This window comes from Sceloporus occidentalis, unplaced genomic scaffold (assembly GCF_023333645.1).
Source record: "Sceloporus occidentalis isolate IW3139 unplaced genomic scaffold, rSceOcc1.0.p SCAF_2, whole genome shotgun sequence".
Classification (NCBI taxonomy): domain Eukaryota; kingdom Metazoa; phylum Chordata; class Lepidosauria; order Squamata; family Phrynosomatidae; genus Sceloporus; species Sceloporus occidentalis.
The window spans coordinates 86593497-86837289 of NW_028316982.1; the positions used below are offsets into that span (position 1 = coordinate 86593497).

Sequence of the window (243793 nt, forward strand, 5' to 3'; positions counted from 1 at the left end):
GGGAATGAGAATGCCACCAGTATTTTCCAATCTACCCACCTTTACTAAATGGGAATGTTGTGTCTTCTCTGAAATATGAAGTAATTTTAAATTACTGTAAACAGGTATTAAATTAGTATAATTGACACTGCCCTACTTGCTTGCATATCCTGATTTATAGCAACTTTCATAATGAAATCAAAGGCTTCTAATGAGATGGCAAATAACAACAAATAAAAGGTTATGTTACTTCTTATTAAGAAATTGTGCTGACTGATATGTCATGGTGAGAGACCAGAGGTGGCCTAGTTCACTCCCAGCAGCTAGCTATGCGATGTTCTGCTTGAACAAGACAAAGACAAATGTAAAGCAAGTGAAACAACAACATGGAATTGAATTTATGTGAATGTAAAGATAATTGGAACTGTGCCTCACTGGCTTACTAGAACTAGGTCATCAGCAGGAAAACAAGACAAGGCAAGTACAGTATCTTCTCACACTGAGGGAAGGTGAGGTCTGCAAAACCAATTCACTCACTAGTTTTCTATCTTTGCCAAGAATTACCAAGTATCAAGTAATTTTGTAGATGACACATTTGCATAACCTCCAACTGTCCTGATTTTGCAAAGTCAGCCCCGATTAATCCTCTGCCCTCCCATTTTTTTTCAGCTGCTTTTATAATGTCACAGTTTCTTTCTTCTCCTCCCACTTCATCATCTTTAGGACCTTATCACATGTGGGTGAAATGTCAATCAAACATTCCAGAAATGTTGCGGAAGTGCCAGGATGTGATCATCCGTGGCACTTCTAAAGTGTAATTGAGGCTTCCTGCTATGTTCCCATCATGGAATCGTTTGTGGGGAAGCCATTTTCTGAAGAATGGGATAGCCCGTTATTCAGAAAATGGCTCCTCCAGGCTTCCCCACAAACAATTCCATGACGGGAACATACTGGGAAGCCTCAATTACACTTTAGAAGCGCCACGGACGATCACATCCCTGGCGCTTCCGCAACATCTCTGCAACCTTTTCATGACATTTGGGCGGCGTTTTGCCCTGTGTCTGATAAGGTCCTTACTTCAGTTGGTGCAAACTGAGTTTAAAAAGTAAAAGTAGTTTACACTTAGTTAACTCAGCACAGGGAAGAGGAGAGAAGTGGGTAGAATCTTGCCCTTCTGAATAGCTTAAACAAAAGCAAACTGCTGCAGCCTCCCCTAACTTGTGTGTTCTTCCTCATGAATAACGTTTGCCATCTTGACCATACTCAAATATTGCTTGGCCACATGTGTCCTGGGTTTGATATGTAGAAAATTGGAGAGTGTGCATCTACTAACTTATGAAATTATTTTGATCGTTAGCTGATTTTCCATTCCACCGCTGTGATTATACTAGTTAAGACTATAAAGAAACTTTTGAGAGTATTTCCAAAGATCTGTTCTTCCCCTAGATTGTTTCCATCATTTTTTTCTCTTGGTTCAAAGTGTCCATGAACATCTTTTCAAAAACAGGAAGAAAACAAGCCTGCTGTTTTAGCTGTTTATTGGAGATACCTAGATGAATTGTGCTGCTAGAGAAGTAAAAAAAACCACAGGGAGCGTAGTTGCACTGGATTTTACTATTGTGTAAGTGGCAGTACCAGAGACAGTACTGTACACCTGCTGTCCACGTTGTGCAACAAAAACTGTGCCAGATCCATCCCTTGAACTAACTGTACATTTCTGCTGACACAACAACACATCACAGAATCATAGCACTGGAAGAGACTACAAGGGTTAGATTCAAATCTGTATGTTTAAGTACAGCAAGATTCCTACACACTCTATTTAAGGAAGTCCCTCTTTCCCTAGAATTTGCATAATAATAATAATAATAATAATAATAATAATAATGAGACTTATTTATTTATACCCCACTCTTCAGCCAAGGCTATCAGAGCAGCTTATGCTGTATGCCCTTTCTCCTTTGTTTATTTTTAATATTATTATTTTTAACCATTCTTAGGTTCTTATTAAGCTTCTGGTTTGAATGCTGAAACAGTTTAGCATTTCTGAGGCCAGAAACAGATTCCACTCCATCCCAAGTACTGTAAATTTGAGGGGTTCCCCACAGTCTGAGCTAGAGATTATGGCCTTGCAGATATTGACCTACATGTTCTTGCATGCCTCACTAATGGCCACATTGTTTAAGGCTAATGAGAATTGGGTGGGTACAGGATCCCCAGTCAGTTATAGCAAGGTTATAGAAATTTCCTCTTCTCCCTTCCTGTTCATGATATAGCAAGGCAAACAAAGCAGATAATAAACTGGCAACATCAATCAGCATGGGATTTGGGGGTATAGGATTGGCCAGATGGCTTTTTTTTAGGACAAAGTTGATCTCTGTGCTGCTATTGCCAATGTCTGCTGTAGAAACAACATGTAGCATGCATCTGAGCAGAAGGCTTACATCCACTGACTTGATGCAATTCATATTGTGATTTAATGTAAATTAAAATATTATAATTAGTTAGGTCCTTATAATATATTACAGCTATCCAGCGTATTCAGTGATGCTGAATAACTAAGCCATTCCTATGTTTGTAATTCAAGCTTTTCATATCTTCATACTGTTGTGTGCCTTCAAGTTGTTTCCAGCTTAAGGTGATACTATCACAGGGTTTTCTGGGGCTGAGGGTGACTCATCCAAGGTGACCCAGTGGGTTTCAATGGCCAAGCAGGAAACTGAACCCTGGTCATAGACCAATGTGCAAACTACTACACCGTGTTCTCTTCATCTCTTTCTCTTTTTCACTATTTAATTATCCTACCACAGGAAGAGGAAATATAGGTACTGTTTTATCTGCAGCAACCAAGTGAATTATCTTATTGATCTGGAAATGTTAAAGCTTCACATGACAATATATACTCGAAATCTGACTAGTTAGATATTTTATTATCCTAAATTCCACCTGTAAATTGGATTTAAATTGTTAAACATTTGAAAAAAATATTCTGACAGTAGAACTCTCCTCTGGGAGGTCACATGCCTTTCCCATGAATAGCTGAACTAATAACTGTGGAAAGGGTATTCCTTTTTAATAGCTGAGCTCATGGAAGACTGACATTATACATTCTCTCTTTACTGCTCTCTACTTAGTTTGCTGAACGTTGGAAAAAGCAACCATAGTTTTAGAAGAACAGTAATCAGCAACTTAGGAGAAAATCACAGAAATCTGCTGATACCTGTAATTAAAAAAAAACAAAAAACGGGGGGGAACCGATTTATAAAAAGAAAAGGGCTGTTTTTCTTCCCTAATTTACAAGATTTTGCTATGGGCTGCAAGCAGCCACATTTACTGGCTGTTAAATAAGAACCAGGAATAGGTCCTGATGAAGCAGTCCTTCGAAGCACTCAGAGCTGGATCTGCAAAAGCTGACTCACCAAGTTTGTAATATCCTGTGGAAGTATGCAAGAGGTGTCGAATAACTGCCTAAAGAATGGTCTTTAGTCAAAGGACTAACTTGCTTGTTTTCACAACAGGCTACAAAACTGTCTCATCACTTCTGTTGTCAAGGCGCGGGAGCATTTTATTATAACCTAGGCATTCAGACTTTGAGGCAGATCCTCTGATGAGGTGTACAGGGTGTGGTTAAGAACAACATTCCAGAGAAGAGATGGATCCGAAAGCAGATGGAGCCTTACTCTCCTTCCACTCTCATCTGCAGCATCAAAACTAAAAAGACAGAATAACTCTGATGCTAAATCCATATGGGAATCGTGAAAAGCCGTGCTTGTTTTCACACTGTCCCAATATAACTAAGGGATTAAGTATCTCAGCAATACTGCTTCTTAAGAGAATCTTTTATTTTTATATATTTTCAGCTCCAAAATGGCATAGAACAGTGTGGATCTTAAGATGAATTACTTAAAAGAATCACATGGAAAGGAAGTTTCCTATCTCTACTTTTCCCCTTTTTTTCTTCTATTCCCACCCCATAACTGGTGCTCAGTGGGCACATGTGGATGATCACAGCATGGTATCGGTTGAGATTATAACACAACAGGACATCACATACCAATATGCAGTGTGAATAAACACTATACAATATTTTAATCTGATCGTTTATGTTTTCTGATGTTTATATTCTTTTAGTAACCCCTGAAGAAAACCATATAGTAACAGCATACACAAGAAGCTTAACAGGGCTATTTTTGCAATAACACTCTATATTGTTCCTAAAATAGTAGTGGCTAGGTTGGTTACAGTTGCTATGTAGGGAGATGTGAAACTGAGTTTGAAAAGGACTGCAGGTTTTAGAGGAGAATCCATCTTTGTTGCAATTGATGAACGGGAGGGTTAAAAAAGGTGCCTGGCAGCTAGACAGCAAAAACATGATTATCTAGTTCTAGTACCTCCTTATATGACATTTTATTTCCAATACACAACAGCAGTTGAATAGCACTCTTGACAGCTCTAGTTGCGGTTGTGCGCCTTCAAGTCATTTCTGACATATGATAACTCTATCAAGAGGTTTCAACATATGATGAACCTATCAAGAGGTTTTCTGGGTCTGAAGGGTGTGACTTGCTCAGGGTCGCCCAGTGGGATTCCATGGTTCATGGGCAATTAAACCCTGATCTCCAGAGTCAACCAATACTCAAATCACCAAACCAAAGTGGCCAAGTATAGGCACAACCCAATCACTGTTGTACATCCTTTGCCCTCCCAGGTCTGCATGGTAAGTGGAGTTCTAGTGGATTTTATGCTTTACCAGCTCCTGCTGTCGACATTCAAAGCCCTCCATGGACTGGCCCCTCCTTACTTATCAGACCTTTTTTCTCCTCACCTTCCCACTCGGGCCCTCCGTTCTGGTAGTCAAGGGTTCCTGTCTCAGCCCAGGATTTCCTCTGCCCCATCCCGGATTCGCCCCTTTTCACTTGCTGCCCCTCACTCCTGGAACCTTCTTCCCCCACAAGCAAGAGCCATCACTTCTTTAACCAGCTTCAAAACGGAGTTGAAAACCATCCTGTTCAGAGTAGCCTTCCCAGGCATTGCATAATTGTCGCTTACTATCTGATGTTCTTTTGTTGCCTGTTTATCGAACCATTTCCTGTATTGCTATGTATTGTATATGCATTATCCTACTTGAGAGTATGTATTTTCCCTGGATGAAGATTAACCTTCCATTTTGAAGCCAAGCCCTCCCTCCAGTCCATCTGCCTTGGTCCAGGCCTTGGAGGTAGAGAGGAACTGCTGGACCTCTTACCCTTTCCCTCCACCACTCCCTTCTCCTTCTGTGTCATGTCTTTTTAGATTGTAAGCCCGAGGGCAGGGAACCGTCTAACTAAAAAGATTGCATGTACAGCGCTGTGTAAATTTACAGCGCTTCATAAATAAAGGTTAATAACCAGCATCCAGTAGGGTATCTATTAATGTCTTCCCTCACAGTTTCCCTCACTCCCCTCCCACTAAACACATCTCCCCTCCCAAAACCTAGTTCTAGTGTCTCCAACTGTCTTCTCAAAATACTAGTTTCAGACTTGCCAGTATTTTACAGATGAAAACCTGGACATGTGTGACCAAACATTAAAATGTGGTTTAGATGGTGAATGTTATTTATGAGAAAGAACACACAAGCTAGGATTGGCTGCAGCAGTTTGCTTTTATCAATGTCTACTGGGAAGTGCATGATTTCATCCTCCTCACCTCCCCCCATGCTAAGTTAATTGAACCCATACTTCTTATCACAGAATCATAGAGTTGGAACAGACCAGAGGCCATCAAGTCCAACCCCCTGCCAAGCAGGAACACCAATCAAAGCACCTCCAACAGATGGCCATCCAGCCTCTGTTGAAAAACCTCCAAAGGAGATTCCACCACATTCTGAGCAAGTGAGTTCCACTGTTGAACAGCTCTGACCATCAGGAAGTTCCTCCTGATATTTAGGTGGAATCACTTTTCCTTGCAGTTTGAATCCATTGGTCCTTGTCCTAGTCTCTGGAGCTGTGGAAAACGAGCCCATCTTTCTTTGATATGACATCCCTTCAAATATTTAAACAGGGCTATCATATCACCTCTAAACCATCTCTTCTCCAGGCTAAACATACTCAGACCACTAAGTCTCCCCTCATAAGGCATGGTTTCCAGACCCTTCACTTTTTTGGTCACCCTCCCCTGGACATGCTCTAGCTTGTCAACATTCTTCTTGAATTGAGGTGCCCAGAACTGAACACAGTATTCCAGGTGAGGCCTGACCAAAGCAGAATACGGGGTACTGTCATTTCTCTTGATCTAGATCAGTGTTCCCCAAACTTTAGTCCTCTGGGTGTTTTGGACTTTAACTCACAGAAGCCCTAGCCATTCGGGCCAATAATCGGGAATTCTAGGACCTGAAGTCCAAAACATTTGGAGGGTTGAAGTCTGGGAAATGCTGATCTAAACACTATATACCTGTTCATGCAACCAAGAATCACATTGGCTTTCTTGGCTGCAGCATCACACTGCTGATTCATGTTCAGCATGTGGTCTACTAAGACTCCTAGATCCATTTCACATGGACTGTTGTCTAGCCAGGTGTCTCCCATCCCATATCTGCGCATTTCATATATTTTTACTGCCCAAGTATAGTACCTTACATTTCTCCCCTTTGAAATTAATCTTGTTAGCTTTAGCCATCCCTCTAATCTGCCACGGTAATTTTAAATTTTAATCCTGTCCTCTGGAGAATTAGCAACCTCTTCCAGTTTGGTAGCATCTGCAAATGTAAACAGCATGCTCTTTTCATCCAAATCATTGATAAAGATGTTGAATAGCACAGGGCCCATTACAGATCCCTGTGGCACTCCACTAGTTACCTCTCTCCAGGATGAAGAGAAGACATTGGTGAGCACCCTTTGGGTTCGGACGGTCAACCAATTACAAATCCACCTAACAGTAGCACTGTCTAGGCCACATTTTACTAGCTTCTTTGCAAGAATATCATGGTGAACTTTGTCAAAAGCCTTACTGAAATCAAGATATGCTACTCCACAGCATCCCCTTGATCTATCAAGCATGTTAACTCTATCAAAAAAGAGAGAGATTAGTCTGGCATGATTTGTTTTTGAGAAACCTGTGTTGATTCTTAGTGACAACAGCATTGTTTTCTAAGTAATTACAAACTTTCTATTTAATGATCTGGTCTAGAATCTTTCCAGGTATTGATGTCAGACTGACTGGGAGATAATTATTTGGGTCTCTCCCCCCCCCCCCCCTTGAAGATGGGGACATTTTGAACTTTGAACTCAGTTTGCAACAACTGAGGTAAGCTGTGGGGAAAGAGAGGAAGCTGGAGTAGGAGATAGAAACTGGGACATTTTAAAAGTAGATGAAAAAATGGAATGATAGAAGAAGAATAAGGACTGTCCCTGCCAAACTGGGACAGTTGGATGGTATGTAGTTCCTGTCTCTCCTTCTGCCTCCCTCTCTCAGCCAGTCTCCAACTGTAGGCAAATTCACTCTCTGCCAAACTTTCCACACCTGTCACTCTATCTTTATACACAGCACAGAATACTACAATATGAAGAAACAGATTATAATTTATGTAACATTACAGTTTACCTTTTGAGCAGCAGATTATTTAAAAGCTGGCAACTGCTTTAAATGAGAACACAAACATGTCAGATACCTTTTGTAGTCAAGGTGTTTCTCTTTCTCCTATAAGCAAAGAATACTTCTGCTGAAATGAAGCCTATGGGACATATGGTACTGTATTATGCATAATCTGAAAATAAAACTTCCCACCCACCCCCTCACATACTATTTCTTTTATGCAAATTTAATCCAGTTTTAATTAACCAATCAAAATGAATTTAATTAAAATTAATGTAACGAATTCACTAAAGCATATTAGAACATGAAACATGCTTCTAATGGGAGTCAGTAAACAATGAAAAACTGGAATGAAGAAAATGGTGCTCGTGTTTAAGTTACAGTATTGTTATACAGTACAGTGTTATACATTGTACCTTGCTTTGTCCAATGCAGTGAGATGGTATAGTTATAGGCATGTATGGGATCTGAGTAGATCATGCTGAGATAACAATTGCCATAGTCACCTGCAACATGTCCATGTTCTAATCAAAGACTAGCAGCAAATCACCTGCAACAGGTTACTTAAACCAAAGAGCTTACCAGATTTCAAAGCTATGTAAGAGGCCATGGTGCAAGTTTGGCAGTGGCGTCACTACAGTTGGCATCATCTGGTGTGGTAACTCAGGGTATCACCCCCAATTGACCTCCTCTCTTATCACATCATACAGAATCCTTAGTAATGTCTGTTGTACTAATGCTACTCATGAATCGTAATTCCCATATGTTTCAGTGAATGTAATGATAATAGTTGTGACATAAAAAACTAGCAAAATTAAAAGTATACCTTTAAATTACAATATCATATGGACAGCCTAAATATATTTACATATATATAGTTTCATCTAGTTAAAGTGAAATTTTGGTAAAATGTGATGCTTTAAAAGAAAATTTAGAATGTTTTTTAAATATTTTTTTAAAAAATAACGTTTTTTAAAAATGAAAATTTAATTTTTTAAAAAAAACACCTAAAGCTTCTCCTTTTTCCTCCCACTGAGCCTCACTCCACTCACACCATCTCTTCAGCATCTTAATGGGATGCAGACAAATACCACAGCCTGTATCCACCAAATGCCACAGCCCATATCTGCAGCTAAAAATGTCAATGCGGTTCGAGGCTGCATCAATAGAAGTATAATGTCTATATCAAGGGAAGAGCCATTCTATTCTGCTTGGTTAGGCTTCACCTGGAATACTGTGTCCAGTTCTGGGCACCTCAATTCAAAAAGAATGTTGAGAAGCTGGAACATGTCCAAAAGAGGGTGACTAAAATGGTGATGGGCCTGGAAACCATGCCCTCTTAGGGAGCGGGATATGTTTAGACTGGAGAAGAGAAGGTTAAGAGGCGATATGATGGCCTTGTTTAAATATTTAAAAGGATGTCATATTGAGGACGGAGCAAGCTTGTTTTCTGCTGCTCCAGAGTATAGGACCCAGAGCAATGGATGCAAGGTACAGGAAAAGAGATTCCACTTGAACATTTTAGAAGGAATTTCTTGACAGTAAGAGCTGTCACAGTAACAGTGAAACACACTCCCTCAGAAAGTGGTGGAGTCTCGTTTGCTGGTCTTTAGACATAGGCTGAATGGCCATCTGTTGGGGGTGCTTTGATTGTGAGTTCCTGCATGGCAGGAGGTTGGACTGTATGGCCCTTGTGGTCTCTTCCAACTATTCTATGAAAATGCAGGTGCCTGGGGAGCAGTGGTGTCACCCTCTTAGGGTGTTGCCTAATGCAGTCCGTACCCCTTGTAACCCCCTAATGATGCTACTGGTTGCTGGTACAATGTGGTGGGGAATGTGAATCCCGTACATCAAATAGGCTGAGAAGCACTCCTCTGCATCATTCACTCAATACACATAGATTAACAATGCAATCCATTAAGTCCCATGTCACTCAGCTGGCTGGGTCAGTGTCACATATTATACAATGTGTAGAAATTGCAATGTTCATATACTACTTGGTGGGTGGGAAAATATAAGAAAATATTAATAACCATGCTTCATCACACTAAAGATCCATCTAATCCAATAGCGAACAAGAAGCCAAAGAGCAGGACATGAATGCGACTGCTCCCTCTATCACATGCTCCCCAGAAACTGATATGCACAGTTATGGTGCCTCTGATATGATCATTGTGATCATAATAATGATTCTCTCGATACACACTCCATCCTTAATTTGTTGAGATGTGCCTTTAAGTAATTTCTGACTTATAGTACCCTAAAGTGACCCTTTCACAGGGTTTTCCTGGCAAGATTTGTTCAGAGTAGGTTTGTCATTACTTTCCTCCGAAGCTGAGAAAATGCGACCTGCCCAAGTCTACTCAGTAAGTTTCCATGTTTGAATGGGAATTCAAATCCCGATCTTAACCACTACACCATGCTGGCTCTCATAACAAGCAAGGTTTGCTGTTACTTTCTTCTGAAGCTGAAATAATGTGACTTGCCCAAATCCACCCAGCAAGTTTCTATGGCTAAGTAGGGTTTCAAACCCTGGTCTGTTGGAGTCTTAGTCCCACATTCAAACCACTACATCGTATTTCCTCTCTTCCATTGTCACTACAAAGCTATTATACAGGAGGCAATTTATAACAGTGTTCTGTGCGATCATGCTGGCCACATGATCACAGAGCAGTCTCTGACAACGCTGGCTCTTCGGCTTAGTGACGGAGATGAACACCACCCCTTATGATCGGACAACCTTGTCAATGGGGAATACCTTTACCTTTTAATATATAACTATCCTAACAAATAGCCACTGATGTCCCTAACGCCCATGGTTCTATCCAAACCATCTTTAAAGCTATCAGTTGGCAGCTAACAGTCATCACTGTAACTTGTGGGAATACATTTCACACAATACAGGTATTACCTATGGGCTATGTGACAAATATGGGATCTAAATACCCTAAAGACACCAGATCCTGACTGATATTGAAAGCTAAGCTCATCAGCCCTGATTTGTATTTGGATAGGAAATCACCAATGAATACCAGATGCTGTAGGCAATATTTCAGAGGAAGGAACTGGCAAAACCACCTCAGTATTCCTTGCCTAAGCAAACCCTATGCAATTACAGTCGGCCCTCCTTATCCACAGATTTTTTTATCCACGGATTCAAGCATCCACAGCTTGAAAGTATTCCAAAAATGTATAAATTCCAAAAAGCAAACCTTGATTTTGTCATTTGATATTTTGCTATGCCATTATATTTAATGGGACTTGAACATCCACGGATTTTGTTATCCACAAGGGATCCTGGAACCAAACCCCAGTGGATAACAAGGTTCCATTGTAATGGAGTTGTCATAATTCGACAGGTGACTTGAAGATACATACATACGTGACAAAATGGGTCCTTTTATCTGTTCTCAGTCTTCCACTGTCCAGAATCAGTAGGTGACTCTGATACTGACAGAAATTTTTTCCCTATCTACCTTCTCCATGCTATACATAACTTTATAAACCTCAATCATGTATCCCCTTATACAAAAGTAAAGATGCCCAAATGTTGCCATTTCTTACAGGGGAACTTTTCCTTTATCTGTCTGCTTCCCTTTTCTGCATTATTGGTAACCCACTAGAGGATTAGTACAATAACATCAAAAATCCACAAAACAGTGCAGAAACGATCTTGTTTGAGACTGCTTTAACTGCCCTGGCTCAGTCCTAGGGAATCCTGGGGATTGTAGTTTATCATGGCACCAGAGTTCTGACAGAGGTGGTTAAATGTCTCACAAAACTACATTTCCCAGAATTCCCTAGCATTGAGCCAGGGCAGTTAAAGCAGTCTCAAATTGGATTATTCCTGCAGTGATACCTTTATTGGACCAGCCAATATGTACCAAAATACATAATGCAAACAATCCACTGGAAGATTGTTCTTGAATCCACTTGATATGCACTTGTAAACCTCTCACAATGAAATATCCTGCCTGAATTCAATCCCATAATGTTGCTAATCAATACTCACTTCCTCGGAGTGTAGTGGAGTCTCCCTCCTTGGAGGTCTTCAAACGGAGGCTGGATGGCCATCTGTCGGCGATGCTTTGATCTGGATTTCCTGCATGGCAGGGGGTTGGACTGGATGGCCCTTGCGGTCTCTTCCAACTCTATGATTCTATGATTAAAGACTGCTACAATGCTAGTCTCCTGGATCTATCTTTGAGAGCAATATTTTTAAAGTAAATTAAAAAATATATTTTGAACAACATTAGACTGAAGAATCTATTTAGTTTTAATGTTTTCATGACCATGCCATGAAAGGGTTCCTGTACTTTTTAGTACTTTGATACAAGAACAAATTTCATACACTACAGCTTCACTGTGATCCGATGTGGGGTGGTGGTTTTAGTGTTGGACTACAACTCTGGAGACCAGGGTTTCAAACTCCACCCAGCCACGGAAACCCACTGGGTGTCCTTAGGCAAGCCACACTCTCTCAGCTTCAGAGCAAGGCAAAGGCAAATCCTCTCTGAACAAATCTCACCAAAAAACAAAAACAAAAAACCATGCTAGGATTGCTATATGGTTGCCATAAATTGGAATGACTTCAATGCACACAACACATATAGCTCCACTGACCACTACAGGAAGAGTCACACTCGTGAAATTCTATCTTAAGGAGAGATCACATTTTTTACAACCATTCTGGGATAGAATGATTTACTGGGATCTTTCAGCTAAATTGTCTTATCTTTTCTCTGGAGAGAACATACATATAGTGCGATGTGTAGCTAAATTTGTAGTTAATGCTGCTCCCTTGGGGGATCAATTTATTGCACAAAACGCGGTTTCGTGTCATGGTGAGGCGTTCATTTAAACACTTTCATTGTTATCTCCCACTCTGTTGTAGCTAGTCTTATTTTAGACTATTTTATTTTGTATCCCATTTTATTAAATTTGCTTCTAGTTAGTCTGTGTCCGTTTTCACCCCCTATTTGAGTTTTAAGTGTGACTTGGTTTTTATCTTTGTATATATGCGGACATTTTGATATTTTTTATCTTGTATTTTATATGTTGTAATTTTGTAACTGTATTTAGGATTCCATTGATATGGTCAGCTGACTAATCAATAAACTTGTTATCTTCTCAGCAATTAGAAAGGTTCAGGCTACTATTAAGAATCTGGCCATAGCAATGACACACTGAATTAAATGTAGCATTTCCTCTTTTCCTTGTTATACAAGGAGTTTTCTTTTGTTTTTAAAGTTGCTTTGTTACCTAAAATGCTAGAGGCCCAGAGGGCACCCACAACAAATATTTAATAAGGGAATTTTAATAGCTCACATAAAGCTTCTGAGAGACCTTTGGGCAACTAAAAGCAGGGAGCAAGCCTGTGTATACTGATCCTGAGAATCAGCATGCAAGGTCCAAATGTAGTTTTATTTGTAGATCAAAGGGACTCACCACTCACACAAAGACACTCTCACACACGCACATATAAGAACTAATGATATAAAAGATGGCAGCAGAAAGCAACTTTCAGGATTGCAGAGGGTGATATTGTACTGATTCCAGAAGCAGAGGTTCCAGCTGGGGGGTTCTGTCAGAACAAAGTGACTCAAAATGCTGCCAGTGGATCTTAGTTGGCCAACAGTTGCTGAGGAGTCAGGTGAGATACCGACAGAATGTCTTTCTAACCTCAACACAAGACCAAATTGGTAGTGCTTTGACAGCATATTTATAGGGCAAAACATATCCCAGAGCAGATTTTGGGATTAAAATGAAGTTTCCAGGACAGAAGAATGAGAAGAAAACTTGTAAATGGCTGGGCAATCAGTGCAAATATCTCAGGACAATGGAGTATTTCCTCCAGAGGGAAGTGTACTTGGGTTTCTGTTCATTTTTAAGCATAACGTCTATCACGAACCATCACTCCTATCAATTAAGGGATTATGGAGATTCTGATCTTAATTGATCCATCCTGTCCTTGTACTTTAGCTTTCCTTCATGGTGAGCCAGGCAGATCTTCTTATATAGTCACGGAAGTCCTTCAATAGCCAGCTAGCTTCCTGCACTGGGAATGCCCTCTTGGCTACCTGCCTAAAACATCCCTTTTGATATCAACTTGATATTGAAAAAGAGGAGGGGTGCAGAGGGCCAGACCTTGGGGTAATAGCAGATATTTTCAAAGTAAAAGAAGTACATACTGATATTTTGCATAGAGCCCAACTTAAAACTGAGATCTAACAAGCCATGTCAATGTTTCATGGAGAGAGCAGGGACATGTGTGTATTTATTTATTTAGAGTATTTCTAATATAATAAGTAATGAAGCAAAGAATAACTTGTTCTTGCTGAAAGAGTGGGTGATGATTCAAATATTTATGCTGTAGGACAGGGGGAGGTCAAGATTACAGTGCTGAAACTTATATAATCTTTGAAGTTTTCGATGAAACAAATACAGGCAGCTGTGGATTTGCTGACATTTTACCTCCCACACCAACTCTTGACATCTCTGTTCAGTCTGTTATATAAACTATGCTGTTTTGTTGGCATCACTAGTATTAGAATTGATACTGAAAAGGCACTTGCTACTCAGCAGCCATCCTATAGCCTAAAGATAAGGATGCAATTTAGTGTACCATGTCCCAGTCACCAGTGTTTCAGCAGGAAGAGTCTATTAACATATGGAGGTCTTGTTTTAAAACATTATATATTAAACACGAACTCTCCATCTCACATGCATTTCAGCCTTCCACCGGAATATACAATGATAACATATAATGCATTTTCAAGATTTTTTTCTGTTTAAAAAAATTAAGAAAATGTAATAGCCATGAGCTACAAAGCAAACACAGATGTAAAACCACACAGGAGAAAAGTACTAGTATGGAGACAGAAATTTAACGTGGAAATTAGCTGGTAGAACAGCTCACTTTGTTGCTTTTTGCCCCTTCTGGATTCTTCAGAGAAGAGACCACTGATCCAACAAGAAGCTGAATGTGGTACAGCCTTACAGAAAAGGTCAGGATTTACATGTGCTTAATAGCATAATGCATAATATTCTAAGGATGAATCTACACTGCAGAAATAAAGCAGCCTGACACAATTACTGTCATGACTCAATGCTATAGGAATTCTGGGAATTGCATTTTTCTGTGCCACCACAGCTCTCTGACAGAGAAGCCTAAATGTCTCACAAAACTACAGTTCCCAGAATTCCATAGTATTGTGCCATGGCAGTTAGAATGGTGTCAAACTGGATTATTTCTGCAGTGTGGCAACAGCCTTAATCCCAGCTAGTTCTGGATATGCGTAGTTACTTACTGGTGATGAAAATACACTCTGCACCTTCCAAGGGCTTTATTACAGCTACTTCTCTGAATGTGATATATATTTCTGTCATTGTGAGGCACTCCAAAAACATCACAATCAGGAGGAAAAGCTTAAATCATTCCCCTGCCATGAAATTAAAGATAACATGATCATTGCTTTTAATATATAAAAAATGTATTTCAGAAGTGGGCTGTAAGCTTATACTGAAACAAATTGGTTAGCTGATAAGATGCCACAAGAGACTTTGTTGTTGTGTAAGTCATTTCCGACTTATGGTAACCCTAAAACAAACCTATCATGGTATTTTCTTGGCAAGACTTCTTCAGAAGACAAGTTGTGTGCTGTGTGCCTTCAGTTAGTTTCCGACTTATGGTGACTCTAAGACAAGCTTCTTCAGAGGGGGTTTGCCATTGCCATCCTGAGGCTGAGAGAGTGTGATTTCTCCAAGGTCACCCAATGAATTTCATGGCTGAGCAAGAGAATCAAATTCTAGGTCCAAAACAAACTGCAGAAATAATCCAGTTTGAATCATAGAATCATATAATTGTAGAGTTGGAAGAGACCTGAAAGGCCATCCAGTCCAACCCCCTGCCATGCAGGAAATCTCAATCAAAGCATCCCCGACAGATGGCCATCCAGCCTCTGCTTAAAGACCTCCAAAGATGGAGACTCCACTACACTCCGAGGAAGTGTTCCACAGTCGAACAGCCCTTACTGCCAGGAAGTTCCTCCTAATGTTAAGGTGAAATCTTCTCCTGTAGCTTTCATCCATTGTTCCGGGTCCTAGTCTCTGGAGCAGCAGAAAACAAGCTTGCTCCCTCCTGAATATGACATCCCTTCAAATATTTAAATAGGGCTATTTAAAGAGACTGCTTTAACTGCCCTGGCTCAATGCTAGGGAATTCTGGGAACTATAGTTTTGTGAGACATTTAGCCTTCTCTGTCACAGAGCTCTGGTCAGGGACGTAGCCAAGGGGGGGGTTCTTGGGGTCCGACCCCCCCTTCCATTAGAAAAATGAATGGTGTGTGCTGCTGCGCCGCCGCACCCAAGCCCCATTATAATGGTGGCACTTAGTCTGGACCCCCCCCCCCCTTCCTAGAATCCTAGCTATGTCCCTGCTCTGGTGCCACAATAAACTACAATTCCCAGTGTATTTTGGACTCTGGTCTCAGGGGCACAGTCCAACACTCAAACCATTATACCACGCTAACTATGGTTCAAAACATACTGCAGAAATAATCCAGTTTGAGGCCACTTTAACTGCCCTGACTCAAGGCTAGGAAATTCTAGGAGCTGTAGTTTACTGTGGCACCAGACCTCTCTGACAGAGCTGTCTCAAAACTACAGTTCTCAGAATTCCCTAGCATTGATTTAGGACAGTTAAAGTGTTTTCAAACTGGATTATTTCTGCAGGTTTTCTTTTTTAATTTATAAATCCCTAAATCCATACGGTCAGCGTAGTCAATGAAGCCAGGCTGACTGGAGAATTTGAGGAGATGCAGAGACAGTGTGGCCTAGTGGTTTGAGTGCCAGGGTTCAATTCCCAGCTCAGTCATGAATACCACTGGGAGTCACCCTCTCTCAGTCTCAGGGGAAGGCAAAGGCAAACCCCGTCTGAAGAAATGCGCCAATAAAGAAAAAAAAAAACATTATAGGATCACTATAAATTGGAAAACGCCTTGGAAAACACACAACAGCCTTTGTATCAGGGGGAGACATTAACATGACAGAGGTGGATACAATTATATATTCGTAGGATGTACACTTAGACAGGTTTATTTTATCTATTTTAATTGATTGTATGTACAACGCTGTTTAAATTTACAGCGCTTTATAAACAAAGCTTACTACTACTAATAATAATAATGGTCCACATGTATTATATATCTAATATTCTAATATATATAATATTATATATACACATACATACATATGGCTGCAAACTGCGCCATTTCTGACTACCTGGCACTTGACTTTCCACTATCTGATCATCATTTAATCTCCTTTGCTCTCACTTATACTCCTCCTCCTCACCATACTATTCAACGCCATTTTCATGATCTTCAATCTGTTGACTCTAACCATCTTGGTCTGACCCTGGATTCATCTCTCTCTTCCCTAAATCTCGGGGATTCTGCTGATTCAGCGATGTCTTTATTTAACTCCACTCTTTCCTCAACTCTCGACTATTTTGCCCCTGTCTCTGTACGCACTTCTTCCTCTAAGACTAGACCTCAGCCCTGGCTTACCCCCAACATTAAGTTTCTCCGGTCCTGCTCTAGAGCGGCCGAACGTCTTTGGAGAAAGTCCAAAGAGTGGGCTGATTTTATCCATTTCAAATTTGTTCTTTCTTCCTTCTCACGCGCCCTTTCTATGGCAAAACAGAATTATTACAAATCATTGATCTCCACCAATGAGGCGCCCACAGCGTTTGTTCTCCACCTTCAACACTTTGCTTAAACCTCCCTCTCCTCCTGTCTCTTCATCATTCTCTCCTAATGACTTTGCTAATTATTTCATCTCTAAGATTACCACTATTCGCTCTGAGATAGTCCCCCCCGATTCTTCTTCTGCTCTTAATCTTCTATCGCCCTCACCTAACAAATTTTCTGTGTTTCCTCCTGCCTCTTTAGAGGAACTCTCTACACTTCTGAATTCCTCCAAACCTGCAACCTGTTCTCTTGATCCAATTCCTACTCCTCTTCTAATCTCTATAGCTCCCTCCTTTCTGCCCTCGCTTCTCCATATCTTCAATCTCTCTCTCTCTACAGGCTCCTTCCCATCAGACTTCAAACATGCTCTCATTTCCCCAATTCTGAAAAAACCTTCTCTTGACCCCTCCTCCTTGTCTATCATCTGATTTCTCTTCTCCCCTTTCTTTCTAAGGTTTTGGAACGGGTTGTCTATTCGCGCTGTCTTGAGTTTCTTGAAGCCAACTCCATCCTCGATCCCTTTCAGTCTGGTTTCCGCCCAAGGCATTCCACAGAGACAGCTCTCACTAAGATCTCGAATGACCTTTTACAGGCCAAGGCTAATGGCCTTTACTCTGTTCTCATCCTTCTCGATTTGTCTGCAGCCTTTGACACTGTTGATCACTGTCTCCTAGTTGACATACTCTCTGACCTTGGGTTCTCAGACTCTGTTCTTGACTGGTTTAGATCTTACTTGTCTGGCAGATCTTTCGCAGTGGTTGCAGGCGGTCAGACTTCTTCTCCTGTTCCCTTATCTGCTGGAGTTCCCCAGGGGTCTGTTCTGGGTCCCCTTCTGTTTTCTCTCTACACACTGTCCTTAGGTAAACTCATTAGCTCTATTGGTTTGTCCTACCATCTCTATGCCGATGACACCCAGCTGTATCTTTCCGCCCCTGACCTTTCTCCAAGGCTTGAACAGCAAGTTTCGTCTTGCCTCACAGCTGTCTCGCAGTGGATGCGCCATCGGCGGTTGAAGCTCAACATGTCAAAGACGGAGCTTCTTGTCTTTCCTCCTAAGCCCATCCTTCAACACTCCTTTTCTGTCTCTGTGGACAACATTTCTATTCAACCAGTCCAGCAAGCCCGCAGTCTTGGTTTTATCTTTGACTCTTCTCTGCATGTATCCCTCAGATCCAGACCACAGCCAAGGCTTGTAGATTCTTTTTATACAATATTGCCAAAATCCGACCATATCTCTCCGCCTCTACTGCCAAGATCCTGGTCCATGCCCTAGTGGTCTCATGACTTGATTACTGTAACATCCTCCTGGCAGGGCTTCCTCTTTCTCACCTCCGTCCTTTAATTTCTGTCCAGCATTAAGCTGCACGCATTATCACTTCCACCCACCGCTCTGACCACATCTCTCCTGTGTTGGCATCCCTTCACTGGCTCCCCCTCCCTTTCCGCATTCAGTACAAGCTCCTGCTGTCAACATTTAAAGTCCTCCATGGACTGGCCCCTCCTTACTTATCAGACCTTTTTTCTCCTCACCTTCCCACCAGGGCCCTCCGTTCTGGTAGTCAAGGGTTCCTGTCCCAGCCCAGGATTTCCTCTGCCCCATCCCGGATTTGCCCCTTTTCACTAGCTGCCCCTCACTCCTGGAACCTCCTTCCCCCACAAGCAAGAGCCATCACTTCTTTAACCAGCTTCAAAATGGAGTTGAAAACCATCCTGTTCAGAGTAGCCTTCCCAGGCATTGCATAATTGTCGCTTACTATTTGATGTTCTTGTGGTGCCTGTTTATTGAACCCTTTCCTGTATTGCTATGTACTGTATATGTATTATCCTACTTGAGAGTATGTATTTTCCCTGGATGAAGATTAACCTTCCATTTTGAAGCCAAGCCCTCCCTCCAGTCCATCTGCCTTGGTCCAGGCCTTGGAGGTAGAGAGGAACTGCTGGACCTCTTACCCTTTCCCTCCACCACTCCCTTCTCCTTCTGTGTCATGTCTTTTTAGATTGTAAGCCCGAGGGCAGGGAACCGTCTAACTAAAAAGATTGCATGTACAGCGCTGTGTAAATTTACAGCGCTTCATAAATAAAGGTTAATAATACATACAATTATTATATATATATATGTACATACAGTGGAAACTCGCCTTACGTGGGGATCCGTTCTGGACCCCCCGTGTAAGGTGAATTCTGCCTATGCTCGTGTGTGTGGTGGCGCACATATGCCATAGGCGTGCACCCCATTCATTTGAATGGGACACACCGCCCATTGCGCCCCCTGCTGCTTGATCGCATATGCTCAAGTCTGCGTATAGCACACCCGCATATAATGCAGGCGCACTGTACATATATTATAATACATATAATATAAAATATACAGTGTGCCCTTGCTTTATGCGAGGGATCCATTCTGGACTCGCCCGTGTGAAGCAAATTCTGTGTATGCTTTCGCAGGGGCATACAAATGTGCACCCTATTTTAACTCCCTCCATTTGCCCCTGTGGATAATCAAAAGGTGTGGATCCCAAGTCTGTGACAACGCAGGGAGGAAGGAGTGTGTGTGTGTGTGTGTACATATATATATATACTATAATATTATCTATTGCATATTTTATATATATATATATATAAAATATATAAAATGTATGTGATAGATAATATTATAGTATATAATACATATGGAACATTATTATTATTATTAAGCTTTATTTATACAGTTCTCTCTCTCAATATATATATATATATATATATATATATAATATGATATATAATATATTTGGAACATTATTATTATTAAGTTTTATTTATAAAACACTACATTTTACACAGCGCTATACACACACACACACACACATATATATATATATAATATAATATATAAAGAACGTTATTATTATTAAGCTTTATTTATAAAGTGTTGTACATACACACACATATATAATATTATAATAGATAATACTGTATATGTGGAACATTATTATTATTTATAAAGTGCTGAACACAGACACACACACATATAAAGTTAGGCTCCCCCATAAGCCTGAAACGACTCGAGGGGCACACAACAACAACAACGTCCCCACAAGAAGGGACTTTTGATGCCTAGTCTCCCCCGAATCGTGACCGGGGAAGTAGCGGTGTTCTTGGCCGTCGCCGTCGGCCTGCCCCTTGTCTTGTCTTCCCGTTTCCTCCTCAGGAGGAGCCAATGTCCTTTGGCGGCGCCTGAGGCGGGCGCCCGAGGAAAGCCTGCCTCATCACGGGGAACGCACGCGGCCTCCATTCCTCGCTGAGGAGAGAGAGAGAGAGAGATCCTTCCCTGCCCCAAGCCCTCCTGCTCCTCCCGTTCCCCTCCGTTCCCTCTTCCTCCTCCTGAGCCGCCATGGCGGCCTAGTCCTCCTCCTTCTGCTCCTGAGTCGGAGGCTGGCGGGCGGCAGAGAGGGAGGAGGGATGACGTCACCGGATCAGGCTGACCGGCAATGGGCGCCATTTTGAAACCCCCGAACCTCCTCCTCCTCCTCCTCCTCCTGCTCCAACTCCGGCGGCGGCGCTGGAGGCCGCCTCACCAGCAGCAGCAGCAGCTCCTCCGCTCTTAGGCCCTGGCCTCCCCTTTGGCTCCTCGCGGGACCTCTCTCTCTCCGGCCGGCACACACTGCGAGACATGGCAGGTAAGAGGTCCAGGAGCCCAGGAGGAGGAGCAGGAGGAGGCCGCCGCCGCCGCCGCGGCCCTGGGTCTGTGGGCCTGGGGCTCTGGAGGGGCCTTGGGAGCCGGGCTCTCGGGGAGAGAGAGAGGGAGGGAGGAAAGAAGGGGGTCTGGGCGCCCGGGCCTCACGGTCCTCTCCCCTTTCCCTTCCCTGCAGCAGGGGTGGCCGGCGGAGGAGGAGGCGGAGGAGGAGGAGGCGGCAACGACTTCCAGTGGTGCTTCTCCCAGGTCAAGGGGGCCATCGACGAGGACGTGGCCGAAGGTAAAGGAGGCCCGGGGGCGGAGTGGGGAGGGGGCTGGCTTCGCCCCGGAGCCCAGGCAAGGACCCACAACTAGGCCTTCCTTCCCCCCCCCCCCTTCGCTTCCTCCCTTTCCCTCCTTCCCTTCCTCCCTTCTTCCTTTCCCTTCCCTTCCCGCACTGGGAAGCTAAGGAGCTGCTCCTTGGCCTTGGTAGTTTTCCCTTTTTCAAAAGAAAGGTTGCTTCCTAATAATAATAATACTAATAACAAGTGATGATAAAATTTATCCCTTACCCGCCTCTGCCCCTGAATCTAGGCGGGGAAGGGATGATGATAATAATAATAATAATAATAATAATCTCCCCAAAATCCTTATGATGATGATTATTTCTTACCCACCTCTGCCTGTGAATCAAGACAGGGGACAGCAGCAACAACAGTGATAATAATAATTATCATTATCATCATCGTCATGATTATTATTTCTTATATGGCTTTCTCCATGGATTGAATTGGGGACAATAACAAGATTCCTGACGATAACATTTCTTTGTTACTTGCATCTCCCAGGGATCAAAGTGGGGGACAGCACCAGCAATAACTTATTATTATTATTCTTATTATTATCATTATTATTATCTTACCTGCCTCTCTCCATGGATCAAGCGAAGCAGGGACAACAGTGATAATAATTTCGGTAATATTTATTTCTTACCCACCTCTCCCCATGAATTGAGGCAGGGAAAACAGTAGTAATAACGATCATATTCTTACCTTTCCCTGTGGATTGAGGCAGGGGATAGCAACAGTTAACAAACAAGCAGCATTGGTCAAAAGACACATCAGTTTAAAAGGATAAATAAGAATGTACACATATTTAAATGATCCGCATCTAAAATTTGTAATTTGAAAGCCCTTCCCTGCCCAAGTTTCTGCAGAGTTGAGAAGGATATTTAAATCAATCACTAAAAACACAACTTTGAAGGCAGGCTTCCTCCCTTGGGGTGCTGCAAGTCCCCCAGGAGAGCCAGCCCTCCATAGGCATAGATTCATCTTGGGCTATTTTCCATGTATTTCTCTCAAATATATTTAGAGTTGGCCCTCTGTATCCACAGATATTTTATCCACAGATTCAACCATCCACAGCTTGAAAATATTCATTTGTGTGTGTGTTTGATTTTGCCAATTTTATACAAGGATCACCATTTTACTGTGGTACTGTATTTCATGGGACTTGAGCATCTGTGGACTTTGGTATCCACAGAATGGGGGTCCTGGAACGAAAGCCCAGTGGATACCAAGGGCCCACTGTTCATAATGGAGTGGTGGGAATGTCTCTGACCTCGACAGCAAGTAAAAAAGATGGTCAGAAAGGTGCTAAAAGTATCCCTCCAAGGAGTCCAGTTTCCACTTCCAAGGACTGCCTGCTCACCCTTTTATACTTCTCCTCTTCTCCACCCACATCCTCACTCACACCTTTCCTTGGAGAATGTGTAGGGGAGGCATTGCCGAGTCTGACTAAGCTCTCTCTGGCATCTCTGCATCGTGCAGAAAACAGCTTTCTTCTATTCTTTCTGTTTCTGGAGAAATGACAGACAGTGCAACAAGGCAGCCAGAAGAAAAGGGAGAAGCGGTGTGTGTGTGTGAGTAGTCTATCAAAACTGTCAGGCTCTTGATCGGTGATGTTGGGAAGGGTGCCCCCTCTATTGAAATCGGTTTAACAGACTTGTCAGGTGGTCTTTATAGCAAGGCAAGATTAGTCACTTACCTGATATGTTAATTACATCAAAAAGCTTTGGAGGAAAAATAAGCCAAGTCTGTAAAATTAGTTACTCCAAATTAAGTCTGGAGAAGTTCAGTGGGGTTTGCTACCTACTAAATGTGTTTAGTATTACAGTCTGATTGTTGCTGCTTCATTGAAATACCTGGGACTGTAGTGTTCTGAAGACAAACTGTTTAATCCCTTCTTGAAATTATGCGTATTCTGCTTGTGTAGTTGAATCTACTCTTGCAGAGACAACTATTTGGTTTGCATTTCATTTAGTATGTGTTTTGGGGGGTTTTTGTTTGCTTTAGTTGTTGCCCTTTAAAACATTTTTTTAATGAGAGAGTTGCTTATTTTCCTTTACTATACTTTAAACATACTCCTTAAAAAGTGTATTTCTTTTGCTTTATGGTGGGATAGAAAAGTCAGTTTAGGGTGTGGTCAGCATGAAGGTTCTGAAAGTGTTGTAGTTACTAACAGGTTGAAAATAGGTGTCCCTTTGGTTATCATGAAGTCTCAATTCAAATTGGCCTGACTTGCCTAGCATGCCAATGAAGGACTTCCATGTTTTCTTGGGCCACTGCTTGTTTTCATGAAAGTGGCATGTGTTCTGAGATGCATTGCCATTTGAGCAGTGTTTACTTGTGTCAAAATTACTGTCACATGTTTTTATCAAAATGTTAATGCAAAGCTTTTCTGAATCATCACTGTGTTCATTGGGATTTTTTTGTAACATGGGTAAATGTAGAAGAACCATTCTGATTAGATATCTCATAGCGAGAAGATAGATCTGTGTAGTAGAGTAGATAGTCGTAACAATAAATTCCCATACGTATGCTAATTCTGGTATTGTTTTTCATCCTTTTGTAGTGATATTTGATAGTCTTCTCCCTGGTCTGTATCAGAATGGCTGGTATAACATTGCTAACATGATGTCTATGTGCATTCTTACTGAGCAGAATTACTATCTATTTAGAGGTGGCCTTTGGAATTCATTTATTGTACAGCAGTTAGCCATGGTCTCATACTTAGATTTGCCCACCTTTAGTGTCATTGTATAAACTGCCTGTGTTAGTATGGTATTTATTTTGGACTAAATAAGGGAAATCCAGAACATTAACCAACTTAAGCGTGCTAACATCTCACATTTCTGGGAAAATGCCCTTCCCATTTGGAGGTCCACCATATGCAACCAGTTCTGTCTGCCCAAAGGACAGAAAATAGAGAAGCCATCCAAAAATAATTTTGTGATGCAGCTAGAAGGAAGGTATACTGTTTCAGGGAGAGGTGTTAGAAAATCCCTCTGTGTTCATGCAAAGCCTTGAGATACCTGAAATCAACTAGATTAACCAACAAGTACAGGTTGAGTCTTCCATATCCAAAATGCTTGGGACAAGAAGTATTTTGGATTTTGGAGGGTTTTTTTTTAGTTTTGGAATATTTGCATATACATAATGAGATTTCTTGTAGATGGATCTAAACGTGAAATTCGTTTATGTTTCATATACACCTTATACACATGGCCTGAAGGTAATTTTATACATAATAGTTTTAACAATTTTGTGCATGAAACAAAGTTTGTGTATTATGAACCATCAGAAAGCAAAGGTGTCACTATCACAGCCATCCATGGAGACAGTTTTGGATGTTGGAATATTTTGGATTTCGGAATTACGAATAAGAGAGACTCAACCTGTAGTGCTTAAAGTAGATGGTAAAGTAGGTGTTTAAAGTAGAAGCTACCACTAGTCATTTGATGTTGCTTGTGCCATTAGTAGGCAATTAATTTTAGGCAGTGTAATTATCCCCTTCCTTATTTGAACATTAACTTTTATTTACTAATATCTGCAGATAGGTAGCAAAACTTGATCACATTTTGCTCATTTTCATTTTAAGAGAGTTTCTTCATGATATTTTAGAAAGGAGTAGCAATTAGGTTTCTCAACTTCCAGATGTTTATTCATGTGAAGTTTTGCCTTTTTGTGTAGAGTTGGCCCACTGTATTCATGGTTTTTATATACAGTGTGCCCGCCTCATACATGGGCACGCTTTACGCGGCTTTCAGCATACGCTGAAAGCCGCACGGGGAGGAAGGGGCGGTGCATCCCATTGGGATGAATGGTGTGCGCGCACTGCCGCATATACGTTATTTGTTTTATGCGGGGGAGTCCAGAACGGATCCCCCACATAAACAAAGGGTGCACTGTACATGGATTCAGCCATCCACAGCTTGAAAATATATATTCCAAAAGGTAACCTTGATTTTGGCCATTTTTATAAGGGACACCATTTTATTGCACCATTGTTTTTAATTATACTTGTGCATTCATGGATTTTGGTATCCACGACTTTTGGTTAAAGTTGACCATAGAGTTGTGCTGGAGGACCTAAGTATTGCCATTGAGAAAATATTAATAAAATCTGTGAATAATTAAATCTGCAAAAGTCAAAGCCACAGATGTGGAGGGATGAGTGTACTTACACAGTCACCATCTTTATAAACAATTATGTAAAAGTAATCTGTGACAGAGTTTGTGGGTGCCATGTTGTGCTCTTGTCTTAATAGTGACTCTTTATCCAAGGGTGAGAATTGTGTGATTTTTCCAGATGTTGTTGAACTGCAGCTCCAAGCAGCCCTAACCAACATAGCCAGTGATGAGGAATGCTGAAAAGACCAGCAATATTAGGAGGGCCACACAGTTCCTTCTCTTGTGGTGGTCTGTGGTGAGACTTGTATTGCCAACTTTCTGCTAGTGCTTGCTGACATTGTGAAAGTTATGGAAATGCGTGACTTCTTTACCTTTCTGCAGATTAATTAGATTTATCACTTTTTCTAAATACAGACAGTTAATTTCTATATATGGGGTTTCCAAAGTATGCCTGATATTTTCCCACAGAAGCATGGCATTACTGGATGAAGACATAAGTTTGTGCCCCATCATTATATCTGATTTTGTGATTAAATTTTAACCTGGAAACCATTGCATTTTTGTGTGTTCGTTACTAGCACCAGTGCAGTCTTGATGTCCCATCTGAACTCTCTACTGTTAGTCAGTGCTGTGAGAGAGAGGTGTGGCAACAGTGTGTCATCTCTTCATTTTTTAATGGAATATTTATTTTCCTGACAGTCTGCCAAAGCTTAATACAAGCTTAATACAAATCCGCTTCGCTCTCTTTTGACTTTCTGCCACACTACTGATTGCTTCCTTGACTTCCAGCTTGCAGCTATGCTGCTTGAAGAAATGCAGGTACCTGTTGTCTTACTATTCTGTGCACTTATCATGTATAGCACAATGTGAATGAGCAGGAATGAGCTGCAACAAGTCATGGATTTCAGTCACCTCCCCTCTTGCATGGTCACAAGGAGTAACGCAAAAGCTTTTCTTTTTCTGTTCTGCTGACTGGTTGGTCAAGTTGTCTGGAAACGACAAATCATGGCTGAATCAGTAGTTCACTTCAAACCAGTCAGTTTTAGAAACCATTGTTTGGAGTTGCCTTGTTTGAAACTCTTGTTAGTGTTAAATGCAATTCCTGGCTTAGATGACACTCTGGTTGGGATGAGAATCTAGTTAACTAAACTTTAACTGAGCGGGAGCAGAAAAGGGGGAGCCTGTCCACCTGGTGCTCTCCACACCTTGTTCCTACTGCTTTCTGAAATGGTTTCATATGCTGAATGAAATACGACATTTGTGTGAAGCTGCCACTAGATAGGATTCCGGTTAGATTTTGGTAGATTGATAGAAGTGAAGTGTCATACTTTGCTTTGATTTAATTATAGCATCCCAACTGGAACTTTTTGTAAATTATGCAGACCTTAAGTTTGCTTTCCTTCATGATGCTGCCCTTGTACTAAAATGCCAGTGACAGTGATAGTGATTAAATATATTTGTATAGCTTTAAATAAAAGAAATTTCATGGCATTTGTCTGAATGCTCTCAAATACTTCTAATTTTGTTCTTATTTAATACAAATAGAATGAAGCTATTAAGATAATAGGTTTGAAAGCTTTTATAATAGAAGTGTAGTAGATTTTAAAACAAGCTTCATTAGCAATGTACAGTCAGCTCTTCTTATACACAGATTTTTTTGTACACGGATTCAAGCATCAACAGTTTGAAAATGTTAAAAAAAAGTATAAATATCAAACCTTGGTTTTCCATTTTTTATATGGGATACCATTTTGCTATGTCATTATATTTAATGGGGCTTGAGCATCCACGGATTTTGTTATCCACGGGGGATCTTGGAACCAAACCCCAGCGTATAACAAAGGTCCACTGTATTATCGATTAAGAGTCAAAACAGATTGCAGAAATAATCCATATTGAGACCATTTTAACTGCCCTGGCTCAATGTTAGGGAATTATGAGAACTGTAGTTGAGAGACATTGAGCCTTCTCTGTTAGAGAGCTCTGGTATCACAACAGACTACAGTTCCCAAAATTCCTTAGTACTGAACTAGGCCAGTTAAAGTACCGTAGTCTCAAACTGGATTATTTCTGCCTTCTGTTTTGGCCCTAGGAATAGCAAAGTCAGGCCCACAGACCTGTTTGGCCCCAAGATTATATTTGAAGCCTCCCAGACTCCCAATTCTTTTCCATTTCTTTTAGGTAAAATTCCTACAGTGGGGAGAATTTCATCATGTTCCTTCCACTATGTAGCCTAGAAAGGAACAAAACGGGGCAAATGAATATAAATTAGAAGGAGATGCAGCTTCCCAAAATTCGACACAGTGGGCAATGCAGCCTTTCCAAGCCCTGAAAATTCTCCTGCCCTGAACAAAGTAGATAACTGGTTTGTTCATAAATACGGAATCGCTTTGCAAGCTTTTCTGCTTACCTGCCTGACCACTTCCTTACTCCTGCTCTGCTTACATCCATTGTTTTCACTTTCTGCATTCTGCCCAGCCCTGCTTTTGTCTTTACTATTTCCCTTGCCAAAAAGTATGGCTAGCTAATGTGTTTGTATCTCTCCACTGTTGAAATCTGGGCAATATGAATAGAGAAACCCTGTTCTGATTTCTCCCAGCTGAAAAGCATCATTGTTAATATTCTACTTGTGAATATAACTAATCTCTTGCATGCATTGGTTCCATAGTATATGCATAGTATATCTACCTTCCATAGCATAGTATGGAGATGTCAACTATTGTTGGGTATCCCCCCATCAAACAAATGTTTTAAAGCTATATAAGCATATTCTTTATCACCTAAGGTATACCCACAGGCATAACACCAAATTTTAAGACATTTACAGTCAAAACCATCTTTCCTGTTTTGGCAACACTAGCTTCTCTAGCTTTATGGTAGATGTATGAGAAACATCTTTGACTTTTCATCAAAATCAGTTGTCTCCATATTTGTAATAATAGAGACACATGTATGCAGTCATTGTGAAGTTGTTTCCTGACTGCCTGGTCACTCACTATCCACTGTGCACACTGTGGTGGATTCAAGCTAGCTTAATAGCCACAACCACTATTTTCTTGTCCACCAAATCCTTTGGTGTCTGCAAGAGACTTGGAGATATGGAGTCCTCCTTTTCCAAAAGTATGGACAAACAAAGTCGTCAAAAGTCACTCTTGCAACTTTGAAAGGACTTTTGCTGTCTTATCTTCACCACACTGCAAAACAGTTGAAAAGTTTGGGATCAATGTGTTGATAGACATTCTTCTCATCAGAAACACTTGCCTTTGTCAAGCTGACTTGGGTAGGCATCTGAGCCAACATACAAGAACTTATCCTTTTTCAATGTTTCTATTGTTTTCATTGTACATAAGTCTTTTGATACTAGACTTAATGGTATAGCCATTAATTACTCATCTGTTTATATGTGTTCCTTTTCCTTCCTTCCTACATGATTAGTACCAGGTCTATCTCTTTTTACTTAATATAATAATAGCAGTAATGATTTGTACATTGCATCAAAAAGTGAAATTACTGACTGCTTTATGTAAATAAAAAACAGATCTTACTTGAGGTCTTACAATTTAATTGAGAAAAGTATTTTTAAAATATTATCCAGATTTTATAGAAAAAGCACCTTAGTAATAGTCATACCAGAATAGTCAGAGTACAGTATATACAGGTTGTGTCTATGTATCTTTGTGCATATTGTTTGTGCAGTACACCATCGATAAACTGTGGATAGTTGAAAATTTATTGAAAGGCACTATATAGGCATAAGCCTGTTAAACAGTGGAACCTCATTTAATACACCAGTGCCCAGCTATAGGATTATGAGCTTATTTTGAAGCAGAATATATAGTAATAATGAAAGTTCATTTCATTCAGGCAACTTATCTTCTACTACCAAAGCACCCCCCCCCCCCCCCGGTGTAAATACAGGCACAGGGGCATTTAAGGTCAAAGCTGTGGTGCTGACTGACTCCACTTACAGAGACAGAAGCACAACAGCATTGCTGATCTAACAGATCTTCACCTTTCTTTTGTCTCTGGTTTGGTAAGTTATTGATCAGTTACTTCAACTTTGTAATATGCACTAGAAACAAAATATAGTACTGTCATGCTGTCTTGTCACTACTCATTCTTATAACCTCTTGCTGCTTATACCTTTGAAAATGTTCCTAGTACAGAAGATGTTTACCATGTAAATCTTAATGCTCAGTTGGGTTAGATATAAATGCTGCAATAATTAACTGAAGAAATTACTGATGTAAGTCAGGGGTGGAAAGATGTTAAATGCTACCATAATGTGTGTTGTTTTCTATAAATATGTGCTTCAGTAAGTATAATTGCACTTTCAGTTTTGAGAAACATCAAGAAATTATCTCTATATTTTCCAGACTGTTTTAATGATAAAAACATTAATGCAATATATGTCCAAGAAAATTATTTTGTTTGACTGTGTAAACTCCTTATTTATTTATTTTTTTTAAAAAATGACCAGCACTCCATTGAATTTTGCAAAAGATATCCACAGCGTTTTCTGAATGTGGGGGAAGGAGTGAGGATGCACTTTAAGGCATAGACAAGGATGGGCAACTTGAGTTTGTCAGGCTGCTCTCCCAAAGCTGCTATATTGATGAAAATGACTTCTCCACCATCATTTTTAGCCAAAAAACCCAATAGTGTAGTTTAGAAATACTATATTCCCTGGAAGCAAAGAATGCATACCTGGTTTACAAGGCTATTTGCATTCATAGGGAGTTTTTAGAGGTGCTATTAGCCACATTTTGCTTCTTTATGAGAAGCTTATTTTAATTTGTAACAAAATAAGAAAAGGCAGAAATGACCAGAGATGAGATGGGGTTAAAAACCAAGGCAATCACCATAGCAGATAAACAAATCACCATAGTCTCCTTGTCAGTATTGTGGAGTGGATATTTTCCCAGTTTTTTTCATTAAATCGTCTCCATTTTTACAAATGTTATTCCATAAATAAAAGTAATGACGTAATGAAATGATGCAATACTTTGTTGTTGTGTGCCTTCAAGTCATTTCTGACTTATGGTGACCCTAAGGTGAACCTATTGTGGGGTTTTCTTGGCAAGATTTGTTCAGAGGAGGTTTACCATTGTCTTCCCCTGAGGCTGAGCACATTTGACCTGTCCAACAACACCTAGTGGCTGAGCAGGGGATCAAACCTGGTCTCCAGAGTCATAGTCTGGTGCTCAGACCACTGTGCCACACTCCCTTCCTCTGGTCAAGTCTAAAGTTATAGTTGCTATTAATTTGGTTTAGTTCAATTCTTGATTTGGGTTGCAGATTTTGCTCCTTTGGTTCCAGTCGTTTTTGTTCTTTCTGGATACAGAGAATGGTTGTTAGAGAAACTTTGTCCAGCTGCTGGAGACTGGATTGTAGAGTTTAATAGAGATTGATTTCAGTATTGTTTGGCATCTATATAGAGCAACTGTGGGCAACTGCATGGAAATCAAGGGCAGATCTCCCCCACTGCATATGTTGCATCACTTCCTGTTGCTTTTTGTGGGTTCTTTTTGCTCTGCGAGGAAGCCACGTGGTTTGCTTCCTCGTGGCACAAAACAGGGCACCGACAGACTGCCCTTTTTGGGCATTCTGTACCGGGCCTAAAAGACCTTTATGTCAACCTGTTGCCTGTGTAGTCCTTACCTCCTTTTGCAGAAGTAGGAGCTTGCAAAACTAATCCATACTTATATATCTTCCAGCCTTGATTACTACAGTATACTCGACATAGCGATGCATTCGAAGAATGCTTGGAAGATTCAGCTGGCATATCATATTGAAGCATCATTTTACTTGTGGATGTATAGATTTAACAGTTTTCCTCCCAGTTTTCCTCACAACTGTACCACAAGAACCACCCGCTTTTTGCAGGTTCTTTTTTCTGTCAGTACTTCTTCTGTATTCAGTTAGCATATTTTGCTTACTGTGAAGCACTTTACAGCATGGCACCCATATAATTCAGAGAGTGTTACTGTTAATTACATTGATGTCTATTATCCCTTCAGTTCCTGCTTCAGGTTGCAGTTCTTTGTGTTGTAGTGAGAAGGAGCGAATTTATATTAATTTGTCTAAGACTATGAAATGAATCCTGCACCAAGCCCTGCAATTATTCCTCATTATTGGCCTGCCAGGAGAGCAAGCATGGTGTAGTGGTTTGAGCATTGGACTCCAATTCTGGAGATCAGGGCTGGATTCCATGCTTGGCCATGGGAACCCAGTCTGTGGCCGTGGGTGAGTCACCCACACTCAGCCCTGGAAAACCCTGTGATAGATTCGCCTTAAGGTTGCCATAAATAAGAAATTACTTGAAGTCACACAACGATTGGCCTTCTAGAGGGATTCAAAATGTATCTGTTCTGTTTGTTCTTTAGGTAACGTAGGCTGCATCCACACTGCAGAAATAATGCAGTTTGACTTTGCTTTAACAGCCATGGCTCACTTTTATGGCATTCTGGGAATTGTAGTTGTTGAGTCACCAGAGCTTTCTGACTGAGAAGGCTAAATGTCTCACAAAACTACAGTTACCAGATTTCCCTAGCATTGGTGCTTTACAGAGCACCCAAAAAGGGCGCTCTGCCGGCGCCCGTGTTTGCTGCGCGAGGGAGCTGCAGCGGACAAACCGCGCGACTCCCCCGCACAGCAAAAAGAACCCGCAAAAAGCAGGTGGTTCTTGCAGTACAGTTGTGGTGCCACAAGGTGTCAATAGCGCACTTGTGTCATCACAACCACTCCACGACGTGCGGACGCTAAGCATCCGTCACGTCAAAATGGCGGTGCCCATGTCTATAGGGCGCTGCCATTTTTACGACCCCAGTATGTACTAGGGGTGAGGCCTGATTGGACACTGCATCCTCGGCCAACCCCTAGTACATACTGGGGGCGGAGCAAAGGCCTGTCTAGAACAGGCCATTGAGCCACAACAGTTAAAGTAGTGTCAAACTGGATTATTTCTGCAGTGCAGATGCAGCCCTACATTGATGGTGTTTCTTTTGTGATTTTGCTTGGCTTTTTTTAGTTTGATTTTGTTCATCACTGCAACCTCACCTTTCTAGTCAACTGAGTTAATAATTTGAAAATGTAATTTGATAAACAAGACTCTTGAAAACACTGGATAGTCTTGAGGTTCACAAGAAATGTTTGACCTGAAAATTTGCTTGACTTTTTAATTTGGCCTGCTGTATCTTCATACAATATATATGTATTACACCAGGTCTTACTACTTCCACGGACCTGCTAGAAGCAAATGGTTAGTAAGTGTGAGAAAACATCAAAACAGAAATTGGAACAAAATAATAAAATCAGTTCAGTAAGAGCTTTAAAAATTAGAGTGAGGGATGTCTTTACTTGCACTGAAAAGATAGTTGACAGGGCATTGTAGCCAAAAATCAATCTCTTTGGTTGTTAGCTGCCTCTTCTTAGAGATGGAAACATTGAGAAAAGAGTCTACCAAGATCCTTAAGTGTTGTCCATGTCCCAAGCCATATCATCCTTCAAACAGTTTTCACTAGCCTTGGGCTAGTACAATAAACGTTAACTTGAATTAAGAACTGACCTAAAATGGACATTAAACTTGAAGGAATTGGCAATGAGAAAATGGACGTAGATGAAATATTTGATAAAAGTAACCACACTATATCAAGGACATATAAATTACTCTTTAAAATGGAAATAGATCAAGAACTAGTGAATGTATTTTAAGATGGGCTCAAAATGTTGTACAGGTAATACACTTGAATAAGTGGGGAAAATCCTAGGATAAAAATCTGAAATTTACATTAAATATGAACATCTAAGGCGGGATACAAGCCACCCCTTTCCCCAATGGATCAGGGCCACAGCGGCAGCCCCAGAGGCCCTGATCCACTGCTTTTACAGGCCTCGGGGAAGTGGCAAAACGCTTCCCTGCGGCCTGGAAAGGGGTGTCCTTGGGGCTTCATGCCCCAAGGACACCCCGACAGAGGCGGGGAAAGAGATAAAGGGGCCGCTGGACACTGCGTCCTCAGCCAACCCCTAGCACATGACCGGGGCAGCGCAAAGGCCCGTTTAAATCGGGCCAAAGAGAACCACTGTAAGATGCTCCACAGATGGTATCTGATACCAGCCAAGTTAGCTAAAATATACAGTGCACCCGCGTTATACGCGGGTGCACCATACGCAGCTTCCAACATATGCTGAAAGCCCATCAGAAAAACAACTGTCAAGCCCCCTGAAGAAGTAATGGGGCCCACACCACGGGCATAAGCCCCATTACTTCTAATGGAGCTTGAGCATACGCATTTTCCCTTACGCGGGGGGGGGGGGGGGGAGTCCGGAAATAGAAAGGAAACATGCCAAATGTATTTTATATCTAGTAACTGGGACCAGAATGGTTTTCACCACAAAACAGATAGTTTTTAAGACTAACAATTGATGATTGGCTTTTAAAGTGTCTTGATATGATAGTTTTTAAGACTAACAATTGATGATTGGCTTTTAAAGTGTCTTGATATGATGGAGATGGACAAATTGACAACTTGACAACATTAACAAAGGAAAATTCACTGAGACATATGAAGGAGAATGGGATAATATGTTAAGATTTTGGGAAGAGGAGAAGAGTGACGCAGTAACTATTGTACATCAGAACTAATTAATTATGAGATTTAAAGAGAGCTGACCAAGAATTGAAGATTAAAGGTATTATACATAGATTTGGTTAGTGATAATGAATAACAACAGTCATTTTTAAATTGAACCAGTATGAGAAATTGACAGTTATGAGGTGTAAAATTTATAAACCAGGAAGTAATACGCAGTTGTAGTGTGTGTGTGTGTGTAATGAAATGGATAATGAAAAGGTGGAATGTAATATAACGGAACTTGAAAATCGAAGAAACAAGGAATGTAATGTAAATAATTATGGAATTTTTTTCATAAAAGATTATAGTGATAGGTGTTGAGGGTTTGCATTTTGAATTAAAAATATAAATTTTAAAAAAGAAAAAAAGAAATGTAAGAACTGACAATATATAGACCCAGTGCTTACTCTAGTTAGTAATCTAGCAGCTATATTTGAAGTACTGTATTTTCTGGCGTATAAGACTACTTTTTAACCCAGGAAAATCTTCTCAAAAGTCGGGGATCGTCTTATACGCCGGGTGTCATCTTATAGGGCAGGTGCTGAAACTTCTGAGCCAGACTGGAGAATCTGAGGTCGCCGCATATGGTGGGGGGAGCTCAAAAACGGCTGCGGCCACATCCCCACCGTATGTAACGATCGTATGAAAGCAGCTACTGCTCTGATAGTCTTGGAGACAGGGAGGACTGGGCAGGCAGGGAGAGCTGACCAATCCAAACAGGCTTTGTATACAACAAGGTTTCCTGCTAAGTACCTACATGTCATTTGAATTAAAATTACCATATTGAAATCAAATCTGATGGTTTTTTAATTTTTATTTGGTGTGCATTGGAAGAGGGGTAGTCTTATACGGTGAGTATATCCCAAACTCTATATCTTAACTGGAAAAGTTGGGGGTCGTCTTATACGCCCAGTCGTCTTATATGCCGGAAAATACGGTGACAGTAATTCTCAAAGAGGCTTTAGTGTTAGCTTTGTGTTCAGTACTTTACAGTAGTTCAATTTGAAGGATGGCAGAGCACTGTAGAACGATTAAGTGACACTTCTTCCTTGTTTTTTGTTTGTTTGTTGTTCAGGTTTATTTAGTAGCCTAACCACATGCAGCCTCTTGGCTATGTCCATTTTGACTTGAGGTTACCTTCTGCCCACATTGGGGTATGTGTAGTATCTCACATTTGATATAGCAGCTTCATCTGGTGACTCTTTTTGGAGATGTCTGACAGTTTACTTTAGCAGCATCTGCACTGCAGAAATAATCCAGGCTGACATCACTTTAACTGCCATGGCCCAATGCTATGGAATTCCAGGATTTGTAGTTTTGTGACACATTTAGCCTTCTCTGTCAGAAAGCACTAGCAACTACAGTTCCTAGAGTTCTGTAGCACTGAGTCATGGTCATTAAAGTGGTGTCAACCAGGGATGTTTCTGCAGTGTGGATGCAGCCTCAGTCATAGAAGAAATAACAGCAGCATGAAGTGGATGCCTAAAATATGCAAATCCCAATAAGACACATAATGCAATCAGGGAACACAAAAATCTTCCTCTATAGCATCAAAATGATTGCAGTACTCAGAGCCTCTGACAAAAAGCTCTGGGGACTGCAATCATTTAGATGCTAAAAACAAAGTTTTTGTGCTCCCTGATTGCATTTTTCACCGTAGATTAAGAAGAGGGTCATATTTGGGCTAAATAATACCTATGATGTGATTTTATGTGTCCTCAATGTTAAGTGTTTAATATGTTTCCATTACAATAATTCCACAAAAGTCCTTTGCATTTCAAAGGCTGCTTGTTTTTATATGCTGATTCAGTCTGTGTATAAAGTGCCATTATGCCATTGGTCCAGTGTGTGCTCTAGTGTACATGGCATGGAGCCAAAGAGGGAATCCCAAGCTGCATACCTTGTTTGAGTTGGAATCTTGTGGTGTTTGGATACTGCTGATGGTGTGCTGCTGCATAACATTACATCTGTGCTGTGTTGTATGATATGGGAGAGGCAGCCATCATCATGGGCTATTTTAAAAACAATTATCTTGCATTGAAATCAGCAGTAAGGGATTTTTCTTGCACTTGATTCTAGGACTCATGTAAAGATGCACTGTCAGCAGTGGTGCCGTTGGGATTTGGAGTAGTATGGGATATGATATCAGTTAGGTCTTTCTCATTTCCATCCAGCACAAGCCTGGTTTGCTTGTTTTTAGTACTATTTCTATCTTATCTGTCATGCTGGAAGTATATCCACATTCTACAGATGCAGATGTGTCTGCAGTGTCTTATGGGCACTTTGCTGGGCGAGCTCCACTGGAAATAACTTTGGTGGTTAGTTTGTAATAGGTGAGGAAAAACTAAGGACGTGTCGTTTAAAAACAAAACACATCATATTTATAAAACAAAAAAGAACCCTCTTCTCCGATATTACATGTGTATAATGTATTTTGTGTTTCTTCCAGTCATTTTAAGACTCAGGATTGGTGAATTGACAACTGTACAACTTAAATGATTTTTGCTTCTGTACTATTACTTTGATTTATTACTTCCATTTCAGATGGAATAAATTTTCAATATAAACTGTATCTTTTACATTTAAAAAAAACCAAGATAAATTCCATAGTTTGTCAGCTTCCTATATAGTAGATGCCTTTTTCCGTCTTTAATGGAAAACAGAATTTTAATAGAATTGTTGTCATACCAGAATATGACCCAAGTGACTCTTCTCATGTATCTTTTGGGGCTTGTGTATGCATGACTTTGAGGTAATGTTCTCCATTAGGACTATCTATGTTAGCTTAGGCTAATGGATATTTGTCCTGTGGATGTTATGTTACAGTAGAGAGAGGTTGCTTTTATGCACAGTGTGCCCTTTTTATTATTTTCAACATCCATGGTGAATTTTTAAAACCCATGTTGAATCCCTAAGATGCTTGTGAATTTCTGAAAAAGGTATCTTGGTTTCTCCAAATTCCTAGGTTCAGCGTTGCATACAAAGTTTTTAGAGTCTAATTTCTTCTGTTGTATTCCTCATGTAATTTGGAGTACTTTTGAAATATTTAAAGGGTGATCAAGGCTTGAAAGGAACAGACTTTTTAACATTAGTGTTGAAAATCAGCTAGCATGTTAATGTATAGGTTGCCTGTTCAGTTCATGAACGTGAGTCCTGAACCACTCAATTCAGTTTACACATTATAATTTTGCTGTTTCTGTTTTATGTTTACAGCTGACATTATCTCAACAGTTGAATTTAATTACTCTGGAGATCTTCTTGCAACAGGAGACAAAGGTGGCAGAGTGGTTATATTTCAAAGGGAACCAGAGGTCAGTGCCATTAAAAACAATGAAAAGTGGTGTTTAAACCTCCCTGCAGTTTTTGCTTAAAATATATGACATCACATCAGCAAGTTTAATTTGTTGGGTACCTTAAAAAATTGTTGTGCTATTATCTTTTAAAAATTGAACTTGATATGGGTCTTGAAACTGTTACGGTAGTTGGTTAAGTAATATTTTCCTTTTAAAGTGATCATACATATATAAAATATATGTTCATCCATAATCAGGTATAGAAAGGCTGGGAAATGCCATTTGCTTCTTCAAACACCGTGATTTTGAGGAATTAATATGTACCTTTCGCAATTAATCAGCAATTTTGAGTGCCATTCTGTGTTTCTTTTTATGATTAAATATAACTGCTTGTAATTTTTAAACTGCAGTTATAAAAGTAATTGATTCATTCAAGAGTAGAATTATCTAAGAATTTAAGTCTTCATGCCAATGCCATGTGCCAATTATGGCCACAGGACAAGGAAGCATGCTACTAATTCATGCACCTAGGTGATTTTTATTTTTTCTCCCAAAAGAGCATTTGTGTACTCTTTCACAACTATTGTTGAATATCCATCCAATTTCAAAAGGAGATCATTGTGTTGTACTGAGCCTAGAATGGGTAAAAGGCAACCATGATAGACCTATTGATACCTTTTATAGTTGTGTTACGAAGTATTGCTTGGGATTTTATTTACATTCGTTCCTGTTGAAAAGGAGCAAGCAAGAAACAGTCTTTCCAAAAGCCATCAGCCCTTTACTAGCTTCTCTACATGAGATTTGTTAAAATCTTAAGGTTCAGATTTACTTCCATAAATGATACTTCATATTAACAATTCTGTAAAGCCAAATCAAAATAAGAATGTATAAATGAATCTCCTGAGAATTAAGAGACCTTTAGAATAGTTTGTCAAACAAGTAAACAGCCAAGAGTGGCTCCATCCAAGCATGCATTGGCAAACTGCCTCCCACTATGCAAGACAAAAGAAGAATTCTGTTATAAGGTTTTGTTTTCACCTTAGTCGTCTTGTTTTCTGAAGTGAGTAGTGAAGCATTACAGTGCTGGGATTATGTGCATCCAGATGATATGGATATACGTATGTCTCCTTTGTAAAACTAACAAAAATGTTTTTGGGATGATATATTAGACTAGCATGTAAGCAGTATGACATGTACTGTTATAGTAGCCATATAACTTGGTTGGAGGATAATGGGAAGTGGTCTTTACTCTTGGTAATGGGGAGGTTGCACTGTTGCAGATAACTAGTTGGTTTACTGTTTTGAAACAAATCCCTAAGCTTCATAGCAGTATGCCCATTCCATTGAGGAAGGGAAATACTAAGTCTTCAGAAAAAAATTTTTGGAAAGATTTGCAGAGTAGTACATTTTGCTACAACATCTAATGGCCAAAGGCACATGACTTTTAAATTGAAAACATCTTGCTTTTCCTGTTGTTAGAGTTTGGAGCCGAAACTGTGGGTTTTTGGGTACTTTACAGCTTCACCGTTCAGTGATGTAGGTTTTCTGGAAAAAGTAAAACTGGAACATTTCTAGAAAATGCTTTAGTGTTCAGATGCTACTTGATTTAGTTTGGTTTAAATATTATTTTCAAGCACATTAAATGTTTATGTGGAAATTATTATTTTGAAATACAGTGCGCCTGCATCATACACAGGTGCATTATACGCTGCTTTCAGCATATGCTAAAATCAGCGCCGGGAGAAGTGGCAGCATGCGCCAGAAGAAACAACGGCGCACTGCCACGCGCCGCCACAAGCATGAGCCCTATTACTTGAAATGGGGCTCGAGCATACGCACTTTTTCTTTTACGCAGGGGAGTCTGGAATGGAACCCCGCGTAAAAGAAGGGCACACTGTATTTGTAATACAGGTTGAGTATTCCTTATTTTGGCCTGTTACAGACTGCCAAAATAAAGCTGCTTCGGGTCTCTTTGGAGGTATGCTATTTAAATGATGCATGGGTCCTAAGACACCGGAGGTCGCGCCAAAGCCACACTCCATTCCTAAGCACTGCAGTGCAGCTTTGGTGCAGCTTCCGGATTCTTAGGGTGCATGCATCATTTAAACAGCATACCTCCAAAGAGACCCGAAGCAGCTTTATTTTGGCAGTCTGTAACAGGCCTTTGATATCCAAAATATTCCAGAATTGTCCACATGAGATAGTGAGATAGTGACTCTTGTTTTCTTACGTTTCACTGTACGTGAACTGTTTCATGAACTTTTTCATGCACAAAATGATTTTAAAATATTGTGTACCAAAATATCTAATAGTAAAATTAATTAGTGATGATTAAATTTGGAACATTCAAATAATCCTTTAAAGAATTTCTGTTTGCTGTATCTCAAACCTATATGATTTTGTTGGTTGTAATCTTTTCAACCAATGACTTCAGTATAAAAATGTTATCAAAAATAACATTACACTATTCTTACACTTGTTTCCTTGCAGAATAAAAGCCGTCCTCATTCAAGGGGGGAATATAATGTTTACAGTACCTTTCAGAGTCATGAACCTGAGTTTGACTACTTGAAAAGTCTAGAAATTGAGGAAAAAATTAACAAAATTAGGTGGTTACCACAACAGAATGCTGCTCACTTCTTATTATCTACAAATGGTAAGGATATTTTATTGTTTACTGTTTATTAGTGCAGGTGGTTTATTTCATTAGTGATTACACATACTCAGTTTTTACTGGTAATTTAGTTTTAGCTAAGAGATCAGTCCTGTACATGTCTGCTCCAACGTAAGTCCTGTTGAGTACAATGCGGCCTACTCCTGTACATGTGAGCATAGGAATACAGTTTAGATAATTCTGATTAACATGTTGGGTTCCTACAACTCTTTATAGTATAAGATTTCTTATAATTAAAATGCTCATTATCTAACCTTGTTTAATATACAAGAGGACAACCACAGATATGTCTTTAGATTAAATAATGCAGAATCAGTTATATCTGTTTTAATAAAGACTAAACCCTTGCAGATCAGACTGTATACTTGAGTACAAAACAAGCTACAATTAATTATTTAAGATCTAATACAGTATTTTGCCAAACTGACACTTTTCACTTCAAGAGGGAAGGTATTATAGTGCCAGAAACACTGCAAGTGTACTCCATTCCTTACAGAGCATGCCCCCCCAGTGCTGTGGAGTTGTATCTTTCCTTACTGTTTTTTGCTTGATATATCTCCAGAATATTTTTTCTCATTATGAGCTATGACAGTCATAACTAAGTCAAGCTAGTTTTTAATTAATTTTGCTCTAGTTTTCTTACGCATATTGACCAGAGCACTTTTAAAATATATTTTTATTAAACTCAAAGTATGCTTTGTTTTTTATGACATCACAACACTTAAAATATTTTCATGATATAGTAATCTTATAAAAATATTATCTCATATAACTAGTATAAAAGAACCATTTTTATTTTAGATATACTTCAAATCAACTGCATTCATTTTGTCAGAGAGAAGGTAGTCTAAGATGATCTTAACTGAAATGCATCTTATGAAAAAAAAATAATGTTCTTGTTTGTGGAGGAGCATTCTTAGTTGCTTACTGACATTGTAAAATCTTTAGTTGTTCAGATTGTTGTGGCAGGCACTGCTGAAACACAAGCTTATTGTTCAAGCTCTTAGAGGCACTCCTGATGTAATATAAATGCTAGTGGCCTAATGCATTACTTCATTCAGTTATAGAGAAACTGATGCATGCTTTCCTTAGAGAGGTTACTGTTTAGCAGAAGAGAACAGGAAGGTCCTGCATAGCACCATTCTAAATTGTGTGTATAAAGAAGTTGCTACCAAAAAAAGGGCAGTATCAGGAGTGGAATTCAATTTTCTAAAAATAGGTTATTTCTTTTCAAAACTAATACAGTTCTATAGCCACTTATGATTACAAAAATATCTTTGAAATTGCATGGTCAATCCAGAAGCTGACAAGGGGTGAACATGATTTCCAGTACTTGGGGGCTTGATAGATAGGCAGCTTCACGCCGCACGTCTTTGCCCCGAGTTGATGCTGCAGCAGCCGCATGCTGCGGCACCGAATGCGCTGCCAAAAAGAAGCTGCCTAGATTGGCTTCTTTTTTGCAGCACCACAAACAGGAAAGGGCGCCGTCATAACACCACTTCCTTCCAGCGACGTCTAGATGCTGTGCAGTGCTTGCATCCTCATGGCGGCCCCAGTGTAGACAGGCTGCCATGATGGCATCACCATTCCGTATCAGGGTCGGGAACGTGCAGTTGCTGCACATTCCTGAACCCTAATTTTGGTCCAAGGACAGCCCTTTCCGCCCGTCTGTATCAGGCCACGGAAATAGAAACATAGTGTCTTCAATAGAGCTTTGCTTTCCCCATTATTACCAAGATTTGATTAAACTGTGCAGTTGGCTCTCAAAATCCCTTTACCAACTTTCCTTCCCACCCATTTGACAAAGTTCTGTATGGTTTCTAGAGAAGGGACCTAGTCCATTACCTGGTCAGAAGTAGTGAAGTACTGTAGAATCTCTGCTGGACGTAAAACAGCACTTAAGCCTCTCCCATGAAAATTGAGAGAGAGGCAAGAGATCTGCACTGCTTCTTTCCTTCCTTAAAAAGATGATGGTGTGCTAATAAGCCTTGCAAACATTTGTGGGCACCAATTGCACAAGATAATAAGATTTGAAAAGTAAATTACCATGAGCACTTGCATCCTCTGGGGTTTGGTTCTAGAACCCCATGGATATCAAAATCACTGGGTGCTCAAGCCCACACAATGGACTTTTCTTACTTGTAGGCTTTACCATCTGTGGATTTGAACCTCCATGAATGGCAAGCCGTGTTATTTTAAATGGATGCGCATGCACACAGCCACGCCAGCTTGCACACGCATATTGCATGGCCATAGGAAAGAACAGGACTTAAGGTCCCGCATCTTTTGTTATCTACAGGGGCCCTCAGAATGGATCCACCACAGATAAGGGACAACTGTACAATGGTGCAGTCAAATGGTGTCCCTTACATGAAATGGCAAAATTGAAGTTTCCTTTTTGGAACTATTTGGGGGGGGCGGGGGCGGGGGGGATATTTTCAAGCTGTTGATGGTGGAATTTATAGATGCAGAATCAATGGATATGGAGGGCTGACTGTAATCCAGTAAGCATATAATATAAATTACCATATATACTTGTTTATAAATTGTACTCATATATAAGTCAAGGGCAGGTTTTGAGCCCAAATTAGGAGTTTTGCTATGACCTGTGGATAAGTCAAAGGTAAAACTAAGAAGCATGTAGCAAAGGATGTAAAGGACAAAGCAAAGGAAAATCATATGAAAAAAGTTACAAAGTTCCAAGCATAACTGTTTGCACTCTCCTGAAAGGCCTGATGGTATGTGGAGGGAACTACAGTAAATGGTACAATGTGCAATATTGGAGGGGGGAAGGTGACCAGGCACAGGCAGGGCTAAGAAAATGTGCATGTCTCAAAAAGAATGTAAAGGCAAGAGTTAGGGTGCCTTATTAACTCTTATCAAAGAAGAAACATCTGTTTCTCTAAGTAGAGTGGCAAAAGATGAGAGCTTAGTCCATCTGGGAGAACATAAAAGAAGCACCGACCCCCTCTATTCTCTTGGATCTCCTTTGAAGGGAAGCACCAAAGAGCCACCACTATTTTCCCACCAGGGCACTCAAAAAGTCCAGAACTAGTACTGGAGTGGAGAGTGGATGTCGGTGCTTCCTTTTGGTTCCCCTAGGACAGACATAGCTGTCATGAAAGATGGGGATGGTTCTTTTTTTTATAAGAGTAAAGGTAGAATACTTGCATTGATCTGTGGATATATTGACCTTAAGTTTTTTGGGTTGGTATTTTTTACTAAATTTTCTAGACTTATAGATGAATCTGTTAAATATGCATTCACAAGGTTGTATGCAATCACAAGGTTGCATGGACACAGATTTAATGGATGAATTGTTTGGAGTATATGTGATCTTGTCCCCATCAAGAGCTTTTTCTAGGTTGAAAATCAGACTGGGTTATTTGCAAACAGAGATGAAATAATGAATGTCTGTTATACTACGGTAATTTTTAATATTGTTGAATTTCAGCAGTTTGGAAATGTCGTCCTCTTTCTTTCTCTTAGATAAAACTATTAAATTATGGAAAATCAGTGAAAGGGATAAAAGAGCTGAAGGGTATAACTTAAAAGATGAAGATGGAAGACTCCGAGATCCATTTAGAATCACAGCACTCCGGGTATTCTGCTTTCCTAACTTTAAATGAAATTTAATAATATTGCTGCCAGTTATGCTGCAGCTGTGGTATAGTAATTTTATGTGGAATAGTAGTTTTATTGAATACTCAAATTTAGAAAGTGTCTAAATTCTTAATTTTAAAAGGGGGGGTGCGGTGTAGCTTAGTGGTAAAAAAATAAAACTGCATGCCAAAGGTTTTATGCTCAGTCACTGTTATCTCTAGATAGGGTTATAACACATTGCTGACTGAAACCTTGGAAAACTATTGACAGTTGGTATAAACAATATTGAGCTACATGGATTGTAGTTTTGATTCAATACAACATGATTGTGTGGGTTCCCATAAAGCAGGTACAATGGTGTCTAGTGTGGCCCTCTGACCCTCACTGAACCACCACCATCCAGCACGCCACAAAAATGCTTTAATCTGTTTCAGAATGGTAAAACAAGCTGTTCTATCCCAACCCAAGAAAGCAAGGACCTTCCCAGTGCTCCCCAAATTGACAAAAGATGGTTGGAACATCATTTCTGGCTGTCAAAGAATGGTGAGCACAAAGTATGGTAGGCCCCTGGAGCGTATTGAAAATTGGCAGATGTGGCTCTGGAGAATACCCATACTGGCAAGATTACTGTGGCCCCTGGAGCATTGGTGTGATCTATGCCTGTAACTCCCAACCTGATACTTTTCCACTCACAAAAATTTGCTGAGAACCTCAAAATCACACTTCCATGTATGATGAGTGTATCCTGTTTGGGATCTAATCTTTGATACAGATACCCATCTCAGAACACCACAAACAGCAGAAAATGGACAAAAAGTGTACCAAAAGTAGTGACCTAAATAACCAGGGCTAGATTGTTGTATCAAATATTCTTTGTTAGGTGTCATGGGACATTATAATTCCAAATTCCATTTATTATATGTTTTTGTCAAGGCATCTTGCAATATAAAATATGCAAACATTACAAATAAGAACACTACAAGTAAGATATAGATTTGAAAAATGCAATTTGTAAATAAGAGTAGCTAGTATCACTTTGAGCCAATATATTTATGGAAAGTCTTGGTGCACATGCAGTTCTGTAGGTTACAATCATGCCATTTTATTTGGTCTATTCAGGTAAGTATAGTCTGTGTGTTGTCTCATAATTTCTATTCAAAGTACAAACGCAAAATATCTGAAATATTAAATATAATATCAAAATCCTGATTTTTCTCCAGAAAGGCACACTGGTACTGACAGTATAATTTGAAAACTATCTTAGTATAGTATATATTCAAAATGAAAAGTATTTTCTCCCCAATCACTGCATTTTAAAATTTTCTTTTCAAGCATTTCAGAGGTGAAGTACACACTGTTGTTGCCAGGGGGAAGTTACTGAAATTCGCTTCTGTGACAGGTCATCCTCATTGCAGGTGTAATGGGTTGGATCCAGACTTAGGGCTGGTACACACCAGCACAATATGCTGGCTTCCCGGAAATGAGGGGGCATAGTGTATGCCCCATTGCCTACATGAGGGGGGCAGCTTTTCAGCACTCTGGCAGTGTGGTGTTTAGATGCTTCATGCCACAGGAACACTGAAAAGCTGCAGCTGCAGTGGAAAGGGTGGCTTTTTTCTGGCACAAAGAGAAACATTTTGCCACTTCTTTTTGGGCCAGAAAAATGCCAGATCAAGGCCGTGACGTGTGGTTGCCACTGCCCCGATCTGGCAGTCAAATTTAGAGCCATCTTTCGGCCCTTAGTCATTTCTTACAGTAGTTCGGCCCTTAGTCATTTCTTACAGTAGACCCAACAAAAAAATGGCATGATAGTATGATTGAAGTCCCATTTATTTCAGTGGGCTTGTTCTAAGTATTACTAAATCTACATCAAGCCCAAAGTTAGCAACTCTTTAAGAAACTCCATGCTTTCTCTGACAGCTGGTGAAAACAATACAATATTAATCTACAAATCAAATATTAGTAAATGTTATAAAAATTGTAAATACTAGAGCAGTGATAATTTACATACGTTTGAGCTACCAACCTTTGATTACCATCATCTTCAGACTCTAATTTTCTGCCTGTATGTGTCCAAGGATGATGTACTGGACTTAAAAGGACTTACTTCTAAGGATACACATGTACACTGCTAGTCTTTTAGAACCTTAGTATAAGCAAGAGTCCAGTTGAAAGGCTATTATAGAACTTCTAAAAAAAATTAATTGCAAGTTAAATTCTTTAATGGACTTGACTTGTGGTTCAGAGCTTTTTGAGCCGTTGAAAATGTAGTCTAAATTATCTTAAAATACTGATTGACAAAATAATTGCAACTTTATGTAAAAGCCAACTTTTGTCCCTTTCTCCATTTTTAGGTGCCAATACTGAAACCTATGGACCTGATGGTAGAAGCAAGTCCCCGAAGGATATTTGCAAATGCACACACGTATCACATAAACTCTATTTCAGTAAATAGTGATCATGAAACATACCTTTCGGCTGATGACCTAAGAATCAACCTGTGGCATTTAGAAATCACAGATAGAAGTTTTAGTATCCTTTTTGATATGAAATACAGTATAAATGTAATATCTTGAAATCTCTTACTACATAGTATCTTCTTATGAAAAATATTTCTAATTGTTGTAAAGTATCTATTTTAGTCTGCTTAGACTATTCCTGTTAGATAGTCTCTAAAACTTCAGGACCTCTGTATATAAGCAAAGCTGGTGCTTTATGATTTGTGTATTACCTAGAAAAATAATGAACAGTAATGGGGAGTCTTGTAAGTGAACCTGTTCCATTTCTCTTCATTAATTTTTCTATTGATAATATATTTTTAAAATTAACTTTCATATACACTAGTGCTTTGTTTGGGTAATATACTGCTGGAATAGGCTGCATTCTTCTGTTGATGATCACATTCCTTTGGAATAATCTTCTGCCATGTGGATGGAGTTGGTAGCAGAGGTGAGGGGCAGACACAAAAGTGGGCAGAAGCACTTATTTTCTCTCTTTCTGATGCTACTTTCTTTCTATGTTCCTAGTTTGTTGAAACAGAACAGATAGTATTTTGCCAGAGGTTTGAAATGACTTCTGGAAGCCTTTGAAATAAGCTAAAGGTTGCATGTGATCTTGGGTCATCTTTGCTGACAGTCTTTAAATCCATTCCTCATCATAGAAATCATTATTTGAAATAATTGGGAATTTGATGTATTATTAAGTCTGAACATTAGGTGTCACTTTTGAATAATGTTTTTAAATTCCAATTCAAATTTTAGATTCACTCCCCCCCCCCAAAAAAAATACACTCTTTAGGGGCATGGTGGCATTCTCACCATGTTTTGGTACCTTCTTGGGCTCTTAGAGGGCATATTGAAGGGGTGTGTGTGTGTGTGTTAAATGTTGCAAAAATTCCTTTGACCCTGAGGGGTCTGGAGTACTTCCAAAAGTAGTGAAAATCCTCCACCTCTAGGAGTCATTTTGGAGCAAAAAGAATTGGGGTGAGAAATTGATCCCAGCCACACAATTGGTGTGAGGGGGCACCTGTGGCCCATGAGCTGCATTTTGCCAACCCTTGGTTTAGACAGTTTGTCTTCCTATGTTGCAGTGGTACTGCCAACGTTTTACCCTTGGGACCCCTCCACTCAGTGTAGTATATGAATAAAAACATTATGTTTACTTAGTGTGCTGATTTTCATTCATTCATTTGCATGTAGAGCCAGTGTCATGTAGTGGGTTGAGCACACAACAATGAAAACAAATTTTCATTCACACATTCATATGTATTCATATTTTAACTTTTGATAAGAAAATAATATAATTCAAATTATAACAGTTTTATTTAAGCAAATTCAATATTTAACTCAACACATGTGTAAATTTTATACATAAAAAGGTTTAGGAGGAAGAGGAGGGATCAGGGCTCCCAAGTCTCATGCCCTCCCCTTGAGCACCTCTTGTACTCTGCCCCCAGGGTCCTGCCTCCCTATCTGAGATGCACCGCTATATTGTATGGCTGAAAAGTTGTATTTTGGAGTTGGGGGAGGAATCAATTTGTTAATGACACCCAGCTCTATTACAAGTTCAGTATCCCTTACCTGAAATGCTTGGGAGCAGAAGTTTCAGGGTTTTTTGGGATTTTGAAGTATTTGCATATACATAGTGAGATATCCTGGAAATGGGATCCAAGTCAAAACATGAAAATTGTTATGTTTCATGTATACCTTATACACACAGCCTGTATACTTTTACACAGTATTTTTTATAATTTTGGTTATGAAACAAAGTTTGTATATTGAACCAGCAGAAGGTGTCACTATTTCAGCCATGCATGAAAAAAGTTTAGCATTTTGGAGCATTTCACATTTTTAGATCAGGGATAATCATGATCAGGGAAACTCCAGGCGATCTGTTGCCATGCTGAATTAGTGCCTTGCATCTGTAATGAACTGGATGAATCCAGATAAAACAGAGGTGTTTGTTCTTGGTCAGTCAAGAGGCAGGTCTTGGAGTACAAATTCAACATGTGCTGGACGGAGTTACACTACCCATGCAGATGTAAGATCACAGTTTGGCTTTGTTCCTGGACTCGGCTGTCAAGTCTGCAGACCCAAGTTTCAGTGGTCATCAGGAGTGTATTTTCACAGTTAAAGCTAATCTGTCTGCTGAGACCATACCTGGAGATGTCTATTCTAGCCACACTGCAAGACATGTTTTGGTTACACCCTGTTTGGATTACTATGTGCTCTACGGTGCCTTTGAAAAGTGCTGAAAAACTTCAGTTGCTCAAATAGCTGCAGCCAGATTGTTAACTGGGCCTGGCTACAGAGAGCTTACAACTCCTTTGCTGCAACAACTCCACTGGCTGCTGGTCCAATTTAAAGGTCTGGTAATGACCTATAAAGTTCCATATGGCTTCCATCAAAGATACCTGAAGGACAGTGTCTCCCTATATGACCCATTCAGAGCTCTTAAGATCTTTTGGGGAAGCTACTCTTTTTGTTCTCCCATCTTCCCATGTACATTTGAGGGGGGGATGTAGCAGAGAGGGCATTTTTGGTGAGTGCTCTAAGACTTTGTAACTTATTCTCTAGGGACAATAGCATGGCTCCTTCCTTTCTGTCCTTGCCAGCAAATAAAAACTTCTAGTTCAACAGGTTTCAGAAATTCACTACAGTGGGCTTTTATGAGTGTGCTACTTTGCTGTTTTTATATCTTGTCTTCTATTGAATTTTTAAATGGTTTCAATTCTACAGATTGTTTGTTTTTTTAAAAGTAACAATTTTTACTGAGGTTTTTGTGTTTTTAATCTGTTCTGGTTTTAATATTGTGTGAGCCACCTTGAATCTCTATATTGGAAAAAAGGTGAGCTATAAACGAATATAATAATACATATTAACCTTTATAAGTAAACATTCAGACATTGTAGATATAAAACCTGCTAACATGGAGGAACTGACAGAAGTCATAACTGCAGCAGAGTTCCACCCTCATCATTGTAACGTATTTGTCTACAGCAGTAGCAAAGGAACTATACGTCTCTGTGATATGCGTTCTTCAGCTCTTTGTGATAGACATTCAAAATGTAAGTGATTTCTGAGTTTTCTACACCATTGTCAGAAATACATTTCAGCATTCATATAAATACTGAGTTTTGCTTATTCCTAGAAAACCTAACCAGTGTCTTGTATAAGGTAAAGGGCATGCATTTTGAGAATAAGAAATTTAAAATTGTTTTCTAGCTCGCTGCTTCTTAAACTATCTGATGTGGGAGATTGACATTTTTCTTTTTCCTCTGTGCCAGAAACTGGCACTGTTTATGCCCATTGGCCACAGTTGTTTCTTTCCTGGAAACTTTTGTAGAGGCCTAGGTAGGGTTGCAGCTGGTGTATCAGCCGAAGCTGGTAGCAGGTGCTTTTGACCGTTGCATCCACCTGAGAAGTCAACTGGAGCGACGAGTCCAAAAGCACCCCCAAACTTGGAACTGACAAACGCCTTCCTTTTGTCTACAGGCTAGCACAGTTCTTGTTATTGTTTCTTTATATAGTTCCACCAATGTACATGGTGCTTTACAACAGCCAGACTTGCCAAAGTCGTACAATCTAAAATATGTCTATAAACACAACACAGGGGAAAGAAGTAATACAAATATACAACTATACAATATAATTATAAAATAAATTACTCAGATATAATACAAAAACATTACAATATAAAATAAAGCAAACTGACAGATGCCCATAATCAAAATATGGAAGATGATAAAACATTATTAAACTAAAACACCAGAAGTTTTGGGAAACGCTTCAGGTGTTCTCATGACACACTGTTTGAAAATAGCTCAACTAGGTAAGCCTTGTTTGACAATGCCAAAATGTTAAAACTCACAATTTTCAACAGCTTTTCTGTGTACCTTTATAATTTTCAGTTTTTGAAGAGCCTGAAGATCCCAGCAGCCGATCGTTCTTTTCAGAAATAATTTCTTCAATATCAGACGTAAAGTTCAGTCACAGTGGTCGATACATGATGACCAGAGACTACCTTTCGGTTAAAGTATGGGATCTTAATATGGAAAACAGGCCTGTAGAGACCTATCAGGTACAGTGTTTATGCCCTAAAACAGTAGTTCCCAAATTGGGTAGTACACCCCCCGGGTGGGCTGGAAAGATCAAGGACGGTGGTAACGGGGGAAAGGGGCAGTAGGTGGGCGGTAAGAGGGAAAAGGGGGTCTTCAAAGTATTAGTGCACAAGAAAGACAAGGGTAACCATCAGCCTTTAGGACCATGGTGGGGATGAAGGTTGCATGAAACTTCTTTTCAGAGTCCCTTAAAACCACTGCACAGCCTCACTGATCACTTCATGTGGTGTTGTCTCCTACTCCTTTACCCACACCTTTTGCTAGTAGTGGTGGTGGTGGCAGTTAGAAACATGTAAGGCTGGGCATAGGGCTTTGCTTCTGTGACCTAGACTGGTGCCATGTGGGAAAGACTAATTGACTGGTTCAAGGAGTTAGAGCATGTGGTGTCATGGGAGAAGTGGCAAAAAATAAAATTTCAAATTTGGGACCCTGCTTAAGCTTGGTGAGTTTTGCTGGGACTTGGCTGGCAGGTTGCAGCTGCATTGTTGCTCCTGCTTTCTTTCATCAGAGGCTGAGAGAAGAGGTAGCAAAACAAACAATGGCCTTTTACAGACTGCCAAAATAAAGCTGCCTCGGGTCTCTTTGGAGGTATGCTATTTAAATGATGCATGCATCCTAAGAATCCGGAAGCTGCACCAAAGCTGCACTGCAGTGCTTAGGAATGGAGTGTGGCTTTGGCGCGACCTCCGGAGTCTTAGGACCCATGCATCATTTAAATAGCATACCTCCAAAGAGACCCGAGGCAGCTTTATTTTGGCAGTCTGTAACAGGCCAATGTTGGTGTATGTGGGGAACATTTGAAAGTGTGTGAAGAAGACATGACTCTGGGGAAGGAGGAGGAGTATCTGAGGTCAATTCATGGAAAGAGTCTTTCATCTTGGAGTGACTCCTGTAGTTAAATCTCTTCCTTCTCCCATCCATGCCAGTCTCCAATTGAGAGTATGTGGCCTCTAAACCCCCTATATAAACACCATCTCTGCCACAATGAAGGACTGAGAGTCCTTCCTTACCAGGGAGAAACTTCTCCCTTTGCACCCAGTCACCTTGGAACAGCAACCAGGCAGTTGGCTGAGCAATGACCAAGAGTACTCTTGCCCACACTGGCCTTTGCTAGAAGGGCACATTTGCTGGTCAGCCAGCTGCTTGGTTGCTGCTCCCTAAGTGAACTGGTGCAATGACTGAGCATCTGATGAGCAACAATCAAGAAGCCTCTTGCCTGGGTTGGCCTTTGCTACAAGGCTGGCATAGGCAAGAGGATGCTCAGTCACTGCTCATAAAGATGCTCAGTTTTCACTCTCAGGGTTACTGGGTTCAAAGAGAGCATCTGCCTAGATATGTTGTTTTGAATTTGCAGAACAGTATACCTAACACCAAGAAATACAAGGGGACAGAACACTATATTTGTTGCCCAAGAGGAAAAGGGATGGTAGCTGGAAAAAGTTTAGGGACTACCATCCTCAATGATAATATATAGTCACCCCTTCACATTTGCAGGGGTTGGGGCCGGGGACCCGTGAAAGTGGAAAACCCGCAAATATGTCACCCCCCCCCAGTTTTCTCCCGCCAAGAACACCACCCATAGTTCTCTTTGCAACACGTGGCCTCCCCACATTTCCCAAGTGCTTCCATTTTCAATCTGATGTTAGCAGCCACCGCTGCAGAGGATCCACCTTCTCTCCTTCCCCTCTCTCCCAGCCAGACAAAGGCAACATTGTATCTTCCCCACCTTGCCAAACTTTTCATTCTCCTCATTTCCAAAGTATTTCTGCTTTGAATCCAATGTTTGCAGCCATCACCACAAAGGAAAAGTATGGTGTTGGTTTTGTCTGGCTGGGAGAGAGAGGGAGCGGGCGGGGGGAGTTGGCTCCTCCCTGGGGATGGCTACAAACATCAGACTCAAAGGAAAGGGCTTTGGAAATGAGGAGGAGGCAAAGTTTGGCAAAGAAGGATAATGTACAGTGCTGGTTTTCACTGGCTGGGAGGAAGAGTGAGGAGGAGCAGGGTGAAGAGGTCAACCTTGTTAAGCAGCAGATACAAAGTTGGGAATAGTCAAAACCATGAACCTGAAATCTGTGAATGTGAAGATTGACTAATGTAAGGTAATAATTATACTAAATAATTTATACTAAAAGGGATTTCTTTAACAAGTGAAAAATGTTCTCATACTGTCCATGACTTGTATATTTCAAGGTTCATGAATATCTTCGAAGCAAACTTTGTTCGCTTTATGAGAATGACTGCATCTTTGACAAGTTTGAGTGCTGCTGGAATGGTTCTGATAGGTAAGGCTTACTTAGGCAGTTCTGACATTTGCCTGAATTCTGAAAATGTATGTTGTGTTTTAATTAATCTAAGCTTTATTTAAAGTTAATTTTTACTGTAAGCCCTACTGATAATATATTTGAAAGGATAGTAAAATTAAATAATTTTAAAATACTGTTCAGTGATAGAACAAGCTATTTTCATATTTATTTATTAATTTAATTTAAAGATCAGCCCCTGGAATCTCGTTTACAAGCATGGGACCTGTTTGCTGACAGAATACAGTTTAGTGCAAAAATCGAAAATTATATTTGAAATAGCTGTGTAGTGCAGCCCGATTCAACATGGTTCCCTTCAGCTGTTTAGGCTACATCTTTCTAAAGTCGTGACCATTGACCATATTGCTAGGTCTTCTGGAAGTTGTAGACTAAGATGTGGTGGGCATCAGGCTGGAGTGTGCTGGTCTACTGTGTATGCTATTTAGTGTAAATGTCACTGCAATTACATCTCTCTGCCTACTGGCTAAAAGCATGTGGCAGTTTAGAGGAACATTCCCAGATATCCTGGAGCAGAAGTGGCTAGCATCTGGTCCTCATCAGCCCTAATCAGCATAACCAGTGATTTTTTCTTTTAATACAAGGGACACCATTTTACTATCCATTGTACATAACAAGACTTGAGCATCCATGGATTTTGGTATCCACAGGGAGTCCTATAACCAAACCCCAGAAGATACCAAGGATCCACTATACCATTAACGGTAGATTTTTCTTTTTCTGATATGATTTCTCTCCAAAGTGATGCCCTATTGGCAGCATCAGTATATCTGATGGGACCTAAAAGTTCTTGGAATTATGCTATGAAGTTTTCAAGATCCTCCTTTTCTCACCACATATTCCATTAAAATGCCCTCGTACGTGCACATTGGTTTATTCATTGATTAAATTCATTCACAACTGTTGCCATTCACAACTGTTGCCTGGACAGCACTCAAAGGAAACAAGAATATCAAATATTATTTAAAGACAACAATAATGTGTCAAGAAGGCAAACAAATTTCTTTAAACCAGAAGTAGAAAGTATGAAACATTGCAGTACAAAGGACTTTGCAGGTTACAATTAGCACTTTGAACTGAGGCTCAAAACAGATATTCAGGGAAGAAGATGAACTGTCACCTGGATATATACCATACCAGTTTTCACAGTTTTTTCCAGAAAGTTAACATGGTCATTTCAAAAATAAATTGAATAAACCATTGTTCTCTCTTTTACTACAGTGCTATAATGACTGGCTCATACAACAACTTCTTTAGGATGTTTGATCGAAACACACGGCGAGACATTACATTAGAAGCATCGAGAGAGAGTAGCAAACCTCGTGCTATCTTAAAGCCCCGGAAAGTGTGTACAGGTGGCAAGAGAAAGAAAGATGAAATAAGTGTTGACAGTCTGGACTTCAACAAGAAGATCCTTCATACAGCATGGCACCCTGCAGAAAACATCATTGCTGTAGCTGCCACCAATAACTTGTATATATTCCAGGACAAAATTAATTAAAGACGGCATATTCGAGGACAAAGTTGTCGTCTTGCATAGTTAAGCTCAGTTGTTTATCTGTCAGAGATGGCCTTGTTGTCCTCCCAGTAAAGAACACTGATGCACTTATTTCCCTTTATAGGTAAAGGAGAGAAGCTGGCCTGGACTTGAGTTCATGGTGTATTTCTGCCTTCAGTGAGGGGGAACATGGAAATTGAATTTTTGTAAACAAACAAAAAAAGCCCACTTGAAGCAGAAGTGATGGACAATACTCAATAAAGGCCAATATTCAAAACAAATGTATTTATTTAAGTCTGAGCCTTCCTTTCCAGTTGATAGACCAAAAATCTAACACCCAAGAAACAAATTGTCATAAAATGTAATTTCTATCTCACGTGCTCTTTATCTGCTGTAATATTTGGGCCTTTCAAAACATATATTTGTGCTTCATGCCTGTAAACATTCTTTCTCTGGCCTTCATCTAAGCTTTAGGTGTTTCTACCTTTGAGCATATAGGTAAGTCTAGAGTTGGGTGCATAGACAGGTTTTTCATGTATATTTACTCACCAACTGTATCTATAACCACACCTTCTGGTGTAAACCACTTAATAAAAATAACAAACTATAAAAAGTGTTTTTAAATCTGAAAGTATGTATTCAGTCTTTTTTATTGCATGTATTGAGATTGTGCAAAATAACTGATGGAAAGATTTGAAAATAGTTTGCCCCAAAAATACTCATTTTGACAATATAAGCAGTTTCGTGTGATGTTTACTGCTTCAAACTAAACTCAAATTTTTCTCCAGTTGTCTTTACCTTAGCTTCTGTTGGTTTTCTGTGCTAAAAAAATAATCTGTTGTGCAGAAATCTAAAACATTGAGTTAAAGTTCATCTGCAGCCTTAAATGAGCACAATGTTTGTGTGCATCTAATCCTTCAACAAATCACTGGTCTGGTTAACAGTAAATATGCCTCCAACTGAGACACATACCTTAATGTGCTTTACTTTTTTTACCTTTTAGTTCTTTGCTTTGAAGGTTTTTAAATACAACTGGGCATAAACATATACACCCCAAACTTCCCACTGAAGGTCAAGCTGGTATATTTTTAAACTTGATTATGCCAAACAGGAGCACAGCTTAAATATATTTGTACTCTTACTCTGGGTCTGTGACACCAGGAGATCAGGCTGTTATGAGGCTGAATATTGGCGTGAAATTACATTTGTAAAATATGGAGTTTCTACTAACAACGTGAGGCTAAGGAAAAGTTTATCACTTTTGGAATCTCATCTAGAAGACACATGATCATCTCCAAGTGTTTCATGGTAAATGCCTGTGGGAGTAAACTTGTACACAATAGTAGTAGACACATGATAGCACCGAGTATCTCTCCCTTCTGAATTTACTACTAAATGTGCCTACAAAATCCTCCTTGAAATTCAGGCCCGAACTTCCTGGCAAAAATACAGGTGTATGGTTCACACTCCAATTCAATGAAGGTTTAATATGATTATTAAGGTTAGATATGAATATGCAAGAGCAACATGTCTCTGTTTGTACCCTGTCAATTAATGTCCATAGAGTGCCACTCTTGTTCGCAATCTAATAAATAGTAATTGGGGGGTTCTAAAGATAAAGTTTAAATAAAAATCGTATACTGTATATCAGTTGTGACACTATTTGCAAATCTTGAAATGTGGAACGAGTAGGTCATTTAACCATTAGATTGACTTTGTTCCTTAAAAAATATGCGAGAGCTAATACAATGGGATTGTACATAATTGTTCAATTATTTTGACCAAAAAGTTTAATAAATTTTAAATGTTTACCTGAACTTGCTCAGTGTACTTGAAACTTTTTCACTATATATATTTTTTCTAAAATTGCATCCAAGTTATCCCAAGCATATCTTTTTGATGTATTATTATGCCATTCATTGCCAGTGGCTGCTACTTCAGAGTGGCCATAGCCACTCCAACTGGATCTTATTTTCGTTGTAGATGCATAGAAATGTGATACATCCTTTTGTTTTCATTGTTTTGAATTTGGACCTTTTTATTTCATTTTTTAATTCTGTGTTTGCACCAAGTGTACTTGTCTACCTTTTTAGATGATCACCGCAAACAAGTTTGTCTTAATATAGATGTCTTCATGTTTCTTTATTTCAAGATGTTTGGCTTCAGTATACTTTGTTCAGATAACTCAGCCAAAAAAAATCTGCGTTGCTCCCTGTAAAACTGAAGCTTTACAGTCTCTTCTATTCATTTGCCAGTTTCAAAGATACTTTTTTTAAAAAAAAAATGATTTATAATGGCTGAGAGAGCAGAAATACTTAACAAGTTAACAAGTTTGTTGTGATTAAATCTGAGGGCTCTTAGTATAAGGGCTAGATTTGAGTAATGTCTTCAGTGTTACTGCTTTAGATTCTGAAGTTTTTGTCATGTGAATGCAAGTACACCTTCCATAAATTTTCCTTTTTGTGGTTTCTCCTTCCGCTAAGGAAACAAAAACGTAAAGGCCAAGTGATTATGTTCTATCCACACTAAGCAAGCCTCATCTTGCACTTGATGCTATAAAGGTAAAAAAAGAACTAATGTATAAACTTTTGTCTGGTGTGGCTCTTTTGGTGTACAGTATGTTGATCTTGCCAAAACAAGTATATGTGGCCTGATTTCATGAAAGCCAGTCAATATTTGAGAAGTCTGGAGAGGAAAGATGATATGCTGGTGTTTCAACTATACTGGCCACCCATGAATAGAAATTTTGGGTCCCATGTTACAGGTTACACCAATATCACATCTCCACCATGCCAAGATGATGCCTCCAAATGACAACAATTGAGTTACCTGTTCAAGTTCTTGCAGAACACCTATTTTTGCAAATGTCAAAAGCCATTTTTTTCTGTTGCTCATATTAAACAGCAATGTCTCTGCAAGCTTACATATGTATTTTAAAAATGCAGATTTCATTTTTTTCTATTTCACTGAGAAAATATCCAACCTTTAGGTAGTTTGACATACAGGAAATTAACAGTGGGATGAAATGATCTTCCAATACTACCTTTTTGTTGGTTTGGTTTAGTTTGTTGTTTATTTTTTGAGAGGTGGCAAAGTGTGGCCCTCCAGATGAGAAGACTGCAGTTCCCATCAGCTCTTGCCAGAAAAGCTGTGGTGAAAAATGCTGGGAGTTGCTGGAGGGGAACCCTTCATACACCCTAGGTTCATATTTTGAATTGTGTAGATAGTAATTTATAAATCAGTTATAGAGGCTTGGATTCATTATTGCAGTTGCCTAACCTATAGTTTTGCATGCGTAACTGTTTTGTATCCACAGTCCCTGTGTACTGATAACTGGGGAGCCAGTGTGGTGTAGTGGTTTGAGTGCTGAACTACACCTCGAGACCAGGGTTTGATGTGCTGCTTGGCCATGAAATGCACTGGGTGACCTTGGGCAGGTCACATACTCAATCTCAGGAAGGCAATGGCAAACCACCTCTGAAGAAATCTTGCTAAGAAAACCGAGCAATAGGTTCACTTTTGGGTTTTGAAGAAATGACTTGAAGGCACACAAGAACAACTGTATTGGTGATTGTGGTACTATTGTTACTATCATGAAAATGAGTAGCCAGATTGTTGGGGGCAATTAGCATACAGTTGTAAACTGCTTGGACACTGTTAGTTCAGCATGAAGCAGTATATAAATGAAGCTTTTTTGTTTGTTTGTTTTGAAAATCTTACTTTACCAGGCAGCAGCCACTGTGAGCAATCAATTCTATCCATCAGGACATGACGTTTCTTTCATCATCCACCTCTGGTGCAAGGAGGAATTGGGGCAGGGATTGTGGTTCCGATTATTGCACCAAAGATGCCTGGAGGGAGTAGAGTGGGAATCTCAGTATGTGTGCCTGATCAAGGAATGACCATCTTTTGCTGTGCCGGTTTGAGTGTGGGGTTTAGCCAGAAGACACTACTTAAGTATACTAAGTTGCTGATCTATCTCCTCCCATTTAACACAAGGGGAAAATCTTTCCAGATGTATTTAATTACAGTTGGTTTATAGTGCCATGATAGACCAGATTCATTTGTTTGTACAGTACTTGGGGTACTCTTAACGGATTCATTTTTCATACATGTATGTAATGTACCCGCAGGCAGTATTTTTTTTTCTGTTCTAACAAATATGAGCCTAAGGCTCTTCTGTATATTATAGTAGTCTACTACTGATTCATATCAATAGCAATGTGTTTAGCAAATAAAAATTTGCATGTACGCAGCTGTAAACATTGGTTGTGCTGTCTCTGATACAACTGGACTACTAAGCCTTGTGCCCTTATTTAAATTACAGAGATGATCCAAGGCAGTATTTGCCACCCTTGACTATTCACACTGCCCTTTTCTGGTAATCCCCACCCCCAAGAATTGTCTTTATGGAAGCTTCAAGGAATAGCCCTGAACTCGTCAATATTTGTAACCCACCCATTCCTCCAAAATTAGGCATAGACTTTCAGCCATGTCCAGTTTTTGTTTGTTTTTTGTGGTGAAGGTGGGAACTGCAGTTTCTGGAAGGTACCAAGGACTGAAAATTGGCCTAGCACGCTTGTCACAATTGTCCAGCCTGGCTTAACAGCTAGACTGAACTATAGAAGATCTGTTAAAGCAAGTGTTAACTTGCCATGCGGCAAATGATTTAACGGCTCTAGTCTCATAGGAATAATAAATGCATTTAGACCTCTTCTTTTGCCTGTGGATCTTAATTCTCAGATGTCTCTCAAAAGCAAATCCTATAATAGCCTGTCTAAGTTGATCTCCCCAATACAGACACACCACACAAAGCAGGAAAATATTGACTCAGTTTATTTTTATATAGTAGCCATACAACTTGTATACATTCAACAATCTATTGCAGAACTTGTCACCTGGATGATAAAAGTTCTAGCTGTTTACTTGACATGATTGCCAAAAATACTATTAGAAGACCAAACCCTCACTACATACAAATGTCAGATTTGTATCCAGTAAATATGTGGATGTCCCATGATTAATGGAAGAATAAGCAACCAATACTATTGTCTTTCTGGATTGTCTTTTGCTAGATCAGGAGAAACCAAACTGCTTTCTTCAGAAGTAGCTACATCTGACAATAATGGAAATATAAAGATGTAGGATTCTGCTTCAGATGGGCCTTATCTATTCAAATTTGAAAGCAGTTGAAACAATAGTCTCTAATGATTTTATTGAAGTCAGCAATCTCTCTCCTAGAGATTTAGGCAAAACCCAGTGCTGTTATGGAGTTCTAATGAGAGCTCCTGCTGTATTGCCATTTGCAACTATGTGACAGGACCACTTCACTTTGGGACCATAAGATGTTGAACTGTAACTGCTATTCTCCCCAGCCAGCATGAACAATGGATATGGATAGTGGAGGTTGTAGTTCCTTCTGGGCCGCCTAAGACTGCCCTCAAGGAAAGAATACTCTGCCCAAAGCCCATACCAGGAAGGAACACAGAAAGTGAGAATCTTAGCATAGCTAGTTAGCTGAATTGTTATCTATAAGAAAAGGCCAAGCTAACCTCTTCAACAAAGTCCTCAAGTTCATGAAATAACATTCTACATTAGAGAAACAGTCACAGCAGCATGATCTGAAATGCCATAGTATTAATCCTACTTTCAGTTCTACACAATCATGTTTTGAAAACAAGAATTAAGGGCAAAAGCAGCAAAGAATAATATTGTAAGTACAGAGTGCTAATATGGATGGATGTCAGGTACTATACTATATTTCTACTGAGCAGATACTTCATTTCACTTAACACAAATACTGAAACTGTGCTCATTTTCAACACCAGTCAGTAGTATTTCCACACAGGCAATCTTTGTAAGAATATTCTTGAGATGTTTCATAATGTGGTACATACCTTGATGGCGCTTCTTCAGAGCATCAGGAGCCGTATGCAAAAACAACAATAAAACTGTTTACTTTGGGCATTACATTGTCTTTCTGTAACTTACAAAAACTTTAAGGTAACAGAAAATCTACATAACAATTACTTAATTTCTTTTTTCACTTATTAAGTAAAGCCTGCTAACTCAGGGTACAGCAAAAATATGTTTATATATGGAAGTGTTAAACTACCAAAGAAAACAAAACATTGTTTTAATCATGGTAAATGCAGAACGCCACATACAGTTTTTAAGTGGTACAGTAAGTGAAAAAGAAACATATTTAGGGATAACTGTGCTGACCATACAGCACAATATAACAAAATATAAAATCCACAAGAGAGTAATACCTTTATTGGCCAACCAAAAAGTAGAAGATGCCTCATGCAAGCTTTCCAAGTTGCACTGGCTATTTTAAACAAAGATATTTTAAATCGTATAGGAGAACAAAAAAGGTAAAGATAAGTCACAGGCCTCTATTCTTCCTCAGATGTTACTCTGTTGTAAGTTGAAATTACATTGACAGATGTCAGTGCAGGGAGATATTGCTTCTTCTTTGCCATGTGCAAACCAGGGATAAAGGGCAATAAAAGGAAGCAATACAATTTTAACTCCATTAGCAACAGAAAAGTAACTTCCTTTGAGACAGTTAGCATCAACCACTGTACCTGGAAGCTTTCACAAGAGGCAAGTCACCCTTTTTGGGACCAAGAAAAGGATGGCACAGGAAAAAATGGGGGTGAGGGGAGCATCACTAAAACAGCTATAGGATAGCATTTTGTCCAGCCCTATGTGCAAATGTTATTTCCTGTGGATCTGGTGTGAATCCATAGGAGGCTGTCAGAAAAGGAGAACTGACTGCTCTTCAGTCAGCCTCCTTGGTTTCTATGCAAAGTGCAGAAGCCTTTGTGAAGTCGAAGAATTTCATGGGAGGCATCCATAGTTTTTTGTGGGTTTTTCAGGATATGAGGCCATGTTCTAGAAGAATGGTTGTCTTCCCTCCTCTGGGTTTTTCTGGGTTAGGCAGCCTTTCTGATGTCTGAGCTAGAGTAACCATTAGCCTGTAGAGCCCAGTCTAGGTGCTTCAATTCATCTTCTAAGAAGTGAGGTTCATAGATCCTTTTTGCACGGCCTACCAAGTGTTTTTATTGTGCTTCTCTTTTGTCCTGGGTGATGGTTGGAGTTCTTGTGTAGGTATCTGTCTGTGTGTGTAGATTTTCTCCATATTGTGTGGCCCAACCATTGATTTGGTTCACAGATGACCAGGACATCCAAGAATGGCAATGTTCCTTCCTTTTCTTTTTCCATCATGAATTGGATGTTTGGGTGAATATTGTTCAGATGGTTCAAAAACATGGTCAGATCATCTTCTCTGTGGCCCCAAACTGTGAAGGAACCATGTTGTGGGCTTTTTTGGTGCTGTTTCCAGGGCTTGCTTTTCAAAATGTTCCATGTAAAAGATTTCTATCACGGGGCTCAGAGGGCTTCCCATTGCCACCTCATCTCTCTGCTTGTAGAATACCTTGTCCCACCAGAAGTAGCTTGTGGTGAGACAATGTTCGAACAGAGCTGTGATGTCTTCTGGAAAAAATTGTTGGATGAGTGCCATGGTGTCCATTCTGGGGACTTTGGTGAACAAGACCACATCAAAGCTGATTAGTATGTCTACAGGTTTGAGTTTGTTGATTTTTTTCTATGAAGTGAGCTAACTCCTTGATGTAGTAGGGGGTTGTCCTATACAGCTTTGTAACTGTGTGGCCAGAAACTTGGCCAACTCAACCAACAGTATATATACCCCACTCTCTTCTATGCCAGCATTTTCTGAAGATGCCAGCCACAGCTGCTGGTGAGATGTCAGGAATAAACTCTTCTAGAAAAAGGCCTCATAGCCTGAAAAACCCACAAAAACTATGCAGAAGCCCTTTCTTCCTCCATGACCTGCCTATTGGGGGTTGCCAAATACAGGGAGATAAGCACCATCATAGCCATAATAATCCTTGGTTCTGTGGCTTTGCAATTTCTCATTCCCATCCCTCTTGGAAGTTTCCTGAATTTAGGGAGATGTAATTACTGTTTCAGAAAACCATCACTACTGAAGTCTTCTATATTTACACCCTTGTTATGTGGTAGTTGCACTGGATATAAACATGCAATGAAAACACAAGAGAACAGTCAGATACTAAAACACACAAACCTCTATCAACAGTATATTGGATTCAGATTCACAGTTACATTTTATGGTAAATTTACTAAATCACTTCACATCAGGTAAAAAGACTGCAGTCTTTAGAAATGTAAGGCCACAATAATCTTGGCCCACTATTCAGCTTTTTACAATAAAGTGGTACCAAGAGCAATACCAAAGAATGTATTTACAAAATAGAAAACAAGCAGGATAATTCCTTGCTACATAATCTTCACTAACAGCAATACATATTTTTTTTTGCCACAGAGTTGGTAGTTGTTGGGTTTTTAAAAAACTCCATTCAGAGCCTTCCAGATGATGCTGAACTACAACAACTATCATTCATAATCACTGGCTATCCTAGCAATGGCTATTGGGATATGTAGTGCAACAACATTTGAAAGGACATGTTCTCCCTGCCCTTGATCAGCATACTGAACTGAACAAAAAAGGGGCTACATACAAGAACTGTTTGGGTTTTGTTTTCATACATGCCTTTCTCAAGTAGGCCAGGAGTATAATATTTAGAAAATGAAACAGATATAACCATGGTGCAGTTGCACACCTAGAGTTCTTTTTGTTCACTGTTTTTGTATGCCTGGATAAATGTTGTCAATGTTTTGCAGGGCAGATAGACTCATTGCCACCTCTTATAATGAGCTGCTGGAAGCTGTGGTTGTCAACCGTCTTCCAATATAAATCCTGAAACCCAAAAAAGAGTCAGTAGGTACAGTGCTTTAACTACAAAGAGAATTAGTTTGTAGAGAACCTCCATTCTGCTTTGACTACCAGTCATGCATTTTGTGAGGAAATGGCTTTATTTATTCTTTGCATTTATATCCCATCTTTCTCCCAAAATGGGACTCAAAAAAGGTTTACAATATAACATAAGTTACAGAAAAATAGTTATAACATGTGGTACAACAGTTAAAAAAACATTAAACCATAATTTCTATTGAAACGTTAATTTAAAACAATTAAAATACATATTTTTACAAGGACAGTACACATTTCACATTCTTCTACCCCATCCAGTTAAAGTCTGAAGACCTATTTAAACAAAAAGCACTTTGCTGACTGGAAAAAAGACAGCACAGAGGGGACCAGATCAAATGTCCCTCCAGGGGCAGTTCCAATGCCTAGGAGCAACCAACAAAGAAGGTTGTCTCCTATGTCCTCAACAAACAAATCCTGAGACGGTGGTGGGAAAGAGAGAAAACCCTTCTCTTGTCATTGTAAACTTTGGGCAGGCTTATATGGTGACATATAGACTTTGAGATGGTCTGGCCCTAAGCCATGTAGAGTTGTATACCTCATAAAAGGCATTCTGAATTGCTCCTTAGAAACTGACCTGTAGCCAATGAAGTTGTTTCAACAAGTAAGGTACATGCTCTCTACAAACAGCCCTAATCAGAGTTTTTTGGACCTGCTGAAGTTTCTGAACAGTTTCCAATGGCAGCCCCACCTAGAGAGCATTACAGTAACCCAAACAAGATATAATGAAGACATGTGTTATCCTGAAAAGATCTGACACCTCCAGGAATGGGTGCAGCCGTTGCACTAGTTTTAATTGTGTAAACATATTCCTGCATACTGCAAAAACCTGTGCCTCCACGCTCAGGGTTGAGTCCAAGAGAATGTCCAAGCTAGAAACCTGCAATTTCAGGAGAAGTGTAACCCCATTAACTACAAATATTGAGCATCAGCCAGAAAAGTAACCCCAAAAGCACAACCCAAACCTGGGAGCCAGACACAGCCCGGGGCAGCACATTGACTATATATCTGATGCTGGCTTTCAAGACATTAGTTGTTGTGTCAGGAGGAAGCACTGTTCCTAGACAACTTCTGCAAACCTGGAAAACCTGGCTCCTTTGGGACCACAAATTTGTACATGTGAGATCTGTGGACCTAGCTGCAAGCCTAAAATAATCACAATTAAATGTTCCTTTTCACTACTAGTTTGACAAGGGATGAACTGAGTAACTCCTTACCCCAGTCCAATGGCAAGCAGATGGGACAGCAGCAGTGAGGGTAGAACAGCCTTCAGAAATTCTGCAGAAAATATACCCCCCTTCTTCATCACACTGGTATTTCTCATGCTGAGGGTAGCTGTGCGCTTAGGGTGTTTAAAGAGAAATTCCCTGTTTTGCAAGAAGACAAGAAAATTATATTCACAAATGTTTGCCACTGATTTTAAGGATATAATTCAATCAGGTACCAATGTATTTTTCACCATAAGATCCGCTCACTTGGGTGGAATATTCTCAGGTCTACTGGACCAGTCCCACATCCAGTCAGAATTTTTCTTCAGGAGCTGTTCAACTTCTTTCCTTCTTTCCAGAAAATCTTCTTCAGACTAAAAGAAAGGTAGATGAGTTTGATACTCTTATGAGATCAGTTAAAAAACTAGTGACAGGCTTAAATCCAGTTCCAAATATAGCTCAATTCAATTCAATACTTGTATTGTACTTTGAAAGTGTTGTATGCCACCTTGGATCCTGTGTTAGAAGAAAGGGAGGGTAGAAATTAAATAAATACATTATAGCTGGGAATATGCTCCACAGGTATTTGGAACTTGAAGGCCTAAATACCCTAAAGGCACCAGATCCTGTCTGATCTTGGAAGCTAAGCAGGTTCATCTCTGTTAGTATTTGGATGGGAGAGATTCATCTCTGTTAGTGCTTGGATGGGAGACCACCAACGAATGCCAGGTTCTGAAGGCTGAGGCGGGTTATAGACTGCCCATTTGGGGCGGTCTGCACCCACCGCTTTCCCCGGTGTATCGGGGCCTCAGTGTGCAGAGCAGCAGCCGCTGAGGCCCCGATCCGCTGCTTTTCAGGCTGCGGGGAAGCAGCAAAACACCGCTTCCCCGCAGCCTGAAAAGGGGTGTCCCTGGGGCTTCAAGCCCCAAGGACACCCCACGGCGGCAGGGAGAAGAGAAAGGGGCCGCTTGGCCCCTTTCTCTTTTAGTCCGCTGGGCACAGCCGTCTGAAGGCTGCGCCCAGCGGACTAAACCAGGAAGGAGCTCCGAAACGGAGCTCCTTCCTGCTCTGTGTTCAGGGCGCACTAAGCGCCCTGGCGCGGAGCAAGGCCGTGATGTCCGCGCCACCCCGTCTAGAGGCGGCGCGGCCGTGACGTCCTCACGGCAGCGGCCGTATGGAAGGGCCACCGCCGTTTAGTGCGTGACGAGCATGCACTAGGGTTAGGGCGGTGCGGAAGCACCGCCCTTTTGTAACCCTAGTGCGTGCTTGTCACACACTAAAGTGCTGGTCTGTAACCGGCCTATATTTCAGAGGAAAGAACTGGCAAAATCACTTCTGAATATTCATTGTTTAAGAAAACCCTGTGAAATTCATGGCATCACCATAAGTTGACCAGCGACTTGAAGGCATATACACACAGAGAGAAGCATATAAAGAACTACACTGGTTTTCATAACTATATTATTGTAAGCAGTCTTAAATAATTATTGTAACACTGAAACTGCTGAAGTACCTAATCATGTTTAAGAACTATACATATTTCCAGATTAGTTCACTGATAACTCTTGAAAGTATTAGGGTTCATCTAGATCAGGGTTTTCCAACCTGTACTTAAAATAGGCCTGCTATTTTAAGGAAAGAATTGCATTTCCCAGTGACAATGTACTGCTCTCTGAGCTCTGAGGGAAATGTGACCTCTCCCAACTGAAAGAGCTCTCTTGATGGAAAGCATCTTCGCATATGCTGGTTAGAGATTATGATGTTTCTCCATGTGTGCTTGCTTCCAGGGCTCCTAGTACCACTAGTCAAGACACTGGGGAGCTATTCTGTCTTTTCCCCTCTCCAAATTTGATAAGAAAAAAAGAGAAGCAATGGGAAAACAAGAGGAGGGCTTCTGTTAGATTATTATGGCATCAGTAAGGACACAGATGTACCTTTATTAAAGGACTGGGCGTTACCTGGAAGCTACACTTTTCTCCACTGCCATGACTCTCAACTTCTGAAGTTCTGTGAACGTCTTGCGGTGTTTGGGAACGAGGGGGACTTTAAGAAGAGAATTACAGGCCATTAAGTAGCAAGGAACAACATTCATGCATTCTTCCTTTATTTCAAATTGTGAAACCAGGCACAATCCCCTTCTCCCACTCCCCCACCCCCCACCCCAATACAAGGTAGGCCCTATCATTAGGCAAGCAAGTTTGTTCTGGATTCCAGAAGGATGTCACCAATCCCAGAAGGTAGGTAGGTAGGTAGGTGTGTGTGTGTATTCATTGGAGTGATACAGAACTTTATAAATATTTTACAAATATGTTTCAGCTTCTTCAGTAATGAACCTTTATTTATTGAGTACATAGAGCACTCGATAAACTGAAGGCACTGCATACAGTTCTGCTCCTCCTTATTTCACCTTCATAAGAAAACCTGTGAAGGAAGTTCAGATCAATGCAACTGGCCCACGGTCAGCCGTGACTTGTATGGCTGAGTGGCAAGTTGAACCTAGATCTCCAAATTGGAGTCCAGCACAATAAGCATTACAGCCCAGTGGTTTTCTTTAGAACACTGAATAGAGCTTATGCCTAGAAGTACCACACACTTTTGTTTTAAGAAACTTACATAAACTTACTTACATGTCTCTCTTCATGTCTATACTTGCTTGGTTTCATTCTAGCTCCCAAGCCATTCAAACCTGAACAGTTGGATAAGAGTTCTACCCTTGTAAGAGAGATCAACCTCAAATGACCCAATCTTTGCACCTATTGCCTCCATTGTCAGAGAGGAGGAACACTGTGCTATAGGGTGGGAGAATGGGCATGCTGGCAGAAGTTACAGGCCTACAGTATCCAAATCTGTCCTGGACCCCAGACGCATCTCCCTTCTAAAACTGACCCTTGATTTATCTAGCCCAGTTCTGAGGCTGGTGTCAATGACCTCCCACTGCTTTCAGCAGAAGACAGTTTAATAACCTGGTGAGGATGGTGAGGAGCAGAAATGCAGCTCCTTGCCCCTTTCTCCCTTCCACTCCATTGGGATGGCAGCAGTAGGATTATGGATTCCTCCGAGGCTCGAATGCCTGCATTCTCCACAGCACTGGTGGAACTGATGAGAGAGAATTCCACCTTACTGTAAACCAAAACCTAAAGTGTAATGAGAATGCAGTAGCAATGGAAGTCCATGGTCAAGTTGACACACAATCTGGACCAATGAATCAGAGGGAGTGCTGATGACACTAACATGGCCAACTGAGTCACCTTACCCATTTCTCAAACTCTAAGATCTTCCATGCACATGCAGTCGAAATCCCCTTTGAAACAGCCAGAGCTCTGCATTTTGGAGTACCTGTCACAGTGTGAGCTCTCTCGTGAACTGCTCCTCCCAGACTCATGCTGTGCATCTAGAAGGATTTTCTCCATGTCACCATTGTAAATTGAAACTGAAGCTGGCACTTGTTCTTGGCTTGTGGATTGGCCACCATTCCCATTCCCATTGCTGCTGAAGTGCAGTTCCACCCAAGAACCTACTTGGCAAAAGAAGAAAACAAAACAGAAAAAGCCACACACGGTTATATGTAGAAGCCAAGTACTTTCATTTGCTGACATTCTTTCTTAAAGACTGGCTGAACAGCTTGGTTCTTGTATTCCAGGAAGTGAACAGACAGATTCCCTAATTTATTGCCTCTTAATAATAAAACTGTAATGAAACCCTTTTTGCTTATCAGTATCCACAAGGCTGAAAGGTGAAGGAGCCAATACAAATTACTAGGGCCTGGCAGTCTGGATGGAGGCTCAGGCTCCAAATAGGTGGCATATGTTTTTGTTCTTCATGTATAGGATGAGTCTCCCTTAACTGGAATTACAAAATCCAAAATATCCTGAAATCCAAAATTGTTGCCTGGTTGGCTAAGACAATGACACCTTTGCTTTCTGATGGTTCAATGTAAACAAGTTTTTGTGCACAAAATCAGTAATTTTATACATAACAGTATTATGTATAAAATTACCTTCAGGCTATGTGTATAAGGTATATAAAAAGATTTGGGTCCCATCTCCAAGATATTTCATTGCATATGTTCCAAAATATGTCTGGTTCCAAGCATTTTGGATAAGGGAGATTCAATCTGTAGTATCATTATTTGTCTACTTTTTTATATCCATGGTAAAAACAGTGAATAATAATGATTTTGAAAATTCTGCATTACCAAACACTGAATATTTTTAGTTGGGTCGTTCCTGCTGCGAGAGAGAGCAAGATTAGGATCCAAGTGAGTAAAGAAAGCTGTGAGTGATCAAAGGGACACAATCATTCCACTAAGCAGGAGGAAGGAAATAAGAGGGATAAGCAGGTGTGCAGTGCCAGAGGAAGACACGAGTAAAGGGCAAGACCTCCAGCAATAGCGTCAGACACTAGAACAGAGACTTGGAGGCAACCAGCCAACTGTGGCCTCAACTGCCTAGAAAAACAGCAGCACAGCAGCCACCCAAGCAAATGCTTTTCCAGTATTTTTTGTCAGCACCTTAGCTCCTGGAAGAAGTCCCTGATTCTCTCTTGGATAGCCTGGATTGGCCACTGAAGGGCTCATGATGTGATAAGACACAGCCTCTGGGTATTAGTCAGTTGGGAAGGTGCCCACGGGGAGCAGTGTGCTGGCAGTGGGTGGCAGAGACTGTAGGGGGTGTGTGTGTTAAGACTTGAGGAACAAGCAAGCTACTGACACTCCCAGTTTTTCCCCCCTATGGGGCTTGGATCTGCTCCCAGCAGTCCTGAGTACCAAGACATTATATCTTTGCTTCTTGCAGTACTTTGGCACTATACTGCCCAGAATCAATGGCAGTACTGTAGCAATAGCAAGTACATTTCTAATCTGCTTATCAGTACATTTAAGCACTCCCTAAGTGGTTTATAATGTGTAAGCTAATTGCCCCCAACAAGCTGGGTACTCATTTTAGCGACTTCGAAAGGATGCCAAGCTTAATTGATCCTGGTGCCCATGGATGGTATTGAACTCACAACCTTGTGGTTTGTGAGTGAATGACTGCAGTACATTTAACCACTACACTACCAAAGCTGTAGAAGGGTCACTTCTACCCTCCCTGCCTTCTTGTACAAACTAATTTTTACATGGATGATCCCCTTGCAGACAGTAGAATCTAGGATTCATGCAATCCTCCACTCACTGCTGAGCTGCAACTCCCTGTATTCCTCCACTGATTATGCTGACTAGAGCCACTAGGCTTTCCAGTCCAACAATACCTGGAGGGCCACTTTTCACATGCAGAAACTACAAGAAACTTCTCTGTCCATTTTAATGTCTGATACCTTATTTTCCCCCCAACCTGTGACCCTAAAACCAAAATTGTCCACATCTGACTTTCTCCCAATATGTTGTAATTCTAAACTACTCAAATTTATTTTCAGATTAACAGTTATATGCTGACCATATCTCAATTTTTTTTTAAAAAAAAAAACTTGACTTGTTTGGACTGGTGCATACTGACTGTTTGTCATACAGGTCCTCTTCTCTGGCTGCATACATATCCATGTATTGCTTCCATAATAGATAGGTGTCATAGCACAACACACATGTGTAGATTAGGTCACTGAGCAAGGAGTCTTCTTACGATTGCATAACTGTTGTCAGAATTAACTTTCTCTTTTTTGGGATGCAGTGGACAACCTAATGCCCCTCAGATGTTCCAAACCACCATTCCAATAACTGCCAGCCATTATGCCCTAGGCACAGGAATTACAGAATATGTGGTCAAAAATCACCAGGAATTATAACAGAATTTTAGAAATTCTGCAAGTTATATCAAAATGCAGGCAAAGTGAAATGGAGCAACATAGTGAATACCACAGACGTGTAGCAGAATGGGTAGAGGGTAAGAACAGGAAGTACTGTTGTATACCTGTGTTAGTCTGGAAAGGTATATAAAGGGGTATTGTAGCACCTTTGAGACAGGCTGCATCCAAACTGCAGAAATAATCCAGTCTGACACCATTTTAACTGCCACGGCTCAATGCAATGGAATTCTGGGAACTGTAGTTTTCTGAGATATTTAGCCTTCTCTGTCAAAGTGCTCTGGTGCCACAACAAACTTAAAGTAGTGTCAAACTGGAGTGTTTCTGCAGTGTGAATTCTGCCTGAAAGAAAGAAGTTGGTAGCATAAGCTTTCATAGACTGCATCTGAGGAAGTATACTAAAGTCTACAAAAGCTTATATTACCAACTTCTTCATTTCTCTGTTAGTCTCAAAGGTGCTACAATATCCCTTTGCATGGCATACACCTGTTGGTCCCATTCACCCATCCATACATGCAACCCAATCCTACTCTACACTGTGTCCTGCCTTGATTCCTAGGGGGGAAGGAAAGCGCATTAGAGAGCCAAATGGTCCCATTCACACAAACAGTGCCACTGTAATGCATCCAACAGTCCAAATGTGATAGGGCTGCTTAGGAGGGAATTTTGGTCTGTTGTGTTCATTTGCTTAAGGCAAGATGGCAAACATGTAAGTCCACAGCTGTTGTGGAACTACAGCGCATCACTAGCTATGCTAACTCCAACTGATGGATGCTGCAGACCAACCACACCTCAAGAATCTCTGCTTTAAGAGACAATGAGTCCTGAGCTGATTCACATTTTTTAAAAAAGCCATACTCCAGGTTTTCCTCAATACTGTGCTCTCCAGATGGCTGGACAAATTTTATCTGCCATACTTATTCCATGAGTGTTAAAAACTTTGACATGAGAGACACTAATGGATTTAAGAAGCCAATTTCCATGACCTGGTTTCATTTTGCAACCACATTAATGGACTGACTTTCAGTAAGGTTTAGGGCAGGATAATGACCAATTTCAGTTGAGTTAATGGTTGCTAAATGTAAAAAAAAAGTAAGTGAATATAATTGCCATTTTAGTTCCATGCGGTAAACAGTGCTTATCTGAGTCCTGAATGTACTTTTCAGAGATAACAATGTTTGAAATAACTTATGGAGGAAAACAAATAATGCAACATTTTGCATCTCTTCCTTTTTTGTGTGTGCCAAGCCAGCGAATAAAGTCAATAAGGAAAAAGCTCACTTAGCATACAAGTAATTTGTGAGTTCCAAGGCATCTGTTAGATACAAGCTTCTATCCCACTGTGTATTTTTACAGTTCTATTTACAGGCCTTTCGTATGGCCTGGTTCTGGAAAATATAACTCCAGGATGTTCAGCAACAGAAGAACACAGAAAAAGACAGGTGGGAGAGAAGAGAGAGAAGCAGGGGGGATGGAGAGAAGTACAACGGTATACATTGATAGTAAGCAACTTCAGGAGTTCTGGTTACCAGACCACAGATATAAATAGCATAGAGAGAGAGATTATATGTTTTACTTACCACTTCATACATAATTTGTCGTGAACAAACATGCCCCTCTGGGCCACACTGAAAAACAGTCTTAAAGAGTTGTGAAACACCCTCTTACAAAACTAAAGGAAGGTTATATAAACAAACAGCTGCAAGCATAACAGGCAGCAATTGAACTTGAAAAGTTTCAAGTAGTTCCATACTAAGCTCCAAAACACGCTGCAGAAATAATCCAGTTTGAGACCGGTTTAACTGTCCTGGCTCAGTGCTAGGAAATCCTGGGAATTATAGTTTGTTGTGGCACCAGAGCTCTCTGATAGAGATGGCTAAATGTCTCACAAAACTACAATTCCCAGAATTCCCTAGCACTGAACCAGGGCAGTTAAAGCAGTCTCAAACTGGATTATTTCTGCAGTGTGTTTTGAACCTAAGGGAAGTCACAATATTTGAGTGTTATACACATTTAAAGCACAGGGATTTGCTGGGGGCAGTGTTTAACTAAAAGCTAAAAGAACTCTGAGGTTTGTGTGGAAGTTACTGAGATATGAACTTCAAACTCTTTCTCTTTCAAAGACTTTTGCATTTCAAATACATCTACAATCCAGCCATAACTGTGCCTGTCTATCCCATGCAAGGCTAACAAACTAGGATTATGTGCATGATACAAATCTATTAGTGCAATGCTAAAACTTGTACTCTGTGCCAGTTCTGCATTTGTAACTGGTAGATTAATTTCACTTCCCTTAAACATTTCTCAGGAAACACAAATAAGTTGCTATACTGTAAAACAGGGTGGACATAGTACAGTGGACCCTTATTATACGCTAGGGTTTGGTTCCAAGATCCCCTGTGTATAACAAAATCCGTGTATGCTCAAGTCCCATTAAATATAATGACATAGCAAAATGGTGTCCCTAATAAAAAATGGAACATCAAGGTAAATTTATACTTTTTTGGAGCATTTTCAAACCGTGTATGCTTGAATCCATGTATAAAAAATCTGTGTATAAGAAGGGCCGACTGTATAAGCTTCCAGCTGTTGTTGGAACTGTAAATCCCAGCAGCCCTAGTCAGTATAGCCAATGCGAGAGAATGGTAGGAGTTGTTGACCAAGATCTGAAGGGCCAAACAGTTCTTACCCCGATGTAGCACATATGTGAAATGGCCATCCAAATTCAACTATATGAATGATGTCAACGTAACAATTAACTGAACCAGTCTAGTTACATGAAGCTTAAGTATGTGTTAACTGGGTTTGCGTTAATTAACAGGACTATTTGGTGCAGCAGGATGTAGTGGTTTGAGGGTTGGACTACTATTCTGAAGACCAAGATTTGAATCCCGGCTTGGCCATGAAACCTACTGGGTGACCTTGGGCAAGTCACATGCTCTCAGCCTCAGGGGAAGGCAATGACAATTTTCCTCTGAACAAATTTTGGCAAGAAAGCCCCATTATAGGTTTGCCTTAGGGTCCCCACAAGTTGAAAACATCTTGAAGGCACACAACAACATATGTAAGTGTCACTGTGGATTACTCCCAGGTAAACAAGGACAGGGAGTAACACCTGTCTCTGTGTTAGTTGAAGATATGTTAAATATGGTGAGATCTCAGAGTTGGGTAACTACAGTCCTTTCATGTTCAACAGAAAGTTAACTTTTCCTTTATGGCAGGTTCAGGAAAAAAATACAAATGAAAGCCTATGGCCTAAATCCAGTTGTTAATCCCAAGTAAAACAGACTCACTAAACCAACAGAAACTTGATAAAATAGATTCTAACACAAGTTCCATTACTTCAGTAGCTCTACTCTAGTTGGAACTAACAACTGGACCTTGACTTGCATTTCTACCTTGCAAGGGACCCAGTATTGTGTATTCCTGTGACTTGATGGCCCTTGAGGTCTCTTCCAACTCTATGATTCAAAAAAGACGCAAAATGTAAAGTTGTTCTTATTCAGTTTTGCACTATTCTTTTTGAATTACCCTGTATTTGGCAGGACTTCAACAAGCCAGAGCACCTTCCAAGAGTATTACTTATTTACCTGATTACAGGTACAAGTAAAGAAACTCCAGTCCTTTGCATGTTGCAATCTGCCTCCAAGCTTTCTCAGGGTACACACTGGAAACCAATCCCATGACGTCACCTCTTAACAAGTCCCATGTGCCCATAATTTCCAAAGGCCAATTATTTACAGCCATAAAGGCACCCAGACAAGACATGACTCATGCAGACAAAGACACAACAAGTACAAATGGGGAACAGAAACAAAGAGCAGAAAGAAGGCTGAACCTGTACTTTGACTACCCGGAGTAACACTGCCTTGACCACTGTACTCTCAGAGCCAATGGCACATATCTCCAGCAGGGAAGATAATAATAATCCAGTGTTTGTTTTCTTTTGAGCATATTAATATATTATTTTAGTATTTCAGCATTTTATAGTGCTGTGGTTTATCATTGGTTTTTGATTGTATATGTTCTGATGTACCGCCCTTTGGTGAAAACAGTGTTATAAACAAACATTATTATTATTGTATATATTCCGACGTACACTCTTTTGGCTAAGAGTGCTATAAATAAACACTATTATTATTGTATTACGTTCTCATGTACCCTCTTTTGGCAAAAAAGGTCTTATAAACAAACATTGTTGTCACTGTATATGTCTTGATAATAATGGTGAAATGGGTTTATAAACATACATAATTATTGCATATGGTCTGATGTGCTATCCTTTGGTGAAAAGAGTATTATAAACAAACATTATTTCATGTGTTCTAATGTACTGCCCTTTTGGCGGGGGGAAGGCACTAAAAATAAACATTACTATTATTGTATATGTTGTTCGTATGTACCTTTTCTTTGGTGAAAAGGATCCTATAAGTAAACATTATTATTATTGTATACGTTCTGATGTAGTGCCCTTTGGTGAAAAGAGTGTTAGAAATAACCATTGTTCTTATTATTGTATAAATTGTTCTGATGTACCTTTGGTGAAAAGGGTGCTATAAACAAGCATCATTATTATTATTATTATTATTATTATTATTATTAGATGTTCTGGTGTACTCTCTTTTGGTGAAAAAGACATCATTAATAAACATTATTATTTATTTATTTATTTAGGTAGCACCACAAAATCAAGAGGGCCTGGCCTACTCACTCTCCAATGAGTGAAACAGCAAGTGATCTAACATCTCTCACCCCCACCCCCACAAGCTTCTTTCCCCTCACTGCCTTTTCCTTCCAAACATTAGCAACACCTAACAACTAATAACAACAGATTAAAAACAACAACAACTTATGGCTACAAAGCAATCGTTGCAGAGCTGCTGGGGGGGGGGGGCTTCCAATCCGCCTCCCCTCCTGCAAACCGAGATCCAACCGTGCAACCCTCCTCACCTCCCTCTGCAGATAATAAATTCTTGGAATCTATTATTATTATTATTATTATTATTATTATTATTATTATTATTAGGGGGAGGGGGAAGGAGGCTAGAGGCCCTTACCCTGCAGATTCTCCTCTTGCACCCCAAGAGTCTCGCTGGATGACATGGCTGTTGGGAAGAAAGGCTGCTATTCCTGACCCTTCTCCTGAGTTGCTTTGCAATGCTTTTATTGCTGCTGCTGGTGCTCTTTTCCCAGGGCGCTGCTGACAGTAGCAACAGCTGGGTCAGCGCGCGCCCAGCCAAAGGACTGCAGGGGGACCCTCCCTCCCAGCCTGCGATTGTTATTGTTGCAGCTGAAGGTTCCGAGGATTGTGACGTCACAAGAGGGGAAAAAGGGAACACTCTCCTGATTGGCTGCCCGGGCCATTCTTCACCACGCCTCCCCTTCCAGAGTCGAGCTGGTAGAAAACACAACCACAATGCAGAAATAATCCAGTTTGAGACTGCTTTCACTGCTCTGGCTCAATGCTAGGGAATTCCTGGAAACTGTAGTTTTGTGTGACATTGAGCCTTCTCTGTCAGAGAGAGCTCTGCAGCCACACTCAAGTTCCCAGGATCCCCTAGCCCTGAGCCAAGGCAGTGAAAGCAGTCTCAAACTGGATTGTGTCTGCGGTGTGTTTTGGACCAGTTTAGGCGGCCACACCTGTGCAATTGCAGCGTTGTGATTCCGCTTTAACTGCCCCAGCTGCATCCTAAGGGAGGCTAGGCTTTGTAGTATAATGAGGCCCAACCAGGGGGACCAGAGGTCTTAACTGCAAAGGAGGACCAGGCACCCCGAAATGGAGGACATCATTCCACACACAAAAATGTAGGGACATGACCAAATCAAAGCTAAAGACACTCCTATAGGTATTAAGTTCATGCTTCTTAGCCATGCTAAAATGGAGGACATTTTGTTATTCCTCCTGGACAGAAGGTTGCAATGTAGGACCTGTCCTGGGGGGAAAGGAGGACCTCTGGTCAGCCTGTTTCCAACTTGGTTCTGGAAGTTACAATCCTCCAAAGCAACTGTCTCTGGGAACAGGGTGACTAGATGTCCTCACCACAAAGGAGGACAAGGCATGGCCAATTGTAGGACCTTCAAGAAAAAAAAACGGACCAAAGCGAAGCAAAAAGCACTCCTATCAATATCCATGGTTCTTAGACCTTCTCAAAATGGAGGACCTTTTTGACATCTCTTGGGCAGAAGGCTAAAATGTAGGACAGGTCCTGGAAAAGGAGGACCAGCTCTGGTCACCCTGGGCACAAAGAGCTCTCCGGCTGAAAATCATAATTAGTCCTCCTAAAACTGCACCTCCCTGTGGCACTTAAAGTGGAATCATAGCACTGTAGCCAATGTGTGGATGGTGGGTAGCCTTTTTTAAAAGGCAGGCAGGGTTTTGAAAGCCATCTGGAGGCTCTCTTCTTGCTGTTGAGGTAATTCTGTGTTTTTTCGCAGGCTCCCAACCGGCTGGCATAGGTGGCAAAGCAAAGTGTGGTTTGTCCCACTCTCACCTCGGGTTAATCTTGGATCTCATTCCCACTACATAATAAATCGGTTTGCAAACTGATCTGAACTGGTATAAATGGCCCTCGTTCACACTTGCGCTGAATTTCTGGTGTGGTTTGTGGAGAGAGGCCCATCACTAAACCCATTTAAACTGGTTGTTATTATTATTATTATTGACATTTATTTATAGAGCTCTGTAAAGTTTGCACAGCGCTTTACACAATAATGGCCAAATAAAATAAGAAAAAAGAAGAAGAAAAACCTGCCAAGCGGAGTACAATCTAAAACAACAACATGACATGATTAAAATATTGCTAAAATAATACTAACTACTATACAATAAAGACAAAGAAGCAGCAGATTAACAGCCATTAATCTGGATTCTGGAATGCCTCCCTAAACAAGAGTGTCTTCAGTTCAGCCTTAAAATCAGGTTTTTCCGGATCTGCGGAATTCCCCTTATCTTTTGAAATGAATTGACTCAGCACAAGTGTGAACGCACTGTTTATTTGATTCGGTTTCTGTGGTGTGGTCACCCCTGTGAGGTGACTCAATGTTAAATCGATCCATTGCTAATGTGAATGTGAATGTGAAGTGGATTAAATTGAAACGGGTAGGTTCGATCATGGCTCGAATAGTGTGAACGTCTACTCGAGGCTAAATTGCTTAATCGATTCGACTCAAAAAACTATTAATTTTGCAATGGGAACGAGGCCTTGATATTTGGACTGCTTTCCAACATTAGCACAAATTAGCTTCTGCACTTTCTAGACAACATGTTTACCAGGGTGGGTTGCCTCCTGGGCACTTTTACTCCTTGCTCCTGTTTTCAGCCTCTGTGTTTCTCTCCTGTATGATTTTTAGTATCTTTGCCCGAAGAAGCAGCCTGTGAAACTTCCATCATGTATCATATGCTTTGGAATTGCTCCCCTTCCCCCCAAACATCTCGCTCCTTGTTGTTTTTGGATTTTCTTGGCCAACACAGCTATCCAAAATACCCCCCCCACACACACACACACTTCTTCCAGGATGTCCTCTTGACCTGTCTTGCCAAAACCACAGTAAATTAAATTGTGATGTAGGGACTGTTAGTCCTCAGATATTTTGGACTGCAACTCCCCCAGTTCCTTTACTAGACAACATGTTTACCACCAGTTTATTTTACTTGCTGGCTGGGGATTCCTAGGAAGTGAACTCCAATAACATCTGAAGGGTCAAAGGTTCCCCAAGGATTGCTGCCACGCTGCTGCAGAATGAATGCTTTAACTGCCCTGGCTCCATGGTATGGAATCCAGGGAATTCAAAGTATGTATCTGCAGTCTGCTGTGGCACCAAGGCTGCTGCAACACTGCAGAAATAATGCACTTTGAAACTGCTTTAACTGTCATGACTCCATGCTGTGGAATCCTGGGATTCATAGTTTGTTGTGGCACCAGGGCTGATGCCACACTGCAGAATCAATACACTTTGAAACTGTTTCAACAGACTCATTGTGGGGTCTCTGTAACCTGCCCCAGTTAACAATCTGGCTATAGTGCTTTGGACCAGCTGAAGCTTCCAAACACTCTTCCAAGGCAGCCCTAAGTAGAACGTGTTACACTAGTCCAAATAGTGTGTAACCAAGGCATGTACCACCATGGCCAGATCTGACATCTCAAGGAACAGGCATAGCTGGCACACAAGTTTTAAATGTGCAAAAGCACTCCAGGTCAGTGCAGAGACCTGGGCCTCCAAAGCTGAGTCCAAGAGTACTCCCATACTGCAAACCTGTGTCTTCATAGGGAGGGTGATCCTATCTAACACAAGCTAGATCCCTATTCCCTGATCTGCTTTCTGACTGACCAGAAAGCATCTGTCTATCTTGGCTGGATTAAGTTTTAATTTGTTTGCCCTCATCCAGTCCATTACTGATGACAGACACTGGTTTAGGACCAGGACAGCCTCCTTGGATTGAGGTGGAAAAGAATAGTAGAGTTGGGTGTCAGCCACATTTTATTTATTTATTTATTTATTTATTTATTTATTTATTTACAGCATTTATACCCCACCCTTCAGCCCTAAAGGCTCTCAGAGCGGCTTACAATTATTATTATTTTTAATTACACAGTTCCCTGCCCTCAGGCTTACAATCTAAGAAGACATGACACAAAAGGAGAAGGGAATGGTGGTGGCACCTCACCCCAAAACTCTGTACGATGTCTCCCAGTGGTTTCATGTATATGTTAAATAGAAGACAACACAGAACCCGGAGAAACCCCACAGGTCAACAGCCAGGGGGTCAAACAGGAGTCCCCCAACACCACCTTCTGAATTCACCCCTCCAGAAAGGAATGGAGCCATTGTAAAACAGTACAGTCAGCCCTCCTTATCCACTGAATTTTTTTATCCACGAAGTCACTTATCCACAGTTTGAAAAAATTCTTAAAATGTATAAATTCTAAATAGCAAACTTGATTTTCAATTTTATATAATGGACACCATTTTGCCCAGAAGGATACGATGGTTGTGGAAAGCCACTGACAGGTCCTACAGAACTAATAGGGATGCACTCCCTCTGTCCAGTCCCCTGTATAGGTCATTCACCAAGGCAATGAAGGCTGTCTCTGTTCCATAGCCAGGTCTGAAAGCAGTTTGAAATGGGTCTAGATAATCCGTTTCATCCAGAAACCTCTGGATTTGGGAAGTCACCACACATTCCATTACCAGTAGCAATGCCACAACAATAGTTTGTTGTGGCACCGGAGCTCTCTGATAGAGAAGGCTAAATATCTCATAAAATTACACAGCTGGGGAACATTTGGCCCAGCTTAACTATGCCTCCCATTATCCAGCACCATATACTATGGTATTAACTATGCCTCCCATTATCCAGCATCATATACACAACTTAGCCAAGACTGGTGAGAATTGGAGTCCAGCAACATTTGGAAGGCCAGTTTCCTCCTTTGAGCTCTGAGGCTATCTTCCATTTTCTGATGTTAGGAACATTAGACAGAGTAGACCATTGATTTGTTTGCACTTATTTTAGTACCATGTTATCAAGAGTGCTTTGAGCCAACCTTGCAATTTATGTTGAGAGGGCTACCTAAGGACAGTGGAGTGCAGCTCTGTAAGGAGGTTGAAATAAGAATGACCGGGGCTATTCCATTCTACCCAGTATTGCTCCCACTTTGAGATAGAAACAGTCTCAGAGGGATTAGGGGCATCACTAGGGAACATGGGGGTGGGTCACACCAGATGACTCTCTAAGTGGGGGGTGGCACTCCTGTTCCCCAAACATCTGCCTTTTGACAGAAACGGGCTGTGGCATTTGCCTATGTCCCTTTAAAATGCTGAAGATATGGTGTGAGTGGGGCAAGGTTCAGAGAGGCTCCACATTTTATTTTATATTTTTTAAATTAATTATTCATTTTAAATTTTCTTTAAAAACATCACATCTTACCAAATTTTCACTTCACCCTCAAGAAACTATGCACATGTAAATACATTTAGGCTGTGTGCATGATATTGTAATTTAAAGGTATAATTTTGATTTAGATTCTCCCCTTTTCACTTGCTGCTCCTCACTCCTGGAACCTTCTTCCCCCACAAGCAAGAGCCATCACTTCTTTAACCAGCTTCAAAACGGAGCTGAAGACCATCCTGTTCAGAGAAGCGTTCCCAGGCATTGCATAACTGTCATGTGCTATTTGATGTTCTTTTGTTGCCTGTTTTATTGAATCATTTCCTGTATTGCTATGTATTTTACATGTATTATCCTACTAGAGAGGCAGGCTAACTCCAACAGGCCTCCCTGGAAGAAGTTTACCCATCCATTAAGGAGCCAAGCCCTCCCTCCAGTCCATCTGCCTTGGTCCAGGCCTCGGAGGTAGAGAGGAACTGCTGGCCCTCATCCCCTTGCCCTCCACCACTCCCTTCTCCTTTTGTTTCGTGTCTTTTTAGATTGTAAGCCTGAGGGCAGGGAACTGCCTAATTAAAAGATTGTATGTACAGCGCTGTGTAAATTTACAGCGCTTTATAAATAAAAGTTAATAATAATAATAATAATAATAATAATAATAATAATAATAATTTAGCTCACAAATATTATCATTCATGTAGTGATATATGGGAATTATGATTTATTAGTAGCATTACTTACTCATAAAACATTCGTAAGGATTCTGTATGGTATAGTATGGGAGAATTGTGTGTGTGTGTGTGTGTGTGTGTGTGTGTGTGTGTGTGAGACACCATGAGTTACTGCACCAGGAGATGCGGACCCTAGTGATGCCACTGTGAAGGATCCCTTTGGCATTTGCATTTTCAAGGTCAGTAGATTAAAGACACCTCAAACTCAAGCATGTTGCTCTCAACTAGAGTAGACCCACTCAGTCAACTGTGGAATGGTGAGTCAACATATTGGTGGCAATGGGTCTATTGTACCCAACTGCGCATATATCAGTGCACATCGAAAGCATGAACCCATTATGTGCACAGCCCAGTATATGTTTAAACATAGATGAAAGCTTCTTGCAGGGAAAGATTTTCAGAAGGGGATGCTTTTCACCAAAGAAGCAGTATTAGGGAAAGAGACTTGCTGAATCCTTTCCCTGACTGCCACCATTTTCTGAAATGTCACCCTTGATGCTGTTTCTCCTCGACAAAATTCTAGATGATTGTTCCTTAGGTTTAACATATGTCATAAAGAGGGCTTGGGTTGGTTTTGAGGAATCTGACATATGCACACCAAATTCTACACCTCCTAAAATTCCTTCTTCCACACACCTATTAAAGACACAAAAGACCTATCCGGTGTCTTTCTTAAATATAATGGAATAGAGTGTGGGTGAGGGGTCATTCTTAGAATTTTTTTTCCTGTGAAAGGCTGTGTTCCCTCAGAAGTAACCTTCAGGGATACGGTGTGCATACTGGAAGTGGTCAGTGCTGATGTAAATGAGGACCTTACAAACAATACAATTACAGAATCACAGAATCTGAGTAAGCAGGAAACCACAAGGGCAATCTAGTGCCATGCAGGAATACACAACTAAAGCACTCTGAAAGATCCCCAGCCAACCTCTGTTTAAAGAACAAAATGGATTATAAGTTATATTTATATGATTTCCATAGGATGCAGCCATGGAAGTTAAGTGGAATCACAGTGTTGTAATTTTGTAGTGTGAAAGATCCCAAAGTGAGTCAGGACTAAAGCCAAACAGAGGTGTACTATCTGTATTTCTCTTTCTGCCACCCTTTTTCCCTCTCTCAGCCTCTTCCTCATCATCTAATGGTTGCCAAGAGGAGGGAAACGTCAATCTAACCATACATCTGAAGTGAAGGCTTTTGAAAATTGTCCTAGAATGAGTCATATGTGGCCTAAGGACTGTAGGTTGTCCATCTCTGAAATACAGAGAGGAAACACGAAGATATCCTGGAGTTATTTCAGTTCTGTAGAGCTAATAGCTATGTAAAGTTGATGAAGTGCATAGAGTGTTCTCAAATATTTAAAGGCCAAAGTGGTCATCAACAGAGCAATCGGTGGATCCAACTTCTTTCAAACTGTGTTTGGATATTTCACATGTGGTCTTGCTTAGGTTCTTGGCCAAATTGTAAAAATGTTTCCAGCATATTTAATCCTTTACAGATTTTATTTCACACCAGTTAATATACTGAAATTACTATACTGAACGTTCTTCCTAAGAAGGCCAGAATGGCCTCCCCCTTATTGTCCTTTTTTTTTCCATACAAAGAGTCCTTGATTCCTACATGTTTTTGCAAACTGACTATTTTTAAAGAAAGGACTTCAATAGAGCTGACTTTTTTAAAAAAATATAATGGCATTTTAATTATTCTATTTACTTTAATTTGCAGGTTTCCTTGAGTTCCAGTCCTGTGGGGCAAGAGTGGGTTATAAATAAAATGAATGATAAGGAGGAATAGAATGTATTGTGTTTGCTATAGTCCATTATGTTCAAAGTTAATTCTTTACCTGCGCATGCCTATACATGTCTGCACAAAACTAAGCTGCATTAACTAGATTTTCTCCTAGGTAGACATAAGATTGCAATTAAAATGTTTATAATATTTTTAACTCAATGCAGCTAAGTTTAGAACAGGTTTTATATCTATGGCAAGTAAAGAGGCTTAAGATGAGACTAAGGATGATATTTAGGGAAGCTTCTAGGGAAAACACATTGTAGAATACCCATGAGGATGCTTGACTTCTATGTACCTCTTCCTGCTTTACTTTCATGACAAATTTGTAAGTTGAGAGAGAGGGCTTGAGGGGAATTGGGTTTTGGATTTTTTTAGGGGTGGTGGTGTTTGTACCAGGATTTCCATTTCCACCACAATCTACATCAGATCAAACCCTATCAATATGGTACAAGCATTTCACTCCAAAATGGTGATGAAGACACCACTTGTATGGAACATAAGCCACTAGTGGGTACAAGGATGAATATTAGAATGTACACAGATGGAAGCCTGCAAAGGGGGTCTTGGAGAAAAGCAGGGAGGGCTGGTGGAAACCGTTTCTGACTGAGAGTCTCCCCCTTTAACTGCAAATTAAAACCCACTATTTTTTTTATAATTTGAGAGAACACCTCTCTGGGAATCTCTACGTCCTCCACCACAACTCCAGGGTCAATATCTGCCAGAAGTTCACCACAGAATCATGCTGGATGACCTACAAATATCTGTCCTCCAGAGAAACTCTATGGTCAACATCCTGTAGGACCTAGAGATTGTTGGTGAGGGGAAATTTCAACTACTGATACAGTCTGGAGACAAATCTCTCAGATGCAGCCAAACAATAATGTAGCAGTGGAAAACATAAAAACTACAAAAGCAAAATACCCAGCTATCAGTATTGGCAATGCACTGACCACTTTTCACACACAAGAGATGACTCACAGACATAGTTGATTCATCAAAAGTCTGGAGGCTTTATCTTCAGTTGTGTTGTGTACAATATAATTCAAAATATACACACTGCAACTCTCCAAAAACTTCCAACTACTCCAAACTAAGGCCTGTTACAGACTGCCAAAATAAAGCTGCTTCGGGTCTCTTTGGAGGTATGCTGTTTAAATGATGCATGCACCCTAAGAATCCGGAAGCTGCACCAAAGCTGCACTCCAGTGCTTAGGAATGGAGTGTGGCTTTGGCGCGACCTCCGGACTCTTAGGACCCATGCATCATTTAAATAGCATACCTCCAAAGAGACCCGAAGCAGCTTTATTTTGGCAGTCTGTAACAGGCCTAACTCAACTAACCTACATGTGACCATTCTCTTGGTCCACATATATACAGTGCACCCTTCCCTTACGCAGGGGATCCGTTCCAGACACCTCCCCCCCCCCCCCATTTAAGGGGAAAATGCATATGCTCGAGCCCCATTAGAAGTAATGGGACTTGTGCCGGTGGTGCAGCGTGGGGCATGTGCCACACACACACCCCTTTACTTCTTCCTGGTGCACCGAGGCTTCTTCCGGCACAGGCTTCCAGCATATGCTGAAAGCCGCATAAGATGCGCCCATGTATAATGGGGGCGCACTGTAGTAGGCTGCTTCTGAGATATCGCTCTGTGCCACACAGCACAATGCAAGCTTGTTGTAACTTTGCCTCATGTCATGTGCTCTGACTCAGCAGCCTGTGGTTGTCACACTGAATACATGTCACTTGTCACTCACAACATTTTTCTTTTCTGTTTCATGAAAATTACTGTTGGAGAGAACATATTCTAGAGAGAACACCTTATTATTCAAATCCACAAATAATAAAATCTGCAAAAATCAAAGCTGCAAATGTGGAGGGCCAACTGTACTGGATACTATATTCAGAGTTATATTTTTTGTCATATCATAATCTGCTTTGTGAGGGCTTTTACCCTAAAAGGAAAATTAACTATTTAACAATAAAAATGACTGTAGGAACAATAGTAATAATGCCAACAACCATTCTGCATGTCAGGTTGTAAGTCCATGTGAAAACGGGCAGGAATGGACATCACTGGCAAAACACTTCATCAATATTCAGTATCCTGCTTGAAATAACTAACAGCTAGAACAAGAGCAGTGAACATTTGGCTCACCATATGCTTTGTACTACAACTCAAATAATCAATTATCATTGTTGATACTGGCTAGGGCTTCTGGAAGTCCAAAGTACCAAGGAGACCAAAGTTTCCCTATGCCTGAACTGAAATAGTATAATGACAATAATCTAATTCTGCATATGGCAGCTTCTGATATTCGAAAGTCAGAGAAAGGAAGTAAGGAAGGAACAAACAAAAGAACACCAGGAAAAGAAATTCATTTCCTTCACAGGGAGTCATAAACTACACTGGGTCATTTCAGCATGCCTCATTAAAGAGTATATTTTCTGGTGCATAAAGGTCTTCTGTTTGTTTGCACATTTTCTACACTGAGTCCCTCTTGATTTGGAGATTCGTAGAATGAGAATGAAAAAATTGAGAGTCCAAAGAGAATGGCCCTTCCACTGAAGTTAAGGTGTTATATTTTTAAATGAGCACTTTTTCAAATGAGCACTTTAAATGAGTACTTTTTCAAAAAGATTGATCATGGTTACTAAACATTATGAAAGTGACTATTATGGAGCACACAACAATAGCAAATAAGGACATAACACAAGTATATGACAGGTTAAAAAACCACCACCATCATCTAGTAATTGTGTGAATTCAAACATCTTTGTGTGTCACTTAATAATTATTGATTACATTTTTTCATTCTACCATTCCTCCAATAAATTTAAAGTGGCATAGTTTATTTGCCTTTCCCACATGTTATCCTCACAACAACCCTATGAGGAGCTTCATCACTTAATTGGATCTCTCAAGATCTAACACCTTAACCACTATGCCACCTTGGCTCTCATTATATCTCATCACTTGATACTTTAAATCTCAGACCACACACAAATGACCTTGCAATTCACGCAGACACATTGCATACATATATTTACTGACTATATAAAGGGAAGCATGATTGTGTCTGCAATCTAAGCTCCCAAACACATTGCTGCATCCATGCTAATGTACCTATGCTAGAGATGGGATCAGCAGAATTGTGAAGACTCCTTTCACGCATACAAACATAAGCATGTTGGCCTCATCTTTTTCCTGACTGGTTTCTTCATGGGAAAAAGACAGGCAGATAGCCTCTTCTGCATCCTCCTCCTCTTGTACCAGGCAGGATACCTGTGCCTCTAACACAGTGGGACAGCAATGCCTTGTCCCCTCTTCCCCCAGTAGGAAGAGCTTGGGCCACGCTGGTTGCATCTGCACTGTAGAAATAATGCAGTTTGGCACCACTTTAACTGCCATGACTCAGAATTATTGAATTCTGGGATTTGTTGTTGTGAGATATTTAGCCTTTTTTTAATCAGAGAACTCTGGTGCCAGATAGGATTTGTAGAATGGTGCTACGGCAGTTAAAACACTGTCAAAGTGCATTATTTTTGTGGGGCAGATGCAGCCTGTGTGAGGAAATAAACAGTCACTAAAAAAATTAATAATAATGGTAACTAACTACTATTATGGGAGTAGCTTTTTTACTTTTAACAAACCTTCTCTAGTAAAGCATCCAGTTATGGAACTCCCTCCCTTTAGAGGCCTGATTGGCACCAACACTGCTGTCCTTCTAGCAACAAGTAAAATCTTTACTAATGATTTTGGAGCACAATTGAGTTCATCCAAATTTGCACATGAGTGGTTTTAATTTGTTTTAACTGTTTTTAAACAGTTAAAGTGTTTCAAGTGTTAATGGCTTAATATGTTTTCTCAGCCTTTAAATGAGTCAAATGGTTTCAAATGTTTCAGATTCATCTTTATTTTAAGGCACCACGAGATCCTCAAATATAGGGCAGTGTAGAAATATTTTGTTACATAAATCAGCAAACAAACAATTTCTCAAGCTTTTCTCAGAGCTACTAGTGAATTCTTATAAAGTATGGGTTACATACAGGGGATATTTCTGTGTCTTTTATGATGACCAAAAAAGACCTTGAGGAAGAAACAGCAGCTTGAAAGTTTTATTGTGTTAGAATCACATGAACAGCTGCCTTGCAAAAGTTATCATGTGACACAACTAGCTGGTGAGCCTCAAGTACTCAAGTATAAAATCAGATGACTAATTTTAGGAAATATTATTTGTTTGTTTGTTTCTTTGTTTATGGTATTTATACCCCGCCCTTCAGCCCTAATGTGTGCTGTAGGCTTTCAGTGTGCTCAAGGACACAAAAAGGGAGATTTTTATATGCGAACTGTTGTGGGGGAGGGATTGTTATAACCCAGATTGCAAAACTTTATCTCAGATGTCAGTTGTGATAACTGGGATAATTCTGAGGTTCAGTGCTATATGACTGCCAGATAACAATCTGGCAAGGTTTGTGTTTGTAATATGGTCTATTGACTTAGGATTTTATCACATGAGGCTGCCAAAGTAGAATTACAGCAGGATAGTAGTGTCTGTGCTCGTAGTTTGTAATACAGTGTTATTTCTGTCCTGCAGCTGCTGTTTCTATCCATTCCTGGAGCACTCCTTTTCATTGTTGGGCAAAACCTGTCAATGCCTCTCAATCACACTGCTTTTCCACTATTAATTCACATGTGATAAGTCTTGCTGCAGTTCTGATATGCAGGAAGTCCTGTGGTGCAAGTGGACATGATTATGCTCATCTCCTCCCTCCACTATTCCCAAGCAGCCTGTCTTTCATTTCTTTCCTTTCTGCCATTTTACTTTATTTAGTTAATCAATTGCTGTGAATGTGCAATTGAAAAGTAAAAAATCATTTTAAAAAATACAAACCGAAAGGGATAGGCCAGGATGGTGGGGCTACAAAGGTCAGTGTAGAGCCTGAAACTATAGTAGCACCACAGCACTTTTGAAGTGCTGTGCGAAAATGAATGCACTGAAACTGGAGTGGTTGTGTTTCCTATACTAACACAATTGTGATGTCTTAGCAGCCTGGTGTAATAGTCCTTATTCAATAAACTTTTAAAACTTACTATTTTATGGTTTTGAGACAGGGAGTTAACTGGACTGGAAAAGAATAACATTTATTCTACAAACGCTAAACCTGAACTTAAAAACCCTATAGATGTAGTTTGCTGTTGGCTCATACCACGACATACTCTCAAACTGTCCTGATTTGGCAGGGACAGTCCTGATTAATCCTTTGTTGTCCCACTTTTTCATCTGCTTTTAAAATGTCCCAGTTTCTCTTTCCTCCTCCCACTTTCCCTCTTTGTCCTCAACATACTTCAACTGCTGATAACTGAGTTCAAAGTGCAAAGATTTGCACTCAGCTAATTCAGCAAGATAGAAAGGAGAGAAGTAGTAGAGTCTTGCCCTTCCCATTAGGCTCAGGCAAAAGCAAACTGCTGCATCCTCTCCTAACTTGTCTATTCTTTGTCAATAATCTTTGTCTTGTTGAGCCCACTCTGATGGTGCTTGGCCACAAATGTCCTATTTTTCTTCTGTGAAATGTTGGATGGTATGCAAAGGATGAAAATTTTAGACTTTTCAGATTTCTGGCCTATAATTTCCAGCAGTCCCACCCACCACGGGAGCTGCAGTCCAAAACATCTGAACAGACAAAGGTACCCACTCTTTGTTTATACTTGAACACTTGTTTTTAAAGTCCTTCTGATTGACTAAAATTCCAGACATAGTAATCATTACCTAAAGCTTCCGGGAATCTCTTCTTTCAACAATCGAAATAACCTTGTTTTGCAATAGCAAAAGGGGAAAAAAAAAACATTCTGGAAAAGGTGTCTTGATTGCTGTTTCACACAATGGCTCACCAAAGTCAGATATCTTTATATGTACACAAACTGGTCAGAAGACCTTTCTTGGATTATAAATGATCGTATTTATATCAAAACAAAGGAACAAACCATAGTCTTAAAACCAATCCCCAGATACCCTAAAATGATCCTCCATTCTCAGGCACCAAAGAATTTTCTTTTTTCTTTTGTAAAGTTATCTTGCGTAAATATTGACTTGAGACTGCAATATCCTCTTGGAAAATAAGCACATTCTAATAATAGGTGATCGTTGACTTAACAATGATAACCATGACCTAGTTGCAGGAAGAGGTTGGGGTTTTATTTTATTTTTTTCCAGGGAAAAAAGTACATATAAAGATAAAAGGTAATAATCTATTGCAAAGCCCAAACACAATGTACAGTACTAATTATCTAGCAAGATGTCATTGGATGCCATGTTAATGGCTATTTCCCAACATGTATGTTGCAGAAAATGAAATCACACAAGACTCTTAACCATCCCACACCATGAGGCTGTGATGGCCTGGTTCTGTTCAATATGCACTGTTTTTCATAATCACTACAAACCTTACCTTTTCAAAACTCCCTTATTTGATTAATTGATTGATTGATTGATTCAATTTATATCTTGCCCTGTTCCCAGTATGGCATCCAAGATAGTTCATAATATAAGTTAATATAATTATTTTAATTTTAGATAATACAAAAGTTTAAAAAACATTTTAAAATTAACAATTTTAAATAAAAATAAACAATTAAAACTGTTAAAAAGATCATGTTCAAAATATGATAAAACAATAGCACACCTTAATTAAAATAACGTGCCAGCTAACAGTCAATGGTCTGTGCTATGCCTCCCATGGGAGGGGAATCCACAGCCTGGGAACACCTCCTGAGAAGGCTCTCTCCTGTGTCCTCACTAAATATGCCTTTGATGGTGGCGGGACAAAGAAAAAGCCCCCATTAAGGATTAAAATCCTTGGCACGCTGATAGTGGGAGGCCGGCCCTGTTTGCATGGGCCAAATAAAGCATCCTCCTCACCTCACCTCACCCCCCACCCCTGCCCTCTTGGCAGGGAGATCAAATAATGCAAAGCCCAATGCTCGGTTGGGGTGCAAACAGACTGGATAACATCTGGCCAATTCAGCACTAGAATTATAGGATCACTGGGAGAGACCTCAAGGGTCATCCAGTCCAGTCCTCTGCCATGCAGGAACACACAATCAAAGCTCCCTCGATAGTTGACCATTCAGCCTCTTCTTAAAAACCTCCAAAGAAGGACACTCCACGACTCTCCAAGAGAGTATGTTCCACTGTCGAACAGCTCTTACCATCAGCATGTTCTTCCTAATGTTGAGATGGAATCTCTTTTCCTGTGGTTTGCATCCACTGATCTATGTCCTAGTCTTTGGGGCAGCAAAAAGCAAGCTTCTTCCTCCTTTCATATGGCATCCTTTCAGATATTTGAACAGGGTTATCACATCACCTATTAACAGTCTCTTCTCCAGGCTAAATATACCCAGTTCCTTAAGTCATTCCTCACTGAGTATGATTTCCAGACCTTTCATCATTTTGGTCACCCTCCTCTGGATATGCTCTAGAACCAGTGTATAACCCCACCCCCACTTAAAACACATTTTAAAAACCTTACTTTTTGCTCTAGACCTTCCTGGAAGATCTGGAGCCCTCTGTTCAGACTCCAGGTGACTGTTCAAAATGCATTCTGCTGAGCTGCAAAGTGCATCTGTCGCTGCCACCAGTTACTTGTCTTGAGGTCAGAATGAGGTCCTAGCCTTCTGATTGTTATTGGACCCTTGGTCTAGCCTTGGAGCGAAGCAGTCTGCAAGGATAGCAGATACACTAGTCAGCTCAGCAGGAAATGTGCGAACAGCTACCCGGCTTCAGAATGGAGGGCCTAATGTAAGAGGGTCAGGGCAGCTCCAGCACCAGAATACACAGAGTACCCTGGCCAGTGCAGATAGGACCACAGTTTTTCAGATGCAGTGGGCCCTCCACATTCACTGGGATTAGCGGCACTTCTCTAGGAATCTCTTGGTTCTTTAGCACAACTCTTTGGTCACCATCAGCCAGAACTTGACCGTAGAATCACACAGGAGACCCAAAAAAATGCCTAGAGAACTGTTTCTAGGAATCTCTAGGTCCTCCAGTGTGACTCTATGGTCAACTTCCAGCAGAGTCAAGCTAGAGGACCTAGAGATTCCTAGAGATAACGTAGCAATTAAATCCATGAATAATCAAAGCTACAAATGTGGAGGGCCAACTGTAGTCTGAAATACATTCTGAAGAAAAACTTTCTAAAAGACAGTGTAAATCATAAAAATATATATTTGTTTATTCTTCTATTTATTTGATTCACCATATATAAATCTAATTAAAGCTTAGAGACCGGAGTAAGCAAAGAAAGTTCTGCATGGTCTTGGATAATGTTAAATCTCTTGACTGTCACAAATACATCTGAGCTATCATAGCTTTGGCAACACTTTTATGCAACACAAGTGGGAACAAGAGCAAATGTTGCAGGACAGAGTGCACTCGGTCAGGTCTGCCTTTGGAAAGGAAGAATTACTTTGGATTCCACTTCATGGCCTGTGTGGAAATCTCTGTGACCCCATATTTTCCAACATCAGAACTTTGATGTTGGCAGAGTCATACAGGTCAGGCAGATTGAGGCATGTTATGGGTGGATCAGTGAAGGCTTTGGATCTGCAGGTCCCCAGACGTGACTCAGGCATGGGAATGGGGTGGGGGGCAGGAAATGCACAGCAGCCCTGGAACTTGTGTGCATAATTTTCCTCCCATTTCTTCCAGTGGGAGTGAAATCATAAACACACATATTAAAAGAAGAAAAGTCAAAGAAATGGGGAAAGTGAGGAAGACCTATGTTGTTGTTTTTTCCTTTGTTAAGCCTGCAACAATAGAACTTACCCACATGCATGTACACATTTAGGACTTCTGCATTAATGCAGTTTCAATAAGTATTTTCAAGTAAATGTTAAAGCACGTAGAAGCTATATTTTTACTGAAATTGTTTAAAATTTTAAAGACTTATACCTCCCTCACATTGTTTAAATTGAAGAGGGATAGGAAAAAAAGCCACTGCAGACTGTTGGCACACTAATTTTATTAGTCCCAAAGCACTGTTCACAGAATGTAATGGCTGCTCACAATTTGAGGAGACATTTTTTTTCTATGTGTAAGAAATGGAACATTTTACATGAAAAAATAATATATCAAAAAAAAAAATTTCCCCCCTTTTGGGGATTATTTTCTCCACATCACAGGTCTTAATTTACAGGTATAGCATCAGAGATGTCCTCAAATTCAACACATGGACAACCACCACAATCTTCTTTACTTTTTAAGGATGCTTTCACACAGTTAAAAACAACAACAACTATAAATAGGCCAACTCCTAAGAACCTTTTTAATGAAATTCTGAAGTATTCTGATTGCTAAAGTATCTATCCAAGATTTGCTTTGCTAGAATGACAGTGTATTTCTGTGGTCACATGCTAACTCAATGAATGCATATGTACAAATACACATGTCCTCTTTAATAACAACACCAAATTTCCACTATAGCCTATTTTAGTCTAATGCTCGTTGCACTGAAATCCATCCATTTCAGCTCTCCATTGCCCTCTGGTGTGCAGCAACAACATTGGCACCTAAATGGGAGAATGAGGAAACCAAATATGAGAGTAACCATATTAGACTGGATTTCCATATCTGTTTTTCATGCTAACTGGAACATTTTTCATTATGAATGCAAAACTGTCTCTCCCCCTGGCTTCACAACAACATGTAGATTCTGCAAAATATGCTAGTTCTGATGATCTTGTAACTTAAAACAAAATGTAGGACTGGGTGATGTTTAAGGTAGTGACTGAATGTTGTTGCAAAAAGCTAAATGGGATGGATGGATGGATGGATGGATGGATGGATGGATGGATGGATGGATGGAGCATCTCAGATCCCCCTCTTCTGTTGTTTCTTATGAACCATTCCTGTTCAGGGATGTCAGTAACATTCCATACTCCCAGAGCAGCCCAAGACTTTTTGCTACCTAAAGTAAAGAATCAAATGGCATGCCTTCCATTCTGCAGACCCAGAGTTGGGTCGTGGTTTGGGTGTTTCACTAGGACCCTGGGGCTAAGGCTTTAAATCTCCACTCAGCCACTGAAACCTCATGGGTGACCTCAGGCAAGTCACGCAATCTTGGTTTCAGAGGAAAGCAATGACAAAACTTCCTGTGAACAAATTTTACCAAGAAAGCCCCATGATAGGTTCAGATTAGGGTCACTAAAAATCAGAAATGACTTGAAGTCACACAATAACAGCAACTCCACTCTATATTTATAAACTGACTAGGGTGACATTTGAATCTTATTTGGAGACATGGTAACATCCTTCATGTTTAAGAGGACTGAAAAAGATAGGCAGTGGCAGGATACAGACCGCCCAGAAAGGATGGTCTGCCGGCACCTCCTTTTCTGCCGATGGGAAACCGCAGCAGATAAACCACGCAGTTTCCCACCGGCAAAAAAAGAACCCGCAAAAAGCGGGTTCTTTTTCTGGCACACTTGCGATGCCTGAGTGCTCCGTAGTGTGCAGACGCTAAATGTCCATCGCGTCAAAATGGCGGTGCCTGTGTGTACAGGGCACCGCCATTTTGACGTATGGAATACTTACTAGTGTTGTGAGGCATCTGTAAGCGACACCCCGAGGCAACCCTAGCACATATTCCTTATGTGCTTAAAGGCCCATCTGTACTGGGCCTATGTGATATTTAGAGGTCTTTCTCCTCCAGATTGGGGAATGGCCAGCAATTTCAAAGTGGTCACCTCACCCACCCTAAAGGTGTGAGTGTTCCTTCCAACTTTATATTTTAGTGTGGGATGGGAAAAATGCAGCTCCTGGACCGCATATAGCTCCAAGCCCCTTCTACTCCACCCCCTACAGGAAGCCCCATATTTTAAACATGGGCATTGCAATTTGTCACTGCAAATTGTCAGCAAACTGTTGAATGCACTATGTTCAGTGGGTAAGAGGAACTAAATGCTTTATAGTCAGTGGGAAGGTCAATATCATAATTCATTTAGTTCCTTTTAGTTTGACACCAATAATCAATATCATAGTTAACTTAAGTACATAAGTACATTTAACTTATAGATAATATACATTTAATAATAATTACTGGTAGTTAAGTATGAGTGGAGGATTGTATTTCTTCATGATGAACAGAGGTAAATATAATAATAATTAATGAAGTAATTTGATTTTTTGTTTTGCTAATTTTAATGGAATAATGTTACATCAATATAAGTAATTTATATGTATATTTTATGCCCCACTCCCCCAATAAAATAGAAGGAAAATCAGCCTTTGAACATTAGGCCAACCTGAAAAGATTATCCTGACCCACAGCAGTTCTCCAATTCTCTAATGGGACATTACCTTGGCCATTGCTAAGTAGTATGAAAAAATAGGAAACCACAGTGGAACAGCTAAATGTAATTTTGGATGGGACTTTGTTTCTTATGGTGTGAGATTTCATGATGAGATTTCATGGGATTTCACCGATGACGTACATGCAGCACGGCGCCATTTGGACACTGCACTGTGCGTATGTCATCATGGCGGCCCCCATGTGGACGGGGATGAGCCATGATGGTGCCCAGATAGCACGGTAGGGCTTGGGAGCATGCAGACACTCTGCTCTCCCAAGCCCTAAAATTGGCCCTAGGCCAGCGCTTTGCCCTAGTCTGTACCAGGTCTCAGTTACATTTACAGTGTATCTCTTATTTTCTACAGCTAGCTTAAAGTAGTACACCTGCCTTTCTTGTTCCCCACTTTATCATGAGGTGAGCTAGTCTGAAAGACAATGATGGGGCCAAAGTGAGTTTCACAGTTGAGCAGCAACATGAACCTGGATATTCCCAATTATGGTCCTAAACTCTAACCACTATACAATATCAAATATTAAGTCAAAGAGTATTGAGGCCTCTGCTAATAGTTGCCTCCACAAAAGCATGCAATGAACCTCACAATAAAATCAGTGCAAGCTGAACATTGTACAGTTATAAATAATTTAGAGGTCTATTGATCTGGTAGCCTGCAAGTTTGCTTCCAGATACATCTCTATTGGAAAAGCTGGTTTCATGTCAACACAAAAGCAATGTATTCTGCATTTCATTTACAGTGTAATACTGACCTACCTATGTACAGCCTCGGTAATTATATCAAATAAGAAAAGACCCAGCACAAATCAGTGAACTAAAACCAGCATTAATCCAACCTAGAGTAGTATGACTGCATAGGACTTTGTGGTCACAGTTAACTTAAATCCCATTGATTTCAGTGGGTCTCCTCTAGGGAAGGCTACTATTGGATTTGGATTTGGGTTATTGCTCTTCGATTAATAAATGGATGGGCAGTAGGATCCATCAGTATATTTCCCCATCTAGTCTCTATTATGGTAGAGTTTGACTAGTTTCACGGCTGAGACATCAGTATTGTGCAGATCTAAGCCATCAAATGGGAAAAAGATAAACAATGAGGCCCCTACAGACCTGTTATGCTCAGATGTTCTAAATGTATGTGAGGAAAACATGCAAGGAGAGAAGTATGGTACTCCATTCACCTCACTTATGGAGAACCACTTTTGAAAGAACAAAAGGCTCTATGGCATTTCTCCTTCTTGTGTGTTTAGCTGCTCTCCTTTTCAAATGCCTCAACAGGACTCATGCCGTTTTGGGAGGGAGGGAATACCACACAGTACTGTACTGGTTCTCCGGGATTTTACTATGAGGAAGTATCTCAGTTCAACTCATTGTTGTTTGTTGTTATGTGCCTTCAAGTTGTTTCCAGTATATGGTGACCCTAAGGCAAACCTATCATGGTGTTTGCTTGGCAAGTTTCTTCAAGGGGGTTTGCCATTGCAATCCTCTGAGGCTCAGAGTGTGTGACTTGCTCAAGGTCACCCAGTGGGTTTACATGGATGAACTTACAGGGATTCGAGCCCTGGCCTCCAGAGTCATAGTTCAACACTCAAACCACTATACAGTACCATGCTGGCTCATACAGACCACAAAAGCAAAAGCAGTGATTGAACATCCGAAATGTATGCATTTCTGACCAGCTCATTAATTCTGCATACATATGACTTATTGGTTACAAATAACTGACTATTATATAGGACTCCATGCTTACCATGGATCAGGAGAAAATAATTACCTCTCTGTGCTTAGGAAAGGTAATATATTTTGTTTGGGTATACATGCCTTCAAATCACTTGTCAACTTATGATGACCCCATAAATTTCATAGAGTTTTATTAGGCAAGGAATATTCAGAGGTGGATTTGCCAGTTATATAGCCTACAGTACCTGGTTTTCATTGGCGGTCTCTTACCCAAGTACTAGCTGGAATGGACCCTGGTTAACATCCAAGATCAGATATGATCTGGTGCCTTGTTAATTATTATTATCTTGGAATAATTTCTCTTTCATTTTGTTATATTGGAAACATGAATCTAAGTCAAATGTGCTAATGTATTTTCTTATTTAAAAAATTGCCACAATGTCATTGTTTGTGATGCTGTGCAGGTGTACTTGTAGGCAAGAGCAGGAAACCAATTTTTATTTTTATTTTTTTGCCCCAAAGAACAGCCCATGTCTCTGGGACATGTCTCAGCAATGCATAGCCCCAACCCAATCTGAAAACATTTGCGCGCTCTCTCTCTCTCTTTCTCTCTCTCTCTCTCCTTCACACACACACACAGACACACAAACACACACCCAAAGAGTGGGGAGGAAAGGAGAGAAGAAGGGCCTCTCATAGACTGTTCCTTTCCCCATGTACAAAGAGGAAAACAAAGCAATCTAGTGGTGGAAAATAGAGACCAGCGGTCTCTCCACCTCATCTCCATGAGCAGATTGGTCTGCTTTCCTTCTGCCAGCAGAGAAAATGGCAATCTCTTTCTGTGTGTACACAGAAGAGAGGCATGCAGCAATCTGGTCACAGAAAAAGAACTGGGGCTCCTCCCAATGTGCTGAATGGTTGCTGTCAGAGTTTTTAAAAAAATCCAGCCAGGGCTCATCTGCTCCAAGTACTTAGTAATTTTATTTGGGTTGTACTTGCACATTCGTGGGTTTGCATAATGGGTTCATAGGTTTCCACATTCATGGATTTCCTCTCACGCAAAATATGCCAGGATTCCCTCCCCCTCTTCTTCCCTTGAGCTCTTCACCTTCCCACTGACCATGTGTCACATCCAGTCTCATGAAACATTTCAGAAAGTGATTTTTACCCATTTCCATTGAACCATTTTTAAATGCAGGCATTATAGGAGATTATTGCACATGAATATCCCCAACGGGATAGATGCACATTTAACCATCAATGGTGGATCTTACCACATTGTCCTGTGGTTGGGCCGTAGGCAGCCCATATGCAGCCTGAATGTAACCCAGGCTTGTGCCGTAGCTTTTAAAGAGCAGGATTTTCCTGTTCTTGAAAAGCTGCAGAGTTAGCCTGGGTTGCATATGGGCTACCTATGGCCCAACCACAGGACAGTGCAGCAAGATTGACAGTTAAATGTGTCTACCCCATTGGGGATATTCGTATGCAATAATCTCCATAATCAAAGTGCTAAAGTGCTTCAGCAGTATTATATTAGTTGTGTATTAGGACTATTTGTTTTTATTGCTAACCTTTCCTCATTTGATCTCTGTTGAGTCTCTGAAGTGAAAACAATAGTTGTGCTTATTTGATGGCCATCTTTACTAAGTGCAAGCTAATAGAAACACATGGCAAGTAACCAGTACTTTTCATTTAAAAAGTACTGGTTAATTTAAACTGACCTGAGGAATGGGAATAAAAGTCTTTGGTAATGCTGGAGACTCCCAGGAAATATTTCTGGATACAGAAAACACTGTATAGATCTTCAAAATAAAACTGGTTTGTACAGCAACAATACCTGGAACACTGTTTGCTCAAACCTCGAAATGGACTGAAACATCAACAGTGAAAGAATGGATTGTTAAGCTTGCTGCCCAACTGATATGGGTTTTAAAGTTTAAACCAACAGAATATATTTAGAAAAACTAGAAACTTTTTATGGACTTTTTGAGCAATAAGAAATTTAACAATGCAATAAATTCTGGCTATCCTATTAGTCATTCTAATAGGATTATCTAGTTACCTAGTTGCAACTGTAATTGTAGAATAAAAAGAGCTGGCTTCAGGGTGGTGTGGGAGTGTGGCATCCACACATTGCACATCCCAACTCCACCCCCAGCATCACACTGTCCACGGGCAGCGTTTTGGTGTTTCAGCGGCATAGCATTTAGGTGCAGCATGCCAAAGGAACGCTAAAGAAACACTGAAGAAACACAGCCACAGCAACAAAGATGCCTTTTCTCTGGCACAAAAAGAAGCGGCTTTTTGCTGCTCCTTTTTGTACTGGGGAAAGGCCAGAAAGGCCAGCAACCACATGCTGCAGCCCCAATCAGGCGCACAAAGGAGTTGCATGATGCTGCCCCTTTAGGGCCACCTGTTTTCAGCCTTAAGTTTTTCTTTTGCTTTTTCACTCTCTCATTACAGTGTGAATTGGGACCTCAGAGATCTTTTGTGTTTCAACTAGTTTTATTGTTGTTAACTGCCCTTGTGTTGATCTAACCTATGGCAACCCTGTGGATGAGATAGCTCCAAAGTCCCCCTGCCCTCCACTGCTCTGCTTAGTTCCTGCAAACCCATACCCATGACCTCCTTAATACAGTCCATCCATCTAGCATTCAGCCTTCCTCTCTTCCTACTTCCCTCCACCTTTCCTAGTGTTACTGTTTTTTTCCAGTGAGCCCTCCCTTCTCATGATGTGTCCAAAGTATGACAGCTTCAGTTTTGTCATTTTGGTTTCCAGGGAGATTTCTGGCTTGATCTGATCTAGGACCCATGGTTCTTAGTTTATTCCTATCTTCCTTTTGCTTTGCTTCTCTTCTTTCCATTATTGCTTGTAGCATTTATATGTCATCCATGTTCTCTTTTCTTTCTTTTTGACTACAGAAAGTGTGTTTGAATACTTCCTTTATTATCTTCTGGTTAGCTCTTAGTATTTAATAATAATAATAATAATAATAATAATAATAATAATAGGATTTATTTATATGCCGCCCAATCAATGGGAATCCAGGTGGCTTACAACAGAGTGGATAATAGAGGGTTCCCTGCCCTCAGGCTTACAATCTAAAAAGACATGACACAAAAGGAGAAGGGAATGGAGGGAGGGGGTCAGGTCCAGCATTCTTCTCTCCCTCTGAGGCCTGGACCAAGGCAGATGGACCAGAGGGAGGGCTCTTCTTCTTCAGGCCAGCCCTAGTGGAGCTGGACCTGCCTGGTCAACTCCCTCATAGGCTGGAAGATGACAGTTATGGAGGGAGGAGTCTCTTCTTCCAGGCTAGCCTGGAAGTTAGTTACATGTTTTAGTATTTTAGTACTATATATTAGTTTTAGTTATATACTTTATTTGTATCTTCTTTTTTATTTTCTCTTTTTCTTTATATTTTTAATTCTGAATGTTTATGTTTTGGTTGTGAATGAGATTGTTTATATGAAAACACACACACCTACACTCTAAAGGAAGGGGAGGAGGAGAAAAGTGGAGAAGGGAAGGATATCTATATTCTATCTATCTATCTATCTATCTATCTATCTGTCTATCTATCTATCCATCCATCCATCCATCCATCCTTTTTTATGTTCTCCACCTTTCTCCTTCTCCTCCCCATTCTTTAGAGTTATGATGCAGAAGTGAAATGGCAGCTTTGCATTACAACACTAGTTAGGATATCATTAGTTAACATTCTGCCTAATTATACCAATTACTACCCACATAGTCGGAAGTTAGGGGCAGGCAGGTGGGTGGAAGGAAGACAGTGATCACAAACTGCAGAAAGAGCAGCAGAAGAAAATGGAGGGCTGCAACACGTCAGCATCTCTGAGCAATTGCACACGCTGAAACCTAATGTAGCCAACAGCATTGATTAAGGACTATTCAGAGATTCCTAAGGCTGAGCCCACAGGAGTATCTTTACACCGCACAGCACAGCTCAAGGCTTTTACAGCTGCATGTGAATTATTTCTGAGTGCATCTGAAATCTACATCATGTTAGTCTTCCCTGCTTCCATTTGTAGTACACGTCTGCTTAACCATTCAGCTCCTTGCTTTCTAAATCACACAAATCACACTGGTATAATTACATCTGTGAATCTCTTTTGCCTGGAATAGCCAACCTTCTTCATTGGCAGTTAAAGCATTCTGGTGAGCTACCTGCTACCATCTGACCATGTTGGGTTTGTTATGCAGATAAGGTCTGTGTAATTTACTGCATAGACATTGTATGTGGCTTGTCTGTTTAGGTTTGTAAATTGAAAAAACAAAAACAAATCACAGTTTTGCCACAGTGAAGTTAAATTTAAGACTAGTGGAGGAAAGCTATAGGCTAGTTTATTTTACTAGGTTTACAGGTTTTACTCTGAGCTGACAGTTCCTTTGTCAATTCCTTCCTTAATTTTGGTAGCCTATTCAGTGTGGTGTAGTGGTTTGAGCTTTGACCTACAACTAGAGATCAGAATTTGAATCCCTACTCATGAAAACCTACTAGCTGAGCTTGGTCAAGTCACTTTCTCTCAGCCTCAGAGGAAGGCAAAAGCAAACTCCCTCTGAACAAATTTGTCAAGAAAACCAGGGGGCTCTGCATTTTCACACTGGGTTCCAAATTCACACTGCATTTTAAACTGGGTTCCAAACCGGTGTAAATTTGGGGTGTTCACACTTGTGCCGGGTTTTCCTGGGGGTTGTTCACATTCATACCGGGTTTTCCTGACCTGAATTCGGGGGGGGGGGGGGGGAGGCAGTGCAAATCCCCCTTAAACACAGGGATTTCGGAGGTTATTTTCAAAAGAACCAGGGTTTTTATGGGAGCCACCAATGAAAACTTATAATTCAATCCCATTCAGAGCTCCCCTCTTCCTCATATTCCTCCTCCTTCCCTTATCTGCCCCCATCTGTGCCTGGATCAGCCTTCCTCCGCTTGCCTTTGCCCCCCTCCTCCTCTTCTTCCTCTTCCTCTGCCTCCACTGCCGTGACTGCCAGGGTTGAATCTCTCCATGGCATTTCATGGGAGTGTGAACAGGAATCCAAGATAAAATGCCATGGAGAGATTTGATCATGGCAAACCCATGAAATAATGTGGGTTATTTCTTTAGTGTGAATGCCCCCCCCCCCCCCCCGGTGATAGGTTCACAAGAAATTTAGTTGCAAAAAGCATGTAAATTATCTCCTTTGAGAGTGGATGAAAAGCCAGCATGGTGTAGTGGTTTGAGTACTGGACAAGGACTCTGGAGACCAGGGTTTGAATCCCAACTTTACCATGGAAACCCACTGGTTGACTGTGAGCAAGTCACACGCTGTCAGCTTTACAGGAAAGACATGGCAAACTTCCTTTGTATAAATCTTGCAAAGGGAACCCGAAGAGAGAACTGTAATAAATTAAAATTTTATTAAAATTCTTGACTTATACATGAGTATATGTAGTAAATTAATGAAGAAAGCAAATGAGTGGGATGGTGGTAGGGCTGTGTCTTTTTCACCCATTCAGCATTTGTTGGGGCATTGCCAGTCCTGGACTTATTGATCTATAGTCCTGACTCTTCCCCAGGCCTTCAGTCTGCAGCAACCTACCACCCCATCCCTCCCCTGCATACCAGTTAAACTAGAGGTCACACGGGAGGAATATCACACGGGAAGAATTTCTCTTAATTTCAAATGAAAAGGAAGTGGGGCCAGAACGCATTCATGTGAATTCACTAGTTCAGCGAATTTACATGAATTCGAATTGCATTCGAGCTGACTTCCCATTGCCCGAAATTGCGTGTGATCACATCTCACACAATAAAGTGAAACCCCATGATTGCGTTCAGACTGACTTCCCATTGCCTGAAATTGCGTGTGGTAGTCCATCACGCAATAACGTTAAACCTCATGATTGCGTTTGGATTGCCATTGCATTACACTTCCAATTTCCCTTGTCTGATAACATCTGTGGTATCCATCCCCCCTACAAAAAAACCCTGAATTGCTGCACTGGTGGATAGAAGGATGCATTTCTGGGGGCAACAGTAGGGAAGGATTAATCAGTTTCTGTGACCATATTGCTGCATTATGATTAAACTTGGAAAAGAAAACTTCCGTTTGTTCCAATGGAAGTTTTTTCCTATGCTTAATTGCATTGAGTAAAGGCAATTTTCCTCCAAGAGGGAAACAGAAGGAGTAGTGTGTATGGGGGTGTAAGTATAAATAAATGAGAGAATTAAGAAAATGTATTGCCGTCTTAAAAGCTTAACAATCTGGCAGGAAGGAAGGCCTTCTCATATCACAACTGTACAAGTAACTTGTGCTTGTACACTTGTACAAATACAAGTGTACAAGTACAAGTTAACAAAGTACAGTAGATGTGTTCCTAGGCATGACTTCTTTAACAGAAACTTTAGTACCAGAGACAGAAATAACATGGAAAGAACAGGGTTTAGTTCCTACACCACAAAAAACATAAGGCCAGCTTGAACATGTTTTAGCACATTTTTTATTCAGAACTAAAGGTCATATGCACATGTGAAATGAATCAACCAGGTATGATAAACACTGCATGAGTAAACAAAAACATTTGGAATATTCTAGAGACCACTTTGAGGCATCTTCCAAAATGCATCCAGGGATAATTATTTTGATTTTGCCTGCCTCTATTTTTCTAATAAATTCTATCTTGGTGGCCAAACTTATAGATCTGTGCTTTTTAAAGGGGAAAAAAAGACATGCTGGGGGTAACTGTTGAGGCTTATCTGCTGTCCCCCTTTCTCTCTTTTTTTCTGTTCATATATGCTCAATAAGGGTTTCCAAAGGCAGCTACTGTTTACCTTCCCTGTTGTAAGGAGACACACATGGCTACAGTTGCATCAGCTAGAACAGAATCCTGCTCTTTCCCTGCTAAGCTTTATTACATTGTTTTGTATAGACACGCATCTGCAACCCAAAGGTTTTTTCTTCAACCTTCCTTCACCATCTTCTTAATGCCAATACTGTTTAAAAAAAGTCTAGCTAGACAGAAGAAAGTGAGGAAAGGGGGGGTTGAGGAGGCATAAAAAGAATTTGTAACAAGAAGCTTCTTTGTCAGAAGAAGTGGTGATGTTACCTAAATGTTCATGTAAAAAAGTATGAAGCTGGTAGCAGATTATTGACACTTATGGTACCAGACGAAGTTGCCTTAGAAAGAATTTCTCAAGTCAGGATGATACAACAGAAAAGGCTCCATCTCTTCTAGCCAGCCAACCAGCCATCTTACAAAAGTAGCTGTAGGGATAATTCTGAAGAAAGTCCTTATTTGGAACCTTGTTTGACAGACAGCATCCAGGAAAGAAAAATAATATTTTAGAATAGATACCCTGAACCCAGATTGTTTAAAGTACCATAGTTCAAAACCAGACATTCAGCTTGTTCCCAGAAACAAACTGGAAGCAAATTTTGAGTTTTGTTTTGTTTTTACATTATCATTAAAGTGATCTCCAAATTAAAATATAGAAACCTTAATTTGATGCAGTTGATTTACAAGGGCATCCTTGGAATGCATGCATGAATGCATTGCAGATGGATGGATGACTGTGGCTAGATCACTTCTTCCCAGAAGAGGGCACAGGTAGCACAGCAACTGAAACTGGTAAAGGACATTTCCTCCTAGGGAAGTTCCACAACCACAAGTTTCAGTGACTTAAACAAGCCCTGCAGGTTTAGGACCACAGGGGAGACATATCGATTGGGGCCACATAGCCAAGAAAATGGAAGATAAGGCTGATGCATTAAGAGATGTTCTTCATAACCAGGAATGCCCTGTGATCAAGGTGTCTCCACGTGCCTACTCCTACTTGCTCTTGTTCCATTTGCCCTTGCAAAAAGTAACATCCCTGCCCTGTTCCTACACTCACTTTTCTGATGATGCACAGGGCCAAAACAGGTAAAGCACAGTCACAATCCACATTTTAGGGTGATTTCCAGAATACACAGCATCCCCATTTACTCTGAACCAGGCCATAAACTCCAGAGAATTGCCTGGGCATGTGGACTACACATGTGGTGTGGGGATGGGAGAGGAGCATCTGTGGGTGGCAAGCCACTGACCTCTTCCTGCCACTAATCTCCAACTCACAAGCCACAGCACTTTCACTTCTGAGCTTGCACTGCTCCTTCAGCACATTTCCTTTTGCAGACATGCAAATTGATTGTATAAATGCACATTAGCACAATAATACCATCAGAACAGCACAATGATGTAAATCAATCACAGAAGCTGTGCATTTGCACAATGAAGTGTATTAACTGTGCTGTCAAGTCCATTGTGGGTATCATATATGAAGATTTCTCAACCTCCCTGTGGATCTGGAAACCCAGATGCTGAGCCAATTTTACCTGTCTGTGAAAACAGGGCCTTGATCTCTCAGACTGAAATCCAGATGAGGAAAACGGGATGCCAGAGATTAGTAAAGATACCTCACTTTTCCCTGTTTCTGTGTTGCTTTAAGGAGCATCTGAAACTCATACTATTGGTAGAGAAATTATCCTGTGAGCTGACCCTTGTCTTTAACGAAATGCTGAAAATTCAAGCAATCTCAGACTGAGGACCTAAACCTTCAGGGAACTGAAGATGGGTCGGGGCCACATTTGCCCTATTTTCCAATTCTCACTTCTCCACAGTTTTCACACACATACCCTTAAAAAAACAAACCAGAAGTCACTTGATACTCACTTCTTGGATTTTATTTTTCTTTCCAGTAGTTGGGGCCTGAAAAAACTATCTCCTGCTGAAAGAAAATTACACTGAGAAGGACAGCCACACCCTTGTAAAGCATTTTTCCTATTATAAGTGTTAAATGTTAGCACACAGTCATTACCATCTCTGGGAAATGCTGGGATTATTGGTATGATGTAAACATGGCCAGTGGGACGTGTGAATACATCGGGTACAGATTACTGGAGCCCAGCAGTCTGGAAGAGGACCTGGAACCTGACTACGTGGTATATGTTTTGGCCTTTCTCTGTAGCATCATTAGGCTATTTTTTAAAAAGAAAAATTGGATACCTATTGGCAAATCAGTGAATTTTAAAAACACTGTTAGACAAAATTCTGTATGACAAAATGCTATTTTTTTAAAGGAAAAATACTTAACTTTAATTTTTTTTATATATCTTAGCTCAGTCATTAATCAGAAGGGAGACGGCAGTCAGGAATTCAGAAGAACACTAGGGTTTGGAAGGGCAGCTATGAAGAAACTAATCAGTATCGTGAAGTGTAAAGATATATAATTGAATATTAAAGTTAGGATGGTTCGTGCCATCAAATTTCCAGTTTCTATGTATGGCTGTGAAAGCTGAACAGTGAGGAGAGGTGACAGGAATAAAATCAATTCAGTTGAATTATGATGCTGGAGAAGAGTTCTGCGGATATTGTGGAGCGCTAAAAAGACAAATACATGAGTCCTAGAGCAAACTAAACCTGAACTCTCCCTAGAAGCCAAGAGGACTAATTGAGACTGTAGTATTTTGGCCATATCATGAGAAGGCATGACTCACTAGAAAAAGACAATGACGCTTGGTGAGGAAGAAGGCAGTAGGAAAAGAGGAAGATTGCGCTAAAGTTGAGTATACCTGACCTGGGCTGTTGATAACAAGTTGACCTAGAGGTATTTCATTCATAGGGTCACCATAATTCAATTTTGACTTGATGGCAATTAACAATACCAACAAAGAACGTTAGCTCCCTCCCCCCCACTTACTGCAAGAGAGAACAGGACTGGGGCCCAAGTGATGGAAAGGAAGCTGCAGGTGAGCAAAAAGACACAGCAGCATAAAAAATAAAAACTCAGCAAATGACCATGAGGCCAATTTGCTTATACTTGTTAGAAACTGGTAAGCTCCTAGTAATTTTAAGATAAGTTAAACACGTGCAAACCTTTCTGAGCTATGTTCTAAAACATCTCAACATATTCTTCTAATAAGATAACATCTAGAACACTGAAATAAGATACTAACGGCCAAAACAGATGGCCCAGAAATGCTGGATTGGGTCTGCTGTGGAGTTACATGCCGTGGTGCTGCAGCAACGCCACACTGCGTCCCCCAACCCAGCATTTTCCTGGCACAAAAAGAAGCACCAGAAAGCAGAAAGTCAGGGAATGGGAGGAAGGAAAAAAGAGAGAGTAGGCAGGTGAGGGCGACAGAAGAGCCACAGGTAAAATGCAAGACCACTGACAATAGTGGCAGCCACACTTCAGAGCTAATGCAGTTTGACACCATTTTAACTGCCATGGTTCAATGCTATGGAATCATGAGAATTGTAGTTTGTTGTGGCATCAGAGATCTCTGATAGAGAAGGCTAAATATCTCAGAAAACTACAAATTCCAGAATTCCATAGCATTGAGCCATGATAGCTAAAGAAGCATCAAACTGCATTAATTCTGCATGCAGATGCAGCTTTGGATGTGGTCAGCTACTCTACAGCTTTGGTTGCCCAGAGTAGGAGCACCAACACCAGTACTTCTTGACCCAGGTGACCAGCTCTCCTAAAGCTTCACCAACTCTTCTGCTTTGAGAAAAGCTCCTGAACATCTGGGTTACACACTTTGAGAGGAACATGATGCAGGAGTGAAAGCATGTAAAGGCAGGTCAAAAAGTGAAGTTGGGCAGATGGCTGTGGAGGGAGGGCACTGATTGTGGGTAGTAGTGGCTATGTGCTCCCCTCACCCTACAAAGACTAGAAGGACTACTAAGCTTCCCCCCCCCCCCCCACACACACACAAAATCACAAGGACCCAAACTTGCTCTCAGTAGCACTGGCTAGGAGGAGCAATGCTTCTATTAACAGTACACACCATAAATTAGTTGTGTTGCATCAAATAACCAGAGTCTCAATGTAAAAGACGAAGACACAGCCTCTAACCACCTACTGCCCCATCTGTGGTTCTTTACAGTTTTGCCCAGGCAATACTACTCTAATTGAATGTCACATTCAATGAGGCTTAGCCAGCTGTAGTCATATATTAAAGATATTTATCAGATACACATAGCAATATTCTTTCCTCCTTAGGCTGCTTTGGAAACTATGTAATCCTGATAATGCAAAATGATCTATTTTGCCACTGGATGCAATAAACTAAAAATATTCAGTAGACTGGCTGTACATTTCAAATAGCATAAAGAAGGAATGAAAGGATATTCTGGAGTGGTGGTTGTATTACTCTGGTGGAGCAAAAACAACAGAATCTTGAAACATTCTTTAATTTTTTAAAAAAAGAAAAGTTTTTTTTTTAAATGACTTACCACATCTGAACACCTGAACTGGAAACTGGATTTGATTTAGTTCTTTTGCCTGATCTGAATGTTGACATTAATCATGCACTAGATTTTGAAGGAGTTTCTCCATAAGCGACTAAGCCTGGATTCTTACATATCCAGCAAATAAAGGATATTCCTGACATTATTGGTAGCAGTGGGAGAGAGGGGAAGAATGTATTTTAGCATATCCTATCTCACAGTGATGGGGGCTACTTGGAAATTCCAAGATCACAGCAGCCAATATTTTACTATTGTGTCAACATTTAACAATTGATCAACATTAACAATTATTGTTTGATGTTCAACGTACTGTTTTGTAACCATAGTTATTGAATTCAAATAGTTTATTTAGTAAACTGTTCTGATCACAAGTTAGTTTTAGAATATACAGTATGTTGTATGTTGTTGTGTGCCTTCAAGTGGTTTCCAACTTAGGGCAACCCCAAGGCAACCTTATCACAGTCTCAGAGGGAGGCAATAGCAAACCTCTTCTGAATAAGACAGGGTTGCTAGAAGTCAGCATTGACTTGGAGGCACTTAAGAACAACACCAATAGTCCAAAAAAGGTACTTTTCCATCTCTTCATAGTACTGTCCTCTATGTAGCACATAGTATACACTTGGTTAAGCACAGACACTTTATCTGAGTATTGATCAATCCTTGTGAGGCCAAAACAGCACCATACATCCAGGTCACCTTAAAGTCTCCATAATAGAGAAATGACTTGAAGGCACATCACAACAACAACAGCAACCAAGGTCCAAAACACACTACAGAAACAATCCAGTTTGAAATCTGTCTAATTGTCCAGGCTCAGCATTAGGAAATTCTGGGAATTGTAGTTTATTATGGCACCAGCGTTCTCTGACAGAGAAGGCGAGCTGTCTCACAAAACTACAGTTCCCAGAATTCCCTAGCATTGAGCCAGGGCAGTTAAAGTGGTCTCAAACTGAGTGTCTTTTGGGCGCGAGTTGCAGGTGCCACAAGACAGGAGTCTTTTGCCATTCCAATCAAAATCGGAAGCACAAATGTTTGTTTTTGTTTGCCACTAGTTTTGCCTTCAGTTTATAGCAACCCCAATGCATGAAGGGCTGCTAAGATCAGGGGGAAAAAGTCAGCACCCACCTCAAAAATTTTAGGTTCTTGAAATATATATCTAAATATGTAATATATGTTTGTAAGTATACAAAGAGTTTTTGTTAGTGTCATTTTATTGCTCTGTTATTTGGGACTGCTTAGATTTCCGGTCGCCGAATGCCCTGCTCAGGTCTTGCAAGGTCAGGGCTGTGACTTCTTTGCTTGCCCCCAATACACTTGCAGGATGTGCTCCCTCTTTGCCTACTGCCTTCCACTTTACCAAGTAGTACTGTCCTTTTCAATGAGTCACATTGTCCCTTGATATGTTCAAAATACAGCCATCTCAGTTTAGTCATTTTGGCTTCTGGGGACACTTCAGGCCTAATTTGCTCTGAAACCCATTCATTTGTCTTTTTAAGACAAACTGCTTGCCTTCTTTTTCTTGCTTTCTCTCTTTTTTGTCTTTACTGTCCAGCTTTCCCAAACACAGCAATTGTGAGTACTATGCCAGTACATTATATACACTCTTATACAGAGATTGTTGATAAGTCTGCCATGCATGAATACTTGAAAAGAAGCCTTTTCTAGGCAAGATCGGTTTTCTAGGCAAGATCGGTTCAGAGGAGGTTTGCCATTGCTGCCCCCTGAGGCTGAGAGTATGTGACTTGCTCAAGGTTGGGTTTCATGACCTAGCTGGGAATTGAACCCTGGTCTCCAGAGCTGTATTTCATCTGAGGCTGAGAGTATGTGACTTGCCCAAGGTCACCCAGTGGGTTTCATGAAATGTAAACCCATGCTTCTTTTTCATGCTCAAAATGGAAGACATTTTGGAATCCCTCCTGAACAGAAGGTGGGAATGAAGGACATGTCATGGAAAAGAAAGAGTCATATGAGTCCTCTTTCCTCTGAGGCTGAGAGAGTGTGACCTGCCGGGCTTCATGGCCGAGATGGAAACCTCCACCAGAGCCCAACCCCCAAACCAAAAGAAGCAGCAGCAGGAGAAGAGAGAGAAGCGACTCAGATGTTGAATGCCAGCCTGGTTTGTGGCTTCTTGCCAAGGCTGGGAGGGAAGGAGAGGACAAGCTCAGCCAGTCACCTTGGAAACGCAGAGAGTGAAAGCAGCATCCTTGGGATGCTGGAGAGGCAGCCCTCCCTCTCTTCCCTCCCGAAATAAAGCAAGGGCCACTCTGGCCAGAACTGAAGGGGGGCCTGGCCGGGCTGCGGAGGAGGAGGTGCCCGCCTTAGCTGATCATCAGCTGCAGTGGCACCGCAATGGCTGAGGAGGAGGAGGAGGAGGAGGAGGAGGAGGAGGAGGAGGGCTGGGCGCAGTGAGCTCAGCAGCAGCAGCAGCAGCAGCCAGGCCCCCGGAGGGAAAGGCAGCCAGCGCCTCCTCCTCCTCCTCCTCCTCCTCCTGCTGCCTCCCCCAGAGATCCCTCCTCTGCAGCCTCCCTCTTTCCCTCTCTCTTCACTCTCGGGGGCTGTACATGGTGAGCGGATTTGCTTTGGGAAAAATAGATATGTGCATGCTGGATCCCCAGCCCCTTCCCCTCCCTCATGCTCTTTCCCCCCTTCCCTCCTTTCAATGCTGCCCTGGACTGGTTGGATCCATCTCTCTCCCCTGAGCTTTCCATCTCTGAAAGACATGTATCCCCCAGCAGCAGGGATGGAAGGGGCTTGCTGAGCTGAGATAGGTAGATAGACAGACAGACAGACAGATAGGTCTGTCTGTCATCCATCTATCCATCCATCCATCTCTCTCTTTCTCTCTCCTATCTATCTATCTATCTATCTATCTATCTATCTATCTATCTAGTTATCTCCGTCGTCTAGCTATCTCTGTCTGTCATCTATCCATCTATCTATCTGTCTATCTCTGTCATCTATCTATCTATCTATCTATCTATCTATCTCTGTCATCCCTCCCTCCCTCCCTCCCTCCCTCCCTCCCTCCCTCAGCTCAGAAAGCCCACTCCATCCCTGCTGCTGGTGGTTTATACCTTTCAAAGAGTGGAAGAAGATCAGGGGAGAGAGGTTCGTCAAACTATTCCAGGGTAGCATTTAGAGGAGGAAAGGTATATATATTATGTGTATGTGTGTTTGTGTATGTATATCTATATATCTATATATACATATTTAGTTATATATATGTGTGTGTGTGCATGTATGCTGATCAGTTGTGAGCATCTTGAAATATGAGTGGCAAAACACATACCCAAAATATGCCCCCCTTTCCCCCCAATCTGTCTCCTAGGAACAGCCTACAGGTTTTAGAATGAAGCGCACAGCAATACACGGAAGGGTACTTTCTTCAGGTAAAGCCGACCAGCAGTATTTCCATCACGATGGAGCATGCCTGTAAGGTTAGTTTCTCGGCATATCTATGCCTTATTTCTGCATAGAAATGGTCTTGGTGCCTTTGCACACAGTTATATAACAGCTTGCTTGAGCATTTTTGAGCAGCCTGTTTTGCATGGGGTACCTGATATAATTTGTCTGTGTATCAAGAGGCAGATGCTGGGCTATTAAATAGAGAGAGAGAGAGAGAGAGATGCTATTTCTTGCTTATGATGGGGACGATGTTTGGAAAAGAGAAGGCCTTGCCAATTCCATGGCATTATATTCTATTGCATAAGGTAGCAAGCACCCATCTTGATTCAGATATTTCAGACAGGATCGGGTTGAGCCATGCTGCCGGCTGCTGCCTATATATATATACACACACACACACACACACACACACACACACACATATGGTTCTTCTGTACTTTTGCATATTATTTAGCACAAGACTGTATGACTCTTCCAAGTTGCAGTGGACAGTCCTTGGACAATTCTGACATCTTTTCAAATTCTGGTTTATAAACAATGGGCTTTTATCTCACCTTAAAGAGAAATTTCTCATGTTACTGTCGCATAGTCTGTATTTGGTTACAAACATCACACAGAGCCATCAGCTAATGGATTCCATACTAAGTGTAGCTGGTCTAAAATGCAGGTGGAGCTTGGCGTGCAAAGACAGTAAATCTGGTTTGTATTGCTGCTGTTCACATTGTAGAAATCCTGGTACAATATGGCATTTGGGAATTCGCATCCATCAGGGATTCACTTGGAAGAATTGAACTGTTTCATTCTATCTGCTATTCTGATTTTATCTTTTTGGCTTACATGCTGACAGTCGCGTGTTGTTAGCTTGTGTTCTGCATTAAATGTAGGTTTGTGGGAGGTGTGTGTGTGTGTTTGAAGAAAGTGAAAGGGAGGAAGGTATGGAAGGGAGAAATTATCACTTTAGAGCCTAGGTGTTGTTCATTTCATAACACCCTTCTCAAGCATCTATTAGGAAGCCGAGGACCACATAATCTATTTGTAAAAGCTGGAGGTGTGATCCAACCAAGTTCCTGCAACGTTAAGAGTCAATAAATTCAGTAGGAGTTGCTTATGAGTAAGACTGATTTACACCAATAAAAACATTGACAGAAACACCTAGGTTTGTTGTTATTTTAGCTCAGCAGATTTAAATCTTCTGCATAAGCTACCGCAGTAAGATTTGATGTCAGTGAAGAGAATTCCCAAATATTCTGAAAGCTCAGCTATGTTATCAATAAAAACATCTCATTTAGGGGAAAAGGGATTGGCTTCCAGAAAAGCCTTTAGATGATAACTGAAAGGACCCTATAGAAAATGAATGAATTCTATTAACAGTCACAATATCTTGTAGGTTTTTGAGGCATCCATCTTCGAAGAAGAGATAAAATCTGGCAATCTTTTTACAACCATGGTACTTTCTTTTCTTTTCTTTTTTTACAAACAACCATGTAGTACAAAAGTCAAATTCTATATAGCTGATGAATGATTACCTCTTTTTACCTTGGCATTTTATATCACCCCCAGTGGTTGTTTTCTCATGTAACAGACACTGTACATGAGGGAGCCCATAGCAATATCATAGTACAGAACATAGACTAATGCTAAATTATACTAGAACTATTGCTGTAATGTAGATTTTGTGCTGGCACAAAGCAAACTGGAAGTATTCATTATAAAGGGCATGATGCAAGGTACAATGTGCAAGATACACAGCAGCATAGATTCCCATTGGTTATATGATGGGATACCAATTAGCTGAGACTAATTTGTCAATTATTACAAAAATTAACAATGTACGTTGATGTAAAGATACAATGTATGTTGAGAAATCTTTCATTTATTCTCATTTCTACATATACAACGCTTTTAATTTTATTCCAACTTTCAGAAGAAGTTTTGTTGCTCTACTGAAATGACATTTATAGGATACAGAATAATTGCAAAAAATATCCTCTCTCAAAAATGTTTGCATATATTTATTATTAGTTACAGTTTTATCATGCCTTTGCTCTAGTCAGTTAAAGGCAGCACATAAGGTTCTGCTACTTTATCATTACAATTGCCCTTTGAGACTGATTCTAAATGGTAGTTTCTAAGGAACTTACTTTCAGTCTCTCGGTTTATCATGGCATGTGAATACATGGAGCAAGCTGCCTATTATCTTCTTTTCTAAGAAATTCTCTACTTCCCCAACTTTCACTTAGGTTTAGCACAACCTCTAATGATTTGTAAGGAATAAAGAGGATTTACACAGATCCCAGAAATTTCCTGTTAGGAACAAATTAGTTGTAATTATCACCCTGAGGGAAACCTAGAAGTTAGTTGTGATTATTATTTTCTAAATGTATTTTTTCATTTCCACATTTTTAGTTACTTATAGTGAAAAGTTGATTTTAGTTCTTTTTAAAAACCTGAATGCAACAAGCTTCTGACTTCTGGCACCAAACACTGTCTTCCCATCAGTTTGGTTGTTCCCTCAGTCAGTGACAGCTGGTGGCTTCCATGTAACTGAGTGATGAATCTGCTCTTTGCTTTAATCTGAATTTCAATGGTGCTTATGTTGAGGACAGGATTCTGCACTTTAGATTGTTTCTTTAAAGTCTGGACTAAGAACCAGTGCAGAATCACTATCTTGCTGACACAAAAGCCACTAGCTACCCCAGACCTCAACACACACTTGGGCAAGTCACACTCTCAGCTTCAGAGGAAGGCAAGGGCAAACCCTCTCTTAACAAATTCTGCCAAGAAAACCCCAGAAATTATTTGAAGACACACAACCATGATATTATGAGTGAGCTATGGTAAAACTCTTTCACTGTTTAATACTGCCTTCAAAATAACAGAGCAATATTAAGAGGCTAAATGGTTATGTCCTAACAACTATATAATTTGGTTCTTGTGAAGATGTTTACTGGATTGTTCATTTGTTTTTTATTTCTTATAAAATAGTCCCATGCCTTTCCTTTTAAAAAGACAAAGTAATTAAATAAGCATTTTCATTCTCATTTGGTTGATATACTGAATATGTCATGCTTTTTCATTAGGAGAGATCTTTATGAGAAGTTGAATTTTTTTTTAAGGGATCCTGACTCATTTTTATTATTCTTATTTAATGTTTATTGATTCTGTAGACTGTATTATTCCATGCTCACATACAACATTTACATTCAAGTTCATCTCCTCCATCCATCTGCCCCAGCATGCTTCAGATTTGGGCAAAGAAGCTTAGGCCCAGCATTTCAAAATGAATTTGCTTCTCACTAAATACAAACAATAGTAGCATGTTGTCCAACCTGATAAAACATACTCAGAGACAAAGGAAAATAAAGGAAAGAAGGGACAGCAGGAGGGAATGAGATGAAGAACAGTTCCTTTACTGCTCATTGCTAATTTTAGTGATTTTGGTTTTTTATTTATTTATTTATTTATTTATTTATTTATTTATTTTATGGTATTTATACCCCGCCCTTCAGCCCTAAAGGCTATTTCTCCTTCCCCAACATAAATCTGCTTTTGCCTGTGTTTAAAAGACAGATTGAATGTTTTATATTATAACCATGGCATTTAAGAGCAGACAGGAAAAGTGCAGGGATAGCTGAACTTATTGTACATACCACACCTTTAGCCCTTTGGTCAGACCTCACCTGGAATACTGTGCCAATTTCTGGGCACCACAATTCAAGAAGGATGTTGACAAGTTGGAGCATATTCAGAGGAGGGTAACCAAAATGATGAAAGATTTAGAAACCATGCCCTATAAAGAGTCCTTGGGGAGCTGGGTATGTTTAGCCTGGAGAAGGGAAGGGTAAGAAGTGACGTGATAGCCACATGTAGATATTTGAAGGGATGTCATGTTGAGGATGGAGCAAGTTTGTTTTCTGCTGCTTCAAAGACTAGGCCCCAGAGCAATGGATTCAAACTACAGGAAAAGAGATTTTGCCTAAACATTAGGAAGAGCTTCCTGACAGTAAGAGCTGTTCAGCAGTGGAATATGCTGCCTCGGAGTGTGGTGGAGTCTTCTTCTTTGGAGGTTTTTAAACAGAACCTGGATGGCCATCTGTTAGGAGTCCGTTGACTGTGTCTTCCTGCACTAGATGGCCCTTGCGGTCTCCTCCAACTCTGTGATTCTATATTGGTTTGGGGGATTATAGAGGTTGTAGTATAAACAACAAAACAGCTACACCAGTGTTCCAATTTTTGGACTACTTCTATAGTGAGGTGGGCCTCTCAGGTGGCAGATGGGTTTTGGAGTCCTTGCCAGCATCATGGCCTGTCATTAACAGCTGGTTAATGTACGTTTTCCAAAGCTGCAACATTTAAATGGAAAACAACAAAATTATTCAAAATCACTCAGAATATTTGTTTAGGGAAAAACATCTAAATATTTAACCACATTTAAAGCATTCACACTTCTTTCCACTAGAAGTTCAAAGCACTGTTTGGGAATAACTGAAACAATTGAAAACTGGCACAATTCCCAATGGTGCCCAGCAACTGAGTATTGTGAATGAGTTCTTTCCTGAGCAGCTGAGTGCAAATGGCTCCCCCAGGAATGTGATATATTATTGATTATTGTAGGAAAATGCTTTTTTAAAAAATCAATTTTCAGCTGCCATTGTGAAATCACCTTACATTGCACCTATTGCTTCAATGCTACACCAACTCAAAAGCCTTTTCTTTTTGATTACTGCTTTAGTAAGATTCATTTGCTATGTGGTCTTGGAACATGGCTGTCTCTTGAAATCAAATTGCACATGAAACCAAGATTAATGTTTAGCTGTTCTTATATCTTATCTGAGGGTTCCTTGGTAAGCAAAATGGAGCTTTGATTGGATCCAGCTGAGCACTGGTTATGTACTTAAGTCTCTGTCAAGGACGGCCAAATGGTCTGTGCTGATAGATTATGAACCATACTGTATAAGAAATAACACCCCAATAACACATTGTTTCTCAGCACAATTGTTAAAAAGCCACACCAGTTGACCACCTCACACTACTAATGTGGAGCCAGCAATTTGGCAATGAGTACACAACCTGATCCCATATAGACCATCTCTCTGAAAGGACATATGCTTTGTGTATAGAGAAAATCCTGCTGGATTCTTTAGTTAGATAAAGGATGAAGAGAAGTGCAGGCTGCATGGAACCCAGAGCCTTACTTTGGTGCACACCAAAGCCACCTGGATGTACTTGTTACCCAAAAAAGTAAGGGGCTTGGACAGCCTCCATCAGCAATGCTAGTAAATGTGTGTGGGGGGGATTGCTGGAGACTCAGCAAAAGCTGAGGGAACACCCCAAAAGAAGGGAACAAAGAGGCTTGGATTTGGGGAGCTTTTTAGATTCACAAATCTTACCCTCAAGGTTTGTGGTTGTGGACTCACAAAAGGTTTGGAAACAGTTTTGAAATGTTCAAGGGAATGGACAAACTAACTCAGTGTTTTAGCACTGAAGTGTTAAGACATTGATACAGCCTGAAACAACACATTTGATTTAGGGATAGGCAGTAGAAATGACAGGGAGACTTCAACACAGCAAAGAGGTCTGGTCTTTTTCTGTTTTGACAATTCCTTCTCCTTGTTCCTTACCCATTGGTACGGGGAATTGTCCTGTCTGGCATAATCCATGGTGCTTGTCCTTTTGTTCTACCTAGTCCGGGCAAACCCTAGGTCAAGTGACCTCAACACTGTTGCCTTTTAACTTCCTTGGGTCATCATGGGCTCCAAAAACACCTATCTGGTCATCCTAACTTCTATTCATGTTTCCCATAGACATTAATTATGATTTAATGTATATCCAGCATGAGAGTATGCAAGGCCAGGTAATATTCCTCAGAGCTCCCCAGTTTGGGAGTGTTGGTGATTTTTAGGTCATTCTCTGTTCATAACGATATGCAGATGTGACTGTCTTTTCTTCATAGTGTCTTTAGGGAGATACTACAGCTCTCTGGGTAAAATTTGAAATGCCTCTCTCTAAACTACAAATTGCATGATTCCATAGGATGTTTTCATGGCAGTTAAAACAGAATCATATTTGCTATAACTGAGTAGTGTGGAATGGACCCATGCCTGTGAAGTGGAGAATCCTTTCCAGTTTTTTGGTCCACGTTTTACAGGAGCTGTCCAAAATACTCAAACACCTTAGATAGCCCCTCCAGTGGTCTGATTGAAACCGGGAATGAATTCACCATCCCACTAATGTGGGAGCCTGCAGTCATCCCTATTAACAGCCTGGACTATTAACTTTCAGTTTTTGTTCAGTTATGAAACATAAAGTAATTCAAAATACTTCTCTGGATAGGGAGGATTGAAAGGAGATACAATACTTTTATCTCTATAGAAATTACAGAATAGTGACACAGAAAATGATTTCAAACTCTTCATAGTCACATGGCAGGCACAATTTGCACATGGAACCCAATATATCTTCCTTCCAAAATGTCTGAGATGAGAACACTGAAGTGAATTAATGTAAATGCTTTCTTATGTGTTGGGACAATAAGCTTATGTAATTAGCACATCCTTCTTGCAGATGCTTCTTGCAATACTCATTGTAATGTAATGGAGAATATATCTTTTGAGCAGCTGTCAAAGTGCTTTACTAATCAATGTTTTTAACTCACTGGGTTAAAAGAGACTTTGTTCCAGGAAGACTGATAGATAGTTTTGTCTACCCATCCATCTATCCATTTATCTGTCTGCATGCTGTATGTATAAACCTTTTCCCCACAAAATTATTTCAATCAATTTTATGTCCCAATGACAATTCTTTTTTTTTTTCATGTGCATAGGGCATATTCAGGCATCAGTAGGTTGTTTTGTGACCCCTATAGACTACTACTACGACTTCTTCTTCTTCTTCTTCTTCTTCTTCTTCTTCTTCTTCTTCTTCTTCTTTTAAAGTATTTTATTTTAGTGTTTCGGCACACTTTGGGGTTCTTTGAGTCTGCCTCTTGTTGGTGGGTAGTATTGTTTTTGCCTACAAAAGCAATGACAAGTACTCCTGAACTGGAAGAAGAATAAAAGTAATTACAGTAATGTCTAGAAACAATGAATCATATGATTCCTAGAGTTGGAAGAGTCCACATGGGCCATCCAATCCAACCCCTACCATGCAGATATACACAATCAAAGCACCACTGACAGATGGCTATCCAGCCTCTGTTGTAAAACTTCCAAAGGAGATTCTACTACTCTCCAAGGCAGCATATTCCACTGTCAAACAGCTCTTACATAAAGAATCCATTTAGCTATCATGGTTGACAGGCATTGAGAACCATCCTCAGTTGTCTAAATGGAAGTCTCTGGGAGAGATCTAGTGGCAGCGTAACTTTGAGTATCCTGTTTTGTCTCTCAGAAGCTTTTGGTGCAATTTACCATGGTATTCTCTTGGATCGTCTCACAGTGGTCCTGGTTCTATATACAGTAACAGTTTCAGAAAGCAGCACTGTGTCACCTCACCCTGGCAGCTATGCTGTGAAGTGTGGCAAAATATCATCTTGTCATTGATGTTATTTAACACTGGTGTAAAGTCACTGGAGGTGATCATATTTTGGCTAAGTTGTTATCAGTATGCTGATGATCCAGAGTTCTACTTCTCAAGATCATCCAAAGTAGGAGAAAGGGTTCATGATCCAACCCAGTGATGGTTTGGATATGGACAAAAAACAAACAAACTGGTGTCCAGAAAAGTTGAGACTGTAGAGTAGGTGGTTCCTGGTTATGGGAATTTGGAGTGTACCAGTTCTAGATGAAGTGGCAGTCCTTCAGAAGTCACTTGGAGTGTGCTACTGGATTCATCATTAGAGATTCAAGTGGTTAAGAGTACAATTACAAGCTTCAGCCAATATGTTACCTATGGAGATTATCGCATTGCTTTTAAAGCGCCTTATTCTCGACAGGATAAAGGCACATTTCAGTTAAAACTGGGTGTTATCACACTTGCCAGGTTAATGCAACCCATTTGCAGCCCAGATCCCAGCCACACTTATCCAGTGGCTTTTCAAAAATGAGATTTTGCAGTTTTTGAAAAGCCACTGGATAAGCGGGGCTGGAATCCAGGCTACATACGGATTGTATTCGCCCGGCCACCGGCGAGTGTGATAACACCTGGTTTTGTTGCTACATCTTGTGATAATAAACACCATAGTTTAAGTACGTTGTTGTGTGGAGGACTTCCTTGTGTTTGTCCTGAATCTCCTACCAAACAACTGCAGGTTCCAGGGATATCTCTGCCCTTAGCATAGAGTAAGATGTATGTCTAGGCAGTAGATGCTGGGGAGTGGCCAAGTGCTGAAGAACAAAGTGGTATTATACTATGCTGCTTATGCTACGCTACCCTACCCTACCTTACCCTACCCTACCCTTCTCTACCCTATCCTAGGCTAGTCCAGCTGCCTTCAGGTGTGACAGAGAGAATGGTGTCCTGTTACCAGTATAGAAATATGCCAACCACTAACCAGTTCAACTCTTGGGATTGTCCTGCTGCATTCTGTGATAAAGGGATAGGTGAAAAAAAACCTTCTGTTTTCCAATGGAAAGTCGAAGGCTTTCTGTTTTCTTCTTACACTATCATTTGAGTCTGAATGATCTCTGAAGTCTGGCTACAGAAGTCATTTATTGCCACAGGATTGCAGCAAAAGGGAATTTCATGGGAGCTTACAATGAATTTTGACACAGTCATTAAATGATTTGAATAATTATTGTTATATGTAGTGAAACAAGGCTTTGTGAAACATTTGTGAAACAAGGCTTTGGGCAAGACAGGTGGAGACTGCAAATAACAGCTCATGGAATGCTGTGAAGGAAGCTTCTGAGGGATAAAAACCAGATGTTTCCCTGTTTCCCTGTTAAAGAGGTGGATGAAGAAGGATGAAATAGAATTAGGGCAGTCATAAAGATAGGAAGAGCTAGTTAGAAGGAGGGGAATGGACAATATTTGAACTGGGTTTTGAGAAGCTAAGAATCTGTAAAGAATTCAGGGAGAAGTATTATTTGATTTGAAGCAGAAGAGATACAATATACTGGGTGTGTTGAACTGACATAAAATGAGACGTTTATTTGTTTTTAATAAATCTTTACTTTTTTATTTTCTACACTGCTTTTCTGGATATTTTCTTTCAATATTGAACAGGAAAGACTGGCTGTGTTTTACACCCTGAAACCGCTAGTCAACATAGCCACTCATTCAGGATAGTGGCCCTATGAGGCTTAAGTACCAGATTCAGGAAGGGATTTTGAGGGCAAAAAGGCTATTTTTTGATATATATATATATATATATATATATATATATATATATATTGCAAAACTTTGTTTTGATCCCCAAGGAGGCCAAACATGGTGAAAATGCCCACACTGTCTAGAGATATTTTTGGGGGAATTTAAAAGCAAAACACTGAACAGCTCTGAGGGGGTCTGTAGCCCATGGGCTATAAATTTGTCCATCCCTCCTCTAGAGCCATCTCTCTTGTACTCTCTTCTTCTCATGAACACAGATACATTTCTATCCTGATCTTCAAACCTGAAGAGTTTTGAGAGTGCATCACATAACAAATACAACAACAACAACAACAACAACAACAATAAATCCAAACAATAATATCTAATCAACCTGTAATAATAAAAATCAGAAACCCAGACATTATAATCAGACATTATAAACACAAACATTAAAACCAGTTCTCAAAGTAACATCTAAAAAGGCCTTCACCTGGTACTGGAAAGGGCATTCATCTAAATAAGCATCTCAGGGCCAGTTAATTCCATCTGAAAGAGGCATGCAAAAGAGTGAATGCCAAAAATGGAACAGTCTCATCTTGCATCACAACCAGGCTTACATTGATGGCAGGAATGGAACTGGAAAGGGAACTCTGATCCCAACAGCTCGTTCATGTAGGAACATGCATTTCTTGAAGAACACTGGTCCTAAGCCAAAAAGACTTTTAAAGATAAAGACCAGAACTTCAAATCAAGAATGGTAAATGTGTAGTTTTCAAGATATGTTTGACCAAACCCCAATCAATAGCCCTTATCAGATGAGTCTGGAACTGGGGGTCTTCAGCACTGGGCGGTTCGAATTCACGTTATTTCGCACAATACCATCATACCTGGGAGCCCCTCCGAATTGGCATGATTCAAATTGGCCAATACGCATTCGCGCGAAGTGCATTCAGTGCAGAATGTTTTGTCACACCGGTGCTCAACATGAGGATTGGCCGATTCGTATCGGCCCCCTCGCACATGCTCAGTGGTGCCCTGCATGGGTTGCGACCTTAAACGCTTCCGGGGTGAAAGGGGAGGTCACGTCATGACAGCCCGGTAAACAGCTGGAGAGCCAGCTCATGCACATTAACAATCGCGATACAACGTGCCCTCTCTACATTCCTCTCTGTTTCCTCTCTACATTCCTGCTTGGTTTTAACGCTACCATGACCTTCCCTTGCAACAAATTAGCAATGCCCGGTTGTACGTGTGTGTGTGTGAGTGTGTGAATATGTATTCTGGGGGGGGGGGGGGAGGACCAGTTCCAGCGGCTGTCAAAGAGGCTGGATGGCCATCTAAGTAAATGGGGATGCTTTTTTCCTCCTCCTCCTCCCGGCTTGGGAGCCAGCATAAGCTGCATCCCAAGAAGGGAACAGGCGCGGGGCCGCTAGAATCGCGGCGATCGCCGCCGTTCCAGCGGCCCCCGCGCCTCTTCCCTTCTTGGGATGCAGCCTATGCTGGCTCCCAAGCCGGGAGGAGGAGGAGGAGGCTGCCGGAACCACGATTCCAGCGGCCCCCTGCGCCTCTTCCCTTCTTGGGATGCAGCTTATGCTGGCTCCCAAGCCGGGAGGAGGAGGAGGAGGCCGCTGGAACCGCCCCCCCCCCCCGCTTCCCTGGAACCGGCAAGAGGAAAGACCCACCGGAAGTTAAAATTGGAATCTGGGGGTCTTGCGATGGAATTCAGGATTGGGTAGTCACACCAGAGCCATTCGCACTGAGATCGAACAGAGCCCCAATCCAGGATATTGCCAATCCCCTTATCAGCGCACTGGCCAACACGCTCCAAAAAGAGGAGCCAGTACGCATTCAGTTCGGCATCTCGCGCATTCACGTGAGTTCGGATTGGGCCATTCGAATGCTGATATGATGGTATTGTGCGAAATAACGTGAATTCGAACCGCCCAGTGCTGAAGACCCCCAGTTCCAGACTCATCTGATAAGGGCTAATCTCAAGCAGCATAGCCAACGGTCAAGGTTAATGGGCTTCATAGTCAAACAACATCTGACAGTCAGGCCACCAGTTTCCACTCATACTTTAAATTGTCCTTCAAATGGAATGGAAGTCCATTGCATTTATATTAAGATTGGTCAGATCTGTTCCATACACAGTTATGTGCAAAAGATGATTATGGACATAAGTTTTCCTTATTCATTTCAGTGGCAATGTGCCACCTATGTGGCAGTGTCCCTTCCATTGAAATTGATACCCAGTTGCAAAGAATTATGGACTTTGCTGTCTAACAACATCTGGAAGCTAGTAAATTCCTTACTGATTCTGTTGATGAGTTCAGTGCTCTTATCAAAGCTTCTGTGGCTGGGATTATGACATGCTTATATTCATGCAGTTATGGTTAAATGTGTTATCATGTTTGTATGCAGTATTCCCAATTTGAGCCTTTGTCAGTGGGCTAAATCACCAACTATTGGGAGCTCAGAAACCTGTCTCCATATAACAGCCTATCTTAAAGGGCTCAAGAAATAAATTCCTGAAACTGAAAACAGATTGGACACATCATTATTTTCTTACCCTACTGAGATAGATTGAAGCCCAGTAGGTATGAAAACTAGTTCAACCTACTGACAGTATCTTGTGGGGCTTTAATTGTCTCAGCATGCTGAATATAGGTCTTTCTTTGGGTCACATCTTCCTGGCGATATTTAAAGAGGCCAATTGCATATATTGGAACAATGACAGTCTGACCACATTATGTACAAACATATTTAACACAATTGTGGTGGCTTTTTAAACAGCTTTTAAAAGAAGAGGAAGGACTGCTTTAACTTATATACAAACGCACACATACACACTGTATTTCCAGTCCAGATCACACATACATGCTCACACACAGCTTATTCTCCAAGAAGATTGAAATCAGAGGCCTACATTTTCTAAAAAGCCATGCAGATTCTTTTAACCCTCATTATTATTTTAGTCACAAGTGGAGTATGAGAAGGGGACTACTTGAAAGGAGCAGTAGAAACACCACTAAAATGTAAGAGAGTGCATTCATTAAAGAGCTGGGCTCTTCAGAAATGTGGTAATTGAGTCACAAATGAAAACTTGCTTAGAAATGCAAAATTAAGTACAAGAGCTTCTGGCCAAACCCTCTGGCAACCTGTTATAGCATGTTAGCACTTCCAAACCATCTGCTTTTTAAATCCCTTCTTTTGGAATCTGGCCATCAGCCTTATCTTCCAAGGCATCCCCACACTACTGATTTCTTCCCAAATTTAGTTTTAAGTGATGTAAAATACTCTGCTGGCAGCCCAAATCTTGTAGGGGATGCAAAATGATTTCTCTGTATGTATCTGAATTTCAGGAAGGTAAAACCTTAAATATTTCATTCTCACATGTCACAGTGAGTAGTTAAAGTAGTTTTCTTCTTATTGCAGGAGAAAATGAATATTAGTGATCAATATTCTCCCTGTATCTGAATATTTTGAAATGTTACAGAGAAAGAATTCTGCAGAGCAGAAAACATGGGGGAATTGTTTTGTTTTTGTTTTGTTTGCTTGATTTTGCAAAAAACAAACAAACCCTGTTTTCTGCCTAGGAAACACATTTTCTATACAGAAATGGGGGCTGTTAATGCAAAAAAGACGGGTCCCCCCTGCAGAATAATTTCTCCACAACATTTTAGAGCACTCAAATACTAAGGGGAAATTGTGAAACGCTCTTGCCAATTCATTATTCTTCCTGGCATGGTATTCTAACTGCTGAAAAACCTGTTTTTCAATCGGGGAATAGATAAATACAAATATTCCATCCCTTCAGTGTAGATCAGGGGTGGGTGAAGTGTGGCCCACAGGCTGCATGCTGCCCACAGGAGTATTAGGGGGAGCTTCCCCTGAGGTCACTGTTTTTCAATTTGTTTCAATCCCTCTCAAATGCCACCAAATCCACAGTAGGGGGCATGGAGGACATTTCTACCATTTTGAGACACTCCCCTGGACTCCCAAGTATCAAAAACATTTTTTATTAATTTTTCAAATGTTTCAAAATGTTCACTGGGGGCCCGGGATGCATTTCCACCACATTTAGACCTGAAAGAGGTCTCTTTTGAAGCCCAAAGCATGGTGAAAATGTCTCATAATCCCTACAGGTATTTTTGGAAGAAACATTTATTATTTATTTATTCATTCATTCATTTCTGCAAGAGCAGGTGTAGCACTCCAAGATGTTCAATGTGGTTAGTATTTCATACTTCATATTTTGGCCCTGTTAAGAGGCAATCTGTGGGTTACTTTTGGCTCCTGGTGTTATTTGAGGGTGGTATACAAACAAAGTTCTTCTAAGAGAGCAGCCGCCCCAAATTTTTCCCACAGCATCCACGGATTTTGTTATCCATGGGGGATCTTGGAACCAAACCCAAATGTATAACAAGGGTCCACTGTAATGGGTTCCTTGAACCTTCCTCTGTCAGAGGAAGCTGTTCAGAACAATACTAGACTGGAGGCACTGTTGTGAGAAAAAAAAATGATGCTAGATCTAGCAGTTTTCCGAGTATAAAGGTGATGAAAAAAGTCAAATGCTTCTTTTTAGCATAGGGCCAGCGGCACCTTGTGGTTAGACTGGGTTGTCCCCCTGAAGTGACAGGAAAAGCACTCTCCTTTCCCTTCCCCGTTGAGACCATGGGGCACTGATACCAGAGAACCTAAAGGAAATGGGAGGTTTGAATATGGCAAAGCACTCCTGACAGGATGTATCTCTGAAGGCCAGTTCCTTCCCATGGGATCTTTTAAATTGCTAGGAGACAATATCCCTGACAACATTAAAAAAATTAAATAAAATCCCAGCGATAATTGCTGCCTCAGCCATCTAAGGTCTAAAACATACTGCAGAAATAAGCCAGTTTGAGATTGCTTTAACTGTCCTGACTCAGTGCTAGGGAATCCTGAGAATTGTAGTTTATTGTGGCACCAGAGATCTCTGACAGAGAAGACTAAGGGCCTGAATAGACAGGCCAAAATAAAGCTGTTTCGGGTCACTTTGGAGGTATGCTGTTTAAATGATGCATGCATCCTAAGAGGCCAGAATCCACACCAAAGCCATGCTTCAGTCCTACACTGTTCTACAGTGGTTCCATTCTTTCCTGGAGGGACACTTTCAGAAGAAGGTGCTGGGGGATTCCTGTTCAACTCCTTGGCCATTGGCCTGTGGGGGTCCCTCAGGCCTCAGTGTTGTCACCTATGCTATTTGACATTTACATGAAACTGCTGAGAGAGGTTGTCCAGAGTTTTGGAGCAAGGTGTATGCTGATGATATACAACTCTTTCCCACCTAATTCCAAGGAAGCGGTTCCTGTCCTAAACCAGGGTTTGGCCACTGTAATGGACTAGATGAGGGCAAACAAATTGAGGCTTAATCCAGACAAGACAGAGGTGTTCCTGGTCAGTCGAAAGACATATCTGGGAATAGGGATTCAACTTGTTTTAGATGGGATTACACTTCCCCTGAAAATTCAGGTTTGTAGTTCAGGGGTACTTCTAGATTCAGCACTGAACCTGGAAGCCGAGGTATCAGCAGTGATCAGGAGTCCTTTTGCACAGCTAAAACTTGTGCGCCAGCTGCGCCCATTCATGGAGAAGTCAGATCTGGCCATGGTGGTACATGATTTGGTTACATCTCATTTGGATTATTGTAATGTGCTGTACGTGGGGTTGCCTTTGAAAAGTGCTCAGAAACTTCAAATGGCTTAAAGAGCTGCAGCCAGGCTGTAAACTGGAGCTGGCTACAGGGAGCATAGAGTCCATTTCCAGACATAATTCAAAGTGCTGGTCCTGACCTGTAAAAACCACAAGGTTGCGAGTTCAAGACCAGCAAAAGGGCCCAAGCTTGACTCAGGCTTGCATCCTTCCGAGGTCGCTAAAATGAGTACCCAGACTGTTGGAGGCAAATTAGCTTACTTGCTGTTCACCGCTATGATCTTTGGAATAGCGGTATATAAATAAAACAATTATTATTATTATTATTATTATTATTATTATTATTATTATTATTAGCTTGGGCCAAGGTTATTTGAAAGACCGTATCTCCCTGTAAGCCCACTAGTGTCTTGAGATCCTCTGGAGAAGCCCTTCTTTCTGTCCCACCACCTTCTCAGGCGTGTTTGTGGGAACAAGAGAGAGGCCCTTCTCAGCGGCTATTCCCAGGCTCTGGAGCTCCTTAAAGAGGCCTGGATGGCTCCATCTTTGCTTTCTTGTTGATGGCAAATAAGGCTTTCACATATTGACATGGGTGCTGTTTTGTTTTTGTTTTAAAGGGTTTCAAATTTTAAATTTTAATAGTGTAATGTTTTAATTGTTTTTAAAACTTTGTATTTTTAATGTTTCATACTGTTTTAACATAGGAGCTTATCCTATTAACAAATAAGCTGGCTTACTTCTTCTGGCTTGAATTCAAGATCCAGGATGCCCCTGGATGTTGTCATATCTAAACTGCCGCCTATCTGGGCTGGATGCCACCACCTGAATGCATCCTGGGTTGAAGCCTCACTCAGCCAGCACTTTTTCAAAGTTGGGGAGCTTCCAACTTCAAAAATTGGCCATTTGCGCGAGCCTTTGACTTTGGACGCATCCCGGCAGTGGCATCACACCTAGATAGGCAGCGATTTAGGTATTAAAACATCCAGGGGCATCCTGGATCCTGAATTCAAGCTGGACAAGGTAAGCAGATTTATTTGTTAAGAGCAGGGGTAGGCAACCTTTTTGAGCCGGGGGCCGGGTTGCTGTCTCTCAGACAACTGGGGGGCCGAAGCCTAAAAATAAATAATTAAATAATTTTTTAAAAAATTATATAATATAATAATAATAATAATAATAATAATAATATGTTTTATTTATATACCGCTATTCCAAAGATCATAGTGGTGAACAGCAAGTAAGCTAATTAGCAAGTAAGCTAATTTGCCCCCAACAGTCTGGGTACTCATTTTAGCGACCTCGGAAGGATGCAAGCCTGAGTCGAGCTTGGGCCCTTTTGCTGTTCTTGAACTCGCAACCTTGTGGTCTTGAGTGGATGGCTGCAGTACAGGCATTTAACCACTGCGCCACCAGGGCTCCCAATATATAAATAAACCAGGACAAATGTAGGACAAAATTTTCAAATGGAAGATACTTTTTTAAAAAAATGGAGGACATGCGAAAAAATTTGCTGATTTTTAAAAAAATGTTAATATAAATGCATGTTTCTGAGGCTTCTATAGACAATTGCCCCCCAAAGGCCCCGGCGGCAATCGGCGGCAGGACCAGGCTGGGGCCAGTCCCAAGGCCTTGCCGGGCCGCATCCAGCCCGCGGGCCGCAGGTTGCCTACCCCTGGTTAAGAGGATAAGCTTCTTAGATTGTTTTAAATTTTCTTATCTGCCTTGAGTTCTGATGATGGCAGGATATAAATAAATAGAATAATAATAATAATAATAATAATAATAATAATAATAATAATATGTTCTTTAACCCCATTTGCTCTGATGCAGTCTTGTGTGATGCTGAGTTTCGATGCATGCATGTGCTTCTACTGTACAGAATTGAACAGCTGATATTTTGCTCAGCCTTTCCGTAAAATTTATGCGAAGACATTCTTACCAAAAGCACAACACAGCACCACAACAGGATACTTCTGCTCATGTGGTCCATGTTTCCTAGCAACTGCAACCATTCAGATGCAGAAGGCTTTAAATATTCAGTAATGTTATTTTTCCTGCCACTGCAGTGGCAAAGTGCTTGCACTATATGTGATTTGCAAGCTTTTGTTTTCAGGTCTTTTAATATATTTTTTTGAGGGGAGACATAGATTAAAAAGAAAAACAGGCAATTCTTAAAGGCACCAGTTTCTGTCTGATCTTGAAAGCTAAGCAGAGTCAACAGAGACAGCAGAAATTGTGGCAGAAGGCAAGGTAATGGACCTGATATGTTTCAGGTGGACAATATGACTCCCACCTCAGCCCTACCCTAATTTAAAGAGCTTTAAAGAAATGGTAGTGGTTGAGAGTCAGTGTGATGTAGTGATATGAGTGCTGGACTAGTACACTGGGAAACCAGGGTTTCAATCCCCACTTGGCCATGGAACCTACTGAGTTTCCTTGGACAAGTCACACACAGAGGAAGGCAGGAGTAAACCTATCAGAACAAATTCTGCCAAGAAAACAAATAGGTTTGCCTTAGGGTCACCATAAGTGAGAAATGACTTGAAGTTACAAAGCATTTAGGAAGTATGAAGCTTGTGAGGTTCTTTTTAACCACTACTTTTCATATCTGCCCCTAAAAAAGTTTCCTTATTATAATTCCTTTAAAAATGGATTTCTAAAATATAATTACAAAGAAAAAATAAAAGAGAAAAATATTAGATTTTAAGGCTATTGATACAAAGAAAGAAAAAAGAAAAAATAGTAGAGGAAAAAAGAAAAAGATGGGGGTAGGAAATGCATAAAATATGAACAAGGGCTAGACATGCACATTGATATCATCTGACTATATATCCAAAAATGAATTTTCTTGAAATTGATGCATACAAAATGCGTAGCTAAAACAGTAAGATGTTCTGTGAATGTTTATGTTTTGGCAACACTAAAAGCAGGCAGGATCCAACAACAGTGATTCTCACTAAATGTCCACCTCACAGGAATATAATTTAAAGAACGTGTGCATCAAAGATGTTTTTAATACAAAGCTACTACACTGCAGTATAGCCAACCAAAAAGAGGTAATCATCCAACATGCCCACATCATATGCCAGAAGGAAGCATTATTGGTGTTATATTAATCATCATAATTTGGTTGAAACAGACAGTTTCTTTTTTAAAGACACGTAAGGCACATAAGAGCAATTTTTGCTAGGCTTAAAGCAGTGATTCCCAGCCTTAGGGCTCGGCGTGCACTTCGCAGGTACTCTGCGATTCCTCCAGGAAAATTAAAGAAATAAAAATTTAATGAAATCAAAGAATAAGAAACAAAAAGTAACACTACTTCTAAACACCATGAACTTGTAAGACATAGGATAGGCCTCTTAGGGGCTTTGCCATAGAAATTGATTCTAGAAAGGGCTCCATGAGTCAAAAAGGTTGGGAACCCCTGGCATAGCGAATTTTTAAATATGCAAACTAGGGTAGTTTTCTGTTGATTAAGTTACATGGACAATCTAACTGTTTTTTCCAGTCAACTCTAACTGCATTAACATCAAGTTAGTGTTCTCCAACAAACATTTGTAAACTTCACTTGTTGGTTCAATTGTGATAATATGATCAAAGAGTTTCCAACACAAGGATGAGCTGATGGTCCAAATATAGACACCAAATTGTGTTTATCTGTTTTCATCACTTTTGTTATTGTTGCTATTGCAAGAGTTTGGGACTGCAAAAATGAGCAGAGTGCCACACGCAGCCTATCTTATCCTAGATGCATAAGTTGTCCATCTTATCCTGCATTGTCAATGTGCAGTACTGGAACTATGAAGATTTTCACACCTGACTGCATCACTGCTAAAACATCCCTATAAGGTGGGGGAAGCGCCTGTGTCTGAAAGCCAGGCACGCTACCTGAATCGCCATGGAAACACGGCTCCCTCTTTTGCATCCCTGAACATTCTTGAGAGAGGATTACCTATGAACGCAAAGTTTGCGTTCATAGGAAGTCTGCTCCCTATGAGATGATTCAAGGATGCTAGAGGGAGCCATGTTTCCATGGCGATTCAGGAAGTGCGCCTGGCTATATGTTTGGAGGATGTTTTAGCAGCGATGCAGCCACGTATGAAAATCTTCTTTGCCAGTTTGGTGACCAGTGCCATTCTGTTGTATGCCTTTAACTGGGCTATTTGTCTGTTTTGTTGCTTAATTTTTGTGCAGTGTCATGTCCATTGATGGCACTATACAAAAAGAAGAGGAAAAGAAGTGGAGGAGGAGCAAGGAGAAACAAAAATTAGAATGATCCAGTAGTAGTGTCAGAAATAGCTGTTGCAACAGTGTTATTACGGAGATGAGCAAAGCATTTTATAGCTCTCACACAGAAGCTCATATACAGAAGGGCACATCTGCCTAAATACTGTTCAGGTACCAAATCTCTTCTGATCTTGGAAGCTAAGCAGGATCATTTCTGGTTAGTACTTGGATGAGAGACTGCCAATGAATACCAGGTGCTATAAGCCACATTTCAGAGGAAGGAACTGGCAAAACCACTTCTGAGTATTCCTTGCTTAAGAAAACTGTATAAAATTTATGGGGTTGCCATAGGTTGACAAATGACTTAAAGGTACACACACATATACAGTGGAGCAACTTACTTGGGCAAGGAGAGGCTTCTCTTTTAGCACTGAGCTAGTATTTATTTATTTATTTATTGACTGACTGACTGACTGTATTTATACCCCGTTCTTCAGCCCTAAAGGCTCTCAGAGCAGCTTACAGACTTACAATCTAAAAAGACATGACACAAAAGGAGAAGGGAATGGTGGTGGGGAAGGGGATAAAGTCCAGTGGTTCTTCTCTCCCTCTGAGGCCTGGACCATGGCAGATGGACAGGAGAGAAGGCCCTTCTTCTTGCTCTGGCTGGCCTTGATGGAGTAGGGCCTCCCTTTTTTATTCCCTCCCAGGCCACAATGATGAGAGATGGCATGGAGGAAGGGCTCTTCTTCTTCAGGATAGGCCTGATAGAGTTGGTCCTGCCTTTTCATTCCCTCCCAGGTCGGTAATGACATTATTTCTACAATAGCAGTGTGATGATTGTAGAAGTATCATGAAAGAGTGATAGGAGATGGGATTGCTCCCCTGTCATTATCCTGTTTTTGACTGCAATCCTGTGAAAGGCTTTCAGATTGTAGCGCTATTGTCCCATCATGGGTAACACAAACTTCAGTTAATGCAAAATGCCAGGCAGTGCCGCTTCAATGACGGGATAATGATGTGATTTGTGTGATGTCATTTGAAAGTCTTTCACACAATCGTGCTTTCTGGATGGGATAATGATGGGATAAGTACGATGTCATATGAAAATCTTCTTGCAATCCCGTAAGAATGGAAAAAAGACAGGACAAGGACATTTTGGGCCTTGTCTGATAATCTCCATAGACTTGGTTCATAGTGGGAAGAAGATGTACAGGGGAAGGCAGAGTCATCAAGGTCATTTCTCGGAAGTCAGTGTGATGGCTTAAATGGAACTGGCTTCTGAGGAAACATTTTTAGAGCCCTCAGATCCAAATATAAAAATAAAAATCTTGAAAGAGTGTGGTAGATGTTGTTATCCAACCATTGTTTTCTCTGGGCAATGAGGAGCTGAAGCAGATAAGCTGCTGCCATCATGTAACTGAAAACGGGTCCAAAAGCTGTATTGGATATCATCAATGACATGGGCATTATCTAGATACTAACACTTGTTTATTCTAGGAGGTACTGATAATACCAATAGGGTTGCACACTTCATTTCAGAAGTGCTAGTTGGCTAAAATCTCTGGAGTTTGACCTGAAGAAGATGACGTCTGAGCATACACATTGTGAAATGCCATGAGAATCTAGGGCAGGTACATTGCCAGTGACAGCCAGGGAAAATGAGGAGGTGGAGTAGTCAGCATTTGGATCCTATTTAATGAGTACAACCACAAAAAATGCATCTGTCACAAGTGGAAGTAGAGGATGGCACACCAGTATCACCACAGTTCTTATGTGTAGGGGCCTCTGGCTAGTAGCTGTTCCATCACCATTCTACTCTCTACCCCTCCATGCAGTCAAAGGACTTTCACTGTTGCCTTGAGCCTGCCTTCAGTGCCCTGTGGCATTCAGCTCTCATCTCTGCTAGTCATTCTTGACAAGGGTCAGCAACATGAAGCCCTGACTTTGAGAAATGCTAATGCTCTGCAGTAGGAGAGACAGTTAGCCTCAGGGCAAGAGGAAACTTGAAGCAATCTTTGAATTGGTTTGTTTGCTGTTATACATGCAAGAAAGGTACAGAAGCTCTCTCTCTCTCTCTCTCAACCTCTTTTTGGATGATATTTATTGTAGTTTACAGTTGCAGTCCTGCTCATGCCCCATTCTAGAAGGCATTCAAAATGAGAATGAGAATAGAATGGCTTCTAGAGAGGTAGCCATGTCAGTCTGTTACAACAAAAGGAACAGAGGTTCAGTGTCCTAAACAATATGAGATAAATGGTGGCAAAAACTTGTGGTGTCATAACAGTAAAAGGATAGCTGCCACCAAAAGCAGAATTTTGTGTATCATTACAGAGCCAGGTTTGCCATCTTTGAAGCCAAGGATAGGGATCATGCAGCCCTCCAGATGTGGTTGGAAAGTCCCAGCAGCAGCATAACCAATAGAGCTGTAATTCAATATCCTAAGGGTGATATAATAATAATAATAATAATAATAATAATAATAATAATAATATTTATATTTATATTTTCCTGCCTCTCCCAGGTGGATCGAGGCAGGATATGATTCTCATCCTCTGGTTTATGCTGTTATAACATCAGAGCAGTGGCTTGATCACATATTAATGGAAGGATACAGTTTTGTGGTCTACAGTGGGTGTTCTGGACCTGTAGCAAGTCCCTGGTTCAGGTAGGAGTGGGAATCTTATCTTGCCCAGAGAACTACTGCCAGTGATTATAGAAGATATTTATCTAGATATTCCAGCCATCTGATTTGGCACATAGCAGCTTTATGTTTACAAATTCTGTCTGTAACAGATTTTTAGATTAGGGAGTAAAAAAATTACATGGGCAGCAACAGACCTGATGGATTTATTGGCTGTATCACTGCAGTGTAACATTCTGAAGGCAGGACCGAGAAAAATGGAAACCTTTTCAACAGGGTTTTATAGGAAATCCAGTGTGGCATAGAAGTCAGAGGAGAGGTGGGCTGTTTCAGCCAGTGTGGGAACTGGTCTCTCTGCCCTAGGGACTAGCCAAGTGCTGTAACATCCTACTGCTGCACTACTGAAATCCAGTAGTGTCGTTTGGAAGAGGTGACAGAAGCCTATTGAAAATGGTCTTGGAGGCTACAGGCCAGCCACAGGTCACATTTGATGACCCTAGGTTGCAGCATGAGACTGGGACCTGAGAAAACCAGATTCAAGTCCCCACTGAGCCCTGAAATTTACTGAGTGGTTCATGTTTGTTTCACTCTTTTCTACTGACATATTTTTCACCATTCATTCCCCTTATTTTTGAAAATCATTGCTTGGGGCCTAAGTAGGATAGCAGTCCACAGAAGACATTCAATGACCTGTTGCTTATATTAGGACTATTGGATGGAAACGGCTCCTCCACAGTTCTTTCCAATACTGCGCCTGGATTTACATAGAAAAAACAAATGTAATTTCTATCTACACAAATATTATTCAGTCTCTAAAGAAGGCTAATGTGGAAATAAGTCACATAGTTCATTTTTATACTTCATCAGATTCCTCCACTATAGTCATTTTTAATGTACTAGGAGGACAGAAGATTGGAAGTCATGTAGCTTAGTGGCTGATTCTGCGCCTTAAACACCGGCCTGAAAGGCCAGCTGAAGGGTGGACTCAGGACATAGCATCTCCATGACACATGCCCTGGCTCTGCCCCCAGGGCAGCATGATACTGTACACCACACGGCACACAATGTCACAGTGTTCCTCCAGAACTGCATCCACATGACACAGTGCCAAAGGAGCACTGTATAGCCATGGTGCTGCACCTATTGCGCCCTTTCCAGGGAATAAAAAGGAGCCACTTTTTGCAGCTCCTTTTCACACCCTGGAAAGGCCAGATCAGGACTGTGGTGTGCATTTGCCCTGATTTGACCTCACAGGGTCATTGTGAAGATCAAATGCATAGGTCAAAGAGCCATGCACTCCACCTTGAAGGAAATGTAAGAGGGAAAAACTAACAGACAAACAGATAAGAGAGGAGAATAAAACCTCTCACTACTGTTGACCCACTTGCCTCAGGCTGAAAAAAATGGTAGTGAGAGAGGACATGTTTTTGTAGGAAACATTACTTTAAGATGAGAGAGAAAGTGAAGGTACCCAGTAGGTACAGAAATCAGACTCATTCAGGTTCTAGGGCTTGGTGTGCTTTTATTTGTATATTTGTGTGTGCACACATAAGGGCCTTTCACACTACACAGTTATAGCACTGATTCCTCTTTCATTATTGTGACAACATAGCAATAGGAAGTACATTTCTATACCACGTATCAGTGAACTAGCTCTCCCTAAGTGGTTTACAATGTGTAAGCCAAAATGCCCCCAACAAGATGGGTATTCATTTTACCAATAAAAGGATGGAAGACTGTGTGGACCCTGGAGTGACTGCAGTACCAGCATTTAACCACTGTGCCACCAGGGCCTGGGATTTACAGTTACTCAGCCAGAGAGTTCCAGTTCCTTACCAAACTGCAAATCCCAGAATGCTACTGGATGCAGCTATGGCCATTAAAATGGAATCGTAGTGCTATAATTCTGTAGTGGAAATAGGCATACACACAGACTTGCACTGAGAGAAAAAGAGAGAGCACAATCCAGTAAATTTGAGAAATGTATCAAGATGTTTATGAAACAATAATCTGATAACTGGTCTTTCATTTTGAAATAACTAATAACCAGCATTAAATATAAACAGAATGATTCAGTGGGTGGAAGAACCATTTTTAAAAAACAAAGATATAGCTGTGTTCATCTGTAAAATCAGTATGTAGAGAGATCTTGCAGTACCTTTGAGACTAACTGAAAGAAAGAAATTGGCAGCATGAGCCTTCATAGACTTGAGTCTACTTCTTCAGATGCAGACTTAAGTCTACGAAAGCTCATGCTGTCAACTTCTTTCTTTCAGTTAGTCTCAAAGGTGCTACAAGATCCCTCTACATACCATTTTTAAAAGTGCAATGTTGTTCCCAATATGTTTTGAATATTTAGGACTTTGTGAAAGGAATGTTAATATTAAACTAATAAACTGCTTCCTTTGCAGGACTGAATTGTCAGGTCAATTGCAAGGGAGATAATTACCCTGTTCAGCATGAATACCTTGAATGCCTTTACAGTTCATGTTTTCATCAGTACTACAGGTAGTTCCTCCACTGATGAAGGTTGAAGTTATTTCAGTGTGGTATGGATAACTGCTGTTGCTTTCTGGTGGTAACCAGCCTCTCAGACTAGTTTTGAGTAGGCAGAAATACCTTAAGGCCATACCTGAAGTTTTAGCAGTTTTGTATGATCTACCAGAGTATAATCTGATAGTATAATCTGTGAGAGCCCAGGGACACTGCCACACCACAATGAATTGGCAGATTAGGGCTTTATGGAAGTTAGAATGAATGCAGACAAGAAAAAAAAATACTTATCCCGTAGCAGATTACATCTGTTAATTTTTATTCCCCAAATTTGTCCATCTGTTTCATTTTCTTGGCTTTTTGGCTTACCATAACATTCATGGTTGTTTTTAAAAAATTGAATGAGCTTGTATTTTGTGCTAACCCTGGTCATGTGTGGTTCAGAGAAAGCAAGAGAAACTCATTTGTCTTAAGAACCTTTTAGAGACTTGCTGAATGAGACCAAAGGCCTATGTAATTCAGCATCATGTTTCCCACAGCTAACTAGTGGTAGTGTCACACTGCAGAATTAATGGAGTTTGACACCACTTTAACTGTCATGGCTCCATCCTATGGAATCCTGGAATTTGTAGTTTGTGGTGGTACAATAATAATAATAATAATAATAATAATAATAATGATGTTTATTTATATACCGCTTTTCCAAATTAGATCAAAGCGGTGTACAACAGGAAGTACAATACAAAGTAAAAAACAACAACAACAAAAAAAAAACATAACAGGCCTCTCCCCCTCAAGATGGTGGTCGGAAGAGGGCTCTTAGTCTTTCAGGCCCTGGCCTCTCTCTCCCCAAGATGGTGGTCGGAAGGAGGGCTTTTCTTCTTACAGGCAGGCAGTTGGAGTTGCCTGCCTCTCTCTCCCCAAGATGGTGGCTGAAGGGAGGGCTGGTCTTCTTCAGGCAGGCAGTTGGAGCTAGCCTGCCTCTCTCCCCCAATAACTCTCTGACAGAGAAGGCTGGATATCACATAAACTACAAATCCCAGAATTCCATAGAACTAAACCATGACCATTAAAGCAGTATTAAACTGCAGCAATTATGCAATGTGGCAGTAGCCTTGTTGTCTACATGAAAACTGGAAGCAGGATATGAGAGCAATAGCACCTTCCCGCTAATATTTCCCAGCCACTGATGTTCCAAAGGTGATAAAGCCCTCATAATATTTTGCCATTATACGCCATTAATGTTAAGAATTTTCATTACTCATTCTAAATTAAATGTTTTTGTGTGTTTTTCCTCCTTTTTGCCCTTGTCATAAAGGTGCAAAGTAACTATAAAGATTTTCAAGTCAGATAGGATTTGAAGGACAAGCTAGACACCAGACTGCTATTCTACCTACAGGAAGAAATGTTCCTCCTGTCACATCTCTTTTGGTATCTGAATGTGCTACAGAAAGTGATAGCTGAGTTCTGGTTTTATCATTGAGGTTCTTCCTTCTTTTCTGTTTATCATACCTCTGAAATACTGCTTTGCATATCACCTTCACACTGACATGTCTTCTTGGATGTTCTACCAACATCTCAAATTGTTCATAGCATAACCAGAGCCCATCCTACTCAAGATCCTGTCCTCATGCCGGTTTGGTATAATGGACAATATTGTCTGGCTCACAGCTCATAAATTAAGGTTGTATATTTCTCTTTGGTCCACACCAGGAGTATTAGTGAGGTTTACAGTTAATCTCAGAGGAAACAGAGAAGCCTGAAGGGAGGGACAGAAGTTTCTCTGTTGTTTAGAAAGACCTGGTACCTTTACTCCATTACATCTCTGCATTTTTCTCTGGTATCATCATCATGGCAATCTTCTTTTCTACATCATTACTTCCCTGTAATTCTCTATGTTAATTGCAAGTCACTTTATTTTTCTTTACACTTCTCACTTTCCTCATTCTTTGAAAACACATTTCCCTAGGTTCAAACCAGCAAATCAAAGCCACTTGGAGTTGGCTTTGATGGTGTCAAGTAAGCCTTGTAAATGTTCTTAGCTTCTGATCAAAAAGTGAGCAAGCGCAACTGTAGTTGTGGATGATCTATTCCCAAAATATGAAATAGACTAGGAAGAATGAAAAGTGATAACATTAATGATCCTAATTGAACAGGGCGAGTGCAAAGACCAAACTGTCATCACTTCAGTATACATAGGTTCTTCATGTGACTTTAACACCTGCATGGCAGATGAACATTAATACAGTGGTTTTTTATGGATTTTTCGAGCTATGTGGCCATGTTCTAGAAAATTTTCTTCCTGACATTTCGCCAGAGAAAAGATAACAGTGAGGGAACTATGTATTGTAATATTAGACTTGTATTATCTTGTTTTGATATACTATGGAGAAAGAATTATGCACAGTTAAATTAGGTCTGCCTTTTGATACATCAAGAGAAATACAACCACTGGGTACGTCTTATGCACTCCTGGGTGTTTGACAGTCCATTTCTATCTGGAGCTCCAACAAGACAGGCAGACTACTTCTCATGTGGTATCATACATAACTGCATTCACTTTCATCATAAATCTTGTTGTTGTTGTATTGTGCTTTCAAGTTTTTTTCTGACCTATAATGACCCTAAGGTGATCCTTTCAAGGGGTTCTCTTGGCAATATTTGTTCAGAAGGGGTTTGCCACTGACTTCCTCTAAGACTGAGAGAGTGTGAGTTGCTCAAGATCACCCAGTAGGTTTCCATGGCTGAGCAAGGATTCAGACTCCTGAAGTCCTAGTCCAGCACTCAAACCACTGTAGTGTACTGGCTCATAAATAATGTAGGGCAGGATTAATTCAACTATTTACTCCCTTTTGCAAAAGGAAATCTTGGTGTTGTTTTTTTTTAAAGCTTTCATTTCACTTTTCTTAAATCAAAATAAAATTGTTTGAAAGAGAGCTGTCATACACCCCTGCCCAAATGAATAGTGATAGGAGTTACGAAGCTGCCTTGACATATGTTTGATTCAGTAATTTTAATTCTGTGGAACAGCCTGGTGGTAAGGTCCAATAAGGAAACACACTTTCCACTGCAATGTCAGTATTTCTTTACCACCACCCATTATGCTTTTGTTGGCATGTTCAGACCATGGGTTCTCCCCACACTGTTAGTGGACTGAACCATTCTTCATTTTGCATATGCAGAACACCAGATTGGATATGCAAGTTAATTATCATGATCGTGTTCCTCCGTAATTCACTGATTAATAATCTGGAAAGGTTTGATCTAATTTACATCTAGCACTAAATCACACATGGGTAACTTGTGTCTCACACAAACCACATGCAGCCCTTGTTCTCTTTCCATATTACCCCAATAGCACTGTGCATTCTTAACCACTCTGCCACTGTTTCAAGAAGAAGAAAAAATCTAGAAGGTAGTGAAATATAATAGAATGTGATGGCCTGAGGAAAGGCTAAGAATCCTAGAGGGTGTACCATTTGTATGTGCTTTTGTGTATATAGATATAGAAACAGAATCAGAATACACTATACGACAGGATGATGACAGAACAAAATGGGGGAAGAGGTAAGGTGGCCCCAATTACTACTAGTCTTGGCCCTGCACATTGTTCTTTGTATGTTGACCAAGGGTGGTAAGGTGATAGTTGTACAATGCTCAGTAAGTTGTTGCGGTGCATTTCCCAGCATTCCCACCAGTGGCAATGCTACTTATGGCTCCTGGGAATTGCCTAACAACATTGGGAGATGCAGAATTTCCATTCCTGATATAAATCCATCCACTTTCCCACAAGAGAATAAATGTTCCCCAATCCTGCACTAAGCCATCTTCCAGCATTATGATAATAAGACACAGTAAGCCTTGGTCTCTTGCTGTTCCTCATGTGTCTTTCATCACAACTGAGTGGTGATGGGATCCAAAGGGTTTATTATCAGTTTATATTAACTATAGTTTAAGGCTTTGTCCAGACAAACAGGAAAAGAAATTCCACTTTAACATTTGGAAGAATGATGGTAAGAACTGTTTGACAGTGGAATACACTCTCTTGGAGTGTGGTGGAGTCTCCTTCATTGAAGATGTTTCAACAGAAGCTGCATGGCCATCTATCTGGAGTGCTTTGATTGTGTTTTCCTACATGGCAGGGGGTTGGATTGGCCCTTGTGGTCTCTTTCAGATCTTTGATTCTAATATGCACTTGACATTAACTATGGTTTACTGGAACATGCCAACTTTCTAAATTATTATTTAAGCTTGTGCTGTTTCACAAGCCATAATGAACTTCAACCAGTGGCTGTAGTATTGTTCACCACAGGAGGCTGTGATTAACCTGAAGCCAAAGCTTTCAAATTCCTCCTCACAGCTACAGTGGTGAAGAGGGGAGTATGCAAGAGCAGGAGAGTCATGTTGGGTCAAATGAAAGTGTTATCTCATCCAGCATTCTTTCTACAGTAATCCACTAGGTGTCTATGGGAAACCCACAAACACATAAGTGCAGCAACACCCTCCAGCTCATGTTCCTCATCAACTGGTACTGATATTGCTTCAGACACTGGTGTCAACATTTAGCAAACCTCAGGCTTCCCAGAGCTCAATTTCACAATGCTACTATAGTTTAGTGTAGGAATTTGGAAAATGTGGCCCTCCAGAAGTCCACTACTGAAGCTCCCATCATTGGTCACCAGTAGCCATGTTGTCTCGGGCTGGTGGAAGTTGTGGTTCAACAATATCTGGAGGGCCACACAATACCCTATTACCATTTTAATGTTACATCTAAATCAGCTCCTTATGAAAGAACAGACCCCCAATCATACTTGACTGGTTTTAGTTAACTCACACACTCAGCACTGTCTGATTCTCTAGAATCCAGCCTTACTGTCTCATGGCATTTCTTTGTTTCCTTTATCTTCAAATCCACAGCATGTTACATTGAAATATTTGTATTCCTAAATGACATTCCTTCTGAACTGTCTTTGCCTGCTATTTGCTGAATGAAAACCAACCTTCTCCGTTTTTTTGTAAAATAACATGCATGGGGGACAGACTAGCAGTGCTATCTCACAGAGACAGCTTAGAAACGGATGGAAGCAGCATAGCCTCCCCTTAGTGTGCTAACATGTTGGTAAGTTCCAGCTGAAAAATAAAAGCGGATCTCTTTGCTGAGTCACAGACCTTTGGAGCTGAAGCACGGTAGCTGGAGTTTAGAAAGCCAAGGAATTGTTACTGTCTTAAGTAGAAGCAAAGGTGAGGAAGGCACATTCTGAATTTATTCTCGTGATTGTTCTCAGAATTAGGAGGGGTCTTTAAAATGGGTGTCAAATACAAATTCAGTCTATCAGCTCTCACATCTCTCTTTGTGCTCTATAGAGATTGCAATGCATTTTATTTCATTTTATTTTTAAGTGAAGGCTGGACAGGGCATATTAGTGTACAGATGTCTTTGGTTCTAAAGCTAATCCCTTTGGGAATAGGCAGCTAATAGTTCTATGCCAGGATATTTCAATGCGGTACTGTGCATGGTTTTTTTTTCCTGTTTGATTTTGGATGCAATTTCCACAGTTCATGTCAGGTTTATTCCCAGGGAAGGGAGCATAGGATTGCAACTTGATCTGTTGTATACGAGATGTTCTTTTTATCTCTGGATGAGCCTGTCTGTCTCTTGGCAGTTTAGGCCACAGTGCTATACATACAAATAGCCTAGAAGGAGTACATCACATCGAATTCAGGGAGGAGTGATTTCCAAGTAGACATGCATAGGATTGTGCTGCTAGTTCAACTACCATACAGATGAACTGTGTTGTGTTCAGAACAGCTGGGATGTCTGTTAATAGGAAAATCTGCCTAGGAGGCAAATGCATAGGATAAGTAATTAGAAGAGATGTTTAGAAAATGCTCTGCTAATCTGCTTTCAAGACCTCTTCAAAGAAGGAGCTGTTTGGGGGTGAGTTGGGAAAGAAATCTCACAACAGTGTATGTGTAATTGTTTGCTTTTACAGACTGAATAATTATGATAGATTTGAATAGATAAACCTATCCAGACTGTCTACAAGAGGATTTTTATTGGCATGTGTGTGTGCAAGAGGGAGAGAGATAGGGCTTGAAGAACCAAAAAATCTGGACAGTGAAAACAGATGGGGAAGAAAAAAGTCCATGCCTTCTCTGGGATTGCCCTGTCCAATCCACTTGGTGGGGGAGGGATTCCCAGTTGCAGGAGCTGGTTTAGCTGAGAGGCTCAGGGCCTTTAATGGATTATTGTAACTAACTTGCAGAGTTATTTTTAAAAAATGCAAACTGCATCAGCTTATGTGTCTCTGTGTATGTACGCATGAAATAATCAATGGTGTCAAAATAGGTACAGAAAGGGTATGTAGGATTTTGCCCCCCACCCCCCCACCACCTAACAACTTGAGAATGAGATCAGGATGAGACAATATTCACCCGCCCTGTTAGCTAGGATCCTGTTAATTATCAACCTTTCCCCTGATGAAACAACTTGCTTTTTTTTTTAATGCACTAATGTACAAAGCCAGATCTAAGATCACATCTACTTTGGTGTTCATTTGCAATTAAAATCCTATGAACACTATTTCTAAAGTTGTGGTGAGGAAACACAATGCAAATAAGAATTCATCTAAGATGCTGTGCCACTCTGTGGTGGCGCAGTGGTTAAATGCCTGTACTGCAGCCACTCACTCACAAACCATAAGGTTGCGAGTTCAATACTAGCAAAAGGGCTGAAGCTAGACTCAGGCTTGCATCCTTCTGAGGTCGCTAAAATGAGTACCCAGATTGTTGGGGGCAGTTACCTTACAATTTGTAAACCACTTAGGGAGTGCTTAAGTGCACTGATAAGCGGTATAGAAATGTACTTGCTATTGCTATTGCTATAATGAAATTTTAAGAAAAGGGCGGGGGGGGGGAGAGCAGTGTTCTGTCCTGATTTGACCAGTGCAGGATGTTTGTTTAAAAGTTAAAGAAATCAAATAAGATATCTACCCAATCACACTGTGTAACCAAGAAGGTGTAAGAATTTAGCCCCCTATCCTGACTGAATAATAATTGATACCGAAACAATGTTTGTAAATACTCTTCAAAAATAACATCTATGTGGCCATTTCATTACTTTGAGCAAGGAATGTCCCTACTGGAATAATTATTTATGAGCGTACTAGAGCATTAAGATCGTCCAGAGAAGTACTTCTCTGTGTCCCGCCACACTCTCAGGCTTGTTTGGTGGGAACAACAGTAAGAGGCTTCCCAATGGCTGCTGCCAGACTCTGGAACTCCTTCTCTAGAGAGGCCAGAATAGCCCTGTCCTTGCTGTCCTTTCAGCACCAAGATTTTTTTTTTGTCCTGTTAGGAATTTTTTAAACCAATGAGGGCTGGCTTTTAAAGGGATGTCAATGGCACATTTGCATGTTTTTAAAATACATTTTAATATTTTAATGCTTAATTTTTTTTAACTTCTCAAATTGCTTTGTTTTTTAAAAATTTATATTTATACTTTTTAATTATTTTGTATGGTTTTTAGATTGTACTGTCTTAATTTTGAGTCCCTATTCTGGGGCAAAAGTGGGATATAATTAAATCATCATCATCATCATCATCATCATCCAGCACATGTGGAGCGAGGGAGTTAACCTCTTCTCAGTGAGATTCCCCACTCCTGCTTTATATAATCTGGTTTGGAGATTCATGTGGATTTCTTGCTTAAGTACCTAGCCTTCAAAACTGCTAAGGTGGTTCTGTAAAGAAAGTTCCTGTCTGGCGGGGTTTTCAATACTCCTAATTTGCTTCTTTCATGTGTTTTTCCACACATCTGCTACCATACAATTTGCCTGTTTGGGTAGTTGATAAAGAGATGGGCCTCTCACTGTCTCAAATGTCCACCTGCAAGGTTTTCTTCCAGTGGTTCAGCTGTGCTGCCTGGCATGGGTAATCAAATGTCACAATAAAGGAACACTGGCTGTTTTTGTTATCAATGGACTTAATTTCAATATGGAGATAATCTGTGGCAGGATAATAATTTTTGTTAGTTTATCTAAGAAGCTGGTTGTTAGCAGCTTACTGTTAGCTATTTGGGAGCCACACAGAAGCAATAATAGAATCATAGAATTATAGAGTTGGAAGAGACTGCAAGGTCCAACCCCCTGCCATGCAGGAAATCTAAATCAAAGCATCCCCGACAGATGGCCACCCAGCCTCTGTTTAAAGACCTCTAAGGAAGGGGACTCCACTACACTCTGACGGAATTTGTTCCACTGTCAAACAGCCCTTACTGTCAGGACCTTTCTCCAAATGTTGAGGTGGAATCTCTTTTCCTGGAGCTTGCATCCATTGCTCCAGTCCTATTCTCTGGAGCAGCAGAAAACAAGCTTGCTCCCTCCTCAATGTGACATCCCTTCAAGTATTTAAACAGGGCTATCATATCACCTCTTAACCTTCTCTTCTCCAGGCTAAACATCCCCAGCTCCCTAAGTCGATCCTCATAAGACATGGTTTCCAGACCCTTCATCATTTTAGTCGTCCTTCTTTGGACATGCTCCAGTTCTTCAACATCCTTTTTGAATTGTGGTGCCCAGGACTGGACACAATATTCCAGGTGGGGTCTGACCAGAGCATCATCATCATCATCATCATCATCATCATCATCATCATCATCATCATCATCATCATCATCACCATCATCATTGGATTTATTTATATGCCGCCCAATCACTGGGAATCCGGGTGGCTCACAACAGAGGGGATAATAGATGGTTCCCTGCCCTCATGCTTAAAATTTAAAAAGACATGACACAAAAGGAGAAGGGAATGGTGAGAGGGGGAGGGGATCAGGTCCAGCATTCTTCTCTCCCTCTGAGGCCTGGACTAGAATAGAGTGGCACTATTACTTCCCTTGATCTAGACACTATACTTCTATTGCTGCAGCCTAAAATCGCATTGGCCTTGTTAGCTGCCACATCACACTGTTGACTCATGTTCAATTTGTGGTCTACTTGGACTCCCATGCAGGAATCCAAATCAAATCATCTTCGACAGATGGCCATCTAGCCTCTGTTTAAAGACCTCCAAGTAATGAGACTCCACTACACTCCGAGGGAGTTTGTTCCACTGTTGGACAGCCCTTACTGTCAGGAAGTTCTTCCTAATGTTGAGGTGGAATTTCTTTTCTTGTAGCTTGCATCCATTGCTCCGGGTCCTAGTCTCTGGAGCAAGTGAAAACAAGTCAGCTCCCTCCTCAGTATGGCATCCCTTCAAGTATTTAAACAGGGCTATCATATCACCTCTTAACCTTTTCTTCTCCAGGCTAAACATCCCCAGCTCCTTAAGTCGTTCCTCATAGGACATGGTTTCTAGAACTTTCACCATTTTACTTGCCCTCCTTTGGACACGTTCCAGTTTTTCAACATCCTTTTTGAATTGTGGTGCCCAGAACTGGACACAATATTCCAGGTGGGGCCTGACCAAAGCAGAATAGAGTGGCACTATTACTTCCCTTGATCTAGATACGATACTCTTACTGATGCAGCCTAAAATTGCATTGGCCTTTTTAGCTGTCGCATCACACTGTTCACTCATGTTCAGCTTGTGATCTACTTGGACTCCCAGATCCCTTTCACACATAGTCTCATTCAGCCATATGTCTCCCACCCTATATCTGTGCATTTTATTTTTCCGCCTTAAGTGCAGTACCTTGCATTTCTCCCTGTTGAAGTTCATTTTGTTAGCTGTGGCCCAACTTTCCAGTTTATTCAGGTCATCTTGAATGTTGATCCTGTCCTCTGGAGTGTTAGCTACTCCTCCTAATTTGGTGTCATCTGCAAATTTGATAAGAATGCTTCCAATTCTGTCATCCAAGTCGTTGATAAAGATGTTGAATAGCACTGGGCCCAGGACAGAACCCTGTGGGACCCCACTGGTCACTTCTCTCCAGGATGAAAAAGAACCATTGTTGAGCACCCTTTGGCTTCGGCCAGTCAACCAATTACAAATCCATGTAACAGTTACGTTGTCTAGTCCACATTTCATTAGCTTGTTTGCAAGAATGTCATGGGGATCCTGTCAAAAGCCTTACTGAAATCAAGATATACTATATCCAGTAGTTCTCAAACTGAGGGGCAGGACCCTTGGGGGGGGCACTCTTGCTCAGAGGGACTTGGAGGCCCTGATTCCCCCCTCCTCTTCCCCCACTTCCCAACTCTATTCTGTCTTGAAGAAGAAGAGAAAGGCAAGGAGGGGGCTTGGACCCTATGCCTGATGGGGGAGGAAAAGAAATGCTATTTCTTATAAGATGTTAGAATATGAATATACAGTCGGCCCTTCTTATACAGAGATTTTTTATACATGAATTCAAACATCCATGGTTTGAAAATGTTCCAAAAAAGTATAAATTTCAAATATCAAACCTTGATTTTTCATTTTTTATAACGGACACCATTTTGCTATGTCATTACAGTGGATCCTTGTTATACACTGGGGCTTGGTTCCAAGATCCCCCGTGGATAACAAAATCCGTGGATGCTCAAGTCCCATTAAATATAATGACATAGCAAAATGGTGTCCCTTATAAAAAATGGAAAACAAAGGTTTGATATTTGAAATTTATACTTTTTTAGAACATTTTCAAACCATGTATGCTTGAATCCGTGTATAAAAAAATCTGTGTATAAGAAGGGCTGACAGTATATTTAATGGGACTTGAGCATGCACGGTTTTTGCTATACATGGGGGAGCTTGGAACCAAACCCAGCGTATAACAAGGGTCCACTGTACATGAATGTGTGAATGAAAATATGCACACTAAACAAACAAAATATTTTTATTCATACTACATTAGGTGGAGCGGTACAACATCCGATGTAGATGTAAAGAGGGTCACAAGGGTAAAAATTATGGGAACCACTGTTATAAATCATCCTAATCTCCTACTAATAAAAAAAATAATTTTGGGAAGTAATGCACTTTTTCCTTTTAATCATTTATTTTCCCTAGAACACTTTTGCTACAATTCAACATGATTAGCTTTAGTGGGTGAATGATACTATGGTGTATGCATATATGCATCAGAGGAATTGGTCAGAGTGAACACAGGCATATTATTACAGTGGTGAAAATGGGTAGAATTCAGATTACTGGTGACACATATACAAATTCAGGCAGAAAATTCAGAAAGGTATATTTTTTATAAGAGATGTGGTCCTACCATTGAGCAAAAGGAAACAACTCCATTAGATAGCAAACATTGGGGACAGTAGTTCTGAGCTCCAGACTCCAAACTCTTTTTACCTGTTTGAAGCCAGAGCTTTATGTAACATACAACGTCTTTGGGTTCTCCTAAACTAGCCTGCTCTCTTTGGTGTCACAAATGGAAGAATTTCATCACACAGAAATCATAGCTGAATCACAACCTGGAAATTAAAATTGGAGTGCAGTTTTATAGGTGCTTAACACCCTAGCTAGTTGTTTCAGGTTGTTCTTTTTTGAAAATTGCTTCTCTGATTGGAATGGTAGCAGAAGAGCAACACACTTTCATCCCATCACTCAATCTGCATTTCATTTGTGTTCTTGTGTTTCCTTCCTTGCAACTGAAATATGACAGTACCATTTACATCACCCTGCCTGTCCCACCTCCTGCTCCTTGACTGGTGTTTCTTGAAAAGAAGCTATAATTATGCAATTGTGCAATTATATAACAACACTATTATGGAACCACTCCCCTCCCCACCTATTCAGGAAATGAACTCACATCTCACCACTGTCAAAAGCAATCTTTCTATGCGTTTTCCTGAGAACCAACATTTGTCTGGTTCTGCTATTGCATATTATTTGTGTATTGTGTATTTATGTATATTTTGTATATTACTGCTTAAACCTCTGTATATTTACACTTTATTTACCCCTTACATTTTCCTGAACCCTGTGGTTCCTCTGGGCATTAATCCTATATAGGATTACATCCTATTTAGAGAGCCAGAATGGTGGAGTGAACTGAATTCTTGAGACCACATTAGTAGATTATTTCAAGCAGGAAAAGTATCAATTTCCAAACAACCAAGCAATGGTGCAGCACATTACAGCACTGTGAGAGCTATGATGTCATATAGTAAGCTCCAGGCAAAAATGGGATTTACCCAGTGCAGTTGCATTATAACAGTGTCATATCATAAGCTCCATAGTCACTTAGCAGGCTGGCAATAAATCCCACTGAATGTAATAGGACCATCTGAGTGGATACGTATAAGCATTGTATGGCAAACATGCTTATGTGAACACTGATTCCCATAAAATAATAGGACTCAATTCAAAGAAAGTAAAAACATGAATGTCAAATATACATAGAATCATAGAATCATAGAGTTGGAAGAGACCACAAGGGCCATCCAGTCCAACCCCCTGCCATGCAGGAATCCCAATCAAATCATCTTCGACAGATGGCCATCTAGCCTCTGTTTAAAGACCTCCAAGGAATGAGACTCCACTACACTCCGAGGGAGTTTGTTCCACTGTCGGACAGCCCTTACTGTCAGGAAGTTCTTCCTAATGTTGAGGTGGAATCTCTTTTCTTGTAGCTTGCATCCATTGCTCCGGGTCCTAGTCTCTGGAGCAAGTGAAAACAAGTCAGCTCCCTCCTCAGTATGGCATCCCTTCAAGTATTTAAACAGGGCTATCATATCACCTCTTAACCTTCTCTTCTTCAGGCTAAACATCCCCAGCTCCTTAAGTCGTTCCTCATAGGACATGGTTTCTAGACCTTTCACCATTTTACTTAAAATAATAATAATAATAATAATAATAATAATAATAATAATAATTTTTATTTCTACCCCGCCTTTCCATAGAAATGATCAAGGCGGCTTACAAAAGTTAAAACATTACAATACAAGATAAAACAGTTACAGTTTTTCAACATCCATTTTGAATTGTGGCACCCAGAACTGGACACAGTATTCCAGGTGGGGCCTGACCAAAGCAGAATAGAGTGGCACTATTACTTCTCTTGATCTAGATACAATACTCTTACTGATGCAGCCTAAAATTGCATTGGCCTTTTTAGCTGCTGCATCACACTGTTCACTCATGTTCAGCTTGTGGTCTACTTGGACTCCCAGTTCCCTTTCACACATAGTCTCATTCAGCCATGTGTCTTCCATCCTATAACTGTGCATTTTATTTTTCCTCCCTAAGTGCAGTACCTTGCATTTCTCCCTGTTGAAGTTCATTTTGTTAGCTTTGGCCCAACTTTCTAGTTTATTCAGGTCATCTTGAATGTTGATCCTGTCCTCTGGAGTATTAGCTACTCCTCCTAATTTGGTGTCATCTGCAAATTTAATAAGAATGCTTCCAATTCTGTCATCCAAGTCGTTGATAAAGATGTTGAATAGCACTGGGCCCAGGACAGAACCCTGTGGGACCCCACTGGTCACTTCTCTCCAGGATAAAAAGGAGCCATTGTTGAGCACTCTTTGCGTTCGGTCAGTCAACCAATTACAAATCCATGTAACAGTTGCCTTATCTAGCCCACATTTTATAAGCTTGTTAACAAGAATGTCATGGGAAACTTCGTCAAAAGCCTTACTGAAATCAAGATATACTATATCCACAGCATTCCCTCCATCTACCAAGCTAGTAATTTTATCAAAGAAAGAGATTAGATTTGTCTGGCATGACTTCTTTCTCTGAAACCCGTGTTGACTTTTTGTGGATAAAAGGGAGCCTCCCTGAAATGCACATGCCCTTCCAGCATGGTTTTCTGGTGTAATCACAGTATATGTGTTAGATTGTAATCTTAAACAACAACAAGGACAGGGGTAGAAAGTGAGATGGGGGGCATATCTCCCATGTTATGTACAAAGCTAGGAAGCCTAGTAGTCTCTGGCAACCTGTGTTTGGCACTGTACTAGAGATGAATGAATTCTGTTGAACTCAGTAGAACTCTATTGTAAATCATGGTTAGGATTAGCCATTAACCTATCTACTTTAGTCACTGTTAATATGGATATGTGAAAAGTTTAAATTGTTTTTACTCTGTATTCATGATTGTCAGGGAAGACTGCAGTTCTGTGTGCAGTTACCTCAGAGTCACTTTGATTGAACTTTGAATAATATTGAATAATTTTGTCTCAGTAGACAGGCATAGGTGGAGCAATTAACATGAAACAGGTTTCATTAAACTCAATTGGGTTAACCATGCTGAGATTTCATGTTTGAGTGAGCCATCTAATGAAGTTTCATGGACTTAAATGAAGTTAGTTAACTACTTGCAGATTATAAAAATACTACTCTTTAAATCTGGTTTATAGAGGGATAACATTAAATGGTTCTTTGTTTTTATTGCTTATAGTGGGAGATCTAGCATTTATCACTTTTAATCACACATGAAATAATTGAGTAACACCTTCCTTGATACCTTAATGAATGAGATTGACATTGTCTCTAACAAGGATTAATTGGATTACTTTTTATTAGGTAACATGGTGATGTATTAAACTTGATCTGGTCCATAAAGTGAAATTTGGGGGATTTCTTTATTAATTACCTCTGTGCACATTAAGATGCTTGAGATGAAATCAGGATATGGTTTCTCCTGGGCTGCCATCAGCATATAGTTGACAAGTGATGGCCAGGCTTGTTTTTCATTAGGCTCTGAGCATGTTGCTTCCTGTTTCCTAATGCATTACTTCCTACTTAGAGATCTGGGCACAATTTGTCATTTGGCTAATGGTTAATAATATATAAGATAGAAATGGTTCTGGTCATTGGACAGTTTTGCAGCATTGATGGATAAGATTTGCCTGGAATTGTAGAGACCAGATATTTCTCTTTTCCCTCCTCTGTGTTTGTTGAACACACTGTTTATATAGACAACATAAGCAATGTTCAGAAGCAACAGTGAAGAATAGTTAATGTTTATAACCATTGGCATAATGAATCATTGTCCTGTTAACAGACTATTTTACAGAACCAGTAAGAGAGTAGATTTGGGGCTTTCAGATCTTAGTTTGTTCAAACACATGGTGCCCAGAACATTTACTATGGACACACACCAAGGATGGGTGAAGTGTGGCCTGTAGCTGGCATGAGATTCTGAGGACAGCCTCACAATCCCTTCCACATCCCTAACCTGTCAAACCCTAAAGAAAATTCACTACCCAGATAGTGGTCACACACCCTAGAAGATTCCATAAAGACCTGATTTGCTATTTAAATATCGGTGCGGTACAGATGATGCTAAAGCGTTGTGCTGGCACCGTACTAGGGTTAAGGGACTGTGCAACAACTGCATGGTCCCTAACCCTAGTACGGTGCGGCGCCATAACAGTGGTGGCGCCCTGTGTACATGGGCACCGCCATTGTTGCATAAGCGCCATGCGGTGTCTGCACATTGCCGTGCAGCATTTACATAACAAGTGCATCAGTGGCGCACTTGTTTTGCCGCACCTGTGTAACGCCACACCGCTTTTTGCAGGTTCTTTTTCCTCTTCAGGGAAGGTGTGCGGTTTGGCAGCTGCGGCTTCCCTGCAGAGGAAGAAAAGCCGCCACCGCCCCAGACATCAAGTCAGGTATGTACCGGGCCATAGTTTCATCATTGTGAGGCCTTCCTTGGGCCAGGAGAAGGATTTTTAGAAACCAGAAGCATGTTAATCTCAAGTTCGTTGCTTCCTCAGTGTGAAGAAATGTATGACTTTTGATACATTCTTCTCAAAAACAAAGTGAAATAAAATTCCCAGTCATCCTTATATGACTTTTCCACCTTTAGGCACCGTGTTCTCTTGTGTGCCATTGAGGGAAACCTAGCTTCCATTGCCCTTATTGTGAGCTTCCTAATGGGCACTAGATGGTTACTATTGGAAGCAGAATGCTGAATGAAATGGATATCTGGTTTGACTGAACAGGATTCTTTTTGCCCTTTTCTCCTAAATAGGACATTATTATATGTCACTTTTTTTAAAAAGAGCTGTTCATCCTTAATGGCATGGTCAATGAATAATGCATGACACTGGAGGGCAACTAGCAAAAAAAAAAAGTGTTTTGGTGACCCTAACTTCATAAAAGATGAGTCATCTAAAATTAGATCAGAGATATTTTGTTTCTCAATCAGATTTAAAACGATGGACTTCATAGGTTTGCCTGTTATCTAGTAAGAATGAAAATTACCTTGACTAGGTCATTGGTGACAGTGTAACTGAGCTACATGTTTCACTTCAACAATCCTTCATTTATGCTCTGTAGACAGAGAAAGCCTTTATGTCAAACTACACAGAGCATTTCTTTTTCTCTTTCCCAATCATTCTTCCCGTCTCTCCCCCTTTTGCTTCAAGACCTTTTTCTTTTTCTGGGTGCTGTCTTATAAATGCTTTCTTACTTTTAACAATGTCAGCTCTACCTCTACAAAAGTTGTCATTCTGTACCATGTAATGGGGAAGGTTGGGTTGAGGGGAGAAGGGAATCATTTCTTTTTTTCTTTTTCTTTTCCTACTGTTTATACGAATGAATAAGCACATATTAAGATGTCTGATGAGACAGAGGCATCTTTGCCAAATTCAAAAGCCATTTTTAAAAAAATGAAGAAAAAAAAAAAGAAATGCAGCTCTTTAACTATGGTTATACTGTATACCTGTAACGAGAGCCAGTGTGGTGTAATGGTTTGAACACTGGACTACGATTCTGGAGACCAGGGTTCAAATCCCTACTTGGCCAGGGAAATCCACGGTATGTCCTTGGCCAAACTACTCTCTCTAGGCCTCAGAAGAAGGCAAAGGCAACCCCGCCCAGAACAAATCCTCCCAAGAAAACCTTGTGATAGGTTTATTTAGGCTCACCATAAGTTGGAAATGACTTGACACCACACAGTGACAACAACAATTCATATAACAAAAATAAGAAGTATAATGATGGGGACAGATTATGTGAGCGCACACATGCACACACACACACACACAGCATCATAGGTAGAACACCTCAGTAATTAAAATTACTTGGAGTACTGACATGTCTATAATTGAACAATTTATTTGAAATTAAAAAATATGAGAGGGTGGATTCAGGCAATATCATTCTTAAAATTTAGGGGCCATGCACTGCCTCATCTAAAATAGGGGAAGGAGTGAATCACACCAAAGCCACTTTTCAAGGTTTCATTGATCCCAGCACCCCCATTCTGAGGTTCTTCAGTTTTTTTGAGAACAACATTTTATGGGCTAAAATGTCCTCCTCGTTGATCCCAGGGGTGTGGTTGGAAGAATTTTGTCCCTCTTGGCCCATTGTAGATATAAGAGAGGCCTTTTTAAAAGAAAAAAATAGGAAGTGGACCAAGACGAAACAGGGGAACAAAGATGTATCTAAATGTGGACCCCTCCCAGAATTAAAACAACAACAACAAACCAAAAAACTAATTGGGTGCTTGAAAGGCCAATGAAGCCCCCAAGTGCTGGTATTTGCCTACCTCTGAACCAAAAAGGGTTTAATGCAAGGGAAATGGTATTCTGGCCAACAGGTTTAATCAGTCCCATAGAGGTTCTCCATCTGACCCATGGAGGTCCTTTTGCAAGCCCCGTCTTCCTCATAGACCTCTACCTCAAGCCCTTCCCCTGAGAGTTAACCTGGAAGAAGCACCCACTGTCTTCAGTCACTGACTGGAAACAGCATGTTTGCTTTTCCTCATTTCTTTTTTCCTCCTACTTTGCAATGTGGGGAAGAGTGTGATGAGTGAAGCCAACTGCACTCTCAGACAGTGTTTTCCAGTATTGTTTAATCCAGTGACTCCCAAACTTTGGTCCTCCAGGCATTTTATACTTCAGCTACCAGCAATCCTCATTGCCAGTCAAACTGACTGGAGCTTCTGGGAGTTAAAGTCCAAAAAACCCACGTAGAACCAGTTTGGGACCCACTGGTTGAATCCAGAACAGCACTTTGTTGGTCCCTTTTGCAATGCAAAAATCTTGCTTTCAGGGCGTGGTACGCTTTGAATTTAACATGCAAGCTGAAGTCATGCCTTCACTGGGGACACTTCTTTATGCCCAGTGTCTGCTGGGGGAGGAAGTGACTAGTACGAGGACAATGGCATGTTGTATGATTGACGGCAGGCTCTCGGTTACACTGTAGGCATATGACTTTCTATCTATATGAGTTTTCCAATTGGCATTAGCCCAGACAATTGAGGAACAGACTGCAGGGAGAGCAACTGCCTTTTCGTCCCAGATTGTACACTCAAGCTCTGCATACATAGAATTATTCAGGACTCCTTTCAGACTTCACAATTATACCTTTATGATTCTACTTTAACTGGAAAGGCAACATCCAATGGAATCTTGGGGATTGTAGCTTGGTGAGAAGCTAGAGGAGTTCTCTGACTGGGAATTCCAAATGTCCTCCCCATAAACTGCAAATCCCCAAATTCTATAGAATGGAACCATGGCAGTTAAAGTGGAACTCAGTGCTATAACTACATATCAGAAAGGGCCTCTGGTCTATGCAGTGGGGGACAGGGACAGGATCTGATCAGTGTTCTTCTTGCCTTTCTTCCTCTCTCATGAATTTCCAGTTCCACCCCCCATATATGTGTGTGTGTGTGTGTGCATGCATATATGTACATGCATGTGTTTTGCCCTCTACTCCCTGTTGCCAGTTGATGGGCTGTTGTGTGCAGTCAACTTATGGTGACCCTACGGTGAACCTATCATGGGGTTTTCTTGACAAGATGTGCTCAGATGAGATATGCCATTTCCTTCCCCTAAGGCTGAGAGCATGTGATTCGCCCAAGGTCACCCAGTGGGTTTCATGGCTGAGCTGGGAATTGAACCAAGCAAACAGTAATTCCTCCTCCCACTATTTTACACCTAGCTCTGTGTATGGGAAGAATGCATTTGAGCAATGCATACAGTTTCCTGCCTTGAATCCCAAGCTGGAAGAAAGGCAGGATATAAATCAAATTAATAAATAAAGTAAGAACAGACATGCACTTATTTGGAAAAAAATATGTACAAAAGGGGACAGATTTTATGCTGTAAAAAAAGAAAAAGAGAGAACAATATTTGGGCTGAATGTGGTTGTAGGGAAGGGATAGCGTCTGCTAGGGTTACCAAAACGAAAACTAGAGGGGCTTCTGAATTTTAAATAGATTTATAGAGGAAGGCATTTCAGCAGGTGCTACTTGTCATGCAACCAGGTAACAAGCAACACCTGCTGAGAAATCCCTCTTTCACACAACTATTAACACAATAGATGTGGACTTTATAGATGTACACACCCCTTTTCTTAAATAGTGATGATATAACTCACCAATTCTGCCTATCTGTTACGGCCTCATCCACTTGGCTGAAATGTACTCTAAATTTGACACTTCTCCCTCCAGTTTATCACACTGTAGAGTAAAATTATGTACACCATGGTTATACATGAGCAAAGCACTTTGCTTGAGTGTGCTCAGGCCTAAGATATTTAATACTGATTGATGGATCTCCTGCTATCTTTTTTGTGTGAATTGATGCTGCGTCCTCTTGGTTGATAAGTGGCCTCCCTTGATTGTTATAAATGGGTAGAATTAGTGTGCCTGGTGGCAACCAGACATACAAGTGCAACATGTCATTTTAATTGGAAGAGGTTGGGCACTTAAGAAGATATAGAGGCTAGCCTCTTCATAGTTTTAAGAAAATAACCAAGTTGCTGCAACACTCTTTATAGGAACAGTTTGTTTCTTGCTTGTTGTCATTGTTAACTGGCCTCGAGTCAATTCCAACTCATAGGCGGGTTATAGACCCCCCATTTGGGGTGGTCTGCACCCGCCCCTTTCCCTGGTATTTCAGGGCCTCAGTGTGCAGAGCGGCAGCCGCTGAGGCCCCGATCCGCCGCTTTTCAGGCTGCGGGGAAGCAGCAAAACGCCGCTTCCCCGCAGCCTGAAAAGGGGTGTCCCTGGGGCTTCAAGCCCCAAGGACACCCCGCGGCAGCGGGGAGAAGAGAAAGGGGCCGCTTGGCCCCTTTCTCTTTTAGTCCGCTGGGCGCAGCCGTCTGAAGGCTGTGCCCAGCGGACTAAACCAGGAAGGAGCTCCGAAACGGAGCTCCTTCCTGCTCCATGTTCAGGGAGCACTAAGCGCCCTGGCACGGAGCAAGGACGTCATGTCTGCGCCACCCCGTCTAGAGGTGGCGCGGCCGTGATGTCCTCACGGCGGCGGCCGTATGGAAGGGCCGCCGCCGTTTAGTGTGTGACGAGCACGCACTAGGGTTAGGGCGGTGGGGAAGCACCGCCCTTTTGTGACCCTAGTGCGTGCTCGTCACGCACTAAAGTGCCGGTCTGTAACTGGCCATAGTCACCCAGTAGATAAGACATCTCCAAGACTCCCCATCCTCCACTGCTCTGCTTAGGTCCTGCAAATTCAAGCCTATGACTTCTCTGACTGAGTCTATCCATCTGGCATACGGTCTTCCTCAATTTCTACTACCCTGCTAATGCACCTTTCCCAGCATTATTGTCTTTTCTGGTGAACCATGCCTTTTCATGATGTGGCCAAAGCCTCTGTTTGATCATCTTGGCTTCTAAAGAAATTTAAGGCCTGATCTGTTCAAGGACTGATTTGGGTGTCTTTTTGGCTCTCCACAGTATCCTCAGCACTCTTCTCCAGCATCACACTTCTAATGAGTTTGTTTTTTTCATATCTGTTTTTGTCACTGTTCAGCTCTCATATCCATATATGGTGATGAGGAATACAGTGGTTTGGATGATCCTAACTTTAGTGCTCAGTTGTATATCTTTACTCTTTAGGATCTTTTCTAGTTCTTTCATAGCTTCATTTCTTATTCATTCTTGCTACACTTTGCATTCTTGCTACACTTTGCATAATACCTATTTTGACTTTTCTTGAGGAGGGTTTGGGGATTCTGTTTAATGTGTTTATTGTTGTTTTTGCTGCTGCTGCTGCTGTTTCTCCTCTTCCTCCTCTTCGGTTAGTATTAGTTTTGGCAAAAAGTATGAGCCTGTGGATTGCCAAGTAGCAAAGTCAGGGTCAAGGAGGGCAGGAGCTGGGTCAGCTATAAATGGAGGCTGTGCTGATGAGGATCAAAGCTCAGGTACATGCCTCAATACCAAAGAAGCCTTACTGAGTGCCACAGTCATATGTCTACCTGTAATTTGGTGAGTTTGAATACCACAACCTTTCCCACTCTAGACTTCTGGGTTGTTGTTGTTGTTGTTGTTATGTGTCTCCAAGTCATTTTTGACTTATGGCAACTCTAGGCAAACCTATCTATGGTTTTCTTGGCAAGTTTCTTCAGAGGTAAATCTGTCATTTCCATTCTCTCAAACTGAGAGAGTGTGACTTGCCCAAGAACACCCAGTGAGTTTTTATGCTCAAGCAGTGAGTCAAAGCCTGGTCTCCGGGTGTCCTAGTCCAACACTCAAACCACTAAACCACACTGGTTCTTCATGCAGCCTTCTGGTACCTCACTTCTGCCGCAAACTCTGCTGTCAAAATGCTCCAAATCTTTGCCCTGTCCACAGAACATTCCTATTTTCATCCATTTTAGTGCCATCATCCATTTACCAGCTTCCCTAAGTAGTTTTCCATATCTTATTAACTTTCCCACTCTTCTAATCAGGTATCTGTCCAATACTTGAATAGTCCTCAGCTGTCTGAAGTTCTTTTACAGTCAGCCCTTCTTATACACGGATTCAAACATCCACGGTTTGAAAAAAAAAGTATAAATTTCAAATATTAAACCTTGATTTTCTATTTTTTATAAGGGACACCATTTTGTTATGTCGTTATATTTAATGAGACTTGAGCATCCACGGATTTTGTTATCCACAGGGGATCTTGGAACCAAACCCCAGCATATAAAAAGGGCCCACTGTACTTCATTGTCTGTCTTCACCTCTTCTCTTTTTCTGCCTCCTATGCATGGAACTGTCTCCCAGAAAATCCTGTATGACACTTCAAATCCCTCCTCAGAAACAGCCATTTCCAGTGGACCTTTAGGCATCACCTTTTAATCTTCTCATCTCACTATGACTTTACCCTGTCAAACTTCATTGGGGCAGGGATTGGCCCTGGTTTTCTTAGAAAAAGAACCTATTAATATATAAACAGTAATTCACAGGTTTGAGCGTTGAACTACAACTCTGGAGACCACGGTTTGATTCCCTGCTTGACCATGAAACCCACTGTGTGACCTTGGGCAAGTGACATGTTCTCAGCCGCAGGGAAGGCAGTGGTAAACCTCCTCTGAACAAATTTTGCCAAAAAGAAAAAAGAAAAAAAAGAAAACCCATGATAGAGTTGTCATAAAGTTGGAAATGACTTGAAGAGACTCAACACAGACAAACAATATTCTGGTTTAGGATCTGTCATTCCACATTCCTGAGTGGCCCACATTTGTGTGCTGTTCTCTCTGGTGAAGTCTTATAGATTTTAGCTACAGGATGGTGTGAAATTGAGGTTTTATGACATATAACATTATAAAATCCTTCTCTTAAGAAAACATAGGCATTCAGATTATTGAAAAGCTGTAGATGGTGTTTTGACTATATGTTACCATGTATTTTCTGGGATCCAGCTGTGTTTTCTTATTCAACAGAAAAGAAATTACTTTATTGACAAGTTCAGGAGTAATTTCTGCTTAGTCTTGATTTGCTTAAAATAAATTCACAGACATCTTTAATATTTTCAACATTGATTACAGTATTTAGAGGAGTGTAGAACTAACATAAAATGGTTAACTCTTGGGAAAATTTGATGTCATCAGATGATGTTAAATGGAGAGAGATGAGCATTTAGATGGAAGCTGCCCAAATAATCTTGTATAAGAAAAGAGTACAAGGTATACTTTTTATTCTATAAACAAACAAACATAATGCACTCTTGCTCTGTTTGGCTTATGTGTTGCAGTGCGTCAACAGTGTGAAAAAAGGCCTGATGTTTTGTAACAAAACTAGAATATACTAATGGCAGAGAAAGTGATGGTTATAGCATTAACAATGGTTAGACTCTGGAAAGGAGTGAGATTGGGATCATACATGAGCAAGGTCATCCCTGTTATTGAGTAGAATAAGGTGGTTGCCTCAGTTGGCAGCTGGTGGGTGGTGGTGGTGGTGAAGTAATGGTATGACAGGTTAGTATGCCATTGGGCATATTTGTACCTGCCAACCTTCAAACTAGTCTGACACTCCTAGATTCAGTAACGGATGCTTTCCCTCATGAGTGTTAAAATAAGGTTCAGCTGCCCTGTGTACACTACAGAATTATAGCATGATTAATCCACTTTTAACTATCATGGTTCCATTCTATGAACCATGGATTGACAGTTTAGGGTTGAGTAGTTAGAATTGTCTCCCATAGAGCTCCACTGCCCAGTGGCATCCCTAAGGTAGGTGTCACCCGATGCGGTACCTCATGGTGTCACCACCACACCTATTTCACATCATACAGAATCTTTAGCAATGCTTTTTTGCACTAAATCATGATACCCATATACCACTGAGTGTAATGCTAATACTTGTGACATAAACAACTAGCAAAATTAAAATTATACCTTCAAATTACAATATCATATGTACAACCTAAATATGTTTACATATGTATAGTGAAGGTTTGGTTAAAATGGTATGTTTTTAAAGAAAATTTTAAAAGAACAAAATTTTTAAAATTTCAACAGTTTTTTTAAAAATTAAAATTTTGACATTTGAAATTTGAAATTCGAATTTTAAAAAATTGTAGGGCCTCTCCTTTTTTCTTCCACTGATCTTCACCCCATTCTCACAATCTTTTAAAGCATTTTAAAGGGAAGCAGATGAATGCCACAGCCTATTTCTGTCAAAAAGTTGATGTACAGTGGACCCTTGTTATACGCTGGGGTTTGGTTCCAAGATCCCCCGTGTATAACAAAATCCGTGTATGCTCAAGTCCCATTGAATATAATGACATAGCAAAATGGTGTCCCTTATAAAAAATGGAAAATCAAGGTTTGATAATTGAAATTTATACTTTTTTTGAACATTTTCAAACCGTGTATGCTTGAATCCGTGTATAAAAAATCTGTGTATAAGGAGGGCCAACTTTATATCTTTTGTATATACAGTACCTTATATACATAGGTAATTTTATACCTAATATTTTAAATAAATTTCTGAATGAAACAATCTTTGTATACGCTGAACAGAATATACAGAAAACAAAAGTATCACTAACTCAGTCACTCATATGGACCATTTTGGATTTTGGACTATTTAAGAGTTCAGAATTCTGGATAAGAGGTACTCAACTTGTATTGTGTATTGTGTATAGTGCATTGTGTGTCTAGAGAGTATATCCTTAAACCACAGTCTTCCACATTTACCCCACAGCAAACTACTTGGCTTACGTGGGACTACCCTAATGTCATTGATTAAGCATACACAGAGAAGTAAATGATTCAGCTATAATTTACAAAGCTATACATATTCTCTATCTATTGCATTTTGTGCTTTAAAATGGTTGGTTGGTTGCACAATGTATTATTGGAACTATCGTCAAAAGCACATTAACTTGATTCATTTGCTGTTTTCTTTATAAAACCTCAGGGACCTCTGTTGGTTTACAAGAAAATATACAGCCTAATTACATATATTTTCCTCTGAAAATTGCATGTTTGCCAATTTGTAGTAAAAAATATACTAAACCAATACTGGCCTGTGTAATTCAGACTACCCATTCTCCATCCAAAGTACTAGTACGTTTTAATAACATATACTATCTAAATGTGCATAATGTACTTAGCAAATATGCAGAATGCACTGTCGCCTGGTAATTGCTAATTATACTTTGTTAAAGGTTACAATAATTGGCTATCATGACTGACAGGCTAATGGAAAACAAAGTGCTAAAGTGACAAACTAGATAATTCCACAAATGCATAGAGGATTGCAGCTAACCCTTAACTTTCATAATAGGTATCCGGTAGAAATTAGGGATGGAAAGAATATTTTAAAACATTTTGGAAATGGTTGGAAAATGTGTCTTTCAAGTGTCAAGAAACCTTAATGAGAAGAATACTGGACTGATGAGAATTTTTGCAAGTTTGGGATTTATTTTTCACAAAATGTACATGTGGTTGCTTTTGCAGAAACAGCTTTTTCTGGACAGAAAATAATATTTCTGCATATATATATTTTTTTCTGCACAGAAAATGCTGAGTCCTCTGCAAAACGATCATGTGTGAATTTTTTGCAGAATAACTCCAAATTTTCAAATGGGCTTCAAAAATTGCGTGAATTTCAAAACCTTTCTGAAGGGGGAAGAAAGTTGCTAAAATTACTTACTGTTTCTTTCCCAAAAAAGGTTACTGAAGAATTACATCGCTAGTAGAAATTCACAAACTGAGTACTAGACATGCCAAGCTTTGAAGGGTACTCAAATTACAAAGACAGGGAGCTCCTCTTTTGCTTCCTTAGGAACTATTTCTAGAAGATTTGCTAAAACTGGAAGGAGGTAGAATAGAGCCTGAAAAGTCCAATATGTATTCCCCCCACCCATAATTTCAATACTAATTTTGCAAAGTTTGAACTATTGAACCACACTAACATCACTATCTTTGATTAACTACTCCCTTTAAAAGTAATGTAGCAAAGAAAAAGTTACATCGTGAATATAATAAGTAAAAGTTTCTAGTTACTTTTAAAAGTTAATTTTAATATGCATTTTGAGGAGCCTTTTGACAGGAGATTGTCAAATTTGAGCCCTTTCTCTTCTCAAATCAAAATCCTCCTAAGACTAAGCCCTTTTCTCTGAACATCCCAATGCACCTTGAAGTATACTTTTGTGTACTGAGTGTAAAGTTTTGTGCTTTGTAACATATTCAGCTGAATGCAGTTACAAAGCACTTGAGATTGGGAATCCTGCCTTACCAGGGTTCCCAATATGAGGAGATCAATGATTCCAGTAAATATGGTGGCAAAGGCCTTTGCAGACTTTCACATGCAATGCACATAGCTCTTTGATGCTGCTAGGTAAGTGGAGACATTCAGAGAGAAAGGATTTTGTGGATGCTCACATTGGCACCATCCATTTAGCCCTATACATGTTCAGATGAACTCCTGTACAGGATTATATTATCTAACATTTCACAGACTGAAAAGGGAACATGCTTGTAATACACAAATTCTCATTTCAGGCGAACCTATCATGCAGTTTTCTTGGCAGATTTATTCAGAGGAGGTTTACTATTGCCTTTCCCAGAGGCTAAGAACATGTGATTTGGCCAAGCAGGGAACTGAACTCTGGTCTCCAGAGTTGTAGTCCAACACTCAAGCCACTACATCACACTGGCTCTCAATGCTTGTTTTACACTTCTTTAAAAGTCAAGCAGTAATTTGCTCCAAGATTTCATCAAAATACAGCCCAACAGCTGTAGTGGTGCCACTAGGATCGGTGTCACACAGTGCAGTAACTCATGGTATCACCTCCCCCCCTCATTGACCTCCTCCCATTTCACACCATACAGAATACTTAGTAATGCTTTTTTGAAATAATGTTACTAGTGAATTGTAATTCCCATATACCATTGAAAGTAATGCTAATAGTTGTAAAATAAACAACTAGGAAAATTAAAATTATACCTTCAAATTACAATATCATAGGCACAATCTTAAATGTTCTTACATATACATAGTGAAGATTTGGTTAAAATGTAAGAACATTTTTTTAAAATCATTTTTTTTAATTTAAAGTTTTGAAATTTGAAGTTTTAGTTTTTAAAAAAATTCTGGGACCTCTCCTTTCTCCTCCTACTGAGCTTCACCCACTCCCACCATCTCATAAAGCATTTTAAAGGGTAGCAGATGAATGCCACAGCCCATTTCTGCCAAAAGGTAGGTGTTTGAAGAGCAGTGGTGTCACCTTCGCTTATGGTGACACATGGTGTGGTCCACACACTACTAGTGATGGCACTACATAGCTGTGGTATGTATAGTAGAAATCTATTAAACTGGATAGTGATAATTCATTCATGCACACACATTTACCTAGATGTGTACTGGAGGCACGACACATTCATTCCACTAGGAGTGGTTTTAAGGAGAGCAGGGAGCTGCATTCTGAATAAAGCAAAAACTCTTAACAGTTCACACTAAGGCAAAAATAGAGCAAGTGGTTCCATAGATGAGAGAAATTAGGTATATTTGGATCATACAATCATCTCTATTTTACCAAGAATCGCAGTCCATTAGCATTAGCATTTCAATTGAATTCTGGATAGGTAATGGCATCTCAAAATGAATCAATACAGATGTCTCTTGCTTTTTGATGATCCTCTCTTTAGACAGTAACTTAGAACTACTTGTCTCCTCCATTCTGCCCATCCCACACTTTAAAAACCTCAACCATTCAAAAATGTCCTCACAGAAAAGGAAGTGGATCATTGTTGTGAATGTTGTGCAGCCATATTTTAAAGCTTTTTACCTTATTCTGCCCAATCCATCCCTCACTCTTCTTCTTCCCCTGACCCATGCATTCTAACCATGCACTGGTTTCTTATGCTGTAAAACAGCCTCATCACCACCCTGGTTGTCTTAAAGACTACATTTTGATAATTTCTGGTTTTAACAGTGCTGTGGTCCCTAACCTGTCAAATAAGTGAGAGATGCCTTGACATGGATTCATCTCTTTCTCCCTCTCTCCTGCTCCTTCCCACCCACCCACTTTTCCTGTGCCCATACGTACATAGTGAGGAATTCCCCTGTAGGTAACTTCTGTCGTTCTACAAATATGAAATGATGTGCAGGACTTATTTTAAAATAATAGCCCTGCTAATATGAGAAAAATAGGGAGCATCACTCCTTGAGAAGGGTTATTAATCAGCATGTTCAGCACATGTGGAAGCCATTGTTTTTTATTAGTTGACAGCACATTCTTGTACTACTCAGAAATAAGTATGAGTGAAGGCTTAAAGACGCCAGTTCTGGTGATCGGAAGATCAGAAGGTTGGAAGTTCGAGGCCCGAGTGCTGCATGATGCGGCGAACTCCTGTCACTAGTCCCAGCTTTTGCCAGCCTAGCAGTTCGAAAGCATGCAGATGCAAGTAGATAGATAGGTACCACTTCTCAGTGGGAAGGTAACAGCGTTTGGTGCAGTCATGAGCAGCCCTCGGACAAAGCAGTTCTCGGACAAAGCTGGCTTTTCGGCTTAGAAACAGAGATGAGCACCGCCGCCTGCAGTCGGTTATGACTAGACATTCATGTCAAGGGACTAACTTTACCTTTACATTTACCTTTACTCTCAAGTAAACATGAATTGGATTGCAGACTGCGTGATTTTTTAGTTGCTGTGATTTCAAGGAAATGTTCAGAAACATTTTCACTTCTCACAAGTACTTTTAAAAGAGTTGCCTTGCTGAGCCCTATTCATATTCTATGTTTATATTTATAGTTGTATTTTGTGTTTTATGACTTGAAAGCTCACATTGTATAAAATCAGCCATCACAGATTTAAAGCCTGATGCAGATAGAGCTTTCCCCTTAACTTGAGCTCCATATCAAAAGACACTGTTTCTTCCATTTCTATTCTTGTCTCCTTCCCTGTGCCACATCTCTCACAAACTTTACTAGGTATCAGCTCTGCTGATGTATGACAGCTTCCTGATGTCAAAGTCCATTAATCAAATGTGTATTGATTTTTCACTCGGCTGGAGCCGGATAAATCTAATTTAGAATTCAAATGCTGACAGAGCTGCAGAGTAATTTTTAAGAGAGATATATGCAGTAGAAAGGCACATGACAGCATTTCAATCTTGGCAGAATATGATCCAGAATACCTTATGTAACGAAATCTGATTTTCTTCAGATGATAACACCATTTTCTGACTTTAAAATCAAAAAGGAGATTTCAGGTCGTCGAGAATTGGACAAAGAGTGCAATCCCCATATTCGCATCCCCACTTTTTCCAACAAGCTGAGGCTATCAGTGTTATCCTCACTATATCCTTGTGTGATAGATTAAGCCAAGAGATAGCAATGTACACCAGGCCTACCCACTGCACATCATAGCTGAATGTGAATTTGAAGTCAAGTTTCCAACTCTTTCCTCACCTTTTCCAGATCTCGGTTACTATTTGCACTAGGGGCATGTTTCAGATCTGGATGAATCAAGAACCATATCGAGCTGATTCAGATCCAAATCAAAACACTCCTGAATACTCCTTTACAGTTTGGACTTGGAAGGAGAACACAGAAATCCAGACAGTGGGGCAAAGAAGGTAGGTTAAAAAAAGTTTAAAAGTTAAAACACAATTAAATGTGTTATATTAACACAGTGATACTTTAAGTCAATATAAAATCATTTAAAATCATTATAAGAACAATTAAAAAAAACTAGGCAGCACACCCACCCCATTAAAGATCTTTCCATATATTCACCAAATCCCATAGCTTAGGAGCAGCTACGACGAAGGCTTTATCCTGTGACCTCTCCAAACGTATCTGTGAAGATGGTGGAACTGGAATTTTAAATCCCAGCAAGGCTCATATGGGGAGATACAGGCTTTCAGATAGTCTGGACCCAAGATGTACAGGGATTTATAGGTCATGTCAGGCACTTGGATTTGTGCCCACAAATGAACCACTTCAGTCTCCATAACTGTATGCTCTGCACCTATCACAAATCCCTTTCCTATTATTTTTTCTTTGACCTTGGTGACAGAAAACAAATGTAGCTTATATTTTATTCCTCATAACATTCTGAGCCTATTCATCTGATATTTTACAGTGTTTTCCCTCAGAGACACCTCTAGGACCTATGCCATTTCCATATAAATTTCCACAAATTCTCTCCTCCCAAATGTAAACATCACTTTTCCATTTTTTTAAAAAAAGGTTCACACATCCTTCTGATATTTTCCAGGTTTCTTAACTGGGGTCACCTCTATCCCATTGTCATAACAATTGGCCATAAAAAGTATGACAAAAAGAGACAAGTATGTCCCTACTGGAAATCTCTGAGCTGAAAGGATGCTGTTACACAAACCACCTAACACATCTCCTGAAACCTGGTAGAGTCAGAAGTGGCAAGTTTTTCTAATTCTGTCACTACACACATACACACACACATATATGATTGTTCTTTTTTTTAAAAAAAAAATGCATTTAAAGGTACAACTCCATTCTGAACCTATTTTTATGAAATTTAGCAGGTACAGTGCCTTTCTAAAGTTCTACTGTATCTCCAGATTTTACCCTGTCCTGATAAATAGAAATGTTATAGTCATTTGTTGATTTCCAGTTAATTAGGATGTACAGGGATGTGGGTTTGTAATGCAACTGATATTTGAATTCAGATGCAGTTCAACATGGATAGGCTCCAAATCAGTCGGAACTGAATCAGGCTGCTATCTCAATTTGTTTATCACAGTCTAAAACGAAATCTTTTGGTCAGTGCACACCCTGAATTTACACCTTGGAATCACACATATTGAAAGATAAGTATACCAGACTTTGCCTGACATACCTGGGGCCCATTCAAAATGCAAAATTATAGTGCTATTATTCCACTTAACTGGCCTAGTTCTTTCCTAATGAATTTCGGAACTGGCAGTTAAAGATGGGCATCTAAAATTCTCAGCCAAAAAGCTCTAATGCATCACCAAATTACAAACTCTGGGATTTCAGAGGAAACAATGGCAGTTAAAGTGGAATATATTTTGTAATGTAATGAGCCCTGGAATTAATTTAGACTGAGATGTTCATTGATTCCTGCCTCCTGTTGCATAAAAAGCGGCCACCCGGCTGGACGGGCGGGCCGCTTTGCCGCTAGAAAGTGGCGACAAAACTACAAGCCCCAAAGTCCTCTGGGGCTTGCCCCGGCCCCTTATTGGTGCGCGGGGCGGAAGGGGAGTCGCTTCCGTCCCATGACTCTCTAGGGGCCAGGCTCTATGATCTGGGAGTTCCGGTCCTCCAGGGCAGCTCATTGGTCAGTTGCCCTGGAGGAGGAGTCTCCCGGATCGGGTGACCTGGGGGCGGAGCCGGGGCCTATATAAGGCTGCGCAGCCAGCTCCGGCCCTCAGTCGGCGCTTGGCTCCGAGCGGTTTGGAGCCAAGTAGGAAGGGAGGAGGCAACGGAGTGCTTCTCCCACCCACCCACCGCTTGGTTTGTGGGTTTTCGTCACAACTTGGAGTTGGCAGCATAGGCCAGGATCTGCATGGTGTGGTACCAGGGCTACAGAGCTCTGGTTTGGGAGTCAGTCAGGACCCAGGGGCGAATAGGGCAGGCGTATGACCATTGCAGGGGCCATAACGCGAGAGCGCCTCCCGGTGACTAGGGGCTTAGCGAATATGTGAACGCATGGCAGAGTTGCGGTCAAGTGGTGTTCCTTAGCCCCTAGGTCATCCCAATGCCTGGTGGGGACCAGGCTTTTGCTAATCAGACAAACATAGGGTTGTTTGATTTCACAGATTCTGACCTCATGCTTTGTGCCAACCCTACCAATTGTTTTGCTATTAATAAAGTTGTGGCCTTTCCTCCAGCTTGGTCTCCTGTGGTTATTTGGCAGCAGCATCTGAGGCAACACCCTTTACTTAACAACCTCTTCTATATTATTTAATTCATCAATTGAAAGCTGAGAATGTTTTTGGGGAAAGGAAACAAAAATCTGTCATACTGCTCAGAGCTGTTCTGATACACACACACACGTACAGAATATGCTATAATAGTAAAAGTGTGGATCAGGAGGGTGTGTGTAAGTGTGTGTGAAAATGGGCAAATAGAATACATCTCTCACTGCAAGGTTATTCTTCCATTTTGTTTTCTGTTTTGAATGTATTACCCAGAGAGAGAATACAATACTATTGTCATTTAGTGGGATTATTCTATAAACACTAAAATGGGCTTGTAGCACAACTTGACTGATTTGCCCCAAAGGGATTGATCTCCATTTATAAGTCTGGTTGGGGGGGGGGGGGGAATTTGACTCAAGGTAATGATAATGCATTATTCATGCACCATCTTTAACACCATGCAATTGGCATTATCATATATGTAATGTACATTCCCTATCACTGATAAGCTTTCTGCTTTACTTAAATAGCCTAAGGGGTGCTAAGGATGGCTGCCTAGGCACCCTTTCTTGCATGACTGATTATTATTTCTGTAAAGTAAAATGGAAATTAAGATAATAGGGGAAGGAAATTGCACTACTAATGGATGACCTTTGAAGATCTCTCTAGTGTTCAGCTATGTGTAAGCACTAGGACAGCTCTGTCCATTAAAAAAAACCTTAGTAAAAGTCTTCCTATCCTTGATTGATTGTGATACCTCACTGTAAGAACAAAGCTGTGTGATCCAGAACCCTCCACAGAAATAACACTTCTGCTACAGACTGTAAGCAGATGGAGCCCTGTGAGTAATGATGCCAAAGGCCCTCCTCCACTCCCATTGCCTATAGCAAAAGTTCCTCTGTCTTTCCATGTGGAGACTTGATCAGTCCCAGCTCCATATGTCTGTGCTGAAAACAGTTTCACTGTTGTTTTCCTGATGATTCAGACAAACTCCCAGCTACATAAATAGTTCAGTGTTTGCTTTGTGTGTCAAATATTCCAGGTTCAATCCTTATCTTTAGGTAACACAGGAAAAACTGTTGAAACCCTGGTGAGCTGCTGACAGTTAGTTTTAACAGTACGGTGTTAGATGATCCAGGTAAAAAGTAGCCTCACATATATTACAGCTGTCCTGATTTGGCAGGGACAGTTATGATTAATCCTCTGCCATCCCACTTTTTCAATTGCTTTTAAAGCAGATTCTTCTTTGTCCTCAGCTTACTTCAGTTGCTCCAGACTGAGTTCAAAGTGCAAAAGTGGTTGTACTCAAATAAGTCATGAAGATGAGTCAGGAAGGGGCAGAATCTTGCCCTTCCTAGTAGGTTCAGGTAAAAGCAAACTGCTGTAGCCTTTCCTCGCTTGTCTGATCTTCCTCATAGCCATCTCTGGCTACACTCTGATGTTGCTTGGCCATACATGTCCCAGTTTTCTTCTGTAAAATACTGGAAGGTATGGCATCACATATTCTTATAGTGGATTGAATCCCGAGGTCTACTCTCTAGGCACTGTCACTGGTAAAAAGAGATCTACATCTAGTGTTATTTGTATTTGAAAATCTCTTCTGGAATTGTGCTTATAGAGAGGTGACTGCAGGAAGAACAGTAGAAACAAAAATTGGTAAATATGTGCTGTCAGTGGAATCATCTGCTGAATCACAATCCTTTCTTTGAATAGAAAAAGCCCTTACATTCTTTGGATTAAAAGTCTGATTCCAAACCATTGAGGTTTTTTTTTTTTTTAATTCTCTCCTTCCTGGAGATCAAGGTATTTTAGTGGAGCTTCCTTCCAAGCATATGTTTTGAGCCATAGTTTTAAGAGAGACTTCCATCCTTCCCTGTGACAAGTTCTGTGTAAAATGAAAGTGTGTGTGCCGTTTCACTCGCATATGCTAGACCCATAAACAGTGTAAGCAGGTCCACTTTCTATGCCTTAGGAACACTATTTAAACATGCGCATGAACAGAAAGATGCAGGCAATATATTTATTCAGAAGTAAGATTCATTGGGTTTAGGTAGACCTAAAGTGTGAGAACGTATGCTGACCATAGCTTCTAAAACTCACAAGGCTGCAAAAGAAAGAAGACACTTTGAAAAGTAGGGAATTTCTCTCTTGACACTGCCATATGTATTTTTCTTTAATACATCCAATGTCTGCTGAAGCAAATTGAGTTCATTTTGTTTTAAATGGATAGTTGTGTGTTTTAGGTGAAGTAATGAAGGCTCTGATTTTATGCCCTGCCCCCTGCAAAAAATGCTGTGGATGTAACATCTCCTCTTGGTATAAGCAAGACATTTCTGCAGTTTTATCATGGCAAGTCCCTTTCGTGTGATGCTAGGGAGCAATCTCTTTTTAATACTGGCACATGTCCACCAGTGCCCAGATGGCCCTGATTAATCATCTATGAGCACAGATATGCACAAGCAAACACCACCCTCTTTCTTCACATATAACAAAGCTGAGGCTTAAAGGAGAGAAAACACAATGATGTAAAACAAACAAACACCAACTCTTTCATAGATTCCAACAATGCATTTCACTGTATATAAAGATTATATGCCTACGTTCAGAAAGCTCCCTGCAGAATAATGTCACTTTCCTCTTCCATTCTTTCTCTGCTTATTCTTGTTTTCCGAGGGAGAGAGCACCAAACACTTCTGAAAATCAGGTCACATGTTTTGTTGCAATTTTTTGAGGGCAGGGTGAGCATCTAAACTGATTTAATTTGATCTTTATTTTTTAAAAATCTCATCTTGCCTTCCTGAATTTGGCAATCTGGCAGTTGTAGTGAGAGCTGTACTGTACTGTACTGTACTGTATATACTCATGTATTAAGTCTAGAAATTTTAGTCAAAAATTACCCCAAAAACCTGAGTCTACTTATCCATGGGTCAATGTAAGTACTGTACTTTAGCTCTTATAAAAAAAAGGAACCATTCCTTGGTGAAAGGCAAGAGTATAATCTGTCACGGAAGCACTGACCCCCCTCTACTCTCTCATCTGTCTGAGCACAAACAATTAAGCCTGTTGGAATTTTATACATTCTTTGGCATTGTTTTCCTTTGCGTCATCCTTTAGGTCCATTTTACATGCTTTAGATCCAGTGTTGCATGCCCTTAGGTTTTACCCTCAAGTTATCTATGGGTCATATCAAAATCCATAATTTTGGCCCCAAAACCTGCCCTCAACTTATGCATGAGGTTGACTTATAGTTCAGTATATACAGTAGTTCTTCCTGCACCTTGCAGTTTGGCCACTGCCCTTTATTTCACTCCCCCAGCTGCTCATCCACCCTGACCAATGCTGAGGGGGTGGTGCTGTGCCCTCTAGAGTGTCCGTTCAGGATCCAGTGTGGTTGCTTGCCCAGCAGCTGCACCAGACTCTGAAGGCACTGAATCCCTAGAAAGGTTTTCATAGTCCCACACGGCTTGTGGGAGAGCAGCCACACCAGACTCTGAAGACACTGTCCCCCAGCAGTGGGTGCTGCTGAGGGGGGTGGCACTGCAGCCTCTGGAGAGCCCATTAAGGATCTGATGTGATTGCTGTGTGAGCTGGAAAGGGAAGCTACACTTTTTATCACTCCCCCAGTAGATGTGCCAGTCCCTCCAAGTGTACTGCCTCATTGGGTGTACACCCCCTTCTGGGCTGTCACACAGTGCAGTCCACACACACCGCAGCCTAGTGATATTTCTGAGTTTGACAAGCACATTTTCCCCTTTCTGGAAGTTTTTTTTATTAAAAGATGCCTCAAGGGCTGTGCAAACAGCCCCGAAGGGGCGGCTTCCAGCTGCCCCTTCTTCAGCCAGATTGGCAACTGCACGCCGCTGCCTTGATCTGGGACCTTATCGCACACACAATTTTAAACGTTCTGGGGACGGAAGGAGGACGCTTGTGTGCGTGCGCGTGCTGCAGAAAATGGAGTTTATCACACACGAATACATCCTCCAAGAGGCCCTGTTCCGTCCCCGGTGCACACCTGTTCGCGTCCAGTCCTGACGGGCGTGATTTTTTGCCTGACGGATTCAGCAAAAAATCATGCCCGTCAGGACTGGATGCGAATGGGTGCGCGCCGGGGGACGGAACAGGGCCTCTTGGAGGACGTATTCGTGTGCAATAAACTCCGTTTTCTGCAGCACGCGCATGCACACGAGCGTCCTCCTTCTGTCCTCAGAATGTGTGTGCGAAAAGGTACCTGGTCTTTCCAGGGTGCAAAAAGGAGCTTCAAAAAGCGGCTCCTTTTTGCGTCCTATAAAGGGTGCAATAACCACGGCTATATGGCACTCCATCAGCGCTGCAACATGCAGACACAGTGCCAGAGGAGCACCATGATGCCACACACTGTGTGGTGAAGCATGTGGCATCACAGCACCATGGGTTGGGGCTAGGGCATGCATTGTGGAGACACTACGCCCTGACTCTGCCCCCCGGCTGGCCTTTCAGGCTGGTGTGTACAGGCTCTCAGTCATAATTTTCAAAGATATAGCCATGGTAATCTGTTCGAAAATCAAAAGAGAAAGACTCTAGTAGTTAACTAATTTATTTGTGCACGAGTTGTCATGCATTTCAACCCATTCCTTGAGGATGTCTAAGGCCTCATTCCCACTTACCTCTTGATTCACTTCCTGCACCGATTCCTGAAGCCAGTTCAGCAAACAGTGTGGTTCCCACTACGTTTGTGCCGGTTTCTAGAATTGGTGTAGGAAGCAACAGCTGCGGCTTCCCTGCCATGTCTCCCTTCCTCCTTCCTGGCCATACCGGGGGTGGGGGAGAGGCTGGGGTGGAAGGAGAGAGGCAGACCAGGAGGACTGAGACACTCTGGGGCGGAAAGAGAGAGGCAGGCCAGGAGGACGGAAGATGGAGGACAGAGAATGGAGGTATGGCTGGGAAAGCTGCTGCCAGTGGGAACCAAGGCAGATTAGAATCCGATTCAATTCTGCATGGTTCCCACTTGGGTTAAATCAATTTATTTCCAAATAAATCGATTCAGCCCCCCAAAAACTCCATTTTACCAGCGTCTTTTTGACGTGGGTTAAATGGGTAAAAATGGGTAAAAACCATGGCCTCCCTTTCCTGAAGGGACTCGGATTAAGTGGGAATCATGGTGGTTTAAACTGGATTGAGATCCATTTTAAACAGTAGTGGGAACAACCTCTAAAATGCATCTGAAAATCTTGACTGAAATCCACAAAAATGCATGTCAAAATGAATTAGTTTCAAAGGTGCTGCTAGCTTCTTACTGCTCTCCAATTTTCTCCCCCTCCCTATATTTTAAAATTATAATAAATTAAGCATCTAACAACTTGCTGACTTTTAAAATCAGCTGCCTCAGGTGGATATCTCATTCTGCATACTGGTAAGGTTAGCCTGTCACTGGCCTCAGCATCAGAGCCCTTTAATCTGATTGAGACAATAGAATTAGCTGGTTGACTGATACAAATATGAGTAGCCACCAGCAGCAAAAACTCAAAAGGTAGAAAATACTTAAGTAATAAACGAAACCACATGGCCACAGATTATTTCTTATAACGTCCATGTCAATGTCATACATGTAAATTAAAGAGCAATTTATGAACCTGTATTGCAGTAATATTCATTCTAAAATCCAAGCAATAAAGATCACTTTCAATTAACTACCGTTGCCCCTCCGTTTTTGTGGGGGATCTGTTCTGGACCCCTTCCCCCGCAAAAATAAAAAATCGGCAATATTCAAGCCCCATTGGCTTGAATGGCGGTGCTCACCTGAAGGCACCCATGGGCGTGCACCACATTTTGTCCCCCTCCAAACAGGCGAGGAACATGGATTCCAAGTCCATGAAAACACAGGGGGGACTGTAATCTTTTCCTGATTTCTCTGATTCTGCAGTTATGCTGACATTATCACATAGAATGAAATTCAAGAATAGCTTATATCTTCGCTGCTTCTTCCTCTTATAATGTTTTCATCTTTCCCAGTTCTCCAGCTCAACAACTGACCAGTTAGAGAAGAGTCTCATAAGCCCTCGGGCTACTCAGATGTAAATAACTATAACCTTAGCCAGTATACCCATTGTCAATCCGTACTGGAAATGACAAGATGTGTAGTTTAGATCACCTGAAAAATAGTACAGCTGGAGATAGCTGCTTAGGATTGTCAGTCACTAGTATTTCTCAGTCTGCTGAGGACATCAGTGGCCTGTTACAGACTGCCAAAATAAAGCTGCTTCGGGTCTCTTTGGAGATATGCTATTTAAATGAGGCATGGGTCCTAAGAATCTGGAAGCTGCACCAAAGCTGCACTCTAGTGCTTAGGAATGGAGTGTGGCTTTGGTGCGACCTCCGGACTCTTAGGACCGATGCATCATTTAAATAGCATATCTCCAAAGAGACCCGAAGCAGCTTTATTTTGGCAGTCTGTAACAGGCCAGTATTTCTTTTTAAATCGTCAAGATTTGACTGCCCAGATGCAGCAGTGCCTTATGCACATCTCCTCAAATAACAATAACTTTGCTTAATAGGCTTAAATAACCTAAAGGTACGAGATCCCATTTAACCTTGGAAGCTAAGCAGGGTCAGCCTTGGTTAGTACTTGGATGAGAGACCACCAACAAATGCCAGGTGCTGCAGGTTATATTTCAGAGGAAGGAACTAGCAAAACTATATCTGAGTATTTCTCACCTAAGAAAATGCTATGAAATTAATGGGATTGATATAACTCAACCAGTGACTTGAAAGCACATGCTCACGATATTTCTGTTGAGTGATATATTTTGAGCCTCAGGACCACATGACTTTATAATCTGTTTTGCCATTAACTGATTTTTTTAAAAAACAAAAGTCAAATGTATAGAGTCTGATAAAATTATTATTATATTATATTATATAAATCATCCTAATCTCTTCACATTGTTAATGATGATATTCGCATATTCTTATTATATTTTTGTCTTTTCTGAGAGGCTTAATTGGAGTTCCATGTTAATCTTATTCAGGGTTTTCATCCTGCTAGCCAGGCATGTTGCTTTGTCAATGTTAGGAGAAGCCGATTTCTTTACTGGAAAATCTCATTATATAGTTAACATGTTTCTAAGCTCAATAACACCCTCTTAGCTGTGCCATCCTTGTCAATGTAATTGTGCCTGCTGGTATGAACTGGAAGAAACTGAAATCTGCTTTTTTCCCTTTCTTTGATGGAGAATAATTTGCTCGAATTTCCATTTGTGTATTGTCCAGTTCTGACAATCTCAGGTACAGTGGGAATTTCCAAATGCTGTAATATGTTCTGTATTCACTTATTTGCTTAAAATTCAGTAGATCTAAATCACAGGATTCCCAGCCTTACATTCCCAGCACTGTTGGACTACAGCTCCCAGAATCCTGACCAGTGACCATACTGGCTGGGGTTTCTAGTAGGTGAACTCCAACAACAGCCAGAGACTCAAGTTTAGTAATTCCTAAATGATGTTTGTAACTGCATAGTCTAGGGTGTTATTTATTTCCCACAGACAATGGCTAAACCTCCTACTATATGACATAAATTCAGTTTGCAAGCCAATATTTTAACATACCCCAGATTACTCACAGGATAATCCATCCAAAAATTTGCTCTAGATTGGAAGAACAAAGGAAATTCTAGAAATAATGAGATGACCCACATGATGGCATGCAGTGGTATCACTAGGGTTCGCATCGCCTGATGTGGTAACTCCTGGTGTCACCCCCCACCACCACCACTGGCCTACTCCCATGCCACACCATACAAAATTCTTAGTAATGTTTTTGCACTAAAGTTACTCATAAATTGTAATTCCTGTATATCACTGAATATAATGACAGTAGTCATGGCATAAAGAAGCTAGCAAAATTAAAATTATACCATTAAATTACAATATCATATGCACAGCCAAAATGTATTTACTTGCTCATAGTTTCGTGTAGTTAAAGCGAAAATTTGGTAAGATTTGATGTTTTTAAAGAAAATTTTAAAAGCATAAATTCTTTAAAAAAAACCACACACACCCGTGGCCTCTCCTTTCTGTTTTTAGAAGTATGGCTAATGTGTTGAAATCTGACTTCTAAACATCCTCTATTGTAAGCTCACTATGTGCCACTATCTAAGCCACTCCTTTCAGCTTCCCACTGTTGTTGCGAGGATCATATTGTGTTTAAGAGAGGGTTACAAGTAAAAAGTGAGCCATCAAAAGTTTCCACTGGGAAAAGAAACATATTTTCCTATCCTCTTCCTCCTTTTATTGGGTCTGTTAGATTACATTGCGCCCACACCATATGCGGGCTCACCATATGCGGATTTGAGGTTACGCGGATTGTGAGCCCTAATATGGTGAATGGAGTATGTGCCTGCAGTGTGTGGAATGGGACTTCATCATACGTGGGATTTGCCTTATGTGTGTGTGTGTGGGTGGTGGTGGTGGTCTGGAATGGATCTCCCGTGTAAGGTAAGGGTGCACTATATAAGCTTGTGAGCAGGGATGTTGTATTTGTTTTTGATCTCATATAAACTGCTTTGGGTTCTTTTTTGAAAGGCAGAGTGAAGTGCTTAACAACAATAAAACTAATAAAGAATAAATATTATATATATACATACACACAAACACAAACACACACAATTATATTCTAACTTGTTCTGGCAGCATAGTCGTATTGATGCATCAGGTGGACAAGCCTGTTATCCATCAGGTGGACAAGCCAAAGGAAAATCCATTCATACTCTGCTGAATGGGCATGGGCTATTATTCCACATGATAATTCTAATTGTTTAGGGCTTCCAGTGGATCCTATGGAGAATTTAATGATGGGACAAGAGTCTGTGGCCCCCTGCACCCTTCATATAGAAATGCTAGTATGATGATGCTAACTTTTGCTTTCTCCCTGAATCTCTATCTTAATGGAAGCTCAGTTTAAGAGATAAGCCATCATATATTGCAGAAACAAATACTGTAAGGAAAAACTAATCTCATACATACCAGCTTTCTTCAGACATTCAGATTTAGTTTACTATAGCCTAATTTTTTTAAAGCCACTAATCTTTTCAGGAGCAGGACATGCAACAACAACAACAAAAATCCCCCGATTATGCTTTCTCTATCTTGTTTGTGTTTGTTGACATTGTGAGCCATTACTCTTTTTAATCATCAGAAGCACAACCTGATGGTTCAACTAGCCACATGGACAACATTAGTCAAATTATATAATAATGGAAACCTACATTCACAAATCATTCTGCAGGAATACTTCTGAATTAAAAGCATGTTTCTAGGAAATATCAATGAAAGGTATGGGAAACGTACTGCATAAATTCTCTTTTGCAGCCATTAGAGTGTAAAAGACTGTTAGGGTATGTGTGATATAATACATATAATGTGGATCTGTATCTTCCTACAGTGCATTTATATACTAAGTAGTTCCAGTGTGTGTAGTGCTTGGCCAGGAATTATCAATAGTTAAGTGTGCACTTGTAATATGGCTGGGGATCAAGAGATGAGTGTGTGTTTACGACATGGCTGCAGATTGGCTGAGAGAATGAGGAGGGAGGTACAATTTGATATGATGCCTGAATGAGGATGAAAGCAACAAAGGCTGGGATTTGGAAAAGATAATTAGGAAAATAAAAATGAGATACTGTTATGATTTGTTATGTAAAAGATAGTATTAAGAACAAATGTATGTATAGTATCTGACAAAGTACAGATATTTAGTATAGATATGTACGGTACTTTATTGCTTACTTAGTGTAACCTATAATCAGGCAGAGATGATAAGATGATCTGGAAATATTTGAACAATTGTGGTTGTTGTTTAAAAAAATGCCTGTTTCTTGAGTTTTGAGAAACCTGGATGAGAAGAATTCTGGATTGACACAGTTATTCTACTAAAACTCAGCGGGTGATTTTGTTTTATTTTTATTTATTTATTTATTTATTTTGCAGAAAAGCAACATTTTCTGCACAGGAAGCAGGGTTTTTTTTAAAAAAAAAACAGAAAATGATATTGCTGGGTGGAAGTATTATTTGTAATGGATGATAGTCAGTTATTTATAATTTATTTATATTTATAAATATTACTTATTATTTTTTATACAGAAAATTCTATTTCTTGTGCAAAAAAACACCTTAATTGGGGATTTATCCTGATTGTGGTTGTTTTGCACAGAAAACAACATTTTATGTTCAGAAAATAATATTTTTGCACGGAAATGCTATTCTCCATGTATAAAATACTCTTTTCTGTATAAAAATACCACATCCAAATTGTGCACAAAATACGTTCTCAACTGCAAATATAAAAATGCCTTTATATAAAGGGGTGCCACTATCAGAGGGTTTGTTATCTGAGGTTTTCCTGTATATGTCAGAAAGTCAAACAGACATATATCCTATATTACTATGAGCTGTGGGTTTTAATTTGGGATTTCTTTTTGTTTGCAAGAAAGAACATGAGAGCACAGGGGTTTAAGCTGGAGCATGCAGTTAAACAGCAAAGAAGGAAGCCACATTTTTGACCTATTAATGGAATGTGACTGGATATAATCGGACGATCTGAGCAGCATTTCCTGGCATCCTTATGTTGTTATGAACTGAAGGGCACTCAGCCTATTGAAAGCTGAACTGTAATTAGTGATCATGAGAAATAAATCAGGTCACATGTTAGTGTTTTGCTCATAGCGTCTGCAGCACAGGGATTTTGTTCCCATAAAAAGGCAAGGTAAATAGTAGCTTGCTTAGAAAGAAGAAAATCGTTTGATATAGCTTCTGCATAATTGAATCAAGTAACTAGTAGGAGCTCTCTCTCTCTCTCTCTCTCTCTCTCTCTCTCTCTCTCTCTCTCTTTATTTATTTAATATATTTTAGGCCATCTTTAAAGACACCCCCTGCAAATCAGCTTATGTAATAAAAACCCATATAATAAAATACCAACCAATAAGAAAGAGGAAAGAAAATAATAATCAGAAGAAAACATCAACAATAAAAACATCCAGCCCAGGCAGCAGTAAACTGCATTGAAAAACCTAGCCCAAACATATAAAATATACTCAAAGAAGGTCCAGATGAAACAGAACAGTCTCTATAGCTTTTGTAAAAACTTGCAAAGATGAAGTCCCATTGGCAATCCATTTCTGAGCTATGGAGCAGCTATGTAAAAAGCCCTATCTGTCTTATATACTTGCCTGCCTAAATGCCTCAAGTGTTGGCAAGAAAGAAGGCATACTGTGGCTGATATTAAACTGCAGCCAGAGTGATATAGGTGAAGATACTCCTCCTTATAATGGTCTCAAAACATTTAAGGCTTTCAAGGTTAAAAACAGCATTTGAAATTCAGCTTTGGCACATACTGGTAACCAATGCAGTAGAAGTGTCATATCACCAGATATCATTGGTGTGTGAATAAATGTGGCAAGATCTGCCTTATCCAGATAGAGACACCGCTGCTATTCCAAACTAACCTGATGAAAACACTGCAGCCTGTTGACCTTGCCTACTTATTTCAAAGTCAAGAAAGGCTTACAAACAATGGTTTTAATTTTTCAAGTATAGTTGCCCCTTCTAATGTGTGGATCTGAGATCTGCACCCTTGAATATAAATGGAGGGACAATCTCCACTGTTTGCAATGGTGTGCATACATGGGCACACACTCCATTCAAGCCTATGGGGCTTGAATAAATGCGAGCCTCCATTTTCACGGGGTGGTGGTGGTCTGGAACGGATCCCCCACAAAGACGGAGGGCCAACTGTAGAAGGCAACCCAACCCAAGACTAACTGTAAATCTCCATCAGGATAGTTTCCTGCCTACCATATATTCTCGACTACAAGTCGACCTCATGTATAAGTTGAGGTCAGGTTTTGGAGCAAAATTTATGGATTTTGATATGACCTGTGGATAAGTCGAAGGTAAAACTTATGGGCATGTAACAAAAGATCAAAGCATCTGAGGAAGTAGATTGAAGTTTACGAAAGCTCATGCTACCAATTTCTTTATTTCAGTTAGTCTCAAAAGTGCTACAAGATCTCTCTACGTACTGATTCTACAGATTAACATAGCTATATCTTTGAATTCTACCACCATGAGTAAATACGGTAATCATTATCTGTTCCCCATCTTCTGTCAACTTGTTCATAACCATTTCCAGATTTCAAGAGTCCCACAGCCTCAGCGGGACGCATAGATGGAAAAGAGAACTGAATAGCAACTCCATACTAATGGCCTCTAAGGAAAAATGTTAAAAAAGTTTCCCTTGGATGGAATTGTGATGAAAGCATGGAGGCAGAGAACTGAGAGGGCCCTGGCAAAATGCCCTTTGGTGGACCTCTTCATCCATCAATTCTATTGGCTGTCCAAAAATGCCAGGTGGTGATGCTAGACCTGCAATCAAAACCTAGTATATAACAGTGATGTAGACTTGAGCCAATTGACTTGGACTCAAGTCACTTCAGTGACTTGACTTGGAACCAACTCAGCAATAAATGATGCCCTGACTCTACTTGCGCCATATAAATTTTTTGACTTGGAACCAGCAATAAATGGTGTCCTGACTCTACTGGCATCATTCACTTTGAGCTGCCCACACAAGAGTTCCCTACACACATTTTTTGGAGGAGACTAGCAAATGCATTAGGCAATGGGCTTGAGGCAGCAGGGTCCTTCTAAATCTTTTGAAAAGCTTTAGAAGGTTCCTCTGTATGCAGCAGGTACAAGCTGCTGAGCAGACCTCAAGCCTTGTCTCAAGCCTATTGCCTCACACATGTACTGTTCTCATCCAAGAAACTCTCCTCGCTTCCTTTTGATACTGTTAAAGTTGTTTCACAGACTGAGACTCAATTTGAGCCTTGACTTGAAAGTATCTTGCAAGACTTGAGACTCGACTTGTGACTTGAAGGTAGAGATTTAAGACTTGACTTGAGATTTGGAGTTAAAGGCTTGAATACATCACTGTTATATAAGTGTCTCATCATCACAGTGAATGTCTACTTTTTTGTGCATTATAATGTTAATGTAACTTACAAATGTTATGCTGAAAAGGGCATGTGGGTTGCATCACAAGAGGTCTGGGATTATTTTCTTTGGCAGTATAAAGGCACTCTTTAGATACACACCAATCTATTTTAATTGTCTGAGCAACCAATTAATATGTTCACATGTTTGAGGAGAGGAGGAAATGGAAAGTTAATTTAAATTAATGGTTTCAATTCTTTTCTTCCTTGTTAATTTAAACAGTGTAAATCATTGTCATATCTAGCAATGACATAAATCAATTTAGCCTATGATCAAATGGTGAGAAATCAAGTACAAGCTGTGTATAACTTATCTGGAAGTCCGAAATACAAAATTGTCCATATGGGCGGCTGAGATAGTGATGTCTTTGCTTTCTGATAGTTCAGTGTACACACAAACTTTGTTTAATACACAAAATTATTGAAAATATTACATATAAAATTACCTTCAGGCTATGTTTATAAGGTATATATGAAACATAAATGAATTGTGTGTTTAGACTTGGGTCCCATCTCCAAGATACCTCATGATGTATATAGAAATATTGCAAAATCCAAAAAATCCAAAATCCAAAACACTTCTGGTCTCACGAATTTCAGGTAAGGGAGACTCAACACAGATTTGTGGACAGGCCAATAGCCAGTTCAGCTACTAGTGTTGCACATGTTCACACAATTCTGAGAACTGGGCGGAGATGTGTGTGGGGATAAAGTTGGTGTTTAGAGATGCTAGCATATACTTTCTTCACTGCATGTCCAGGTGGTCAGATATTTTATAGTGCTACTCCTGAAGGGCTGAAGAAGTAGCCAGTGGCAAGATGGAAACATATTGCTGTGTATGTTGGGGAAATAAGGATTTGAATTATCATGAAGCATTTATACAACCACTTAGTTCTCCATTTGCTCAGTCTATCATTTATGTCTACCAGTGAATAGAGAATGGAGAGTTTGTAACCAAGTCATCTGCATCTGTACTATAGAAATAATCCAGTTTGACATCACTTGATGGCTATGTCTTAAAGCTATGGAATTCCAGTTTGTAGTTGTACCAGAAGTCTCTGACAGAGAAGGCTAAATGTCTCGCAAAACTAAAATTCTCAGAAGCCCATAGTATTGAGCTATGGCTGTTAAAGTGTTTTCAAACTAGATTGTTTCTGCAGTTCAGAAGCAACCACAGTTATCAATCCTAAGGACAGATAGCTATTTGAACGAATTGGTGGTTATGGCATCAAGGAGCTCTGCAGTCCACTTTGGAATGATTTGATGAGGCTTTCTCAGTACCCTCTCACTGTCTTCTTTCAGAAAATGTCTATTCTTAAACCTAATTCTTAACTAGGGATTTAAAATGATGGAAGTACCAAGTAAAAAAATATTATTCATGGACTGTACTAAAAATGTGAAGAGCATTTGACACAATAGTCTTAATACATGTTGCCATCTGTTACTGGCAATGACAGTGAATTTTGATCAATGCATAGCCAAGAGATTTCATCAGCAGAAATACTGGGGCCTTTATCAGTCTCATTAAAAGATGAGTAGAATATTTTTTAAGTAAAATTCTCTGGATTACAATGAATGATGTCTCTTGAAAGCCTCATATCTTGCTGTGATTAAGGGTTAAACACATGATCTCTGAACTAGGGAACAAGAATTCATATGTGTTTACTGATCAGGCGTATCCCTGAACCAAGGGGACCTCATATGCAATTGCACCGGAATGCATATTTTCTTCCAATTTATTTACAACAAATACTTTGTCTGGACTCATTATTTCATGGTTGGTCAACAACTAAGCCCTTTAAAGTAGAAAGGATAAGACTTTTAAGCCAATACAGCACTTAATCTCTAGACATATCTCAGATTATTAACAAATAGGCAGTGTTTTCAAATACAAAAGAATCTGGGCCATCTTGAACTGGCATACATACAAGTTGACATGTTTTTATTATTCATTTAATTGTACAAAAGCATAAAGAACCCAAAGGGACTTCTTAGCTATATCTGGTTGAAAAAATAGAATATTCTTATTTTTTGCTTGTTTTTTAAATTTAATATCCTGCATTTTTTCTGAATGGGACCAAGATATCTGACAATATAAATTGAAACAAGATACATGAATCAAAGCCTAATAATAAAAATGTTAAAAACAATTAAATAAATCACCATGTTAAAACATCAGTATTTTAAAGCAATGTATAATGAGGCCCTTAGTATCCACTGGGGTGTGGAGCCCTTATGGGTCTATGGAACCCCCACCCCCCACCCCCATGGACACTGAAGTCTGTGATATCCCATTATATACATTGGCATAGTAAAATGGGTGCCCATTGTGGTAAAATGGTAAAATCAAAGTTAGACTTTTGGAATATATATATATATATATATATATATATATTCAGGCCATGAATGACTGAATCCATGGATGGAGAATCCATGAATACAGAGCGCCAACTGTAATAACATTTTAAAATATGACAAGAACAATACAAATGCAGCACACACACTCACATCATTAAAGACCTTTCCATATAGCTAGTCACCAAATGCTTCTCCAAATAAAAAGGTATTTAACTGCTGAAGGAAGAAGAGCAGAGAGGGAGCCAGGCTAATCTCCTGGGCAGAGTTTCACAGCTGAGAACAGCTCCAAGAAGTTGCTGCTCCATGTCCTCACCAAACATACCTGGGAAGGTGATGTGGGATCAAGGGAAAGCCTTTCCCCAAGGATCTTAAACTTTGAGCAGGCTCTTATAGCAGTTATAGGGGTGAAACAGACAGGCAGCAGGGAGTTGCCAGAAGCTGCTCCCAGCCCAATCACCCCAGAGCCATGGTGACCACATGTCGTGGCCCCAAGGGGCACATCCACTCCTTTTTGGGCCACCTAAGGCAGCCACGGGGTGGCTTCAGGGTGGTTTGGGGGCATACGTCATCTAATCGCCATGTCCCCAAACTGCATGGAAGGTGCCTTTTTTTTTTGCCCATCTGTTTCAGGTCATAGTCTTGCAGAGTCTAGGTCTAGGACATAATTCTTTAAATCAGCATTTTTTCAAATTAAATTGTACCATTTAATTTTTTTCACACGCAATACAATTATAGTGTGGATGAACTGTGACACCACGTATACATATTATAATGAAACAGACTACACAGATACCTAACAATAAGTCACAATTTAGTGTTACACGATTAAATGAGCCTCAAATTCATGTGCTCCTTTAGTGTGGCTGTGAAGAACCGTCATTGTTGACCTTCAGTCTAGCTGTGAGGCAGATGTTGTAAACATTTTGTTGTTTGTTTAATTTATACCCCCATGTTTCTCCCAGATGAGATTCAAGGTGGCATCCATTTATGTTTCAAATTATCATTGACCACAGTTTTGTATTATATCCTAAACCTACAAATATGGACTTCCTACTTCCCAGCTGCTGATTGTAATTGTTGCTTTAGTAGTTGTTGTAATTGTTGTCAATATTTGTATATGTTTAATTTGTATTTATGTTTGCTGTTCCTTTGTTGTATCTCTTTTGTTAATTTTTATTGTTATAATAATTATAGAATTATAACATAATGTATAGTTTATCTTAGCTTTCATTTCTTTAAAGAAGCCAATATTTTTGAAGTTTGGTTGCTTCAACCAGCTGTAGTTAAAATTAACCACAATTTGGCAGGGTTTGAATATTATCATGGAAGAATAGTCTAAAATGGAAGCAAAAGCTTCTGAACTACTCCTTGAAGAAGTGCCAAAGGAGATGAGGAAGGATGGTGATAGTGATTGTTGTTGTTGTTGTTATTTCTTAACCAAAATGGAGAACTGCAACAGATTAAAATACATAAAATAAATAGCCTTAGTTAAAAACACAGGGCATCATTTAAAACAGAGTACATCAGTTTAAAAGAACATACAAGACCAAAACAACCAGTGCATAGTTTAAAATTCATAATTTAAAAATCATCTGGATAGGCCTGCCAGGAGACTGGTTTTTAAGGCTGTTTTAAATTCAGACAGCATATTCAACTGCTGAATCTCTTCTGACAGCTCATTCCACAGTCTAGAGGTGGCTGAAGAAAAAGACATGCAAGCTGAAGGCTCATGGTGGTTTAGAGATATTTATGGCCACAGATATTAGTCTACTAGAAAGTTTAAGCTTCCAGTTGGAATCAATAGGAACTACACTGGACGATTACTGTTTCCACACTTCATTATCTCTCCCATGCATAAAATTATAGTATTTAAACTACCTTAATCAGTAGTACTTTATAGTGTGTGTGTGTGTGTGAGAGAGAGAGAGAGAGAGAGAAAAAGAGAGACCGAAAGAATAGAAAGATTACTATATACTTAACTATAAGTCAACCTCATGTATAAGTCGAGGGCAAGTTTTGGGGCCAAAATTATGGATTTTGCTATGACCCGTGGATAAGTCGAGGGTAAAATTTAGGGGCATATAGCAAACGATCTAACGGATGAAGTAAAGCAAAACAATGTCAAAGAACTTATAAAATTCCAGCAGACATAACTCTTAAGGTTAGATGGATGAAATAATAGAGGGGGGGTCAGTGCTTCACATATTATACTCTTGCTTTTCATCAGGAGATGGTTTCTTCTTTTAAATAAGAGTTAAGACACAGTTCTTACACTGACCCATGGATAAGTCGAGTCATTTTTTGGGGGTCAATTTTTGACCTAAATTTCTAGACATATACATGAGTATATACAGTATATAAACTGACAGAGCAGATAGATTTGCATACACAAACTTTTGTTCACTCACATTTGCTCACTCACTCTCTCACACACATGCATTCTGGAATAATTCTGAGTTCCAATCACAACTGAGATTTTGCAGGAGATGTAGGAATCATGTGGCTCTCCCATTCTTGTTGGACTGCTATTAGCCGTAGCCTGCATAGCCAGTGGTGAAGAGTGAATAGCACCACAACCATGTACCACCAAAAAGTCTCATCCTAATATATGAAGACTACTACCTGTTATTCAGTAGTGTCCAATAGCAACTGCAGGGTCACATGAAAACCACCCCATCTGGGGGAAGTTTTGTTAATTATCAAAAATATAGCGGCAGAAGAACACTAAATTTATTTTCATTCCTTGTGACTTGTGCTTGGAATTTGAAAAAAAAAATCAAATTTGTGTTTAAAAATAAATTTGTTGTTGCTCATTGCAGTGCTCAAAAAGTGTCATGTTCATTAGTTTTTGGTTACTATCTTTTAGCCTTTTAAAAAAATTACTGGAAAAAGAATGGCCCAAAGATTAGAAAAAAATCCTCTACAAATGCCACTAAAATGTCAGTACCAAAAAATAATTTGTAACAAGACATTACTTTTGAAACCAATCAACTAACTTCATTCCCATTGTAACATTACTTTCAAAATGAAACTTTGTTGTGCCCTATTATCTCCAAACAGTAGGTTGTGTTATTTATAACTCATTGTATAAAACTAGGAAGTTTATCGCACCTGTCCCCCCCCCCCCCCCATTTATGGGCATGGGAAGGGAATGCTCGTGGGCGCACATGACTGAGAAAAAATTGATTTTATCACACACCAAAGCGTCCTCAAAAAGGCCCCATTCCAGGCCGCCGTCCCCGTTCAGTGCTAAGGAGCGCCATTTTTGTCTGACAGAAAACCCGTCTTTTTGAGGACACTTTGGTGTGCGATAAAATCCGTTTTTTCCTCAGTTGCACGTGCCCACGAGCATCCCCTCCCCGTGCCCATAACGGGGGGGGGGGGGGAACGGGTGCGATAAACTTCTAGGTTATACTATATAGACTCTGCCAAAAATTACTTACCTCAAAAAGAGCTAATTGATAGTGTATGCAGAGATTCATCCTAAAGAAATACCTTTACCAAACAACATCTTGCAAACATTCTGCACCCTCATACATTACCAGTAGCAGCATCCCTAACTTTGTCTTTTTGGAACTGCAGAGTTACTTCCACAGAAGACCTAGCATTTTCAAATTCTGCTGATCACTGAACAAGTAAGCACATGATGTCTTCACCTTCAAAGAGGGTTTGCTGCCTGGAGTGTTCCTTTTTATAACATCAAACCATTTCAATTTAACCATGCTTTATTCTTGTAGAGCTAATTATGGACCCACTGGAACTCACCATAATGGTTATTTCTCTTTAAACAGGAAAGTGAGAAAATGTCGTGGGACAGAACCAAGGAATAGACGAGAACAAAAGGTTCTCTGCTTGGGAGTTTACCCCTCTCATCACGTCGACTCACAATGTCAAAGAAGGGTGCCAGCTTTCGAGCTAAAGGAGAAAGACCGGATGCCTTAGCTGCCTTGCAAGCTGCTAATGAAGAGCTCAGGGCAAAACTCACAGACATTCAGATAGAGCTCCAGCAAGAAAAGAGTAAGGTGTGCATCTCCCCCACTAATTACTCAAAAGGAGTGTCACCTCTTCACTGGTTGTTTCCAAAATATGCCCACTGCAATGTTGTAAATGAGATGGAATGTGCTACCATGTTTCTTTGCTCCCTTTCTGTCCTGAAAACAAACCACCATATGGTTCAGTATATTTTATCACAATATGATTTATGCATTTTATTAAACAGGCCCACTTTTCAAATACACTTGCAAGGTGTATCCAAATAACACTATATTAGATATTAATATTTTTGTTTTGCAATAGGACATTTCATAAAAAATATGGTTTATAAATTTCTTTGTATAGAACCAATTTTGAAAGATGCAAGGTGTGTCCCTACAGTATTATATTATATATCAATATATTATGTTCCCTTTTGCAATAGGACGTAGTCCTGGATTTGTAAGCTGAGAATCTGATCACAAAAAAGATGCAGTAAACATTACCTATCTCTCTCTTAATATGACTTTTGAGGAATAAAGCCTGAAGGTTGCATTAGATCCATTTCTTTCTTCAAATGTGAGTTTTGATGAATTATTTAGAGGCTGCTCTAATTGGTCCCCTATGGAGGTCAAAGCAGCTGTATTGTCAGCATGTACCATACACTGAGAAGCAAAACTGCCAAGATTCAGGGACAATGGAATAAATCCATTTAGGGTAAACATTAAAGTGGCTGACTTGGCAAATTTATATGGAAAACAATCTAGACCTTAATTCTAAAATTAAATTAAATGTAGTTACTGTGTGGGTGACAGCCTGAAGCATGCATTTGCTTTTTAGAATAATCTACCAAACCTGAAGACAAATTATAATTTGTCAACACTTTGCTTTGCATGAAGAATAATGACATGCAGAAATGGTGACTGGGAAAGTATAGCTGCCTTGGGTGGCCTATTACACATCATCAGAATAGAAAAAATACTTCTTCGGTTGTTGTTACTTACCATGAAGTCCACCTTGATTTATGGCAGACTCTACAAATGAAAGAGGTCTAAGAGTAAAGGTTATCAGCTGCCCTGCTCAGGGTTTGCAAACTCAGGGCCATGACCTCCTTGATTGAATCAATCCACCTGTAATGCGGTCTTCCTCTTTTGCTATTGCCTTTTACTGTACAGAGCATTATTGTCTTTTCCATTGAGTCACAATTCCCAAGTATAACAGCCTCAGTTTATTCATCTTGGCTTCTAGGGAGATCTCAAGCCTAATTTGCTCTAGTACCCAGGACACATATACACTGTAGCAATAACGCAGCTTGACACCACTTTACGTGCTGTAGTTCCATACTATGAAATCCTGGGATTTGTAGTTTTACAAGGTATTTAGCCTTCTCTATCAAGGTGTGCTGGCACCTCACAAAACTACAAATCCTAGGATTCTGTAGGATGGAGCCAAGGCAGTTAACATGGTGTCAAACTGCATCATATATTAGATGATCGATTTCTATTTATTTATTTGTTTACTGTGGCCATTGGTATCCAATTCTCTTGTTGCTTTAATTATTTAATTACTGTATAAAAAGATAAGTGTTATCCATTTCATGGACTCTTTGAACTGAAAAGTAGGATATCATTATTTGAATAAAATGAAATAAATAAAGAATACAGAACAAAGAATAAAATAAATAAAGAATAATACAATACAGCATTTTAATAAAATGCAGTGTTTCTACAACCAATGCAAACTGCTTTGTATAAATTATTCACATGGCCATTTTCAACCTGAGTGAATCCTGAATTCTAAGCATTATTTACAATATAAATTTCTAAAGAACATATTCCATACTGTAGCTTCTAAATAGACTGTAAATGTCAGACAAGGCCTGTTTATATGTTCAATAAATCACTTGAGTGTGTATCTAAGCATTATCCCTGATTTCTTTGCAGCTTTACAAGCACTGCCAAGAATACCAGATGAGACTGTTTTCAGTTAAAGTAGTTATCTAGCTGTTTCTATTCAGAAAAGAAGGAGGACAGTAATGGGTTTAAAGATATGCTTGTGTTTTATTTCTTTGGGGTTTTTTTTCTCTGTATTTTCTGACTCCAGTCAGTTTTTCTAGAAAGGTAACTAAAATAGTCTGGGCCAGAATTATCTATGGATACTCTGGTAAAAACCGCAAAGCCTTTTTCTGCTAAGTTTAAGGAGTTTTTTGCCCTGCCTCCCACAAAAAGTCCAGACTTGACTTGATACTTGAAGGTACAGACTTGAGATTTGACTTGAGATTTGGAGTAAAAGACTTGAATACATCACTGCCTTTTTGGCAAGGGTGTTATCACCCAAAGTCAGGGTGAGGAGGAAAAAACAAATCCGCTTGCCTGATGTCTAACAGTGCATCTATACCATAGAAATAATGCAATTTGACACCATTTTAACTGCCATGGCTTCATCCTGGGGTTTGTAGTTTTGTAAGGCACCAGCATTCTTTGGCAAGAAAGACCTTGTAAAACTACAAATTCCAGGATTCCATAGGATGAAACTACAACACTTAAAGTGATGGCAAACTCCATTATTTCTACACCCCAAGTTGCTATGTTCACACTATGATCTCACTGAGTTGAAGCCCAAAGAGGGGAGCTGAATAAAATCCTGTGCTGTGAATAGGGTTAGGTGTTGGGCTCAGTGGTTTCTTTAGTCCCTTCCAACTTGGTAGCAAAAGATGGGCTGTTGCTAGCCACAGGACCAATGGAGGAAAGTGAAAAGATGGCACTACTAGGGAGAAGAAGAGGAAGCAGAAAACTAGTGGTAGTAAGCCTGGCTATAGAAATAGTAGTCATTGTAGTGTGAATAAATATATTGGAAAATATTCAAAGAGCTATGCAAATAGCGCCTAATTTCCTTTAGGCTTAGGTTTCTAAAACAGCAGGTCTGTACGCCCCTATTGAATTGGGTTGGGTTTTTGAAAAATGATTTGTGAAAATAGCACAGTTGGTTTATTGTTCAAAAATCCCCATAGGGCAGTATTGTGAATTCCAGATAATAGAAGCAGTTTTATTTACTGTTAAGTACCTTTGCAGAAACCTCTATCAATGCATGTTTACTCCAAATGAAGCTTTGCTTTACTTCAGTGACACTCAGTCAAGTGTGTTTTAAGACTGCAGCCTTAAACTGCCAAGATCTGATCAAATTTTAGAAATCTTGCTACATATTGAGTGCTGATACCTTGAGTGCCATTACAAATTTATATATTTGTAGTCTCACATATATTATTTCACTGCTTCTTCTATGTACCCTCATCTGATAAAGTTAAGAAGATTGGCCATGAGCATTTTAGCATACAAAGGCAAGCTTTGCCAGACTTCACAATTGATTTTATTGCATGTTGCAAAGCAAGCAATCACTAATGGAAAACAAGCAATGTGCTGAGCTTAGTTGCACCTGTATTTTTGTTAATATCAGCTGCAGACAAGCAATTACAACCCAAGGATCTGAATATATTGCATATGTTTGTAATTCACTTACAATTTAGGAAGCAGAGTATTAGCACAAATTCCTCATGTAAATTCAGTGTTGAATATCTAGCTCAGCAGTAAGTGTTGAATTGCTTGTGCATCAGCTTCACAACTAAGTAGACGTCATTAAAAGGTGATTTGTTCATTAAAAAGTATGTATATATAGTTCCTAAAATACTTTTTAAAATCTCTCAATATTAATTAATACCCGATAAAACATTAAAAGATCACAGGGGGATTTTGGTCTAGATAGATGAATGCCACCAAATAACAACTCACAAGAAATAAAACAAATGAAATAAAATGCAGTATTAAAATACAATAACAAAACAAATAAAATGGCATTGTGTACATCACATTGACTCTGATATTGACCCTATCATAGGACGATTTTACTTGTGATGGGAAAATACTCAAAAATATTTTTAAAATAATTTTAAAAACCACAGTTAGGAGTCAGGAAACCGATGGGAAGAATCTTTACAGTTCAAGATTTATTCTGCACAAGATCCACACGATAAGGAGAGGGGTTGTAGTGGGGTTTTGGAGCAGAAAACAGAATTTTCTGTGCATGAAACTGTAAGTGGGGTCCTGTTGTAAAAATATATCCTAAATTATGGTCATACGTGTATATAATGATACACCTTTATATGATTTTGGTAACCCTTTTAATCCCAAAGGCCAAAGAATATAAAATATGCTGTTTTCTTTTGGACATGACACTTCTGTATCTCTCCAATGATGATTGTAGAGATGTTTGGAAAGTGAATATGTGCACTTTTAAGATGCCTGTTGACTTATGGCAACTTCTTGAATTTGATGGGGGGTTTTTTAGTCAAGGAATACAGATGTGGTTTTGCCAGTTCTTTCCTCTGAAATAAAGCCTACAGCACCCAGTATATTGTTGGCAGGTTCCATCAAAATCCTAACCAGGACTGACATTTAGTCTGAATTAACATGTTCTTGTTTATTCATTCATTTTTCATATTGTTCTGTTGGATCTTAGCTGTCAATAGTAAAATCTCATGCTTTGATGAGAAAAGTGTCCAATATTGACCCATACAAGAGTTGAAAGTTCCCCAGCAGTCTGTCTAGTTCAACCCTAGGTGTGTGCAGGAATCCACAGCTAAAGCATCTGTGATTTATTACGTATTGACAAAACACACCTAAAATATACTGTGTGATCCTTTCTTCCTCTTCTTCTAGGCCAGCAAATTGGAGAGGGAGAAAAACCAGGAAGTGAGGCAGCTCAAAGAACACGAACAACATAAAAACACAGTGATTGTAACAGAACTCAAGGCTAAACTTCATGAAGAAAAAATGAAGGAGCTCCAGGCTGTTCGGGAAGGGCTTTTAAGACAGCATGAAGCTGAGCTTCTTAGAGTCATAAAAATTAAAGATAATGAAATTCAAAGACTACAGGCCTTGCTTAATACCGTACGGGATGGGACGCCTGATAAGGTTAAGACGATGCTCTTCTCTGAAGCAAAGGAGGAGGCCAAGAAAGGATTTGAAGTTGAAAAAACCAAAATGCAACAGGAAATCTCAGAGCTTAAGGGGGCTAAAAAACAAGTAGAAGAGGCTTTATCTGTAGTCATTCAAGCTGACAAAATTAAAGCAGCAGAGATACGGAGTGTGTACCACCTTCACCAAGAGGAAATCACTAGAATAAAGAGAGAGTGTGAGCGGGAAATTCGCAGATTGGTATGTGCAGATTTCAGTCATTCTGGTGGTTTTAACAAGGGGAAGGGGAAGGTGAAAGGTATCGTCATACTGCCATCATGTTTACACTAAAAATAGTTTAAATACACATGACAAAGCATCCTGGTTTTGGGCTAGTAATCTGGACAGACTTTCTGATCCTTCTGAGGTTCATCCAGCACTAATGAAAATGCCTGTGATGAGGTTGTTGCAGAAACATATGCTTTGCTCTAAGTAACAGGCGGCAAGTTTTGATCCAGGTTGTCTCTTGCTCAGTTGTCACGCCATACTGTATGTTTAAATGATCATTTCAGTTCCACAAGGAATGAGCTTCACATTAGTGCTTGTTGGTATTCAGAGAGATTTTCTTTGTTTTGTTTGATAGCGTTAAAATTAAGACACATGCTATAATTCAAGGATTATTTGCAATTTCAAAACTACTTCACTTTTTGTTGGATAAAACTTTATAGCTACTGAGACATAAAAACCCATTATTCATTGTAATAAGATTAAAATGTGAAATATTTTCATCTTCATAATTTTTGACATCTTTTTCTGTTTCTTCTTGAATTCATTTGAAAGCAAAACTGAAAGAAAGACAGTGTGTTCAGTACTCCAAATAGTGTTAAGTTCAGTTACACCCATTTAATTCAAATGCTTAATAATGAAGTACAACAAAATTCTGTCCAGGTTTACTAAGAAGTAACTCTTATGGAATTCGTTTACATTTAGCCTCAGGTACATGCATAGAACTCCTGCCTCTTGGGTTACAGCCAATGACAGAAGGCTGTGCATATGCCCTGCAAACAAATTTGTTGCTATCTTACATTTGTTTGTTTTTTTTTTTAAATAAAGCAATTATTTATGCCATAATTTCATAGTATATTTTTTGGAGCTAAATGAACAGATGTGGCCTGTACACCATATCTGGGTTGTACAAAAGGATAACTTGTAAAAATGACTCTTACACAATCTTTCTTTGCATTTATATTATACAAAAATTGTTATATAAATATTTTATATTCTATATATTATATCTTTTATTTATTTTGCATATTGCTATATATTATATAGTGCATATGCTATACATACATACATTATTGCTTTTGGCCAATGGCCATCGCAAAATCAGTAATACAATACAATAAAATTTCCATAAAAACAATATACAACAAATTGTATCAAATAGCAAAACTTTAGCATTAACAATTGTGGACAACTTAGATAACATGAATATGTTAAAATTCACAGTTGGACCCCTTTATATCAAGTTATCCCCATTACAGGGGACAGCAATCTCTGCTATGTATTTCTTCCTAGTCTTTTTAGCAGCAAGAGCAAACAAAGCTACGCACCAGGTCACATGTTTATCTGTGTCCATACGGAGGTAGAGTACTTTTTCTTGAGAGTTTGAAAAGATTTTATTATTGATTAAGGGTAAAATAAAATGCTCCCTGGGATCTTTATACAAAGGGCAACAGGTTAAATATTGTACCAAATCCTCTGAATATGGGCAGCCAACAATACATCTCTGTTCGTTTTTCGGAACCTTTTAAAGCCTTCCATCTCTATACTATATGTTTTATATATTGATGTATAGCAATCTTTTTATTGATCATACATAGTACTGTATATTATATATTTTTTCTGTGATGGCATACATGTATAGGCTGTACTTTGCATACAAATTTAGGCAAGATAACTTTATAATGTTATAGTTGGAAAGCTTCGACTTTAACTGTTTTTTGCGCCATTTCTTTAAATTGACAATATCTGTCTCCTTTACAACTGTTTGATTTTTCAGGTTTTATGATATTACTTGGAGTTATGATAGCTAGGTCCTTTGCACTAAAAATCCATGTTTTCTACTTGGTATTGACCAGCACCACCATATCTACATATTACTGGGCGTCAGTTTATGTATAATGCTCCCATGATCACAATGAGGTCCACACTTAATGTTTTCCTGTGCCATTGTGGGATACTTATTTGTAGGAAGGTGTTCTTTCTCCAGTTAATTATTCATAGCAGATCAATTCTTGATGTAGAACTTCAGCTGATTTATTATGTTGATTGATCTTGTTACTGTTTTCTGTGATAAGAATGACAATGACAAATACAACTTCAGTTTCATATTATATGATCCAGTTTTGCACAATAAAACAGTCTGTTCAGAGATGTGCTGTCTCCCAAATGGATACTGAGGAATTTAGTTAAGATCTTACTTCATATGTTCTCTTTGATGTTTTAACTGTATTATTTTATTTTATTGTTGTTTACCTCATTGGGTACTATTTTCAGGGAGAGGGTGTAGTGCGAATGTAAAAATAGATTATTATATTTTCCAAAGTAAAATACAGTGCTTAGCAGAATGTTGCTTTGATAAGCTAATTTCTTGTTGCATGCCTTCAAGTTGTTTCCTTTTGCCTTCTTCTGAGCACAGACATATTGACTTGCCCAACGTCACATAGTGGATTTCCATGGCTGAACTGTGACTCAAACCTGGTTCTCTAGACTTATAGTCCAAACCTCAACTCACTACATCATGTCGACTCTCACGCTAACTTACTGCTGGTACAGACCGGCAAAAATAACCGACGTGTGTTTAGAGCTGGGTCCCACCTCCAAGATAGCTCATTATGCATATGCAGATATTCCAAAATCTGGAAAAAAAATATCTAAACTCCAAAACAGTACTGATCCCAAGCATTTCGGATGAAGGAGACTCAGCCTGTATGAAGCAGAATGGGAATACTGAAAATGGTTTCTATTTACTTCAAAGAAGCAGAGAAATAATTATGTTAGTGAAAAAGGTCATTCTGTCAATATTAAAAAATATAGTTTTAAATAACCAGTGACTTAATTCCTAAATAAAATCTCACTAATTGCTAAGGGAAGGGTCCTCTTAACAGTGTTCTGCTCATGCAGCTTTCCCATTATAAGCCCGTTTGGTTTTTAATAGCTTTAAGGATCTAAAGATGATGTCCTGCCACCATCACTAGTGCATTTGAAGAGGACAAGGGAGAAAGCCATCACGGTAGCTGCCTCCAAGTTGTAGAATTCCATCTCACAGGAGGTTTAGTTGTTTCTCTTCCCCCTCTCTTTCCACTAGCAGGCAAAGACATTTTCTTTGGACAGGCCTTTGTCTCTTAACTTATGTGGCAGAAGGATCTGTGTTATGCTTTTATCCTGTTTACCATGGTCAAACTGTTTTAGCTTTTGTCCACAATATACTTTTTATATATACAAAATTATATAGCTGAACTTTATTTTAATTTGTTGTAAACTCCTTGGTTTCTGTACTGGCAGAAAGGCAGGATATTAAATAAATAAGTAAATAATCCATCCATCAATCAGAAATGACAGCTGACCATTTCCCCAAATTCCTCATCTCTCTTGCATAGCCAAAGCTCTGTTCCAATGCTCTACTCTGATGCTGTACAGAGAGGATGGTTTAGCAGGCTGAAGAAAGGAGGAGAAAAGAAGAAAGAAGTGAAAATTGCCTTCTCACTCTTTCACTAGCTCTTCCATTCAAAGAAAATAATTCAGAATCAAAGCAAGTATAATGTTACAATCAATGAAGAATAACTAATTACAGTGTCACTACAATGGTGTCTGTAAATACAGTGTCACTAGGCTAAATTTAGACATTGGCGTAGTCATTGTTGCTGAGTCTAAGGAGATTATGATACCAGGGCCAACTGCACAACAATCACGCTATTTCAAGATACTGGAAACATGGCACTATAGTGATCAATATTTTCACACAGTCATGCATTCATGTAATAATAATGATGATGATATTAAAAAAGGAGAAACACAATTGCATTCTGCATACATCTGTTCTTGTATCGTTAGTATGTAATTACTGAAAATTACATGCATGCACCACTTTTGTGCTACTGTGCATGTCTGAAAATCATTGTTCTGTACTGAACAGAAGAAAATAAAATTTATATATTTAACAACATTACAGTATTTTTATCCAGTTGAAATAAGATTGTATCCTCAGCCTCAAAATAAGAGAGAAATCCCCTCCAAAAACAAATAAGCAATAAGAATAAATTGTCAGTACCTAAATGCTCTCTGGGAAAAGGTCCTGGATTGCTCCACAATAGCAAGGATGAAACTTTACTGATTTCTACATCTTTCCAATAGTGTGAATGAAGCACTATTGACAAGCGATTCATGGAGTTTTTCTGTAAATAAGAAGTTACTGAAGCATCCCATGTTTTTCATAGGAGAAGTATGGGATGAGCATGACATCATGTGAAAATCTTCACATGATCGCACGAACATGATGGGAACATTCTGTTTTTCTCCCGTTTTTTTATCCCCATGTCATAATCTCCTTTGCCTTGATACAGTGTTGTGAAGATAGAGTAACTCCTGAACTCATTAGGTGGATATAAAGGGGGATATAAAGGTAAGAAGAAATGAACTTAATCTTCTAGAAGTCATTCACATTACATGGGGAATGTCTCCAATTGTATATGTTAATAGAGTCACCCCCCACTTTTTAGATAGATGTCGATTTTAAAGGGGAAATGGTGGGACAGTTTCGAATGAGGGGTGGGAATCACATGGTTCTCCAGATGCTGTAAGATGATCTCCTGGCAGTCATAGCAAGTATAGTTAATGGTAAGAGACGATTTATGGGTAGAATCAGATATTAAGTTCTAGTGAAAGATTCAGCAATTCACAACTGTTGAAATCATCTCCCCCCTCTCCTTTGTTGCCCTTGAGTCTGACTTCAAACTAATACAGTCAGCCCTTCACATTTGCTGGGGTTAGGGGCATAAGATCCCTGCAAAAGTGGAAAAAACACTAACATTCTACCCCCAACCGTATTTAAAAAGTGTGATCTGTAGATTCAACCCACTATAGATTCTTTCAAGTTGATGCGGTTCTTTGTCAAGGCAAAAGTGATGAGCTGGCTGGACTCTACTACTGTCCTATGCCATTTTTAATAGGGATTTACAAGCCTTGTTTGCACCCTCTCAGTTTCATGAGGCTTCCAGTCCCTAATAAAAATGTTATGGGACAGCGACAGAGATGGCAGCAAATAATCCATGACTAATAAAATCTGCAAAAGTCAAATCCACAAGTCTGGAGGGCCCACTCTAATTTCTTTTCTTATCTTGCAACCTACTTTGGTGTAAAAATCTAAGCAAAACATTTAATACAGTACAGACACAAAATATAACTTGAAAATGTAGGTATCACATTTAAATCTAGATTTTAGGCCCAACAGTTCCTTATGTAATCGAAGTGCTTAAATTTCACATAGTCCAATAAAGAATAGAAGTTAACAGCTCACATGAAAAAAGCATTGTGGCTAATGTTTGCCTGGGGAAGTACTAATCTATTAGGAAGACTAGGAGGTTACTCATCAAGTAACAGTGAGGCATTTTCATGTTAAAGTCAGTGACCCCGTTCAGTCACAACCGTTGGATTAAACACAGTGCTGCATTCTCAACAGTCCTTTCATCTGTGAAGATCGTAGGAAAGAAAATAAATTTGACTGAGCAAAAGTGTGCTGATCTATTTTGGCAACTTCATAGGTTAAAATGTAGAGCATATAACATGATCTAGTCATCTGGTTATATTTTTTGTTCTTTATGTCAACCATCACAGCATATTAGCAGAGCTCTACTTAGCAAGAAAAAATAAATCCCCAGTAAGCAATATAATGCCAGAGGATACATTGGGTATGCTTCAGGGTCATGCAACCATGTGTCTTTTAAGCATAAAACACACCCATTTCTGGCTAAAGCAATTTAACATGATTAAATACTGACTTGCCAGAAGACTGTTGAATTTATTGCAACTGGCTAGCATGTCAACACCTCTGGGTTTCATAGTCAGAGGCAAATAATAAAGATCCATTACATTTAATAGCATATTTTTCAACATCCATATTATGTGCTAATATTAAAGTGCAGAGTTCTGAGACTGCAGATTTCTACTGCTAGTTACAAAAAAATACTATTGTAGTAGAAGTAGAAGAATCTTGTAGCAGCATGAAGTCTAACTTTTTATGATACAAGCTTACATAGGCAAGAAACTATTTTCACTTGATGCACCTGGTGCTAATGCTTCAGTACTCATGGAATACATACCTCAATAACATTTGCTAAGCCATTTAGCCAATATTTTACTCAGGAGCTGTGTAAAGGCCATTAAGGATCAAGAATGTGGGGAGGGGTGTGTGGGAACCAACTAAAAAATCTACTTTCCTCCGGCGTTTTCTACTGAAAAGGGGGTATTCGTGAAAAAAAATGTTTTGTGGAACTTGTATGAGGATATTTGTGTATGCCCTTAGCCAATTTTTTGTGTATCTGCTTCTGGTTATTAAAATGTGTCTCTCATGTCCCATTCTTCCCAATGGTGATGTGATGTGCACATAATCATGTGCGTGGCTCCATGCACGTGCCGCCTTTAGGAAAATGGGGCAGGGCCATCCACAGATGCTGTAATCTGCAGATGGCAAGCCTGTGGTTGGGAAAGGCCTAATGTACTATTTAACATCAACTTAAATCAATAACATCATACTAATAATAAAAAGCAGTGAACTATTAATGAGTTCAATGCATCTAGATTATTTTGAAACTTCAGACATAAAAGGCAGCCAGTAGTTGAATGTCTATGTGAATAGAAATGTCTTTTCCTGCTAGTACAAGGACAAAAGAGAGAAAGCTTGCACAGTCTTTTGGAAAGGAGTTCTGTAATTCAGGAGTTGCTCAACATGAAGGCCCCTTGTCATGTCTGCCCCAGACATATCTCTGAATGTGGTGGGACTGAGATAAAGCTTGTGGGGTTTCCACCCGTTCTCCTATTTCTATGGTCATCAAATGTGGGCTTTTTCCAACTCTTATGCCACCAACTGTAAGGATTCCTCGCCAGCAGTCCCACCGCTGTGGCCAAATGTGGGGTTTCTACTTTTTAACCCACCAACTGTGAAGGTTTCCACAGAGCTCACTGAAATTACAAAAAGCAATGGCTTTCCCTGACCCCCACTTCTATGACACAACTTTGGGGAAATGTCTAAATGCCCTCAAAGTATCTATGAGGATTTATGTAACTTCTATGCTTAGTGAACATCATCTCTGTATTCAGTACTGCCATCACAGACACCTTGTCTGGATCCTAGCTCTCAGATACATAATGGTTCCAGAGGCCAAAAGTGTATAAACACATAAACAAATACACCTGTCCCTCCATATTCACTAGCATTAGGGGCACAAGACCCCTGTGAATATGGAAAAACCGCAAATAACAAAAACACCATGTTTTTATCTGAGAGGATACCTCTTTAAGAATCTCTAGGTCCTCCAATGCAATTCTGTGGTCAGTGTCCGACAGACATTGACCATAGGACTGTGCTGGAGGCACTACAAAGGCCTAGTAGAGTATTCTCTCTAGGACTGCCAAAATAAAGCTGCTTCGGGTCTCTTTGGAGATATGCTGTTTAAATGATGCATGCATCCTAAGAATCCGGAAGCTGCACCAAAGCTGCACTGCAGTGCTTAGGAATGGAGTGTGGCTTTGGCGCGACCTCCGGACTCTTATGACTCATGCATCATTTAAATAGCATATCTCCAAAGAGACCCGAAGCAGCTTTATTTTGGCAGTCTGTAACAGGCCTCTAGGTCTTTCAGTGCAACTTAGTTAAAGTTGACTATAGAGTTGCACTGGAGGACCTAGATATTTCTAGAGAGAACATATGAATCAAATCCATGAATAATCAAATCTGCAAATATCAAAGCCGCAAATATGGAGTGTACTTATTTTTAGATGTTCAACATAACATAGCAGTTTATTCACTTATTAAATTTGAAACATCAGGCTCACACTCTCTTGCTCCTCTAAGGCTAAATTTACAAGTCACTCAACTCAAACTCCCTTCTTCCAATCTAACTCCAGTCTAATTGAAATACTTTTTAAAACTGCATTCTACTCAGATCTTAGGCTAACTCCCCACTCAGACAGAACTTCCAATTGTCATTCACCAGCAAATCTCCTCAAGCTTTCTACCACTCAGCATTCATGCCAGCATTACATTCTCTCCTCTTATAATACACAACCTCTTACCTCATACTATAATATACAATCAATAAAACAAACAACATTTTCAAATACAAGTCCATGACATCACAAGCTTCTCCTACAGATTTCAAAGACTGTGTGAGAAATTGCCTGGACACTAGATATGGAGGGCTTTTTAGTAAGCATTACAGTTATTGCTAATAACCGTATAACTGAAATAAACTGTAATACATGTGCTAGTAACCTCCCATCTTGATTTCTGTAATGCACTCTACATGGGGCTACCTCGTGCTTGGTCCGGAAACTTCAACTAATACAGAATATGGCAGCCATATTAGGCACATCCAGAAGAGACAATATAACACCAATCTTAAGATCACTTCACTGACTGCCCATTAGTTTCCAGGTCCAGTCCAAGGTGTTAGTTATCACCTTTAAAGCCCTAAATGGCTTGGGTCCAACCTATCTCTGGGACCGTCTCCTTCCGTATAATCCACCCCACGCACTTAGGTCCTCTGGGAAGAATTTGCTGAAACTTTTGAAAACTAAGCTATCTGCAACTGTCCAGAGGACCTTCTTGGCTGCCACTCCCAGATTATGGAATGGCCTGCTGGACAAGATCCGTCATATTACCATCTTATACAGCTTTTTAAAAGCTGTTAAAATGGATCTCTTCTGGCAGGCCTTTCCTGAATAGATACCTGGCCACCAAAAGAAAACTTAACTGTTGATCTCTGATCTGCCTACAGTCACTATTCATCTGTTAATATTGTTACAGTTTTAAGAATGTTTTACATTTTAAATGGTTTAATTGTATTTTAAAGGGGAGAGGGTTTGGGGGTTATATTGTGGAATGTATATTTTAATGTTGTAACTCGCCCCGATTGCATTGCGCTAAAGATTAGTGCCATCAGTTTTATTTGTGGCACCAAAATATAAATATAAATCTTCAGACAATTTCTCCTCATAGCTTCATGTAAAAATTAAATAGCATGAAAGATAAGACAGAGCCCTGAGAAATGGTACAGACCAACAGCTAAGGTAGTGAATAGGAATCTCACGGAACCACCTCCTGATCCTGTCCCTTTAGGAAGGATAGGAAGCACTGTAAAATAGTCCCTTCAAGTTGCATCTCAGTGAAGTAGTCTAGAAAAGCACCATAGACAATACTATCAAAAAAGGAAGGCTGCCTAGTTAGCATACCTCATTTGTAGCACATGGCATCTTTGACTTAATGGTATATTTTTGGCAATGGGAACTGTAGAAACCTGGCCCCCAATCTAGGTCATGGCTCTTGGCCACAGCAGGGGCAAGGATTAAAGCGTTTCTACACCCGTTCCCTTGCTGAGGTCCTGATAGGGATTAGGTGCCCTGTGCTTATGTTAAATCAAAAACATAGCTTCTAGCTACCTCTCTAAAGACATAACTGCTAGCTACAGCTTTAAATTACCATGTAATTTGACCTTTAGTGACATTTCTGTTTACTACCAGTTGCACAGCATTGTGAAGACACAGTTCTTCTAAAGGAAATTCCATCCTCTTCATTTATTCTTTTTCCCAATATAGCATTTTATGCACCACACCTATATTCTTACTGACGTGAGGAACTGGACAGTATTCGTTGAGAAAATATTTAATAAAAGAGGAGTGGCTAGTTAGAGAGGAAAATTGAATCTAAAGCAAAAAAAAAAAAAAAGCTACACAGAGGACAGGAATAAATCCATACATAATTTATTTGTATGGCTTCATAAGTCTGATTATAAAAATTAGTGGTAGAGCACACACGTAATATGTGCTAGGCTCAATCTCCAGCTTTTCCAATTTAAAGATTTCTGCTGGCAATTGCTGGAAGACCTGAGTTCTTGGAGACCTGTTTCCAAACAGTATTCATCTAGGTGTGCCAGTGATCTCACTCAATATAAGGTTTACTTCATAGTTTCCAAGATTGATCTTGGGGTCTCTTATTCTGTTAATGTGTACATGAGATTTCCCATAATAGCATACTGACGAGAGAAGACTTTGTTCTTCCTTTGATCTTGGGATCTTTAGTTACTTCCTCACTCATAAATGACTGACAACTTATTTGCTTGCAGTGCTGGACCTGCAAAAGGTAGAGTATTTGTGCTACATTCTAATTGTTTTCTTAATGTCAGCTTTCCTTCAAGAAAATGTGTAAGCTGTGCACCAACCAATGCCTAGCATGCATTTTTTTATTTACAATTAAAATCACTGTATGGATTTCCTTTCTCTTTCAAATGTAGTTATTCTTTCTTTTTTTCCTTTTACCCTTTCTACTACTGCTATCAACACCTTCAGAAGCTATACAAATTACATTTTGGTTTTCGTTCAGCCAGAAAAATAACAGCCATGGCGCTGACAACCAGCTGGATAAAACCAATATTAGAAATTGCCTTTATAGCCTGCATAGATAAGGCAGGGGGAGGGGAACGGATAGAGGAGAGAGAAATTCCCATATTTCATGGCATGATGCTTGTGTAATTGGCAGCAGTGATGCTCACAAGCTGTTTATTAATTAAAAAGCATTCTTGGTGGAGACAACCAGCTAAATGTAAAGTGGAAATATCCATGCTGTTAAGCAAGCCATTTTCTTAGAGACGATTGGTTATCATTCTCATGTATATTCATAGCATGTGTTTCACAAGTAGGCCTTCTGTTATCGAAAATGACTGGGGTAGGATTATCAGGAAGGCGAGACATCATGAGCACCGCTTTCTTGAGTAAGGAAAGAAATGTGTGAGCTAATATTTTGGGGATATACATCTGGATACTGACACAATACTCCCAGTGAGTTATTTCCTTTTCTGCACTAATATCTCCTTTGTGTTGATAATATGACTGTAAAAGAGTGTGCATCAAATTATGTATGTGTATTTTAGTTCATTTTTCTGCTGTTCAATATATAGCTTAATGTTTAATTTTGCTAAAAATGTATCATTAATTGTCCCATATCCATAACTTAAATATATGAGAAAAATATTATTTTGATTGATTTCTTAGTGCAAAATATTCACAGATTTTTCTCCTTGAAGAGAGAAAATTCAAGCAAGAGACAGTGTTATTTGCTGAAGCCTTTTAGAAATGTATATTTCATTTCATGTATGTGCATGTTATGACTCCCCGAGCTAAAATGTTGTCTACTTGACAGAACTTCTTTCTGTTTAAGTAAATTGAGATTTAGCTCTCCTGATTTTCATAAATCATTCTCATTCTGTCTTTTTATAAGAATCTTGCTTCTACAATTCTTGAAAAATGCATTCCAAGTTGTTCTTTGTTATATATTGCAGCATACAGTACACTGTATTTTTAACAGTACATTTAAAATAGATTATATTTTAATAAGACTGGTCTAACAATATACAAAATGTCTATCAGTGTGTAGTGCAGGATACAGTTAAAATGTGTTGCATGTGTCAGAAAGGATACCCATTCCCACTCTACTTCATGTGTAGTTGTTTTCTGAGGTGTGTGGGTTGAAAGAGATTCCAGTGTTTGATGTTTTCTCCGGGGCACATTCAAACAAAACCACAGCTCCTGGAGAGGGAGGTGGGGGTAGATTAACCCAGGGGTTTTTCCTTGAAGTATATAAAGAGTAAAAAGGAAAGAGAAAGAGAAATCACTTCTGTAGGGGGGAAATATGCTCCCAAAGTGTCTTGTCTACAAGTCAACTGTGAAATATGTGATACATCAAAGGAAAAAGGAAGCAGTAGCGAATATTGATGATCTGTGACATGTGTAAGGGTATCAGTTGCAATGAAACGTCACAGTCACAGTGTGGTTTCTTTTCCAGTACAACAATTTGATTCTGTCAGTTTCTAGACTGTGTTTTGGGAAGGTACTAGGGTCAGTTAGAAGCTTAAGGTCCCATTAGAAGGAGGTTTTAACATGACTGGATTTATTGGGAAGTCTTCCTTTAAATATTCTTATGTTCTTCACACTATCCAAAGCAGTGAGATCTTCCAGGGAGAGCACTACCTGAATCCAGCTTGTTTTTGACAGAGGGACTTAAGGTCTGAACAGACAGGCCAGAAAAAAGTTGCTTTGGGCCACTTTGGAAGTGTGCTGTTTAAATGATGCATGCATCCTAAGAGGCCAGAAAGCGCGCCAAAGCCACGCTCCAGTCGTAGGGGACTAAAGAGAGATTTCATGCAAGGAGGCAGATGGCAGCACCATCCCCAGCACCCTGGTAGCTACAGCCTCAAGTAGCCCCTGTGAAATGTTTGTACTTTTCAAAACATTCCTTTTTTTTTGTCACACTTTGAGGAAAAATTTTAGTTACTGTATATACCCATGTATAAGTCTAGAAATGTTAGTCAAAAAATTGACTCCAAAACCCAGCGTCGACTTATCCATGGGTCAGTGTAAGTACTATACTGTACTTTAATGCTTATAATAAAAGGAACCATTCCCTGGTGAAAGGCAAAAGTGTCACCTGTTCTGGAAGCACTCACATCCCCTTTATATTCTGTCATCCATGAAGCCATTAGTATGAGCACAAACAGTTGTACCTGTGGGAATTTTGTAAGTTTTCTGGCACTGTTTTCCTTTGCTTCATCCCTTGCATCCTTTGTTACACATCCCTGTAACAAGTTTTACTTTCGACTTATCAAAATCCATAATTTTGGCCCTAAAACCTGCTTTTGACTTATACCTGAAGTTGACTTATAGCTGAGTATATACGGTACTTGTATCAACTTGCGATCCTGTGAATGAGAGACCTCCAAGAGCCTAGGCCATCAACAGCTCAAATTTTGCAGATTCAAGGAAAGCCATGGAAAACATTTAAGTTTACATTTTTCTCTGAGGAATGTTATTTGAAGATTAGTACTATTAGTTGTTATATTATAGCTGGTTTTACTAAGTTTTATAACAGTTCTAACTGTGCTTTTTTAATTCTTCACTTCTTCAATATCAGTGTAACAAAAGCAACTGATAAAAAAGTATCACAGGCAGATATCAGTGCACAAATATATGGGTGTCAACAGAGATGGCTGTCAACGGCATGCAGCCTGTATGCAACACAGGCTTCTCTGGAGTTGTCACACATCTTTTCAAGAACAGCAAAATCCCATTCTTGAAAAGCTGCGAGAGAAGCTCAGGTTGCATATGGGCTGCATACTGCCTGGTGATGGGTGAATGCGATAAGATCCACCTTAAGAAAGTTACATCCCGCGTCTATGCCACCAGTGAAGCTAATGTGATAATCTCCAACATTCGAACTCTAGCCAACAAAACAGTGTTGCAATTTAACAGTCAGATGCTATGTCTTGTTCCTAAAGACAAAGAATGCCCCAGAACTGCATTCATGTAATATTGGGAGCCCATCAGGAAGAAAGATGTGTTAATAATTTCTGCTATGATTATCTAAGAAAATGTGTTTTGTAAATGATGCCATTATACATTTTGAAAGGGAAATTTTCATTCCAAATTTCAGATATCCTAAAAGTAACTCTGAAGTCATGACAGATTTATGTCAGTTGTATTTTTAATATGCTTTACAGAAGGAGCTGGTGTAGCATAGCAACCATGCAGCCCAACTGCACCTGATGTTAAATATGCTTTACCACTAAATGTGGAATGTATTAAAAATTGTTCATAAAATATGTTTATTTAAAATGCAAATTCTATCAGCTTTGGGTCTGATAATTAATAGGCAATGAATGGGAGGTTTCTTACCATTGTAAATAATACCTTCAGAGGGAAGATTTTCCATAAGATCTCAACAAAAGGGAGAAAGATTAGCTCTCCCCTTTTTTTGCCTGTTTTAATCTCATTAATTATCAGTTCCCCCGGCTGATAAAATTTGCATTTTAATAAAACATGCAGCATGCATGCAAAGATGCATTTAATACCCAATGTAGTTTGAGGCTATGAAACTAAGGCCCGGAACAGGCAGTCCAAATGAAGCACTTCTATTGGCCACTTTGGGAGCATGGCGTTTACATGACACATGCCACCAAAATGGCCTGAAGCCACTCCAACACTATGCTCCAGTTATTTGGACCAGAGTAAAAAGGAGGCAGGATAATCTGGCTCCTGGCAGTGTGGCATGGGTCCTGCAGCCATGGCAAACTTTGTGAGTTGGTAATGCAGTCACCATGGTCCCGGCCTGCTTGCAGCCGGAGTGGCCTTGGGCCACTCTGTCCCACCTATGTGTCCTGGCCCTTAGGCAAAAATGTTATATAGTGGTCCCTTGGTATCTACTGGGCTTTGGTTCCATGACTCCCCATGGATACCAAAATCCGTGGATACTCATGTCCCATTATGTACAATGACTTAGTAAAATGGTATTTCTTATATAAAATGGCAAAAACAAGGTTTCCTTTTTGGAATTTTTTTTTTAATTCAAACTGGATAATTGAATCTGTGGATATGAAATGCCAACTGTACTCATTTATGTGAAAGTAACTCTCATTGGCTTCTGAGTACACATGGATAGAATTGGACTGTAAGCTATGAATTAGGAAGTCAGTTTGACTGTTAATGAATTAAGTTTATGGGTTAGGTTTAACTCTTCATGCTCTCTCTCAGACTCATGATATGGTGCTAAGAAAGACTCACCTACTTTGCAGGATTGGTGTTAGGATTACAATAATGATTGTGTCATATCAAAATTGAAATCCTATCTGATGTATTTAGGAATAATTTTGACTGAGTTGCATGTGTTTCATGTCTATCATTGTTCTCATTGTTATTGTTGTATTTGGTTAATGAACAGAGTGGATCAGCATTTTCATCTGGTTCTTCACTGAGATTGCTTGAGCTACACAGTAAGAATCCAAAACTGAGATATACACAAAACCATTTACTAGAGTGATATACCCATTTAACAGTAATACTGAATTCTGAACCTGATGTGAACATCACAGAAACTTACCCAAGTCTTTCCCTGCCAACCAAATGTGGAGATCTCAGTTTAACAGTTAGAGACCAGAAAAATGGCCAGTGTTGTTCAAGATGCATCCTAATGTTTTTTTTCCTCATTTCGTTTTGCTATATGAATTCCAGAGCGGTTTAATGCAAAAGATAAAGTGAGCTTGCCCTGTTCAAATAACTGCTATCAAAACCAGTCTTAATTTTTTGGGAGCAACATGGTGTTATGTTTTCCCAAATTGCTTTCCAACTGCTAAAGGGTGTAAAATCTTCAGAAGTGAATGTGATCCATTTTACCTTTTTGGAATATAGCCTTTAAAAGGCTCCGCTAGCAGGGATGTTGCCAAGTTGCCACAGCAGCACCAAAGAACTGTACCGTGCATGCGTGTATGTGATTGTATTTTGTTCTCCTTATAGATGGAGGAGATCAAATTTAAAGACAGAGCAGTCTACGTGCTGGAAAGAGAGTTAGGGGTTCAAGCCGGGCATACTCAGAGACTGCAGCTCCAAAAGGATGCTTTAGATGAACAACTTTCCCAGCTCAGAGAGGCCGACCGGCATCTGAGTAGCCCCAAGCGGGAACTTCCTCATGCAAGTGGTGCAGGAGACACTTCAGATCATTCAGGAAGTCCTGTAAGCACTTTCTAGTGGTTTTTGCCTAAAACAAAAACAGAACAAAACAAACTATGCCAAAATCTTGATGAGCGAGAACACATTCCAGCAAGTGACTTTATTGTTTATTGTTAATTTTGTCATTTTTCTGTCTCTAATCAGGGGGTGGTGTGGGGGAACAGCAGGATTTGACCTCTTAATGTGGTCTTGCTTGTTTCTTTTTTAAAAATTGCTTTTATTTTGCTAAGCGGTAAACCTTTCTTATTTTCTTTCAAAGTAAAAATCAAACACAGCTAACTTGGAACAGTTGCCTTGATTTGATGGCACAAAAGGCATAACTAAACCAATTAATGACTATATGCTCATATGTAGAAGAGGGCAGAGGTGCTGCACTTTTAACAGTTGTGTGGAAGAGGGAATTTCAGTTTTGTCATGTGTGGTACACTTGCTGAAATTTCTTCGATGCACCACTGTCTATTATTATTATTATTATTATTATTATTATTATTATTATTGCCATGCTGCTTACTAATCCTGCTGCAAGCAAACACAAAAGTGAATTTATTACTGGGGGAAAATGGAGTAAAATGCTTATTTCCAGAATGATGTTTAGACATCATTGCTAATATCAGGAGAGTATAGATGGGGCCAAATGTACCATGATGTGGCAGAGTGAGGCTGCTGTCTCACGTTGTAGACACTGGGTATGGAGTACAATACTGAGGAGATGGAGGACAGATGCAGTTTATCAGACAGTCTTCTGTCTACCCCCAAATCTGTCCTCTCTGAGACAGCTGCCATTGGACTGTGGGAGGCATTACCCAAGGGCTGCCAACCAGTGGGGACCATTATACTGTCACCCGCCATGTCCCTGCTATGACAGACAACAGTAGCGGATCTCACGAAAGGAACAGTTAAAATTCTTACTCTCAGGCAGTATGGTGTGCCCCTGTCCTGCTGCTACCAGTGTTGAACTGCAATTTAGCTGCCATGTGGAAACAGGGCCAGAACACCATTTTTATCCCTTGCCTCAGGTTAAAAAAAATTATCCCGGCCAACCCTGAGCACTGATCGCTACTTTTTGATTTTCACTAATACTCTCTAGAAAGCAAATGAGACACCAGCTAACATACTCTTTACTGTTCCTTTCATGCTATGCAATTTCTTACACCATTTAATCTAAATTCACCTCTTATACAGGCTTTCTGTGTAACTGTGCCACTCTTCCAGCTTCTGCATTAATTTGCTAAAGACAGATTTTTCTCTGACATTGGTTAAAGTTCTTTTCATTGTTGATCCTCATCAAGATTTCTTTTGTAGTGCTGCTTAATTTGAATTGTAGATTTTTTTCAAAAACATAAGCACAGAATCCTTTCTCTTCTTTGTTTCAAGCCTCTCCTGCACCTGTTGAATGAAGAATTCTAGCAATGTTGAGTTTCATTAGGCCAAAGATACTCATTTTTTTTTGCTTGAATTAAAGTGTTTATAATCTATATAGATGTATGTTTCCAAAGAAATTAAAATAACAAATAGTCAGTAACAAAAATGTTGAAAAAGTTATTATAATATTTTTAACCCTAAAAATGAAGGGGGCTACTCTTGTATCTGTATTCATTTTCTATTTGAGTTAAACATTTCACTTATGGATTGATTAAAAGACAATCCTGTGATTTTAAAGCAATCTGTACAGTTCCATGCGAAACAGAAAAATGCAATTGTAAAATTGCACATATTTACTACATCTTATATTTCAGTGTTTTTAAATGACTTGCTTGTTTAAGCACTTAAATTCAACAGTGGCATGTTTAGGAAACATTGTAGTAATTTCCAATGTTTTCTTTCATATTTCCATCTTTTCTTCCTGTGCCCAAAAATAAAGTCAGTCTTCTCAGAAAACATAGCATTTGTAATTCTGTATTGACATATGCATACTTCCCTTCCTTCCTTCCTTCCTTCCTTCCTTCCTTCCTTCCTTTCTCTTTTTTTGTTTTACATTTGCCTCCTCTTACATATCTCCTTTCTTAAATTTCTATTGGCCTTATATTCCGGTAGTGAAGCACAAATTACATTTTTTTTAGAATTAGTTAGGAAAAGATGGATTCCAAAGAGAAAGAAGTTGTTGAGGGGAGGTCTATAAAATATATTTTCTCTGTGAACAGTTATTTGCAGTTGTTTTTTGTTTTAGGAACAGCAGTTGGATGAAAGAGATGCTCGGCGCTTCCAACTTAAAATAGCCGAACTAAGTGCAATCATCAGGAAATTGGAAGATCGGAACGCATTATTATCAGAGGAACGGAATGAACTTGTAAGAAAGCATGTGGTATTTCATATTTCACCAGACTGTGTAATGGAGATACAAGTTATTGTAGTTGTACTCAGAACTACATCATTTATCATCTATAGGATGTCGGAAGGGTGCAGCCTCCTATTGCCCCCATTCTTTTTTTTTTAAATAAACCTTTTAAAAATGTTCATGGGAATGAGGCAGTACACTCTCACTATGTTTTAGGCCCAGGAGAGGCTCTTCTACACTCAGGACAGGACCTTTATTTAACTGGAAGTTGGCAAGAATTTAACTTTTGATATTTGGGAACTGCTAGGGAGAGGCTGTGAAGAAAGGATGCATCAGAGGGCTAATGCATTCCCCTAAACTCAGAGAATAGTCCATTCTTGTTTTAGTGCATTGGGATTGTAATTTTTCTGAAATAACATTTAGACCAGAGTATATTACTTAGACACATTTTAGCAATACAGATTATGCTGGAAGAACAGCAGAGTCACTTGTGCATTATCTCATAATTTTTCCTAATCTATTGCCCTCCAGCTGTTTCCCATTGCCCTGCTTGTCAGCCATGTTGACTGTATTTCACTGAAATTGTTGCCCAAAATATGTTGAGCCACTACTCTGCAGAAGGCTAGAGACCAACCTGTGTTTTTGTCTTGATCTTGCTCGGAACTTTCCATTGTTTATACCTAAATCAATAGATTTTTTTTAAAAAAAAACACATAAGGATAATAGAAAAGTCTACTGTATTAGTCCTATTCAAAGAATCAAAGAAAATCCCAAACCACCCAAAGGATGGTGCTCAACATGGTACTTTTACTAAAGCAATAGAGCTGCAAAGAAGGTTCAGTAATATTCCATAATGTAAAATACATTGTAACAACATGGAGGCATTTAAACTGAATTTTTTATACATAGAGCAGTAGGCTGCACCAGCAGTAAAGATATTTCACTGTCAGAATATTGGAATAATCATGAACTGTGAAGTACCTGTAACTATAGAAAATTACAGCGCATAGCAAATTTTACAGAATTATCAGTATAGCACAAACTATGTGAACAGTATATTTACTGTATTGCACAGCTACCTGATGAAACAGCTAACTTTTATTGCTGGGATTTTTTCTCATTGATTTAATCACATGAAAATCTTCCCACTTTTTTGGTGTTGCCAGTCTAGTTTTGAGGCTGCCTCTCTTGATGTCTCAGGCAAGCTGATGTCTCTAAACTCACCATGAGATTTAGGTACCTCTAGACCCAGACCTGTTCAGAAGATACATCTTTTGAGTGGTTCACTTCATCACATCAACCTATAAACAAAGAAGCAATGCCTACTAGTTTTCAGTATTTGAAAACACAAATATTACCATTGTTTAAATATACATTTGAATGTAGATAATAGAGATTCTGGTCATAAATTAATAAAATCACCTTATGTTTTATTGCAATAAACAGTTGCTGGCATCCTTTTCAGTAAATTATGATGCAGTAAGGGGCTTGACAGACCGCCCCTTTCCTAGCTGGATCGGGACCGCAGCAACCGCATGCCATGACCCTGATCTTGGCCTTTCAAGGGCACGAAAAGCAGCTGCAAAAAGCAGCTCCTTTTTGCACCCTGAAAAGGGTGCCATAGCTACACTGCTGCAGCTTGGTGGCTCTCCTTTGGCACTGTGTCATATGGACTCAGTGCCGGAGGAGTGCCATGATGATGTGTGCCATGTGGAGCGGTGTGCAGTGTCATGGCGCCCTGGGGACAGAGTCAGGGTGTGCATCATCTAGGTGTGATGCCCTGACTCCACCCCATGCTCCCCTTAATGGCCAGTCTGAAGAGGTCTTAAGTCTACTTGCACCATCAGAATTCACTGTGATGACTACTATTGACAACAACCAAAAGTTCTCCCAAAACCCACCTTTTCTGCAGTGTTGCTTCCCAACATAGCCAATTCTATGTTGCTGGACAGTGAAGAGATGAGCAGAGATGCATCCAGCTCTCTCCAGAAGATGCCTTTCCCAGCAAATCTAACTACAGGAAGAGAGCTGGACATGTCTCTGTTCATTTCCACACTCTCTAGCATCATGGAACGGCCATGTTTTTGGAGGGGGTTTGCTGCTTAAAAGGTAGATTTGGGGGATAGTATTAGGAGACTTAGCTAGTTATGTCTCTGTAATTTTGTCTCCTCCTGCAGGATTTCAATATTTATTTATTTATGTATTCATTCATTCATTCATACAGTAAACAGAGTTATTCACTGCATTTCAGTTGCCCAGCAATGTAGAAATCTACTACAATAGCAATGAGCAAGAACACTTGCCTGGATTCTAGAAAAATCACCATTTATAAAGAAAAGATGTGCTTTGCTGAATTTAGGCATCGTATTTGCATCTGCGAGTGACCTATCTCTACAACCATCTGAAAGCTGAGTTAACACTGTACTCATTAAACCCTGAGCCTGACTCAAGCAATGCTCAGAAAAACCACTTCTGACTGATAATGCATCACACCCTTTTTTCTAATGGCAATTTCATAGCCACAGAGAGTTCACAGTAACTTTTTGGGACAAAGAAGTTTCACATTTTTTTCAACTGTCTGGGATGAGATATAGTTTGAAAATGTCCTCTTATGGTCTGTTTTGTGTCAGCTTTACTAGGCTTACCCTTTCTTAACTTAGTATTTATATCCCATAGATTTTAATGTGCACATTAAATCTTAGGGCTGGTGGAAATGATCATAGAATATAGGAGGCTACCTTATGTTGGTCAGTCCTCCAAATGATTGGGACCTGAGTTCCAATAATTCCTGGCTACTGTTCATGCTGGGCAGGTCTTTGGAAAAACTGAGATCTATAATTACTGGAGTGCCAAAAGTTGAGAGCTGTTGTTGTTGTTGTGCGACTTCAAGTCATTTCTGACTTATGGAGACCCTAAGGCAATCCTATCATGGTGTTTTCTTGACAAGATTTCTTCAGAGGAGGTTTGCCATTTCCTTCCCCTGAGGCTGAGAACCAGTGGACTATTTCTCCATCTAGGCCAGTTGTTTCCTGTGAGTGATGGCTTTCGAGAATATCATTACTGGCTAACCAATCCCTTTTTAACTGCCAGAGATTTAATACAAAATTTTTGAATACAAAGCACATTGGCTTTCCAGTTGTTTTGGCCCATAGTTCCCGTCTATGTTTCCCAGGTATTCCATTTTACACAGGATGTCCCATATTTGGGACTTAAATTCTGGTTTTGTACATTTTGAGGGTTGCATGGGATACCCCATATTTCATATATCTTAACTTGGTGAAAACAAGCATCACCCATGCTCCCAACAGACAAACCCCTGAGCATTTAGTATGGAGCCAACAACATAAGAAAAATTGTATCCATCTCTTGAAGAGTGCGCCTGGCGCATGCTATTTGTCTGCTTCTGCTGACAGAGCACTCACACCATGCTCACTACAGAAAATAGCCCTAATCTCAAGATATCCTGCAACTATAATGAGATTTCTTGAGTTTTGAGATTCCCACAAGCTTTGAGATCTTGTGGAATGCAGAGAGCTCGTAAGAGGGTTTCTTCTTGTGAGACATGAGATGGTTGTGTTTAGACTTGCCTCAGGTGCTCCTGCATGATGTAGTGGTTTAAGTACTGGACTATGACCCTGGAGACCAAGGTTCAATTCTCCTCTCAGCCATGGAAACCCACTGGGTGACCTTAGGTGAGTGACACACTCTCAGCTCCAGAAAACTCATTAATACATTCACTTTAGGGTTGCCATAAGTCAGAAATGACATGAGACACAACAACAACAAGTACTCCAGCTAGTCTTGAACTGGCAACTGGCTGTTCCATGTTGCTGTTTCAGAACCCTGGCTACTCTACTCCCATCACCCTTACCTCATCTCCCATCACTATCACCCTCACAGTCCCTCCCATTGGTAAGGGATTGTGGGTTTAATAGTCTAAAACTAGTCTGTTTCCCCTACCCCTGATGTAATACATGCATTATGCTGCTGATTTGTGCTTCTCCTTTGTCAGGATCACAGTCAGTAAAATTGCGAAAGGCTAGCATTCCCTGATGTAATTGTGTTCAGTTTTGCAGAGTTCCACTGTTGGCATTTTCCTTCCCATTTACTTGTTCAATGTGCAAAATGCTACCACATCCCTATAAAAATCTATTTAAAAGCCAGTTAATGGCATTTGCTTTGGCAAAACAGATATTTCACAGAGCAGTTGCAATAAAGTCTGGTGGCATGTTGGAAAAATCCATATAGATTAAATTTATAGCAGATATTAGAAGCAGCAGTTCCGCAGTATAATCTGGTGCTGCATATGGGGTTTGCATATTAGATGAAGCAATTGTGAGCACAGATAGCCTAGGCACTTGGCTTCTTTTCAGTTTCCTGAAGAGCGTTCCAGGCTTGCAACTGAATATTTTCCACAATATGTTTCCTTCACAAAACAAGAAGTCAAGGATGTCTTTTAAAAGGATAGTATTGATTGTCATTTATCATCCAACATGACTTTCCTTGAGAACAAAAGCTGAGGCCAGTCAGCTTGAATGTCACCTGTGAGAATAAATAAGCCTCTCACCTGTAAAATAAATTGTGGAAGCAAAAATCTCCACCATATATGGTAAGACACAGGACTTAGATAAAATCTTGCATTAAAGATACCAGGATTGATGTATTCATTTTAATATGCCTTTTTTAACAGTCTTAAAGGGTAAAATATAAAATCTAAGTTGCTTGGGTCTGCCGGTATGTTTGACTCTTAAAAAAAATACAGAGCAAGGTTGGGAGACATTCAGCTCTCCAGATGTTTATGAACTGCCTTGGCTCTAGTGTCAGTGGGGCAACAAATCTGCTCTGTATTTTAATCTAAACTTTCCAGATGCTCAACCCAGGATCGCCACTTTGGATAGTTCTATTGAAGTTTGGAGTAAGCCAACATTGGATTCACCATCCACTGACACCAGAGTTGTGAACTGGTATTCCCATCATGTGAGAAAAAATGGTCCTTCTGATAGTCTAGCTTCAAAGAGTTTAGGACATGGGTGGTTATTTGCAGATCCTCCTAGAGCTTCACCTATGCCATTTCCTACTCATCTGTAGATGTCCATAGGTCTCACCTGCCCATTTTTAGGAAACTGAAAGTGTGTGGGAGGGTTTAAACAAGGGGTTTAGAGTTTAAACAAGGGGCAGGGGTGAGGTGACTTTTATAATGATAATCATCCCACCAGAAGGCCTCTGGAAGAATGTTTTGTTATTTCCAAGTAATATGGGGGAGGCAGTGGGGTGGTGGTGGAGCAGGGATCTCAAAGTGTCTCACAAAAGCCTCCACTGGATTACAGTTTGTTATTATAAAGTTTTGCTTTAGGGCTTTATAGATAGTAACTAGTACATTCTCTATGTGTCAAGTATTCATTCACCATACCCAACAATCTAAAACCCCTTCAGGTAACCATGGGTTTGGGGGCAGCAAACATATTTGCTACATCTGTGTAAACATTTTCACCTCTGTTTTTCAGCTGAAACGTCTAAGAGAAGCTGAGAGCCAGTACAAACCATTGCTAGACAAAAATAAACGTCTGAGTAGGAAAAATGAAGATTTGTCCCATACCTTACGTCGTATGGAAAATAAACTAAAATTTATAACACAAGAAAATTTAGAAATGGTAAGTTTTATATGCTAATATACATATAAAGGAAGTGTGTGATTTTTTAAAAAAAATAACTTTAAAATATTTTAAGTATGACTCTTTGAAATGTTGAAGATGTTTTTTTATTACCTTACTTCTTTGACACCATGAAGCATCATCCTCACACCAGTTCAATACTTTTGCTTCCATATTATCCATTCTAAGGATGGGATGGGATGAGGAGGGCAAGAAGCATCTGGCATCCACATTGGAATCTTTCTAATTCCAAAATACCAAAATATTCTCTCAATTCAGTTAAAGATAGTAATCATTATATTGAATTATAAACTGTGATAATTTTGCAGAATTCTTGCCTATTTGACCCAGCAAGTGAGAAGCAGTTTCTCACTCATGGAAACTCTGAGGAAACCGGAATAACACATTAAAAATCCAGATTCACAATAGTAAAATTGTGTTTCATTATTATAATAAGGTATTGGTTTTCTATTTGTTTGTTTGCTTGGTAGAATATATCAGTGAGGAACATCATCAGCTCACAATGTCTTGAGCACTTACTGTACATACTCATGTATACTCATGTATAAGTCTAGAAATTTTAGTCAAAAAACTGGCCCAAAAATTAGGTTGATTTGTCCACAGGCAAATGTGAGTATTGTATAACTTTTGTCCAAAAAAAAAAAAAAGAACCATCTACTTCTTGCATTAGAGTGGTGAAAGGTAAGAGCTTGGTTCAGCTCAGGACATCCTAAAAGAAGCATTGACACCCCCCCCCCTACTCTCTCTACCATAGCACTTCCTCTGACCTTGTTGAATGTCTGGGTTGGAAAACAGTAGTGGTGGCAGCTCTTTGGTACTTCCACTCAAAGGAGTGCTGAAAGGAATCAGACTTGAAGGATCTGAATAAGACATTTGTGTATGTTTGTCATTTTTTCTGGATTAAAATCAAGCAAAGTTTTCACATTAATAATCACTGCTAACATAGTTGCCATTTTCTTTGCTTTGCCTTTTCATCCTTTTTGATGAGTGAGTTCCCTTAGCCCCACCTGTGCCTGGTTGGCTCCCCAAACATCTGAAAGCTACACTTTATTGTAGTTCCCTCTTCATCCATCTAGCCTTTAGGATGAGAACAAACAGTTAGGTCAATCAGAATTTTGTAAGTTCTTCATCATCATCTTCCTTTGCTTCATCCTTTCCATCCTTTGTTATGTTCCCCAAGTTTTACCTTTGACTTATCCATAAGTCATAATAAATCCATAATTTTGGTCCTGAAACCTGCCCTCAACATATACATGAGATCAACTTATAGTCAAATATATATGGTAACTGCCCTAATAAATAGTTTAAGTACCTGCTACAGGAGCAGTCCTGTTATGCTGATCCTTCCTCTCTTGTAATTTGATAATGATCTCCATTCATGCTACATAATTTGGCTTGGGCTTCACATTTACATCCAGACTGGATGATCTCCCTGTCCAGTGTTGTTCATCATGACAGTATGAATATATACACCAGTGTATAGCCTCTTCCGCCCCATGCTTTAGTCTTTAACTGCTTGGACAGATTCACAGCTTCATTTGGAAAATGAAACTAAGTAAATTTTGAATGGGTGTCAGTTTATGAGTTGCCATTTACCTGAATAGGATGATATAATGCTTGTTGAAAAACTACTGTAATCATTTTCTTAATGTTTGTTATGTTACATTAGAGACAAAGGGTGAGGACAATAAGAAGACCAAGTTCCTTAAATGACCTTGATCAAAGTCAAGATGAGAGAGAAGTTGAGTTTCTGAGACTACAGATCATGGACCAGCAAAACATTATAGATGAACTTTCAAAGGTAACATAAGCTTCCACCACCATTACCACCACTAATGAGTAAGGCCATCCTCCCCTTGTTACCATATGGTATCACCTGACCCTGATCTTCTATCTTTAAAAACAACCATTGGAATTGGAGTTATGTGGGAAGACAAGAATAGGCGTAGATAGGTTTACCAGTCATAAGCTTACATTGAGGCTCGGTTGGATAATTCATCATAATTGCCCCCTTCACCTCCCCTTCCTCCTTATCCCCCCTTGAATTATTTTATTTCTATAGCACCATGAATATACCTTCCATTATTCAAAAATAAAAGACAAACAACCCTGTCAACATGTCAAACATTCTTCCATTATAATCAAAAATGGGGAGAAAGGGTAGTAACTTTTACAGCTTATACAGTGGGCTCCATTGGCTTAAGCCCCATTGGATATAATGGGGCTCTTGCTCACACTGCAGCCATGCACGTGTGCCGTGGGTGCGCGTACCATTATCCCTTTTGGCGAGCAGCTTCAGCATAAGCTGAAAGCCGCCTATAGTGAGCCCACGTATGGCACAGGCTCACTGTACTTAGAAGATGGCTCAGCAGAATGATCTAAAACCTGGCAGGATTCTCACCCACATACCACTCTGCTGCTGGCATAGTACAGGCCTCTTACAAGGAGGTTGTATAATTACTTGGGTGTCATTAAGAAAGGGACCAGGATTTCCTGGAATTTGAGAATTGCTCTTTCTAATGAAATAAGCCATTGTTTTTTATATTTAAGAATAGAATGATCAACTGAAAAAGATTTTAATATCTAGAGCAGATTGCACAATAAAAATGTGCCAGAAGAAGTTGCTCAAGAAAACAAGGAAAACATGCATGCATATAACATTTGCTTCTAATTCTTTTAAACCAGACTCTAGAAACTGCTGGCTATGTGAAGAGTGTAATAGTAAGTAATGGATTTGTTTGCTTTCTCTTTACATCTGTGCTTTATGGATACTCTCTGTAATACTGTATAGCTCAGCCATAAAGTTCAACAATTGTATGTATTCAGGCATATAGACCTGCCAGTCTGGGAAGGGCTACAAGCCAACCAGAGCCATTGGCGGCTATCTGCTTTCCCATCCATGCCAGAGAGGGAGGGACAAGAGAAAATAAGGTAGCTCTAGTTGGGACCTCTTCACACAGTGGTGGGGCTGTAGGGTGGCATTTCTGCTTTTTGCCCTGGGCTGCCAGTCCCTAAGTTTTGCTGCTGCATTTATTAATACCAAAGTAATTCTAATGAGCATCACCTGTTGAGGGTGGATGGAGGACTGAGTGTCTTGAAAGTAAAGCTAATGGAAACCATGCTTCTGAAGTTTGAAAATCAAACCTTCAGTATTGGTGTCTTTTGATAATATTTTGGTTTTTATCACAGATTATATGTGCAATTTGAATCTCCAGTTCCATTTTGATTTCACATTTCGTGTGTGTGTGTGTGTGTGTGTATGAAAGACTGCTGACTGCTTAAATTTTTACTGGAATTCAGGCCCACTTTGTAGCTTGCAAATGTGTTTCACTTCTTTTGACAGGAACGGGATAAGCTTTTACGGTACAGGAAGCAACGAAAAAAATTTGCCAAGTTTCCCAAGGTAAGAAGATATATCAAAAACTGTGTATTATTTTAACACATATCTAAGAGCATCAGAAAAGCCTTGATGGGTCAGACAAGTCAGTGTGTGAAATTTTGCCAGGCTGCTCCTTTTTTCTCATTCCTATTTAGTTCCTCTCCCACAGTCTCTTTATTTCCACTGGTCCTTTGTGTTCCCAAACAAAGAATTTTTCTGACCTACATCTTTGCTCAGTGCCTCTTTCCCTCTGCTCTCAGACTATTGAGTCCAACCTTTCCAAAGCCCACCATATCTTTTTTCAGCTCACTGCCTTCTCTGCCCCTTCCTTTAGCTAACCTGCTTATCTCCTTGTCTCTGCTTCTTTCAGCAGCCCAGCAGGTATCCCATGAAAGATTTTTCTTGCAACTCACACTAACCTTCCACTTCTTTCACTGTAGCTGCATTTTGACAATACAGTATTACTAATCCATCCCCTACCTACATTTGGGACAGTCTTATGTGATAGGACATAGACAGTTTTTATCCCATGACATAGATCTAGGAAGAGGTTTACTACCATTTTTTATGTCTGCATCTCCAACATACATCAGGTTTAAATAATGTTTTACTATACAGTGCTACCTCGGGTTACGAAATTAATTCGTTCCGCGGCGCCGTTCGTAACCCGATAAATTTCGCAACCCGAAAAGGCGCTGGAAAGCCGCTAGCCGCCCGCTAGCCGCGCTTTCAGATTTGAATTTCGCGCCGAAAAAAATTTCGTAACCCGAAAAAATCTTTGTAACCCGGAACAGTTTTTTCCTATCTAACTTTTTCGTACCCCGGAAATTTCGTAACGCGAGCAATTCGTATCCTGGGGTACCACTGTATTAGCATTAGGAAATGATCAGGAAGTAGAATTAACCATGGATTGCACCTACTATGTAATCAGTGTGTACTATAATGCACCATTAACCTGCTGCAATTTTTCACATGTTACCGTATATCACTATCAAAAATAGAAGACACTTGCAAAGGTTAATTCAATAGCACTGCAAATCTTCATGTGAAAATGCATGTAAAAGGGAGTCTAGTCATTCTTTGTAGTGAGATCTGCTTGTTTACTGGGAGGGGGGTGCCTTTGCATCTTTTCGCTGTTTGCATTTACACATTGTCATTTGATCAGAAGCCAGTTGTGGAGACATTTTTTGGGTACGATGAAGAAGCTTCCCTTGAATCTGATGGCTCTTCTATCTCATATCAAACTGACCGAACAGATCAGACACCCTGCACGCCCGATGATGATTTGGAAGAGGTAAATTATTAGATGTCTAATGTGTGAATTCAAACCATAAAACAAGAGGGGATTGATGTATACTAAGTAATGAAACTTGCTTTTTTATACTTATTTATTAAAACATTGATAGTTCAATCTACAAAGAGATCAAAGAAGTTTTCTACAGATAATAGATAGTTTGTCAATCCTGGGACAGATTTCATGAGTGGGTATTTTTAAGACATCTATAGAATACTCATCTTTTCTTCATGCATTTGCTGAAAGGATTGAGCTTTATAATCAGTAGGCATCTGTTGCATTGGTCTCCAGTCCATGGACACTTATTGTACAATAAATCTATTATTCTTCAAGGTGTTCTTTTTGTTTTGATTAAGTTTCCTTGGTTTGGCCACATGTAGTGGGTGATTTTAAAAGAATGGTGCAAAAGTAAAGCTGTTTTTATTCAGTTTTACACCATTCCTTTTAAATCTTTTTGGGTGATTCTCACAGCACAGTGAGGCAGAATTGCTGAGGATTCTGGCATACTGTGAACAAAGCCAGTGTGTGCTGTTTGATGACTCTACTTTGGCTCCTGCTCCCAACAAGAGGGGCTAAACAAACCAAGAAACATATGCCTGTAATTTGCTTAGCCCTATGTCCATTATGCTTGGTTTATTAATCCACTGACAAACTGGGATCTGAAGTTAGGATTTACTCTTGGTTTTTGACTATGGTTTGTTAGGAGACAAACCAAATCAGATTCTGATTCATACATAACAGTAAACTTTCATGGATACAATGAATACAGTGGCCTCCTCGCATTCCTTCAGTGGGGAGTCTGGACAACATACGGCCCAAAACCCATTCTGGTGCAAGCAGACAACAACCAACCCACTCAGCACCAGAACCAGGTTTCTCCCCTCTTAATCCAGATTTTTAAAACTCACAGGTTGCTCTGGATCTTCCAGAAAAATCCAGAAGCTTCCATTGTGATGTTGGGTGGCTGTTTGAAACATGTCCCACCATGCTGTCCAGCATATCTGACACTTCCACCAATCATTGGCTCTGAGGCCACAATGAGATACCTAGCCATATAACCATCACTGGGCACCTTGTTTTACCTCAGAGTGAAGCAACTCGTGATGGTGGCAGACACACAGGGCAGCTCAGTGGGATGTGCATGCAGTTATCCACTGGGCGTCAGAAAAGAGGGCTTTGCAATGGAGGAGGGTGGGGACAGCTCCAGAGGCAGGATACTACAGAATACCTCATGCTGATATAGACAGGGCTGAGCAGTACAAACTATTAATCTTGCTCATTCATGATAGGTCAGAATTCTGTCCAGTTTTGGCTTAGTGTGATGTGATGCTAGTATAGATACTTCATAAAACTGTAGTTGTGCCCATCAGTATTTCAAAATCAATTTTGCCAAAGTGTCATTTTATAGAAGAAATAGTAATGTCCATAAAAGCTATTTGTGAATGCCATTTATTTGCATTATCAGAAGAGTTACATATCTAGTTCTTTCTAAAGTGTTCTGTTTGTATTATTGCACTTTAGGGAATGGCAAAAGAAGAAACAGAATTAAGATTCCGGCAGCTAACAATGGAGTATCAGGCGCTACAGAGAGCATATGCTCTGTTGCAAGAGCAGGTTGGAGGAACGTTGGATGCAGAACGAGAAGTTAAGGTCTAAATGGCTTATATTACATGAAAATAAAGGCTTATAACAATATTATGTTTTCCCATATTTGAGTGAAAAGACATTGAGCCTTGTCATTCAAGGGCTATTAGTATGGTAGGGTAGTAGCACACTTGCAAGACCTTCCTGCAGCATCCCTATACACCTGACTCTTCTGAAGACCTCTTCATTTTTATCACTGAGGTGTGAAAAAGATTTGTAAGAGCATTTTGGCTGATGTATCCCTACAAGACAGATAAGAAAAAAATCACTTTATTTCCCTTTTAATGCAAAGATACCTAATTTTGCATTTCTCAGTCAATAGTGAACACAAATATGCTCCCAGACAAGAACCAGACAAGAATCCAGTTGAATCATGATTCTAAATTGAGATGTACATTTATGCAGATCTTAGCAAGGATGTTGTACAGATACAGATTATTTGGCAACATACCAACAAAAACATAGTCATTTTCTTATATCTTTACTTTTCTGAATTTTGAAATCAAATTCTTCTATGGGAGGTGGAGGTGGAATGGGAAGCAAAGTTCAGAAATTCATGGACTAGCTTTAAGCTAAATTTAGAACTACAGAATGTACAAAGTTTTGGATGAAATTTGTTAATTGAAAAAATGAGAAACTACAAATGATAGATACATCCATTCCTAATTTCCAAAATCTCCCTAAACCTTAGTGAGAAATGTGCAGAGGACAAGAATCTTTCTGCTCAGGGATGTTAAAAGTGGTGTTTCATCTGAGTACTGCTGTCCTCTATACAACTTTAATCTTCATGTTTGCAAGCAAATTCTTCCATTGGGCTCTAGTATGATCACCACAGAGACTTATTCCTTTATGTGTGAGAAAGAATGGATACACTTGCAGTCCCAATCTGGCCTTTGTGTGGCACAAAAAGGAGCTGCAAAAAGTGGCTCCTTTTTGTGCCATGAAAAGGGCGCCATAGCCACTAGTGCCACAGCTTTTTGATGCTAGAGGAGCACTGTGATGCCGCCCACCATGTGGTGTGGTGTGTGGCATCACACCCGCATAGGGGCAGAGTTGGGGCATGCATTGTGCAGATGCCACGCCCCCACTCCATCCCCAGGCCGACCTTTATTGACAGTCTGTACACCCTGTAAGTTGTTAAGACAACCCTAACTTGGGGTTTTCTTGGCAAGATTTGTTCAGAGGACGTTTGCCAGTGCCTTCCCCTGGGGCTGAGAAAGTGTGACTTGCCCAAGGCTACCCAGTGGGTTTCCATGACTGAGTAAGGATTCGAACCCTGGTCTCCAGAGTCATAGCCCAGCATTCAGACCACTAAACCACACTGGCTCTCTAAGTAGTGATTGTGAATACAAAACAATTATAGTTAGGTAAGCTAGTAAAAGATTCCAGCCCTGATATATTATTACTTGTAGCTGACTATTATTAACTAAGGCTAGAGTTCTCTGTATACTTACGTAGGAAGTAAATATCATTGAATGTGATAGGACATGAATTCACATTTGTAGGATTACACTGTAAGTACAGTGCACCTGTACCATACGTGGGTGCACCACACACGGCTTTCAGCTTATGCTGAAGCCGCGCCGTTGATGAAATATTATTTTAAGAGGTATTTGTGTGGGAGGAAATATGACATTATCTGTGTTATGTGTATTCCATAATTTTTGCTGCACATTTATAATGTACTATCTCAAATGCAAAACTCAGCTTTATGGTCTATCAGTGTAGCCACATTTTCCACTCCTGTGCTAAAGAAGTAGATTACTAGGGAAACCAAAACTAGCATATGTTTTATTTCTGAACTCTTCATCAGCTTGAAAAAAATGATATATGACCAAACGTTAACATTACTATGGAACTTCTCAGCAGTATCCTTGCATATAAAGTGCCAGCAAGCATTACCTGAAATGATGTTTCTGAAAGTTTTCATTTCAAAAAAGATGTATATTCCTCACAATACTCTGAATATTTCAAGTTCTGTTTTGCCTTTCTTGAAATCACCTTGTAAAGACAAATAACAGTACCTTATTCAGGCCTTTGCAGTGTACATATGCTTTTGATTGCCAAAGTACATTAAAAAAAAAACAAAACATGTGATACCGGTTTCAGAGCCTGATGGGACCATATTGCCCACTTTCAATGGATGTCTAAGGGTGCGTCTACACTATAGAAATAATGCAGTTTGAGACCACTTCAAATTCTGTAGCTCCATCCTACAGAATCCTGGGATTTGTAGTTTTGTGAGGCACTGACACTCTTTGGCAGAGAAGACTACAAATCCCAGGATTCCACAGGATGAAGCTACAGCGCTTAAAATGGTGTTAAACTGCATTATTTCTACAGTGTAGATTCACCCTAGATTTGATGCTTACCCAATATCCAGGGTTGAGATGTTTTCATAGCAACCAGCCATGGCCAGGATAGATCATAACTTCCCATATTATCCTGACCAGGGTCTTGGATTTTCAGGAGAGGCCCTTATGTCTGTCCCACTGCCATGAAGATGCAAGACAGGTACACAATGGCGCCACAGAAAGAACCCGTTTTTTGCCGCTCAAGGAAGCCACACCATTTGTCCGCCGCAGCTTCCTCGTGCGGCAAAACAAGGTGCTGGCAGACCGCCCTTTTGGGGCGGTCTGTATCCCGATAACCTTTTCTATGATTTAGCTATATTGTACCCATTTTAATTTCTAAGTCACTGTGAGTCCAGGGGAAAGGCAGGGAGAATATAAATAAAGATGAGGGGGAGGAAGATGAAGAAAAAGAGAATGAGGATGATAATAGGAGTAATGGCAGTTTACCACAATCCTGCCTCTCATGATCCAAAGAAATCTTTGCTATCTCATGAAATATCAAATGCAGAACTTGGTAATGTTACTTTTTTAGACTGCCTACAGCTCCCAGAATTCTCTAACCAACTGGGAGTTTGGGGTAGTTATGGTCCAAAAATGTAACTTTTGCAGGCTCTCATCCCAACAAAATGCAATAGGTAGAGATTATTCAGGAATGTAAATGCAAAATAAACTGATCTGGACGAATGGTGTAAATTTGAACTCAATCATCCATTGAAATCAGTCATCTATTGATTTCACCCTTCCTGAATCTTCCAGTGGATGACTCTTACAGCTCAAAAACATATTAAATGCATTTTTAGATACATATTTGGAGAATAAATACAGGTTTAAAATATACAAATACATAGATAAATGGAGAACATTTGTGCATATTTTTTAAAAACAAAAACAAAATGACAGTTAATGCAGTAATGCAATTAAACAAATCAGTCCGTGAATGCATGCAAAAATAGTATGACTAGGACTAGGTATGCTTAAGGATTTAGTTCAATCTGCATTTTTCAAGCCACCTAGCATGATTACAGGAAATGTGAATTGGATTAGAACACAGCTATCATTTGGTTTTTACATTTCTTTGAGTGGCATTATATACATTTTTTGTTTTACACATATCAAAATGTTTTTTAAATACATTTTATGTTTAAGTGCACACAAAAATGCTTATTTTAACAGGAAGTATAAACAAACATGCCTATTTTAGGAAAATGTTTATGTACATGTCTTGTGAAAAACACATGGAAATGTTGTGGGTTCAGAGCAGTTTTTTAAAAAACCAAACTGTAATTTGTAGATTGATATGGAAGACAGCCTTATGAATAAACACATGGGAAATTGTCATGAACCGAGAACAGATGGATCTTTTCTTCCCTAGGAAGAAAATAGACTGGTTCATCATCCATAGCCAGCAGCTGATTTACCTCAATAGAATGTGCAGATTGATCATAGAATTCCAATAGACTCTAAGGAAGAGAGACAGGATGATGAGTGAGGAAATGCAAGCTTGCTAGGAAGTTTCTAGACATGTGTCAATGTGTTTTCTACTGGATTTTGTGCTGGTTATGGTGAATATATTTCACTGATTTATCTTTATTAAATGGACACCAATGTTTATGACAGTTCAGGAGCATGGATTCAAAAAGTGTGCCCTTGCCAGTCCTTGGAACCATTCACACACTTTTCCTACATTTAAGCTGCACATCTCCATGCAAATGTATCTTACATAGGCAACATATCCCACGTGACCTTTTTGTAATATATATATATATACCAAGCAAGCAGACATTATGCAAGCAGACATTCAAATAATCTGAATTTTTAGATAGACATTTTGCTATTATAGTACTGCACCCTAGACTGTATTGCACTTTTACCTTGGCATATTTCAGAGAAAGTTTGAGATTTCTTCAATCCTATCTTACAGACTCGTGAGCAGCTTCAAGCCGAAATCCACAGAGCCCAAGCTCAGATAGAAGACCTAGAAAAGGCACTTGCTGAGCAAGGACAGGTAATAAATTGAGAACAAATGCATTGTGTCAATGCAGTCATCATTACAAACAAGTTGAGCTGAAGATTATCACTATAGGCTAAATGGATTGAGTCTCACTTTGCATTGCATACAGGCATAGCTGTAGGTATAAATATTAAATGCCATTGCGGTTAAGCTCATTGCAACAACAAAGGTGCTGAGCAAGAAAGAGTCAATGGGATGGCTGACACATAAAGCTAACCATGGTTTAGTGGTATGTACATTAGTAAAAATATATGTACATTAGCAGAAAGGTGCCAGAGCAAAGCTTTAGGCTCGCTGGTTACCCACTTTCTCCCATACTTCATTAGTAGGTGAAGGAATATGTTGGCATTCGACTTTACATTATTAATTTTTTGCTTGTTGTTATGCATGAACCAGAAGTTAAGATGAACCCCAGTTCAACTGATTTTAGGCTTGATCCCTTAGCCAAATTTCAGACAAATCTCTGTGAGTATTCACTGCAGCGTCTAAAACATTGTCCTGCTAGATGTGGAACAATAGGGAGGGAAAGGGATGGCAGAGGAAGAGGAAGACTAGGGTGCCTACTGGGTTCACACACACACACGCTCCACACACTGCCATATGGCTCCCAACAGAAACAGTTCCCCAGCTCTGTTATAATGAATTACTATACAAATAAGCCAAAAAACCTGGATTGTTTAACGGGGTTTTTAAAATGTAGTTTTTGTTTTTTTTAGTGTCAGAGGGAGGTCTGAAGTACGGAATTTGTTTTACAAAGTTAAGACCCCCCTTTGAATTTCAGACCTCAATTGCACAGATTTCTGGGGTGCTAAAACACCAGGAGGATCCTACACATGTAAAGGTCTCCCATGTATGCACAGCAGAGGGCAGGTCCAGCAAGGGATGCAGTGGGAAGGGACAACTGGCACACTCCCTTCCTCCATGCAATTAAGATTTTATGTGGAATAATGTCCAAATAGAGCTTTTAAAAAGTCTCTCTGTGTGCAGAATCGGCACACTGTGATCATATATTCTTGTGTATGGAGGTTTTAGTGTGGGATCAGTCAACATTGCCTCATCCCCATTGGTATGTTGATTGAATGTTTGTGTGAGACAAGAACTCAAATAAGTCACAGTCAAAGGCTATAGTAAAAAAATCAACAACTCACCAACACATATTAGCAGCAGGTCATAATGATGTAGCTCAGACAAGGCCCTAGGAGAACAACAGTCATGTGATTGTACCAAAAGGATAAAGCATAGGGACCAAAGCAGACGATTCTGGAGACAATGTTCCAGAAGTTGTATGCTTCCACCAAAGGGTGCCACCCACTTAACTCCAAATGCAGGGGGACAAGTTCCAGGTAATGATGTTGGTGGGGGAAAAACAGGTTCCTGTCAGGCATCACAGTACCAGGCAGTTAGATCACTGTAAGTCGTTGTTGTTGTTGATAATAATAATAATAATAATAATAATACTGTTGTTATGTGCCTTCAAGTTGACTCTGTCATTGGGACCTTTGGCAAGATTTATTCAGAAAAGGTTTTCTACTGCTTTCCTCTATGGCTGAGAGTTGACTGAGAGCAATCCAGTGGGTTTCCATGACAGAGCAAGAATTTGAACCTTGATGTCTCAAAGTCCTAGTCCAGTTCTCTGACCATGCTGGCTCACCTTGTAGGTCAATATCAGCATGTTAAATTGTATGTGGAAATTAGCCAGTGCAGATCTTTAGTACAAGAGAAGGACAAACTCAAAAGATCTACAGTGCCTCTAATCAAGTATTTCACTAGGTAAACACAGTGTAAAGAAATATCACACCTTGATCTTTAAATTTCTACACTTGCTGCGATTCCTGAGTGAATTGTTGCTGAAATCTGTCTTGGCATCAACACCTGACAAATGTTCACAAGTTCTTTCATATATATAGTCCAAACATCTTACTAATATGCGTTCTTCCCTGATGTAATTCACTGAAGTGTGCTTACGCAAGCTGAATTTCATGATTTACTTCTAGGTGTCTGACATTATTTGGGTCATATATTGTGAGGGCAACTCAATATTTAATCTCAGTCATCTAGATTTGAGGTTCCAATCTGCCAGACTACCCATAGTTTGTTGATTTTGGCATATTTATTGCTTGCAATGATACTCTGTGTTTCACCATCTTTCATTCAGGCTTTGGGTATTTCCTGTTGTTTTCTGTGCTTCTGATCTCACACACATATATAGTGGGCTTTGGACCTATAATTAATCTATAATTAATGTTGCTTCAAAAGGGGGGCACAAATCCTCCTGGAAATAGAGCAGCTTACTGTGGCACTGCAGAAAAGACAAACTATGTGCTATTGAGAAGACATTATTAATTTGGGTTGTGAAAACTACTGTAGCTAAATCGAGAAAGAGAAATCCAAATATGCTCCCAGTTCTCACCTGGGTAGAAATATTCCTATCAGCTTCTTCTCTAATATCAGTATTTTGATTTTCCCAGGACATGAAGTGGATTGAAGAAAAGCAGGCATTATACAGAAGAAACCAAGAGCTAGTTGAAAAGGTATATATTTCCATTTCCATAAGAAACATAAAAATAAGTAGATGTGGTTAAGAAATTGAGAGGGAAAGATCTGTGGAACCAGAAACAGAGATGGTGCAGTTTCCAAATGAGCACAATGATATGTGAGACAACTTTTTAGTTTGGACTATTTCAATTCTAAATGCTAAGAGGATTAAAATGCTAAAAATTCAGTTTTAACTATTCCTGTTGTAGCAACAATAGCTTTAAGACTATTTTGTATATTTTATTTCAAAAAACTTTCAGCAGTCTTGTAAAGCAGATCACCCTTATTATTCCTATTGTAGATGTATTTAAAAAGAGGTGGCTTCCTAAGTGTTCATTCAGTATTCATAGAGTTATCTTTGCAAAAACTGAACCCAGTATTTCTGAACTCATATTCACTTCACTGAAAATGAAAGTTTTGAAGTGTTATCTTGTACAAAATTGCAAAAGGTGTGAATATTCTCTTTTTCTAGATAAAACAAATGGAGGCAGAAGAGGCTCGGTTAAAACATGATGTTCAGGATGCTAAAGATCAAAATGAACTCTTGGAATTTAGAATACTAGAACTTGAAGTAAGTATGGGCCAAATGTTTTCATATTTTGTCACAATAATTTTTGTTCTCTTACCAGGTGTCTTGTGATATAGGTACTTTTACTTGTGCACAGAGCATAATACAACAATATAGCTATGGTGCCTTCAGTGGGAAGCAAGAATGGCATCTCTTTGCTGCTTGTTTCTTGCAGTCACACTTAGACAACTTGGTCCCAGATGATGAGTTGGTTTGCACATGTCACTAAACAAATTTGATGTGCTAAAGCTAGAACAACCTTTAGTGAAAGTCAGGATTGCATACTCTTCTTTCCTTTATGGGTCAGGAGTAGTTTGAAAGCAGCCATTTTCACTTTTAGTTCACTGTGGCATTATTGTATATTCTGGGCCAAAAGATTGTGGTTAACATTAACTATACTTAGGGTCATTCACACTAGGAAATAACCCAGTGTGGAAACTGGATTATTTCCACGGTGTGCATACTCCCCCCAACTATACTCAATGTAGGCTTTTTTTTTGGGGGGGGGGGACACACCAAAGAACCCACTTGAGCCTGTGCATTTTGCACCAGGTCACTTACTGTGCCTTTTTCACAGCACCGCAGTGATTCAAATCTTCAGTAGTGAGAGTACTGGAGAGATCCAAATTGCACGGGAAATCGTTTTGAAAATAGAGGCACCTCTATTTTCAAAAGTTGAGAACATACACAGTACATGTGCGGCCTTTTGCTGTCTTGGTTCCATATACAGACCATACACTGAATATATATATATATATATATATATATATATATATTACAGATCCTCAGAGTTTCATGTCAAAACCTTTGAAGATAATATGTAAATGACAAATGCATTCTTAGTATTAGCTTTGACTTTCCCATCTTGTCCTTCTCTGAACTTTTTGCTACATTTGCTGATGTTCCTGATATAGAATTGTGACTATACATCATTATCATGCATGCTATTGTGAATTTGCTGACCATGCCAGACCAATGCCCCCTGGATGTGACATCATGCTACTGCAGGGAAGATTCCCCCCCGCCCCAACTGAAACAAAAATCTTTAGTTTAGCCACTTACAGGACACTAAAATAATAATAATAAAAATTATTTTGCAGTACCTCGTGGCTTGAAAAACTAGTGTTCCAATCTTCAAATCTTGGGTCAAAAATAATGATAATTATTTATTCTGGACATATACGCAGGCAAAGGAAAAGAGATAAGATCATGGACATGGGGTTATAACTTGAAAAGCACAGTAATTAAAAATAGATGCCCTGTTAGCTCAAGTACACACATAACAACTGCCAGCACAGAAAGTGCTAGGAATGATATATTCATCTTCTGCTCCAGTCAAATATAAGTGAAATATAATTCTGGAAAAGTCTAGATGTGGGAGGGAGCCTCCAATGCTTTGCTTTGCATGCAGAATCCATCCAGTTTAATCTCTGGATATTATTTAGGTAGCATGTGTTGGGAAAAACCTTACTTGAGACATTAGGGAGCTCCTTTAACAGAGCATGCTTTGCCAGGGTGAGTGAACAAATAATCGAATGTGGTATAAAACAGCTTCTGATAGCTTAAATATATGTCCCACAAATACTATTGAGGTTCTTTCTGTTGCCCAATGTGCATAATACTGAATGATCAGTGAGGGCACAGATAACTAAATTATCAATACCTGCTCTCTTATGTATGCAATTTACTCATTCTTTGTGTTTCAAACAGATATTCCTGAAATCTTATTATTTTCTACATCATTGATTTGATTATAGGAAAGAGAAAGAAGATCTCCAGCTATCAATTTTCATCACATACCTTTTACTGAGGGGAAAAGTCCCTTACAGGTGTATTGTGAGGCAGAAGGTGTAACAGTAAGTAATTCCAGGTAGTTTTTTTTAAAACCCTTCTTCATTTAAACACGGTATTGTATCTTATTTTTCTGATGTTCTCTTCCCAATATACTTCTCTCTTGCTAGGATATACTGGTAGCAGAGTTGATGAAGAAACTGGACATTTTAGGGGATAACGCCGTAAGTGTATGTTCCTTTAATAAATTGTCCATGTTTCTGTTAATATGTTTTGTCCTTTTGTCCAGATGACATTATTGAACTCTCCCAAGCATGTTTATAATTGTCTGCTTCTCTTTGTAGATTTATGTTACATTTTGACTGGGGCAAGTGATGGCTACAGGACAATATTTGCATGTTATTGTCATATATACCAATAAGATCATTAACTCTCTTAATGTTGTGGTAATGTTATTTAATTTTATATTCCTTTTCTAAAAGATGAACACAGCACATTCATATTTTTGTTTCTTATGCTTCCCTGTTCTTTGCACATGAGTAAATTTCTCCCCTTGAAGTGAATGAGATAGCAAAGTGTTTACATCTGACAGAATTCTGTCCTTTGTTCTATGTAATCTATTGGTCAATTAAGAAAGAAACATTTCAATGAATATGATATATTAAGAGTTTTTTCCATGTTCAGTGAAGCCATACTCTTAGTAGAAATATCATAGGTAATATGGATATTGAATACATTCCTCAAGCACCCTAATAGTAATGACATCCCAAGTTTGGGGGGGGGAGCTGAATCCACTCCAGGTTTTAATGCTGAACCCTATATCTAAAACATGTTCAGAAAGTTGGCTAGCTTCTGATTAGTTAGCCCCAGCTTCAGCTTCAGCTTTGCTTTGGACAGCTTCTCAGACAAGTCTGAGATTTGTCACTTCACCAGAATAAACAACATATGCCACCAAAGCTGTATGTAGTTGAAAATACCATCCCGCATTATCAGTACCCAAATGGCAATCAATAGCATTCACATGAACTGGATTGGAAGAGGGACTTTTCCTTGAAACATTAACCTGCACACATACTCCAAAACTATACAAAAATTGTATATAGGAATTGTGACATCCAGACATGTTCACTGAGCCGTAATGAAATGTACAGTTGGCCCTTCTTACACAGATATTTTATACATGGATTCAAACATCCGTGGTTTGAAAGGGTTAAAAAAAGTATAAGTTTCAAATATCAAACCTTGATTTTCCATTTTTTTATAAGGGACACCATTTTGCTATGTCATTATATTTAATGGGACTTGAGCATCCACGGATTTTGTTATCCACGGGGGATCTTGGAACCAAACCCCAGGGTATAACAAGGGTCCACTATATGTTATTTGGAGCTACCATGGAATTACCATGAATATCTTCCAGTCTTGTTTCTATAAAGCCTTCAGATCAGTTGCTAAAGACATCATAATACAATTTCATGCATAGGCTGACCAAACAGTGGGTAAGTCTTCAGTTCATCAAGTCATAAAACCAGAGGTGTGCCCTCTGGTCATGAGTATCCATTCTCTGTTTCTTAAGGCTATATGATTGACCAATGGGAAAATATCTTAATAAGTATAATATAGGCAAGCAAAGGATTTCAGTAACATTAGATGAAAGTATTTATGGAGACTTTTTGCTGACAGTTCATTGTGTTAGTATTTTATACACAATAATTAACAGCAGAAAATGCACATGTATCTCAGCACTGGATTGATAGATCACCTATTTTAAAAGAATTTCATAATTACTAAAGTTAGTATTGTTGCAAAAAAATACTAGTTTAGCTTTGTAGCTTTAGATTTTAAAATAATGTTTAGAAGATACCAGAATAGCCCCAGAAGCTGAAAGCAAGTGAAAAGACCTGTGCACTGATAATAATTTTATTCCGCTCTTGACGCAGAACTTAACAAATGAAGAGCAAGTAGTTATCATACAAGCAAGAACGGTTTTGACTTTGGCAGAAAAGGTAATGACACATTTTTTTTCTCCCTCTAAGAGTCATTCAGAGGCTATTTTCACTGATTTTACTGGTTTACAACCATAACAGTCACATATAGTATAGCAGAGTAGATACTCTTTTATCTTTGCCTTCTTCTTCAATCCAGTATTCAAAAATGATTCTAAGAAAGGGGCCTTTTCACTATATATATAGTTCTATGATTCCATTTTAACTGCTGTGGTTCCTTCCTATGGAATCCTGGGAATGGCAGTTTAGGGAAAGTTATTTAGCATTCTCAGCCAGATCTGTCTAATGTATCACTAAAGTACAAATGCCAGGATTCAGCAAAATGGAACCATGGCAGTTAAAGTGGAATCATAATAGTAGTATAATTGTGTGGTGTGAAATAGGCCCTGGTCTACACATTATTTTTCTCAAGTAAATAATAACTGAAATTTCCTCCTTATGTAGTCTTCTCAACACCTTCACTATAAGATCTACAATGGTTCAGTAGATTGTAGTTTTTGCTTCAAATGCAAAATGTCTATGCCAGGACTGCAAGGTGCAATAGATGTGAAATGTGCAGAATAATGGCACTGGTGCAAGGATGATGTCCAAACAAAGAACATTTAAAATGTAATCCCTGTGATCATGGCAACATATGTACTAGCTTAAAAAACACAATGCGAATTCCTTAGGGCAGAATCCTGTTGCTGACATACACACATGTAACATGCAGTTCTACATATATGTTCCACTCTTTGGGCATTGTGAAAGGAGTGCTCCATTATCTCTTTGTGCAGCATTCACTAACACCACCCTAGCAGCTTTCAAGAACTAGAATGTGCTGCTCCAACCATTTACTGGCTGGAAGGGAAGGCAGAGGTGTCCAGACATTGCCTGGCCCCACTCCAGTTTTTCAGCCAAGAGAATAAAACTGTTCTCACCCTCTTGCATCTTCTGTGAATCTTCAAAGTTCCAGGAAAGCAACCTTAGCTGTCTTCCCCAGCTTTAACTGCAGCCAAGTGCTGCTTGGCCATCTTTGAGCCCCCACCTCTGGCCAGTAAACATTGTGCCAGTGCATTCCAGTTTTTGAAAGTTCCCTTCTGGAGGCAGGAGAGATGCAGAATTGTGCAGGCAAAGCATTATGCTTTGTCTGCATAGGGTATTATTATGGCCTAGGAAAGTAATGTTATAGATGGGTGCAAAAGGGACTTGCAATAAAACATTGCGTATGGAGTGGTCCTGTTCATTTTTCCAACTAAACAACCATGCCTTCTTTCAGGATGCTCTACACACACACACACACACACACACACACACACAGAGAGAGAGAGAGAGAGTTCTGCCAAGGTAGTCAGTCGTGATGGAGCTTGTTGTTGATTCTTTTTTATTTCTGTTTGTCACTGGAAACCTTGAGGCTCTCTGAACACGTTGATACACCCCTCTTGTTTCTTCCCCCTTCTTTTTCTGTGGAGATGGTATATGATGACAGCTGAATTTGTTGTCAGTATATCTGATGAATTTATAAACATTATGTGCAACACCCTTGTCCATGTATAGAATCCAACCCAAAACTCAGAGTGTCCTTTCTAGATTAAGGCAATGGAGTGACATGATAATAGGAGTCACAATCAGAGCTTGGAATGAGCAGCCAATGGCTATGCTGGCTGGGAGATTCTGGGAGTTCTAGTACAAAAAATAACTCTTCTAAGCTCTTGTCATCATTACCAGTTTTAGATCACTTTCTTTTTGTTTCTGGGTTATAAACTAGCAGTATAATATAGTGTTTTTCTTTGTTTGTCACTGAAATGGTCAAATGTATAGTATGGGACTTAAGATAATAGCTGGATGATTAATAGCTAGGCTGTTCCTTTTGTCAAATCTGTTTATCTGACTTGGAACTTCATCCTCTATTATCTCTGTGCAGTGGCTGCAGCAGATAGAAGTAACAGAATCAGCATTGCAACAAAAGATGATAGATCTGGAAAATGAAAAGGTAATCTAGGAGTTCATCACACTGTTAAACCACATTAACTTGTGAATAAAAATTAGATTTACATGATGCTTATTCAGACTAACAAATTCTCATTTAATCTTTAGGAACTGTTTAGTAAACAAAAGGGATATTTGGATGATGAACTTGATTACAGGAAGCAATCTTTAGATCAAGCACATAAGGTAAGTCAAAGAAATTATGAAAGAAAAATAGTTTTGCCTCAATTTAATAAATATTTATCCTGATCTGCCTCAGTGACTTTTGAAAAGACATCTTGCTGGACTCTTACCAGTAATCCAAGTCCAAATTTAATTCAAAGAATAGACCTTGAGTCTTCAGAAGAACACCCTGCTTGCCAATTTTAGGAACAATGAAAGCTAAAATTTAAAAACTGAGAATATACTATCACTGTTTGGACCAGGAATGTAGACTCAGCAACTGAACAGTGGCTAATTTAAAAAAATTTCAAGCTCTATCTGTAAATAATTGAGGCTTATTGCTTATTGCTCCTGGTCAGAGGAGACAGCAAATAATCCTTCCATATTGCAGTGAATGACATTCAAAATCAGAGGATTCTCACATTTCATGTTTAGAAAAGGGAATAGTGTTGGTTCCTTTTCTGTCCATTTCTGGATCCAAGCTTAGAAATGACATTAAATATATCACCAGTTTGTTTGTGCGTGTCTTTCATTTTAAATAGGAGTGGAAAAGGACTGGAAAAGACCACTACGTATAACTTGTAACCCATGCACTCTTGAGATTTCCAGTAGGCGAAGAGTGTCAGGAAGGAGTTACAGTCTTCCCTAGACCCATGGCTCTTTCAGGGTACAAGGATTGTATCAGGAAGCTGGCAAGTAAATATTTGTCTCTGCAAGCCTAATAAGTTATGGTTTATTGACTTATCTTGAGGGACAAAGACATTTCAGATTAACCCTATATATGTGCTCATTCACTATCATTCAGTTTATCAGACATTCACAGTTCACAGTTATGTTCTGTTCCATGCATAATCATGTATCAGGGATTATGAAATGGTGCATGAAATGAAAGGTCCTGCAGACTTTCCCTAATGCACACAGAATGGATTGCTGTATTATCACAGCTAGAAAGACTCTAGTCTGCCCAGTATTAGTCTCAGAAACTCAACAAAAATATGGAAATCTTTTCACATCAAACAGTCGTTCTCCCAGCTTTAAAGATTAGAGAAAGATGCTTTCCCCCAAAAATATCACAGGGTTTTCAATTTCTCATGAATAAAAGCTCCGCTTGCTGTTGGTGTGTAATTCCATGAAAAGGTCTAGATGAGTGGTGAATGTGAGCTCTCAGGAAGAGACAATGGTCTTTCCATGCTGCAGTGGCTCAAAATATATCATTATGTGGGGGAGTCATAAAAGCACACAACAGCAACAATAAAGTAATAAACAGATCAAAGAATTATGAGAGAGCAACAAAATTGTATTTATTAATTAATTTTGAGTTTAGACTTGGATTCCACCTCTAAGATCTCTTATTGTGTGTGTATTAACAAATACAGTTATTCCAAAATTAAAAAACAATCTGAAATTGAAAACACTTGTGGTCCTAAGCATTTCAAATAAGGGATACTCAATCTGTGGAGTAATTATGTTGAAACTGTGATGAACAATAGAGCTTGAGAAGGTGGCCTTTTTTTTTAACTATCACTCCTAGAATTCCAAGCTCTGACAAAGAGACATTTGAGATTTGTAGCCCAAAAGATAAAAGAAGAGAATATTCCCAAAACAAACATTACAAAGGGAAAGAACATCCTGATGAAAATATTTTTGGGCATGCCATCCTCTAGTAAGGTTCTGGGGAAATTATGGTAGGGCTGCTGAGTCTATGGGAAAGTCCCAGAGTAGATTTCTTAAATCCATTCTAGCAATCCCCAAGGGGACTCCAATTCTTAAATCAATTTTCTTAAATCAGTTTTAGCAATCGCTAAGGTGAATCCAAGGGTTCTGCTATAGGCAAACATTAGCTGTCCCTCTTACTGCATGAATTCATTGCTGCTGGTTGAGGTTATAGAGAAGGTTCTTGACCCTACTGATCTAGCAATTAGCAAGCACTCATAGAACAAAATACTAATGAAGAACTCTACAGGTACAAATAACATTATTCTTTTTCTGTTTAGCACATTCTGGAACTGGAAGCCATGCTTTATGATGCCCTTCAGCAGGAAGCAGGAGCCAAGATGTCAGAAATTCTTTCAGAAGAAGAGAGGGAGAAGTTGAAGAATGCTGTGGAACAATGGAAGCGGCAAGTTATGAGTGAACTTCGAGAAAGGGATTCCCAGATTCTCCGGGAAAGAATGGAACTGATTCAACATGCACAACAGGTAGCCTTGGAAATGTGGTTATGACAGTGTGTGTCAATTTCAAGTCTTCAGAAGATGAACAATTTTTCATTTTATCCACGTTTCTTCTGTGCTTTCCTTCTAAAGCAAGATGTGACAACTGAGGAAATGACTGTGACAGGAGCAAAAGACATCAGTCCCCCCCCCCCAAAAAAAAAACAACAACCTTAGTTGCACTTGAACAGAGAGAAACCCTTTTAATCATAGCCATTCTGGCAGTATATATAGATTAAAAAATAGATGTGGGGGGAATTTTTAATCTTTGAGGAGAAGTACAAGTTACAAACTACACAGGTCTCCTGCCAGGAGTTGTAGCGCATCTTAAAAGAAAATGCCTACCTCTTCTCTAAAAAATGTTGGAATATTTATTTATTTAGAATGGTATAATGGTTTGATCATTGGACTACAACTCTGGAGACCAGGATTCAGTTCTCCACTCAGGCATGGAAAACCACTGGGTGACAAGCCACGCACTCTCAGCCCCAGAAAACCCAGTAATAGGATTACCATAAGTCGTAAAAGCACACAACAGCAACAACAGTTTATTTATTTAAGTTATTTCTGTATCTCCGCCCAACCTACAAGGGCTTCCAAGGCAATGAATAAATAAAAATAATTAAAACAATACAAAGATTTTAAAATATACATTAAAATTAGATTTTAAATCTTTTTATAAAAATTTTGAAACAGTTAAAGCAGAACAGTTTCAAACGTTAAAGACCATCTAGAACAGCACTGGCTTAGCTGCCTACTGTGAATTCAAACTAATTGGAGCCAGCTTAACTTTCTTCAACAGTGAGTTCCATAATTATACATAAAAAGCCCTGTTACATGCACATACCAACCTATCCTTGCAAGTTATTGCAACACAACAGGGCCTCTGATTTTGGACAAGCTCCTGTACAAACAGGTAGCCTTGCAGATATCCTCTTGGATAGCTATGCTGACCATAAAATAAAATCCAAAACTGAAAGTACATATTATAGTGATATTTTTATTAGGACAAGGAGAAGGCACACCATCATCTTTACTCTATCTTTCAAAGCCCACTGGCTTCTTCATCAGGAAAGATGGTAAAAACTCATACAAGGGAAGAAAAACATCTCAGAGCTGTAGCTCAAGACCCTAAAATCTAGACACCTGAAATTTCCTATGCATAGGGGCATATGAGTTATTTTATTTTTAAAATGCATTAATTTTAGTTACCTGAAATGTGCTTGAAACCTACATTACTACTCAGGCTTAACCCTTAACATAATTTTTCAGTTAGTACAGTTTTAAGATGTGATGAGCATAGTGTAGGATAGATACAAGATCTCTATCTTACCTGTTCTGTGCACAGAGTAAACAGGCTATTCCTTCAGAGCCCTGTAGGGGGCACAGTCTGTACATTCTGACATATATGTAATTTGGCTTGAAGGCCTCTGTATCAAATTAAATTGATAGCTCCTTCCACTCCAGATTCACATGACAGCATGATATGTACCTATGCGAAAGCTGTTGGATCCCAGAGGCTTCCTGGAGGTTTTCACTTTGGGGGAAAGGGTTTGCCAAATGTCACTCCACTATTAAAGAAAAGTCATGTGAATCTGAATGGAAGTTCTCAAGATACTGTTAGCAGAATTAAAAATGTCTGATGGATTTATACCATAGCTCAACCCCATTCTAATATTTTCAAACAAATCTTTTGAATATAATTTCCCCTCTCCATTCCAATGTAGCACTAATGCTGAATTTTAATTTTCACAGAGAATTAAGGAGCTAGAAGAAAGAATTGAAGCTCAAAAGAGACAAATAAAGGAGTTAGAAGAAAAGGTATGTCAATAAAACTGAAGAGACTGTGGCATGCTCTAGAAAGGAGCGTACAAAGGAGAATTTGTGGGTTTGGTACAACATCATTTAAAGCTGGATACTCTCCTAATTTCCCGGTTGGACAGAGGAAATGCTTTGGTCATGATATGACAGGTTGCAGTCAGAATAATTCAAGATGTTATTAAGCACATATGTTTTGGAGCTGGAGAGGAGAAAAGGTTACTTTAAGCTAACCTAGGTCTATTCTCTATTGGTTGGTTCCTACTAGAATAAATTCATAAAACCAATTGTTAAATAGTGAGTCAACCCCTATGTAAATCCATCTAATCTCATTAGGACTACTAGTAGAAATCAAGCTTTGGTTTTCTAAAGACAAAAATGTCCTGTAATTTATTTCAGTATAATATATAAATGTTCTTGAGTTGTAAACCCATTAAAATAAAGAGGAAATGTCTGTGCTGTCCTCCAAACAGGTATTTTGTAGTTTATGAATTTACCTGAACTACTTTTAAAAACTGCAACAGCTGTCCCACAAAACAAGGAGAGATGGTCCAGTTTTCAGCATTCTCTTTTTCGCTGTCTTAGGAAGAGAGATATCAGGGCAAAACTGGAAAGGCCAAGACTTGTGCTTTAGGTTCTTCAGAGAAAGAGCATGAAGACAGAGAACAACCTGGACAGAATAAGAAGTTTATCTTGGTTTTTAGGCCAGCATTCCTCAACCTGGTACCCTCTAGTTGTGTTTGACTGGTTTCCATAGTGCTCAGCCAACACAACCATCCCTATGCTTCTTGAGGGTGATGGGAATTGTATTCCAATATATTTGGAAGGCACCAGGTTGGGCAAAACTGCTTTACTGCACAGAACTGTAGTTTTCTTGATCTTCTCACCTGGGACATAGTTATCTCCATAGCTCATACTAAAAATGGCCCAGTCTGATTTGTCCACTGAATCAATTAGAAGTTTTCTTCACTGATTCATTTAAAGCAGTGGTACACAAACTTTGGTAATCCAAGTGTTTTAGACTTTTCTTTCCAAAATTCCTACCTGTTGGCCAAGCTCCTTCCTTTGACTCACCAGCCACCAAAGGTTCACTAATCTTGGAGGAAGGCAGATATCTGCCTTAGCAGCTGTCAGTGCCTTTTTAGGGACAACAACAAAAACACCGTGACTGCAGTGTGGCATTCTGTGAGTGGACTGGAATCCACTTCCTCAAATGTAGTCCTTATAAACATTGCAAAAAGCATAGATACTTTCCCTCTTATATTTGTCTGCCAGTTCTGCAGTTCTCAAGATTACTTAGACTTGTTTTTTAAACATTTTGTCAGCCTTTTGGATTCACATCACAACCCACTATCCCACAGGCTAGGTTCCTCTGAGAAAATCTGTCAGTGTTTGGAGAGAACAGAGACAGAGCCCAAAGTGGTCAAAGTCTGAGCCACCTCATGCCCATACACTTTCTTTTTTACACACACTGAATCGACATGACATTTACAGAAATGAGGTAAATTGGTGAACCAGCATGGGTGGCATGGTGGTTTCAGTGCTGGGTTAGAACTCCAAGAGACCAGGGTTTGAGAGCCTGACCATATGAGAAAAGAAAGCCAAAACAGGGCAGAAGGATAGCTGCTTTCTCCACACCTCTCCACATGCTATCATAGTACTTCCGTCCTCTTTCTTAGAGAGATGGTCATTAAAAGTATGCCTTTTGTCAAATGGATTTTTCCAGCTTGACAAAAGGCACACTTTTATGACTGTCTCCTTCAACAAGAGAATGAAAGTGCTACTATAGCACGTGGAAAGGCATGGAGAAAGCTGCTACTCTCCCACTCCATTTCAGCTTCTTTTCTCATGTGCTAAGGCTCTGAATCCCCACTCAGAAAAGGTAGCCAATTGAGTGACACACACCTAGCCTTTGAGGAAGGCAATGGCAAACTACATATGAATAAATCTTTCTAAGAAAACCCTATAGGATTGCCATAAATCTGAGTCAACTTGAAAGAAACTAACAACAACACCTCTGTTGGTGCCTGTGCTGCTTCTTTTCAATAGGCTGTCATGTCTTGTCTAGACTTGCTGCTGGTTTCTTACTAGGCCTCCTATAAATTTTCTTTTTTTCTCTCTCTTTCCATTATCCTTTCCCCCCTTTTTCTTTTTTAGTTTTTATTTTTGTTTCTATTTTTCTCTTTAGCTTTCATTCTTTGGTCATAGTACACCCATCCACATGCAAGAGGTAAGTATCCTGGTTACTCATTGTCTATTTCTGTTTTGCTTACTGTCAAACTCAAGTTCTCTTATGGCAGCAGCATAAGATTTCATGTATCTTTTTTATGTAAGGAAGGACTTACCTGGAAGGACTCACAAACGTTTTTTATAAGACAAAAAATAGAGCGACACTCTTCATTCTGACCCTGTCTTCAGTCTGGAAATTTTACCTAATAAAACTCTATTTAAATACAGTCATCCCTCTGTGTCCATGAATTCTTTATCCATGGATCCAACCATCCACACCTTGAAAATATTTTTAAAAAATATAAATTCCAAAAAGCAAACTTTGATTTGCCATTTTATATGCCATTGTATTTAATGGGACTTGAGCATCCACAGATTTTGTTATCCATGAGAGTTCTTGGAACCAAACCCCAGTGGTTGGGGAGGACATGGTATGTGACCCATGTGTACACAGCCCATGTCTTGCATGATTTTTTATGACAAAACTCTTTCATATGGAGAGACATCAAATTGTCAGCTCATGTAATAGCCATTTTTCTCAGCTTACTTTCTGGATACTTTGTTTACATCACAAAATAGCTCAGTCCATCAGTGTACATATAAGCCCAACTCTACCACTGTGGTGTTGCCTATCTCCATATATCAGAAATTACAAATGTGGTAACGCTTGGAAAACTTAGGCGGGATACAGACGGGCAAAAAGGGGTGTGTTCATGACGTCATGAAGGTAGAGCCTTCAGACGGCCCTTACCTGAATGCCGCCATGAACACGCCGCCCGCACGCCCCAAGCGGGAAGAAGCGGCATTAAAAAGGTGCTGCTTTTCCCCGCTTCTTTTCTGTATGATGCGGCAAAAGAAAAAAAAAGCCCCGTTTTTGGCCGCCTGTGAGGAAGCTGCCTCTCTCTTTGCAGCGTCCTCCGAGGCGGCGGTTTGGAAACTGCGGGTCAGAAACGGCCCCAGGTGAGGCGTCTTCACTGCCCCCCATGTGGAAGCCCCATCACCTGAGCCACGCCCCCGGGGCAGGCGGTCTGGAGGCTCCGTATTCAGCAGAATACACCTCCAAGACGTCTTCCCCTCCCGTCTGTATCCCGCCTTAGTTTGGTCTTCAGCTTTCTCAGTTTCCATGCTGGCTGGTCAATTTTGGGACTAGTGGATCAAAACTTTTCCAAGCTCTGTATGTGTAAAGCAGGCCAAGTGTGTGAGAGAGGTCATGTTTCAAGTGTTCCTTTAAAGAAACTGTAACTTTTCAAAAGATTTTGTTTTTGTTTTTCTTCTTTCAGCCAAGCACCCCTTCTCTAATGGAACAATGGAACAGTAGCTGCCCAAGTTGCAGGAGGGAAAGGCATCGGCATTTCACAAAACTAGACTGCATCTGTATTTTGACACTGAAGACTATAGATCTAATCTTTTTGACCATTTTTATAATGAAGAAGAATCTGTGTGGATTTTATTTTGAAGTGAAGCCCGACCTTCTGAAAAGCATAACACTATAACTTTTTACAAACTAGTCTTACAACAGTCAATGAAGAAAGCCAAAAAAAAAAAAAAAATTAAAAACTACTGGCTTCTTTAAAGGAAGCCTCATCTTTGCTGCTCAAAACAACTTCAGCTTTATATGAAAAGCAGTAAACTCACTCAGATGAAGTGAGTGTATTCCAGTTCCCTGCTAAGCAGGCAGTAAACTACTTCTGTCAAGAAGTAAACATGTCCTGTTTTGTACTTCTGTCCTTTGTACTGTTTATTCGTATTTGCATATATATTCATCTTGAGGGAAGGTTTTGAAAGAGTTCCAGGCTAGTCAATGGTGAATATATGAGTGAGTGAGTGGATGAATGGAAACATGAAAGGTGTTCCAAATTAATTTTGTTCATGGAAATGAGTTGCTAAATGCAATTAGGTTGGTGGTAAATAATTTAAGAAATGTCTTTTCCCCCCCACAAAATGAGATATGTGAAATTGTTTACTAACAACCCCCTGATATTAATAATGTGGGCTCATGTGATAATAAAGTTTGGAATACCTTCAAAAGGTTCCCAGTTTCATTTTGATCTGAGGTTTCAATGAAGCTTATTTACAGAATTTGCAGGAAAATGGCACAGTACTTAATGCTTAATGCGCTTAAACTCCTGGGTGTTTTAAAAACCAAAGCAAAAGCAGGAAGAAAACAGAAAGTTAAAAAGGTTTGGATCTATAAGGTCTGTAATAGAAAATCATCAAGAAGATTTTTGGTATAAGAAAATGAGAAAGCACAAACAGCAAATGGAAATGGATCTTTTGGACTGAATGTTTCTAAAAGTGTCACATGTACATTAAGAAGCCAAGAAACTGTGAAAGGAAGCAGAGATATACATAAAATTGTCAAGATAAAAGGCAGCCATGTGCTAAAAGATTTACAAGTGGATATAACAAAAGACATTTATATTCTCCATCTGCAGTTCTCAAAAAAGAGAAAAGGAAGAGGACAGAGACAAGATACCAATTCTCCCAGACCAGAAGTGATTGTGACTTTCAAGGAGTTACCCAAAGGTGAGAATTGAATCTCTTGTGCATTCACTGACGTTAATAAACTTTTTGATGATGTTTTTCTTCAGTATTGTGGCCTTTCTTGGGCCTCAAACAGTCCAAGTAGGCTCCCAAAAATGGCAGAATTGCCCATTAATTTGAGAGGTATAGTGCTTAGTAAAAATGTTAAAGTTCAGGGGACATAATGGGATGGTGTGGTACTCCAAGGTCTTGTTGGAGCCAGTGTAGTTCACACCCACACACAATTGCCCAGCTCTGAATTAAATGATTGGATTGTTGTTTTTGACAGGTATTAGCTGCTTCACCATTGAGGGGGGATGTAAAAGCTTCCTTCCCTTCCCCAGTAAACCCCATAGTCAGGAAAAGGATTTGGGAGTGATGGGGGGGATACTGAGGATGGACATCAAACCTGGGGACCCAAATGATCCGACCTAAACCCATGAACACACATTGTTCTTCCTGTAAAGAATAATGCAAGTGCAGTATCCAGTACAGTTTTAGTTTTGCAAGTACCTTATATACTTGACTATAAGTCTAGCTCATATATAAATCAAGAATAGGTTCTTGGGGCCAAAATTATGGATTTTGATATGACCCATGGATATGTCAAAGGTAAAAGTTAGGGGCATGTAACAAAGGATGTAAAGGATGATGCAAAGGAAACTGATGCCAGAAAACATTCTGGCAGATATAACTGTTTATACTCATCCTAAATGTTGGATGGATGAGAGAGTAGAGGGTATCCATGCTTCTTTTTGGTGTTCCCAGGATGGACTAAGCACTCACCTTTTACCACTCTATTCAGAGAAAGGGGATGTATATGAGTTATAGTACTTACATTGACCTGTGGATAAGTCAATCCAGGTTTTTTGCATCAATTTTTTGACTAAAATTTCTTGACTTATACATGAATATATACATGTGTGAATACATTGTGAAACTGTCCATACAAATGGTTAGGCTAGAGATGAACTTGTATAAATGTTCACTCTATTAGTATTGGATTGGATTTAGGCCATACTAGTTGATTTTTTTTCATATTTTATTCATTTTATGTACTATTCTAGCTGAACCTTGGGGAACACTTTTTGTATTCTGTATTTTCTGAATCTTTACTAAAATTTTATTTATAAATATCGATATATCTAATTATTTTATTATTTTATACCACAAATATATAAAATAGTACAGTACATAATATAAGGCTATTATTTAGCATATGTAAAGTCATAAACATAATTCCAATTCCAATTCCAGATTCCAAATACAATAGAATACTTCAAGCAATATCATTTATATAGCTGTTGGCTTCTACTTGATTTG

At 39.9% G+C, this 243793-nt stretch overlaps 3 protein-coding genes across 35 annotated transcripts; 2 read left to right on the plus strand and 1 right to left on the minus strand.

The window, feature by feature from the left end:
- The first annotated feature begins 20741 nt into the window (after nucleotides 1–20741).
- LOC149318641 (serine/threonine-protein phosphatase 2A 55 kDa regulatory subunit B delta isoform) lies at nucleotides 20742–55879 on the plus strand. Of its 3 annotated transcripts, none has more exons than XM_089510168.1 (10): nucleotides 20742–20956; nucleotides 21149–21253; nucleotides 37271–37368; nucleotides 39841–40006; nucleotides 43514–43626; nucleotides 45982–46159; nucleotides 49029–49193; nucleotides 50037–50206; nucleotides 52437–52528; nucleotides 53786–55879. In XM_089510168.1, exons 1-10 carry the CDS (start codon nucleotides 20950–20952, stop codon nucleotides 54063–54065), a joined length of 1374 nt encoding a protein of 457 aa, XP_089366294.1. In that variant the 5' UTR covers nucleotides 20742–20949; the 3' UTR covers nucleotides 54066–55879. The 3 variants fall into 3 exon arrangements, with proteins under 3 accessions (XP_089366294.1, XP_089366295.1, XP_089366296.1); XM_089510169.1 differs by having other exon boundaries at nucleotides 21152–21253; XM_089510170.1 differs by lacking the exons at nucleotides 20742–20956; nucleotides 21149–21253; nucleotides 37271–37368; nucleotides 39841–40006; nucleotides 43514–43626 and adding an exon at nucleotides 44071–44170.
- Nucleotides 55880–58894: 3015 nt separating this feature from the next.
- Nucleotides 58895–75227, minus strand: BNIP3 (BCL2 interacting protein 3). Of its 2 annotated transcripts, XR_016280075.1 has the most exons (7): nucleotides 75005–75227; nucleotides 67488–67665; nucleotides 66110–66194; nucleotides 64419–64525; nucleotides 64161–64310; nucleotides 62735–62871; nucleotides 58895–62119 (listed from the first exon to the last, which is right to left on the minus strand). XR_016280075.1 is itself a non-coding variant. In XM_089510171.1 (6 exons), the coding sequence occupies exons 1-6, from the start codon at nucleotides 75048–75050 to the stop codon at nucleotides 62820–62822; spliced, it is 618 nt and encodes a 205-aa protein (XP_089366297.1). In that variant the 5' UTR covers nucleotides 75051–75227; the 3' UTR covers nucleotides 58895–62819. The 2 variants fall into 2 exon arrangements, 1 of the variants encoding a protein (XP_089366297.1); XM_089510171.1 differs by having other exon boundaries at nucleotides 58895–62871.
- A 33962-nt stretch (nucleotides 75228–109189) lies between these two features.
- JAKMIP3 (Janus kinase and microtubule interacting protein 3) lies at nucleotides 109190–241975 on the plus strand. 30 transcript variants are annotated; one of them, XM_089510177.1, is made up of 25 exons: nucleotides 109754–109840; nucleotides 110020–110128; nucleotides 163454–163611; nucleotides 185074–185304; nucleotides 189967–190464; nucleotides 205819–206034; nucleotides 208199–208318; nucleotides 213811–213957; nucleotides 215648–215779; nucleotides 216664–216699; nucleotides 217322–217381; nucleotides 218523–218651; nucleotides 220173–220301; nucleotides 224571–224654; nucleotides 227129–227191; nucleotides 227668–227766; nucleotides 229521–229619; nucleotides 229725–229784; nucleotides 231495–231560; nucleotides 233464–233532; nucleotides 233637–233714; nucleotides 235685–235888; nucleotides 237656–237721; nucleotides 239907–239948; nucleotides 241228–241975. In XM_089510177.1, exons 4-25 carry the CDS (start codon nucleotides 185170–185172, stop codon nucleotides 241438–241440), a joined length of 2745 nt encoding a protein of 914 aa, XP_089366303.1. In that variant the 5' UTR covers nucleotides 109754–109840; nucleotides 110020–110128; nucleotides 163454–163611; nucleotides 185074–185169; the 3' UTR covers nucleotides 241441–241975. The 30 variants fall into 30 exon arrangements, with proteins under 30 accessions (XP_089366304.1, XP_089366299.1, XP_089366302.1 ...); XM_089510173.1 differs by lacking the exons at nucleotides 109754–109840; nucleotides 163454–163611 and adding an exon at nucleotides 109214–109255; XM_089510176.1 differs by lacking the exon at nucleotides 163454–163611 and having other exon boundaries at nucleotides 109725–109799.
- Nucleotides 241976–243793: the final 1818 nt, after the last annotated feature.

What these genes read in the sequence shown, in the direction of transcription:
- JAKMIP3 (XM_089510178.1), top strand. Translation starts at nt 185,170, where the DNA reads ATGTCAAAGAAGGGTGCCAGCTTTCGAGCTAAAGGAGAAAGACCGGAT. An exon ending in CAGAGGAACGGAATGAACTT is followed by an intron (nt 208,319 to 213,810) that starts GTAAGAAAGCAT and finishes TCTGTTTTTCAG; the next exon opens with CTGAAACGTCTAAGAGAAGC. An exon ending in AATTTGCCAAGTTTCCCAAG is followed by an intron (nt 217,382 to 218,522) that starts GTAAGAAGATAT and finishes TCATTTGATCAG; the next exon opens with AAGCCAGTTGTGGAGACATT.
- BNIP3 (XM_089510171.1), bottom strand. Translation starts at nt 75,050, where the DNA reads ATGTCATCCAGCGAGACTCTTGGGGTGCAAGAGGAGAATCTGCAGG. An exon ending in GCAAGAGGAGAATCTGCAGG is followed by an intron (nt 67,666 to 75,004) that starts GTAAGGGCCTCT and finishes TTTGCCAAGTAG; the next exon opens with GTTCTTGGGTGGAACTGCAC. An exon ending in GAGAGCTCACACTGTGACAG is followed by an intron (nt 66,195 to 67,487) that starts GTACTCCAAAAT and finishes CTCTTCTTAAAG; the next exon opens with TCCCCCTCGTTCCCAAACAC.
- LOC149318641 (XM_089510168.1), top strand. An exon ending in TATTTCAAAGGGAACCAGAG is followed by an intron (nt 37,369 to 39,840) that starts GTCAGTGCCATT and finishes GTTTCCTTGCAG; the next exon opens with AATAAAAGCCGTCCTCATTC. An exon ending in TTAGAATCACAGCACTCCGG is followed by an intron (nt 43,627 to 45,981) that starts GTATTCTGCTTT and finishes CTCCATTTTTAG; the next exon opens with GTGCCAATACTGAAACCTAT.